At 38.7% G+C, this 284,912-nt stretch overlaps 20 protein-coding genes and 2 pseudogenes across 41 annotated transcripts; 17 read left to right on the forward strand and 5 right to left on the reverse strand.

Moving 5' to 3' along the window:
- The first annotated feature begins 4,638 nt into the window (after window positions 1-4,638).
- Window positions 4,639-11,609, forward strand: si:dkey-79d12.5 (protein BTG3). 3 transcript variants are annotated; one of them, XM_035909486.2, is made up of 6 exons: window positions 4,639-4,689; window positions 6,091-6,196; window positions 8,241-8,418; window positions 8,518-8,655; window positions 8,834-9,179; window positions 10,379-11,609. In XM_035909486.2, the coding sequence occupies exons 3-6, from the start codon at window positions 8,246-8,248 to the stop codon at window positions 10,574-10,576; spliced, it is 855 nt and encodes a 284-aa protein (XP_035765379.2). In that variant the 5' UTR covers window positions 4,639-4,689; window positions 6,091-6,196; window positions 8,241-8,245; the 3' UTR covers window positions 10,577-11,609. The 3 variants fall into 3 exon arrangements, with proteins under 3 accessions (XP_035765379.2, XP_006794824.2, XP_087704238.1); XM_006794761.2 differs by lacking the exon at window positions 4,639-4,689 and adding an exon at window positions 5,643-5,695; XM_087848112.1 differs by lacking the exons at window positions 4,639-4,689; window positions 6,091-6,196 and having other exon boundaries at window positions 6,225-8,418.
- Window positions 11,610-12,309: 700 nt separating this feature from the next.
- Window positions 12,310-34,551, forward strand: kcnn4 (potassium intermediate/small conductance calcium-activated channel, subfamily N, member 4). 4 transcript variants are annotated; one of them, XM_006794756.2, is made up of 10 exons: window positions 12,310-12,945; window positions 21,235-21,330; window positions 22,999-23,447; window positions 24,950-25,085; window positions 27,976-27,993; window positions 28,472-28,582; window positions 30,534-30,655; window positions 31,728-31,797; window positions 32,890-33,056; window positions 33,187-34,551. In XM_006794756.2, the coding sequence occupies exons 1-10, from the start codon at window positions 12,658-12,660 to the stop codon at window positions 33,188-33,190; spliced, it is 1,461 nt and encodes a 486-aa protein (XP_006794819.1). In that variant the 5' UTR covers window positions 12,310-12,657; the 3' UTR covers window positions 33,191-34,551. The 4 variants fall into 4 exon arrangements, with proteins under 4 accessions (XP_006794819.1, XP_006794820.1, XP_035765418.1 ...); XM_006794757.2 differs by lacking the exon at window positions 27,976-27,993; XM_035909525.2 differs by lacking the exon at window positions 33,187-34,551 and having other exon boundaries at window positions 32,890-33,060.
- si:dkey-79d12.4 (uncharacterized) lies at window positions 31,836-38,277 on the reverse strand. Of its 4 annotated transcripts, none has more exons than XM_087848114.1 (3): window positions 38,228-38,277; window positions 38,071-38,118; window positions 31,836-36,366 (listed from the first exon to the last, which is right to left on the reverse strand). In XM_087848114.1, the coding sequence occupies exons 2-3, from the start codon at window positions 38,113-38,115 to the stop codon at window positions 34,558-34,560; spliced, it is 1,854 nt and encodes a 617-aa protein (XP_087704240.1). In that variant the 5' UTR covers window positions 38,116-38,118; window positions 38,228-38,277; the 3' UTR covers window positions 31,836-34,557. The 4 variants fall into 4 exon arrangements, with proteins under 4 accessions (XP_087704240.1, XP_087704239.1, XP_087704241.1 ...); XM_087848113.1 differs by having other exon boundaries at window positions 38,222-38,273; XM_087848115.1 differs by lacking the exon at window positions 38,071-38,118 and having other exon boundaries at window positions 38,222-38,269.
- Window positions 38,278-40,004: 1,727 nt separating this feature from the next.
- On the forward strand, window positions 40,005-47,584 carry smg9 (SMG9 nonsense mediated mRNA decay factor). Its single transcript, XM_006794755.3, has 14 exons — window positions 40,005-40,223; window positions 40,316-40,483; window positions 40,566-40,640; window positions 40,841-41,072; window positions 41,179-41,276; window positions 41,394-41,506; window positions 42,699-42,810; window positions 43,006-43,101; window positions 43,267-43,352; window positions 44,096-44,202; window positions 44,286-44,393; window positions 46,124-46,249; window positions 46,341-46,485; window positions 47,213-47,584. The coding sequence occupies exons 2-14, from the start codon at window positions 40,337-40,339 to the stop codon at window positions 47,289-47,291; spliced, it is 1,524 nt and encodes a 507-aa protein (XP_006794818.2). The 5' UTR covers window positions 40,005-40,223; window positions 40,316-40,336; the 3' UTR covers window positions 47,292-47,584.
- A 131-nt stretch (window positions 47,585-47,715) lies between these two features.
- Window positions 47,716-50,025, forward strand: LOC102792488 (uncharacterized). Of its 2 annotated transcripts, none has more exons than XM_087848118.1 (5): window positions 47,716-48,626; window positions 48,771-48,889; window positions 48,967-49,113; window positions 49,427-49,537; window positions 49,626-50,025. In XM_087848118.1, exons 1-5 carry the CDS (start codon window positions 48,463-48,465, stop codon window positions 49,865-49,867), a joined length of 783 nt encoding a protein of 260 aa, XP_087704244.1. In that variant the 5' UTR covers window positions 47,716-48,462; the 3' UTR covers window positions 49,868-50,025. The 2 variants fall into 2 exon arrangements, with proteins under 2 accessions (XP_087704244.1, XP_006794816.1); XM_006794753.3 differs by having other exon boundaries at window positions 47,716-48,508; window positions 48,773-48,889.
- A 2,684-nt stretch (window positions 50,026-52,709) lies between these two features.
- On the forward strand, window positions 52,710-55,896 carry LOC102793281 (serine protease FAM111A-like; annotated as a pseudogene). Its single transcript, XR_015719757.1, has 3 exons — window positions 52,710-52,771; window positions 53,353-53,427; window positions 54,333-55,896. The product of XR_015719757.1 is annotated as a serine protease FAM111A-like (transcript).
- A 24,984-nt stretch (window positions 55,897-80,880) lies between these two features.
- On the reverse strand, window positions 80,881-82,441 carry LOC118454494 (phospholipase A2 inhibitor and Ly6/PLAUR domain-containing protein-like). Of its 4 annotated transcripts, none has more exons than XM_035909487.1 (6): window positions 82,396-82,441; window positions 82,021-82,137; window positions 81,802-81,945; window positions 81,442-81,552; window positions 81,182-81,329; window positions 80,881-80,935 (listed from the first exon to the last, which is right to left on the reverse strand). In XM_035909487.1, exons 1-6 carry the CDS (start codon window positions 82,439-82,441, stop codon window positions 80,881-80,883), a joined length of 621 nt encoding a protein of 206 aa, XP_035765380.1. The 4 variants fall into 4 exon arrangements, with proteins under 4 accessions (XP_035765380.1, XP_087703878.1, XP_087703877.1 ...); XM_087847752.1 differs by having other exon boundaries at window positions 80,881-81,005; window positions 81,096-81,329; XM_087847751.1 differs by having other exon boundaries at window positions 80,881-81,329.
- An 11,710-nt stretch (window positions 82,442-94,151) lies between these two features.
- Window positions 94,152-111,361, reverse strand: LOC102792984 (uncharacterized). Its single transcript, XM_035909488.2, has 25 exons — window positions 111,337-111,361; window positions 110,351-110,414; window positions 109,772-110,155; window positions 109,399-109,686; window positions 109,026-109,325; window positions 102,559-102,936; window positions 101,824-102,111; window positions 101,431-101,730; window positions 100,719-101,096; window positions 100,107-100,394; window positions 99,736-100,029; window positions 98,996-99,025; window positions 98,556-98,894; window positions 98,168-98,464; window positions 97,958-98,072; window positions 97,785-97,832; window positions 97,314-97,340; window positions 97,123-97,167; window positions 97,020-97,046; window positions 96,891-96,935; window positions 95,308-95,334; window positions 95,153-95,191; window positions 95,002-95,064; window positions 94,867-94,900; window positions 94,152-94,500 (listed from the first exon to the last, which is right to left on the reverse strand). The coding sequence occupies exons 2-25, from the start codon at window positions 110,391-110,393 to the stop codon at window positions 94,477-94,479; spliced, it is 4,101 nt and encodes a 1,366-aa protein (XP_035765381.2). The 5' UTR covers window positions 110,394-110,414; window positions 111,337-111,361; the 3' UTR covers window positions 94,152-94,476.
- Window positions 111,362-112,466: 1,105 nt separating this feature from the next.
- Window positions 112,467-118,821, reverse strand: LOC102791994 (myelin-associated glycoprotein-like). 2 transcript variants are annotated; one of them, XM_006794751.2, is made up of 14 exons: window positions 118,747-118,821; window positions 117,804-117,911; window positions 116,519-116,595; window positions 116,029-116,424; window positions 115,640-115,933; window positions 115,171-115,270; window positions 114,941-114,976; window positions 114,828-114,860; window positions 113,672-113,710; window positions 113,417-113,440; window positions 113,197-113,232; window positions 113,050-113,121; window positions 112,902-112,929; window positions 112,467-112,810 (listed from the first exon to the last, which is right to left on the reverse strand). In XM_006794751.2, exons 3-14 carry the CDS (start codon window positions 116,562-116,564, stop codon window positions 112,748-112,750), a joined length of 1,167 nt encoding a protein of 388 aa, XP_006794814.2. In that variant the 5' UTR covers window positions 116,565-116,595; window positions 117,804-117,911; window positions 118,747-118,821; the 3' UTR covers window positions 112,467-112,747. The 2 variants fall into 2 exon arrangements, with proteins under 2 accessions (XP_006794814.2, XP_087703879.1); XM_087847753.1 differs by lacking the exon at window positions 118,747-118,821 and having other exon boundaries at window positions 117,804-118,011.
- Window positions 118,822-130,685: 11,864 nt separating this feature from the next.
- LOC102791713 (myelin-associated glycoprotein-like) lies at window positions 130,686-134,261 on the forward strand. Of its 2 annotated transcripts, XM_087848119.1 has the most exons (7): window positions 130,686-130,757; window positions 131,566-131,632; window positions 131,715-132,122; window positions 132,223-132,516; window positions 132,661-132,760; window positions 132,872-132,907; window positions 133,002-133,038. In XM_087848119.1, exons 2-7 carry the CDS (start codon window positions 131,587-131,589, stop codon window positions 133,036-133,038), a joined length of 921 nt encoding a protein of 306 aa, XP_087704245.1. In that variant the 5' UTR covers window positions 130,686-130,757; window positions 131,566-131,586. The 2 variants fall into 2 exon arrangements, with proteins under 2 accessions (XP_087704245.1, XP_087704246.1); XM_087848120.1 differs by lacking the exons at window positions 132,872-132,907; window positions 133,002-133,038 and adding an exon at window positions 133,383-134,261.
- A 6,582-nt stretch (window positions 134,262-140,843) lies between these two features.
- On the forward strand, window positions 140,844-146,644 carry LOC148100503 (myelin-associated glycoprotein-like). 4 transcript variants are annotated; one of them, XM_087848123.1, is made up of 9 exons: window positions 140,844-141,016; window positions 142,090-142,139; window positions 143,174-143,243; window positions 143,357-144,176; window positions 144,279-144,686; window positions 144,787-145,080; window positions 145,236-145,335; window positions 145,450-145,485; window positions 145,770-146,644. In XM_087848123.1, the coding sequence occupies exons 4-9, from the start codon at window positions 144,131-144,133 to the stop codon at window positions 145,780-145,782; spliced, it is 897 nt and encodes a 298-aa protein (XP_087704249.1). In that variant the 5' UTR covers window positions 140,844-141,016; window positions 142,090-142,139; window positions 143,174-143,243; window positions 143,357-144,130; the 3' UTR covers window positions 145,783-146,644. The 4 variants fall into 4 exon arrangements, with proteins under 4 accessions (XP_087704249.1, XP_087704248.1, XP_087704250.1 ...); XM_087848122.1 differs by having other exon boundaries at window positions 143,174-144,176; XM_087848124.1 differs by lacking the exon at window positions 143,174-143,243.
- A 9,368-nt stretch (window positions 146,645-156,012) lies between these two features.
- Window positions 156,013-158,142, forward strand: LOC148100504 (myelin-associated glycoprotein-like). Its single transcript, XM_087848125.1, has 5 exons — window positions 156,013-156,052; window positions 156,166-156,206; window positions 157,106-157,466; window positions 157,562-157,855; window positions 158,039-158,142. The coding sequence occupies exons 1-5, from the start codon at window positions 156,028-156,030 to the stop codon at window positions 158,140-158,142; spliced, it is 825 nt and encodes a 274-aa protein (XP_087704251.1). The 5' UTR covers window positions 156,013-156,027.
- Window positions 158,143-170,072: 11,930 nt separating this feature from the next.
- On the forward strand, window positions 170,073-180,694 carry LOC102791116 (myelin-associated glycoprotein-like). Its single transcript, XM_087847914.1, has 9 exons — window positions 170,073-170,090; window positions 171,139-171,208; window positions 172,743-173,115; window positions 173,803-174,074; window positions 175,233-175,499; window positions 175,606-175,693; window positions 176,038-176,127; window positions 176,266-176,335; window positions 180,518-180,694. The coding sequence occupies exons 1-9, from the start codon at window positions 170,073-170,075 to the stop codon at window positions 180,692-180,694; spliced, it is 1,425 nt and encodes a 474-aa protein (XP_087704040.1).
- A 1,569-nt stretch (window positions 180,695-182,263) lies between these two features.
- LOC148100505 (uncharacterized) lies at window positions 182,264-187,852 on the reverse strand. Of its 2 annotated transcripts, XM_087848127.1 has the most exons (7): window positions 187,741-187,852; window positions 187,470-187,658; window positions 186,403-186,546; window positions 185,310-186,310; window positions 183,722-183,881; window positions 183,192-183,287; window positions 182,265-183,113 (listed from the first exon to the last, which is right to left on the reverse strand). In XM_087848127.1, exons 3-7 carry the CDS (start codon window positions 186,403-186,405, stop codon window positions 182,793-182,795), a joined length of 1,581 nt encoding a protein of 526 aa, XP_087704253.1. In that variant the 5' UTR covers window positions 186,406-186,546; window positions 187,470-187,658; window positions 187,741-187,852; the 3' UTR covers window positions 182,265-182,792. The 2 variants fall into 2 exon arrangements, with proteins under 2 accessions (XP_087704252.1, XP_087704253.1); XM_087848126.1 differs by lacking the exon at window positions 183,722-183,881 and having other exon boundaries at window positions 182,264-183,113; window positions 185,309-186,310.
- Window positions 187,853-196,602: 8,750 nt separating this feature from the next.
- Window positions 196,603-200,429, forward strand: LOC102789681 (sialic acid-binding Ig-like lectin 14). The gene is made up of 9 exons (XM_006809653.3): window positions 196,603-196,659; window positions 196,822-197,172; window positions 197,700-197,990; window positions 198,736-198,984; window positions 199,106-199,366; window positions 199,488-199,578; window positions 199,773-199,865; window positions 200,006-200,075; window positions 200,159-200,429. Exons 1-9 carry the CDS (start codon window positions 196,611-196,613, stop codon window positions 200,192-200,194), a joined length of 1,491 nt encoding a protein of 496 aa, XP_006809716.2. The 5' UTR covers window positions 196,603-196,610; the 3' UTR covers window positions 200,195-200,429.
- A 10,710-nt stretch (window positions 200,430-211,139) lies between these two features.
- Window positions 211,140-216,151, forward strand: LOC102789378 (sialic acid-binding Ig-like lectin 14). The gene is made up of 9 exons (XM_087847754.1): window positions 211,140-211,188; window positions 211,417-211,773; window positions 213,599-213,889; window positions 214,891-215,139; window positions 215,222-215,482; window positions 215,572-215,659; window positions 215,745-215,837; window positions 215,971-216,040; window positions 216,116-216,151. The coding sequence occupies exons 1-9, from the start codon at window positions 211,140-211,142 to the stop codon at window positions 216,149-216,151; spliced, it is 1,494 nt and encodes a 497-aa protein (XP_087703880.1).
- A 5,746-nt stretch (window positions 216,152-221,897) lies between these two features.
- On the forward strand, window positions 221,898-225,244 carry LOC102790831 (myeloid cell surface antigen CD33-like). The gene is made up of 4 exons (XM_087847916.1): window positions 221,898-221,943; window positions 222,184-222,546; window positions 223,572-223,861; window positions 225,068-225,244. The coding sequence occupies exons 1-4, from the start codon at window positions 221,898-221,900 to the stop codon at window positions 225,242-225,244; spliced, it is 876 nt and encodes a 291-aa protein (XP_087704042.1).
- A 3,889-nt stretch (window positions 225,245-229,133) lies between these two features.
- On the forward strand, window positions 229,134-232,298 carry LOC148100506 (myelin-associated glycoprotein-like; annotated as a pseudogene).
- Window positions 232,299-240,033: 7,735 nt separating this feature from the next.
- Window positions 240,034-243,818, forward strand: LOC148100507 (myelin-associated glycoprotein-like). 3 transcript variants are annotated; one of them, XM_087847757.1, is made up of 8 exons: window positions 240,034-240,085; window positions 240,275-240,634; window positions 241,314-241,592; window positions 242,769-243,038; window positions 243,116-243,206; window positions 243,430-243,522; window positions 243,630-243,693; window positions 243,783-243,818. In XM_087847757.1, the coding sequence occupies exons 1-8, from the start codon at window positions 240,034-240,036 to the stop codon at window positions 243,816-243,818; spliced, it is 1,245 nt and encodes a 414-aa protein (XP_087703883.1). The 3 variants fall into 3 exon arrangements, with proteins under 3 accessions (XP_087703883.1, XP_087703882.1, XP_087703881.1); XM_087847756.1 differs by lacking the exon at window positions 240,034-240,085 and having other exon boundaries at window positions 240,181-240,634; window positions 242,778-243,038; XM_087847755.1 differs by lacking the exons at window positions 240,034-240,085; window positions 243,783-243,818 and having other exon boundaries at window positions 240,181-240,634; window positions 242,778-243,038; window positions 243,630-243,759.
- A 3,746-nt stretch (window positions 243,819-247,564) lies between these two features.
- Window positions 247,565-250,057, forward strand: LOC148100508 (uncharacterized). Its single transcript, XM_087847758.1, has one exon. It carries the CDS (start codon window positions 247,698-247,700, stop codon window positions 249,756-249,758), a length of 2,061 nt encoding a protein of 686 aa, XP_087703884.1. The 5' UTR covers window positions 247,565-247,697; the 3' UTR covers window positions 249,759-250,057.
- A 2,584-nt stretch (window positions 250,058-252,641) lies between these two features.
- On the forward strand, window positions 252,642-269,470 carry LOC102790249 (myelin-associated glycoprotein-like). The gene is made up of 9 exons (XM_087847760.1): window positions 252,642-253,024; window positions 261,698-262,060; window positions 262,697-262,987; window positions 266,554-266,802; window positions 267,341-267,601; window positions 267,705-267,795; window positions 268,851-268,943; window positions 269,048-269,111; window positions 269,201-269,470. Exons 1-9 carry the CDS (start codon window positions 252,835-252,837, stop codon window positions 269,234-269,236), a joined length of 1,638 nt encoding a protein of 545 aa, XP_087703886.1. The 5' UTR covers window positions 252,642-252,834; the 3' UTR covers window positions 269,237-269,470.
- Window positions 269,471-275,350: 5,880 nt separating this feature from the next.
- On the forward strand, window positions 275,351-278,586 carry LOC102789968 (myelin-associated glycoprotein-like). The gene is made up of 8 exons (XM_087847761.1): window positions 275,351-275,399; window positions 275,600-275,959; window positions 276,316-276,597; window positions 277,518-277,778; window positions 277,856-277,946; window positions 278,151-278,243; window positions 278,356-278,419; window positions 278,508-278,586. Exons 1-8 carry the CDS (start codon window positions 275,351-275,353, stop codon window positions 278,541-278,543), a joined length of 1,236 nt encoding a protein of 411 aa, XP_087703887.1. The 3' UTR covers window positions 278,544-278,586.
- The last annotated feature ends 6,326 nt before the right edge of the window (window positions 278,587-284,912 follow it).

Raw genomic sequence — 284,912 nt, forward strand, 5'->3', positions numbered from 1 at the left:
TTTTCTGTAATCCTACTGAACTTTTATAACGACCAGCATACATCAGCAAGAATAAGTTCGAGTAAGCACTTTTCATCACACTTCTCTGTTCATACTCTCTTCTTGAATTTTCCCAAAGGATTTTTCTCTGGATTAGAAGCTGTGTGATCATCAGCCCACTGATCGGCTCGTCTTCACAAGGCTTGAGCAGACACTGATCAAGCTTCATGCCAGGAATGGAAACAACACTCTGGGTGGCTCTCTTCATGTTGCCTAGCTAAAAATACATTTTCACAACATGAAACAACAAGTCAAACAAAAATGAACTCATTCTGAGTTGTGATTCATAGTAATATAGTATTGTTCCACAGCTTTTGCTCCAAGAGTGGTTGGTATATTTGTTTTTCAAATGCGTGACGCTCAACCTGTTACTTGGTGTTTTTAATTTAATTCATTTTAGATGTATTTTCTATGTATGTTTAGATTTTGTTTTTTAAGCAAGTATCTGCATTTCAGGGGATAGGAATTTTTATTTCTTTGAAAAAAATCTCTCAAGCTGACTGTGTGCCAGTGCAGGTTCTTAGTAAAGCTGGGATTATATTTTCTGGGTCCCTGGCTCTCATGCAGACTCATTCGGGTCTGCATGACATATCTACATTAAAATTAACAAACTATGCATGCGCCCCAGGCAGGTTACTTCAAAGGGACTTCAAGGAAGTATAACAGAAATGACTACAGGGTTCCTGGATCTCCTGCTGTCTATGTCCGTGCCTACAATGGAGTACAATTGAGGCCTTATAGGTAAACTAACACTGTTGGTAAAATAGTCATCTTAAGAGTCTTGAATGCTTGAACTGAAGGCAGCTGGTTCTTGAAGATGCTTCATCCCATATCCAAAAGACTTCTTCAGTTCTGAAAACTGATCCAGGGTATTTAACTTCTAATGAAGCTATTACTTTGTGGTGGTCCTGAGCTTAAGACCCAGTAACACACTCAGACAGAAACTGGGAGGTTGAACTGCAATGCACAGAGTGCACTGACTGAGAGGTTTTCAGAAATGCTACCAACAGTCATGGTATGACATCATATATCAGATTCTGTTTGGAAAGCTCTATACCATGACACACAAGGATCAGTTATAATATTAATAAGCACTGGTTCACAGCTAAGCTGGGGAGGCAGAGACTGGGAATGGAGAAAGTGTTGTGAAGTGGGGACACACAGGGAGTTTCAAAGTACAGCCAGTCCAGTTTAATCCTATCGTTATCTTTAGGCCTGCTTAAAGAAGTGACACCAGTTCTCGGGAAACGACTTCCACTCATGTCTGGAAAGGTCTCAATCAGGCAAGCCTAAATCCCCACTCCACAAGCAACAATTCACATCTAGCGAACAGACTGAAAGGCCGAAAGACTCCCAACCTCCACCCAGTACTTTTCACACGTTCCCATTTCACCACCTTGACCATTCATAATACAACAGGTCTAGACATCCCCTTTATTGGTCATCACTTCAGAGGACTCTCCCCAACTACCACAGCCCTTTCAATATACTTTTAGTGCCTTCTTTTAGGACCCATAGTAAACTTCAACTGAATAAATAGTTCAATTTATCAATGCTACATGGATGGAACCTGATTTTTTTTTCTTTTTTGATTAATGCTTATTTTTAAAGTACTAATCAAAGCAGAACTAGAAAACAATATTGTGACATGATTAGGAACAAAGACATTTAAATTGGAATTTTAAAAAGCTCCTTGAAGTTTATGACAAAAATATATACTTGTGGGGTTTGCACCGACCCCAGTTGATAGGCTAAGGGTTAAAGGAAAAGGGACACATGGACAGAGAAGGTGGGTGGTTTGAGTTTGAGTAAAGGAGTCCATCTACAGTTCATAATTTGTTAGACAAAGTGACAATGTTTGTAGTTTTGCCATATGCTTCTGTATAAAACAATTAAAATGTAGTTGAAGTACTGATTTTCTGCTTTAAGTAGAAAATCAGTAGCTTTTAGTAAGCAAAATTAGTTCAGGACTTAGGATTTAAGTCTTTAGTCATTTTTATTCATAGTCCTTTATTCTAAGAGGCTCAAACATATTTGGACAAACTAACATCAATATAAATGTAAATATTGTTTTATCACTTGAATGAAAATCCTTTGCAATCAGTGACTGCCTGAAGTTTAGAACTCATGGACATCAAATACTGTTTCCTACCTTGAGATATTCTGCTAAGCCTTTAACTTCAGTTGATGCTTGTTCATCTGCACTCAGATTTCTATTTAATAACTGAAAAACATGTTCTGTTGAGTTGAGATCAAATCAAAGATTTAGCCATTCATGAATATTCAATTTCATTCCCTAAAAAAACCCTTCTTGTGTTGCTTTTGCAGTATGCTTTGGGTTTTTAGATATTTCCACTGTGAAGCTCTATCTGGTCATTTTTGTTGCATTTGACAAAGTATGATCAGCGACTATTACCCTGTACACGTCACATTTCATCCTGCTACTTCTATCAACAACATTGTTATCAATGAATACTTTCACTGGCAGACATACTTGCCCATGACATAAGATTGCATCCACCATGTTTGCCAAATGATGTGGCATCCTTTGGATAATGAGTTGATTCTTTCTGCGTACTTCATTCTTCTCAAGTTAGTCTTGATTTAATTTCTTCAAATATGTTTTTCTGATATGTTCTGATGTTTACCTGCAAAAATCTTCATGTTCTTAAGTGTAACCAAATAAATTCAACCTCCTTGAGTTCTCAACTCGATTAGATGTTGGAAATCATTCTGTCATTATCCATTTTAGTATGTCATTTGTGAGCTTTCGGCCATTTGGTGTTTTTGAGATGACCAGGTCATGCCTTCTTTTTTTGTAATTTTGACCACTCCTAAAGTTTTTGCTGTCTCTATGGTAGTTTTATTCAGGATTTTTAGCCTTTTTTTTGCCTCCTTCACCTGGAATGGCATCACTCTGGGCTTCATATTTAAACTTACAGTGAAATTCCATGAAATACAAATTCATCACTTTTCATTAATATGGCTGCTTCCATGAAACTGCTTCTCAATAAAATCTGTTGAATCAAAGCTGAAAATCTGCACTTCGATCACATGTTGAACAGCTGATTTAAAATCCTCTGTGATGGTGGGCAGAGGCAAAAATAAATTTTGTCTTTGTCTTAGGAATTATGGACCTAACTATATATCCACTTGAACTAATTGAAGCTAATAGTCTACAACACCAAATACCAGCCACCTATAAAACAATTCTAACATCTCTTTCTATGTGTTTCCTAACCCCCATTCACACATTGAATTGACTTTAGTGATAGCAGGGTGGTGAATCGTCTCATGGATAATTCACACCTGGGTTCATGCTACCCCACCTTTTGACTGGCTTTGTGACCCCTAGTGATGACAGGGTGGGTCAACGACTCTCAAGACGACAATTTCTAAAGACAACTGTCCCTTTAAAGGCTAAATACCTGAGACCTCCCATTAGCTTTTAGAACTGAAACAAACTCAAGAGATAACTGTTATTATTATTGGCAGCTAGAAATGCTATGACTGAGTTGTGTGTGTGTGTGTGTGAGTGTGTGTGTGTGTGTGTGTGTGTGTGTGTGTGTGTGTAGCAGGGGGTCTTCATGAATTTTATACACTGAAGTCCTTCCAGCCTTAAGCTGTTAGAATGGGCTGTTCTAATGACCTAAACAAACCTGAAGGCTGTTTGTTTGAATGGCTTCACTATATAAAATTCATGAAGACCCCCTCCTACACACACACACTAAACCAACTCCCAGTTTTGGGTTTGGGAGACAGAAACTCTGTTTTTTCTCCAGATCAGTCTTAAAACTTAGATTTTTGTTTAAGCTTATACTTTAAGATTTGTACTTCCCTTAGCACTAATTAGCATCTATCTGTCTCTGTTCAGTGAATCCATGCACTTTATAGATGCTGCTTATTAAACAACCAGGCTTGCAGGAGTTTACTGACAACTTCACCCTAAAAATAAATAAACTTCTAGTATAGATCTCCCTCCTCAGGGTTCCTTTAAGGAAGGAATTAAAAATAATAATAATAATAAAGAAATGTAAACATAAAATAAAATAAAATAAAATAAAATAAAATAAAATAAAATAAAATAAAATAAAATAAAATAAAATAAAAAAGAACAACAATTTTTGGCCCTCATAGACTCGAGGCAATAATCTTTTAATTAAAGTGTAAGAACTAAAGAAACTAACTGTTTGGTATAAAATGAATATATAAGATTCAAATACATTTCATTTGATCAATTACATTAAATCTAATGTACTTATGTACCAAATTTACACAGAAAATCAACATGTGATCAAATTACTTAAAGTCAGCATTTTGGGCATAAACATTTTTTAGATCGGTCAACAATTGCGTCAGACCAGTGAGTCTAATGTTTTATTGTTTTTTTATGTAGTTAAAAGTTGAAAAAGTTAACATCCCACAATTTTAGTCTGTAAATGACCATTAAAAAAAAATCCACGTTTGACTTCAATGAAAGTGAGATCAGCACAATAGCACCACCCATCCATTCTAGTTTATTTGGTATGTAACCGTTATGCAAATCAACCTCTTGAGCGCTTAAATAGTTGTAGGATACCGGCCAACTCACTTCGAGGAACACTGACAAACAACACTCACCTCAAACAGAAGGAATCTCTGCTCCCTATTGTAAGTAAAATTTGATTTCCATCGTTAGTTCTGATAAACACTTTTAATTGGTATCTTTCATTTGATTATCTTTTGAAAATGTCCTCATTTCATGTCCGTGTGAACCGTGTACAGGTTTTTTAGATTCGTCTCAGCAACCCTGTTACTGTCTAGCACGAGACCAATAGAGACCAATACTTCTTCTCTGTTCCTGTAAATCTTTATTCATGAATTTACGTTATCGTTCACACTTTGTCGGACTTTTTAGTCTAAGCCACATTCAGACATGCGCGTCTTTATATTTGGTTCTATATGTTATATGGGTATGTCACTTTCCGTAAGGACCTGAAATTGGCAGAACTGGTCATTATGGGGGTGTCTCAGTCCATTGTAAGTAGTTATCTTGGCCAGGGTAATTACATGTATTCCAACTTAATTTGTGTTTATATTTGTTACAAACTGCGGCCCTCTTGTCCAGGTTTGTCCAGGATTTCAATAGCAGTAAAACTTGACCGTGAGATATATAAAAAATGGTATTATATAAAAATCTCAGATGTAAAGCCACAATAATCTTTCCAAAATCACAAGCCTTTTTAGCCCTCGTTGGCATTAAACTGTAAGTTAAATTTAACACAGACTTAAAATTTCTACAAATTTACAAGATAAATCAGCATCTATCAGCAACAACACTTTAACAGTCTTAAGCGACCCGTTTACTTAAGAAACCCAGTGACTGGGTCTTGGGTTATTAAGGTAATTTTCAAATTTACTCGTCAAGTTCATCTCACCTTATATAAACTCATCATTTTACTAATTAAGTTATTTTCAAATGTAGCACGGCCTTCAGTTCCAGCTTCCCGAGACTTCAACAGAGAGCGTGAGAGAGGTGGTAGGCGTAGGCGTGGGGGAGTACTGTACTACTTATGCAAATGGTCACCATAGCAATGCAGCCCGCCGTTAGAATCGGTTATATGGTAATAATTAGCCTACGAACAGTTAATTAAGTCTGCTGCTAGTGAAGCTTCAGGTATGTAACAAACAAGCATGTAAATCCATTAAAACGTAACTTCATAATGATATATGATTATATGATTCATAGGAACGCATTCCCTATGTGAGATGTATGTAGCTGTGGGGTACAGTTAATTACAATCCTGGGTTTGTTTGTATAGCACATAGTTGCTAAGCGCTTCACAGTTTGGGTGAAACCACACCTTTAAGAGGTGAGGACACTATTAGGTATCCCCCCACCCACACCCTCTTCCGCCTAGAAAAGCAACAGAGATTTCGCTCTCTTTCACTCTCATCAGCTGTTTACTCCGGTATTCCATATTTGGGCCGGGCGGGCACTAGTCACCGCTTGCTCACTGCGAAGGAAGTGAGTCACGCTGACGGTAATCCTACGTCTCTGTTGCTTTACAGCCGAAGAGAACGAGGAAGGAACGTGCCGCCACGAGAGTTCCAGCGCATCAGTACCGAGGGGCAGACAAATACAGCAGGAGGGCACCGACAATAACTACGTTAAAATGTGAGTACTCACTTCTGTGCTTCTAACTTTAATTTTATCGCGTTTAGTTGTGTAATGTGTTGATGTTTTGTCGGCTGTGTGTCTGTTTGTTGTTGTAAATTTTATTTGATTGTATTTTATCCGGTCGAATAATGTTTTTTAAACATTTTATTTATTTATCTAATCTCATCTCCGGAAATACCCCCCACCCAAATACATTGTTTATTAATTGTTAATTAATACGTTGTTTAGGTGAGCTGCCTACAGCTGTACGCTTCTCGTCACAAACTTTCTGAATTTCCATTTGGGGGTTTCCGCACCGCCTGAAAACTCAAGCGCGTTATTTCCACTAAGTAGTGTGACGTTCCCTTCATCACAGCTGGCTGGAGGATATACATTTTCGCTTTCTTATATTCTTTGTCTGGCTTTTTTATTTAGTATCCCAACGGTCCACAAGCACTTGAACACGCTTTGCGCCGTGTCCTCATCTGCAGGCGCGGGGGGAATATCGACGAAACCGCTCCTAAAAAATGGCTTAACTAATCTTTCCTTTTCAGGGTGACATTTTAACAGAGTTTTGCCCTCGTAGTTAAACATTAAAGACCTCAGTATAAGCAGCTGGAACAAGCCTGTGCCTGAAAATAGGTCAAGTTGTTCCAAACAAACCTGTATCAGAGGTTTGCGTATAATGACAGCCGCTCGCCTTTAAACGAGCACAGTAAACATGGTGTGCAGACTGAGAAGCTACCTCATTTTCGAGCTCACCTAACTTGTGATTATAGAGAAAATTATCAGAGAAAACAAACACCCCCAGTGATGCGTTTAAGTTCCTTCAAAACGTAAATCATTCATCTGTATAATTCCAAATGAAAGTGTGTAAGACCATCTGTCTTCAGTAACATGCTGTTACATTTTGTCAATAATCATCCAATTACAAGGACAAAAGTTCAAGATAAACCAGGGATTTAAAATAAGAACATCAGTTTTATAAATATAAATATCTTTTATAAATATATCAAAGCGTTATTACAGGCATTACTTACTCTTTGTTCAACAGTAACTAAAATCACTGGTTCAAGTGTCTAAAAATGAAGGTGTAGGCCTGCTATAAAAAGAAAACAATATTTATATTCAATTCTGCAGATGTGTGGTTTAAATAGCTGTTGCGGTCGCACGTACCACAATCTTTGAAGCAATTCTTAAGATATTGTGCTGTTTTTAATGGCTTTAATGTCTCTTAGCGCTTGTCACCCAAACCTTATTGACTCTTCATTGCAGATTCTAGCCTACCCCTGTTTACCTCACAGACAAATTATAAACTGGAAGTCCGAAATGGTGTCTGAGGGGGATAACACATTGATGCTCTCATAGTTCATGCTACAGCAAAACATTTGTTAGGGATTTAAAGTTGCTGCTTGTGTCACAGGATCACAGCTACCCTTAAGGGAAGGCTGTGGCTCCATGTAGTAGAGAAAATGATTATTTTCTGTGACAACACATTACCCAGACTGAAGCAAGAGTGGCACGTTGCAAGCCACAATAACAAAGTACAGTTTGCACCTCAAAAGTTCAAGGATGGACTTTCTAGTCAGGGATAACAGGAAGATGTTAGCACTGTCAGCTTGTTTGTCTGCAGTTGGCCAAAGCCTTGGCCTAATTAAGCACATTTTTTCTCTCTCTGATCAAGTTGACACTGACACTCAACCCAAAACAGACATGCTATCAGAAAATAAACAGCACAATGACCTCAATGAATTTGCATAGTCAAATTACTTGGATGTTAACCTGGCAGCTATAGTTTGCATCTGATTTACCTGTGTACAAACTTTATCTTTTTGTTGGCACAGAGCATGGTAATATATGTAAAATTCACTCAGGACATCTCACCCATGCTCAACACTCCCCTGAAGGCAAAGAAAAATAAATATACACTTCAGGGACAACTGCACAGGGAAGTGTGATAACTGAAGTTCACGGTCTTCCACACCTCACTGAAGTCATGGCAAAACACACGCACAGAATCACATGGATAAATTTTATTTTTTCCTTCTTTCTTTGTCTACAGTCACCATGAAGCAAGAGATCAAGGCCGGGGTGGACTTCCTCAAACGAATGGCTGTGACACGTGGTAACTTAGATGGGGCCAAAGCAGAGTTGTTTGCAGAAAATCTTCAAAAACTTCTATGTGAAAAATACAAGGACCACTGGTACCCCGACTGTCCCAGCAAAGGCCAAGCATTTAGGTAATCATTGCTGTTTAAACATTTACACAATGGTCAGTGAGTGACTTTGTCCTGCAAAGAAAGAAGGCACCTAACTTTTAATTCCTGAACTTTTCACAGATGCATTCGCATAAACAGAAGCATACCCTGTGATGAAGTGGTGTTGCAGGCCTGCAAAGAGACTAACATCATGCCCACCAGCCTGGGATTTCCATCCGAGATGACTCTGTGGATTGATCCGCTGGAGGTGTCTGCAAGGTGAGTCACCGGGTGCCTGCAAAGGCAGACAAAGACGCAGCCGTTTCTCAGTCTGTTCTGTTGTGAACGAGTGACAGTTGTGATGCAACATGTGAAACAACAAGTGCAAACTTGTAGGAAGTCACAGGCTGGAAAATGGGTGGCATAACTTAAAAATCATTTACTCCCTTCTTCACAGATCCAAAGAGAACAACAGTCCCTTTAAAGTTGCTTCTTTCGACAAAGAGGAGGAAGAGGAGAATGAAGAGTGTGTGAAGGATGACCTGGATGTGTCCTCGCTGGACTCACTAAGCCAGGAGACTTCAGATTATCACTCTGCCACATCTTCGGATTGTGGTTCAGCTGCATCGAGCGACACGGAAGAGGAGGCAAAAGACGGGGATGTGCAGGGAGAAAAAGAAAAAGAAGGGCAGATTGCTGAGAAGGGAAAGATGGAGGATGAAAGCTGCAAAATAACCATGGTGCCCAGGATTCGAAAGCCACACGAAGATGGCTCAAACAGGGTCAAATACCCAAAAAATATGGTACGTTTTTCTTGCTTTTTTTTGTTTTCTTTTCTTTTCTTTTCTTTTCTTTTCTTTTCTTTTCTTTTCTTCATCTATTTACCACAATGCTTCTTAGAGCAGTTATCTATATGACCAAACCTGTGCCTATGTTAGTAAAGAAAGCACACTAATTAACAATAGTGCTACAGGAAATGACTTCTTTGTTACAATGAACCTGAGTACAGTAGTCTGTAGTCAGAAAAACCCACATGCAGCATCCAGCTGCCACAAATATACACTTACAGATTCTCATCACATATCAGTTCAATTCAGTTTTATATAGCGCTTCAACAGCAGCAGTGATCAACATCTGTTGATCATCTCAAGGCAAACACCTAGCGTAAAGACCCCACAATAATAAATAGAAAACCCCAACAATTAGATGACCCCTCTTTAAGCAAGCACTTGGTGACAGTGGGAAGGAAAAACTCAGGAAACCTCTTCCCATACCTTTTGTAAATTAGCTGGCCATTCATGAGGTCTTGTTGATGATAATTTCCAATAATGGAACGACCTCTGAGAGTTGAATGAGGTTTGAATGAGCTTTAAGGACTCTTGTCTACATAAAAGCTAATTCTAGCCTGCCTTTGTTGTGGTGTAGCAGAGAATTGGGTCAACTTGCTGTCTTAAGTTGTTGTTTTCTTAAATCTGGTTGTCAATTCACACGGTCAGATCACTGCCTTGGCATTGCGCGACTATAAATCTGGGCAACTGAGCTACTGAAGGCAAGATTATTTCCCTCTTAGTTAATTTGCTTATTATATAGAATTAATGGCTTTAATAACCTATGCAGCTGAAAATTTCTGTATGAAATAAGTGTGACTTATCTGTGAATTATACGTTATCCAGTTTTAAGGATTTATGGCCTTGTTGTTAGCGACCGTATAGGTCCAGTGTTGTGATTCATTGGATTTGTTGTTGTTATAAGAAACTGGCCTTATTTCTTTTGGATTAACTGACTCACACTTTTTGCAATTTCTTCCTTTACACAAGTAAGATACATGAACAGCTATTTTGAATTTCATTTGCAGGCTGTTGTTGATGTTAGCTGCTGCTATATTATTACAGTGTTATGTTTTGTTGTCGTGTGCTTTAGAAAGGATTCATCACATATGGAAAAAATGTGTCTGTTCCCATCCTTTCAAATTTCACTCAATCCAATCTTTGTCTCTGTTCAGGTGCCTCCTAACCTTCAGGTCATCTACCACCCTACACCAGTGTGGCCTCAGTTCAAGAAGCGTGCTCCAGTTTTCATCAGCACCGTGCCACCACCTCCATCCCAGCAGGTCGTTGGATACTACGTTGTGCCGCGGACCTTTCCGCAGTTCATCATCCCTCAGGCTCCCCTGCAGCCATGGCGAGCAGGGAAGGAGTAGACCAATTGTGAACTATGGAGAGGGCATTTTGGGGGCATTATAAGCATTATAAGCTGAGCCGTCTGATGTCAGGCCTGGGTACAGATCTACTTGGACCAAAAGGTTTAGCTGTACAGTTTAATTATTCCTTTCATAATCTGAAAAAAACTCAACCAGTGTTTTTTTTTTTTTTTCATTTTTCTTTGTCAACAACGGCTATTACTCTGCACAGGGATACCCCACAGCTCAAGTGAAAACTGCTCTTTGAATCTGTTGTGTTTGCACTGCTGCTTTTGTATTGATGAACTGTACTCAACAAGAACAACATCAGTCACTGGGTGCTTGAAGTTGAACTCAGGAATTCTCAGCAATATGTTTGATGCCGAAAATATGTCTTTTAAAAAATCTTTTTACCATCTGTAAATCTTTGCAGGGTGTAAAAGTCACAGTTAATCACTGTGAAATGTGATTCAGGGTTTCTAAACCACTGTAGCAATAGTGACAATATCTGTATATTAAGTAGAAGAGGCTATTTTTTTTACTAAGCTGCTTGTAAATATTACCACATCCGATGAGCACTTTATAATCGTATATTTGTTGTAATTTATTCAGCCACCAATGGATGGCAGTCAAGTCACATACAGTCAGTTATATATATATATATTTCAAACTTTGGTTTTACTTTAGAAACTTCACTTTTCCAAACGTGAACATGTTTATTTAATAGCTTAAATGCTCTCTGCTGTAATATACAGAACGCTTGTGTCACTGTTTTTTTTTTCTTGTTTGTTTGTTTTTTAATTTGAAATAGGCTTGCTTAAGGTCGTGACTTTTTTATTGTTCATTGCTTGCTATGAGGTCCTGCTACAGCTTTATAAACCATGAATTGTTACTTTTCATTTTTTATTTATTTACATTTCACGCTTAGGCGTTGATTGATTTTGTCCTTAGTTCTTGCTTGAGCCGCAGAAGATTAATCCATGCAGCTTTTTCTGAAATCATTGTTCTGACATGAATCGTACTTTTCAGTAAAGTCTTTGCTGTTGCGTTTAAATTCTGTTTGTGTTTCTTCTTTTTTTATTCACTTGGCTGGGAAATCACCTGTATACAGTGTATCCTCGGGTAGAACTCTTACTGCCGTCAGCGGAACAGCAGGATCTGGTTAGCGGAAGCACTCCAGTGCGTTGGATGCGTCACGTTGCCCAAGGTCATGACGCTGTGCCTCAGTTGAAAGGGTTTAGGAGAAAGGCTTTTTTTTCTCACTTTTTGTGTAGTCTATTTGGGGACTTACCTGTGCAATTTAATAACAGGAAATATGGAGACATCGAAATCAGAGGGCACAGTTACATGAATGTTTTCAAAATGACAAGAAAAACATTTTCAGGTAGAAATGGAATAGTGACAGCAAACGATGTTAGTGAACCCTGACTACTGCATTGAATATAACCTACTGCAACTCATCCCCGCCACGGCTCTGTAGCTATTGTGAAACTTGCGCAGTCCAGATTGCATTGTGTCAGCATCAAATTAAAAGATTAAAATAAAAGCACGGGGGTTACATAACTGAATTTCCATACATTTGCCGTTTGGCGTTTTCTCTCAATTAAAATAACAATGATTGGATTTTTTTTCTTACACATCATCAAATAAAGAAATGTACGAAAGTTTATGCCATTTCACTGGACCTCCAACCTTCCTGTGCTTCACTGCAAAGAGAGTGCGCCACGCACGTGACGAGCGCATCCACCCGCGCACAAAGAAAGCGCTTATCAGACCAGCCCACACTCCTAAATAATAAGACATGCAAATAAGAGCGCAAAGTCCGCTGCAGTGTGGACAGTGTGATGGCGGTGCGCGCGAGCAGTGCGCGTAACCGCTCCGCGCAGGTTGGGTTGGAGCGGTGATTGTGGAGAAGACCCGAGAGTTTTGGTAAACCCGCATCGTGGATGAGGAACGCACGTGAGAAGGGCCTGCTACGCGACTCTGCCATCGGACTATGCCTTACCCAGCTCTGGAGGAGAGCAACAGGCAAAGCATAGGACGGGACAGCACAAGGCGACAAGGAGAGGGGAGCAGGCGGGCGTCTCGTGTGCGCTCCGGAGATGGAGATGACAAACCGCAGCCTGCACGGCGACTCCAAAGTCGACTGCGTGAGCTGCGATGGCCTGATCAGCCGAAACCGTGGGGACTCCGCAGACGTGTCGGTGCCACTGACACTCCCCGGGAAACGGACAACTCACATGGAGGGAGACGACCTTTACAGACTCCGAGACAGAAAATTATTACTGGAGGATAAAAAGCGTCTGTGCGCGTGGACTCTGGGCACCGCTCTCTTTGGGATACTGCTCATGATAATCCACGCAGAAATATGTCCCTATGTTTACACTCCGGTAGGTTTAAGACACGAAACACGCCAGTGTCTTTCAGACATTATCTCCACACCGAAATGCACAGCTTACATTTGAAATTAAATTAAATATTTAACCATAAAACTTTATCTTGTATAGTTCGCTACCTTCGTCATTTCTGTGTCAGCTGCCGCCTCTTATTATGTGGATTCATGTAAACATTTTTCTTAAAAGTTCTTAAGGCCCACGCTAGAAGTGATGTGACACATTGCTCTTTTGCGCATGTTGTAAAGCGTTTAAATGATAGCATCTTTAATGATAGCAACTTTGCATCTGCAAAGTTAGTCCTCCGCTTGTTCAGCCCTTCTCTGGAAAGAGCAGACAAAGCTCTGACAGCAACGTTAAGCTCACTTTCTATTTTCAGGAGCTTACTTTTTTATTGTTTGCTCTTGGACTCATGCTCAAATGATAAATGAACAAATGAACACTACTGCTTCTACCTTAATTCAGAGGAACTAAAGCCTGTAAAGACTTGTTCCGCTGCTGGCAAGCAGCACCTCAAATCAATGTCAACCTTTTAATAATACACACCTAGATTTGATTTTTCTTAGAAGCACATTTCAAGACACAGCTTTTCATGACTAATTTCTTGGTTAGCAAACAACACTAACCGCTTGCAGCTCAGCAGCATAATCTGCACAATCTGCACCTGGTCTTTGAACCTCCGTGACCCGCTAATTAGTTAGTTCATTTCCAGACAGTCTATTTGGTAGCACAGACTCATGATATTAAGATGCAGATCTCAGTGGATAACAATGCCAGTCTACACAATCAGCGAATGATTGACCCCCCCCCCCCTCTTGCAGCACATGCCAGTTCCACAAGTTTAGACGCGTGCTGCAGAACATCAGACCACATCCATGCTGTGAAGTCAGGGATTGATCATGCTGTCAGAGAGTCTCACATTTCTAATGCACACCAGGTACACCGCTCTGTCTGTTACATTCAATGAGGTTGACCTGGAGAAATTATGATGGTGAAACTAAATGTACTGGCATAAATATGAGTTCAGAATTTCAGTTTACAAACATGAACCAAAAACAGGTGCTGTTCAACTGCTCCTAACAGCAGGCATCGGCTTTGGTGTGATGGAAATGCTGATGCACTGGAAAAGTGTTCTCTGCCCACAGTAAAAGCATATAAAGCATATTATTTTGGAGAGGCTTCAGTTCTGATTTAACCATAGCTTATATAACTCATGCCAGGATTCATACTATTTTTTGTAACTTCATGCAGTGCCAAAGTCATGAATGTGAGCTGCACCATGGAGGGGGGGGGGTGTTTATCACATAGCAGCGTTAATCGAACATAGCATCTATATCTTTCCCTGGAAGTGCACCATATAATATTATTTGTTTTTATGTCATTTTTATGTATGCTGCAGCATATATTTGGAGCGGCTCTATCAAAGTTAACAATCGTCTACAAAGTTATATTCAAGCAAACCTTTTTCGTGGTTATGCACAAGAACAAAGCTATTTATGGAACGTTTTTCCACATTTCACCTCTTCCCCTGCAGCATGATTGTTAACAGTACTTCAGGCGATCTTTCCACATCATTTAGTGTATAATTAGAGCGTTTGCATGGCCAGTCTAATGGTCTCTCTGTCTTGACTAAGGTTCTTCTAGTTGCCAGGGGGATGCACTTTGACTTGAATGTGACCTTGCTTCATCTTTTCTGCTGCTTTTTTAATTAACCGGCTTTTACAGTTTGAAACAATTTACATGCACCGAGACTGAAAATGTGAGCATTCGATCATTATTGCAGGCATTTGAGTGATTCTGAGACTGCAGGTCAAAAAGAAAGTTTGTGACCGATTGGTCCGCCTGAACATAAATGGGAGATTTTTGTCTCATACAGAAAACATAATTTGGTAGACAGCCCATACATTTTTATAGCATCCTATTGTTGCATCAAACAGCACCTCTCACTAATCATTACTTTGCAGATTATATTTAAACTTAGTGAAAAGCATTCCATGCGCCAAGCAGGTGAAAGTCCTGATAATGAATGTCAATACCATTATCACAACTTTAACGTGGCTATATTTCATCCACTGACTACACAGACTTTTGTTTTTTAAACTCATCACAGCAAAATAATCAGCAGAAATGGATCATCTGATCAAAGGTCAAACAAAATGGGGAGAACTTTTTTTTTTTCACACATGCAGGGCAGCCACATTTGGTATCTGTGCCCCAATCCCCATAGTGGAAATGACTTCTGTGTGAGTTTTGCTTTTGCTTGATATGGGTCAAAAGTGATGTAAATCTTTCTCTTTTTGAATTTGACTTATGTAAATGTAGGCTGTGCAAGCCAGATGTGTGGGTGTGCTGCAAGTATTACACATCCTGTTCTTAAAAATGATGAGTTTAATGTTTCGGTGGTTGCTTTTCCTGTTTCACTTTTATGAATCTACATTGCCTGCAAAGTAGCTGCTGATAGTGAACATAGGTTTGCATGATTATGCCCTTTGCACTAAGAAACTTGGGCAGTCACTGGCATTCTTTGAAAATATGAGTACACAGCATGTGTATATCAACAGGATGAGCTGGTGGTGAGCCTGAGGCTTGGTAGGTATAATGTAGACACTGAACAAAGGAGGCAGCTTGATTAGGATGGATTTTATTTTGCTTGCTGCTTCCCTTTACTGGGATGGTAGTTTGGAGGTTAGTACTGTTGCATTATGGCAACAAGGTCCTTGCTTCAGATCCAGGGTGGGCATGGGGTGGCTTTAAATTAACTGTAGGTATAAATGTGAGCATGAGTGATTGTCTGCAACCCTGAACTGGACAAGTTGAAGAAGATGAATGGATGCTTCCCTTTCATTTGGTTGAAAGTTTTGGGGTAATTACTATTATTTCTTTAAACATTTATTAGCAAATGCTTTAATTTTTTCGCCTACTCTTGATTTAAGACTTACTCAGTAAACATTCACTTTATAATTTTCTGTTTGTAAATAGTATATTCTGAACTCATATGGGCATATGGTACAACAGAGAGATTTCAATGTATATCATCAACCAGACAGCAGGAATGTAAAAAACAAAATGAGATGAAGAGGCAGTTAAAACAAAGCAGCATCTCTCTGATGTTAAGAATGCAAGGTTTTCATTTTTTTTTACCTTTTCCACTACACTACTTTTGATCTTGTCTGATATTTTTTGTAAACCCACACTTAAATTTATTGCAGAGAATGTACATGAACGTTAATGAAACCACAGTGGCTAACAAACCAAACTCGAAAACTAAAGTCAGATGCATGTATTATTACTTTGGAAAGTATTTATTTATTACAAAACTCGACTCAGACCGCTGACTATTGCGCTAGATATAGTGTTTTGTTTTGTTTTTTTATATTGTTTTGCCATACCTTGGGTGGCCTGTTCTGGTGACACTGGATCCTCATTTGTCCAAGACCATCTATCCAAGATTGTTAACCCAAAGTAGGTTAAACAGGAAAATGTTACAGAAATAATTTTAGAAACTCGGCACGAAACATGCTGTTGAGCTCTGTGTTATGGTGTGTGGTGAAATGTTGAGCTTTTGCGGGGTCTTCTAATTAGTGCTGGATGAATCACAGACGTGATGTGGATGCTACGGGAGAGACTGTGGAAAACAATGTACCTTGCCAATGGACGTCACACCATACCACCTACACACTCAACTCGCCTCAAGTATGAAAGTTTGTAATTATCTTTTTGTCAGTAAAACCACACTGAACTATGCTTCTTGTGAAAAAGCAAAAAAAGCTTCCACTAATACATCACCTGCACTGACATGTATGGCTCAGCATTATAGACAAATATAGGGCCTTTTAAAACTGCTGAGACCAAGGTGATTTGGTTTTTGATTCATCACGTGACACCGTCTCAATTTTACGATGGAGCAAAGCATTAAGGTGTGGTTATCTGAGCCTGTAACTGCTTGTTCAGTGGAATGGAAAGTATTTCATTACAAGCACACATTACTTTAATTAAGTGGTTTTGTATGTATTTTTTGGAGTTCACTGTAGAATCAGTAACTCCTTTTTCATTAGGACTAACTACTGTAAATTATGTGAAGCTCATTTTGGAAAGAGTCAAAAAGTAGCCTGCAATTGTACTGTTATGTAACAGAAAGACAAAAATTGTTCAATATAATATATTATGGAAAGAGAAATTCCAACAATACATTCATCATAAACAAAAAGGGGGCTAATGTACATTTGAGAAAACATCAGATTGTAGAGACTGATTGGTGACCATGCAAAGTAACAGAAGTGCTGCCATTATTGGGCAGTAGTAAAATACATGCAGTTAAGCTAGTAGCTTTTTGATTTGTTTTTACTATTTTATAGTTGTGGATAGCATTTAGTGTTTTATAAAGTTGAATATCTTAGGTCTAGTGTTATTTTTTAACCTGGCGAGTGAAATACTCCCATCTGGGCAGTTTCTGGAAGGCAGGTGTTTGACTGACAGCCATTGTATACAAAAGCAAAATGGTTATTCCTACTCTTTCCCAAGAATAGTGGGGAATTTTATTTTTTACGTTTGTTTTTGATCATTGAACAATTTGGCACTTTTTTCCAAACAAAGCAATTGATCAATCCCTCCACTGGCATGAAACCTTTAAACCACAAAGTATAACCTTTTAAATTATACTTTGTGAATACAATCCTAATTCCAAAAAGGCTGGAATGTTGTGCAATATGTAAATAAAATCAGAATACAAAGACTATGAAACTTTTTTTTTTCATGAAAAATGTTACCTCGTTTTGAATTTGATGGCACATCTCAGAAAAGTTGGGATGCAGGCAACAAAAACAGCTGGAGGAGCATTTTGCAGCTAATTAGGTTAACCACTAACAAGTCAGTAACATGACTGGACATAAAACAAGTTTAATCTTAGAGAGGCACAGTTTTTCAGTAAATATGGGCAGTTGTCTACAAATCAAAAAAGAGTGGCTACAATGTTTTGAACATTTCAGAATAATGTTCCTCAACATAAAATTCTAAGGATGTTGAATATCTCATCATGTGCAGCATGTACAGTCATCAAAAGAATGTGAGAATCTGGAGAAATATCTGTGCTTAGGGGACAGAGCATTCTATCTGTCTATTGTTAATAAAATATCAGTTTATGAGATTTACAAATCATTACATTCGGTTTGTAGTTAAGTTTTACAGGGCCAATCTTGGAATTGGGGTTGTGTTTTATTATTATTTATGTATTTTTTCCACTGTGATGGACTTGTGACATGTCCTTCTGGTGTCCTGTGAGAGCTGCAATAGGTCCCAGGCTCCCTTGCAAACCTGAGCTCTGCAAGCATTTAAGACAGTATATTGATAGATTTTTTTTCAGATTTTTTTTCAGTGGATTCTTTAGTTTAGAAAGATGAAAGGATAAAATTTACAGTGTCACACAGCAGACCAAGACAAAGACGTGTGTTCTCTTCACAGTGCCTCAGGATAAATGAATTTTCCTTAGATGAAACAAAGCCAATCCCAGTTTTGAAATCAAAAGAAAAATGTCATATACAGACTGCACCAAGGACAAACTTTTTTACTGCAAATGGAAGAATTTGACTCTACCTGAGGAGCATGTTAACAGTCTGGAACCCATACTGGCTAACAGTAACCATATGTAGCAAGTTTCTGTCTGTTGAGAGCTCTTATTGTGTCTTTTTTTAAAATCTTTTTGTGCATATTTAGACCAAGAAGAAAAGAATGTTCTGATATATATATATATATATATATATATAAAAACACCCAGCACGCCCCTACAGGCGGTTTATCCTTCAAGCTCGGGTCCTCTACCAGAGGCCTGGGAGCTTGAGGGTCCTGCGCAGTATCTTAGCTGTTCCCAGGACTGCGCTCTTCTGGACAGAGATCTCCGATGTTAGTCCCGGGATCTGCTGGAGCCACTCGCCTAGCTTGGGAGTCACCGCACCTAGTGCTCCGATTACCACGGGGACCACCGTTACCTTCACCCTCCACATCCTCTCGAGCTCTTCTCTGAGCCCTTGGTATTTCTCCAGCTTCTCGTGTTCCTTCTTCCTGATATTGCTGTCATTCGGAACCGCTACATCGATCACTACGGCCGTCTTCTTCTGTTTGTCTACCACCACTATGTCCGGTTGGTTAGCCACCACCATTTTGTCCGTCTGTATCTGGAAGTCCCACAGGATCTTAGCTCGGTCATTCTCCACCACCCTTGGGGGCATTTCCCATTTTGACCTCGGGACTTCCAGGTTATACTCAGCACAGATGTTCCTGTACACTATGCCGGCCACTTGGTTATGGCGTTCCATGTATGCCTTGCCTGCTAGCATCTTGCACCCTGCTGTTATGTGCTGGATTGTCTCAGGGGCATCTTTACACAGCCTGCACCTGGGGTCTTGCCTGGTGTGATAGACCCCAGCCTCTATGCCTCTTGTACTCAAAGCTTGTTCTTGTGCTGCCATGATTAGTGCCTCTGTGCTATCTTTCAGTCCAGCTTTGTCCAGCCACTGGTAGGATTTCTGGATGTCAGCCACCTCCTCTATCTGCCGGTGGTACATACCGTGCAGGGGCCTGTCCTTCCTGTTCGCCACAGAACCAGCAAAGGTGTACTCTCAGTGGCAAGGGAACAATAATATATATATATATATATATATGTATATATATGTATATATATATATATTAGATAATTAAAATACTGTGGTTAAAAGAAACAAATTACAGCAACTCCCTTTAAAAATTATTAGTTATTTATTTTTCATCTTCCATCCCTTTATGGTCTGGTTTGATCACCGAATGATGTAATTTCAGGATATTGTTTTTATTTTAGTGTGGATTTCTAGTAAAATGTATTTTTCTCATAAAATAGGTGGATGAAGGAACACTAAAACATAATTTCAGCAAATAATTTCTCATACTCTAGACTTAAGAAGTCACTTGGATGAGTGAAGAAACATTTCTCCCACTGAAAACGCTGTGTCCACATGAAAAGAATCCACTTATTGGGTTCTCATTCTCTAGGTTGTTTTTTAATTAAACTTCATTCTGCACACTTAATACCCACCCTGGCCTGGACATGGCACCCCTGGCACACTGGTTTGTGTGCTGTGACATGTTTTTCAGATTGTTTGTTGTGGGTTTTCATGCTTTTTGAAAAAAACTGACCTGATTTCCGTGTCATTTAAATATAATTGATAAAGTGTTGATAAAGAGTTTAATGCACTAAGATTGCATATATGTTATTAATGATATAAATCAATGGAGTAAAAGAAAAAAATCAAAGATATATTTGGTGTGTGTGTGTCTGAGAGAGCGTATATTCATATGTCTTAATGCATTCTCAATCATCCAGGTAAGTAAATCTCCAAAAGTTGATTCTGTTGAACAGATGAACAGAATCAACTTTTGGAGACATGTGTGTGTGTGTGTGTGTACTTACTTTAAAAAATACTTCTTATTATGGACAGTGGGTGCCATCATATTGCCTGCTCAGGCTCCTCAGAAGCTGATAGAGTATGTCCTAATTTGAGCGTTCACCTTCCTGTTCCACTATCTGGCCTTCCTCCACCTCATCTCCTGACAGCTCTAATCTGACTCTCCTTCCACAATTTTGAGTTTAATCTTTTCTGTCTCTCTCTGCCCTCTTCTTCCTGAAATAGGCTGAAAATGTGAGGTAGTAAGTCCTGCTGTCCACTTCAAAGGAAACTAAACAAAATGCTTGGTTTCAGAAGAGATAATATCACTGGGCATTTCTGAAATTCTACTAAATCAAAGTTAAGACTAATTGATGAAATAATTTCGTTTATGGGAGTAGAATCACAATATCTGCAAAAAATGATCACTTAACCTCCCTTGTGGTCATAAAATGTAGAAGCTGCAATTCCTGTTATTTTGAAAAGAAAGTCCATTTGCTCTGTTAGCCAAACAGACACAAATATAGCATCAAAAGAAAGTGCATTATGTCCTCTTGACAGTGCAGCAGGACTCGTATAGATTGCATAAATGGCCTTTGACATAGAAGTCTCAGATTCATGTCCTCCACAAAGGATAAAATTGAATTGCTGGGTCTTAGGGTAATAAAGTACGTGCTGAATGAAGGACTTGATTTGCATGTAAGTGTTTTCACTCAGTGATACAGAAGGGACTAGCACCTATCCAGTTCTTGGGCTATATCAAACCTTGATATATGAAAACATGAAAAGCAGTGAAATTTTAGACATTGCAGAAGAACAGCTGTGTTTTCATCACTCACGGTTCTGTTTTCTCTAACTCTATCTGTTTTCTTCTCAGGGCTCAAACATTGCATTGATCATCAACTGCTCCATCAGCCTGTCAACTGGGTGTCTTCTGATCCTCATTATAGTTTTCCATTATAAGGACATCCAGGTGAGTATGCTTTTTATGTTTTTTGGCATCGCTTATTGAACTATTACTTATTGTAATTCAATGTAACAGCATTAGTTTGGTTAAAATTCTATTTTTTTTTTTAGAGATACTTAAAGGCAGCTTTTTAAAAAGCCCCTCTCAGGCCATGTCTGGTAGCCTCAACACTGATTATCTGTGATATTTGCTGCATGCAGGAAAACCCCAAATAAAAATTGCAGCCCACACAGGCATGCGCAATATTGCAGCTGTAATGTTTTTCCAGTCTACATGGCTTGCTGCCGATTTGTGTGGGAATTTAATATACATGAAGGGATTTGGTTGAAATTAAACAGAGTAAACATTCTTTCATTTCCCCTCTTGCACAGTCACAGAATGCATGTTTAAGAGTGGTAACAACAACAAGTGCAGAAAGAACTGTGTGTCTGTTTTGTAACAGTTTCTTTTATTTTTGCCTGCTGGGTTTGTATTCTTACCTACAGAGTGTTTAGTTTGGTCATAAGTCGCGTGTATCTGATACAAGAGGGGTACTGTCCAAGTGTGTAGAGGAGATAAGGAAGGACAGGCTTAGGGTGGGGACTGATATAGAGACAGTGTGCAGTGACGCATGCTGTAACTGGTGTCAGAAGTGGCAGGCTAAATCATTCAGACCGTCTCAAAGTGTCTTAGTTGGTTTAAAGAAAAAGTAATAATTAACAAAATGATGAAAGAGGAAGTTCTAAGAATGTCCCTGTTTCACTTTCTTAAACAAAATAAAGCTGCAGATTGAAGAAGTGGAAATATCTGAGCCAAAATTTCAATACACATTCATAGTTTATCTCACAGGCTTCTGTCAAATATTTCTGGTTAAAATCTTTAGCGGGCCAAAAATAATTTTCTTATCATTTCCCTTTTAGCACAGCCCAACTATCGTATACTTGCAATCTTTCCCCGCTTATAATGCAAAGTATGCATGTCGTAGTAATCCACATAATGAGATTATAGTATGCGTATCCCAAAGGATTTTGTTCTTTCTAACAACTTTTTATTTCCCATCATAACTTTGCTGAGGAAATTGATAGAAATGGAAGTCATATAGTTGAAAACACATCAGCAAAATGAAAGCACCCTGCTAATGTCATTAGCAAATATTGTAGGAAAATTCAATTCAGTTTAGTTTTATTCATATAGCACCAAATTATAACAGCAGTCACCCTCAAGTGCTTTATATTCTAAGATAAAGGCACTTTTATAATACACAGAAACCACAACAATTGGGCGACCACTTGTGAGCAAGCACTTGGCGACAGTGGGAAGAAAAAACTCCCTTTAAACAGGAAGAAACCACCGGCAGAACCAGGCAGAAGAGAAAAGAAAAAAAAACAGACTGTGGAAGACAGCCAGAGATGAACAGTAACTAATGCTAACTAATGATTAAATGCAAAGTGATGAATAAACATATAGTAAGTGAAATAGAAATGGAAGATGAAGCTAATGACAGGAGCTTTGGAGAAAAAACATCACAGATTTTATGTACACCATATTTACATACCATCATTACATTAATTACATATCATTATCCACAGTATGAGAAGAAGATGCAACTGTAATGTTATTGTCTTCCATCTCCAACTGCACTTTGATCAAATTCCTTTCTATTTTTACTCTTTACTGTCCTCCCTCATCTCTCAGCTGTTCATCATTGACCACAACCAGGTGGACTGGCGTATCGCCATGACCAGCCACAGGATTATTGTCATCACCCTGGAGCTGTTAGTCTGTGTTATCCATCCTGTTGGATCATATTGGGGGGTGGCCCTCCATGTGAACTCCTCTTCCACCGTTCCCACTCCATCTCCACTCTGTGTTTCCAGCCACCATGGCGAGGCCCTGATGGACATGGAGCTGCTGTTATCAGTGCTGATGTTCCTCCGCTTGTACTTGGTGCACAGAGCCATCTTGCTGCACAGCAAAGTGCTGCTGAGTGCCTCCTACAGGAGCATAGGCTCGCTCAACAATATCAACTTCACCTTTCGCTTTGTTCTCAAGGTACTGATGAACAAACACCCGGCACGCATGCTGCTAGTCTTCATCCTGTTCTTCTGGCTCACTGTGTCCTGGATGCTTACACTGTGTGAGAGGTATGAAGCACAACTGAGACTTTGTGTAATCAAACTGATTCAGAATCGCATTAAACTGATTTTTCATTTGCACGAATGCAGGCATTACAATAGAAAAATATCGTAAAAGGACCAATATGCTGTACAGATTTAAGTATATAAATTTTCTATACATTTTGAATACTGTTTTAATAGAAAATATTAAAATAATTGGCCAAAACAAAAGTCATTAGGGGAAAAACTGTATAGTAATAAAATGATCTGTATTAAGGGACTTATAATTCAACAATGCTTTGACATAGAGTAGTAGTGTCATTTTTTTATTTGCTGCTTTGACTTTTATGAGAGAGCAGGGCCTGTTCAACAAGTTGTACCTGAAGACAACACAACAAAAAAGTCACTCTTGTCTTTATTATCACCTTTAATCGTCATGTTCACATTTTCTGTGAACATGACGATTAATCTCTCTTCCATCTTCACCCAGATGTCAACTGACTATTATACACAGAAAACTCAAAATGCTCTCCAGTAGTTTAACATTCCTCTTCAGGGTTTGATAGTCAGTTTGACTTTCTGGTTCAAAATGGATTTCCAATAAATGATTTCATAATTCTCCCCTAACAAAATTCTTTTTGACGTCTGCCAGCTAAATGTCAGCCTGATCCTCTGCAATCTGCCTGGCTGTTTAAACAGCGTGAGGTCATTTGTTCGTTTGAACCTTAATGGGAGATTTACCTTCAGTTTTCCGCTTCTTTCTCGCATTCGTGTATATTTTGACATTTTGATTTGTCAGAAGTAATAAAAGAGCTTATTACTGATAGCAGATAATTTCACCAAATCTGTCAATACGCAACCATTATGCTAGCTGATTACTAGATCTGTGAGCCAGACGGATAAAATGATATGTTATCTAGCTGTGAGGCTTCAGCAAAGTTTATATTGGGTGTGTACTTTTGATGTTTTACAAGTTTATACTGGTTTCGACTTCCCGAATTCCTGAGTGCTGTAAAAAAATCTGCACTGATAAGGCGGTTTGATTAGTACGCCACACCTTCATCAAACAGACTGTGTTTGAGATGTGAAGAAACAAAATGAAGAACCTCAGAGAGTCAGGGAGAGTGTCACAAATAAACGTATGCATTGCATCACTTCAGCTCTTAATTGTATTTGGTGATTCACTGAAATAGTTAAATATAAGAAGTGATATAGCCTGTAACTGTATCTATAAACAGGTTTCTGGATTAGACTGATATTAGTCAGAATTATCAGCTGCTACTTATACTCAGCTGGTCCAGAGCAGCTGTTGAATAGGATTAGAGAACTAATCCTATTCAACAACTGATATTAGAAAACAAACAAAGAAACAACCATACATACAAAAAAAAAAGTTTTCTGTCTCATATAGTTTCACAACTGGGGGGTGGGGTTAATTGTGGTAATGTTTATTTTTTAACTCGAATAATACATCTTTATAATATGTTACATTACACTTCAGTCTCAGTGCTACGTTGTTTCCCCTGCAGGCAGACCAAAGAATCAACAGGCCATATGGATACGGCGCTGTGGCTCATAGCCATCACCTTCCTCACAGTTGGCTATGGGGATGTGGCACCCAAAACCAACTGTGGCAAGGCAGTGTGTCTCTTCACTGGAGTCATGGTAACTAAGCTGATTTGAGAAAATGTAGTACTGAAAATGATTTTAGATTCACATAAAAACTAAGGGCATACTGAATAAAATAAAACACACAATGCTTGTTCTTCATCAAATGATTGTTTTGGCCTTGTATCAGACAGTGTATGAAAAAGGGAAAAGTGTAGCATCTTTAGCATAGCATCTTTATTTATAATGCACTTTACATCCAACAATGTTGGCCAAAGTGCTACAAATATAAAACAAAGAGAAAGCAGTTGAAATTACATATAGAATACCTTAAACTTAAAAAATAATATAATTGATAACAAACATATTAAGAGACATCAATAAGTCCTGCTGTGTACAGTAAGGCCCAGAAGTATTAGGACAAAGACAAACATGAAGATTTTCAGCTTTAATTCCAGAGGTTTAACAAAGGCATTCCATGAGGAATCACAATCATTTATATACAACTTGATGAACTTGATGAAGTTAATGACTGCCTAAATTCTAGCACCCATGGACTGCTGTCGCCTTCAAAATTTGGTGTTTGTGAAGGGTGCAGTCTCATTTAGATGTTTAATCTGGCAAAGTTTAATCTGGTTTTATTGTTCTTGAGTCTAACCAGTGGTTTGCACCTTGTTGTAAATCCTCTGTAATTCCATTCAGTGAGTCTTGATATTAGACTTTGTCAGTGTCTGCCTCCTGAGGACTGCTCTAGATGTTGTGAAGAGGATTTTCTTATCGATGGTAATAATTCTGTAATCATTCACTTTAGTTGTTAGTGGTCTTTCAGGGCATTTGCTTTGTTACTGAGACGACCAGGTCGTGCCTTCTTTTTAAGACTGTAGCAGGATGTTCACAGCTTTCATTATCTCCCTGATTACTTTAATATGTTTTTTCAGCCCAACGATGGCCTCCTGTTTGCTGTTTACAGGAAGCATTCAGCAAATGCAAATTCAACAATTTGAATCAATTTCAAATCTGTTATCTGCTTATTTTGTCATGGAATAAAAAGGGAAAAGACCTAATTTATCTGAAACTACTTGGCATTCAATTTTCCAATTATTTTTGAGCCTCTGAAAATTAGGGAATGTGTATATTGTAATTCCTAAATTCCTTAATTGAATACTTTTGTTATACTCCTAAAAGTTTGTACTTCAGTCGCATCTTGACTGTTTGAATCAAAGTCCTTTGTGGTGATGTACGGAGACAAAATGATAAAAACGGTCTCATTGTACAAACTGTTATCTCCTTACAGTAGCTGTGAGACAAAAACCCTCAATTCAATAGGGAGGCACACGGAGTGGAGTTTGTCTTTGTTACCACTGAAACCACACGACACACTTTTGAGTGCAAAAACGGACAAAACCAAGAGCTTCTGTCACTGTTTTCACTTTGTCACACTATGTTGTCTCTTCCCGTTTGTTCCATTTCTTCTCTGTTCTGTCACACTGTATTGCATGTTGATTTCATGAATAGCATGAAATCAACATGCTATCCATGTTGATTTCACTGGAGGACTTTTTGTGCAATTGATTTCATTCCTGTGCTGTGATCTATTAGCATCTTTTATCGTCTGCTAGGATTTATTATGTTTTATCGAATCCCTTCTCTGTGTATTTTAGCGTCATTTGTTCTACTTCATTCTACCTTCTCACCCTTAATGTTCTGTTCCACGTGTTTGTTTCATTCCCTTCTGTTCCACTGCAACAACTATTCCTCCATTTTCCTATTTAATTTTTCCTATTTCATTTTCAGGTCAGTTCAGTTTGGTTCAGTTCACTTCTCCGCTGTTTGCAATCTAGCCTATTCTGCACTGTTCCACTAGGTATCTTTGATACATTAAATTCTTCTTGCCTGAATGCCTTCCTTCCCTTGTGTGTGTGTGTGATTTCGATTGCAGCTGCAAGTTGACACAGTGTACTTCTGCAAGACCTTGATATTACCAGGCGCTCACATGAAAAGACTGAGGGAGGGAAGCTGTCAGCATGCAGTGTACCCTGTGCAGTTTGCACAAAGATCTATGTGAAGTGTGATGGCTCTGCTGAGTCTGCCATAGTGTCTCAGAGAATTACAGCCAGGTTTAAGGTTTTTTATGTGTAAAAGAGCAAAAAAGGACATATATGAACATCTTAAAGTGAGATGTTTTTCCTAAAACAAGTTAGTTTTTTATGTTAATGCAAAAATGTTGGTAAGTTAAGACTGAAAAAAAGCTGGAGGGAAAGGTCAAGTGAGGGCAAGCAAGGAGTGGCTCCGTGTTTGAAATGGCAACACATTTTGCTGCTGCCTTGAATTCTGGTACAGGCAGATAAGAATCTCGGCCATGGCTCTGGATGTGGGCACAAGTCCGGTTTAGACACCTCTGTGACAGAGTGGAAAACAGTCCTCCCAATCTTTCCCTCTCTCTTTCTCCATCTCCCTTGTTTTCATTAAGTTCCCCCCTTATAAGGCAAAACTTTCCACCATATCCATTTTAGGTGGTTTATTGCCTTTGGCACCACTACAACAGGAGGGTGTGCCAACCTGTGCCCAGGGTTTGGAAAAAAAATAGATTTCCCACTCCCATCAGGGCAGCTCTGGGAGCTAGAAACTTGGGGTGATACTCACACCTGTAATATGGTTGAAAGCCTCAATGTTCAGCACTTTGGCCTCTGTCCAGCTATAACTCAATTTGCAGCTGTTTTAAGGAGTTGACACCACTTTTTGTATCCCATCCCTGTGTGAGGATGGATCCAAGGAAAGAGTTTGTACCTCCCAGGTTTAGCAGACGATGTAATGATAGATATTTTGTGGCTGGTGGAATGAAGGATAAATATATCTTTCAGAACTCTGGCTCAAGCTTTATTGCTCATGCTTGGTCTTTCTCTCCCCTCTTTCTCTCTCTCTCTCTCTCCTCTCTTTCTAATGCAAGCTGAAAAGTGGAAAACAGGTAAAAACTGGTCAACTTTTATCTTTATTCGTAATGGATATGAGTGCAGTGTTTTGTCTCTGTCTCCATTGATACATCTTTTTATAGATGTGGATGTGTTTTGCTTTGAGACCCATTCGAATATTCACCATCATTCTGTATTTCCCTATCCAGGAATAGCGCTAAGCTATTCTCAGAGGAAACCCACACTATTTTAGTGCCACTGAGGCCTGTCTAAGCATTGAACTTTTTGTGTAAATTTAGTTTTGATTTATTAGATGGAAGAACGAGGATCAACACTGAGTTTTTTGAAGAAGTTCTTTCCTTAGAGGGTAATGGACACGTAAAAAGACACGCTGGCCGCTGTCATTGAGCTTAACTTGCAAATTCAGGCTCAGTCAGTTTTGCCTCAGTATTCTGGATCAGTCTTACATAATCGCTGACGATCTGTTGAGGCGACAACAAAAATACTAAAAGCTCTGTGTGTCTTGGGTTTTAGGGTGTTGCCTGCACCGCCATGCTGGTTGCAATCGTTACAGAAAAGCTGGCGCTGAACAAAGGAGAGAAACATGTGCACTTCTTCATGATGGATATCCAGATTTCTAAAAGGGTAAGAGCATGCAACAATTTTCTGCAAACCTGTATAAACACACAGTAATCAGCCGGCATGCCTTTTTATCAAGTTCTTTCTTTTTTTGTTTTTTTCATTGCTTCCATTTGAAATATTCTGTAGTGGGTCATGTGACATTTGCATGTATGGGTCTTTTCCTGCTTATTATTCTTTTACTTCAAAGTTGATATTTGTGGTTTTGCTTGTTTTCCCCCTGGAATCGCTGCAAATCATATATCCTTTGGGCTACATGAAGTAGGTGTCCGGACAGCTATCGGTAACTGTTCATACCCACATTCAGTGTGCAGATTTGAGAACCATTTAATTTAGATAATCCCTCACAATGAACACCATGTCCGTGTTTGCTGCTATCAGAGTCAATGGGACAATGTGTGGTAATGCAGTTGTAAGAACAGAGAAACTGGAAGTCTGTGCTGCATTGCCACACAGCATTGATACAACAAACTAATACACTTTGGTATGCTTTGTATACTTGGTATTCTGGGCAATAAAAAGGAACCCACAAGAAAAGGAGAATTTGAGTTTTTATGGTTCAAAATTCTGTGAAAGTTTAAAGAAAATATTGTTTACTAATAGCTAAATATAAATGACATCAACAGCTCTCTTGTCCAACAAAAAATAATCTTGATAACAATTTATGTTAATATAAAAGTGTAACACATACATTTTCTGAGCTGTGTTGAAGTTCTCATAAATAGTGGCTCTAATTTTTGTAGCATTTGCATGAAACTTTTTGTGCAACAATCCAATAAACATGTTGTAACCATCAATTACCCTCCCTCCCTTCACTGGTAGCTGCAGTGTTGTAAGCCAAACAAGAGACAGGATAAAACGGATAGAGATGTCAGGATGGATGAGTCACTGCTTTCCATGTTGCATGCACGCTTTGGTGTTTGATTCCTTTACTACAAGATCGTGTGGGAAGAGAGAAGGGAGAACTGCCAGGCTCTTGATGTCCTTTTCAAGGCGTCAAACAGAGGAAATAATCTTATCTCTGTCAGGAAAGAAACTTGTGTCACTTCAGGCCTGTGCAGCAGTGGGCAGGAAACTGCTTACGCGTGTGTTTTGCTTTAAAGGGTGTCTGAAAGTGAGTAGGAGAGAAGTGTGGAAGTTTCAAGTGTCTGCTTGTTGATGGGAAAAAGGGAAGCTTACAAGAAATCATTTTCAGTGTCTTGGTAATACGCAAAAATGTGTAATGACTGATAGATTGTGCAGTCTTGGTTTAAAGCTGTGTTTTGTATAAAGCAGTACAGCTCCCCCCCAAACCGTGTAGCAATGTCTGACTGAAGTAGAAGCACTGCTTTGGAGGATACAACCATTTCCTCTCTCCTGGTGGCTGCATCCTGTCACAAGGTGCATCTTTATGCCTCGCTTTTGGTTGTTTTGGTTTGTGTGTGTGCATGTGCATGCATCCTCCTGAGCTTACTGGTGCAGTCCAGATTTACACTGATGGGAACAAGGGAAGACATCTGGATGCAAAACACTGACAACCTCTATTAATAACCCTCACAACAAGGTCGTAGTGACATCATCACAGGGTAGTTACAGTGATTTGAGCAGGAAGGTAAACAGACATGAATAGAATCAAAGAAAAAACAAAACAAAACAGGAGAATACAAGCGAAATCTAGAAATCTCAAGTTCCTAGTTTAGCCGTTATGGCCTGTTTTATAAATTTCTGTATATAAGACTCACTGACCATAACAGCCACTATCTGAAAACAGCATCATTGTACAAAAGGGTGGAACAGGAAAGGCTATCTGGATTTCATCAGCTGGCCTGGACGATGTGTGCTGTACTAAAATCTTTAAAAGTTAACAGTTAGCGGCTCTGCACAAATTTTATCGGTCAAACTTCCAAAGTTGATCGATATGTGCTGTCACCACATTTCTGTATGTTTAAGCAGTCAGTTCAAATGTTTCTTTTCCCAGATCCGCCATGCTGCTGCTAATGTGCTAAGAGAATGCTGGCTTCTTCATCGTGCAAACGTGACAAAGGGCAACAGCGGTGAGCACAGAAAACACCAGAGATGCCTTCTGGAAGCCATCAGAGTGTGAGTTACTGTATTGCAAAATAATACCTTCAGGCAGGGTGTCTGCGTGCGTGTTTCAGTCTGTGTGAGGGATGTACAGTATGTGGGTGGTGGTTTGTGTGCCTTACATGTGTATTTTATGGGTCATTAACTAATTGTCTACATGCTTAACCACAGAGTCACCAATTTAAAGATGCTAATTTAGATTACTAATTAGATTTGTTTGCCTCTTTTATGTGGACAGGATATGTGTGAACAAATGTCTGCTTTATTATTCTTCAGAGTCCAATGCAAAGTTCTTCCTGGCAAGTAAATAAATAAAAGGCCCCTTTTTTAAATGATTATTTGAAGTGTTTGACAATAACTGACAGCTATTGTGCAAACCTTTCGGGAGATACTTTTAAGAAGAATCGCTTTTTTTCCTCCATAAATTGTGTCTGCTTGTAATTGAACAAGATTCTCTTCTAAGAACAAGTGCATTACACAAGACAGGATGTCCGAAGCGCTGATCATGTGGTACATTATCCTGACAACAGCAATACATGTGTGAGAATATGTCAGCCTGTGTGAACAGGGTCATACTTCCTGCTTTGAACTGTTCTCAGCTATTATAAATAAACCCTGTGTGGAAAGTGTGAGAAGAAGGCACCTCTCTACTTTAAGAGTTACAGTATATACTGTAATGAGACCCTTCTGCTGTCTTTGACCAGGTGCTTGATTGCAAAATTGGTTTTCATATGTCTTTGTTAGCTGATTGTCTATTGAAGGTACTAAATTTAGACCTTTTCCACGTTCGCCGCAAACCTTCTAGCAATGTTTTATAGCATTTCAACAAACTCAGCGTGACTCCTTTAATACTGAGTAATTGAATACTTGATTGTCAGAATATTCCTCAAATCAGAGTTTCTGTAAGTGTTTTATCTCAGTGTAGTCACTCATATTGGATGATCAACACTTCACAGCATTTCTTTTGTTTACATTCCTGTGCCTCAGGATAGCATTTAAAATAAGTCTAATAAAATACAGTTTGAATTTTTCCACGTGTGTCAAAATCACATTTACATTTGTTGTTTTGTTTTTTTTAACTTCACAGATTTCGGCATTTACGCCTTAAACAAAGAAAACTAAGAGATTACGTCAGTGAGATGGTGGATCTCCCAAAGGTAAATAACAGCACATATGAGTCACTGTAAAACTCCATTTATTTACACTTACAGGCCATTACATTTTGTATACATGTTCAGTCGCTCTGTAATGCAGATCTCTAATCAGCCAATCACCTGACAGCTACTCAGTGCATTTAGGCTTGTACGTCAGGTCCAGGCGACCGGCTGAAATTCACACCAATCATCAGAATGGGGAAGAAAGGTGATTTAAGTGACTTTAAAACAGGGTTGTTGATGCCATACGGGCTAGTCTGCATATTTCACAAATCTGCTGTGATTTTCCCACACAGTCATGTCTAGGGTTTTCAGAGAATGCTCTGACAAAAGGAAATATCCAGTGATCAGCAGTTCCCTGGCCACAAACTCCTTGTTGATGTCAAAGGAGACTGAGCAGACTGGCAACACTAACTCAAATCTCAAATAACCACTTTTTACAACCAAGCTATGCAGAAGAGCATCTATGAAAGCACAGCATGTTTAACCTTGAAGCAGATGTTCTACAGTAACAGAAGACCACACTGGGAGTGACATCTGCCAGCTATAAGGAGGAATCCGAAATTAAATATTGCTGTTTGGGGTTTCTTAGATTTAGCAGATAAATGCATACAAAAAAAACTGGATGATGAGATTTTAATTTGTCAAAAGTGAACAGGCACAGAAAAGGTTTCCATGAGGAAAAAACACATTAAAAAGACATCACCTAGTGAGAGTCACAAATGTGATTCTGGAGCGCTGTAATTGCTGGAATTATATGAAAATGTGCCCAGTTTCACTAAATAAGCCGTTCTATGGTTACTTTACAGTCAGTTACGGTCTAACAATCTACTCCTGCTTACTGACTGAGTGCAGCTGAACCGCAGCATGAAAAACAAACAGCTTCAAACAAAACAAAAAGCGATCCAAATGTTTTTGTCTGATTCCCTCAAAATCACTGTCAATCAGTCAGTAATCCACACAAACTCTGCAACATACTTTTAAAATGTATCTGCACAGAGTTCAGTAACGTTAGACTTTTGGTTCTAGTTTGAACTCCAAGTGTGTTTTCTTTTCAAAGCCAAAATATTTGTGTTGTGTGGTGGATTTCAACAGATGCAGATGATTATGTGCGACCTCAGTGCCAACTGGAATAACTCCTATCGGGAGCTGGAGCAGCGAATCCTCTCCATGGAGCAGAAGCTGGACGAGCTGAGTCGCTGCTTCCAACAAACGTCTGATCTGCTGTCTCAGGTTGTACGTCACCGCAACCCAGAGATCAGGTAAACAGTACTTACAGATGCCAGTGTCACTGCACAGATCTGCTAAAAACACACTGTAGGATGTCGTATATAATACATATATTCGCTTTGGAGAATAACAAAATTATTTTGTTGGGTTTTTTTTTTGTAGGTGACACGACTGCACGCAGTTGTTAAAAACAGTCCGTAGTGTTTTCATCTGAAGTATCCACGAATCCTCTCCAACCAGAGCTGCTTTAGACTCTTAACATGCTGAACCACTTGGAGGACTGGCATACTCACTAAAGATCATCTTTTGGCCCCATTCTGAGTGTACTGCACAGTGACTCACTGCTGTTAAATTACACAGATAAAATAAGACCTAAATTCACTGCTGGGAAATCCGAGTGCATTTTCAGGAAATCTGCTGGGTTTTCAAGCAAAAGGATTGGTGACAGAGCCCAAGAACTGACCTGATCTCAGTCAAGGACTGTGGAGGATCCTTTAATCTGCAATAACAACAGATCTGTAAACTGCTATTTGCAAGATATTATTGATGCTCTACATTTCTAGCTTATTCCTGTGGAATAAGCCAATTTGCATGTTTTAATTTTTGCAGTATTTCAGTGTTATTCCAATCATTTTCCATCATCTGAGACACACAGTGTCTCAATAATTCATCACTGTTGTGCTCTCCTGTAGCCATTTAAGTAAATCTTGAATGAAAATGTGTTTAACGGTAAATAGACTTTGGTGAGTGAAGAGAATGAAGTGAATGTCAAATTAAACTTGATGAAAAGAAAGTTTTATTGCAAACTGTAAGTCGAAGGGATCCCATGGCTATTAACTGAAACTTGCAGACTTGCGTCGGCAACACTTTACACCTGTTGAAAATAAAGAAACTTCAGTGGCCTTATAAGCTCATCTTTTAGCAATCCAACTGCTCCATCTAGTGGACAATATTAAAACACACAACAATAATCATAATAATAAAATCTACACGATTTTCTTCCTGATAATTGCGGATTCTTCAGCATCTCAAAGGAGCATAACATTTTCAGCTGTATTAAAACAGAAAACAAGATTTTATCAAACCTCTGTACAAATGTCACTAATAAGAAAGCACTTTGTGAGAACAGCTGCAAAACTGGACCAACTCTCTCTCTCTCTCTCTGGAGGATTAACTGGAGTTTTGTTTAAACTTAATCCAGTGCTGGAAAAAAGCCTCCTTGTTGGCTACCTTTATTTTTTTTTCCATTTTATTTATTTATTTTTTTTAACTCCGGTAGTTAGTGTAGCAGCAGAAAAATGTATGAGAAACTAAATGTGTAACATTTGCACATGGTAAAAACATGTTAATAACCATCTAAAACATGCTTATAATTCAAAGTCATTTAGAATGAGTGTGTTTATGTTTTTGCTTTATTTCTGTCACTGGAGGACACATGAATTAAACAGACTGGTGACAAACAGGTGTCATGTGTGGCATATCTATTTTGATTTGTTGCTTGAAGAAATAAAAACGGATCTATTTGTACTTCTGTCACACCGTAGGCTTCTTCGGTTTGTTACTTGTCCTGTTTTTAAGCTGGTGCCATATGTATGCTGAAGGCCTGAGAAACAGTTCTCCGCAGTCACACGTGAAGGGCATTCTGCATGTTCTCTTGACTTTTCTTTTCCACGTGCAGCCAGAGGGAGATTTTTTTAGAGACCCGCCCTTCAGGTGCTGCGCCAGGAGTTTGGCTCCTGTGAAAGTGTCCCCACAGCTGACACAGATGTAGCTTATGGCCTCCGCGTGCTGAATACAGTGTCTCAGGAGGTGCAGCCTGTGTTTAAAAGCTCGTCCGCATGGGCACTTGTGCGACCGGCGGCCTCGGTGGAGGTACCGGTGGCTGATGATGAGCGAGGGCTGCCGCAGGACAGCGCCGCACTGCCTGCAAGGGTAAGGCGCCTTGGAGCGCCAGCTGGTGTTCATGCGTTTCATCAAAGCCAAGCGATGGCTGTCATTCTCAAACATGGCTAGGATGGTTGGCATTGGTTGTGAGGGGGGGTTAAAGAGCGCACCCTCTTGGTATGTGTCCCGGGGTCTTGAAAGCACAGGAAAAGGGGAATGAAGGTTACTTGAAGGCGGTTGGTTTGGCTGAGCTAGGGCACCATTTGTCCCTGACGTTTGGCCATCACTGTGTGTTCCATTAATGGCCTTGCTCACGAACTTGGTTGACTGGAGCTGGATTTTTTTGCTCTGGGCTCCTCGGTTATCCTTTGCCAACAGTGATGGAGTAGTAACAGTGCACGCCTTGGTGCTGACCACTGACGTGTGAACTTTGGTTACGTGCTCTACTAAATATTTCTCAGAGGTAAAAAGGAATTTGCATATGTTGCATGCTTTCGGCATTGACTCAGAGCAGAAAAGCACCAAAGGCGATTTTCTCCCTTTCGGACACTGGTGGCTATAGTACAAGTTTTTGTGACTGAAAACTTGGCCACAGATGTCACAGGCATACAGAGCCAAGTGGTGTTTCTTAACAGCACTCTCAGTTAGAAAGGCCTTCTTGCACAGAAAGCATTGATATTTTACTCTTACGCCACTGCAGTGCAGCAAGTGGAGCTTAATTGACTTAAACGGACCTCTGCCGCACACAGTGCACATTACACTATTGGCAGCAGGAAAGGGTGCACATGTCATTTGGGAATCTGGACAGTCTAAAAAATGACCAGAATCATTGGGCAAACTGGAGTTGGAGCGACCATTTGTTTCAGAGTGATCTGGAGGCAGTTTATTAGGTTTAGAGTGTGTCATGACTTCATCTTCAGAAGCAGAGCTTGTTGAATCTTCTGCCATGTCGGAATCACTTTCAGTGCTAAGATCTTCATCATCTGCACCCAGTATGTACGCCACACTGTTTTTAGGCATCTCAGGCTTTATATCAGCTCTCTGTTCAGACCTCAGTGCTGGCAGTAAGTCATGTTGAACAGTATCTGCATTTTGCTGCATTGTCTTCTCATTAGGAGAGCTGTCACTGCTCTGCCTCTTATAAATCAAAGAGGAATCTTCTTGGATAAACTCAGAGTCCGTACAGTGTTTCTCTGCATGCTTGTTCAGCTCCCAGACATTGCTGAAAGACTGATGGCATTTGTTGCAGACAGGTGGCAGATGCGCATTATCCAAGTGTGTAGAGAGTGACGTCAGGCGACGGAAACTAACCTTGCAGATGTGGCATGTGGCTTTGGTATTGTGGCTTTTATAATGTGAAATCAATTTCTTTAAGTTGTGGATGTTCTGCCCACATTCCCAACATTTTGATACCAGGTGCACATCTTCGTCGCTGCTCGAGTCTGCTGACATAACAGTCTGTGAATTTTGAACAGAAAAGACAAAAATCAGTTGAAATAGTCCAGAATATAGCACCTTGTTCCTGCATTTACTTTTATACCTGTGGCCCCAGAGACATGTGGACAATGAGTGGACTAAACATTCTGACATGGTTTGTAGTGACACACTTTGGTTCGCTCAGAGTTCTCTTTAATTGGGCTTCTTCTGTTAGCCATTTAGCATGAAACCAAATCATGGGGAAAAGCTACAAGTTTACCAACTCATCAACTGATTCGGACCGGAGAAAACAAACCACAAGTGTGAACATGCTCCTAAGATTTACAAACACTGTCTGAAATGGCTCAAAAACAAATGGTTGAACCAGATTTTCTAATGAACCATACGCTGGTGAATAAAAGATGGACCGATGGTTAGCTCACAGCACATCAGTGACCGTGAGCTAAAGTTCAGCCTCACACACCTGCTCACATGGCTGCAGGCTTTTCATTTGTATTTATGATGTGTGAAGACATAAAACATTGTATAGAAGAGACAGAAAAATACATCAATAAGACACTGAAATATTAACCATTGATGAGGCCACAAGATTAGAGTTTTTACAGTAGCCATTTTAGTTTTTTGAAACCAGACTGATGTGAAATGGTAAATGTTAATGGCACTAATGGAAACCAGAATTAACTAAATTAACTTTTTTTAAATCAGGTGATTTGCCCCCTGTTGGCCATTAGATGAGATGGTTCAAGGAATGATTAAGGAACTTAGCTACATCTATCTTTTATATTCAGTTAAAGAGCTTCTGATATGGCAGAAATATAGTGTATAGTTTTTAAACCTTATTGTAAAGCAAAGCTGCCCAACTTTTAAAGTATTTGTGGCATTTTTTATTTTATTTGCACAAGTTGGTAGTCTGTACTTGCAGTTTTATGCCCTAATGGAATTAAAGTTAGTTAACCAACTTGCAAGCTTTATTTCAAGAAGAGCGCGAACCCTAAGGTAGTCATCTGTCATCTGTGAGGCAGAAAAATTAAGTCGTCATGGAAATGCTAAAAACTAAAGTTACTCTTGTTGCCAGCTGAAACTGGATTATTTTTAGATCCACTTTCCAAACACTCTGGTATTAAAAGTCCTAAATTTGTTCTCAAGAGACAGGTAAAGAAAAACTGTTTCGACTTCCATTAGTTCCCCTGTTTACTGCAACTCCAAAATAATATGAATATTTTTGTAACTCAACATCGGGTGGAGCTAGAAGAGGCATCTGCTTCCACATCCATCTTTTATGTGCAGTCTATTGGCTTCCACAACTAAATAAGTTAACTGATTAATATTTATAACTGAACAAACATTTAAATGTCATCTACATAGCTTAATATCTGTTATTATCTGGAAGCTTTGTTGTTGAGTAAACCAAGGTCTTGGCTAGAAAAAAACAAAGCAAAACAAACACAAAGAAATTAAAATCACCCCCTAAAATTCAAGATATTACCTCTCTCCTGTGATGCTCTTCAAAGTACACAGGTTAATAACAAAAATAAAAAGAATAATTCAATTCAATTTTCAATACTTAAAATAAACATACTTTGTTTAGTAATGACTACTCTTCTCACAGGCATCCACACTCCAGTATCACAGTGCCACTTTTCCATTGAACTATCAACATTTGCTGGAAGAAACAACACACGTTCTCTCTTGTGGCTGACTTAATACTATACTAGATGCACTTACCCCGTCCACAAATACCGGTAACAGCAGACGGTTCGTGCAACTCATTTACTGTGAAAATATAAGTAGCTTAACTTGGTATAATGAGCAAATCCAGCTGTAGGTAGGATAAAAAACAGGTCTCCATATTTCAAAGAGAAAAAGAACAATTCACTTTTACATCGGGAAATCCTCCTGTCCTTTATGGCGTCCAAGATCGCTGTTCCGAACTCATCTACATCCGGTTTGAACCGGAAGAGATGAGCCTCCATCTCCCACAATGCATCGATGTGCTTTACCCACTGAGTGGACAAGACAAGGCAACTCTAAATTATTCTTACGATAAATATAAATATTTTGCAGCTTGCTGCTGCAATTTTTAATTTACAGATTTATTTAAAAATAAATCTTTATTGCAAAGCGATCTCATGCTAAATTGCTAACAGAAGAAGCCCATTATTTATTTTATTTTATTTCATTAATTTTTATTGAAAGAAAATTATGAGACACCTTACTTTTTTTCTGAAATCAAGCTTATACACTAAGAAACGTATTCCCCTGCATCTTCTAAATATCTCTTTTTATTCATATATGTTTATATGCATTTTATGTTAAATAAGCAGAGTGAGTGCATGCCTGAACAATGGAGAAGATTTGAAGAACCTGGGTGATGTTAGAGCTGTAGTAACTAGAGAGGGATAACGCTTATACCAGGAAGATATGGCAAATAGTATTTTAAGCTGGGTTAAGAAGAGAAGTAATGGTCAGTGAGCGGAAGTAAGAATTTATACATAGAAGGAGCACTACAGATGTGATGTTTGCCTTAAGGCAGGGTGTTACAGCAAACAAGAGGAATGAAAGTTTGTAGAAGCAAGATGGAATTCATGTTCGAAAGAGCGAGAGGCAGGTGTAAGAGTGAAGTTGCAAAGAGTAGAGGTAGTCAAGGTAGATGAGCTTAGATATTTGGGGTCATCCATCCAAAGTAAAAGACAGTGCACAAGAGAGGTGAAGAAGAGAGTGCAGGCACGGTGGAGTGAGACAAGTGTCAGGCGTGATTTGTGTCAGATAGAGGGCAGCAAGAGCGACAGGGAAGTGACACCTGTCATGATGTATGGCTTTAAAAAAAGAAAGACAAATAAGATAAATGAACCAAAACAGTTAAACAATGTGAAGCAAAGGAGAAGATCATAAAGATATATTTTCCTTATTCATTTATAATATTATCCTTCCAGATGTGTTTAGATCAGTGTCATATTAAAACAGTGTTTTTTTTTTAATAACATTAAAAAAATTACTAGTTGAAATTGAGATTGTGCTGCAAGTCCTTGACGATAAATAGATTAACTTATAAATTAAACAATTCAATAGTTTTTTTGGCTAGGAGCTGAGCATGCCGTTTTTCTTGTTTTTTTTATGAAGAGAGAAAAACAAAACAAAACACAAAATACTGCGGGTTTACTTAACCCGAGATCAATCCAAATGATTGCATAATTAAATAGTCAAAGTCAAGTTTTATTCAAATTTTTAAAAATGTGACTCATTTTTGAAATATAGATTAAAATGTTCTTGTGTAACAGCTTTATCAGATTTAATTCATTCATCCATTTAAAAATGAAGTCAAGTCAATAAAGTTTAATTTGACTTTGACTTGACTTCATTTTTAAATTAGGATGAAACTATGAAAAAATCTGTGATACAGCTTTCATTGCTGGGGAAATTTCAGATTTCAAAACAATGATTAAAACGTTTATATTATATTATATTATATTATATTATATTATATTATATTATATTATATTATATTATATTATATTATATTATATTATATTATATTATATTATATTATATTATATGTGTGATAAAATAGTTCCTGACGGGGGAACTAGTCATGTTTTAACTGTGTTTCAAATCGACTTCTTTTACATGACGAACAAGATGCATTTGTTTTGTACAAAAGAGATTTCCAGGCGGGTGGAACATTATCGCTTTTCTTATCCGCTCAGTTGAACCGTACACGGCAAACGCCAAGCCACGAAACAAACACTTCACCAGGAAGCCTTGGCTAGCGTTGTTTATAACCACCATTAGGGTTGACTTATAATGATAGCTTCTAGCTAATTTTTACGTTTAAATGTTAACGATATTAAAAGCCATACCTTGAGACGTCGGTATTAGAGGTCTGTCTTTTAGGAAACAGAATTTTAATTATAAATAATAGCTTTATCTCGGCTCTACTACCCGTCGTTTACAAGCTTTCTCTAAACATCAGCTGTTCCAGGTGAGTCGCGATATGTCCGAGTCCGGTCACAGTCAACCCGGCATGTATGGGCAAGGGCGCAGGAGGAGGCGACGCCGAGGGGACAGAGATGTTGGCCCTCCGGGGCAAAATCTGTCCGGACCCAGTCGAGATCGGGATTACCAACCGAGAGAGCGAAGGGTACTTCAAACGATATGCTGCTTTGGCCTCTGATTTTATCTTCTCTACATCAAAATACTCACTCTAATCATTTTCTTTCCAGGATGGAAGCGAGGATCCACCAGGTCCTCTAATTCAGAAGACCCCCATCATTCTTGCAAAACCTCCCGGAGAAAGGGTAGGTGGGCTTATCTTTGAGACCACAAACTATAGTCTACAGTTTAAATTTGTGAGGTATCATTTTGCTTACTCTAACCGAATAGGAAGAATAGCCAAAATCAAAGAATATTCACAATGCCAGAACAAAACGAGCCATGCTTGTTTCTGCCTACGAAGCACTTCCATCTCCAATTCGTGCTGTTGTTTATATATTCTAAGGCTAAGCCCTCACAGAATACACCTGCCAGTGGAACACCAGTCCTTGAGAAGCCCATCATGCTAATGAAGGCCAGGGACGATGGAGTGAAGCCAGGGACACCTACTGAGTCGGCTGCACAGTCCTCTGGTCCACCCTCTAAGATAGAGAGGGAAGGGCAGCGACCTACTCAGCCTGTATACCAGATCCAAAACAGAGGAATGAGTGCTTCTGCATCGAGCAGTGCATTGGACCGTGAGTTGTTATAGACTCTACAAAAAGACATTTTATTTTCTTCTCCAAATGCAAAAGTATGTTCATGTGCAATAATTAAGGCTACAAGCTTTCATGTGACTTCCAGCCATGGTTGGGCAGTCCAAACTCCTTCCTCCGGAGAAAATGAAGCACAGCATTAAACTGGTGGATGATCAGATGAATTGGTGTGACAGTGCCATGGAGGTAAATCCATAGCATATAATACATTTAGTTGATTTTGCAGATTTAAACAGTGCTTTCAGTTTACTTTATGATATGTGGTCAAAGGAAGCTGAGTGATGTTGTTGTGATGTGTTGCAGTATTTGAGGGACCAGACAGACATGTTGGTGGTGGGAGTTATTGGCTTGCAGGGAACTGGGAAATCCACCATCATGTCGCTGTTATCTGCCAACACTCCTGAGGAAGATCAAAGGTAAGGTTAAAGAATAAGATCAAGATGTAAAGTGTTCTGCACTACACACACTACTGAGGTTTTTGCAGACACGTGACAACTAAATATACGGTGTTCAGTTTGGACCTGTGACAATCATGCTGATGGGTTAGGATGAAATGAATGCGACACCAGTTAGAGACCATTCCACACCTGTATAGCACCCACTGGGAAAAATCTGTATTTCCTGGATGGAGGTTGGCAGCAGTTGCATTGAAATGATTGCCAAAGTTTCAGTCACACCGGACTAGATACTATTTCATGACTCGCATTTAAAAATTTGGAGTCCCTGATGGTTTGGCAAAAACCTCCTTGTTGAGCAATATCCGCATGACTCACGTGAGAAATCTCAGTAGTGTTTTGGTTTGGGCCAAACTGTCATTCACATAGGCTTAACTGGTGATTTTTAAATTGCAGAAGGTTTGGATTTGAAATGATGAAAGTGCTTAATTACACTAAAGACAGGAAAAAGGTCTTTGGTTTGTCTTAAAGCACGTTGAGTGGTCACTGATAATAGAAAAGGACTCTATAATTGCCATTCACTTAAATTGATCCAACACACAAACTGTAGGGAACGGTGATGTGATGTGATGGCTGAAGCTCAAGAGGTGGCGCATTTCATTTACTATTTAGAAGGTTATTGGTTTAAACCCTAGGTGCTCCAGTCTGCATGCCAAATATCCTTGGGCAACATACTTATTCCTAAATTCCTCTCCGATGCATCCATCAGAGTGTGACGCACATAACCCAGGAGGTGCCCAGGAGGCACTTTCCCTTATTCAAGTGAAATGCCTACTTAGGTTAAGGGGGAATGAGGTAATACAACAGTAGAACTTGTCTGAATACATTTTATCCCTCCCATCAAAACACAGAACATCTAGTTCCCAACCACTGAGCCGTGGCACATAGGTGTGTCGTGTAAGATTATGTGGTTCCACTCCCGCAGGGAAAAATTATCAATATGCTTTTTGTAACATTTTGTTTGGTGGTGTGCCATGTGATTTTTCTAATGTGAAATATACTCAATATAATACTCTATATTTGTCTGATAATTACAGATGCATTTCTTTTTTTAAAGGATCAATGCGAGTACTTTAATAATTAATTTGAGAAAAATCCCTTGAACAGTTCTTTGGAGGTGATATTGAATAAAAACGTGTGTTTGTTTGAACAGGAGTTTTGTATTCAGACCCCAGACTCAAGAAATCAAGGAAAGAGGCGGAAATCAGAGCACAGGGATTGATTTCTTCATCACACAGGAGAGGGTTATCTTCTTGGATACACAGGTATGAATGAAGTATTGTGATTAGAATGACAGTTTCTACGGTTTACTGTAGTATTTTCTTTTTGCTGTCAGAATGTAAGTTGGTACAAACTGTCTGTAATGTTAACCTTGGAACTGCAAGATGTCTAACTGTGGTTAAGGATTTGTTGTGCTGAAGCAACAACATGTTTCACTGTGTTTAAATGTCGTTCTTCAGCCAATGCTTAGCCCATCAATTCTGGATCATCTTATCAACAATGATCGGAAGTTACCTCCAGAATACAATCTTCCTCATACATATGTTGAGATGCAGGTATGTGGCTGGCCTGCGGAGAACAGTATATAATAATATGAATGCTGGTGTAAACACCTGTGAACTTTAGTTTTGGGATTCATTGTTTGATGTTGGTTTAGTGATCATATTTATTCTTTTCTACAAATAAAGCATGTTTGTACTCTCTGTATAATTCCTCTACAGTCTCTTCAGATCGCTGCCTTCCTGTTTACAGTGTGTCATGTTGTAATTGTGGTTCAAGACTGGTTCACTGATTTGAACCTTTACAGGTAAGTACTTTAGGTCTGCAATGGACCTGTGCTCTCAAGATGGTTGTGATTATAATTTTGAAGCCCAATACTCTCAAAGGAATGCTGAACATTTCATGCTATATCTTAAAAGGATATTTGTTTTTGCTTTTTCATAAGCTCAGCAATGTTGTTCTTTCAGCCAGTCTGACATTTTAAACAGGCAAATCCAGACCTGTGTAAAATGTCAGACTCCATGCCCATCTAACATGTGCTGACATTTATTACCTTTTAATCCATTTGGATCAGTTCATGACTCATTTTCTTCACACAGCATAAAAAACAATCTGAGCAACTCTGGCTATGTGATTAAAAACCTTTTCCCTGTGCATAGCATTCTTGCCTTATGCTGAAAATATTGCCATTAAAAGCAGGTTTTCACTAACTTTGTACATAGCTTAAAATGATATCTCTGTAGTAGAAAGCTACAGTTTTAATCAGCACAAATATTGATATGATTATGTATTGTTTTGGCTTCCTTTGGTGAAAAATCAATGTCAGATTACCAAACAATGTTTTTACCAGGGTTATTGCCAAGTAGCATCTCACACTGGCACAGCAAGAAATTGGCAGATTCTGTATATTTACATATGTAACTATCCAAGCAAATTTTACCTGTACTCTTTCCACTCAGTAAAATGATCTAATTCTCATTATTATTGCTTCTTGTGACACAAATTGATTCCACAGCTGAAGTTATAATATGGTGTCACCTTTATGGACAGGTTTCTTCAGACTGCTGAGATGCTGAAACCTTCCACACCATCTGCAAGCCACGACAGCACCGGCTCTTCAGGCAGTGATGACGGAGCAGAGTATTATCCACATATAGGTGGCTGTTTAATGCTGACGCGCTATATTTGACACACAAACCAAATTTAAGCATGTCAAAGTTTAAATTTCTTTCTCCCCCAGTTTTTCTCCAGAACAAGGCCAGACGGGATGATTTCTGCCCAAGAAATCTGAAGAACATGCATATGGTGGTCGATAAATTAATGGCTCATTCTCACCTCAAATACAAAGGTGCAAAACTACAACAAATTTCTCTTTATGTTAATGTTTTATGTGTAAGTAGTAATGAATGCCAGTAAGGGAGCTGGGAAAAGAAAATGAATGTGATATGGTGGCAAAAAAAAGTTAAGTAAATGCTAAGAAATTATCTACATTTACAGTACTGTGCAAATCTTGAGTCACCCCTCAAAACATGAAAAAAAAAACATGAATGGAAATGCAGTGTATAAGGAAAATACGAAACGTTAAAGTCAGTATTTGGAATGACTACTTTTTCTCTCCTGAACTCTCTTAGGCAAGCTTTGTTATCATTTCTTTAAGCAGTCTTCAGGAACTGTTCTCCACATTTATTGAAGGACAGTCAAAACTCTTCTTTCGACGTTGGCTGACTTTTGTTACATTTTCTCTGGATGATTGCAAACAGTTTTAATTATTTTTGATGTCCAGGTTCTGGGGAGGCCAATCCATGACTGATATAGGGCTGGGCGATATGAGGAAAATCTAATATTGTGTAATTTTTTTACTATATCAAGATACTTGATATATATCGCGATATGTTTAAATAACCTCCAAAACAAGTGTCATTTTCAATCATGCAGTGCCAAAAATGACACTGGTGTACTCATTTAATTTTTTTCTACAAAGAATCTGAATGAATTGAAATGTTTTATTTTAACAGTAACCATCAGTTTCATACAGGGATTTTTCACAAATGACTATGCTGTCACAGTAAGTCTCTTTCTGTGGTCAACACTAGACCTTTAACAAATAAAGATCAAAGCAACACAAAAAAAACTTTGAGCAATAATTCACGAGACAAAACAACTGAAATTAAAAAGGTGCTCCTTTGTGCTTTACAACATATAAAAAAATGTGATGACCTCAAATTATAGAGACAAAAGTCTACATAATGACTATAAAAACGACTGACCAAGAACAGTCACTGTTATCACAGATGGTTTATTTGAGGTTTTCTTTGGTGTGGGGAGACGTTGACATGCAGAGTTTAAATTGGTCTTAATTTTGCAGTTGAACTTGTGGTACTGATACCTTTAGGGGCATAATTTTACAGCATGATTCGCAAATTACCCCATTTTGTTTGGCATCCTCCTTGTGAAAGTCAAACAACAGCGAGTCTCATTCCCTCACTCATCCGATACTCATGCTGTTGCTATTTTTCCTTATCCAGGAGTATATAAAGACATATCCTCAACGCAGTTGCTGGGTAGAAGAATTTCTGGGTGGGGCGTTTATAGCGCCCACCCCCAGACTGATAGTGTTCCTGTGAGTGTTTTTCTAGCCAGGTATGCTTTTATGGCATTGACAGTGTGTTTGGGATCATTCTCCCATGATCAATGTCAAAATTAATCCTTTTCTGCATTCATAACTCTATCAACACCACTGGCTGAAATACCTCCTCAAACTATGACCCTCTACCATGTTATACAGATGGCTGTAGACAATCACTGCTGTGCCTCTCTTCTGACCTCCATACATATCAGTGATGATTTAACCCAAAAGTTCTAAATGTTCATTCAGGAGTGGTAAAAGGCTCCATCAGGTTTATGGTGTTTCTAGATGAAAACCTTTTGTTTGCTTTGTACTTGTGAGCAAAATGACATTTTGTGACTGTTCAAAGGTTTTTAGTGAATGTGTTTGGTTTTGTAGTCCTGTAAACAAAGCATCACTTCTGAAGTGGATTAACAGGCTGGCCACAACTACAACATGTGTTTTATTCTCAGGAACATTATCCATGCTCGACTGCAATGTCTTCCCAGGCCTGGGGCAGGACTATCTGACAACCGAGGTCAATATGTTCTTGCTTCCTGTGCAGGAAAATGACGGGGAGGATAATTTGACCAAAGCAGGTTACAAACATTTATTCTTCTCATAAGGTAAAACTCAAGTGACCTCTCGTGTGTTGTGTGAAAAATAAATGAATCTTTGTATGTTGTTTAGGGTCAGGAACATACCCACTGTTCTCTCTGCTCCCCGGCTATAGAGGACACCCGACCTTTTCCACCATGGTTTCAAAACTCCGCAGCCAAATACTGGCCATGCCCCGCTGTCAGCTGTCACACACTATTCTCACTGAGAAAAACTGGTAAACATCATATCAGTACTATTTATTTATAAATGAATAATTATTTTATTCATATTCCACTATTTAAAAAGTGTAGGTGACTAATCCGTGGAAAAAAAGTGAGACAACCAAGTATAAATGAGGAAATACATCCTGCACCCAGGGTGAGAATCAGTTTTATGTTTTAAACTGGTTTGCTCAACAAAGCCATCATAAATGTCATTGTTTTTGAACTCCCATAGAAACAGTTTTTAATCCCTGTGGAAGAAATGCAAAATATCTATTAGAGATGAGGGGGTCTCTCTGCTTCCCTTTACTTTCAGTGACTACATCCTGCTGTCTTTTTGTTTTGTTTTTTGCAAACAACAGAAAATGAGCGCTGGTGGTTTGTTGTGAAATAGTTTTCTGAGGCATGGTGCAACTTGCTGCATGTACCTTACAAGCACAAAACTTTCAGAGTAGTGAAAAATATTTCTTGCTGTGGGATATCAGGTTAATTTTTTTCTGAACATGCTTAAAACAATATCAATTGAAAATGAAATAATACAGTGAAAAGAAACATATATTTCCATGCCATATAAAGAAAGTAAAAGTGTTAATAATTAAGGTTGGTGCAGAAATGCATACAATTTGGATTTTTTCTTCTTTGTACAATGTCACTGTAATTTTGTGAAATCTTGAGACATTATTGGGATTTTGTTTAAGTTTATCCCTCTGTTTCCTGTCTTAACTTTCATTGTTTTCACAGGTTTCACTATGCAGCTCGTATCTGGGATGGTGTGAAAAAGTCCTCGGCCCTCTCTGAATACAGTCGTCTGCTCTGCTGACACGTGTTGAACTGCTCTTATGTACAGTTTTATTTCACTGATCAGATCACACAAAGACGAAAGAAGTGCAGCTGAATGGGATGTTTAAAAAAAAAAACATCACTGGGGCATAAAATAAATATAATTATTCAGACTTTGAGTCCTGCTTGTTCTATAGTGTCCTGGGACTGTCCACAGGAATTCTGATAGTTACAGATAAAGTTACAGCCTGTGCAGAGGTGATGAGCGGGAAAAGAAAATGTCTTCTCTCAGCAGATCTCTAATAAAAATGTGAGAATAGTTTTTAAATTCAAGTCATTCTTGACTGTGTTTCAGTTTTGATGTACTGATACTTAACCTGTTTTATAAGGTGAAAATACAAATTTCTGTCTTGTTATTACCTTTGTAAAAAGAGTATGGTAAACATGAAAGAGAGAACTGGTGGGTCTGGTTTTTTTAAAGATATGTTGTATTGTAGAACGCATGTAGCATGAATAACAGTCAGTTTTGTTTTTCATTCAGTGCCACTAGAGTGGTTGCATGGTTAAAACATACTCTGCTGACAACTGAAACAGTCACTGGTTATCAAAGAAAAAAAAACCAATTCATGTCCGTTCTAAAAGAAAATGTTTTGCAGCCTAAATGCAGCCTAAACATATTTTAGCAATAGAATGAAACGACTTTAAAGAATATTCCATCAAATATATGATACAAAAACCATCAATTTAATAACACTAAAACTTCAGCTGTGAAAAGAAGCATATATATAGCCACCACAAAAATCAATAAGGCATTTTATTATCACTAAAACTTCAAACAAATAAACAAACTGGAACTAAACAGGTTTTTAAACTAGTTTTAATAGATATTATTCTTCCTCATACATATGTTGAAATTCAGGTATTCTATGTTTTTCTGTCAGTCCTGATGGGACTGACAGAATAGATGTTATTTTAACTTTGGAGATTTCTAACTAATACCAATTTAATTATCTAGATATAGGTTCTATGAAGTCTATTCATATATACATACATGCTGTTTCAAAGGCTTGTTTTTGATAGTCAGGTTCTTTCATTGTCAAAGGAGGAGTTAAGGAGTGGTCACAGCAAGAAGACCACTTCCCCCCAATAAGAATTACTTATAAACTGAACAGAAACTAAACAGAAATTCACTTCTATCTGACCATCACACAATGCAGATCCTTGTGCTGATCCTTGGGATGGTACTGCTCCCTAAAGGCAAGTTTTTCTTCAGTTATCTGTTCTTTAACATTTTTAAACCAGCAAGTTCTGTAATATTCAATGAAATGTTTTCTTTTTTAATGCTTTTACAACAAGTGTCATTACATCTTTATAAAGGGTTGTCTATGTTCTACAAATGATTGTACTATTTATTGTACTGTTAGCCATCTATTTTTCAAACTGTTTTAGTGAATATTTTAGAATATGTCAATGCATTGAAAGCAAGAGAAAGTTTACTTGTCTTTATCTTTGTTTTATCAGCCTGTGCTTTGAAATGTTACGAATGCATACCGGACCTCTCTGGAAGCTGCACTCAGACGACAAAAGAATGTCCTTCCAACACTCAGTGTGGATCAGTAAGAGTGACTTCATATGCAGGTTTGATATTTTATAGTTTTTATTTTATTCTTCTTTTGAACTGGTTCCGTTTTCAATGGTTCGTCTTTTTGTTGCAGGTGGTTCAAAACTGGTTGATATTAAAGGTAAAAGTTGTGCTGCGGCTGAGGAGTGTGTTCAGGCCTCAATCAACTTTGGAGGCGCCCAAACTCTAATTACCAGCAAGTGTTGCACCTCTGATCTTTGCAACTCTCAAGATGCCCCTGGTAATTTCTATCATGCTTCTTGGTATTTTGAAATGTAATTTCCTGTCCTTGAAACTTAAAAAATAAAAAATCTTTTTATCAAATATGTTGAGAAATTTAAAAGTGGGTGAATCGTCGTATTCGCTTGAATAGATCAGGGCAAAATAATCAATCTGTGAAAATTTTCTGATTGAAAATTCTCAAACAAACATATTAATAACATAAATGGTTTTTCTTTTGTTTTCTGTTGGGGGTTTTTTCCAAGCTGATGTTTTTGGCACTTAGCTAAAACAAGGAGGGGAACAAATATTACAAATATTTCTGTATTCAACAGAGGGCAGCATCTCTTCTCCAAATGGGAAAAAGTGCTTCCAATGTGTTGGAAACGATTGCACACAAACTCTAAACTGCAACGGAAATGAGGACCACTGCATCTCATCAGCAAGTAATATACCGACAGGATTCAGTGTCTGCATGTTTGTTCTTTTCTGCTCAGACAAATGTTCTGTTATTCCTTCCTTTCATTTCCTCAGTGACTGCAGGAGGACAAAAGGTGACTGTAAAGGGCTGCGCTTCCAAGCTGATTTGCTCAAGCACACAATCTGCACAGATCACAGGAATCACTGCAGCAGAAATCAGCTGCTGCCAGGGTGACCTCTGCAACAGTGCTGGGATGACAACAACATCACAGCCCAGTAGTACAACTGCTGGCACTACAGCTGTTGGCCGTCTGCTCTTTGTCACAACGCTGATCTCTCTGGTCTTGTTCTCTTAGCTGATGGAAACAACAGCATCACATCCCAGCTTTTCATACGACTGTCACAATGTTACCTCCCATTTCACCAGACCTTAAAAAATAATTGAAAATTTTGTAACTAAACATAATTTTCGGTTTGTGGAAAAAAATTAACAAATAAATTTCTTAAAATCCTATATGCATCTCTGTTTCCTTTAAATCTCAAAATCATTTTGCACGCACATTTAAAGGTTATCGTAAGGAGTCAGTGAGACATTTTCCTGAATTAATAGGAAAGTAAAATACAAATATGGTGGATTTTGACAATTATGTGTAAACAGAATAGCACAGAGTTAGTGAAGGAGTGCTTACAGTGCAAAATGTACTCATTATTCTTGAACTGTCACTTACCAACTGCCTTTCAAGTTTGTGTGACTAACACACAACCAGATGATGATTTAGAGTCAAAAGTGTAAATACACTCATCGTGGGCATTATTGGTCCAGCTAGGTTTGGGTGATTTGCATTTTTTTTTTGCAGATTGTATTTACTCTAATATAATCTATTTACAGTATTTATATTATAATATATTATATTATAATCTAATTTATTATATTGTATTATATTATATAATAATCTAATACAAACTCATATAAGATTTGTTTGATGTTCTGGCATAAACACACATATAAATACATTCTTAAAATGTATGTGTACGCGATAGTCAATATTATGGGTTATCAAATGAATAAGACATATAAAGAAAATATGGCTGAACTAATCTACCGATCCGCGGTAACTCGTTAACGGAGATTTGCCGCGTTATGGCGTTAATATCATTTTAATGAGATTAACGCTGACAGCACTATTGGGAACACAACAAATATGACTGCACATTTACGTCGACATCATCCTAGTGCAAAGGCAAGTGGAAGCAGACAAAAACAAAAAGCACACATACTACAAACTTTACCCGAGTCATTTAGACAGCCATTAGCACATGATTCTCCTTATGGGGACCTGATATGTTTAACATGCTGCTGAGAATATAGCCCAGAAGAAGCGTATAGTATAGCTTTTATTTTGGAAAGCGACATTTCTCTGTAATAAACTCTCAGAGAGTATTCCACCCCTGTATGTGTCATCAATTTGATTGATGGCCCTAGCCTCCCTAGCCTTGACCTTTTGACCTCACCGGAAGTGTACTCCGGAAGTGTGTAATATGATCCATAAGTGCGACAAATTGCATCCAGAAAGGGGGTGGGGGTGGGGGGGTACTCCGGAAGTGTGTATCGGATTCCATACTCGTGACTAATCACACCTGTTGTGAAAAAAAAAAAGTTTACTCCCTTAGCGTTAGGGGGATCTGTGGAGGGAGGAGAATAAAAACAGAGAGGGGCCAGCACTTTTCTATGCACAGACAGCAACATGGAGCCCTTCATTCTGCAGCCCTGCATTCCTCTGTACTTGTACGGGGAAGAGATCTGGGGATCAAAGAGGGAGGGGTATGGTTCCTGGGGGTGACGCATCAGGCGTCTGTTGAGTCAGTGCTGTATAGAGAGACAGAGCGGCAGTTAGTTTTCCACAGACAAACTCATAGTTTGAATTCTGTTTAAATATTATAACAATGTGATCTTTTTTCTCAGTAAAGAACTATTTCTTTTTACAATAGCGGATGTATTTTACTTTCTTATATTACAGACGAAATAAAAAACCTTTAAGATTATCTGACTAGTAACGGAATACATATATATACATATGTACACATATATAGTGCCGGGTGGAGGCAAGCTACACCATTGCTTGTACGTGTGAAAAAAAGCACAGCGCACATATTGAGAACTTGAATAAGATCCGTCGATTCATCCCGGTAAATTGCCTCCGAGAGATCGGGATGCTTCCTCCGTCTCGTACCATAAGCGTATGAGAAAAACCCCATTATTTTGGTAAGAGTGAGAGAGAGAGAGAGAGAGAGAGAGAGAGAGAGCGAGAGCGAATTGATCAAACTTTTCTACAAAACGTTATACCACTCCGGGCCAGGGGGGCGATATAGCACGGACCGGCTGGATGACTACGCCGGATGGAAACATAACCGGAAACGTGGCAGCGAGTTTCCCTTTGACCTTCATCCTGCTCCATGATCAGCCGTTAAAACTTTCCTCAATATTGCTGTAATGTAACAACAAAGTTTGTTTTTTAAGATCAGACAGGTCGCAAAACATTCCTTACACGTAGTCGCTGTATAAGCATCTGTGGCACAAATAAGCTTCAGGGACTGACTTGTTTTTTAGAACCGACCTTTGACACTTGGATGTTGGCTTAATTTTTTACACAAAGAGAAATTTGACCCTAATAATAAAAAAACACGATACTGTGGTGAATACTTATCTCAACTTTGATGGGTTTTTTCACAGCTATTTATTTAGAAAAAAGTAAAACACGTTACAAGGACACAATGCACACTGCAGAGTACATGAATGTGAATTCCTCCTCTCTATACTTACACTCCTACCTAACAAATGCCAAGTCATCATCTCCATATTGTGTATCCCACTTTTCGAGTTTCATTGAAGTGTGCCCAAGTGCACAAGATGTAAAACACTGTATTAGTTTTATAAGCCCCCGTCCCCAGTCTAACAAGATGCCATTCATTTAAGAGACTAATAATTTTTTGATTTTAAATTGTGCTAACTTCAATGCAGTAACATTTTTTTTAAAAAAAACATAGCAGAACTCATTTTTGTTGGACACAAGAACAACTCGAGCATATTTTTCAGGAGCCGAACTAGGGCTTGCAAGTTTGCCGTGGCCCTGGGGACCAGTGCGAGGCAGTGTGGCGTGGAGGGTTCAGACACTCCCACAGCGCAGACTTTGCTATCCGCACAGAGCGTTTCTGGTGTGTCTCATGCAAAAGAGACAATACAGCGTGTTTCTCTGCTCCCGGTAAGCCTGCCCTTTACAAATATCTCTTTGATTATTCAAACAGTGTTTAAATTGTGACTCGTTTGTTATCCAAAAACATTTTATCTATGTTACTGATTTAAAATATACATATATATTTCAAGTTTTTAGCTTAAACAGACTCTTGAGCAAAATCCGTAATGGCATAACCAGTGTGCAGCCTAATGTACATCTTTTAAGTGTATGCTATTCAGTACATGAAGTGTACCTCTGAAAAAGAGTCCATCATTTGTGAATTTACAGATTTATTTTTTAACCGCAGTTTTCACAAACTGTGGATGATGAAATCCTCTGTATTGTAGAAAATGTCTTTAAACTATCGCTGTTCCTACTTACTGAGTTCTGTAGCTACTTCTTTACTATGTGAATAAACAATTTGAACGAGAAAGGATTTAAAGACACATTGAAGCAAAAGTAAAAAATTTGTAATGAAATTTATGTGACCGTTCTTCTGAAATCCGACACAGTGAAAATCCAAGAGCAGCTGCAATCCTCTGCATTAATGATCTTTCTGTTTCTCTCCTTCTGCGTGTGTGTGTGTGTGTGTGTGTGTGTGCTCACAGAGAGGAAGTCACGACAGGAGTTCCCTGAGTTGACACGTATGAACCGTAAAGTCAGTTTGGACTGAGGAGCAGTTGGTAAACTACATTCAGTGTAGACAAAATTACTTTTTTATCCAATGCATGCACAAGAAATCGAATCTCTGTATCACAACGATTTCGTTAAAGCCTTAGTATTTTATGGGGACAAATTACTGTAGATCATAAATAGGGAACAAAAAAAGGAGGATGACATCAGCAATGGGAGTCATAAGTTTTGACACGTGCTTATAACTTAAAACACACAAAAAAAACCCCAGTTACAGCTGGTAAGATTTATGGTATAAACCAGACTTTCACAGTCTGCATCTTTACAGGTTTTTTCTGCTTTTGTTCACTCCTAGTGTGATTAACAAACAACAACCACAAACACAGAGCCCACTATTAGCTGCTTTTCTCCCTAAACAGTCAGTTGACTGAGAGAAATGCAGTCCATTATTGTGAAGGAGATGTGCTCCATAGTGAAACTTATATTTCTTTAACTTACATTCTATGTTCGGTTTAATCCCTTTGATGGAAAAAATGGTTAATGGGGTTTTTTTTGTTTTTTTTTTAAAACCGAGATTCCAGGGCTCATGCTTATATGGTTTTCTTTTATCCAAAAAACAGCTTAGTTTAACGATCGTGTAACTGTGTCCTTGACCTTTTTACCGGTTTGAGGAGTGGGTTCCCTGGTCCAGATATTTGGGATGATTCAAATGCTGAGTCTCCATATGCAAACAAAATGATATTTTCCGTGTTATTTCTTAAATGTGCATAAATGGGATCGGATGATGTCCGATAAAAGTAATAAACGATAAATGTAAATCAGTTTTTTAACTTTGCAGACTCATTTACAGTGAAAGCGTTAAAAAAAAACTATCATGACTTTAAAGAGATTATGAACAAAATGCATTACATTTTGTTTTTTTGCTACATTAACAACTTTCTCTGATTCTCTGCAGGACCAACGCGGACATCAGTTCAGACTGAAATCCAGTTCAGACGGCACACGCAACATGTTCAAGCATGCACGGAGGCCTTTCAGTAAATATAAGAAGATGGTTAAGGCGAGAGATTGCTATTCTGTCTTTTACATCGGTACAAAGGGAGGACTAAATGCCAAAAAAGAGAAAAGTTTCTTTTAAAAAGGACGCTTTAAAACAGTTCAAGTATCTTTGTGTTTACGGGGAGAAGGGAATAACTGCGGCCGAGGCTCTGAAAAGAGACGGTCGCTTCACCGATGACCTGGGCTACTTTGAGCTGGTTAACATCAACGACGAACGTAAGACTGAGTGCACAGACATAACTGATTGTCTAGACAATAAAAAATTCCATATATGTTTTACACAGGGAGCAGATACGGAAATAAAAGATGTAGCCATCCCAAGACAGCAGAAACCTCCACACGCATCAAATAATGCAAAGCACAGCGGTGGAGTGACATCAGTCTTAGATGTAGCACGGCAGAACGGATTGAGTCTAAAAACGGCAATCAAAAAAACGGGCAGCAGCATTGACTGTAAGGAGGTTTACAATCTACTTTGTCAGCAGTTTCCGCGTCTGAAACGATGGGTGAAGAGTAGATTCCCCAAAAATTCTTTCCAGGAAGCACTGAAAAACAGGAAGGAGAACTTTGGAAAGAGCCGACAGCCTTTTACTGAAATTCGCAGTGTTATGTTGCTGCTCGAACTGAGCGAGTCAGTTTGTCTCATAACTGGTTCCTTCATAAAGCAAGGCACAGGCTTTGTGCTATTTGACAACTTTGTCTTGACCGACGCCCACTTATTCAACTACTGGGTTAAATCAAACACACCTAACTGGCGTGAATTCGTAAATGTTACCGTGGTCTTTAACTTTGAAGACCAAGAATCAGACAGGAACAACCTCAGCGCTCAGGTGTTCATCGGCAACGATAAGTTAGATTATGTCATAGTACTTAAGCTGGAAACAGAGAAAGTGCCGCCGAGGCTCCTTAAGAGATTTGGACCTGTGCCTTCAGACGGCGAGGCCTGTGTCATCGGACACCCAGGAGGAGGAGTGAAAAAAATGAGTCCTACATGCGTCATCGAGAAAGAGAGGCGAGAGAATAATGAAAATGTAGAAGACTGCGAGGAATTTTGCAGTCTTTGTGAAATCAATCAGCAGATCAAAAACGACCCCTTTGAAAATATCTACGTCACCTACAACACTCTCATGCACCACGGTTCTTCCGGCTCCCCGGTTTTCGATGCAGAGGGACGAGTGTTTGGACTGCACAGTGGCGGGTTTTTCTACGGGTTTCCGAATCTTAACGAGTATGTGATTGAGTACGCCTTTCCTCTGCTCACTATATTTGAAAACTTTGTGGATAATCTGAAGAAAGATGAGTATGGGGAGGTGCTGGAAAGAGTTGAGCAGGAGGCAAAGGGAAATTCTCACCTAGAAAACATTATAGCCTCTGTTGTGGGGTCAAAGCAAGGCAAACCTGACGTGTTGTTGCAGGAAGTTGAGAGTAAAACAGATTCTGAGGAGGTCGGTGATGCGTGAGAATCTCCGGTCAAAGCACACACGGCTGTGTAGAGACAGAATGATCGCAGTAGTTTGTTTGCCTGTTTTGTACAGACAAGTGTTGAACTCTTATTTTACAAATTCTTAGTTTTCACTCGTTATCATTATTATTACGACAGAGGTATGGGGTTCTTGATAACCATTTTCACCATTGGTCAATAAATGTCACCATTTTTGGAAAAAACGAGGACAATTTGTGTTTCCTTTACTGTTTTATCGTAGTTTTTTTAGTTTTACAGACTCAATACATTTAACTTTGTCATAAACTTTTTTCTTTTCTGAGCCCTTAAGATTAGTTGAGTGACCGCATGATTTTTCAATGCTCAACTAGTGTGATGAAATCAGTTTTTCAACTTTTTTTTTTTTTTTGGTGTGGCCTCACTGTAGATGCTTAAGACGTTGTAATTCTTATCACTTGTTACGTATGTATTCAAGTAAAGTTTGGGATTTATTAAAGGCTGTTTGGATACAGCTTCTGTTTTGAGGCTGCAAACTTTTTATTTATTTCACAACCCCCAAAAACACCATTTTTAAAATTATGTTTTTGCATTGTATTTTTATTTTCTGAAGTAATATACCCAGTCTCATTTCTTCAGGCCACGCCCTCTAATACTCACGCTGTCTCTGCGTATCTAGCCCGAGTATGAGGGTTAACTAATCAAAATGAAAACATTAACATACAATAACATTAGAGCACATAACAAACATATACTATAAACAAATCAATAACATATGCTTCAACCATTACTATCTTACCCTTCATACTCCCCGAACCCGACACACTGGTCTGCTCCAGGAGCACTTAAGCAGGTGATTGAGCTGCTTTCACATCCCGCAAGAAGCAACCAGGACATGTGACTACTTTTACAAATTCTCTTTTCACATAGGTTACCGACAAATGATTGAATGTAAGCTGCTCTAACTTTGGCTCTTTTCTGACACAGGTAGGATTGACCTTGTCGCTTCACCTTTACAAGCTGTCAATTTAATCCTACATGAAAAAACCTAATAAAGAATTCATAAGAACTAGTGTGCTGTCTTTATTATATTATTTTTAATTCCCAATCAATCAATCAATTAATAAAAATGCAAACTAGGTAATAGAACCCCTGGTCTCCATTGCAGCTTCTAAAATTCCAAATACCTGAGTTTAATTATGAGGTGCTGTTTGAACAAGGAAACCAAGCCTTCTTTAACAATGGTACTGTTCTGCATCCAAGTACCAAACTCAAATCTGATATATTGCAGAGTTTGGTATCAGAAATGGTCAAATACGAAATGTGTCCTTCCAGTGCAGAATTATTTTTGTTATTTTTGTGTTTTAAGTTATAAGCACGTGTCAAAACTTATGACTCCCATTGCTGATGTCATCCTCCTTTTTTTGTTCCCTATTAATGATCTACAGTAATTTGTCCCCATAAAATACTAAGGCTTTAACGAAATCGTTGTGATACAGAGATTCGATTTCTTGTGCATGCATTGGATAAAAAAGTAATTTTGTCTACACTGAATGTAGTTTACCAACTGCTCCTCAGTCCAAACTGACTTTACGGTTCATACGTGTCAACTCAGGGAACTCCTGTCGTGACTTCCTCTCTGTGAGCACACACACACACACACACACACACACACACGCAGAAGGAGAGAAACAGAAAGATCATTAATGCAGAGGATTGCAGCTGCTCTTGGATTTTCACTGTGTCGGATTTCAGAAGAACGGTCACATAAATTTCATTACAAATTTTTTACTTTTGCTTCAATGTGTCTTTAAATCCTTTCTCGTTCAAATTGTTTATTCACATAGTAAAGAAGTAGCTACGGAACTCAGTAAGTAGGAACAGCGATAGTTTAAAGACATTTTCTACAATACAGAGGATTTCATCATCCACAGTTTGTGAAAACTGCGGTTAAAAAATAAATCTGTAAATTCACAAATGATGGACTCTTTTTCAGAGGTACACTTCATGTACTGAATAGCATACACTTAAAAGATGTACATTAGGCTGCACACTGGTTATGCCATTACGGATTTTGCTCAAGAGTCTGTTTAAGCTAAAAACTTTAAATATATATCTATATTTTAAATCAGTAACATAGATACAATGTTTTTGGATAACAAACGAGTCACAATTTAAACACTGTTTGAATAATCAAAGAGATATTTGTAAAGGGCAGGCTTACCGGGAGCAGAGAAACACGCTGTATTGTCTCTTTTGCATGAGACACACCAGAAACGCTCTGTGCTGATAGCAAAGTCTGCGCTGTGGGAGTGTCTGAACCCTCCACGCCACACAGCCTCGCACTGGTCCCCAGGGCCACGGCAAACCTGTAAGCCCTAGTTCGGCTCCTGAAAAATATGCTCGAGTTGTTCTTGTGTCCAACAAAAATGAGTTCTGCTATGTTTTTTTAAAAAAATGTTACTGCGTTGAAGTTAGCACAATTTAAAATCAAAAAATTATTAGTCTCTTAAATGAATGGCATCTTGTTAGACCGGGGACGGGGGCTTATAAAACTAATACAGTGTTTTACATCTTGTGCACTTGGGCACACTTCAATGAAACTCGAAAAGTGGGATACACAATATGGAGATGATGACTTGGCATTTGTTAGGGAGGAGTGTAAGTATAGAGAGGAGGAATTCACATTCATGTACTCTACAGTGTGCATTGTGTCCTTGTAACGTGTTTTACTTTTTTCTAAATAAATAGCTGTGAAAAAACCCATCAAAGTTGAGGTAAGTATTCACCACAGTATCGTGTTTTTTATTATTAGGGTCAAATTTCTCTTTGTGTAAAAAATTAAGCCAACATCCAAGTGTCAAAGGTCGGTTCTAAAAAACAAGTCAGTCCCTGAAGCTTGTTTGTGCCACAGATGCTTATACAGCGACTACGTGTAAGGAATGTTTTGCGACCTGTCTGATCTTAAAAAACGAACTTTGTTGTTACATTACAGCAATATTGATGAAAGTTTTAACGGCTGATCATGGAGCAGGATGAAGGTCAAAGGGAAACTCGCTGTCACGCTTCCGGTTATGTTTCCATCCGGCGTAGTCATCCAGCCGGTCCGTGCTATATCGCCCCCCTGTTATACCACTCCCCTGGCCCGGAGTGGTATAACGTTTTGTAGAAAAGTTTGATCAATTCGCGCTCTCTCTCTCTCTCTCTCACTCTTACCAAAATAATGGGGTTTTTCTCATACGCTTATGGTACGAGACGGAGGAAGCATCCCGATCTCTCGGAGGCAATTTACCGGGATGAATCGACGGATCTTATTCAAGTTCTCAATATGTGCGCTGTGCTTTTTTTCACTTAGGGTTATTTTACACGTACGCGGAGATTTGGCCTGTATGAAATTCATTGCTTGGCTGGAGGCATTAAGAAATACTAATAACGATTAGAGGGGTTGTTGACTCCTCCTCGCTGCGTGTAAAACAAGACCGTTTTCTTTTAGAGTTTCTGTCTGTAGACAGTTTTCTGCTACTAAGAAAACCTGTTGGAAAAGTAGCTAAAAAAATGAAGAAAAACTCTTTGCTTTGGTCTGAGAAGGAGTGGCTGCACAAAACATACCTCATCGGGGTGTTTTAATAATAATATTTTGCACCTTTTTTCGCTAAGGAATATTTTTTTACATACGGGCGCACTATAGGTTATAAGCATTAAGAAATACTAATATTGATTAGAGGGGTTGTTGACTCCTCCTTGGTGTGTGTAAAACAAGGCTGTTTTCTTTGAGGGTTTCTGTCTATCCAGAGTTTTCTGCTAATGAGAAAACCTGTTGTAAAAGGAGCTCAAAAAATGAAGAAAAACTCTTTACTTTGGTCTGAGAAGGAGTGGCTGCACAAAACCAAAATACCTCATCGGGGTGTTTTAATTGTTTAAGTAAGACCGAGTTCTGAATATGTGCGCGGTGCTCTTTTCACTTAGGGATTTTTTTTTTTAAACACGTACAAGCAATGGTGTAGCTTGCCTCCACCCGGCACTATATATGTGTATATATGTATATATATGTATTCCGTTACTAGTCAGATAATCTTAAAGGTTTTTTATTGCGTCTGTAATATAAGAAAATAAAATACATCCGCTATTGAAAGAAATGGCTCTCTACAGGCAATAGGAAGTCACTATTTTTTTTCATTACAAGCGCAGGTGCAGCTTAAGAAAGTAAAATACATCCGCTATTGTAAAAAGAAATAGTTCTTTACTGAGAAAAAAGATCACATTGTTATAATATTTAAACAGAATTCAAACTATGAGTTTGTCTGTGGAAAACTAACTGCCGCTCTGTCTCTCTATACAGCACTGACTCAACAGACGCCTGATGCGTCACCCCCAGGAACCATACCCCTCCCTCTTTGATCCCCAGATCTCTTCCCCGTACAAGTACAGAGGAATGCAGGGCTGCAGAATGAAGGGCTCCATGTTGCTGTCTGTGCATAGAAAAGTGCTGGCCCCTCTCTGTTTTTATTCTCCTCCCTCCACAGACCCTCTTCCCTCTAAGGGAGTAAACATTTTTTTTTCACAACAGGTGTGATTAGTCACGCGTATGGAATCCGATACACACTTCCGGAGTACCCCCCCCCCCCCCCTCTCCTGATGCAATTCGTCGCGCTTATGGATCATATTACACACTTCCGGAGTACACTTCCGGTGAGATCAAAAGGTCAAGGCTAGGGAGGCTAGGGCCATCAATCAAATTGATGACACATACAGGGGTGGAATACTCTCTACTCTCTTTTCCAAAGATGAGTGATTTCTTGATCAGATAGATTTACTTTTTTTATTATTATTATTATTTTGTTGTTTCAGCAACATTAAATTTAAAAACTGTACTTTTGAGTTAAAATATATATATATAATTTTAATAAATGAAAAGTTAAAAAGGCATAAAAAATTTTTTGTATCGAAACAATATAAAACCGTGACACCAAAGAATCAAACCGAACTGTGAATTTTGTGTATCGTTGCACCTCTAGTATTCACATAGTGCACAAATAGAAAAGCCACAAAAAACTATAAAGTGTAATTTGTACTATATACAAATGTACATGCTTGTATGTGTGTTTTAGAAGGTATCTATTGTGTGTATTGTTACGTGGTCAGTCACGTTTGTTTCCGTCATGGTCCGGGTGAGTTGGCTGTTTTTTTTTCATGTTCTCACTCCTGAGCAGAGCCTCTTCCCTGCCCCTGTTTGCTCACCTTTCAGTGACCCCAGGGCTAACAACAGGCAGTATTTAGGACCCGTGTCCTTATCTATTTCTCAATAGTTTGTCAGCTTACAGGCTTGGTAACAGGCCACCTTTGCCCCTTGTAATTTATGTCTATGATTAACTTACATCATTCTCCTTGTGCTCACAGTAGTCGTAGTAGCAGTAGTCACAGTCAGAACTGCCACTGTCTCCCCAGCCTTCTCCTTGCTGCACCTCCTCTAATATCTCTCTCCCTCTGTTCACAGTGCCACCTGTTTGAGACCTCCACACTCCAGTGTGCCCTTGTTTAAACTTCCACGCCATGTAACCTCTCCTTATGCCAATGTTTCATTTGACGTTTTTGCAGTAAAGCTTGTGTGAGAACAGTAACCTTGGCACTCATGATTGAATCTGCGTGTCGGTCCATGTCCACGTTTGGCCCCGGGCCCCGTAGTTTCTCCTATAACAGAATCAGTCTGGGTTTTCACTTCGGGCTTAAACTGGACAACTGCACATAAATTTATTGAGAATCACCACACAAACTGATTGCATGGTTAGAGCATATTTTGCTGACATTTTAAACAGTGATCAGTCATCTAAGAAAATCATTTACAAGTCTATTCATAAAAATCCAATTATTTGAAGTCCACCAATGATTCAGTGGCAGAATAATACAGTCTTGCCGAGGTGTCTGTCAACTATCTGACATCAAAATAAATGAAACATTTTAGTCAAGCTAGAACTGTTGCAGTGTCTTAGCTGACAAGAACAGCACCTGGTTTGGTTTTCTGCTCCTGTAGCCTTTCTGCTCAATATCTGTTGTCAAGTGCCTCAAAAAGAGCTAAACATATGAGATAGATATTAGTATCTTAACATGCTTATGCCTTAATACAACTTTCAGCATTCATTGGTGCTATCAGGCCATATCATCACCATAAAAACTTCAATTAAAGTAATTATTTTGATAAATATGTAGTTCAATTTACTGATAGTTGATAGTAGTTATGAGGTGCAAATACAGATTTCTGTTTTTTTATTATCCTTGTAAAAAGAGTTAAAAAGAAAATGAGGAAGAATATGTCGCGAAAGCCCAGCAAAGAGGATACAGTGTACTCCTGTAAGCGATGTGGTAGCAGACGTGAACCTAGACAGTGTCCACCTTATGGCAAAAGATGTTTGAAATGCCATGGAAAAAATCATTTTGCCAAACAATGTCTGTCGAAAGCCAAACCCAAATCAGTGCATGTAGTTGAAGAGACTGACTTAAGCGAGACTTTCTTTGTGGGCATGGTGTCACTTGGGGATGTAAAACGTGAGCATAACGAAGCAGAAGACAGTGAGCGACGCTCAGATTATGAAGACACGTGGATTGTTTCACTCCCAATACAAGGAACTTTGGTGGCACTAAGGATTGATACAGGTGCACAGGCAAACCTAATCAGCATGACAGAGATCCATGCTATGAAACCAAAGCCCAAAATAATAAAGAAAAGAGTACCTCTAAAAGACTACAATGGAAAGCATATTGAAAGTAGTGGCAGACTTAAAGTGACAATAAAACATAAAGATTATGATGTATTGTTTAATGTTGTTCCAGAAGGTCGTGAATCACTGCTGGGTGGCGTGACATCCAAAAGATTACACCTTGTAGAAAGAGTGTACCACATCAGCTGTGCAGAAGCAGCAAGTGAACAGCGAGGAGCAGTTGACTCCATTGTACAGCATTATGAGGATGTCTTCAAAGGTTTGGGATGTCTACCATGCACTTACAGTATCCAGCTGAAAGAGGATGCAAAGCCAGTGATCCATTCACCACATAGAGTCCCAGCTCCACTGAAGGACCGTTTAAAGAAAGAACTGGACAGGATGTCACAGTTGCAGGTCATTACAAAAATGGAAGAACCAACTGAGTGGGTAAACTCAATGGTGTGTGTGGATAAAAGGAATAAAAACAACGATTTGAGAATATGCATGGACCCTGGCGATTTAAATCAAGCCATAAAACGTGAGCACTACCAGATACTAAAGCGTGAAGGGATTGCAAGTGAAATGGCAGGCGCCAAATACTTCTCAAAGCTAGATGCAGCACAGGGTTTTTGGCAAATAAAGCTAGATGAGAAAAGTTTAAAATACTGTGCTTTCAATACACCTTTTGGCAGGTACAGATTCCTCAGAATGCCATTTGGCATAATCTCAGCATCTGAGATTTTTCATTGTGCCAAGGACAACATGTTAGAGGGATTACAAGGTGTTCGCTGTTATGTTGATGATGTGGTTATTTGGGGCTCCACCCTACAAGAACATAATGAAAGACTGGTGAAGGTGCTGCAACGGGTGAGGGAGAATGGATTAAAGCTAAATCGTGACAAGTGTCATTTTGGTGTAAAGGAAATAACATTTTTGGGAGACAAATTCTCTGCTGAAGGTATTGAGCCAGATGAAAGAAAAATAAAAGCCATCGCAACAATGCCACGCCTGACAGATAAGAGAGGTGTGCTCAGAGTGATGGGAATGATAAACTTTGTAGGAAAATTCATACCTAACTTGTCAGTGAGAACATCAGCACTAAGGGAGTTACTTCGTGATTCCATAGAATTTAAATGGACAGCGAGGCATGAACAAGAATGGAATGATTTAAAAACCACACTGACAACACGCCCAGTGCTTGCATAATATGATCCAACTAAGAGTCTGAAAATCTCAACAGATGCCTCAAAGGATGGGCTTGGAGCTGTTTTACTTCAAGCTGAAGAGGGGAGCTGGAAACCAGTTGCTTATGCTTCTAGATCCATGACTAAGTCTGAAACCAGATATGCTCAGATTGAGAAAGAATGTCTTGGGCTGGCATATGGACTTGATATTTTTCACTGTTATGTTTATGGTCTTCCTACCTTTACAGTTGAGACAGATCATTGTCCTCTTTTGTCAATCATTAAGAAAAATCTGAATGAGAACTGCAGAGTTACAGCTTTGACTTGATATACACACCAGGCAAGCATTTAGCTTTAGCGGATGCACTGTCGAGAGCATCAGAGGTGTGTCACACAAGCTCCACTGAGAAAGAAGTAGATGATCATGTTAATATGATTGTGGAGTCTCTGCCAGTGTCTGACGCAAAGATAAAACAAGTATGTGAGGAGACAACTGCAGACAGGGAGCTGCAAATGGTGATGGAAAATATTCAAGGAGACTGGCCCAGAGGGTCTTGTTCAAAGTATTATCATGTTAGATCAGAGCTCAATGTGGTAAATGGACTGCTGTTGATAGGATTGTGATACCACATAGTCTGAGACAGCTGATACTTCAAAGAATACATGAGGGACACCTGGGAATAGAAAAGTGTAAAAGGAGGGCTAGAGACACCGTGTACTGGCCTGGTATTAATAAAGACATTGAGACCATGATCGGAAAGTGTGAAACATGTAACAAATTTCAGAGCAGACAGGCAAGAGAACCCATGATGATTCCTGAACTTCCTACAGCGCCTTGGAGGAAAGTAGGAACAGATTTATTTCATTTTAATGGGAAAGACTATCTGTTGGTGATAGATTATTACTCTAACTTTCCTGAGATTACTCTGCTTACAAGTACAACTGCTAATAATGTGATCACACATGTGAAGTCTATCTTTTCCAGGCATGGAATACCAGAAACTGTCATTAGTGACAATGGTCCTTGCTATAATTGCAAAGAATGGCAGAATTTCGCAAGAGAATACGGCTTTAAACATGTCACATCAAGTCCTCAACAACCACAGGCAAATGGCAAGGCTGAAAAAGGAGTGTATATCATCAAGCAGCTTCTGAAGAAGGCTACAGACAGTCAATCAGATCCTTATTTAGCTCTGCTGAGCTACAGGACTGCTCCTCTTGACTGTGGTTTATCCCCTGCAGAATTGCTGATGAATCGTAAGCTACACACAACTTTGCCTTGCTATGCAAAAAGCAAGCAGAGTGAAGAAATTATAAAAAAGCAAGAGCATCTGAAATGGAAACAAAAATGGCAATACGACAAGGGAACAAGAGCACTTGGATTGCTTGCAAAGGATGATGTAGTGAGAATCCAAGATCAGAATGCATGGAGCAGGAAAGCCATTGTTCTTCAGGAAGCGGGTCCGAGATCATATGACGTAAGAACTGAAGAAGGTCATGTGTTCAGAAGGAACCGTCGCAACTTGCTGAAGACTAAAGAGACATTTCAGGAGGAACAATATGGTGAGGAAGATGAAAATGTTGATGTGTCACATGCAGAGACAGTGTCTGATTTGAAACCACTGGATGGACATGAATATGTGGAGAAAAGTGCAGTGGTTTGAGAACCTGTATTGAGGAGGTCAGAGCGTAAGGTCAAAAGACCAGTTAGGCTTAATCTGTAAAGCTAAAACTGGATTTGTTTTTATCTTATATTCTGATGGTGTTGAAAAAAAAACAATTGAAAAAAAAAATTAATGTAAAACAATTATGTGTATATGTTAGTTTATAAGACCTATGTTGTATATAATTCAGAGGAAAGGGGATGTGTTGATATGTAGGTGTTCATGTAATGATAAGGTTTACCAGCAGGGGGCGCTGTATTTAAGAAAGCTCATGAATGCCTCCAGGGAAGCACATAAAAGAAGACTGGTCTGTGGTGTGACCATTGACTGTTTTCTACAGTCAATGGGTGTGACAGGTTGAATGGTGTCAATAAAATGTTTGGAGCAGTAGCTCGCAAGGCATAAGTGGATGCGGTGTTATTTTTAACAAGCACTACGAAGACAACACAAAGAGTAGGGTAAATATGAAAGTGAAAAATATACCACTGAAAACTGGTGCCTGGTTTTTATTGATATATGCTGTAAGATAAAATGTATGTGGCAATAACGGTTAAATACATTTTGAGGGGTCGGTAGCAGTGTTGGTCAAGTTACTTGAAAAAAGTAATCAGTAACTAATTGCTGATTATTTCCCCCAACAAGTAATCCCGTTACTTTACTGATTACTTATTTTCAAAAGTAATTATTTACTTAGTTACTTAGTTACTTACGATAGATCTTTCAGCCCAATTCTACCTTTTCTGCATAATCCATCATACAAAATGTAATCAAATGGAAAAGTCTCTTTTTTAAAACTTGTTTTATCAGTTTTAATCTTTTAACTTTATGCATCAAGTAAAAATTAAATTATATGCAACATTCTCTGACTTGAAGAAATTAGTTTAACATTTGAACCTATTTTCTGCACATTCCAGCACATAAAATAAAATGTTTTTTGTGTTTACACTCAGTCTTTCAAATAGATGCAAGCAGTAGCGGTTTTAGATACGGGCGACATGGGCGGTTGCCCGGGGCGGCATCGTGGTGGGGGGCGCCATCACCGGCATCGGCAAAAAAAAATGCTCGTACTCATGCTGCCCCGACGTCAGCCAGCGCATATTGGGAATGGCATAGGCACCGATTGGTTTTCTATCGCCCATTTGCTGGGAGTAAGGGCGCCCTTCGTTTGCGAGGAGCGCCTACTGCTTGTGACACAGGGAGGAGGGGGCGGGGCGGCGGGGGATTTTCTAACCGCAGCATCTAATAACCAACTCACAAAGTAAAACAAAATAAAAACAAACCAACAAACACAAAAACACCAGACATTATAATACAGACTTATAATTTTCACCGATGTTTTTTTTAAATTTTATCTGTGTTTTTTTAATTCTATACACGAAAAGTTAGCGCGAGAGCCCTCGGCGCGCCTGCTCGCTGCTGAAGTCAAAGTAAACTTTATTATCATCTCCGCTACAGTCCAGTATATAGAGAGACGAGACGATGAGGCTCCAGTTACAGCAGTGCAAGTAAACAAACAATATATATAAGAAGAGTAAGAAAATAAATATACACGTTAGGACTCGGGGTAAAGGGATCAATAACAATTTAAAATGTAAAATTTACAGTTTGATGATTTAAAGTCTCACACACAAGCCGTCGAAAGGGGCGGTGGGCCCTGCTGCTTCCAAATAGAGCGCATTTCATTTATAATGTTGTAAATCCAAGTCCATTATGGATTCATGATATGAATCCTGGGTTGTGTGAAATCTCAGAAATGCACCCTAGACAAAGTGAATCTGTGAACTAAGGTGTAGGTGTGTTAGATCATGTTGTGGTGACCCTCGGGTTGAGGGATGGGTGTTCATACTGGAGTGCAAAATTAAAACCAATGGAAGATGGACAAGAAAAGTTCAAAGCCATCAGGTCCTCAGTTTAGAAAAAAGAGAAAAGAAGAGGAAGAGAAACGAGTAAAAGATACAGGTAAGCAGATGTGTCATTGGATAATGGCAGGTCATCCTAAAACAATCAGAATCAGAATACTTTATTAATCTCTAAGGAAATAATGTGCGTTACAGTTGCTCCAAGAAGAAATGGTAAAAATAGTAACAGTAACAGACTAAACTCCAAACAATACATTATGTTACAGTTTTTAATATTAATTAGTCATTGTCAATTGTTGATTTGTCCTGTTCTCATTGTATGACGAATTATGATGGCTGTTAGGTAGCCGTTTGCATACTATGCATACTCTCTCTCTCTTCATATGTGTGTGTACAACAGTTTTATGTTAATGTACAATCCTTAATATGTTTTGTGTGTGTGTGTGTGGGGGGGGGGGGGGCGCCAGAGGGAGTGTTCGCCCAGGGCGCCAAACAGGCTAGGACCGCCACTGGATGCAAGTAAAACACAGCAGAAAATAAATCAAATCAAAGACTAGCGGTCCTTTTGCTCTATTTTCACCTGTAAAGCAGGAGCAGGGTAGGCGGAGGTTTGTCCTGGTGCAGGTGTGCCGCAGCGGTCATTCGTTATGTCGTTGCGCACTTGGTGCTTGTTTAGGATTTTTTTTTCACTGTATTTTTTTTTTCACTGTAAAAAAAGTTTTCTTCGCACGCACAACGGTCACTTTTTGTCACTTTTTATGAAATCAAACTCAAAATAAGGTCAGTACTTCCACGCTTTAAACGCTGCATGCTCATACTCTCTCCCGCACTCGATATATTATCCATTGTTGATCTGCACACAGCTGTTGTCATGAACGTCGCACTCGCTTACGTCATTGTCATGAGACATTTTTTCAAAAAAATCACAGTTTTAGTAATGCAGTAACGCAGCGTTCCTACGGGCAAGTAACGGTAATCTAATTACCGTTTTTGCAATAGTAATCCCTTACTTTACTTGTTACTTGAAAAAAGTAATCAGATTACAGATTACAAGTAACACGTTACTGCCCATCTCTGCTTGTGACACAGGTAGTGTCCTTATGAGCATCCTTCCCCTGAATTCGGACACAGCAAATTTTCCCTCTAAGCATGCACAATTGCGCACTGCTGGCATGGTCTCTGCACACAGAAAATCTGCGTTGCGCGTAGAAAAAAAAATCTAACCTGAATTGAAATTAAAATTAAAAGTTTAACAATTCTGTTTTGCAGTGTTAGTCAGTAAGTGACTGGCTGCTCCCGTATGGGATTAACCCGACGGACCAGTTGCACAAACCAAAACATGCTAACAAATGCACTGGGACTGGGAGACACTTCAAAGAAGTGGAAGAGAGGTAAATGTGTTGTAATTATATGATTCTAAATAATACTACAGATATCTGGAATATAGGCTGTATCCCAATTCAGGGTCTGCAGCCTTAAAGGCCGCATTTTAAGGCCGGGCGGCCAAAGAGTAAACTTTCAAAAGTAAGTACTGTCACTTATTTATGTGCAAATGTTTAATAATGAAGAACATTAAAACATTACTGTTGGCCACATGCCGGCAAAGTTATGTGACATTAGCGATGTTTGTACTTTCAGCGTTTTAAAGCCTTTACTTTATACGCCGTTCGATAGTTGACCTTAATCTTACAGAGAATCTGATGATAATTAAAGTCAGTCATATATCCACAAACACAACAAGCTGAAAGTCAGTGATGCTGCTCGGTTTGCAGTCCTGAATATCACGGCACAAGCAGGATTCACTGCACTGTTAATGTTAGCTATGTTATATTGCTGCCTCTGTTCGGTGGTGTCGAGCCAAACGGACTTTAACGTGTGTTTGAACGAGCTGACGGTTCACTCGTTAAGCTGAAAGAAAGATGCTTTAATCACAGGAGTCACACATGTGTCCACTGTACCATCTGTTTAGCACTCGCAATAACACAAAACACTAAATCCTCCTTCTCTTGTGCTGTTTTGTAGCAGTATATACACCTGAGACTGTCACCTGTCTGTCTGTCCTGCACTCTCTCTCTCTTTCTTTCTCTCTGATTGTGGAATAAAAGTATTACAAGTTACACTTGTGTTTGAATCCTGCAGCTTATCACACATTTGATTTCCATGTTTGACAACTGCAAGTGTCCAGAGTGAGGACAGACTGAGGGACCCACTGCTGCACATCATCTGTGAGGCTTTGCACCCCTGATGATCCACCAGGACAAACCCAGCAGTGTGTGAGGAAGAGGAGGACAGATGGAGAGAATAGACAGACTGTTCCCTGTTTGTGAAGGACTGCTTGAAAAGTTTAGAATGACTAATCTTCTGTCCTGAATCAGTCTTATTGGGTAATGTTCAAATAATTTTATCATTCCAGTGTTTTCAGTGTGGGAGAAAGTACTCAGGCCCTTCATGTTAAACACTATGAAAGGCAGAAACAAGTTTAATATTCAGAAACCTAAAGTATGTATCAGCAGCAGAATGGACCTAAAAATAAATGTTTGTTTCAGTTCTGTGAAGCTTTGAGTATTTTGGATTAGTAGTACTGCTGTGTTTGTTGCATCATATTGCTGTAATTGTTTATGTACTTTATATATTCTGAGGTAAGTTGATCTATAGTGTTACATCATATTCTATAAGGATGTTATGTGTTTGTAGACTTTCTGCCCAGTTTGACCCATTTAGCAGAAGTCAGCCTGTTTAAGGCTCTGATATCTATTCTGTATGACTTAAAGCAGTTATGACATGGTATGATTTTCTCACCCAATAAAGGAATATTTAATATATCAGTCTACTCTTCATTCTATCAGAAACAGTTATCACAGCTCGTACTTTTTACACATATATGTAAGCAATGAGCCAAATTTAGTAATCCCAACATATTAAAAGAACAATATTTGTCTCTTATATATAATACATCTATAGATACACTGTCAAAGATACTTGTCTTTGAGTGAGATTTAAGATGATAGGAAATATAAATAAACTTGAACTGCAACTTGAATCTTTACTGAAGCTCAGTATTTGACACCGAGTTCAAACTCACTGCTGTAATAACTAATAATGATTAATATAATAACTATAATATTGGCCATATTATATTTACATTACCAAAGTGAGATGACTTTAGTCTCATGAACAACATTAGCTAATTGTTATTTACTAGCTAATCTTAAAATGACTGTTCAGTACAGAAATGAAGCCCAACAATCATGTTTTACAGTCCTGTGGTCTCAGCCTCAGATACTTATCAAATCACACAAAGCTCATGTAGAAACAAATGTACAAAATATGTTCTCCTTCATTTCTGTCAAACAAAGCTGTATGAAACATTTCCAGCTGTTAGTATCATGGTTGCTAGGCAACCTGGGCAGCGCGACGGAGGCTAGACAGTCCCATTTCACAAGCCTACAAGCCCCGCACTTCTGCCCTTAGCGGTCTTTGAGTACGCGGCCCTTGAGGACTGTTAAGGCTGCCTACTTTAAGGCTGCAGACCCTGAATTGGGATACAGCCATACATACATGTTTTGGTTCGTGCAACTGGTCCGTCGGGTTATTGTCTCCTCAGAAACATTTTCGTTGTGTCTTGTGTGCTTTTGCAGCGTTTTTCTTTTTGCAGCGCTTTTCTTTTTGCAGGTGTTTTCTGAAGTTGCAGTGCAGCGTTTTTCTTTTGGCAGGTTTTTTTTTTCGCAGCATTTTTCTTTTTGCAAGTGTTTTCTGAAGTTCCAGTCCGTTTGGCCTCTCAGGGCCACCGTAATGAGGCGACTGCTGAATGTTACAGGTGTTACAGGAGTGATACATCTCCTGTTGTCAGGCATGCAGGTATCAGGCTGTTGTTCTCCTTTATCTCATAGTGGACAGAAATTATTTTTTGGAGTGGCACAAATAATTTGTGTGGCATCAAATATGATGCAGAACAGCTGATTGTTCTGTAAATAGTTTGAAATGTTTATTTAGAAAAACGCCTTGGCTGCATTTTTAGGTTGCAGCTGCAGCTGCAAAAAACGTTGTTTGCAAAACTCAGTTACTTTTTTGAAGAAGTACCTATATAATTAATTGCCCAACATTGGTCTTTATGTACTGTATTTTGCAGACAGAGTTACAGGACTCTCTTCCAGACCACAGACTCATATATCTCATATCAATCACCTGGATCACCCGTTGAGAAAGAAAAAAGAAAACAAGCATTTAACAAGGGATAAACAACATCATGATGATCTATGGGAATATAACAGTAAATTCTAAGTGTTAAACATTATTGTGCAGCACGTAATATCGACAGCGCACAGTGTGCTTTAAGGTAGGAGCCAAAAAGGGTGTATTTTGTGTGTGTGAGCACCCGTGTGTACACCTGTGAGCATGAACACGCTTGTTTTTAAAAGGTTCCTACATGTAATGATCTGTTAGAGCCACAGCCCCATCCACCAGGGCATGAAGCAGGTATGGAGGAGATCAAAACTCCAGACATCCAGAGGCCCTCAGAACACAAGAGACCAAGGAAGACCAACAGAGGAGCAGCCGCGCCACTATCCCAGAAAGAGCTGAGGAGAGTCCCAGATGAGGGGTCACTCAGCAGCCGCGGAGCATAAGCCAGGGGGGGTTGTGGTGACGTGCCCGTGAGCTCCGCCGGCAGCCAGCTGCGCCAGAGTGACTGAGCCCCAGGCCGAGAGGCCGAGGGCACCTGTTAGGTTTTGTAATGTTGATTGTCATTTATGCTTAGAAATATCTACTTATATATGCTTAGAGTTTTATAATTAGTCTTAGATTGGTAGAGGTGTTTAATTAATTGTGTAGTGATAGGATGTGTGATCTTTAGCAGGCTGCAAAGGCTTGGTGTGCATTCAGAGTGTTCTGGAATCCACACCTACATCCTGGGAGCATGGGAAGAGGTCGTACCTTGTTTTATTGTTTTATGGTAGGATAAACGTGGCTATATCTGTTTTAGTCTAAGTGCCTTTTGTTTAGATAGACTGCTGGACTTTCCAGACCAGTAGGTTTAGGGAAGTCATTTATGGGGTCATACTCTGACCCCACACACACACCCACACACACACACACACACACACACACACACACACAATCCTTTGTTCACATGTATACCTATGTAAGATGTTATATGTTAATGACCCTATGCATATTCATGTAACCACAATAAAAGGAGTGCTATGGGGAACCTGGCTGAGAGTCTGACGGAGGTCAAGTGGTGGAACGACACTTGGCTCCAGGCAGGTCTCCCTCATGCATGAGTAACATGAAGAACTTTGCCTACTTTGTGTCTTGCTTTGCTGTGTAATTATATTGTCTTCAACGTTCCAGCGAATAGGTTCAAGCTACAAACCTATCAGCACCCCACCCCCGAAGTGGCCCGAGCGAGCCCCAGGCTCCAGGCCCCGATAAGCAGCCACCAAGGAGTGAGCCGGTGTGTACCTGGACGCCCATCCCCGGACACAAAGACCCACCAACGCACCGATGTCTGAGGGCGTCTGCCACTGGCAGGGGAAGTGGTGGGGGGAGATAGGCCTCCGTACCTTGGAGGGCTTGAGATTACTATATTCTTCCTCAGTCAAACAGCAGCACTCGTGATTGTTTTGCCCCCTGAGCTCCAGGTGCTGTGCCAAAAAGTGATCGTCGGGCAGAAAGTGATCGCTGCCCACGGGAGCGCGCGCTGCTGCTTAAAGCTGCAGCGCCCGGATTACTTACATAGATAGCTATTTCCGTACAACTGATATAAGGTGCGGTAAGCTGAAGACAGCTTCAGCTGTCTGTTTGTTGAAAAATAGTAACGCAGATAACGCACATTTTTTTGTTAGTAACGGTAACGGCGTTGTAACGATAGAAATAGTAATTAGTTTGATTACTCGTTACTGAAAAAAGTAACGCTGTTAGTAACGCTGTTACTTGTAACCCGTCACTGCTCATAATTCATATTTTACAAGTGGAAAAATGTCTCAAAGCAGAAAAAAGAACAAAACAACTGATCAACTGGTTAGATTAACTGTTGTGATATTCTGCAGATTGTGTTCACACAACATTTGAAAACACAGCTGGCTGAAGCAAAATTAAAATTGTACTGCCCTCATTTTACTGAGGCAGTGTACAAAGATGAGACAGGCCCTGATTAAGATTAACACTAGTGAGATGCATGCTACAACACTACACAGATGTTAATAATGATGATTTCTGAAAGAAACTGGGGGCATTTGCATGTACTATAGGACATTGATCTAAATTCAACAACTGAATCTATTTTTTTAGCAGTGTACAGACAGAGAGGGACATTCAATAATAAGAGACCAAAAACTGGACCTTGCATGAAGTCAATGTAATATAAACATGATAAGTTGGTGAATTTGAGCAAAATACATAAATAAATAAAACCCTGTGCCGATCATAAGTGAGTCAAATTAGTCTTAAAGGATAAAAACCTCAGTCCTCTTCTGTGGCACCTGGTGGCCAAAAATATGAAGAGCAGCTTGAATCTACAACTTGTACTGAACAGCTTAATTATGATTGCCCTTTCTACATACTGAATAAAGTGTAAGTATTAGATTTTTAAAAATATTGTTTGCTAGTTTATAAATAATTCTTCCCCCAGGTCCAGTTATTGCTAACTTCGTAGTTAAGTCATCTTGCTTTTGGGGATTTTTCTATCTGTGTGGATCTCTGTAATGTTTTTTATTGAGAGCCTTTGGCCGCTAGGTCAGCCATAAAACTTTGCATATTTTGAATGTGATTTGGTTAACTTGAATGACTAGGCAAGGCAAGGCAAGGCAAGTTTATTTGTATAGCACAATTCAACAACAAGGTGATTCAAAGTGCTTTACAGAGACATTAGAAACAAAAACAAATAAAAAGCATGATTTAAAATTGATTAAAACAAGCATACAAACTAACTAATTAACAAACAAACAAACAAACAAACAAACAAACAAACAAAACAGTATATAAAATCAAAACAGATAAAATCAGAACAGTAGATAAAATCAGTAGTTAAAATGTAAGTTTTGAGTGCGGATTTGGTGCTTTATTCAAATGCAGCTGAGAACAGGTGAGTCTTCAACCTGGATTTAAATAAACTGAGTGTTTCAGCTGATCGGAGGCTTTCTGGGAGTTTGTTCCAGATATAAGGAGCATAAAAGCTGAATGCGGCTTCTCCGTGTCTGGTTCTGACTCTGGGAACTGATAAAAGACCGGATCCAGATGACCTGAGGGATCTGGAAGGTTCATACTGGGTCAGGAGGTCACTGATGTATTTTGGTCCTAAACCATTCAGAGCTTTATAGACCAGCATCAGAACTTTAAAGTCTATCCTCTGACGGACAGGCAGCCAGTGTAAAGACCTCAGAGCTGGACTGATGTGGTCCACTTTTTTGGTCTTAGTGAGGACTCGAGCAGCAGAGTTCTGAATGAGCTGTAGTTGTCTGACGGATTTTTTAGGTAGACCTGTAAAGATGCTGTTACAGTAATCAAGCCTACTAAAGATGAATGCATGGACTAGTTTTTCCAGGTCCTGTTGGGACATCAGATCTTTTATCCTTGATATATTCTTGAGGTGATAGTAAGCTGATTTTGTTATTGTCTTAATGTGTTTTTCTAAGTTTAGGTCTGCATCCATCACTACACCCAAATTTCTCGTCTGGTTTGTGGTTTTTAGGTGTATAGATTGAAGTTCTCTGGTGACCTGTAATCGTTTTTCTTTGGCGCCAAAGACTATTACCTCAGTTTTGTTTTTGTTTAGCTGGAGAAAATTGTGGCACAACCAGTCATTAATTTCCTCAATGCATTTACCAAGAACCTGTACAGGGCCTCGGTCTCCTGGTGACATTGTGATATATATTTGTGTGTCATCTGCATAGCTATGGTAGTTTATTTTGTTGTTCTTTATAATCTGTGCCAGTGGGAGCATGTAAATGTTAAACAGAAGAGGTCCCAAGATGGAACCTTGGGGAACTCCACATGTGATACTTGTCTGCTCAGATGTGAAGTTACCTATTGATACAAAGTATTTCCTGTTTTCTAAGTATGTTTTGAACCAGTTTAGTACAGTTCCTGAAAGACCTGTCCAGTTCTCCAGTCGTTTGAGTAATATGTTGTGGTCAACTGTATCAAATGCTGCACTGAGATCCAGTAAAACTAAGACTGACATTTTTCCACTGTCTGTATTCAGACATATGTCATTAAACACTTTGGTCAGAGCGGTTTCAGTGCTGTGGTTCTGTCTAAAACCTGACTGGAAGGCATCATAGCAGTTATTCTGTTTTAAGAAGTAATTGAGCTGTTGAGAAACTGCTTTTTCAATGATCTTACTTAAAAATGGGAGATTTGAGATCGGCCTGTAGTTGTTCATTTGTGTCTTGTCAAGATTGTCCTTTTTTAGTATAGGTTTTATTACAGCCGTTTTTAGTGATTCTGGAAACACACCTGATAATAAAGAAAAATTGACGATCTGTAACAGGTCTGACTCTAAAGTCTTTGAGACCTTTTTGAAAAAACTTGTTGGCAGGACATCTAAACAGCAAGAGGAGGAGTTCAGTTGACCTAAGATGTCCTCCAGGTCTTTGCTGTTAATCGGGTGAAACTGTTTCATGGTGTTTAAACAGTTTTTCGGTGGACACAGTACATATTCTGGATCTGCTGTTGATGTACCAATTGCTTGTCTAATCTTTTGGATTTTTTCTGTGAAGAATTTGGCAAAGTCATTGCAGGCCATGGTCGAATGAAGTTCAGCTGCCACTGACACAGGAGGGTTTGTTAGCCTGTCAACTGTAGAAAATAAGACCCGAGCATTATGACTGTTTTTGGTGATGATGTCAGAGAAGTAGGACCTCCTTGCACTCCTCAGTTGTAAATTATAATTGTGAAGTTTCTCTTTATAGATGTCATAATGAACCTGGAGGTTTGTTTTTCTCCATCTGCGCTCAGCTTTCCTACACTCTCTTTTTTCATTTTTCACTAGTGTGGAGTTTCTCCATGGAGACTTTTTCCTTCCAGAGATAACCTTCACCTTAATGGGAGCAATTGTATCCATTACATTTAACATTTTAGCATTGAAGCTATTGACGAGCTCATTGACTGAACCTCTGGACAGGTCAGGTGTTAATGGGAAGACCTGGTTAAATATCTCACTACTGTATTCAGTTATACACTGTTTTGTGATCACTGCTGTTGATATATTTGTGTGGGCTGAGATTTTACTTTCAAAGAAAACACAGTAATGATCAGACAGGCCCACATCAGACACAGTAACCTTTGAAATGCTCAGGCCCTTGGAGATCAGTAGGTCAAGAGTGTGTCCTCTATTATGTGTGGGCTCTGTTACATGCTGAGTCAGCCCAAAGTTGCCCAGAGTGTTACTCAGGTCTTTAGTCCCTTTATCCTGAGGGTTGTCCACATGGATGTTAAAATCCCCAGCAATAATTACACAGTCGAAATCAACACAGATCACAGACAGCAGTTCACTGAGATCATTAAAAAAGTCTGTGCAGTATTTGGGAGGCCTGTAAACATTAAGAAACACAACTTTGGATGGGGCCTTCAGCTGTAAAGCCACATATTCAAAAGACTGAAAACGTCCAGGAGATAGCTGCTTACATTGAAATGATTCATTAAATAAGACAGCAACCCCTCCTCCTCTCCTGCTCACCCTGGCCTCACTGATAAAACTGTAGTTAGGAGGGGTCGTCTCGATGAGAACAGCTCCACTGTTACTTTGGTCCAACCAAGTTTCAGTTAAAAACATAAAATCAAGGCTGTGCTCAGTGATTAAATCATTAATTAAAAATGTTTTCCCAGCTAAAGATCTAACATTTAATAAAGCCAACTTAAGTGTTTTAGAGGCATTACTTGTCCCCTCATGTTTGGGAGCAGTCTGTGGCACACAAGGTATGTTTACTATATTTAAAGATCTTTTAGAGTGCAGCTCTCTGTGTTTTGACCAGGCCACATGTCTCCTTCTGTCACCTAAAAGTACAGAAATTTTAAAACCTTCTAGTAAACAGGGTCCCAGCTTCTCCTGGGAAAAGTCACCACTGCCATAATCCTCGCAGCCCGGACCCTCCACACATCAGACATCAGACTGCGGAGACAGGGCATGAAGGTGGTAAGGAGGAACTAAGGGGGGCGAGGCTGGGCAATGTGACTTCGATTGCTCTGTTGAGGGTGGGGCTCGATGGCGAACCTTTGGCTGCTCTGGTGGGGGGTTTATGGGGGACAAAAAGGGATTGGGCCGGGGGGTAGATCTGAGCCCAGCATTGACCCGCTCCATCATCTCCTCAGTGAATTTCAGGTGTGGGGAGGAGGGAGAAAGGGAGGGGGAGGAGGGTGATGGCCTGTCAGGGGTTTGGGGGACTGGGGAAGATTGTGGTCCCTGGTCCTGGTCGTTGGTGTTGTTAAGAGAGTTGGAGGCAAATAGGGACCCCTCATTTTGCCTCTGATGTCTCTCCTTTCTGAGGCTCTTCCTGGGTGGGGGCAGATGGAGCTCCTCCTCAAGGTTTCTGCTGGGCTTTGTCTGTTCTTGGAGTACTGTTTGTTCCTCTTTATGAGATAACTCCTCGTTTATCTCAGCCTTGGCACCAAGCACAGATGGATGACGTATGGAATAAAACAAGTTGGAGGTGAACAGTTTCACCCCTGACTTGTTAAAATTAAATCCATTTGCTTTAAACAGATGCCTGCGTTCCCAAAAAATATTAAAGTTGTTGATAAAATGCAAGACATGATTTATGTCTTGGTATTGCACCAAGACAGTCCAAGGGGGGATTATCGCTTGAGGATTTATAATAGTGCACAAAGTCTACTTTCTTGGTCATGTTATCTGTGCTCCTTAGCTGTGTACTAGCTTGCTCATTGCCATTGTTTTGAATCAAAGGCAAGGTTGTTTCATTTCCACACAGTCCATTTACCTCCACGTTTACTTCTAAGCGATGAATTTTTGCCTCCAGTGCTGCAATCTTCTGCAGGAGGCTGTGGTAGTCATCTGTGGAGAGGGAAGGCATCTTGTTGCTAGTTAGCCTAGCGGTTAGCACCTTTCCAGGCTATTGAGGCTGTTCGGTGCCCAGACGCTGTAATCAGGCTTCAGCTGTGTCTAGGCCACAGACACACGGAGCGCTGAGGATAAGGTAACTGTAAAAATGTTGCTGTTTCTGTTAAGAACACTTTAGTCCTAATGATCTATAAGTGTCCAGAAGCTATCGCAGGTAAGCTCATATGGAAAAAAGGGAAAAATCAGCATAAAAATCAATAAAAGAAGCAAAGCATTTAAAGAGCAAAGAGATGAAGCGTCCGCACTCACAAAAGGGGGAGGAGTAAGGCCTCAGTGGATATCTTGGGATACTTGTGGATAAGTCACTAACCAAATTTAATCCATCCGTCTTCTTTTGCTTATCCAGGGACTGTCACCAATCAAATTTAATGAGCAGGAGAAAAAATTGTACATGTGAGGACAAGAAATGACAAAAAAAAAGACATTAACAAAAAAAAGACACCCTTCCCCCATAATCTTTTATTTACAATATTGTATTTGGTGAAAATGTTCTGATTGTTCACACGTTATTTTCTTTTGTTGTTGTAAAATAATGTGTGCGCCAGTCTCCAACAAGACATAGCGCTGGAAGAGTAGTTATTCTCTGTTACATCACAAGAGGGAGTATCTCCTGAAATGAGCAGCTGAAGTGGGAGTAAACGAGCCAGGCCACTAACCTAATGCAGTGCGCCTAACAAAAGCTGTGTGAAAGTGTGTACAAGCGTGTAACAATATACTACTATGGCTATATATTTGCACTTAAGCAGATAAAAATAGTAAATAACTTGACCTTGGTCTTAAGATAAGTCCACATGGTTGCAGGGAATGTGGGAAAGTTGGCTGTTAATTCCCATTATGTGTGGTTAGTGTATATTTATTGTTAGCAATGTAGATTAGCCATGAAGCTACCGGTTAGCAGCTAGAGCTAATTTGCCAGTTTGTGTGGAAACCTCGTGGCACTGTGGTGGATGTCTACCTGTACTGGGCTGTAATCACAGTTAATTCAGGGAATCACACTTTTGTTTAGGTTTATTTCGTTTATGCTACTGTAAGAAGTATTGGTGTTTTGAGTTTGAAACAAGCCAGGCAACTCACCATAATACAGTGCGCCTAACAAAAGCTATGTCAGATGGTGTACAAGTGTATAAAAATGTCTATATATTTGCAGAAGTTACAGTAAAGGCAGACTCACATGCTGGTTTCAATTCCTTTTAATCTAAGTGTGCAACATACAACAAGAATTGCATTTTACAGAATTCTTCATGTGAAAGTTATCCATGTTTTATTTGTGTAACACAAAGTCACTCATAATGTGACCTCTGCTAAATGTAGCAATGTAGTTTTCATCTGTTGTTTGCAAAGTTAAACAACCAACTGGGCAAAGATCTAAGGCTTCATAGGGTCCATAGTGCAGTGCTATCTGGGTCTAGATAATTAAATACATACTAATAAGTCTCCACGATTAAAGAAGAATAACAACTATGCTGCACTATTCTTTTAATCCTGATGCTGCTGAAGGCCTTTTTAAAGCTTCTTTAAATAACTGAATTGTTGTAGTTTTAATTGAGTTCATTTGATTTATATTTCTGTTTTATTAAAGTGATTTGTTTCTTTTTATTTTTGAATCAGTTCATTTACAGAATCCTCTTTAAGATTGTTTTATTTCATTGCCGAAGCATTATTAGGCTGCAAATAATTGTTTTCATAAGACAGACTTGTAAATTATTTATTTATGTATTTTTATGATCAGTGACTTTTTAGTAGAATATGCTGTGCAATCAGTTTGTGTGGTGGTTCTCAAAGTAAGTTTCAATACAGTTTAAGCACAGATTAACTGTGATGGATATTTTAGATATATACGTATAATTACGTACACATGTTAACAATGACATGCACCTGTAACCAGATGATGTTTGAAGCCTAATTATCTTCCTGATGTGATTTATTTCTCTCCTCTCTCTCTACACACACATATATGTGTGTATATATACACAGCACCAAAATTATAATGGCTTAAATATCTACATAAATATTTTAAGAAGTGGTGCTGAAGGTTCTACAGGTCCAAGATCAGTTAAAACAATTGTATTTAAATACAGGTTATTCTGATGTGTCACCAAGATCTAAAGGAAGACTTAAGTTGTCACGTTCAAATGAAAACTGACTGTACATCTGCATCATTAATGTTTGTGTCATTCATGGAAGGACACTAGCTGCTGGGAGATTTCAAGTGACATAATAATGAGTATACACACTTTGTACTTTCTGACACTATTTCTATGCATTTGTTTCGTTTACAAGATTTGCCTGATGATTTTTTTTTTTTCATTTTAACCTTCAAGTATCAGTTCAAAATGTTTTAGAAATGTTAAAGAAAACACAAATGCATAAAGTACATTTTTTTAAAGGAGCAAATTTTAAAATATTTGAGAAAAAATAAAAAGACTGTTGTTTATGAAACTATATTTTTTGACCGAACTCTTGGTGAATATGTGGAAGTATTGTGAAAGTTTAAAGAAAAACTGGGCTGTGCTATTTTTTTCATCACCTAAGAGAACAAGACCAAAGCGATCAGCGGTGCCACAAAGCATACAAGGATGGTACTTGTTGATTTGCCAGCAGTTGTGCTGCTGGGCTGTGATCCTGTTGTTGTGCCAGCAGTTGTGCCAGCAGTTGTGCTGCTGGGCTTTGATGCTGTTGTTGTGCCAGCAGTTGTGCTGCTGAGCTGTGATGCTGTTGTTGTGCCAGCAGTTGTGCTGCTGAGCTGTGATGCTGTTGTTGTGCCAGCAGTTGTGCTGCTGAGCTGTGATGCTGTTGTTGTGCCAGCAGTTGTGCTGCTGGGCTGTGACGCTGTTGTTGTATCACTGTTGCAGAGGTCACCCTGGCAGCAGCTGACTTCTCCTCCAATGATTCCTGAAAGCTGTGCAGTTTGTGTGTTTGAACAAATCATCTTGGAGGCGCAGCCCTTTACTTTAGTAGTTTCCCCTCCTGCATTCACTGAGAAAACAAAAATTATTCTACTGTGCTGCAAGTTTGAAAAAAGGAATCACTGAATGTTCTTCTAATCAGAAAAGAAACATACAGAAACTTAATGTTCTAGGCCTGTTACCTTCTGCTGAAATGCAGTAGTCCTCATTTCTGTTGCAGTTTAGAGTTTTGGTGCAGTCATTTCCATCACATTGCGAGCATTTTTTCCCATTTGGTGAGGGTATGCTCCAATCTATGAAGCACAAATATATATGTCATATTTGTTTCCTTGATTATTTTATCAAAGTGCCAAAAAACATCAGATATGCAAATACTGGATACTTTAATCCTCATCCATCAGGAGAACTCAGTTATTGAGAAAAAATAAATTTTCCTAAACCTGGCTCACTTTGTAACTTTTTCCACAATATTAATAAAATCTACTTATTTATCACAACAGGAAATACTATTTCAAAATACCAAGAAACATGTTGTAAATTACCAGGGACATCTTGAGAGTTGCACAGATCAGAGGTGCAACACTTGCTGTTAGTTACAACTTGGGCAAATCCAAAGTTGACTGAGCCACTGAAGCACTGATCAGGCGTAACACAAGTTCTCCCCATAAATTTAAATTCTGAACCACCTGAAACCAAAGAGGAACCATTGTAAACTCGGTCACTTCAAAAAATAATAGAAGAACTATAAAATACCATTTTACCCATATTTGAAATCATTCTGACTGAACCACACTGAGTATTGGATGGACATTCTTTTGTTGTCTCATTGCAGCTTCCAGATGGTCCTGGTATGCATTCATAACATTCCAATGGACATGCTGATAAAAGACATTTAAATAAGGAGTTAAATCAACTTTTCTTGCATTAACCGTACAAATCCTGAAACTCCAACTAAAATAAATAGATTCAAACAAAAGGCTAACAGTACAATAAATAGTACAATAATTTGTAGGAAGTAGACACATTTTTTGCTGGGTTATAAATAACATGATGTAAAAGCAATAAAAAAAAGTTTCATTGAAATTACAGAACTTTCTTTAAAATGTTAAAGAACAGATAACCAAGGAAAAACTTGCTTTTAGGGAGCAGCAGGATCCCAAGGATCAGCACAAGGATCTGCATTCTGTGATGGTCAGATAGAAGTGAAATTTAGTTTAGTTTCTGTTCAGGTTGTAAGTAATTCTTATTGGGGGAGTGGTTTCTCTCTCTCTCTGACCACAACTTAACCCTTCCTTTGACAGTGAAAGAACCTGACAATCAATTTTTTTTTTATTTGCATAGCAAATATTAGCCTTTGTTAAATTTGTAAATAAATTATCTTATTGGTAAACACTTGCATTTCACACACTTTTGGTTATTTCAATTTCAGAACTTTTTAGACATGCTTCTGAGATCCTGTGAAAGCTGGTAAAACTGAAGCATAGTTGCCATCAGTCTCTATTTAAAGGAGAAGGCTAGTCCAACAATAACACTTTGCATGCTTTGAATATGATTTGGTTAACTTCAATGACTGACTACCTTCTGGAAAAGCCACTAATGAAATGTAGTCAATTAAAATCCAGGTACAAAACTCTTGTGCAAATATACTGTACAAATATTACTAGTCTACTAGTAGAATTTTATTCTACTAGGCTAGTTGCACATTGCAGGTTGCACTCACTGCTGCCACTGCCGTATAAAAGTAAATAGAAGGAGAGAGACCCCTTCCTCTACCCTGGAAATTTTGCACTTGTTCCACAGTGTTATGACCTGGCTCAAAAGCCACAACATAAATAGGGAAACTAACACCAGAATTTCACAGGGAAGAGGGTGTAACACACAGGGATTAGACATGGTTTCTGTGGGAGCTCAATGGGTAAAGATGTTTATGATGGCTTTGTCCTGTTTTTTTAACAGGTTATATGAATATGACTAAAATGACAGAATATATTATTTTAAATGTGAAAAGAAGTTTATAATGTTTACCAGTGTTTCTCAATGATAATAGTATTTGGCTGCGGAGTTTTGAAACCATGGTGGAGAAGGCAGGGTGTCCTCTATAGCCGGGGACCAGGAAAAACAGTGGGTATGTTCCTGACCCTAAACAACTGTCATGATCCATGATCCATGTTGGCCCAGCAGTCTTAGTATTCATGTATTTTTGTATTTTGTTCCTTATTTGATTTCCCCTTGTGACTTTTATCCCCTGTGTGCCCCTCTATGTATCTGTGAGCCCTCGTCTCCCCTCCTTGTGTTTCATTCCATGTTTCCCCAGCCCACTATGCCCGTGCTCTCTCTCTCCTCCTGTCTGCTCCTCTGTGTACTTCCTGTTTTACTTTGACAGTCTCCCGTCAGTGTGGTTTACTCTTGCCATGTCTCGTTATGTTTATCTGTGTCAGCTGTGTTCCCCGTGTGCTTCCACTTCCCTCGTTAACCCTCTGTGTATTTATGTGCATGTCTCCCTCAGTTCGGTGTCGCGTCGTCAATGTCTCCTCCCCGAACCTGTGTGTCTTTCTGTGTTCCCTCGGTCTTCTGTTAGTATTCCCAGTTTAGTTCTGTTTCGTTGTAAGGCCTGCAATAAAGCAGTGATTTTGAGTTCAGTTCCTGTCTCCGTTAGTTTTGCGTTTGGGTCCTCATCTGCCTCCACATAGCTAGTTCATGACAACAACATGCTAAGATTAATATATTTTTTACTCAATACATGAGAAGCAACCTTAGTTTTACCTTATGAGAAGAAGCATTTTCTGTAACCTGCAAATTGTCCTCCCCAACAAATTGACCTTGGTTGACAGATAGTCCTGCCCCTGTACTGGGAAGATATTGTAGTCAAGCATGGATAATGTTTCTGAGAATAAATCACATTATAGGATGAGAAAAAGGTGTGGCCTGCCTGCTGAAGCAGCTCAGAAGTGCTGCTTTGTTTACAGCAGTGGTTCTCAAACTTTTCACAATGAGTACCACCACCACGAAAAGCATACAAGTGTTAAAACAGATTTAAGATCCCTTGAAAAATTATATAAATGAAACTTGTATGTTTTGGATACTTCCTAAAACAATATATGAAAGTAATGAGAAAGTGGCCACTTTCATGAGTAAATCATATATGCCTTATATGATTTACTATATGAAGTAGGCCACATCTTATGCAAGTCTTTTATAAAACTTTACTGTTTCTTTTCCATATGGGCATGACCAGCATTATAGTAGTATTTAATAACATATACAGTTTACATGAGACAAGACAAAAGTAAAATAAACATAAACATAAAATTGGTTTAGGGCCCGGATGGCTTGGGGATAGAAGCTCCTCTTGGGTCTCTCTGTCCTTGCCCGGATGATGCGGAACCTTCTGCCGGATTGCAGAAGATGGAACAGTTTGTTGCCAGGATGCGACGGGTCCTTCAGTATCTGCGCTGCTCTAGTCCGGCATCTCCTGGTGTAGGTGTCCTGAAGCGGGGGGAGAGGAATCCTGCAGCAGCGTTCTGCTGTACGGATCACTCTCTGAAGAGCTTTTTGGTCCTTAACACAGCTGTTCCCAAACCAGTGGACTGCCAGTGAGGAAGTCCAACACCCATGCACACACAGACGGCTGTTGAGTCCTAGATCCCTCAGCTTTGTGAACGGTCTGCTGGGTACTATTGTGTTAAACGCTGAACTGTAATCAACAAACAGCATTCTCACATAGTTACCCTGTTTCTTGTACACGTGGCTGAGTGTGGTGTGCAGGACGTGGGCGATGGCGTCCTCAGTGGATCTGTTGGGTCGGTAGGCGAACTGGAGCAGATCTGTGGTGTCTGGAATGGAAGAGGAGATGATGTTCTTCAGCAGCCCCTCAAACACCTTCATTACTACCGAGGTCAGTGCAACTGGCCAGTAATCGTTCAGGGATGAGCGTTTGCTGTTCTTGGGCACAGGGATGATGGTGGTTATTTTGAAGCATGTGGGGACCATAGACTTCACCAGGGACTCGTTGAAGATGGAAGTGAACACACCTGCTAGCTGGTCAGCACAGCAGCGCAGCAGACCGCCGGTGATGCCGTCTGGCCCCGCCGCTTTCCTTGTGTTCACTGTCCTCAATGCCGCTCGGACGTCATGCTCCGCGATGCTGGTCACTGCTGATGACGTCATTGTCCTCGGTAGTCAGGCGGTAGATAGCATTAGCCACCTGGCTAACCTCGAAACAGGCGTAGGACTGGTTCAGCTCGTTGGTGAATGCAGAGTCGGCGTTGATCGACGCAGTGTCCCTGGCTTTGTAGTCCGTAATGGTGCGTAGTCCATGCCACATACTCCGTGTGTCGCCCTGGTGGAAGCGAGACTCCACGCGCTCCCGGTACTGGCGTTTGGCATCTCTCACTGCGTGCCGCACGCTGTATGAGGTCGCTTTGTAGGCGCTCATATCGCCAGTGGCAAGACCCGCGTTGTAGGTGGCGGTCCTGGCATTCACTGCAGCGCGGATCGATCTGTCCACCCACAGTTTCTGGTTCGGGAATGTGGTGACTCTTGCAGTGGGGATAATCTCCTCCGCTAGCATATTGACGAAGCATACTGCTACTTCCGTAAACTCGTTGATGTCGACTGCGCATGCTCTGAACATGTCCCAGTCTACGTCATTGAGTGCGTCCTGTAGCGTAGCTTCTGATTGGGCAGACCAACGTTTCACCTCCCTCGTGGTTACTTCTTCCCTCCGTATGTTTTGTTTATACTGGGGAATGAGGAAGATGGCGTTGTGGTCAGACTTCCCAAAAGCCGGGTGTGAGATAGCTTTGTAGCCCTGCTTGTATGGCGTGTAGCAGTGGTCCAAAATTTGATCCCCCCTCGTTGGACACGAGACATGCTGGTAAAAGTTTGGAATGACTTGTCCGAGGTTCGCTTTATTAAAGTCTCCTGCTACAATGAGGGCTGCACCCGGGTCCTTGTTTTGAAGCAAACTCAGCACATCATGTAGTTCGGACAAAGCCATACCTGTGTCCGCTTGGGGTGGGATGTAGACCACTATGCCGATGACCGAGGTGAACTCACGGGGCAGATAGAAAGGGCGGCACTTAATGCTCAGGAATTCCAGATGTGGCGAGCAGCCGCTGGAAAGAGTAGAAATGCTCCTGGCATCACACCACTTTCTGTTTACCATGAAACACACTCCTCCACTTTTGGTTTTGTTTGACTCTGCCGTTCTGTCCGCGCGGAGCACAAAGAATGAATCCGACGGAGTTACGGCCTGGTCCGGCATGGTGGGGGTCAGCCACGTCTCCGTGAAGCACAGAATGTTGCAGTCCCTCATGTCATGTTGGAAGGTGACTCTTGCTCTTAGGTCATCAAGCTTGTTCTCCAGCGATTGTACGTTGGCCAGTAGGATGCTGGGCAGTGGTGCGTGATGCGCCTGCTGTCTCAGTCTGTTCCTAACCATAGCTGGACTGGCTGGATTTTTCGTTTTTATGGGCTGATGTTTTTGGGGGTTTTTTTTTTCATTTTTTTCCCCGTAATGGTATAAACACTGAAAGGTGGTGGATTGGCCAGATGCTGGGAGATGTGTAAAAATAACTCAATTGTTTGGTGGTGGCTATTGCGGAGCTTCCACAGATTCAGTAACATTAGCAAGTGGTGGAGGCCAGCAGGTGCAACACGCTGGCAGGTGGATGAGGGAAAGGCAGGAGGAGCAGAGACCCGAGGCGGTGAACTGAACTTCAGGTAAGAAGTTATGACCTGCAGTCTATCCGGGTCAGATGTAAACCAAGTTTAGGTGGAGTTTATTTTCGTTATGCTGACTTTTTACAGTCAGTTACAATAACTCGTACTGTGTGCTAGCTAGCATGACGGAGTTTCTATAGAGCTGGGCGGGTGCTATGATGTTGAACTTGTTTTATCTTATTTTATTTATAAGGTTAGTTATTAGAGTTTCCAACCGTCCCGTAAAAAATGGAATCGTCTCATATTCAGAGAAAATGTTACGCGTTTTGTGTTGAGGTGAAAAGGAACACAGTTTGTCCCGGACTTCAGCTACAATGAAAAAGACACAAAGCTGGAGTTATACTGTGTCTTTGCTGCACAGCTGCCTCTTCTTCTCTCATTCTCCCCCCTCCCTCCACTGTTTCTACTTCAATCAATGATAGGCTGATCAGCTTTTCTCTCTTGTTTGTTTATGGCCCACTTTGCGCCAGAAAGAGGAAACCAGCGGTTGTCGCGCTAAACAGCAGCAGCACGTTTAAGCTTGATCAGCTGTTAGAATTTATTTAATATTAATTTCTAGTATCAGCTGATGTTTGCTGGAGTCAGAGCTGTAAAAACTGCTGGTCACGATATCGGTTTGGATATGTGGTGAGAGGGAAACATGAAGATGAAACCAGGAGATGTCCTTACTGAATCATCAGAGCTGAACAGGTGATGGAGAAACAGGTTTACCTTTTATGTGACATGAATGAGTTGAAGGGAAGTTATGAACTGTTTCTGAGAGACAAATAACACCAGGATCCTTTTTTATGTAGCTGACAGCTGGCAACTGTGCAGGGGTGGATCTAGCAAAGTTTTGCCAGGGGGCCAGGTAGGGCATTAACAGGGAAAGGGGGGCACAAAGAAATACTTTTCTTTCTTTTTCTCATTTAAAATGTCTCGTTTTTAACAAATAATTATCTGAATCTTACAACAAACGTTTTCATCTGATGTAAAATGTATAGAAATCCATTATTGTACATAGTAATTTTTTTTAGAGTCCCATCATAATTTCTTCAGAAGTAGCTAAGTCCTGTATATGATACCAGTATTGCCCACATTTTCTAGATACTGTACCAGTACTGTGTGTAAAATGCCATCAAAAAGTCAATTAAGTTTTATTCTTTCTCACCTGTCTTTCTATCTCCTTTCACTTTTTAAAGGTTGCCATGTTAGAAAAAATATTTTGCCCTGCCATGCTGTTTATTGATGTGGCAAATGAATGGTTTATGAAAATATATCTAAATCTGTCATCAGTAATCAGTAATGATCATGTCTCACCTCTAGTCTTCTCTGTCTTAATTTCAGGTTTTCACCATGTGTTGTAGATAGTTCAGGAGGTTAACTCGACCAAGCAGTCTACTTTCGGGTACTGTTTAGAATACCAGAATAGGGAGGATGGTGTAGGTTTAAGTTTATTAGACTGATACATACCAACAAGACAGTGTACATTACTGTGACAACAGCGTTTGTTTTCATTCAAAGGCTTTTTGGTTTTTCCTATAATACCTGGTGGGCCGGTCTCTAGTCAAAATGCCCGGGCCAATTTTTTGTTGCAATCCAGCCCTGTTAGCAATCTGTCTTTCTTTATAAGTTGACAGCAATTACTTTACAAATGTTTGACAATCTCTCTAAAAGCAACTGCAGTCAGTCCAAGTCAGACTGTGACTGTTTGCAGAAAGGCTACATCCTATCATGTGACCTGTGGCAATCCTTCTTTGCAGGTTAGTTGCACAAGTTCAAATGTGGTGGTGAATCTGCAACATCCACAAACTCTGGACTTTCATTTGGTCCCCACAAGTTGCAGAATGTGTGAAATATGAAAATTTAATTATCCGCTTCTGTCAAAAGTGTGCAAGATGTGCAGATTCAGTGAGTGAAGATCCAGGACAACACGGCAGACAGGAATTGAGCTTAACAGCAAACATGCCTTTTATTGAGACTGATTGCAAAGATAGTATAATAGTGATGGGTCGTTCGCGAACGAAATGGCTCTTAGAGCCGGCTCTTTGAAGTGAATGACGCGAGCCGGCTCCTTATTGGGAGCCGTGAGGTTTTTTTTTCTTTCTCTCACCCTCTCTCTCGCCCTTTGTTCTGCTAAACTCCGCATGCGCGGCCTGTACTTTGCGCTGGGCAGAGGGGGGAGGTTACGTAACGTTAGTTACACTCACAGTAGCACAGGAACAGAGCCAGAGAGAAAGAGAGCGAGGGACAACAACGTCACATTAGAAAGGTATAGTAATCATCCACTATTTTCAGTTGCAGATGATAAAGGATTCAGAAAACACGCAGGCCCATATGACAGAGAATGTGCATTTTCTTTTTGTTTTAATATTTTAATTTATATTTAATTGTGTTGTGGTTTGCAGTGTTTTGTGTTGTTTCACGTTAAATTTGTTTAAAAAGAAAAAGCTGAAAATTTAAATAGTTCAAGTTTAAAATGTAAATAGTTGTTTTTTGTATTATATGATTTATTTATTACATTTTATGTGGAGTGAATAAATAAAAGTATATTTACGGTGGCCCTTAGAGACAAAGCACGTACAAACTCCAACACACGTACAAACTCCTAAGCATGTACAAACTCCAAAACGCGTAAAAACTCAGACGCACTTACAAACTCCAAAACACGTAAAAACTCAGAAGCATGTACAAAACACAACAGAAGTGCTCCAGGATGCTAGGGCGCAGTGTTGAGCTTTTGTTACCTAGTGGCTACACAAGCCAGGAAGTATCAACAACCGGATTTGGTGTGTGGTAGTAACAGGTAAATGAATTTTTTTTTTAATTATTTGAATAAATATGAGTGCTTGTCTATAAATACACAAACAATACACACATGCTTTCAATTGTGTAATTTAAGTGATCTGGGTAGCTCTGTTTTGGAAGTTCAGTTAACACTAGAAATGTGTTTTGGAGTTTGTACGTGCTTTGTCTGTAGGGGCCATATATAAACATATATAAATAAAACCACTCTTTTTACATTAGTAATTCCTTTTCTGCATAATTTTATATTATTGTTAATGATTAAATAATTAAAGCAACAAAACAACCTGAAGAGCCGGTTCGGAGCCGAAAGAGCCGGCTCTTTTTAGTGAGCCGAACCGAAAGAGCCGGATCTCTAAAAAGAGCCGGAAATCCCATCACTATAGTATAATAAAGGGGGAACTGAAACCTACATTAAAGAAAACACCGGAAACAACACACAAGGGGCATGAGCTCACCAAGAAAAAAAAAAAACAGGAAGTAGCAGGACACAAAGACCAAACACACTAACTAAACACAGACAACTGAGTAAACTGACAAGACTGACTTCACAAGGGGACACAAAGGATGAAACAGCATACAAATGAAAAGATGATGTATCCTCCTGACAGAGGTGGGTAGTAACGAGTTACATTTACTCTGTTATATTTACTTGAGTAATTTTTTGAAAAAAATTTACTTTTAAAGTACCTTTTTTGCACGATACTTTTTACTTTTACTTGAGTACATTTATGAAGAAGAAACGGTACTTTTACTCTGCTACATTTGCAAAATTTGACTCGTTACTTAAAAAAAAAATTTGTTTAACACATTAGATAACATGCCGCCAGTGGAGTTTCCAGTAACTTTTTTACCAATGAGATGTGGCCATGCAGTCACATGACCAGTTTGAAACTGTGGCGGGCAGAGCGGCGCAAGCATTTCAAAGTAGCGGACACACGGAAAGAAGAAACATAAAAACATGGCAGAGTCTACGCTAGAGCTGAAGAGGATGAACAGCATTTTGCTCATATACAAAGAATGTTTTGCTTAAAAGCAGTACAAAAGAACAGCTATGTCTTCAGTGTCGGTGTCTTCAGTGAGAGCCAAAACAAACCAACTTTTCAGCGTAACCTGAAGAAACGGTAAGTTTTCTCTAAATATCTTTTTAGTTGTGGTTAGCTGAATGTCAGTCTTATGTTACAGCAGCTGTGTCGAGCTCGAGCTGCGAGTCATATTTTCGGCGCTATGTTGTAGTGAGATAAGTTTGTGTGTGTTTTGTGCAGCTTCAGCTGTCTTTTTAACTGCTCGCTGGTTAGCTAGCGTGAGCTATAAGCTAACAGCTAGCCTGGTTAATGACGCTAGAGTTCCACGCACATGCAAACAGCTCATCTCTACTGCTTTAACTGTTAAAACAGAAGGCAATACTGCGGTAACAGGGTTTATTATGTGAAACAGCAGCTTGTTTAGTTTAAACAGTCTGCATTAAGCTGGGCAAACACTGCAATTTTTTTCAGTCGCGTTATTCAGCTCCTGCTCAAGCTGTACAATTGAATCACAGGGGTTAGAAGTTCATAGGTCACGATGCAGGGTCTCACACTAGACGGCCTGATGCTCCGATGCGACCTGAGTGCTCAAACTGTGCGTCCATAACATGAAGCTTATCATATAAAATCTGTCCCTCGCTCTCCCTCTCTCTGTCTTACAGACACACACCACCAACATCAACTTTGCTAAATTACTAATGAAAAACATTGAGCAGGCAGCTGTGATTGAGCAGCAATGTCCATCCAACTCTTTTCAAGGTTGTTGTAGTCGTGATAATTTTGTGAGGCCACATTGAAAAGCCTCGGATATGGAAGCGTAGAGCTGCCACCCAGGCAAAAGAAAAATAGAGCTATATCACGTTATAACGTGAAAAGTATATTGTTCTAACAATATACCTTTCAGGTTTGAACAATATAATATGTTAGTACAATATACATAATTATCACATTCGTACAATATAAATATTATATTGTACGAACATGTTAGAACAATAAACTTTTCACGTTATAACGTGATATAGCTCTGTTTTTCTTTTGCCTGGGTGGCAGCTCTACGCTTACGTACTTGGATGAGCTTGCCTCATCCTACAAGTTGTGCCTCCATCTCTTGTGTCCAGATCACACGCTGCACTGCCGTGCTGCTCCACCTTTTCTGTTAACTGCTTTTCGTTACCCCATGTATACTACACGATGCACACACGATTAAGGCAAGACACAGGCCGATTCCCAAAACGGTTGCGCGACTGAAAAATCGGCTCAAAATGGGCCAAAAATCACACAGTGTATGGCCAGCTTTTGGAGGCTAGCTCCAAACAAACATCTGCAGCTTGGCAGTGTATACAGCACTATAATGACCAGACCTAATTCTTTTGAAAACCTTACATCTTTCCACTGGTCTCCACTTCATCAGACATCACCTAGACACAGAGCTGGATGAGGCCAGCACAAACAGCAGCCTATTCAACGAAGATGATGGATCCATGCAGTCAGGAAAGCCAGAAGCAGGGGAGCTGGAGAGGTACCTTTCATGTCCATTCACTGGAGGTGTGGATCTATTGTATGGCTTTCCTCACATCAAGAAGCTGTCGATCAAAGTCAATACAGCTCTTCCTGCATCTGAAGCTTGTGAAGGACTTCTTAGTCATGCAGGACTCCTCACTGCTAAACAGTTAGAGCTTCACAGAAAGAACCTTGAGAGCAAAGCTCTCTCTCTATATATATATGGAGTGGAGAGCCAATCACATTAAGAGATTGTCAATGCTTGTCTGTCTGGTGCGCGGCATCCCTTCCTCCTGGCCCATCAGCCCAAAATTGCACCAGCCCACAGGGAAAAATCCCATAATGTCATATTACCAGTTCTGCCCTGCTTTTGATGCAAAGAATAATTAATTAAATAACTAATTTCATTACAAGAGAAAATAAGTCTCACTGAGATTAAAAGACAAAGAATAAAAGTGGGTTTTAAGACGCGATTTAAAAGTGGACAGTGAAGGGGCCTCTCTAATGTTCAAGGGCAAATTATTCCATAATTTTGGACCCACGATAGAAAAGGCCCTGTCCCCTCTGAGCTTCCTCCTGGATCTCGGTACCTCCAGGAGCAGCTGGTCAGCTGACCTGAGAGACCGACAGGGTGTGCGGAGATGAAGAAGCTCAGAGAGGTAAGGCGGGGCAAGATTGTGAAAGCATTTAAAAACAAACATAAAGATTTTAAAATGATCTCTAAAAGACACAGGCAGCTAGTGCAGAGAGGCTAGCACAGGGGTTATATCCTCTCTTTTATGAGTTCCTGTCATGCATCTGCATTTTGAACCAGCTGCAGACGTGGAAGCAGCGACTGACTGACCCCCACATAAAGTGAGTTACAGTAGTCCACATGGAAAGAAATAAAAGCATGGATCATTGTTTGAAAGTGCTGCCTAGAAAGAAAAGATTTCACTCTTGCCAGTTACCTTAAATGATAAAAACTGGACTTCAGCACTGCTCTAATTTGGTTGTCCAATTTAAAATCACTGTTCAAGTTAAAACCAAGGTCAGTAACAACAGGTTTAAAATAAACTTCCAGGGGTCCCAAATCAACAGAGGAGGGCTCACAGGGACCACTAGGTCCAAACACCAACACTTCTGTTTTCTTGTCATTAAAATGTAAAAGGTTTAGAGCCAACCAAGCTTTAATGTCATCTAGGCATGTCAAGAGAGGTTTTATGGAGATGTCATCCTTCTGCTTCAGTGGCAAATAAATTTGGCAGTCATCGGCATAACAATGAAAAGAGATCCCATGCCTTCTAAGGATGGAACCCACAGGCAATAAATACAGTAAAAACAGCAGTGGCCCTAAAATTGAGCCCTGTGGGACGCTGCATGACAGAGAAAGAGAAGATGATTCAGAACTGAGAAATCTGACAGAGAAAGTTCTATTGGCCAAATAAGACCTAAACTAATTAAGTGCAGTGCCGCCAACCAGGGTATCCCTCCAACAAATCTACATGTATTTGTGCTTTTGTAGAGCATCTTTGAATTATAACACACCTCTCATAAAACATTTATGTCTAATTGTGAATCATGTTTTGTAAATATATGTTTTATTAAATGTATTTTTTTCAGAATGTATTTTTACCGAAAAAAATGATTACTATGCAATAATTTTAGTAGTCTAGTCTATTTGGGATCAAACAGAGCGACGTACAATGAATAAAAATACGTTTGTTATTCTTGCCTGCCTTAAAATGTGAACTCTCGGTTTTTCGTTTTCTTTTTCACAGTGACTGTGAGACAGTAGTTGGAAACTGAGCAATTTTGAAAATAAAATACTCAACAGTACAAATAACTGAGGCAACATCAGAAAAAAAACATGTTTATTGCTGTTTATCATGTGAGAAGATTTAAGCAAAGCAAGTTACTAGATCATTTTGTAAGTGACTGAATTAAATGAAATTTAAAGAAAGCCAAGTGAAAGTTAAACTATAAAAACATTAGATCCTGCAGTATCATTAAGAACTTTCCCCCACATATCATGCATCAACATCAACAGTACAGTTTGCATTAGCATGTATTCATAACAGAAGCCACCACAGGCGTCTTTGCAGTTGATAATGACTGTTCAGCTAGATGATAACCTTTGAAACAGGAGACTTGCGATACATGAGCCTGAAAGATTAAGATGTCTCTGGGATGTCTTTGAAGGAGTCAAAGGTTGCCGTACAGTTGATTCTGCAAGAATTTTGAGTAAAAATTTATTTAGGTTTAATCTAAAATGATTCTTAAATAATTAGCTTTTTTGTTTTTTTCCAAACACAACAAAACAAACTAAATTAACTTTAAATAAATCAAAGTCTAGTTAGCAGGGATTTGTTTAAAAAAAAAAATCATCCATATAAATAATTCAAGTTCCTTACACTAACCTTGGCATTGTTATCAAGCATAACAAAATAAATTACTTTAGAGAAAGTATAACATTTTTAACAGATTAAGTAATAATCTGCGATGGAATCAGTCTGGATGTTGTAATGTTATTTAATGAAAAAAGTCTTAAATTTGGTTGATTTGGATTTTGTCATTCACTGCAACATCACTAACCTCAGGGTTGAAAGGGGATGGTCGTCTCCTGTTACTGTATCAAACAACATAGAAATGGAAGCAGGTTGTTCAAACATAAAGAAATAAAACACATTGGTATGTCATTTAAAGAAAAAGTGCATGAATAAAACTCACTCCTTCGGGGATGGACAGCGTGGTTTGGACACAGCTCCACAGGTTACATTGCTGCTGTTTTTACTATGGGAGTTAAAGAAAATAACAAGTTAGTTTATGACTGTTTTTACTATGACATTATGGCGGTTGTCGTACTGCTATGAATACTTACGTATAGGCAACACTGATGTTCGCAGTGCGGTCTTGGCGTCTGCAGAATGTATAAACATTTTTTAAAATATTACTTAATGTGTGTATGTAAATTTCTTTTATATAGGGAAATTTTAAAAATTATATAAAAACAAACAAGAAGACTACAAATACTACCTTGAAAATCGGCTCCAAAATGACTGCCTATAGAATGAAAATAATAATAAGAAGAAGAAGACGAAGAAAAAGACAAGACAAAGGAAAGAATTCAATTCAGTTCAAGTCACTTCAATTCAGTTATTATTTAAACAGTGCAAAATCACAGGAACAGTTGCTTCTAGGCACTTTACATTGCACAGTAGAGACCTAAAATAGAGCGAGCACTTGGCAACAGAGGAAAAAGAAAAACTCTTTTAACAGGAAGAAACAGCTGGCAGAACTAGGCTCAGGGAGGGGCAGCCATCTGCTGCAACAGGTTGGGGTGCAGGGAGGAAAACAGGATAAAAGACACATTGTGGAAGAGAGCCAGATATTAATAATAACTAATAATTAAATATAGTGTGGCATATAAACATAAAGTGAGTGAAAAAAGAAAAAGAAGTCCGATTGGTCTATTGCAGCTTAATTAGGGAAGGATTCAGGGTCATCTAATCCCACTCTACCAATATGCTTTATTAAAATGGAAACTTTTAAGACTAATCTTAAAAGTAGGAAGAGTGTCTTCTTAATCCAAACTGGGATTCCACATAAGAGGAGCCTGAAAGCTGAAGACTCTGCCTCTCATTCTACTTTAAAATATACTAGGTACCACAAGTAAGCCCACAGTCTGAGAGCAAAGTGCTCTCTTGGGGTTATACGGTACTATGAGGTCCCATATGGAAAAGAAATAGTAAAAACGTATATGACTTAACTCATGAAAGTGGCCACTTTCATGAGTAAATCATATAAGGCTTACATGATTTACTCATGAAAGTGGCCACTTTCTCATTACTTTCATATATTGTTTTAGTAAGTATCCAAAACATACAAGTTTCATTATATAATTTTTCAAGGGATCTTATATCTGTTTTTACTCTTGTATGCTTTTCATACAAGTTTCACACAAGACAGATACAAACTTTATAAGATTTATATATATCTTTTCCATATGGGGTTTTTCAGATAAGATGGAGCTTAATTCTTCAAGACCGTGAATGGCATGAGAAGGAGTTTAAGTTTAATTCTGGAATTAACAGGGAGGTGATGAAGAGAGGCCAAAAGGGGAGAAATATGCCCTCTCTTTCTAGTCTCTGTCAGTACTCTTCCTGCAACATTTTGGATCAACTGAAGGCTTTTCAGGGAGCCCAATTGCAATGAATTACAGTACTCCATCCTAAAAGTAAAATATGTATGAACTAGTTTTTCAGCATCTGAGACAGAATGTTTCTAATTTAAGAGATATTAGGTAAATACAATAAAGCAATCCTACAATTTTTTTTAATATGCACATTGAAAGGTCAAAAACCTGGTCAAAACAACTCCAAGATTCCTCACAGTGTTACTGAATGTCAACGTAATGCCATCCAGATTAAGCATCTGATTAGATACAATATTTCTAAATAATTTAGGGACGTGTTCAATAACCTCAGTTTTATCTGAATTTCAATGCAGGTGGTTAGAGGCCATATAGGTCTTTAGGACATTTCTGCAGTTTTACTTAAGAAAAAGAAGGAGAAACAACTTTAACAGTAAAAAATTGTAAAATCAAAATCCAACAGCACCTGGGCTTCCTCTCATGTTGCCATGCCATGCGATCCTCTTCTTTTCTATTAAGAGTACAATCAACAGGATATTTCCAGTTAAGCATTCATATCAGGGTTACAAATGAAGGCTTTTTTTGTTTTCCTTACCGGGAAAATCGACTCCAAATGGACCTCCTATTTTGAAAGCAAAGCATTGTTAGTTGGTTTGTTTTACTGTATTTCTTCAGTTTGCAGAACACTGATGATATACCTTTTTTCTGGCCTTGGTGGTCTGTCTCTGTCATCAGTGTATCTCCTAAATGTTTTGTGAGACAAATAGGAGTCAGTTTTTTTAAAATGCAAGGCACAGTCTATGCACAATAAATCACATGAGTCACTTTATTTCATATGACATGATACAATGAAGTGAACAGTCACAAAGGAATCCTTCAAAATGGTTACCTGGATAATCTATCCCAAAGTGATCTTCTGTGAAATTACAGGGAGAAATATTTACGGGGTTGTTTTGGTGGAGACGTTAAAAAAATAAGAAGTAAGAGTTATTAACAAATTAGTGACATTTTTCACACATGCTTTTACAAATATTAGCTAAAACATCACATTTATAGACATCAGGTGTTTAAAACAAGAATTGCAACCATCGACTTTTTTTTTTATCATGTTGCTCATGCAGCTCATTCGACCATCTCAACTTCATTCTTCTGTGTCAGATATGATATGACTGATAAAACCTATTTACATTTAATTAATATGGATATGTTGTTGAAGCAGGCTCTGGATGCTTTTAGATTCTTTTGAATCATTTTAGAACATCTTTAAAGTGCAAACTCCTGTATTCAGTTGTGATGAGAGGTCTTGACTCATGACTGAATTATGTCATTATTATTCACTTTTTATGTTAAAATAACTTGCCTTTTTTCTGGTCGAGGTGGTGATTTCAGTGATTCATCTGTGTGTTTCCTATATTTGGTTGGAGGAGAAAATTTTCAACTTCAGAGTCAACACATTGTAACATTGTTACACAGACAGCTGCAATCAATATCAGAAATATGATATGATATAAATTAATGTTATATTTCCTCAACCTTTTTCTCCAGATGAACACTGCAAACACTGCAGCTAAGGTGATTATGATGAGAGCCACAAATGAGACTGGAAAGGCCACTGGAGCAGCAGTTGTAAACTGGTACATCAGTGATCCTGGTGATGTAGATACATTTGAGGTTAATAAACACAATTCAACAGATGAAATACTTCGATAACATATAGAGTAGAGATAAAGTGTGTCTGCTAACCCTTCACATTTAAGCTGACTGTGTGGGCTTGTTCCCTGTTACGCCAAAAGATAGCGTTACAGGTGAGGTTTCTGACTCCATCTCCTTCAGTAACAATAAAAGTGATTGTGGAAGTTGTCTGCCAGGTGCCTCGTGACATCATGATCTCTGAGACCTCAATGGTGAGGTAAGAGACACTCCATGAGAAGACCGGAGGATGTGATGAACATGTGTGTGTAACAGAACACGAAACAGTTATAGTTGAACCAGCGTCAACTTCTTTTGGAACGGGGGTCATCAATGGTTTTTCTGGAGAAGCTGAGCATGACAAACACAAAGAAGATTATACTTGATACTTAGAAAGCAATGTGTTTGTCACATTTCAGTGATCTACAGTGGGACTCCAAACCTTTCATGATAATAAATACACAGCTGTTGTTGAATGTATGTGTCTCATGTCCTTTCTCTGCATAGAAACAGAAGGGTCCGTTGTCAAAGGGCTTGATGTCGTCAATCTCCAGTGAGCAGTTTCCCTCATTTAGATTTCCTAACATTTTGGTTCGGCCCTTAAAATGGTCAATTACATAGCTTTGGCCATTATGGAATACAATGTCTCCGCTTTTTTTGGACCAGATGCCACGGGTCATCAGTTCATCCTCTTGGTACTGGAAACTGCAGGGAATCACCACACAGGAGCGCGTCAAGGCACTAAATCTTAAAGGGACGTCGGCAGGCAAAGCAGAGGTTGCTGTAATGGGAAAAATGTTAGATGCTGGTTTAAATTAATCCTCTTGAGATGTGACATGATGAAAACAAAAAGAGTTCGAGAGTGCTGACAAGTGCACTTACTGTAATTTTCAAATGGATCTCTCTCATATTCTGGGAAAATGATAACAACCAATTAATAACAATTCAACATCTGGAGGAGTATTTTTGTGTTTTTGGAAAGTTAGATGAAAGTAGGTCTCATATGTAAGGTGTAAGCCATAAGCCTATTGGTTCAGATTTATAGAAACAGTTATAAGACTTATAAAGTGTTATAAAAATTGTTTGTCCCTGGGCAATAATGGAGACAATCTTTTAAATCTAGATGGAGGCAGGTTTTATACTTTTCTTTCTAGTTTTCTCTTTACAAATGTTTTGTGGCACTTTTCATCCATCTAGCAATCCTTCAATTTTCTTCTGCTGATCCAATTTACGCTCATAGGGTGACAAGTGGGGTACACCCTGGACAAGTTGCCCATCTATTACAGGTCTGGCACTTTAATGCACATGTAAAATGTCTTTCTGGATACATTATCTAAAAGTTTTGTATTTTTCCCTCTTTTCCCTTCTCAGTGACTTCCAGCTTATGACTCAGCTATATGTTCATATATAATGCCCAAATCAAACACGCTAGCTTTAATTCTAGTCAAGCTAATGGTTTCCTCTTCTTCTTGTGTTTGTGCTAACCTGAGCTAATTGGCGGCTGGCTTTATTTTATTTATTTATTTTTTACCAATCTAACAAAATCAGTTTTCCAACAGAAAGCTAATAGGTATATTTTGTAAAGTATCAAACAATCAGGAGGGCGACATGTAGGAACTCACGTTTTACAGTAAGAGTTGCAGATGTTGAGAACTCCCCACTAATAAACTGAGCAGTGCAAGTCAAAAGTTTACCATCATCACTTAGGGAGGGAATAAAAGTTAGATTTGACACTATAGTGTATGTATTGTTGGGAGTCTGTTTGGTGTTTAATGAACTTTGCATGTTGTTGTAGTTCCAGATGACACTTGGTCTGTTTTTCCTGCACTTAAAGATCACAGAACAAGTGACATTCTTCGCCATGCCCTCTGTTAACTCCCCTGGTGGTTCATTCATAGTGATTTCCTGAAATGGACCTGAGCAAAAACGTTAGAGTGAAGCTTAATGATAGCAATTGTTGTTTAATTAAAGTAAAACCTCCCATTAAACTTACATTCAACATTGAGTGGAATTTCCTTGGTGGCTTTCTGACCCCCAGAGTAGCTAACAGTACAAGTCACACTCTGGTGCTCTTCCTTTACTTCCCAAACTTGTTCTACTCTCCTTTCCCAAATCCCATCAGATACCAGTGTGTCCGTGATCCGGTCTTTTCCAGGTATACCATTTAGGGTTACGGTTGGGGGAGCAAAAATACATGCGTGGCGCACACTGCAGGACACAGTGCCCTGCTCTCCCACTCTGGGAGTACCAATAATATTTAGCTCTGGTTCTGGTGCATGTTCTGTGAATAAGAAATATTTAAGAGCTATAGTGATACAGTAACTTCTGAGTTCTATGTTCCAGAAATATGAATGTTTACATAATTGTAGTATTTGTATAACAGCCAGTTTGTGGGAATTAAATGCATTGGTTGCTCTGTTATACTGAATATTTTACTGCACATTTGTTAGTTTGTTGTTGTTTTTTTATAGAAAAGCAACAAACCAACAAAATAAATTTTAAATGACTGAATGTAGTGACAAGTGAAGTCCTGACTCAACCTTTCTGTAATCATTTTTTGGATTTAAGTTGAAGTGACTGTAAATGGGAGTTCAATGACACTTACCTGAAACAATAAGTTCAGTAGATCCATCATAAAATGAGTGACCTACGGTGTGGTAGGAAGTAATTGCGTTCTTATCTATCCATGGATAAAGTCGGTCATGGTTGTGTGACATCTCCAGCCTTTCAATCTTAAGACTACAGTTCTGCTCCACCACTGATCCAATTAAACTAGTTCGACCATCAAACTTACTAATAACATTCTCTCCTTGTTTGAATACAGCTGGAAATCCATTGATTTGGTACAAGTACCACATCACTTGAAGGTCATTAGGCTGTGAGTTTTTGTAGGAAAATTTACATGGAATGATGAGACACGATCCCTTCAACCCAGTTATGGTGCTTGGAGCAGTGAAGGACCAACCCCGACTGAGTATGTTTCCTGCAAAAAAAAAAAAAAAAAAAACTTTTGAAGAACTATTTAATCTTAAAAATAAATCTTAACAGACAAAACAGACATGGACGTAGCTGCCATGGCCAGGGAAGAAAGAGAAGAGGTAGCAGAAGCAGCAAGATGAATAAGCTGTAAAGTTATGGGGAACTGAAAAGCTGCTTAAAAGCACATTGTAAATAAAGACTTTGCAATCACATTGCCGAATGACGGTCATTCCTACCACACTAACAACATTCATTTTTTTCTAGTATACATCTACTCTAATAACTTCTCGTCTGTCTGGCTGAGCTTTTAAATGAAGATAATTACTATTTGCACTTACTCTTTACCCGCAGCCTGATGCTCACTTCTTGTGTTTGCCCCCCCTTGAATTTTGCAAAGCAGGTAACAGATCTCCCGTTGTCGCTGGGTGAAGATTTAAATGACAGTATGGAGATAGTCTCCCACTGAGTCTCCCCTGGAACCTTTTCTGTATTAGTGGATGCTGCCACACTGCCATAGTTCCATGTGAGAGTTGGTGTATTCTTGTGACATGTGTATAAGGCAGTGCATGTTACTTTGCTATCATACCCTTCAAGAAATTCATCTGATGTAGAGCTTATATTCAATGGCGAAATGGAGCCTGAGATATAAATGGAAAATGTTACATTTTCATGTCACATTAAATTCAGTACATGAAATATATTGCACACTGAATATATTACATGGTACTCACATTCAACATTCAGTGGAATCGACCTTTCGGCACTCTGACCCGCAGGGTAGTTAACAGCACAACTTGCACTCTGGTGCTCTTCCTTTACTGTCCAAGTTTGAACAATTTTCCTTTCCCAAATCCCTTCAGATACCAGACTGTCCATGTTCTGATCAATTCCAGGTAAACCCTTTAGGGTTAAGGTTGGGGGAGCAGAGAAACATGTATGCTGCACACTGCAGGACACAGTGCCCTGCTCTCCCACTCTGAGGATACCAATAATGCTCAACTGTGGTTCTGGTGCATGTTCTGTTAATTCAAAGCAAAAATTGAGAGCTACAGCAACACAGCAACTTTTGAGTCATTTGCAGGAAGTAATAACCGCAATTAAACAAACTTAGTTAAAAGTGATAGGGAAGAAAAAAAATACAGATAGTTGAAAATAAATATTTCTTCACATTATTTTATGTGTCTCTCTTAATGGTTTGATATAAGTATTGTAGTTTTAAGTGTTATTGAAATACATTTATTGGGTTTAGACAACACTGTGCCAGGAAAAAGTTAAAGATTCTAACTACAATTTATATGCTGAGGCAAATCAAATTATACATGCACAAAACTAAAATACAGATAAATAATAAATAAAAAATAAATCAGAGAGGACTCAGTTTGTCATGGTAAGGGTTACATTCTGTAGTAACTTGGATGTCTATCAATGGAATTAAAGTTGAATTGAAGAAATTAATGAATGCTTACCTGAAACAATAAGTTCAGTAGATCCATCATAAAATGAGTGACCTTTGGTGTGGTAGGAAGTAATTGTGTTCTTATCTATCCATGGATGAAGTCGGTTACGGTTGTCTGACATCTCCAGCCTTTCAATCTTAAGACTACAGTTCTTCTCAGTCACTGATCCAGTCAAGCTTGTTCGACCATCAAACTTTCTAATAACTCTCCCTCCTTGGTTGTATACAGCTAGGTATTCGTTCCTCTGATACAAGTACCATATAACTTGAAGGTCTTCAGGCTGGGAATTTTTGTAGGAGAATTTGCATGGAATGGTGAAACATGACCCTTTCAACCCAGTTATGGTGGCTGGAGCAGTGAAGGACCAACCCAGACTGAGTATGTTTCCTGCAAAAGAGAAGAAGCTTTTGAAGCACTTTGGATCTTAACAAAAAATAAATAAATACAAGGCTCGCAAAATTTCAAAATCTCTGGTAGCCCTTCGGGCAGGCATTCTTCAGTTTTTGGTAGCCCAAAATAAATTTAAGTAGCCCGAATAAAAAAGAGAGCAATTTTTTTATGTTTTGTTTCCTTTACAATATTATACATTAAAGTATAATATTGTAACGGAAACAAAAATTAATCAAAAAAATTGTTAAAATGCAAATCACAACAACTGTATAAAAATTACAACCATCAACTCAAATACTTGGTTCAAATTGAACAGAAATTTCTATGAACTTGTAAGAACTGTGTAGAACATGAATCAGTCTGTGTCAGATCCTGAATTTGAAATTTCCACTGAAGTCACGGGTAAGAGGCAAGTGGAACCAAGATTGAGGCCGTTTGCTTTTTGAAGTTTGCAAAGACTGCTACATTGTGCCAGTGGTAGTTCACTCTTTGCAACATAGTAGCTGTTCTAAACTGATTTTTCAGGAGTTCTTGTTGTGCTTGGTTTATTTTTAGTATGTTTTTTTGCAATTGCTGTTTGTTCTGGGAAAGAACAGACTGGGCAATAATGCATTTCTTGCATTTCTCATGAGTTCTGATGGGGTCTTTCTTTAAATTACTGGTCCCAGTAACAAAGGCGCTTGTCGACTCAGAAATCAAATGAAACTCACAACACACCTGGCAGAACATCATGTTATTTAGCTCGTCATATTGCAGCCACAGAAATTCTTTTGTCCATGAAACCAAAAAAGCTGCACTTTCTTGTTGCCTCATAGTCTGATTTGTCATAACTTTTCTGTTTTGTGGTAAGCTTTTCTTTGGCTGTCACTTCTTCACCCTGACCTGTCTTATTTAGCTGAGCAGAACTAAAATACCAGCGTAAACCCTGCTGCTTTTACACACGTACTTACATAACGGTCAGCGATTCTTTGCGCACTCAACCTCTCACATGTTTAAGCTTGCTGCGAGAGATTTCACTTGTCGCGTTTGAATAGTAAGCTAATGAGTGATAAGACGATGTCAGTGGAATTGGTGCGCAATTAATCGTCACTCACCAATCAGTGCTGCTGCTCTCTACACACCGTTCGTGCGATCGCAAAATGAAAGTGAAAGCAAAAAACAAGCGCAAATTCAAACGCGATTTCAATACGTCACACATTGAAAGTGGCTCATCGATGCCAATGACATAATTACTCAGCTACATTGGCGAAAGAATGCAAAAGCATAGACATATATTTTCCTTCCTATGACAGCCCAACGGGCAGGGCTGAGTTAGATTTTGGTAGCCCGACTGGAAAAATCGCTAGCCCCGGGACGTCGGGCTAGCGATTTTGCGAGCCCTGAAATATTGGCAGCCACCAGTGCTAACCCCTGCCTCCTAGATGTTGCAGGTATGGTATAAATTTGAAAACCCCAGGTGATTTTCCAAAAGTTGTCCTGTGAACTTAAACCAGATGACTTAATTCTTGAGTTATTGCATTCTCAAACTCAAGTGCCCTCAATGGTGGAGCAACAACAATACCCTCAGCCTTTTATGCCTAACGATTAAAAAGGGCTCACACTCTGTTTGAAATTAAATGAACTTGAGACAAAACATCTCTTTGCAACTTTGAGGAATAATAACGGAAAAACATTTGTGATCACATTATTACAACCCAAGTGCATCTGGAGTTAATCTGGGAAACATGATGGAAGTTTTCTTTTTCCTACATCTCAAAGACAGAGAACAATATTAGCCTCCATTATTTGTATTTGTATCCCTAAATGTTCCATGTCATTTTACTTCTGTTTTGGTCTCCACCACTGCTGAAGAAACTATTTGATTACTTATGTGCTGAATGGCACATTGTATACACTTCCTTATTTGCTTCTACTGACATTGCCAGGACTTGCACATTACTCCGTCTAACCCTGAAAATCTTACAATTCAGTCTCTGCATCAGGTCTAGTATCATAATAGATGCAAGTCCTCTGTCAGTCATTGTATTTCTATAATATGTCTTGATGCATGCTCAATCATCCAGGTAAGTAAATCCCCTAAAGTTGATTCTGTTTACCTGGACATAGCATCTTTAGTGGGAGAAACGTTTTGTCACTCATCCAAGTGACTTCTTCAGTCTCAGATGACTGCAGGTTTCCCCAATCTTATAAACATAGCATTTACATAATGACTGAAACTAGCACCACTGCATGAACAATCGGCTGGGAGGTCAGTTCCTTGATCATTAATATGTAAATTCCCCTGACCATTGATCCACAACCACTGATCAAAGCTCATTGGTCAAAGACCACTAATCAATGACCATGAGCAGTGTTGGGGAGTAACGGAATACATGTACCGGCGTTATATATTTAACCCTTTAAGACCTACCATAGAACCAAGTCCGCCAGAGCTTACTTTATATTTTTACATGCTGTAGTGCCATTTTGCAGAGCATTTCAAGTTGCTATACATCAATACAACCATTATAGCCCAAATTTTAATAATATGTTTGCATTAAGTCCATAGTAACTACAGAACATGCAAAAAAGTGCAATAAACTACAAAAAAAATTGAAAATCGTTTTTTGTTTTGTTTTTTACATATATTTCTACTTAGAGAAATTTAAGAGGTTTATCCCTCAAAACTTTAAATACAAAAAAGTTGCAAAAAATAGTTTACAACAACAGGAAATTTATTTTGAGTGTCTTCATAGTTTTATTTTTGAGATACACCAATTTTTATATACTGCAGAAAAAATAAATCCTATAATGCAAATTTGCAAAGAAAACAGCATGTGCATCAAAATAAACTATTTAAAGCAGTGCAACTTAAGGTCTAAGCATCCCACAAACTATTCAGAAAAGCATAAAGTCAAACATGACTTTTAAAAACACCAAGTAAAGGCTTATAAGGCCTGCAAGTAAAAACTACATTTCCCGCAAAAATCATCACTTCCGCTTTTGGGCAGGTCATGGCGGACATGCTATAGTTCGCGTTGACGTCTATTTCAATGTAGGAAGTATTACGAACAGCTGATCGGATCGGCAAAGCGTGTTTCTGGAATATCATGTTTTTGTTGCAGCAAGTGCTTTTTATGCAATTTTTGCAAAGCTATGTGGAAAGAAACTGTGACCTAGGACAAGCTGAGGGCATAAGATGTAAGTACAACTCCTCCGGTTTCCTATGCAAAAAAAAATTATTGCGCTAGCTTACGTGGTTCCGGTTCTACAGGGATTTAAAAATAGTTACGCAAAACAGAGCATGCCCGCTCCGACCGGCTTTAAAGGGTTAAAATACAAAATATGAGTAACTGTATTCCGTTACAGTTACCGTTTACAAAGGTGGTAATCAGAATACAATTACTTTGTTGAAATAAATGGATTACACAGAGGTCTTTTCCTGTTTCATATATTAGGCTGTACCCTCTCTATTTTTGGTAATTCCACACCAAAACAAACAAAGCAAGCATTTAGAGGCTCTAATGCCTGTGTCTCAATCTCATGGCCCATGTCACCTCTACTTGCGGCCCGCATAATGACGTGAAGAAATATATATATATATATTTTCATTATTACTCAGCGCAGGGGCGATTCAAACTCCTCGACCAGTACAGAAACAGAAGCTAACAGCATGGACGCGCTAGCAAATGCAGTTACGGCGGTACAAGCCTCTATCGACTCATTTCGGGAGGAGAACTGGGCATCTATTGCTTCTCTGCATTCAATCCTGAGTGGGTACGGCCAACGAATTACCGACATGGAAGAAGGAACAAATGACGTTGACAAGAGACTGAGCAGCATGGAGACCTCCCAATCCTCGCTAGTTAAAGAGAAAGAGGCTTTAAGAGAGAAGGTGGCGTACTTGGAAAACTAAACCAGACGGCAGTATATATGCATTGTGGGGATACCAGAGAATACGGAGGGCCCACGACCAACAGAATTCATCGCCAAACTACTCTCTGATGTGCTTGGGGAGAACAACTTCGAGAGGCCGCCATCGGTGGATAGAGCCCACAGAAGTTTGGCTCCTAAACCAGCAGATGGTGACAACAGATCACGTCCGTTCATTGTCAGACTCCACCATTTCCAAACCAGAGAGCTGATCCTACGCCTCGCCAGACAGAAGGGCCCGCTCCTATTCAACGGATCGAGATTCCACATATTTCCTGACTACAGCCCAGAACAGCTCAACAAACGACGTGCAGCCTTCTCTGAGTCCAAAAGGAAGGTCCACACTGCAAAGGTCAAGTTCGGTGTCTTCTACCCAGCCACTCTGCAGTTCACACACAACGGGAAACGCTTGAGATTTCCCGACCCTGCAGTGGCGCTGGCCTATATTAATAATAATATCCCTGTTGATAACAAACGCCATTCCCAATCTGGATAGTTATCATTTGGTTATGTCTGGGGATTACAACCTGGTAATGGATTCTGTTTGGGATTGCTCTTCCCAATCTTGACAAAGACTGTCTAAATCTGTGCAAACAATTCAGTCATTTGTAGAGGCACATAAACTTGTAGACCCTTGCTGATTTAAATATCCCACTAAAAGGGAGTATTCGCTTTACTCTAATGTGCATAAGTCATTTTCTAGGATAGATTTTTTTCAGGTTCACCCCTACTTACTGAGTGCTATTACAGACTGTAAATATGATCCAATCGTCATTTCTCATCATGCCCCGATTAGTATTAAGGTAACTCTTCCGACTCCGGGGACAAAGCGGAAATGGCAGCTGGATCCACTCTTACTGGCTGATTCAGACTTTGTGAAGTTCATTACAGAACAAATAGATTTTTTTCTACAGGTAAATAGGACAGATGCCATCTCAGCTTCGACCCTCTGGGAGACGCTTAAAGGGACAATTTATCTCTCATTCTGCATATATGAAGAAGAAGAAGTATAGGAAGATTGAGGAGTTATCCTTAGAAATCAAGAACCTGGACGGACTCATATCTGGCTCTCCGACCCCTGATTTGATTAAGAGGAGAGTGGACTTACAAACTGAAATTGATCTATTAACTACTACCCAGGCAGAGAAACTCATTTTGAAATCCCGTAGTAGATTGTACGAAGAGGGAGATAAACCATTCAAATTATTAGCTAGCCAGCTCCGCCAAAAAGCAGCATCTCGTGTTATTTCACAACTCATCTTATCAGATGGCTCATCAACTGAGGATCATCAAGCTATTAACAACTATTTTAGAGAGTTTTATGCTAAATTATATTCCTGAGATTCAGCACCAGCTCAAAATAAGTTCAACGCTTTTTTTGCCAATCTGAATATTCCTATAATTGAATCTGACTGGAAAGAACAATTGGAACAAAGTCTGACGCTGGAAGAAATTAAAAATGCAATAACGTCCCTTCAGAGTGGAAAAGCCCCTGGTCCAGATGGGTTTCCAACTGATTTTTATAATCAATTAATTAATCAATTAATTAATTAATCCTTTGTCCCTCTTTGGGGGGAAACTCCCACTGGGTTTAAATCTGGGACTCTCCACCATTTGACCTTAGAACTGAAGAAGCTTCTCGGATGAGAGGTGAAACGTCTTCAAGCAACTCAAAGAAGTCCAGATGCTTTTCTTTCCAAGCTCCTTAGACTATTCAGAATATTCTACTCTCATTGAGTAACGTAACAGAATATGTTACAAAATGAAAGACCGTGGAGTCCTTGAGGTAGCTCTTCTGTGTGACGAGCCACTGAAGAAGTCACGAAATGTTCCTCCCACTGAAAAGGCTACGTCCAGATGAACAGAATCAACTTTTGGGGGTTTCTGAGATTTGCATTTGAATATTCATGAATGGTTAAAAAATGCTTAATTGCTGATAATGACTGCAGGCACCACTGGAAAACTTGGTCATCTGCCTATTATTATTGTCATTATTATGAAATACATTTCAAAAGCATATATGTAAACTATGATTAGGTATTATCACTTTTATTGCAGATGTAGTTTGTGAGAGAAAACAAATGCAGGACAATCCTATAAATGCTGTAAAAGTTTTGGGTGTATGGTTAGCTGTTACATTTAATAAATTTAATTTAATAAATATTTGTACTTACTCTTTACCCGGAGAGTGATGGTTGCTCGTCGTGTCTGACCTCCAGCAAAACGTGCATAACATATCAGCGATCTTCCATCATCATTAGCTGATGCTGTAAATGTCAGTATGGAGACAGTCCTCCACAGAGCCCCCCCTGATAACTTGCTAGTATCAGAGGAGGCTGGCATATTACCATAATTCCATGTCAGAGTTGGAATATTTCGATAGCATGTGTATGAAACAGTGCAAGTTACTGTACTTTGATCTCTCTCCAGAAATTCATATGATGCAGAGCTGACAGTCAGCCTTGAAATGGAGCCTGGGATACAATTAAAAATGGTTAAATATCAAAGATGGCGTAGGATAAAATGCAATTTACTTTCACCACTTACAATTTGAGGTTAAGGTTTTAGATGCTGATGCAGAGCGACCACCACGGTGTTCCACATAGCACTCCACAATTTGATATTCTTTCTCTATGGACAGAGTGGCTGTCACCATAGTTTTGGATCTTCCATTAGATAGACGGCTATGAGTTAGACGTTCGTTTTGCAGGGGGATGTTGAGCCTCAGACTTGGGGGATAAGTGGGACAAGTGTGGTAAACACTGCATTGCACTGTTACAGACTGCCCAACCACCATGTTTCCAAAGATCTCGATAACCGGTGGATCTGCTGTGCCTTAAATCATAAAATGTGAAGATTTTCATAATCACATAACAACATAGTGATCAATTTATAGTGAAATCTTAAATTATTGACCTACCCACTACTTCAACTGTTACAGTTGTGTCATAGAAAGGGTAGGTTCTCCATCCAACATTTTCAGGATCCACCCAGGGATAAAGCTTCTGACTGTGATCAGCCAAGGTCACTGGGTCAATCAACAGACTACATGTCCGATGGTGTGAAGAAGTATATACACGTGTTCTTCCTTTAAATATGTCCAACACATCATTCCAGTTCCAGTAGTCATATACTATTGGATATCCTCTTCTCACATACTGATACCACACTACACGATCTGGTCTTGTAGGTGGATACTGATAGTAATCATAACTGCAAGGGATAACAAGACAGGAACCCAACAATCCTTTGATATTTCTTGGCATTGTTACCTGCCAAGCACTGGAGCTGCACAAAATATATCCTGCAAGAGAATCATGACGCAATGAGAGAAACTGAAATATAAAACACACACAAACACACGAGTACATATATCTATATATATATATATATATCTATATATATATATATCTATATATCTATATATATATATATATATATATATATATATATATATATATATATATATATATATATATATACATTGAAATGACCATACCTAGGCTATAGATGCACAGGAAAAATGGTCCAGACCCAGACATCTTATTAATGGTATAGCATTCCTGAAACAAATATATGAAATTAAAACTTACTAAAACCTTGACATTTTATGATGCTTTTATTACAATATGATGACATCAGTCAGTTACGTTGTCTTTGTGAAGTCATAGGGTATCATATTGAAAAAATAAAATGTGTGTTGTGTTACTCTCTCCATGTTCTGTCATGTGACATATTACTTGATGTGGTTTCTTGAAAAAAAAAAACTTTCAAGGTCAACTTTGACCTTGGGCACTAACAATGAAGATCAAGATCAAATGCTTAGCCAATACACATACTCATGACCCCCTAGGCTTAGTATTTCTTGTTATATTTGAATGCAATCCATAAGATATTGCATGTATTATAAAGTCTTTACTAGTTTTTACATTTGGTGTGACCTTGATCTTGACCATCACTTGATTTTCACCAAAATTAAGTATAATATAATATTAAGGGATTGATCTCTATTATATTATGGCCCCATCCCTACTACTGTATGCATCGGGGTACAGTGGTGTCTTCGAGTAATATATAAACGGTACTGTTACAGAGTTTTTCCAGACTGGAATAGGTACAGCATTGTTTTCTAGGGTCACTTAAACAAAAAAAGAGTTTTAATAGGTTTTAAGAGGGTAATACTTGGAAAGCATTATGGTATAGTCAGCACCCAACCCATTTTCTTACTGACTGAAAGACTATTAAACCAGAACAGGTTTTCACGCCAGAAAAAAGGTAATTGTTATATATATAAACAATCCTACGGGAATTTTTTTTTCTTTATATAACATTAATTCCCCCCCCTTTGTAAAATGGAGAAATGGAGAATGCTACATTTTTAAACTACAATTCTGAGTTTCTTTTTCTGAACAAATTTTGTCTAATAAAAAAAACATCTGTTGATATTACTTCAGCAAAAAGAAAAAAAAATAGTGATTTACTTACCAACACAGATGAATAGTCATGAAGATACAAGTAACACTAAAAATGCAGCTTTTTAAGCACCCAGTGTGGGCGGAGGGTATGATTTTCCACCCACAAGTGGGGAAAAGCTCTAAAACCTAATGGTGTGTGTCATGTTGAATAAACTATTAAAGTTGTGGTTATTTTCTTAACAAAACAACAGAATTTAAAAAGCGTTTAATTTTAATTTAAAAAAGCATAACTGAATAATTACAGTTACTATCACTTTGTTCTCTTTCTCACTGACCTTCTTGTGATAAAAGGTTTTTAAAATCAATTGTGCAAATGTGCAGTTAGAAAAACATTAAGTCTTTTAAATTTCTTGCTCATAAATACATATGACCAGAACCCAAAATGTCCCTTTGTGTGATAAGTGTGATTTATGCGATAAGTGTAACTTATAAGTAATTTATAAGTTACACTTTTAAACTCTTCAGGGTGATAAGTATGACTTGTCTTTGTGAAACTTGTCAGTCCAACTTCTTGAGTAACTTGAGGAACTTCTCATAATTGTTGGAGGAAGTGGCTAATTTTATGCTTGCACTGAAGGAACTGAGAGAGATCATAATTTTTTAGAAGTCAGTTTTGTTTTCTTTGTGCAGATGCATGGTGGTGCTGGTGTTTGTGGTTGTGGTGGGGTGGGGTGTGGTGGGTGAACCTTACATTTGTTAGTTATCTTGTCACAACACTGCCCAGAGTAAGACAAAAAAAAAAACCCCACCCTAACTGTTAGACAAATATAGCACTGGAGCCAGCAGCTGTTTAGTTTAGCTTAACTTAGTTTGGAAATTGTTTGGGGGGGGTTAGTTGATACAATCTGCATTTTAATCTCTAAGATTTGATTCTAATTTTAACATTCACTCCTCTCTTAGGCTGTTTGATTCGTTCTTTGACATTTTCACCAAGGCATTCAATATCTCTTGTTTTAGCCAACTGTTGTTTATTAATTTTCTCTATGCTCCCTTCTATGTGCACATTAAAAGAATTATAAAATCTAGGTAATTTAATATGAAATCATGGTGAAATTACATCATATATACAAAAGCAGTGATGATTTAAAAAGGGACTCCCTCAGCCAAACCCTGGGGCCAAACAAAACAGCATTCAAGTCATTTAAAAAAAAGGTTCATGTTGATTTATTCAGCCAAAACATGAGTAGCATTTTTACAAATATTATTTTGCAGAATTATGGATACAAGCATTTGTTACACCACACAAACATAAATTACAGGATTATAGTAATTAATGGACAGAAGACATCATCACAAGAAACATGCACGAGAAATCCCAAGGATAAGTGATCATAAAGAGTGCACATAGATTTGTTTTATACTTATTTAAATTTATTAGAACATTAATTGCTGGCTTTTATTCTTCTTTTTTTGTTTGTTTTTCAGATGTTTCCATAGATGTTGAGGTCTGCAGTATTAATGTAGTCATCACCTTCATCAGGGTCCTGTGAGAGATGAAGTTTGTTAGTGTCACAGATATTGATAGCATCAGTGAACTTAATTATGAGGAACATATGGATGGCAAATTAACAATACCTCTTTGTAATTGTAAGATTTGGGCTGGCTAAGAGCCATTAGCAACAGCAGCAATACAGAGGAGACATAGGAAAAATAACATTAGAACAATGCAAATGAACACCTGCAGTTTACCACATGGTTAATTCAGGGGGAGGAAGATGAGTACCTTTTGGGAGATGGGAAACGAGGTTTTGTGACTTTCTGGTTATCACAGGATTTCGAATTCACATTGTTTGGACTGCACAACAATTAGACAGTCAGAAAAACAAATACAATAGACAAATTCTTCTTTAAGAACTTAGAGCATATTTACCTATGACCAAAATCTACTATGTCCCCTTTAGGCCTTCTGTTGAAAAATACAAATAAATTATATATCTATATCTATATCTCTCTATATATGTGTATATATATATATATATATATATATATATATATATATATATATATATATATATATGTACATATATATATACCGCTTATAAAAGAAGCTGACAAGACTGGCCACTATAAATGTTTTTTTCACACCCTACCTTGAAAATCTGCTCCAAATAGACCTTGTACGCAAAAAAGAGGAAGAGAAACAGGCATGTTTTAAGAAACATAAATAGAAGTGTAGATTTGATCAAAAATGAGAGAAGGCTTCGGACTTCTGCACAGACATGCAAATTACAGTGAGGCCAAACATCTGCAGCATTTTACAGAACTGTGGAAGGGGTTGTACAGAACTACACACTAAGAATATCTACTGCATTCAGAGAACTAAAGTTCATTAGAATTACTCTTGCCTTTGATCCGAACGAGATGGTCCTGCTCCAGAACGAATCCTGGAGATTCCACGAATTAAATTATTCGTTAATTCAGTTAACAGTTACAACATGAAAAAGAAATATGGTTAAGTGTTTATCCTCTTGACACCCAGAAGAAAAAATCTTTGATATTTACATTATTTTTAGATAATTTAACTATTGTGGTTGAAAGGAACATGTTATATATTGCTACATATTTTTACTTTTTTTTTCTTCAAAATTATGATTTTTATTTTTATTTTGTTCCCTGTACTAGACATAAAGTTCATTCTGCATGCCAAACACTCACTTCAACCTGGGTTGTTAAGTCATGTCACCCATGGCACTAACAATGACCATGGATGGTGTGACAGAGGGCTGAGTGAGGCAGAAGAAGAGTCATCCTAGTCATCCAGATGAGGTGGTGGAAGGACAAATAACAGAGCAAAAAGATAAAAGCTCAGAGAGCGACATACAGCTTCTAAGGAGGGACAAAATGATGACACCTGATGTCCATTATTGATGAGAAGTATTATTACTCTGAAGTGGTGGGATTTTGTTTCTCAGCTACCACAGAGGTCGCCTCTATGAAGGGAATCAACCATCTGTGGCCTTAGCGGGGGTGTAACGTATGAATTTGCATTCAGAGGTCTACATTAAACCATGTTTTACTATAGATGCTGGGTGCAATTATATTGTTCCTAAACAAAAGCTAATATGTCTTGCTCTGAGGTTTCACCTTCCTGCTATAATGTTTGGCCTTTCTCTGCCTCATTTCATTAAAGCTCCAAGTTTGACTCCCCTTCCACAATTTTGAGTAAAATCCTTTTGACTTTTTTTTACCAACAGAATCATAATATCTGCAGAAATGGTCCTTTACATAGAGGTCTCAGGCTCATGTCCTCCACAGATGACAAAAGTGGTTCTTTGGGTCTTAGGAGGATGACTTACTCAGGAATGTGGCACGCGTTTGTTTCTCTCGTTTGTTTCTCTTTGTAACGTACTAATGAGCTAAGCAAAAAAGCTAAGCTAAGCATGTGATTTTATATGACAAAAATGCAAGACACATTAAGCCTTTTAAAAAAAAACAACACTGGAGGGTAAGGGCAGCTGTTTTTTTCCTCTATTTCCTCTCCCACAAATACTATTTTCTCACCTGCGAGACATCCTCGACAGCCGATTCCACATGCTAAAAATTGGGGAAAACTACATTATAATAATGAAAGAATACATTTGAAATCATTTAAAATCACTGTGTTGTTTTTTTACCTGCCATCTCGACTTTGAAGCTCTTCAATGCGTTTCCTTTAACAAAAAAAGTTGTTTATTAGGAAGCACGCAAATTAAGATGCTGTGCACAAAAAGTTAAATTCCATAATTGTTTTAAATTAGAACTGAAGACATGCCTTATAAATATAAAATACTTATTTTTCCTCAAGGTGTTTTGCCTATCAGATATCTGCTGTCAGTTAAGATCGACATGACATTGTATTACTCACTTGTATTTTTTAGTCATGAAAATGCAGACGAGTACAAAGGCCACAGTGGTACCAATCCCCACCACAGAGGGAATGATGATGTGATTATAGTTCTCTACACCTGAAAAAAATAGTCGTGTTAGTGCCCTTCTTTTTTGCTGCAACAGTAGAAATGAGACTACCCATATGGAAAAGATATGTATAAATCTTATGAAGTTTTTATCTGTCTTGTATGAAACTTGTATGAAAAGCATACAAGAGTGAAAACACATATAAGATCCCTTGAAAAATTATATAATGAAACTTGTATGTTTTGTATACTTACTAAAAAAATATATGAAAGTAATGAGAAAGTGGCCACTTTCATGAGTAAATCATATATGTTTTTACTATTTCTTTTCCATATGGGTAAAACTAGTTTTAATTTTAAAGCAGAGTATAACTTCTATTCAACATTACAAAATTCAACAACTAATTAAAAATATCTCACGTTTTACATGGAGTGTGAAAGTTTCAGGTGATGTTTGCCCTCCATTAAATTCAGCAGTGCAGGTTATCTCGCTGTTGTCATCCTTCTCCTCAGGAATGAATGTCAGGATGGACTGTGTCTCCCAGTTTCCATGTTTAATATCTTTATGATGCACAATGACCTTTGTACTATCCAGATTCCATGTGAGTTTAGGAACATGAGTGGGGCAGGTGTGGATGACTGAACAGGTGACAGTGTAGGGCTCTCCTTGAGTGGCTGTCTTTGGTTGGATCAATGTAGGCTTTGGAGGCTCAGCTGAAAATGAAAAAGTCAGACATAAAGTAGGAGGCAAAGTGATTTAACAGAATACTGGTATAGATGTTTGAAGTCATGGAAAGTTGGTGACATACTGATCATGTTCAACTCAACGCAGTCTTCAACAAAGGAGAACATGTCCTTGGTGGGGTCATTGTTTTCTGTTCGCACTAGTTCAACCCGGAAACAGAAAGGGCCGTTGTCATGATCTTTAACTCCAGTTATTTCTAAGGTGCAGTTGTTCTGACCCAGCTCTCCCACCAGCCTTGTTCGGCCCTTAAAGCTGTCCTTAATCAGTGTATAATCCTCTTGATAGATGTTTATTTTTTTGTCATTTTTTTCATGCCAGATTCCTCTGAGTCTGGACGTGGGAAGGTTTCCTCCAGTATGGGAGAATAAACATGGTACCACAACACAGGATCCAACCAGAGCATCAATGCTTTTTACAACAGTGGCCTTCCATTCATCACTTGACACGGAGTTACAGATGGCTGAAAGAGAATTTTGAAAATAACAAGGAAATTATTTAATTATACACATTAAGCATAAAGAGACTGGAAATAAATAGCTGACCAGTGATGTTACCTGCAAAAAGCAGACAGAATCCCATCATAATTTTCTGCTTGGCCATTCTTCTCTAATGTTGGGATGTTTGATTGAGACTAAAGAAATCAAAACACTACATTTTATCATCATAACCAAAATAAACCACGGCTGTCAAAGTGGATGTTCAAACAGCTTTAATGCCAATAGACATTTATTTATAATTATTTATACCAATTTTTATCTGACAAATACGAGCCATCACAGTAGAAAAGGGATTTCCCCTCTGTGTAATGTAAATAAAGTATATTTCACAAATAAATAATGGCATTATTTTAGTAAAAGTATCATATATTGCTTATATGTATGTGTGTAATTTAAACAAATGGGTAAAACGGACAATACCAAAAATACAGCCATGGAACAAAACCTTCAAGCAACACTAGAGGGCGTACCCTTCATTATTTAGAATCCAATGTTAAAATTTTATTTAATTTTTTAAATAAATTTCTGAATGGAAGAATAGAATGTCAGTCTTGTGTAGATTTGAAGAATAAAAGATATTGTGTATCACTCTTTGTGCCAGTTGGCTATTTTAATTTTGTGCACATACTCATCCAAGTCAGAGTTTTCTTTTTAATTTTCTCTTAAAAACCTTTGCAGGATGGCTGCGGTTTCTTTTGGATCACAATCATGTTAGACATTTTTTTCTGAAGCGTCTTGAGACTGACATTAATGTTCCACTCAGCATTTGGGAATACAACATTTCAATAGTACTGACAACTATGAATGCCATGTCTTCGCATAATGCCTCTCCTATCGAGTTTTCACCTGAGGTTGAAAACCCCAAGGAGTGACTGACAAACGTGTTAGCAAACATAGTGGATATTTCACTTTCTAGCCAAGCAATTTTCTGCTGTTCATTAGGCTTCTTTTCATGTTCATTTTAAATTAGTTTTTCTTTTTTGGTCTTAATAGTGTTAAGGTTAATCAATTTTGATTACACACAATATACACTAATATTTAACTTTCTAAATAATTTTTAACATTTTTGTGACACAGTAGTGTAGTCATATTTATTGTATAATGTTTATACACTCTGCTGTACTGTATATGTTATCACTACAATTACCCCAAATCTTTACGAAAACCCCCCAAAACAAAAACAAACCCCATAACAGCTAAGGTGCATTATTTTGATTTCAAAGGTATGGTAAAACCTATAAAATGAACACAAAAATCTACTGAATGTTTATCAAATCTAAGTACTAGTGTCACCACACACAGGTGTATAATATTGTAAAGGATGACTTTTTTTTTCACCTACCTGATAAAGCTGCTGCCTGGCTGATCTGAGACGCAAAATTCACTCAGTACTCTTTCTTGAGAATAATGATGAGCTAATCTGGTCTGATGATGATTAGCACTGGATTCCCTGTCAAATGGAAAAAAGGGGAAAAGAAAAGAAGAAGAAACCAAACGACCAGAATAGAAAACAAAGTCAGTTTATTTCTCTATGTAGAAAAAAAACCCCTGAAAGCAGATATCGAGGTGGTAGCAACAGATTTGTCTGTGCAGATTGCTGGGAGGGGTCTCTGTTGTTCTGTGTCTTCCATATTTGGGTGCATTTTGTTTTACTATTAGATACTCTGACCTAGTTACCCACTCTGACCTCTGGGGGCAACACAAAAAACTGCAGGCTAATTGAGACACGGTCAAAATGTACTCATACAGTCACTATAGAAAATAATAAATTCAGACAGAGTTCAGAAAGGGTGCCTAACAGGTGTATTCAATAAAGATTTAAAGTTGTCCAGTCAGAGAAAATGTGCCCAAACAAAGGTCCAGAATATTCTACTGTTTCACCTGCATTATGATTCAATGCAGTATATTTTGAGGTAGTAATGGTGTTAGTAATAGTAGTAATCGTTGAATCCATGTCTTTATTTATTCAACATCTGGCTGCCAAGTCAAAGAAAGAAACTACAATTCAATAACAATTTAAATAACATTTATCATTTAATTTATATGAACTGGAGGGTTATTTGATAAAATGATAATAATAATAATAATAATAATAATAATAATGTACCTTTTGCATTCAAAAGTAAAATATAGAACTTTTGAGAAAGTTGTCTTCAAATAAATCACTTAATAAACAAGACATAAGGAAAAGTTGTAGTTTCAGTTTCCCTCTTTTCTTCTTTTTCCTCAACTAAACTTCAAATGTAACAATCTCACAAAAACATTTAACCTCTTATATCACTTACTACTTCAGAATTCCTTGTCTCGTCTCCTTGATGGCACTTCGACTCTGAAGGAATGACTTGATTCGCTGGGTAGCGTCATGTGTGATAAGTTCAAAACGTGACTGTTCTGTGGCTTTAATGTGGATGTGTGCTTGCATTGACTACCATAAAGACAGCAAAGCTGTGCAGAATGAAATAACCTTACCGTAATAATAAAAACAGATGTGCAGAGTAAAACTGGATCAAAATCTCATAATAAGTCAGTTTATGGATCTGCCTGTTGGTGACTTAAGGCTAAGACTCAGTTTTTTCTCCATTTGTGCATTATGTTGTTTAGAAGGCGATGATCACAAATCCCAAGGGCTTGGCAACTGATTGTCAAACATCAGCAACACTCACTCTTGTTGTAAAGACTAAAAACATTGATGCCGTTGTCTCTCTACTTCTGTTAATATCCTTGTGAAAAGAAAAAGCCACTGTGCAAACAATTTTTTTTCAAAAGATGAATGAAATGCACACTACATGATGAATGAATGAATGAATGAAAAAAATGGAGAAAATAAAAAGATTGTGATCATCAATAACTCTTTAGCCCAGTCTGGGTCTTATTTTTCTCTCTTTCTTTTCCCTGTCAGTGGTAAACGTTTCTTCATACAGGTGCTCCTCCCCAGCGTCTCCATATGTTTGCCTGATATTCACATTCACATATTCAATGATCAGCTGGTTAACTCACCTGCTCCTCACCGGCTCATAAATTCCACTATTTAAGCACACTTCCTGTCACCATCAGTGTTGAGCAAGTTACTTAGCCACACAAATTATGTGTGCAACTCCAAAAAATAATTTCTGTCCACTATAAGACAGAGGAGAACATCACAAGCCTGATACCTGCACGCCTGCCAGCAGGAGGTGTATCACTCCTCCTGTTTTTTTCACCGGGAGACAGCGTTTACACTGCAGTCTGCCTGTAGTAACCTTTTGGCAGGAACTGTGACATTGACCAGTCACCTCATTGTTCTGACACACAAAACAAAACTATTGACTACACTACACACTAGATACACACTGCAAACACACTAAACATCACAAATCGTTCACATCTCAAAGGTCTCTCTTTCTTTAGCACGGAGGGAGGTCAGCCAACTATCGGAGTTGCAGAAAGGTACAATGAAGAAGGTGCCTAAGAAGTACAGAAAGCTGTCCATATCTGAGGCCTTGGAAACTGCCAAGCAACAACTCACAGCCTTGGCCAGCCACTTGAAGAGGTACACCAGAGAGATAGACGGCAGGAGAATAAACCAGCTGTTCTCCACGGAACCAGCCAAAGTGTACTCTCAGTGACAGGGGAACAATATGAGAACAGCACCACCAAGGCTGGAGACAGAACAATACTGGAAAAGCATATAGGAGAAGGACGCAACCCATAACAGCAATGCTCAGTGGCTAGTGGATCTGAGGGCAGACCACAGCGACCTCCCTGAACAGGGTCCAGTCTACTGGCTGAAAAAGCTGACTGCACTCCACGAGCGCCTGGCAGCACAAATGAACCAGCTGCTAGTTGATGAGAGACACCCAGAATGGCTAACCGAAGGCCGGACAGTCCTGATCCTCAAGAACCCCCAGAAGGGACCGGTCCCCTCCAACTACCGACCAATAACCTGCCTCAGCACCATGTGGAAGCTCCTGTCAGGCATCATAGCGGCTAAGATGAACAGGCACATGGGTCAATACATGAGCGGGGCACAGAAAGGTATGGGCAAGAATACCAGAGGCGCAAAACACCAGCTACTGGTAGACTGAGCAGTCAGCCGAGACTGCAAGACCAGACTGACCAACCTGTGCACTGCCTGGATTGATTACAAGAAGGCCTATGGCTCAATGCCCCACACCTGGATCCTGGAATGCCTAGAATTGTAAAAGATCAACAGGACCCTGAGAGCCTTCATCAGTAACTCAATGGGGATGTGGCGGACAATACTAGAGGCCAACTCCAAACCCATAGCACAAGTCACCATCAAGTGCGGGATCTACCAAGGAGATGCCCTGTCCCCACTGCTGTTCTGCATAGGCCTTAACCCCCTCAGTGCAATCATTGATAAGACTGGCTACGGATACCGACTACGGAATGGAGCAGTTGTCAGCCACCTCCTGTACATGGATGACATCAAGCTGTATGCCAAGAGTAAACGAGACATCGATTCACTGATCCACACCACCAGGATATACAGCAATGACATCGGAATGTCGTTCGGACTGGAGAAGTGTAGTCGGATGGTAACAAAGAGAGGGAAGGTAGTCAGAACTGAGGGGATCGAACTACCAGAAGGCAACATTGCAGACATAGAGGACAGTTACAAGTACCTGGGGATCCCGCAGGCGAATGGGAACCATGAAGAGGCCGCTAGGAAAGCTGCAACCACCAAGTACCTGCAGAGGGTCAGGCAAGTCCTGAGGAGTCAGCTGAACGGTAAGAACAAGATCCGGGCCATCAACACCTACGTCCTGCCCGTGATCAGGTACCCTGCTGGGGTAATAGGCTGGCCAAAGGAGGAGATAGAAGCCACTGACATAAAGACAAGAAAGCTCCTTACCATGCATGGAGGGTTTCACACCAAGTCCAGTATCCTGAGGCTGTACGCTAAGCGGAAGGAAGGAGGCCGGGGACTGGTGAGTGTCAGCACCACAGTCCAGGATGAGACAAGGAACATCCACGATACATCACGAAGATGGCCCCAACTGACAGCGTGCTCAGTGAATACCTCAGGCAGCAGAAACCCAAGAAAGAGGAGGAAGGCGAGGAACCATAATGGAAGGACAGGCCCATGCACGGTATGTACCACCGGCAGATAGCGGAGGTGGTACATACCGTGGCTGGACAAAGCTGGACTGAAAGATAGCACAGAGGCACTAATCATGGCAGCACAGGAACAAACACTGAGCACAAGATCCATAGAGGCTGGGGTCTATCACACCAGATAAGACCCCAGGTGCAGGCTGTGTAAAGATGCCCCAGAGACAATCCAGCACATAACAGCAGGGTGCAAGATGCTAGCAGGCAAGGCATACATGGAATGCCATAACTAAGTGGCCGGCATAGTGTACAGGAACATCTGTGCCGAGTATAACCTGGAAGTCCCGAGGTCAAAATGGGAGATGCCCCCAAGGGTGATGGCCACCACATATATTTATATATAAACATATATAAAACCCCCTTTTTTTTTTACATTAGTAATTCTTTTTGTGCATAATTTTATATTACTGTTAATAATAAATTAATTAAAGCAACAAAACTGGTTGGGAGCCGAAAGAGCCGGTTCTCCAAAAAGAGCCGGAAATCCCATCACTATTGTGAAGAGCACAACAGCTTACAATACACGTAGCTAGCTCGTACCGCTGCGACGTAAAATTTTCATAAGCTAAGATGACCTTAAAATAACGGGGCTACAAGCGGTGATGCTAACATTAGCCATGTTAGCACCTTACCTTCAACAGGTGGTCAAACTGCGTAAACAGGCACTCAGAGGTTGCGCTCTCCGTTTCGCTGCAGGGTCCCTTCATTCTTCACATATTTGTGTCGAGCCGAATGTAAATCCCGAGGCTGAACGGCCTTTGTACAAGCACACATGCTTCTTAGCAGGGTGAAGCTATGAGCTAAAAAATCCAGGCAGACAGTCTGTGTCTGTCCAACCAATCAGAGAGCTCCTTACATCCCACGGTGTGGCTAATTTGAATAGCCGCAGGATTTTTAAAATGAAGTTGTTAATCCAACAGCTAATCTAAAAGTTAATCCCTGAGCGAACAGGAAAGGGAAATGGATTTTGAAATGCAGTTTATTAAAGTGCAATTGGAAAAAGGTTTTTGAAATGAAGTTTATTAAATTGGAATTCAAAAATGTTTTTGAAATGAAGTTTTTAAAAAGTATTTTAAAAATCAGTTTATTATATTGGAATTCGAAAATGAATTTACAAATGGAGAATTTATTCTACAATTCATTATTTCAACACAGAATTCTTTATTTAGATGCATGTGGCTCTTGTGGTCCTCCATAGTAAAGCAGGAATTGTGCTTGTAGTCTGCAAAATTGGTTCAGGGAGTTGGTGCATCAGTTACATGTTGTAGTCATGTGTCTGAAATATAAGTAATTGTGTGTAAACAATTGGGAAAAACTGTAAATTGGTCATGTGATTGGTTTGCCATGACTACTTTATTCTTCCTCAGCCAATCAGCAGGACTTGTGCGATTGTTTCAGGTCTAGTTTCAGTCATTGTGCAAATGTACTGTTTATAAATCTGGAGAAACCTGCAGTCAGCTGAGACTGAAGAAGTCACTTTGATGAGTGACGAAAACGTTTCTCCCACTGAAAACGCTAAGTCCAGATGAACAGAATCAATCTTTTGGGATTTACCTGGATGATTGAGCATGCATCAAGATAAGGTTTTACTAGAGACAGACAAAATTAAGTAAACTTAACCTCGGGCATTCCCCTGGTGATTAGCCATTAGTTGTGTTTGTAACATTTTCACTTCTTATTTCTCAATGTCATTTAGCTTTTCTCAGTATTTTTTTTCGTTTCTATATTTGCAGAATTCATCTTGATGGGAAGTGACATGTTGGACTCTAAATAGGACACAGTTAAGACAGATTACACAGAAAAGCAGTTCGTGCATGATTTGGTAACCTACAAATATTAGTACAGACACAGGATTAAAAAAAACATGTGAGAGTGTTGATAAAATATGCAATGCAGCTGCTTTAAACATATACCATATGAAAAATGTGTTGTGTTTTCAGTCCGTTTGCCACAGGTGCATAAAATTAAACACATTGCCATGGGATCTTACAGGTATTTAGGAAATAGTGGCTTGTTCTAAAGAGCTCACTAAATTTTAGCTTGGCACTGTAATAGGACAACATCATTACAAGTCACTTATTTTAAGTGTTTACCAAAAGGATAACTATGCAATTTATTGTTATTTCAAGCTCAAATTCCTTGCCTTTGGCTCATTTTATGTTTAGAACAGATGCAGTAATAATATACAAACATTGTTCAGGTCTGCTGTACTCTCTGTCTGTAAAAGTGGGGAAGTGCTGTGGCCCTTCAGTCTATCCTCGTCCTGTGTGGCCTGATGTTTGTGTGTGTGGGATGACAGGTGGGTATTTGCTTGTACATGTGTATGTGTTTTCTCTGTTGCTCCTGCTTTCCCGCAAAAGGTTCCTGCACTGTTAGATTACAAGCAGCTATACCTGCCTGCACAGTTTACCCTCTGTTTTGCAGGAGGTATTCTATATTTTCCTCCTTTCTACCTTCTATTCTTGGTGCAAATCAGGGTTGAGACCCAACAAATAAATAGCTTTGCATGTGCTGCTTCTTATTTTCTTTAAGATAGCAAAAAGATTCTCTACTCAGATAATCTCAGTGATTTTAGTATAGACAAAGATTTGAAATAGGAGGAGTTCATGGAAACCTTTTTGTCTGTATTAGATAGAACAGAGGTCATCAACTTGTAGCTCACAACAGGTCACCTGCTCAACCAGGTGAGCTATAGCAGTATTGTTTAACCGAAGTCATACAGTCAGTTTAAAGACAAGGATGAGAGTGACTGCAAGTCTGCAAGGTGAGAAATATAGATGTCAAAAAGTGATGAAACTGAATGGTCTTCCCCAAGGAATGAGACATGCCACGTAATGGATTGCATTTATATAGCGCTTTTCTAGGCACCCAAAGCACTTCACAATTCCACTATTCATTCACTCTCACATTCACACACTGGTGGAGGCAAGCTACAGTTGTAGCCACAGCTGCCAGCTGTGCACCGATGGGCACATCAGTGCTTTAAATCTTTAAATCAGGTCTTTAAATCTTATTTTGAACTTTTCATCTCAGCAGCCATCTTGAAATTCATCCATGTTCCTGGGTCTACATTCTGTTCTAGATCCAATAGCAGTAAAGTATGTGCAATGTGAAGTAGATATGGGACAAACACAGCCAAGCTGTCCCTCAGTGTTGTATAGACTGGAACAAATAGACAGTTGTATAGACTATCATGGATCTGATCTGTTTCAGTGGTAAGGAAAAATCACTTTTAACCAAATGAAACCTCCAGCAGAACAAGGCTTTTGGAGTGGGCAGTCATCTGCAATGACTTGTTGGGGTGACAGAAAATAGAAGCGAACACAGGGAGAAACAGGATGAAATGCATATAGACACACTATTAGAGAAAAATAGTGAAAAGCTTATTTCAGCAGAACTACGGGATGATTCAGGGTCAGTGTTTATCAAAAATATCTGGTTCTATATACCTAAATATGCCAGACATTGATAACTGTTCTCCAAAAGGGGAAATGTTAAAAAATCGTCTTCTCATACTCATATTCATACTCTCATAACACATACATACAGGGCCTTGGGGGCGGACAAGTTATACAGCGTCCAGAGGATGGTCTGTGTATTCAAACCCACCTCTGGGGCTGGTGACCAACCCTCAATCTTAAATGCATATAGACACTGAGGGTTTTCGGGAGGAGCCGTGCTGCTCTCTGGCAGGAAGCACCATGCCCTCCTTTGTTTTAAATCCACTTTAGAACAGCACGCAGCAACACTACATATGAGCGGTCGGAGGGAAGTTTGAGGTCTTCTCTCACCCCCGTTCTCTGTTAACCGTTGGGGCTGGGGGGCTGGGAGGAGGTGTTGGTGGTCAGATTGGGGTCTGGGATGTGGGGCCTCCCTGCTACTGAAGATAAGGTGGCGGTTTGCTTGCCTCCACCCCAGGGAAAAGCGTTACATCTAGGGGTGGGTTTTAATAATCGATTCATCGATTAAAATCAATTCTGGCTTTGATAACGTGATATCGATTCATTAAAATCCTGAATCGATTTTTTAATATAAATGTATTTTGCCCAAAATTCCAGAATCTCAGGTGAAACGTCACAAAATTTTGACAACCACCAAACATTTAAAACAGTAAATGAGAGCAGGTACACGGCTTCTGCACAAAGACGTAAACACAAAGCGCGGACCCGCGGATCAGAATCAGTGAGATGTCACCTTTCTCACCTGACGGCACGGACACAGTCGGGGCTGAGAGCCAACAGCTTGCTGATTCTGATGTTTCGGTGGGTCCGCACTTTGTGTTTACGCCCTTTTTGCGCTGATTCTAAAGCTGTTAGTTTTATCTCTCTCCAAACAATATTGACTGAACCAGCAGCAAAAGAAGATCCAAACTAAGCTTCACATAAACATCGTCATGAATTCGCTCTGACTTTTGCTGTTTTGCTTCCACCACAATAAAATCACACTTCATGCACAGCTCTCTCTCTCTCTCTCTCTCTGTACTTCAAGAACAGTTTCCCGTCTATCCCCGAAATCTGTTTTCTGCATTATTCGCTTGCTTGTTACGCACAAGACTACAGTTATTTACAGCGCTGTCGGCCGGTGTTTTTTTTTCCCCTTTTACTTACTTCCGAAAAGAAAACCTAATTTCTGCCGTTCAACAGGCTTCTGAACAAATTGAAACTTTTTAAAATTATACAAAATGCAAAACTCTTAGCCATGTCTCTAATAAAACTGCTGTAACTGTAAGTTGATTAATGGTTTTCTTTCGTTTATGATGTACTGCAGAATATTTTTATAAAATCCCAGGCCAGGAAAATCACCTTCATGTTTTTCTGTGTTTTATCTTCAGCTACTTTGACACAAAGGCATCTGCTGTGATGCTTACAGCTTTGATAAAGTCTGGAAAGTGTCAGCTTCCTTTTTATAGATACAATAATATGTAAATGTACTGATCTGAATTATAATATTTCTCACTGTCTGAAGCAAAATTTCCCAGATACAAATCGAATTGAATTGAATCGTGGATCAAATCGATTCAGGATCTTGTGAATCAGAATCGAATCGATTCTAGAAATCAGTGACGATACCCAGCCCTAGTTACATCTCCTGGGTCTAGGTACAGTTTGCCCCTCTGGGGGCAGGGGTACCTGGACCTGAGATATAGAGTATGTTTTGGGGAGTGTGATTGTTGGGTACACTGTCTATTTGTGTCTGTGGTGCTCATGTATGTACCTGCTCACTCCTGGTGGCCGCTTGGTGGGGCCTGGCGTCTTTGGCCCAGCTGGGCCCCTTCTGGGGGGTGGGGCGCCCTCAGGCTTCTGGCCTCTGGACCTGGGGCTCGGTCCTCTCTGGCATAGCTGGCTGCTGGCAGAGCCCGGGGGCAGGTCACTGCAACCCCCTCTCCCAGGAGGGTGGCACGGTTGCCCCTTTGGTGGTCCTCCTTGGGTCCTTGTACTCTGGGGCCTCTGTCTGGGGCCTGGATCTCCTCCATACCTGCTTCATGCCCTGGGGGACGGGGTGTGGAGTTTGCATGTTCCCCTTGTGTTTGCGTGGGTTCTCTTCAGGTGCTCTGACCTTCCCACATTCTGAAGACATGCAGTTAGAGGGGTTATGTAATTTGGTAACTCTAAATTGCCCATAGGTGTAAGTGTGTGAATGGTTTAGCAACCTGGTTAAGAGGTTGACAATCACTTTTCACACAGGGCCATGTAGCTTTGAATTTTCTTTCCACTTAATAACAAGCTCTGTCATTTAGAAAGAGCATTTCGTAGTATTTTTGTCTAATATTTAAATATTTTTGTGGGAGAAATGTTTCATCACTCATCCAAGTGACTTCTTCAGTCTCAGCTGACTGCAGGGTTCCCCAATCTTATAAACAGTACATTTGCATAATGACTGAAACCAGCCCACTGAAGGAACAATGGGCTGGGAGGTCAGTTCCTTTATCTTAATTATGCACATTCTCATGACCATTGATCAACAACCACTGATCAATGGCCATGAGTACCATTCACAGAGAGTTGGGGAATGGCTACAATCACAGCATTGTAAGATGGCGAAAGATGTACCATTAGGCCCCCTCCTCGATTCAGAGATGGTCTTTCACTTTTCACGTAAATGGCCTCCTTGACTTCGCGCTCAAACCAGGATTACATTAACTCGGTGGACCGACACATCAAATTCACCAGGGAGGATATGAAAGTGGTAGGTTAGCCTTCTTAGACTGTGAGATTTCCATCAGTAATGGGGGACATCTAAAAGCTGACATGTACCATAAACCTACACATACGGATTAGTATTTAAGGTTTGACTCTCATCATCCACTGGAGCACAAACTGGGTGTCATTAGGACGCTACAACACAGAGCGAACACCATCCCCACTGACACAGCAGCCAGGGAGGCAGAAGAACAGCACATCAGGAAGGCCCTGAGTAAATGTGGTTATCCCAGCTGGGGGGCTTTTGTCAAAGCTGGAAAGGCACCTAAAGAAAGCTGATCCAGGAGAGAAGGACAACTGCTGCTCAAGCGAAAACCTGTAGTGATCCCATATGTGTCAGGAGTATCAGAGCAGTTGAGACGCATTTTTTCTAAACACCACATCTCTGTGGCTTTTAAACCCCAAAACACGCTGCGCCAAAAATTGGTCCAGGAAGGACAGGAAGGAACGCTGGTTTGAGCGCGGAGTCAAGGAGGCCATTTACGTGAAAAGGGAAAGACCATCTCTGAATCGAGGAGGGGGCCTAAGGGTACATCTTTCACCATCTTACATTGCTGTGATGTGCAGCCATTCCCCAACTCTCTGTGAATGGTACTCATGGCCATTGATCAGTGGTCTTTGATCAGTGGGTTTTGGTCAGTGGTTGTTGATCAATGGTCATAAGAATGTGCATAATTAAGGTTAAGGAACTGTCCTCCCAGCCCATTGTTCCTTCAGTGGGCTGGTTTCAGTCATTATGCAATGTACTGTTTATAAGATTGGGGAAACCTGCAGTCAGCTGAGACTGAAGAAGTCACTTGGATGAGTGATTAAACGTTTCTCCCACTGAAAACGTTATGTCCAGATAAACAGAATCAACCTTTGGGATTTACTTACCTGGATGATTGAGCATGCATCAAGACGAATTAGTTCTATGTGTTCCTTTTCTTTTTATGTAATATAAATACTCTATGGCAATACTGAAATAAATTAAAAGAATGAAAGAAGATTTCTTCTAGAGGTTACAAAGCTACAAAATATTTTTTTAGTGTCAGTTTATAGTCTTTCTCTGAGTGTGCACTCAGTTGCTTCAGTGTTGTGAGTATGTGACTTATGCAGTAATATATGGATTACATTTAGCATATGGGACTTTTTCATAGATGAATACCACTGTTTCTTTGGGTTGATGTGAGGACGTACAGATCTGTCTTTACTAAAAATAACAACCTTGACGTCATTCTCTCTTTGGTTAGGGTGCTGCAGCCGAAAACTGAGAGAATTTAAACCTCAGCTTTCACACCCCAGTGCATCACTGGGCTCACAGTAATTTCCCCACATGCTTCCAGAAATAGAGTGTTTATTTGTGATAACACGCTTTCTAATTTTCTGTTCTGCTTTCTCTATGGCCTTATCAAAAGCAAGCATTTAACACAACAAATGAGAAAAAATGCATAGTAAGTTATTAATACATTTTATACTATTAGTTCAGATGTTATCAAAGTTATTTTAAAATCAGATAGAAAAATTACTGTTGACCTTGTAGCAGCAGAAGAAACTCAACAAACTGTATTTAGATATGTTTAGTGGTGGATAATCTGCTGATAACAGGCAAGTTTCTCCTTTGCCTTTGAGTTAATTCCAGGTTATTTTATTTTCATCATGCATATTTTCAAAATATCATTGCACCCTCAAACGTACCTGAATGCACTCTGTTCCTTTAACTGCCCTGCTTTTGTCAGATTTTACAAATTTACCCACACAGAACATGTGCATTTATTCCACGATTAGATCTTGCACAGTGAACCAGTCACTTCCTGTGCATAGACAATGAGCTGTTAAAATCAAAAATAGCTCACTGGTTCAAATGTGCCATTTCAAAATGGCACAAAGACAAGTTAAATACAACATATATCTTTAAAGTAGACATTGAATTGAATCTAAACAAGTGAAAATGTAAGTTGCGTTTGTGTCTGTTTGACAAGTTTATTGTTTCTGGAAGTAAAATGATGATGAGTTGCTTAATTGCATTTAATTAGTAAAAATTGCACTCTGACAATTAAGTTTAGGTTCCTCAAAATGGATAGAGTTGGAATTATCAGAAACGTTTTGACTATATTATTATTATTATTATTGTTGTTGTTGTTGTTGTTATTGTTGTTGTTGTTATTGTTGTTGTTGTTCCATCCATTGGGGGATAGAGGTGGGCTGAAAACTGCACAGTTCACCCATCTATCAAAGGGCTAACATAGAGAGACAAACAGCCATTTGAGCTCACATTCACATTCACATTCACGCCTAAAGTCAATTTTAAAATCACCAATTAACTTAACATGCAGGTCTTTAGATTGTGGAAGAAAGGCGCAGAAGTCACACAGGAAACACGGAGCGCATGTCACTGTACACACAAAGGCCCTGGTCAGCCACTGGATTTGAAACTAGTGTGGTAGTATAGTGCATACCAATAACTGTCCCACCCATTATTATTTATTAATTTAGAGTTTAGTAAAACCTAGATAAGGTAAATATAAAATAAAATCCATGTGTTACATATTAAATGTAATGTGCAATATGTGGGTATCCTTATTAATTTCCGGTAATACTTCTCAGAAATGAGCCTTTGCTCCATGGCACACTGATCTATTCTCCACAGATGTTTTGGTGTTTTACAAATAAACAATATTTTGAAAAAAATATGGAATCATATTAAGATATCACTATCTTACGTGTTGTTAGTTCAACTGGGAAGAAAAAAGGGTACAGATTATTGTAGTGAGATAAAGTGCTCATGGAGAACTGAAACTAACTAACATGTCACAAAGAAAAGCATATTTTATTAAAGAAAAAACAATTAGAAGGCTGTGCTTCTGTCTGCAGTCAGAGGCAAGTGGGTGGTCCCTTTGAGGGGGATTTGAAAGTAAAAATCTGAAAGACTCAGACACAGACAACACAAGTGTTTTGTAGCCTTATATTAATCAGCCTTATATAAATCAGCCAGACAGCAGGTAAGATATTTATATGATTATATGATTATTAGATAACAAGTCTTGAAAAATAGTTCTCTGAAGGACATCTTTGGACATTGGCTAAATGGGAATTGAAAGAGGAAGGAACAAAAGAAAGCATTCAGTGTCCTTCAAGGAGCCTTGAGAACTATTGCTTAAGACTTCTTAGTGAAATAACAAGAAAGTGTGCATAAACGAGTAAAGGCTGTGTTGGAGAATAAAGGTGTTCAAACTAAATATCAACTTTAAGTTTGTTAGAATTGCAAAAACTTATTTTTGCTTTATGTGCTGTATTTCCATGTGTTGGTAAATATTTTAGTAAATATCTGCACTTATTTCTCATTTTCCTAGTAAAATATAGAGAAATGAACAGTGGCTCAAGACTGTTGTGCAATACTGTAGCTTATGTAACTTACTAAGAATTTCACAGTAATGAATGATGTCAAAGCATGCATAGAGATACTGCCAGATTTGAAGCTCTGACCTGGTCATGTCTATTTTTTTTATATATTTTATAGTCACTGAAGATTCTAAGAACCCCTGATAACTTCTTACAGTTTGATGTTAAATGGAAAAGACTTTAAATATACAAAGATAAGGAACTACTGAGGGTAGTGAGCGATTTGCTGCATACAAGTAAAAATAAAACAGGCAAAATATAAAAGACAGAGGCAAGGCAGTGATAAAATACAGAGAGTATATATAGTAATACATATGAAAATCTTAATTATTTGAATTTCATATGAGTATATTTTTCAAGTTGCTTCATTTTTGACAGCTAATTTGTTCAGTTCATTTATTTTTCCAGTGTGTTACACAAAGGAGAAGCATGGACAAAGAGGCAAAGTTTATGATAACTTGTCTGATTTCTACAGGTAATGAGCCAGCTTTTTATTTACAATTGTTTTATAAGTGCTCTATACCTTTATAAGTGACATTCGCTTAATTCTCTTTCAGTCATCTGTAGTTCCGCGTCCAGTGCTGAATGGAAGGCCAATGTTGTAAAAAGCATTGACGCTCTGGTTGAATCCTGTGTTGTGGTACCATGTTCATTCTCCCATACTGGAGGAAACCTGCCCACGTCCAGACTCAGAGCAATGTGGCACTATAAAGGAAAAACACCAGATACTAAAGGAAACAACATCTTTCATAGTGATGCTACACTGATTAAGGACAACTTTAAGCGCCGAACAAAGATGTTGGGAGAGCTGGGCCAGAACAACTGCACCTTAGAAATAACTGGAGTTAAAGATCATGACAATGGCCCTTTCTGTTTCAGAGTTGAACTAGTAAAAGGAGAAGACAATGAACCCACAACGGACATGTTCTCCTTTGTTGAAGACTGCGTCGAGTTGAACATGATCAGTATGTCACCGACTTTCCACCTTCCAATTCCAAATATCTATACCAGTTTTCTGTTAAATCACTTTGCCTCTTACTGTATGTCTGCCTTTTTCATCTTCAGCTGACCCTGCAGAGCCTACATTGATTCAGCCAATGGCAGCCACTCAAGGAGAGCCCTACACTGTCATCTGTTCAGTCATGCACACCTGTCCAACCCATGTACCTACACTTACATGGAACTGGAAGAAAGAAAGGATCATTGTGTACCATAGACTAATTCATTCTGGCAACTGGGAGACACAGTCCATCCTGACATTTATTCCTGAGGAGAAGGATGACAACAGAGAGCTGACATGCACAGCTGATTTTAATGGAGGGCAAACATCCTCCTCAAAATTCACACTGAATGTAAAACGTGAGATCCTTTCAGTTCTTCACTTCTAATATGTTGGTTCACCTTAACTTTGCATGATTAGGAAAATGTTAACATCACTGTTAAAAGTATCTTTCAATGACTGTATGCATTCTTAATGATGTCATAAATTCTGTCTATTTCCAGGTATTGAGAACTATAATCTCATCATCATTCCTGCTGTAGTGGGGATTGGTACAGCTCTACTCTTTGGCATCTTCTGCATTTTCATGGCAAAAAAATACAAGTGAGTCATTTTATAGAGAATCAAGCTTTCTGTTAACAAGGAGGAGACATTTTTCCTCTCATCAGTTCTACAGTACGCTCTTTAATATAAGTTTTTTTTGTTCTGTTTAAGAAACCGCATTGCAGAGCTTCAAAATCAAGAAGGAACGTAAGTAGAAAAATATTCTGGATGAGATGCAGTTGGTTTCTGAGACTGTCATCATATATGATAACAATATAATGATTGTTTTTATTTATCACAGCATGTGGAACAGGCTTTCCAGATTATCTCGCAGGTGAGAAAAAAATGTTTCTTTTCTTTTGTTTTTACAGTTTGGAGCATTAAATACACATGTATCTTTTTTTTTAAATTACAAAATCTTTGGAATTGTACATCCACACACATCTTCAAGATTACATTTCTAATTAAATTAAATCATTCAAGCCATTCTGATTAAAGGCCAAAGGGATTTTTGGTTTTTGGTTCTCCACTTACTTCACCACTAACTTTCCGTGCACAAATGCCTCAATGGTCTCACAGTCATTTCAAGCAACAGGGCAGATTTGTTTTTCTTTGTTGTTTTTGATACTAAATTTAAAATGATATCTCATTTTCTGTTCTTGTTTGTCTGTGGTTTCATCAGGGGAAGACGCTGAAGGTGAGATATGAAAAATGAATGCTTCTTTAAGACACATTTATTATGTTATTGCTTAATTACTTATGTTATTACTCTTGAATTTCATTTCTCTTGAAGTTAAAGCTCTTTTCAGCATTATTTACAGTCCTGATTTCATCATATTTTTTTAAAATTATAAAAATTAAATGCAAGTAAAATAGTCTGATCATAAGAGTCGAATTAGGTTTGCAGGAGTCCTCTTCGCAGTGGTTGATTTCACTTCCCCTTCATTTTAAAAAGTCTTAGAAACTGATGTAGAGTTAGAGACACATTATGCATTTTGTTTTTCTTCTTAGTTGTTTTTCACTTTTGAAAGTTCCTTGTGTCTCATGCTTTGTTATTCCTCACATCTTTGAAGGCTTCCAGCCTACTGTATCAAAGGACAGAAACAGAATAGTCCTGTTCCCTTCTGTGTCTGTATCTTGTTCCTTTGCTTGAACTTAAAATCGCACATATATACTTCAAACCTGTATTTTCTTATTTTTCAGACAATGAAATGAAATCAAGAAGGGGACCAAATGCAAATGGTTACATTCTGCTTTCCATTTGCATATCAGCTTCAGGAAAATATGTTAGAAAAATGTTTAAAAAAAAAAAAACACACAAAAATGTAATATAAAAAGGCTTTTTCTTCAGCAGATAGCTTCTACCCTTTTTTATTAACTAGTATGATCCTTTCTCTTTGTATTCATGCTTGAAAGGATGCGCTATCATGTGATAGATGATTTATACCAGAAATGTTAACTGAGCATGTAGCAATGTAAGCCCACCACTTCCTGTTTTCTAAACAGATGTATCAATACTGTAAGCCTATTTTTCAAGAATAAATCTTCTTTTGTCTTGAGACTGAATTCATTGTTTGAACCATAAAGACCTTCAGTATTCAGTAAAATTTTAATTTAATTTACTCTCCTGGATCACTGAAAGTACTTTATACAACATGACTTACACACCCATTCACACCCATTCGCGCAAACAACTTCTTCTAAGTGCTTTCTGTCTAGCATTCACACACATTCATACTCCATTTCATTAATGAATATAATTAAGGGGAAATTATGAAAAATGTTGGGAAACAAAGACACTCTAAAGTTAAAGATGGATTTTAATTCTAATTGTAGAGCTATTTAAAGCTTTTAAAGAGAATCAAAATGTGATCTGTCATATTTTAAGACGAACAGTAATAACTAATTTTAATGTGGAGATTTTGATCAGCACATGAGATTGAAAAGAAGATACTCAGTTGTGAAGAGGGGAGGGTTACTGAAAAAAGGCCCTGTGATGCCACTACATCACAAGACAGAGACAATTGTTTGTCTCACTATAAGTCTGTGTGTGTCAACTTGTGTGGAGGAAGTGAGATTACTATAAAAATCTGATGTATTTAAAGATCATCTGTAGTCTTAACAGAGTCGTGAGTAATGGAAAACTAACTACTTGAAACTCAAACCTTAAACTATTTAGACTGTAGTTACTTCATTATTGGTTGATCAGTGTTACCTGTATACAGACCCTCTGCAGAATACTCATGATAAAACGTGCTCATGCTTTATATTCTGAGTGATGACATTACTCGAGTTTTGTTAAAACCTTTCTGAAAAATTGATACTCATGGTAGTTTATAAACACTTATAATGTTTATAAAAATTTGAATTTACTTTGATGAAAAGTTGATTCTGTTCATCTGAATGCAGCGTTTTCGGTGTCAGAAACTTTTCATCACTCATCCAAGTGACTTCTTCAGTCTCAGTGGACTGCATGTTTCCCCAACCTTATAAACCAGACGTCTCAAACTGCAATCCTCGAGGGCCTTGAAACATTTTTCCACGTGTCCTTGTTGCAACACACCTGAATACAATTAGTAGGTCATTAGCAAGAGTATAGAACTTGATTGCATGCTGAAGTGGCAACCCCTAACCCTACTCAAGTAAATTTAAGTAAATGTAGGTGTTTAGAAAAAAGTACTTCTTAAAGTACTTTTATTGCAGTACTTTTATAACATGTTCATTCATTCATGAGCTGCTTTAACATGAATCAAATGGCTAAATTGCCACCTCACCATACAGTCAAGTTCTATACTCTTGCTAATGACCTACTAATTGTATTCAGGTGTGTTGCAACAGGGACACATGGAAAGGTCTGAGGACGAGGACTGCAGTTTGAGACTCCTGTTATAAATAGTACGTTTGCACAATAACTCAATAACACAATCATTAATATGCAAATTGTCATGACCATTGATCAACAACTGCTTGTGATCGGTTCATCAGCAACAGGTGAGTATGATCATCAGCAGGTGTGGCTGTCTCCAGAGAGGGAACCTCTCAGACCCCAGCGCTGTACAAAACCTAGGACACAGGCAAACACAGAAACACACATAAAAGGGAGAGAGAGACAGGGAGCTCCGGGATGTAGGGAAACAAACAGAAATGGCAGATTCAGCCAGCAAGGACAGAGGGACGGTGACAATAATCAGTTACAATATAGCTGTTAACTTATAAAAATGTATCAACTTACAACTACTTATAATCTTTACAAAATACAGAAGGGCAGGCCGCTTGACCATAATTTTTTATCAACTGGTCAAAGGCGTAGAGCAGGGGTGGCAGACATAGTGCCCACTGGCTGATTACAATTATATCTGGCCCTTGGATTCGCTGGCCAGTGACATCTGACCCAGTCTGCCAATCCTCCCGGAAGCCCCTCCACAAAATGCTCCAATGATATCCAGCAGTCTCCACCCTCCGTTAGGCTGGGTGTCATAGCAGCGTGGTGTAACAGGTTTTCCCATCCAGTGTGTCAAATAGCTGACATGGCTGCACCAGTGTACTGTGATGTTTCACCAACATGTGCCAGATGCTGTTCTTGCCATCCATGTGGACATCACCAGAGACAGCCCCTGCCAGAACAGAAACTAAGACTGTAAAAATCTGCGCCTGGCGCCTGTTTTTTGATGCGTTCTATTTATTAATGATTATTAGGAGCAAACTATGACTTTTTGCATTCTGTTTGTTTTTTTATCTTTACTAGCCACTCTCTAATTCACACTCAAACAGCAATTAAGAAACCAAACTTCTTGGAAACTGTTGATTCTGTGACTTATAAAGTCCTTAAGTAATCCAGGTAAAGGTTAACTTCAATTCGTGATTTATTCTGTAATCTCTGGTCATATCTTATTCCCCTCAGTTTATTTGCTGCCATTGTCCCTTCTTTGTAATTGATTGTAATTCATTGTTTATACTCAGCTGCTGCCTTTGACTCTGAGTTTTTTATGGATAAATTGTCTTGAAATTCAGAAAGTATTTATGTTCTTGTTCTTGAGTATATTATGTCTGAGTGCCTCTGAGTTTGATAGTTATAGCTCTTGATTTCTTGTTATATGTTGTATATGTTCCTTGTTTTATTGATTTAGAGATTAGATTAGATTAGATTAGATAAAACTTTATTCATCCCTTGGGTGGGTTCCTCTGGGAAATTCTGTTTCCAGTAGCACAGCACTGACAGAAGTTGCAAAAGAATGTAAGCAGAAATAGAAATATACCATATATACACATATATAAATATAGAGTATATAATAGTGATAAATAGGATAATAGGAATAACCAGGGATTTGCACATTTCAACTATTTTGAGTCTATTGCACCGTTGAATATGGAAAAATACTGCACAGTGAAAAGGGCACTTCAGATTAGATATTCCCGCCCTCAATTGTCCCCCTGTTTCTATATGTTGGTTCTTCTTTTTGTGACCAGTCTGTCCTTGTCTCCATGTCCTGTCTTCAGCATCTTTGTGCTTGTTTACCTTCAGTTTCTCCAGTTTGTCATATCCCCTGTATGGTTTCTCTGGGTCTGTGAAGTGTCAGTCTTTGTTTCGGTGTTGACTTACCTTTGGTTTGTGTCTAGTTTACAGACTACAAACTAAACATGAAACTATAATCTTTTTATATCCTGATCTCTCCTTAGTTTGCAATATTTAGTTATCTTCATCATTGGCCCTGGTCATGTTTCCGTATCTACTCTGTGCCCTGTCTCTATGGTTGTTTGGTCTTCCTGTTATTCACATGTCTGTGTTTACTCCTTCCCTCTGTGTTTAAGTTTATGTGTCTGGAATCTGGGTCTATCTCTGTTTGTGTCCTGTCTTCTTTTGGTAGTCTCTTGTCCTGTGTGCATTGTGTTTCAATTCTGTTGCCCTAGTCTTGTTATTGTGATATAATTCAACTGTGTTGCCTGGTGTGTTCTATCTCCCCGATTAACTAATGATTATTTAAGTCCTTAGTTTCCTTCTTTCTTTTTTGCAACCTCCCTATAGGTGTCTGTCCTGTCTGTTTGGTGGTTTCCTGTGTATTCCTTTAGTTAGCATTTCCAAGAATATGTCCAATTCTTATGACAGTTTGCCTTTTTGCCGTGTTATCTGCCTTTTTGCTTTGCCAAAGGCCAGATCACATGAAGAACCATTCAACAGCTCATTTGGAAGTACTGACATCTGCTGGTTATTCAATGTACAGCAGCCCTGCTGTGATATTACATATGGGCTACATGCCAGTCGATATAGAAACATAAAGATGTACCAAATTGCAGAATACCCATATGATGTCCTGAATAAGCCTATCTGTGATTGATTAAAGATGTATGTTATCATTGTGAGATATTGTGCCAAAATGCTCCCTAACAGCTGATGTTTTTTTTTGCCTTTTTTTCACCTCTGATCCAGTTTAAGCAAGAAATCAATTCCCGCATTTTCAAAAGATCGAATCACATAAAGAGTTCCCTGATTTCAGTGAAATGGGACCTCATTTATGTTTGGTCATGCCATATTCTGTAACCTGATAAGGGCCTTGACATGGACTTCATTTGGACATGCCCCCTATGCTCAACACAGGTCTTGGGGTTTCAGTATCAGACGTAGCATCACTAGTTCCTTGAATTTCCTTTCATTTGATTTCCAGCAATAAAGCTGTGGTTTAACTCTAGTTACTCACCTGAGTCCTGCAATATTGGCTCCACAACTCTGCCCTCCATGCATAGCGTGACATGACATTCCTTTTGTCACTCACCACATTGCTTTAAGTTTGGGGGGGGGGGGGGGTTCACATAGCTTTACCATATTGAGTTGTCATGTTTTCGGCTTTTGTCAGCAGCATGTTTTGACAAAGGAAATTCACATTAATACATTGACTTTATAGTCAGAATTATCTTGACAGTCTTTTACTGCATATAAGATATGTCTTGATGACCGATTTATTACCTTTCATGAGGGAAAGTTTTAAAGTTCTGTATTTCAAAGCTGTAACAATACGAGATTTGCATTTATTTATAAAGTTATTGTAGAAAATCCAAAGAAAATATGCAATAAATAATTGTGTTAGCTGAATTCATGCATAACTTTTATTATCTAACATGCATTATTAGTCTAAGTCATCATATAGGTAGTTATACAGCGATATCATACAGGGATTAGTGTGCTCAATTGGCCAACAAACTTGCCTGAACTGAACCCCATAGAGAATTTATGGGGCATTGCCAAGAGAAAGATAAGACATGAGACGGAACAATGCAGAAGAGCTGAAGGCTGCTATTGATGCATCCTGGTCTTCCATAACACCTCAGCCGTGCCACAGGCTGATAGCATCCATACCACGCCGCACTGAGGCAGCAATTGTGGACAATTGTGGCTCAAGAGTTGGGAGTTCGCCTTGTAATCGGAAGGTTGCCTGTTCGAGCCCCAGCTTGGACAGTCTCGGTCGTTGTGTCCTTGGGCAAGACACTTGACCCATTGCCTACTGGTAGTGGTCAGAGGGCCCGGTGGCGCCAGTGTCCGGCAGCCTTGTCTCTGTCAGTGCGCCCCAGGGTAGCTGTGGCTACAATGTAGCTTGCCATCACCAATGGGTGGATGACTGGATGTGTAAAGCGCTTTGGGGTCCTTAGGGTCTAGTAAAGCGCTATACAAATATAGGCCATTAACCTCTTTTTTTTAAAGGGGACCCAAACTAAGTACTGAGTACATATGTATGATTATACTTTTCAGAGGTCTGACATTTTTCTATTTAAAATCCTTGTTTTATTGATTTAGATTAGATTAGATTAGATTAGATTAGATTAGATTAGATTAGATTAGATTAGATAAAACTTTATTAATCCCTTGGGTGGGTTCCTCTGGGAAATTCTGTTTCCAGTAGCACAGCACTGACAGAAGTTGCAAAAGAATGTAAGCAGAAATAGAAATATATCATATATACACATATATAAATATAGAGTATATAATAGTGATAAATAGGATAATAGGAATAACCAGGGAATTGCACATTTCAACTATTTTGAGTCTATTGCACCGTTGAATATGAAAAAATACTGCACAGTGAAAAGGGCACTGCAGATTAGATATTCCCGCCCTCAATTGTCCCCCTGTTTCTCCTCCCTCTCCCCTCCAGCGAGGAGTTAAACAGTTTAATGGCGTGCGGGACAAAGGAGTTTTTAAGTGTGTTGGTCCTTGACTTTGGGAGAAGCAACCTGTCACTAAACAGACTCCTCTGGTTGTTTATGACCGTGTGCAGATGATGCCCAGCATTATCCACAATGTCCAACAGTTTCTTTAATGTCCTCTTCTCTGTCACTGTCACCAGAGTGTCCAGCTTCATGCCAACCGCAGAGCCAGCCTCCTGAGGAAATACAGTTTGCTTTGGCCTTTTTTATACAGGTGCTGCGTGTTGCATGACCAGTCCAGTTTGTTGTCCACCGACAGCCCAAGGTACTTGTATGTGCTGACCACCTCCACCTCCTCTCCCTCTATCTGAACCGGCAGTGGACATGGTCTGGACCTCCCGAAGTTCACAACCAGTTCCTTGGTCTTTGAAGTGTTGATTTCATGTAATATTCTAATTTTCTGCGATTTTGAATTTGGGGTTTTTATAAGCTGTAAGCTGTAATCATCGAAATTGTAACAAATAAAGGCGTGAAATACCTCGCTTTGCATGTAATGAGTCTATATCATATATTAGTTTCACCATTTTTCTCTTTTATACCACATATTTTAAAGGTTTTAGTGAAGTTACATTGTCATGGTGAGATAAAGTTTCAATGTGTGTAATTATATGTGTGTGTGTGTGTGTGTGTGTGTGTGTGTGTGTGTGTGTTTTAAACGTCAATAACAGGCCTTTTGTGAAAGTATAAAATAGGGTTTGAATTCAAGTTATAGCAGACTGTTGTTACTCTGAAATGAAATGCAGCCCCCCTTTGGCAGACAGCTTAAAACAGGAAATGTACACGCCAAGTTCACCCAAAACATCCATAGCAACCACCACAGCAATGTCTTTAAGAGTTGTAACCCCCCCTGTGTAATGTTATAAAATAGAGTCTGCCAAACAGAATCTTGTATAGGGCCTCAAAAAAGTTAGAAACGGCCCTGTCCCATTTCCAGTGAAGCATTCTTTTGTATCCGCCATCTTATCCTGATCATGTTTTTGTATGTTGTGTGTAAGACTGCTGTACTTCTTTCTGGGATTCCAGCGAAGTGGGTGGTTCCAGCTGGAAAGATTTGAAAATCCTCCCGAAAGAGTCGGAGATGATGTCAGAGATTTGCAGAGACAAACAACTGAGTAGAAGCAGGTAAAACAGTACTGTAATAACAACAGAATAGATAACAGTATGAACTGTGTTTAAGTTTTGTGCTTAGGTTGAAAGTGACCACCTCGATCAGTAGCGGTCTGTCGTGATGGAGCGAGAGTTGAGCCGAAAGGCGACACTCTCAGTCTACATTTTAACCTTGCTCGGCCCGAGGCAGGGCTGGACTGGTAATCTGGTAAACCGGGCATTTTCCTGGTGGACAGGCACACTTTCGGGCTTATGGACCGACCAGGAAGCAAAGGCAGCAGCCCGTATCTTCATTTTCATTACTGACACTGGATTGCCCAATCAAATTTCTTACGAAAAAAAAAAGTAGGAAAAAGTTTTAGTTTGGAAGAAGTGGCGAAACGATGGAGAGAAACGTTTAGTGCGTATTTGGGAATATTTCACGTCACTGCGAGCCGATTTATGCCTAAACAGTAACACATGATACGCAGTCCTGTTCGTTTATTAATCACCAGAGGATGTCGCATAAAAAGAGATTAATGAGGCACAATCGTGTCCAATAGGGGTTAAACTTGTTTGTTGCGGTTTCGGTCTGCACACTGCTGATTTGCACACCTGTGATTTTTAACTTAAATTTATACTTGATATTTAATTTTAGTTTCATTCTCGTGTCTTTTCGGAAATTGCACAGCAATACGCATTTCACTGCATGTCGTACTGTGTATGATTGTGTATGTGACAAATAAAATTTGTATTTGAATTTGAGCTAGCGCTAAAAAAGAGTAGCGAACATAAAGGGACGTTAAAGTTAAAGGATGTTAAAGATGCAGGCAACTTAAAATGCAACGTTTCTATCAACCCAACAAACATCAGCAAACACACAAACTGTGTGTGTGCTATGGTCCCAGGGTCGTTTCCACAGTGTTTGTTGTTAATAGAGTTTTGAGTCTTGTTTACTCATTATTATGTTGTTTGTGTTATGTTTACTAGTTCTACTTGCTTGTGCTTTTAGTTTATTTGTATATATCATGTATCAGTATTTGTATTTTAGGTTGTCTTGGTTGTTAAATGGTCCCGTTCATGCCTTTGTTTTGACTGTTTCCTTAAAGGTAAGGACTCCTCGGTGGGATTTGATGAACTGGAAATTTCAAGCTTACATGTAAGTCCTCATGTTTTTAAATCAAATATATACATGTGACATTATGTTTTTCATATTGTGAAACCTGCTGCAAAACAAACTAAGCTAGACTAACTATGTCAATTAAAGATTCCATGAAAATGATCTACAGGTAATGTAGGATAAACAGGTTAGTATGCTGCACTGTGATGGATTTAAAGTAAAAAATAAAAAAAATGAAAAAAAACCCGTCTGGTGGACAGTGCCAGTCTAGTATAAAAAGTATACTGTCGGTGTGGAAAATGACTAAAGAAACTAAAGAATCATTGGCTTACTTCTGGTTCAATTCAGGTGTATACATCCACAAAGAGCAGTAGGTCAGCTGATCACAGCCTGTACGTTATGAAAATCTACTGGAGCACTCAAAATAAATTATTGTAAGTTATGCTGAAGAACTATTGCTGAGAACTACTTAAATAGATTTTAAGAAAGTTTGCCTAAGAGAGTTCAGGCTGTGTTGGAGAATAAAGATGGTCATACAGAATATCGACTTTGTTACAATTATAAAACTCTGTTTTTGCCTTACTTATTGTAATTCCATTTTTGTTTGTATATTTCAATAAGCCACTATTTATTTCTTATTTTCCCGGTAACATGAAATGTATGGTGGCCCAGCACTTTTGCACAGTATTGTAGCCTATGTAATTTGCCAAGAAATTCACTGGCTCTGGCATGAGCTTCTCTCTATTTTTTTAAGTCAGTGTAATGAAGCCTGAGATATTGATTGGGGACTTTAGGAACCCCTGATACTTTTCTTGCAGTATGATGGCAAAGACATTAAAGGTAGATATACAGGGAACCTGACAAGTGAGAGATTTGCTGCTTTCAGAGACAAATAGTGCAGGCAAAATATAAATGGCAATATAATAGTCCATATGAGAATATTAATTATGCCTGTTTATTATAAATACATTTTAAAGTTGTCTAACTTCTAAAACTGTGTTGTAATTTCCATGTATTGAAGTGATTTTGATGCATTTTTTTATTTGTATGTTTTTCATGGAAAAATCCTGCAGTGTTTTGCGAGACCCTCAAGAAACATGGAATACAAAACAAAGTTTATGATAACTTGTATTCTTTTTACAGGTAACATAATGAGTCACCTCTTGGTTAACAATTGCTTTACAAATAATGTATACCTTTATAAGAAATTGCAGAGAAGTCATTATTACGGTGCCATTCCCTTAATTCTCTTTCAGCCATCTGTAACTCCGTGTCCAGTGCTGAATGGAAGACCAATGTTGTAAAAAGCATTGACGCTCTGGTTACATCCTATGTTGTGGTACCACAACACTCATTCTCCCATACTGGAGGAAACCTGCCCACGTCCAGATTCAGAGGAATCTGGCATGAAAAAGATGGCACAAAAAAGGACCGAACAAAGCTGGTGGGACTTCTGGGCCAGAACAACTGCACCTTAGAAATAACCGATGTTAAAGATCATGACAATGGCCCTTTCTGTTGAACTAGTGCGAACAGTTCTCCTTTGTTGAAGACTTCAAATTTTCAAATCTACACACGACTGATATTCTCTTCTTCCATTCAGAAAGTATATCAAAAAATAAAATAAAAATTTAACATTGGAGTCTAGATGATGAAGGGTACGCCCTCTAGTGTTGCTTGAAGGTTTTGTTCCGTGGCTGTATTTTTGGTATTGTCTGTCTCACTCATTTGTATAAATGACACATAAATATAAGCATGTATGATACTTTTACTGAAATAATGCCATTATATTTTTTAAGATATACTTAGCACTTTATTGACATTACACAGAGGGAAAATCACTTTTTACTATGATGGCTCGTATTTGTCAGATATAAATTTGTATGAATAATTCTAAATAAATGTCTATTGGCATTAATGCTGTTTGAATAAAGTCCACTTCGACAGCTGTGGTTTGCTTTGGTTATCATAGTAAAATGTAGTGTTTTGATTTCTTTAGTGTCTATCAAACATCCAAACATCAGAGAAGAATGGCCAAGCAGAAAATTATGAAGGAATTCTTTCTGCTTTTTGCAGGTAACATCACTGGTCAGCTATTCATTTCCAGTCTCTTTATGCTTAATGTGTATAATTAAGTAATTAAATAATTTCCTTGTTATTTTCAAAATTCTCTTTCAGCCATCTGTAGCTCCGCGTCCAGTGCTGAATGGAAGGCCACTGTTGTAAAAAGCATTGACGCTCTGGTTGGATCCTGTGTTGTGGTACCATGTTCATTCTCCCATACTGGAGGAAACCTGCCCACGTCCAGACTCAGAGCAATGTGGCACTATAAAGGCAAAACACCAGATACTAAAGGAAACAACATCTTTCATAGTGATGCTACACTGATTAAGGACAACTTTAAGCGCCGGACAAAGATGTTGGGAGAGCTGGGTCAGAACAACTGCACCTTAGAAATAACTGGAGTTAAAGATCATGACAATGGCCCTTTCTGTTTCAGAGTTGAACTAGTAAAAGGAGAAGACAATGAACCCACAACGGACATGTTCTCCTTTGTTGAAGACTGCGTCGAGTTGAACATGATCAGTATGTCACCGACTTTCCACCTTCCAATTCCAAATATCTATACCAGTTTTCTGTTAAATCACTTTGCCTCTTACTGTATGTCTGCCTTTTTCATCTTCAGCTGACCCTGCAGAGCCTACATTGATTCAGCCAATGGCAGCCACTCAAGGAGAGCCCTACACTGTCATCTGTTCAGTCATGCACACCTGTCCAACCCATGTACCTACACTTACATGGAACTGGAAGAAAGAAAGGATCATTGTGTACCATAGACTAATTCATTCTGGCAACTGGGAGACACAGTCCATCCTGACATTTATTCCTGAGGAGAAGGATGACAACAGAGAGCTGACATGCACAGCTGATTTTAATGGAGGGCAAACATCCTCCTCAAAATTCACACTGAATGTAAAACGTGAGATCCTTTCAGTTCTTCACTTCTAATATGTTGGTTCACCTTAACTTTGCATGATTAAGAAAATGTTAACATCACTGTTAAAAGTATCTTTCAATGACTGTATGCTTATTTATGACATTCTTAATGATGTCATAAATTCTGTGTATTTCCAGGTATTGAGAGCTGTAATCACATCATCATTCCTGCTGTAGTGGGGATTGGTACAGCTCTGCTCTTTAGCATCTTCTCCATTTTCATGGCAAAAAAATACAAGTGAGTCATTTTATAGAGAATCAAGCTTTCTGTTAACAAGGAGGAGACATATTTCCTCTCATCAGTTCTACAGTACGCTCTTTAATATACGTTTTTCTTTTTGTTCTGTTTAAGAAACCGCATTGCAGAGCTTCAAAATCAAGAAGGAAAGTAAGTAGAAAAATATTTTGGATCAGATGCAGTTGGTTTCTGAGCCTGTCATCATATATGATAACAATAAATTAAATCATTCAAGCCATTCTGATTAAAGGCCAAAGGGATTTTTGGTTTTTGGTTCTCCACTTACTTCACCACTAACTTTCCGTGCACAAATGCCTCAATGGTCTCACAGTCATTTCAAGCAACAGGGCAGATTTGTTTTTCTTTGTTGTTTTTGATACTAAATTTAAAATGCTATCTCATTTTCTGTTCTTGTTTGTCTGTGGTTTCATCAGGGGAAGACGCTGAAGGTGAGATATGAAAAATGAATGCTTCTTTAAGACACATTTATTATGTTATTGCTTGATTACTTATGTTATTACTCTTGAATTTCATTTCTCTTGAAGTTAAAGCTCTTTTCAGCATTATTTACAGTCCTGATTTCATCATATTTTTTAAAATTATAAAAATTAAATGCAAGTAAAATAGTCTGATCATAAGAGGCGAATTAGGTTTGCAGGAGTCCTCTTCGCAGTGGTTGATTTCACTTCCCCTTCATTTTACAAAGTCTTAGAAACTGATGTAGAGTTAGAGACACATTAGGCATTTTGATTTTCTTCTTAGTTGTTTTTCACTTTTGAAAGTTCCTTGTGTCTCATGCTTTGTTATTCCTCACATCTTTGAAGGCTTCCAGCCTACTGTATCAAAGGACAGAAACAGAATAGTCCTGTTCCCTTCTGTGTCTGTATCTTGTTCCTTTGCTTGAATTTAAAATCGCACATATATACTTCAAACCTGTATTTTCTTATTTTTCAGACAATGAAATGAAATCAAGAAGGGGACCAAATGCAAATGGTTACATTCTGCTTTCCATTTGCATATCACCTTCAGGAAAATATGTTAGAAAAATGTTTAAAAAAAAAACACACAAAAATGTAATATAAAAAAGCTTTTTCTTCAGCAGATAGCTTCTACCCTTTTTTATTAACTAGTATGATCCTTTCTCTTTGTATTCATGCTTGAAAGGATGCGCTATCATGTGATAGATGATTTATACCAGAAATGTTAACTGAGCATGTAGCAATGTAAGCCCACCACTTCCTGTTTTCTAAACAGATGTATCAATACTGTAAGCCTATTTTTCAAGAATAAATCTTCTTTTGTCTTGAGACTGAATTCATTGTTTGAACCATAAAGACCTTCAGTATTCAGTAAAATTTTAATTTAATTTACTCTCCTGGATCACTGAAAGTACTTTATACAACATGACTTGCACACCCATTCACACCCATTCACACCCATTCGCGCAAGCACCTTCTTCTAAGTGCTTTCTGTCTAGCATTCACACACATTCATACTCCATTTCATTAATGAATATAATTAAGGGGAAATTATGAAAAATGTTGGGAAACAAAGACACTCTAAAGTTAAAGATGGATTTTAATTCTAATTGTAGAGCTATTTAAAGCTTTTAAAGAGAATCAAAATGTGATCTGTCATATTTTAAGATGAACAGTAATAACTAATTTTAATGTGGAAATTTTGATCAGCACATGAGATTGAAAAGAAGATACTCAGTTGTGAAGAGGGGAGGGTTACTGAAAACAGGCCCTGTGATGCCACTACATCACAAGACAGAGACAATTGTTTGTCTCACTATAAGTCTGTGTGTGTCAACTTGTGTGGACGAAGTGAGATTACTATAAAAATCTGATGTATTTAAAGATCATCTGTAGTCTTAACAGAGTCGTGAGTAATGGAAAACTAACTACTTGAAACTCAAACCTTAAACTGTTTAGACTGTAGATACTTCATTATTGGTTGATCGGTGTTACCTGTATACAGACCCTCTGCAGAATACTCATGATCAAACGTGCTCATGCTTTATATTCTGAGTGATGACATTACTTGAGTTTTGTTAAAACCTTTCTGAAAAATTGATACTCATGGTAGTTTATAAACACTTATAATGTTTATAAAAATTTGAATTTACTTTGATGAAAAGTTGATTCTGTTCATCTGAATGCAGCGTTTTCCGTGTGAGAAACTTTTCATCATTCATCCAAGTGACTTCTTCAGTCTCAGTGGACTGCATGTTTCCCCAACCTTATAAACCAGACGTCTCAAACTGCAATCCTCGAGGGCCTTGAAACATTTTTCCATGTGTCCTTGTTGCAACACACCTGAATACAATTAGTAGGTCATTAGCAAGAGTATAGAACTTGATTGCATGCTGAAGTGGCAACCCCTAACCCTACTCAAGTAAATTTAAGTAAATGTAGGTGTTTAGAAAAAAGTACTTCTGAAAGTACTTTTATTGCACCATGTTCATTCATTCATGAGCTGCTTTAACATGAATCAAATGGCTGAATTGCCATTTCAGCATGCAGTCAAGTTCTATACTCTTGCTAATGACCTACTAATTGTATTCAGGTGTGTTGCAACAGGGACACATGGAAAGGTCTCAGGACACCGGCCCTCGAGGACTGCAGTTTGAGACTCCTGTTATAAATAGTACGTTTGCACAATAACTCCATAACACAATCATTAATATGCAAATTGTCATGACCATTGATCAACAACTGCTTGTGATCGGTTCATCAGCAACAGGTGAGTATGATCATCAGCAGGTGTGGCTGTCTCCAGAGAGGGAACCTCTCAGACCCCAGCGCTGTACAAAACCTAGGACACAGGCAAACACAGAAACACACATAAAAGGGAGAGAGAGACAGGGAGCTCCGGGATGTAGGGAAACAAACAGAAATGGCAGATTCAGCCAGCAAGGACAGAGGGACGGTGACAATAATCAGTCACAATATAACTGTTAACTTATAAAAATGTATCAACTTACAACTACTTATAATCTTTACAAAATACAGAAGGGCAGGCCGCTTGACCATAATTTTTTATCAACTGGTCAAAGGCGTAAAGCAGGGGTGGCAGACATAGTGCCCACTGGCTGATTACAATTATATCTGGCCCTTGGATTCGCTGGCCAGTGACATCTGACCCAGTCTGCCAATCCTCCCGGAAGCCCCTCCACAAAATGCTCCAATGATATCCAGCAGTCTCCACCCTCCGTTAGGCTGGGTGTCATAGCAGCATGGTGTAACAGGTTTTCCCATCCAGTGTGTCAAATAGCTGACATGGCTGCACCAGTGTACTGTGATGTTTCACCAACATGTGCCAGATGCTGTTCTTGCCATCCATGTGGACATCACCAGAGACAGCCCCTGCCAGAACAGAAACTAAGACTGTAAAAATCTGCGCCTGGCGCCTGTTTTTTGATGCGTTCTATTTATTAATGATTATTAGGAGCAAACTATGACTTTTTGCATTCTGTTTGTTTTTTTATCTTTACTAGCCACTCTCTAATTCACACTCAAACAGCAATTAAGAAACCAAACTTCTTGGAAACTGTTGATTCTGTGACTTATAAAGTCCTTAAGTAATCCAGGTAAAGGTTAACTTCAATTCGTGATTTATTCTGTAATCTCTGGTCATATCTTATTCCCCTCAGTTTATTTGCTGCCATTGTCCCTTCTTTGTAATTGATTGTAATTCATTGTTTATACTCAGCTGCTGCCTTTGACTCTGAGTTTTTTATGGATAAATTGTCTTGAAATTCAGAAAGTATTTATGTTCTTGTTCTTGAGTATATTATGTTTGAGTGCCTCTGAGTTTGATAGTTATAGCTCTTGATTTCTTGTTATATGTTGGTTCTTCTTTTTGTGACCAGTCTGTCCTTGTCTCCATGTCCTGTTTTCAGCATCTTTGTGCTTGTTTACCTTCAGTTTCTCCAGTTTGTCATATCCCCTGTATGGTTTCTCTGGGTCTGTGAAGTGTCAGTCTTTGTTTCGGTGTTGACTTACCTTTGGTTTGTGTCTAGTTTACAGACTACAAACTAAACATGAAACTATAATCTTTTTATATCCTGATCTCTCCTTAGTTTGCAATATTTAGTTATCTTCATCATTGGCCCTGGTCATGTCTCCGTATCTACTCTGTGCCCTGTCTCTATGGTTGTCTGGTCTTCCTGTTATTCACATGTCTGTGTTTACTCCTTCCCTCTGTGTTTAAGTTTATGTGTCTGGAATCTGGGTCTATCTCTGTTTGTGTCCTGTCTTCTTTTGGTAGTCTCTTGTCCTGTGTGCATTGTGTTTCAATTCTGTTGCCCTAGTCTTGTTATTGTGATATAATTCAACTGTGTTGCCTGGTGTGTTCTATCTCCCCGATTAACTAATGATTATTTAAGTCCTTAGTTTCCTTCTTTCTTTTTTGCAACCTCCCTATAGGTGTCTGTCCTGTCTGTTTGGTGGTTTCCTGTGTATTTCTTTAGTTAGCATTTCCAAGAATATGTCCAATTCTCATGACAGTTTGCCTTTTTGCCATGTTATCTGCCTTTTTGCTTTGCCAAAAGCCAGATCACATGAAGACCCGTTCAACAGCTCATTTGGAAGTACTGACATCTGCTGGTTATTCAATGTACAGCAGCCCTGCTGTGATATTACATATGGGCTACATGCCAGTCGATATAGAAACATAAAGATGTACCAAATTGCAGAATACCCATATGATGTACTGAACAAGCCTATCTGTGATTGATTAAAGATGTATGTTATCATTGTGAGATATTGTGCCAAAATGCTCCCTAACAGCTGATGGGTTTTTTTTGCCTTTTTTTCACCTCTGATCCAGTTTAAACAAGAAATCAATTCCCGCATTTTCAAAAGATCGAATCACATAAAGAGTTCCCTGATTTCAGTGAAATGGGACCTCATTTATGTTTGGTCATGCCATATTCTGTAACCTGATAAGGGCCTTGACATGGACTTCATTTGGACATGCCCCCTATGCTCAACACAGGTCTTGGGGTTTCAGTATCAGACGTAGCATCACTAGTTCCTTGAATTTCCTTTCATTTGATTTCCAGCAATAAAGCTGTGGTTTAACTCTAGTTACTCACCTGAGACCTGCAATATTGGCTCCACAACTCTGCCCTCCATGCATAGCGTGACATGACATTCCTTTTGTCACTCACCACATTGCTTTAAGTTTGGGGGGGGGGGGGGGGGGGGGGGTTCACATAGCTTTAATATATTGAGTTGTCATGTTTTCAGCTTTTGTCAGCAGCATGTCTTGACAAAGGAAATTCACATTAATACATTGACTTTATAGTCAGAATTATCTTGACAGTCTTTTACTGCATATAAAATATGTCTTGATGACCGATTTATTACCTTTCATGAGGGAAAGTTTTAAAGTTCTGTATTTCAAAGCTGTAACAATACGAGATTTGCATTTATTTATAAAGTTATTGTAGAAAATCCAAAGAAAATATGCAATAAATAATTGTGTTAGCTGAATTCATGCATAACTTTTATTATCTAACATGCATTATTAGTCTAAGTCATCATATAGGTAGTTATACAGCGATATAGAATAGAATAGAATAATCCTTTAATTTTCCCACAAGGGGAAATTTGGTTGTAACAGCAGCCAAAAAGACAAATATACAAACAAACAGTATACAGGACACGGAACAGAAACATACACAATTTTTCTTACATATTTACATTAAGGACAATGGTTACTATAAACAGAGAGTACTGTACAGTTATTAAATTAAATAAAAATAATTACAGGTAAGAGGCAAACCAAGTTGTAGTGCGAATTGGTTAATTAACTAACTTATTGCAGTTACAGCATTGATGTAATCATCTATGTTTGTTGGGAGCAGTTCAGATTGTACAGTCTGACAGCTGCAGGGAGGAAGGACCTGCGGAAACGCTCCTTCATGCATCTATGATGCAGCAGTCTGTCACTGAAGGAGCTCTGCAGTTCATCAACATCTACATGCATGGGGTGGGAGACTCTGTCCATCAGAGATGTTATTTTGGCCAGAGTCCTTCTGTCTCCCACCACCTGCACTAGGTCCAGGGTGCATCCCAGAACAGAGCTGGCCTTCCTGATGAGTTTATCCAACCTCTTCCTCTCAGCTGCCGATAAACTGCTGCTCCAACATACCACACTGTAAAAAATGACAGATGCCACCACAGAGTCATAGAAGGTCTTTAAAAGCGCTCCCTGGACTCTAAATGACCTCAGCCTCAGCAGGTAGAGTCTGCTCTGACCCTTCCTGTAAAGAGCATCAGTGTTGTGGCTCCAGTCCAGTTTATTATTCAGGTGAACACCCAGGTACAGATATCATACAGGGATTAATGTGCTCAATTGGCCAACAAACTTGCCTGACCTGAACCCCATAGAGAATTTATGGGGCATTGCCAAGAGAAAGATAAGACATGAGACGGAACAATGCAGAAGAGCTGAAGGCTGCTATTGACGCATCCTGGTCTTCCATAACACCTCAGCCGTGCCAAAGGCTGATAGCATCCATACCACGGCGCACTGAGCCAGTAGTTGTTGGCGATCGTGGCTCAAGAGTTGGGAGTTTGCCTTGTAATCGGAAGGTTGCCTGTTCGAGCCCCAGCTTGGACAGTCCCGGTCGTTGTGTCCTTGGGCAAGACACTTGACCCATTGCCTACTGGTGGTGGTCAGAGGGCCCGGTGCCGCCAGTGTCCAGCAGCCTTGCCTCTGTAAGTGCGCCCCAGGGCAGCTGTGGCTACAATGTAGCTTGCCATCACCAATGGGTGGATGACTGGATGTGTAAAGCGCTTTGGGGTCCTTAGGGTCTAGTAAAGCGCTATACAAATATAGGCCAATTTACCTTTTTTTTTTAAAAGGGGACCCAAACTAAGTACTGAGTACATATGTATGATTATACTTTTCAGAGGTCTGACATTTTTCTATTTAAAATCCTTGTTTTATTGATTTAGAGATTAGATTAGATTAGATTAGATTAGATTAGATTAGATTAGATTAGATTAGATTAGATTAGATAAAACTTTATTCATCCCTTGGGTGGGTTCCTCTGGGAAATTCTGTTTCCAGTAGCACAGCACTGACAGAAGTTGCAAAAGAATGTAAGCAGAAATAGAAATATACCATATATACACATATATAAATATAGAGTATATAATAGTGATAAACAGGGTAATAGGAATAACCAGGGAATTGCACATTTCAACTATTTTGTGTCTATTGTACCGTTGAATATGGAAAAATACTGCACAGTGAAAAGGGCACTGCAGATTAGATATTCCCGCCCTCAATTGTCCCCCTGTTTCTCCTCCCTCTCCCCTCCAGCGAGGAGTTAAACAGTTCAATGGCGTGCGGGACAAAGGAATTTTTAAGTCTGTTGGTCCTTGACTTTGGGAGAAGCAACCTGTCACTAAACAGACTCCTCTGGTTGTTTATGACCGTGTGCAGATGATGCCCAGCATTATCCATAATGTCCAACAGTTTCTTTAATGTCCTCTTCTCTGTCACTGTCACCAGAGTGTCCAGCTTCATGCCAACCGCAGAGCCAGCCTCCTGAGGAAATACAGTTTGCTTTGGCCTTTTTTATACAGGTGCTGCGTGTTGCATGACCAGTCCAGTTTGTTGTCCACCAACAGCCCGAGGTACTTGTATGTGCTGACCACCTCCACCTCCTCTCCCTCTATCTGAACCGGCAGTGGACATGGTCTGGACCTCCCGAAGTTCACAACCAGTTCCTTGGTCTTTGAAGTGTTGATTTCATGTAATATTCTAATTTTCTGCGATTTTGAATTTGGGGTTTTTATAAGCTGTAAGCTGTAATCATCGAAATTGTAACAAATAAAGGCGTGAAATACCTCGCTTTGCATGTAATGAGTCTATATCATATATTAGTTTCACCATTTTTCTCTTTTATACCACATATTTTAAAGGTTTTAGTGAAGTTACATTGTCATGGTGAGATAAAGTTTATTTAAGGGTGTAATTATATGTGTGTGTGTGTGTGTGTGTGTTTTAAACGTCAATAACAGGCTTTTTGTGAAAGTATAAAATAGGGTTTGAATTCAAGTTATAGCAGACTGTTGTTACTCTGAAATGAAATGCAGCCCCCCTTTGGCAGACAGCTTAAAACAGGAAATGTACACGCCAAGTTCACCCAAAACATCCATAGCAACCACCACAGCAATGTCTTTAAGAGTTGTAACCCCCCCTGTGTAATGTTATAAAATAGAGTCTGCCAAACAGAATCTTGTATAGGGCCTCAAAAAAGTTAGAAACGGCCCTGTCCCATTTCCAGTGAAGCATTTTTTGTATCCGCCATCTTATCCTGATCATGTTTTTGTATGTTGTGTGTAAGACTGCTGTACTTCTTTCTGGGATTCCAGTGAAGTGGGTGGTTCCAGCTGGAAAGATTTGAAAATCCTCCCGAAAGAGTCGGAGATGATGTCAGAGATTTGCAGAGACAAACAACTGAGTAGAAGCAGGTAAAACAGTACTGTAATGACAACAGAATAGATAACAGTATGAACTGTGTTTAAGTTTTGTGCTTAGGTTGAAAGTGACCACCTCGATCAGTAGCGGTCTGTCGTGATGGAGCGAGAGTTGAACCGAAAGGCGACACTCTCAGTCTACATTTTAACCTTGCTCGGCCCGAGGCAGGGCTGGACTGGTAATCTGGTAGCGGGCATTTTCCTGGTGGACAGGCACACTTTCGGGCTTATGGACCGACCAGGAAGCAAAGGCAGCAGCCCGTATCTTCATTTTCATTACTGACACTGGATTGCCCAATCAAATTTCTTACGAAAAAAAAAGTAGGAAAAAGTTTTAGTTTGGAAGAAGTGGCGAAACGATGGAGAGAAACGTTTAGTGCGTATTTGGGAATATTTCACGTCACTGCGAGCCGATTTATGCCTAAACAGTAACACATGATACGCAGTCCTGTTCGTTTATTAATCACCAGAGGATGTCGCATAAAAAGAGATTAAAGAGGCACAATCGTGTCCAATAGGGGTTAAACTTGTTTGTTGCGGTTTCGGTCTGCACACTGCTGATTTGCACACCTGTGATTTTTAACTTAAATTTATACTTGATATTTAATTTTAGTTTCATTCTCGTGTCTTTTCGGAAATTGCACAGAAATACGCATTTCACTGCATGTCGTACTGTGTATGATTGTGTATGTGACAAATAAAATTTGTATTTGAATTTGAGCTAGCGCTAAAAAAGAGTAGCAAACATAAAGGGACGTTAAAGTTAAAGGATGTTAAAGATGCAGGCAACTTAAAATGCAACGTTTCTATCAGCCCAATAAACATCAGCAAATACACAAACTGTGTGTGTGCTATGGTCCCAGGGTCGTTTCCACAGTGATTGTTGTTAATAGAGTTTTGAGTCTTGTTTACTCATTAATATGTTGTTTGTGTTTTGTTTACTAGTTCTACTTGCTTGTGCTTTTAGTTTATTTGTATATATCATGTATCAGTATTTGTATTTTAGGTTGTCTTGGTTGTTAAATGGTCCCGTTCATGCCTTTGTTTTGACTGTTTCCTTAAAGGTAAGGACTCCTCGGTGGGATTTGATGAACTGGAAATTTCAAGCTTACATGTAAGTCCTCATGTTTTTAAATCGAATATATACATGTGACATTATGTTTTTCATATTGTGAAACCTGCTGCAAAACAAACTAAGCTAGACTAACTATGTCAATTAAAGATTCCCTGAAAATTATCTACAGGTAATGTAGGATAAACAGGTTAGTATGCTGCACTGTGATGGATTTAAAGTAAAAAAAAAAAAACGTCTGGTGGACAGTGCCAGTCTAGTATAAAAAGTATACTGTCGGTATGGAAAATGACTAAAGACTAAAGAAACTAAAGAATCATTGGCTTACTTCTGGTTCAATTCAGGTGTATACATCCACAAAGAGCAGTAGGTCAGCTGATCACAGCCTGTACGTTATGAAAATCTACTGGAGCACTCAAAATAAATTATTGTAAGTTATGCTGAAGAACTATTGCTGAGAACTACTTAAAGAGATTTTAAGAAAGTTTGCCTAAGAGAGTTCAGGCTGTGTTGGAGAATAAAGATGGTCATACAGAATATCGACTTTGTTACAATTATAAAACTCTGTTTTTGTCTTACTTATTGTAATTCCATTTTTGTTTGTATATTTCAATAAGCCACTATTTATTTCCCATTTTCCCGGTAACATGAAATGTATGGTGGCCCAGCACTTTTGCACAGTATTGTAGCCTATGTAATTTGCCAAGAAATTCACTGGCTCTGGCATGAGCTTCTCTCTATTTTTTTAAGTCAGTGTAATGAAGCCTGAGATATTGATTGGGGACTTTAGGAACCCCTGATACTTTTCTTGCAGTATGATGGCAAAGACATTAAAGGTAGATATACAGGGAACCTGACAAGTGAGAGATTTGCTGCTTTCAGAGACAAATAGTGCTGGCAAAATATAAATGGCAATATAATATTCCATATGAGAATATTAATTATGCCTGTTTATTATAAATATATTTTAAAGTTGTCCAACTTCTAAAACTGTGTTGTAATTTCCATGTATTGAAGTGATTTTGATGCATTTTTTTATTTGTATGTTTTTTCATGGAAAAATCCTGCAGTGTTTTGCGAGACCCTCAAGAAACATGGAATATAAAACAGTTTATGATAACTTGTATGCTTTTTACAGGTAACATAATGAGTCACCTCTTGGTTAACAATTGCTTTACAAATAATGTATACCTTTATAAGAAATTGCAGAGAAGTCATTATTACGGTGCCATTCCCTTAATTCTCTTTCAGCCATCTGTAACTCCGTGTCCAGTGCTGAATGGAAGACCAATGTTGTAAAAAGCATTGACGCTCTGGTTACATCCTATGTTGTGGTACCACAACACTCATTCTCCCATACTGGAGGAAACCTGCCCACGTCCAGATTCAGAGGAATCTGGCATGAAAAAGATGGCACAAAAAAGGACCGAACAAAGCTGGTGGGACTTCTGGGCCAGAACAACTGCACCTTAGAAATAACCGATGTTGAAGATCATGACAATGGCCCTTTCTGTTGAACTAGTGCGAACAGAAAACAATGACCCCACCAAGGACAAGTTCTCCTTTGTTGAAGACTGCAAATTTTCAAATCTACACAAGACTGATATTCTCTTCTTCCATTCAGAAAGTATATCAAAAAATAAAATAAAAATTTAACATTGGAGTCTAGATGATGAAGGGTACGCCCTCTAGTGTTGCTTGAAGGTTTTGTTCCGTGGCTGTATTTTTGGTATTGTCTGTCTCACCCATTTGTATAAATGACACATAAATATAAGCATGTATGATACTTTTACTGAAATAATGCCATTATATTTTTTAAGATATACTTAGCACTTTATTGACATTACACAGAGGGAAAATCACTTTTTACTATGATGGCTCGTATTTGTCAGATATAAATTTGTATGAATAATTCTAAATAAATGTCTATTGGCATCAATGCTGTTTGAATAAAGTCCACTTCGACAGCTGTGGTTTGCTTTGGTTATCATAGTAAAATGTAGTGTTTTGATTTCTTTAGTGTCAATCAAACATCCCAACATCAGAGAAGAATGGCCAAGCAGAAAATTATGAAGGAATTCTTTCTGCTTTTTGCAGGTAACATCACTGGTCAGCTATTCATTTCCAGTCTCTTTACGCTTAATGTGTATAATTAAATAATTTCCTTGTTATTTTCAAAATAACAAGGAAGGCCACTGTTGTAAAAAGCATTGATGCTCTGGTTGGATCCTGTGTTGTGGTACCATGTTCATTCTCCCATACTGGAGGAAACCTTCCCACGTCCAGACTCAGAGGAATCTGGCATGAAAAAAATGACAAAAAAAGAAACATCTATCAAGAGGATTATACACTGATTAAGGACAGCTATAAGGGCCGAACAAGGCTGGTGGGAGAGCTGGGTCAGAACAACTGCACCTTAGAAATAACTGGAGTTAAAGATCATGACAACGGCCCTTTCTGTTTCCGGGTTGAACTAGTGCGAACAGAAAACAATGACCCCACCAAGGACATGTTCTCCTTTGTTGAAGACTGCGTTGAGTTGAACATGATCAGTATGTCACCAACTTTCCATGACTTCAAACATCTATACCAGTTTTCTGTTAAATCACTTTGCCTCTTACTTTATGTCTGACTTTTTCATTTTCAGCTGAGCCTCCAAAGCCTACATTGATCCAACCAAAGACAGCCACTCAAGGAGAGCCCTACACTGTCACCTTTTCAGTCATCCACACCTGCCCCACTCATGTTCCTAAACTCACATGGAATCTGGATAGTACAAAGGTCATTGTGCATCATAAAGATATTAAACAAGGAAACTGGGAGACACAGTCCATCCTGACTTTTATTCCTGAGGAGAAGGATGACAACAGAGAGATAACCTGCACTGCTGAATTTAATGGAGGGCTGAAATCACCTGAAACTTTCACACTCAATGTAAAACGTGAGATCCTTTCAGTAGTTTACTTCCAATATATTTTTTAGCCCTTAACTTTGCATGATTAAGAAAATGTTAATATCACTATTAAAAGTATGTTTAGATGAATGTTGTCTGTATTCTAAAGAAGCAATAGCAAAAAAAAAAAAAAAAAAAACCCAAACAAATACCAGCTCTGTCTATTTCCAGGTATTGCGAACTATAATCACATCATCATTCCTGCTGTAGTGGGGATTGGTACAGCTCTGCTCTTTGGCATCTTCTGCATTTTCATGGCAAAAAAATACAAGTGAGTCATTTTATAGAGAATCAAGCTTTCTGTTAACAAGGAGGAGACATTTTTCCTCTCATCAGTTCTACAGTACGCTCTTTAATATATATATATATATATAAGGAACGTAAGTAGAAAAATATTTTGGATCAGATGCAGTTGGTTTCTGAGTCTGTCATCAGATATGATAACAATATAATGATTGTTTTCATTTATCACAGCATGTGGAACAGGCTTTCCAGGTTATCTCGCAGGTGAGAAAAAAATGTTTCTTTTCTTTTGTTTTTACAGTTTGGAGTATTAAATGCGCAAATGCAAAATACTTGGAATTGTACATCTACATACATCTTCAAGATTACATTTCTAATTAAATTACTCTAAGTCCTTCTGATTAAAGGCTTTTAAGTTTTTGGCTCTCCACTGACTTCACCGCTAACTTTCCGTGCACAAATGCCTCAATGGTCTCACAGTCATTTCAAGCAACAGGGCAGATTTTTGTTGGTTGTTTTGATATTAAATTTAAAATTTAATATTTTCAAAAAGTCTTAGAAACTGATGTAGAGTTAGAGACACATTATGCATTTTGTTTTTCTTTTTAGTTGTTTTTCACTTTTTGAAAGTTCCTTGTGTTTCATGTTTGTTTTCCCACACATCTTTTAAGGCTCCGACTGGATCAAAGGACAGAAACAAAATAGCCCTGTTCCCTTCTGTTTCTGTAATTTGTTCTTTGCTTAAAATTGCACATATATACTTCAAACATGTATTTTCTTACTTTTCAGGCAATGACATGAAATCAAGAAGGGGACCAAAGTCAAATGGTTACATTCTTCTTCCCATTTGCATATCAGCTTCAGTAAAAATAAATGAATAATAAGAAAAATGTTTTAAAAAAAACACAAATATAATATAAAAAGCTATAAGAAAAAAGGAAGACAGGAACAGCTTTTTCTTCAACAATTAGCTTCTACCCTTTTGTCATTAACTAGTGTGATGCTTTCTCTTTGTTTTCATGCTTGAAAGGATGTGCTATCATTTTTGGTTTATGCCAGAAATGTTAAGTAATGTAAGCCCACCACTTCCTGTTTTCTAAACAGATGTATCAGTACTGTAAGACTCTTTTTGAACAATAAATCTTCATTTGTCCAGAGACTGAATTTATTGCTTAAACGATAAAGACCTTCAGTACAATTTACATATAATTTACAATTACATAATATTCAACAGTGAGTAAAGTACCTTTTTCATTCAGATCAAATACAATATGAATACAGTGTGTGTTGCATGTTACTGTTAAATTGAGGAAGACCTTAAATAACAAGAAACCTGGTCTTCTCATAGGCATATGTGTAACTCTTATTTTTTATTTTCTTTTTGCCTGTCCCATTTGGTTCTTTAGCCATCAGAATTGTTGTCTGAAGATCAACAAGGATACCCAAGGGATTTACTTTGCCAAATGGATCATCACGGCCTTGCCGTATTAGTCCATTTGATCGACCTTTGTTGTTATTATTTATTTTATTTTATTTTCAGTTGTTACAGACAGGACAGACATGACTGGGGGATAGGAAAGGGAGAAAGAAAGATGAAGGAAAAGAAAAACAGAAGGGAAGTGGGACAGTGAGAAACTTAAAAAGAGAAAGAAAAAACAATCTCCTAGATCACCTGTTGAGAGAAAAAGAAGAGAAAACAAGCAAAAAAAAAAACCCAAAGCAACATACTAAACACAACACTATTGCATTAATCTAGCTAAGTGTAAACAGCAGTAAATACTAAATATTGAATGTTGTTGTGCAGCACGCAGGACCGACAGCGCACAACGTGCTTTGAAGTAGCAGCCAAGAAAGGTGTAGTTTATGTCTATGAACAGTGAACACCTGTGTGCACACCTGTGTGGATCAGCGCGCTTGTATTCAAAAGGTTTCCCAATGTAACGGCCTGCTAGAGGGTGTAGAGGGCCATAGCCCCATCCCCCAGGGTATGAAGCAGGCATGGAGGAGATCAAGGTTCCAGACATCCAGAGGCCCCAGAGTGCGAGAGCCCGAGGAGGACCACCGGAGGGGCATCCGTGCCACCCTCCTGGGAAGAGCTGAGGAGAACCCCAGACGAGTGGTCACCCAGTAGCCACAGAGCAGAAGCCAGAGGGGGCTGCACTGGCGTGCCAGAGTGAACCGAGCCGCAGGCCCAGAGGCCTGAGGGGCCCCTACACCCTGGAAGAGGACCTCTTGGTGGCTACTCCCGCCAAGTAGCCACCGGGAGTGAGCTGGTACATACCTGAGCGCCCAGCCCTGGACACCAAGAACCACCAACGCACCGACCCCCGAGGGCATCAGTCACCGGCAGGGAGTGTGGTGAGGGGAGATAGGCCTCCATACTTTGGAGGGCCTGGGAGTTCCCAGAGAGGTGGAATAAGACCCGACCTGACATAGACACAGACAAACAGGCACACACAGACACAAACATGCATTCCCACCATCATGCACACATATACTCAGCACTCACCCAACGTAACTCTTAACTATGATTTAAAGAAAGTTTCCATTTATTTTAAGATTTCATCTTCACATGTCACAAAGTTTCATTTATCATTGGTTAATGCATTAAAGATATTTAAAACACAATATGCTAATAACCAAGTTTGAATGACTTGTTTGTTATGTATCTCTCTTATATTTTGTGATTTGTAAATGGCAATTGGATTGGCTCTTCTATAGAAGAGAGGGAAGGGTTACTGAAAACAAGCCCTGTGATGCCACTACAGCACAAGACAGAGACAATTGTTTGTCTCGCTATAAGTCTGTGTGTGTCAACTTGTGCAGAGGAAGTGAGATTACTATAAAAATCTTATGTATTTAGAGATTATCTGTAGTCTTAACAGAGTCGTGAGTAATGGAAAACTATACTTGAAACTCAAAGACTCTTATTCACACTCTAACTGCAATTAAGAACCCATAATTCTTGGACATTTTTGATTCTGTGACTTTATTAAATCCTCTAGGTAGAGGGTGACTTAATTTCCTGATTTATTCTGTAATCTTTGGTCTGTCTGTACTTCCGTCCATTCATTTGCTCCCATTGTCCTTTCTAATTTTAATTCATTGTTTATACTCGGCTGCTGCCTTTGACTCAGTATTTTGAATTTGTTATGTACTTATCATAAATAGTCTTTAAATTCAGAAATTATTTATGTTCTTGTTCCTGAGTATATTATGGTTAAGTACCCCTGAGTTTGTTAGTTATAGCTCTTGATTTCTTTTTATATGTTAGTTCTTCTTTTTGTCTCCAGTCTGTCGTCTCCATGTCCTGTCGTCAGTAGAATTATACTGTGTAGCATCTGATTGATGTGTGAGGAATACTTATGCAATACGATAACAAACATCTCATTTAAAAAATTAAACTACAAATAGCAGGACACTGAATTGACTGAATAGTTGGATGAACGTAAAAAATGTTTATTTGAATTTTAGATTCACATATCCAGCTCTTTTTCTTCTTAGTGTAACTCACTGATGCATTACCACAGATCATCTTTAAGAGTTGTAACCTCCCTGTATAATGTTATAAAATAGGGGCAGCCAAACAAAATCTTGCACAGGGCCTCAAAAAAGTTAGAAACGGCCCTGTCCCATTTTCAGTGAAGGATTTTTTTTCATCCGCTATCTTATCCTGATCATGTTTTTGAATGTTAGTAAGACAGCTGTGCTTCTTTCTAGGATTCCAGTGAAGTGGGTGGTTCCAGCTGGAAGGATTGAAAATCCTCCTGAAATAGTCAGCGATGATGTCAAAGAGATTTGCAGAGACAAACAACTGAGTAGAAGCAGGTAAAACAGTACTGTAATGACAATAGAATAGATCAGAGTATGAACTGTGGGATGGTAGCTTTGTGTTTAAGTTTTGAGCTTATGTTGAGAGTGACACCTCGATCATGAGTAGCAGTCTTTCGTGATGAAACGAGAGTTAAGCCAAAAAGCGACACTTTTAGTCTACATGTTAACCATGCGCGACCACAGGCAGGGCTGGACTGGTAATCTGGTAAACTAGGCATTTTCCCGGTGGAGAGGTGCACTTAGGGGCTGATGGAATCTGGAACAGCACTGGCAGCAGCCCGTTCCTTCATTTTCTTCACTGACACAAATCAAATTTCTCACACAGCTTGTAGATAAAAAGTTTCGTTTGGAATGTTAGGCCCGCTTCTTTTCTCTCTATATCTCCTACCCCTTGGGTCTATTTTCAGGAAACATGGGATTTCTTTCCACTGCTATGCCGATGACTCCCAGATTTATTTCCCACTTAAAAAGATAAATGGCTTCTCAGTAGACCCGCTGCTCAGATGCCTTGATGAAATAAGGGCCTGGATGGCTTTGAACTTTTTACATTTTAATGAACAGAAAACAGAAGTGATGGTTTTTGGTGGCGCTTCTGAGGCCACTATTATAGATCTTGGTTCGCTGGCACAGTATGTTAAACCAGTCATCACTAATCTGGGAGTTAAAATAGAGGCAAATCTTAAACTTGAAAGCCAGGTCAGAGCTGTTGTAAGATCTAGCTTTTTTCATTTGAGGGAATTAGCCAAAATAAAGCCTATCTTATCGAAACACCATTTTGAGACAGTAATCCATGCCTTTGTTACTTCTAGGTTGGATTATTGTAACGCACTTCATTTTGGGGTTAGTGATGCGTCCATTAGGCACAAGGTTGTGCAAAATGCTGCAGCACGTCTTTTAACTGGAACAAAAAAGTCTGAGCACATTACCCCAATTTTAATTTCACTCCACTGGCTACCTGTACATTTTAGGATTGTTTTTAAAATTCTCTTATTTGCTCTTAAATCTCTTAATGGCCTGCCCCCCCCCCCCCCACCCACCCACCTCTCGGAGCTACTACAACCATATACACCTGCCCGTTCCCTTAGGTCCGCCAATCAGCAGCTCCTTAAGGTACCGAAAACTAAGTATAAATTTAAAGGTGATTGTGCTTTTGCTGTAGTTGCTCCAAAGTTGTGGAATGATCTACCCTTGCATGTTAGGCAGGCCTCTTCTCTTTCTGAATTTAAAAGTCTTCTTAAAACATATTTATTCGCTGAAGCCTTTGGCATTGATTAGAGGGGTTGACTCAATTTGTTTTAACATGTTTCAATTTTAGTTTTTTAATTATTTATTTTATCTTATCTTATCTCATTTTAATTTTCTTTACTTATGCTATTAGCATGTACAGCACTTTGTGAACTCTGGTTTTATGTTAAAGTGCTTTATAAATAAAGGTGGTATGGTATGGTATGGTATGTTGAGACAACGGCAGTCTCTGCGATTCTTTTGGTCCTGGTAGAGATCACGCTGAGATGTTTCCATGTTTTACACAATCCTTTTATTACCCATTATTCTTACAGATGCATTTGGAGAACAGCACACTGCATTCCTATGCAGTCCTATGCTAAAGGCTGATCTCAAGAACTCCACACAACAGTTACAGTTATAACCTCTGGTCTCCTCCCCCCTACAGTAAACACCCCCACAATGGAAATACACTAGTACAGTGGCCAAGGGTGCTGACACCCTGACCCCCATCTCCTTTTAAGGTAGTGCCCGTTTGCCCTTTGTCTGCTCCTCACCCTCAGTAACTCTTTCTACTGTCCTGGGGGTGGGGGTTGATTGTCCTCCTGCCCTGTACCTCAGTTCTTTGTTCCCATCCCAGGCCTTTTTTTCTATTTTGTATTCTTACACTCATTATCAGCGCTGGCTGAAGACATCGTGAACGCTTCCTGGCCATCCATTGTGGATGTTACTGAAACTTTTGGGAAGACAGTATTGGAGAAACATGAACATTTTATTTGTAGGCCCTACTGTATAATCTGCAGATTCTGACAGAAATCTATCCTTTGAAGCACCGCTCCTCTCTAAAACAGCAATAAGGATAATTATTAGGCCATATAATAACAAAATAACTTTACAACTTAAAGCTAAATTAGGAAACGTAAAGTCCGAAACAAGTCTTTATATTAAGGGCCATCAGTCGAACAATACTGTTTGGTCTGGGTCTAAGCAGAGCGCGTTGTGTGTGACGTCTTCTTTTGCGCATGTGGGCCGCTTTGAGGGTTCACACAAAAGCGCGTTTGCTGTCACAAGCAGACAAAAAAATCGGATTTGATCAAAAAATCAGAATTAAGCATTGAGACCAGCAGTGTGAACGTAGCCTTTGTTTCCCTGAAGGTAAGGACTGCTCCGTGGGATTTGATAAACTGGAAATTTAAAGCTTGCATGTAAGTCCTCATGTTTTTAAATCAGATATCGGGCCTGTAATTTTTTTTTTTTTTTTTAACTAGCACTTTGGTCAACCTGTGTTGTTTTTAAATGTGCTTATCAATAAATTGATTAATTGACATTATGTTTTTTATATTGTAAAATTTGCTGCAAAATACTGAATATACTCTACAGGTAATGCAGGATAAACAGGTAGGACTGCCACGATTAGTCGACTAGTCACGATTACATCGACTATCAAAATCATCGACGACTAATTTAAAAGTTGTTTGAAGCTTTGTAAGATCCTGAAAGACGCAGGAATAAGTAGTAGGATTTAGGAGTGTAATAATGGACTGAAACAGTCCGTACAAGGATGCCAGCTGCTGTTAAACGCCGAAGAAGAAAAAGCATCTCCAGTATCATAGCTGTGTCCAAATCCAGGGGCCGCCTTCTTTGGAGGCCGCATTTATAGGCCGATTATGTGACAGCACCATGAAAAAGGGTGTCCAAATTCGAAAGCTCCTCCAAATGCAGCCGACAAATGCGTCTTCCTTTTCCCCAGATTTGAAGGATGGGTCAGGTGTGTCCTTCATAGCCCAGCCTATCCCAGAATCCATAGTGCAGCCCAGCAAATTCCAGTTTCCAACAATGGCAGTAGTTACTTTGTTTTAATATTACTCTTTCTGGGTCACAAAATAAACTTTTAAGGTATTTCCAGGCCTATTTCCATTCAAATATCTGCTTGATTTATCAAGACATCACATATTTGCAAAAGTGCTCTGACGTTTTCGGAGACGAGGGTCACTACACTGTAAAAAATCAAACTTGCAATTGCTGAGCTTACAGTCATTTCTTTCACAATTCAACAATAAAAGCTGAGTTGCCCCATAAACTCAACTATATTAAGGGTTTCAACTAATCCTTTAACGTTTTGGAGCAAAAGTTGGTCTCAGATTAAATTTATTGCTGGCAAAATGAATGAATTCAAGTTTTACATGAGTTGAAGCTGTTGGTGCCTTTCTGTGCCTGAGCACTAGTGATGGGACGTTCTGTATCGAGGCTTCGAAGCTTGTGTCGAGTAATTGAGGGGGCGTTTCCGCGAAGCGCGTATCGAGGCTTGCTTCATTTATGGGAGGAGCTGAAAATGATGACGTCCGAAGCCTCGCTGCCCGGGTGTACCACGTGACTGGTTCGGGAAGTGGTTCGAACTTTGCCGCGAGATATGACAGCGATATAAACCCCTCAGACTTCATTCAAAATGTGGGTGTTTGATGGAGAGTTGCGGTTAGTGAGAGTTTGGAGGTTTAGGAGAGTGAGGAGAGAAAGTCAGGAGAGAATGGAGCCAGCTAAGAAGAGGAGGATGTCCTCCCCTGTGTGGGAACATTTTGATTTTATTCCTCCCAACAAGGTATGTAAATTTCTACAGAAGATGTATTTCCATAATACTGATGGTGCCATAAAACTTATGTTAAGCGGCTTTACTTTTGTACAAGGTGAAGTGTTTGCTATGTGCCAGGGAGCTGGGATATAACGACAACACCTCATCCATGCTTAGGCACTACAGAGCTTTGCATGAGAATAAGGGGAACACCGATTATGGAGCAAGACCAGGTGAGCCATCAAATGCCATGATAATATAGCATGCAGTAATGTTACTAAATGATATAACAATATTATACAGCTGTAATAAATTACGTGTGTGATATTTATATTTGTGCTTTGTCTTTGTTGTCTTTCCTCAGGAGAACAATCTCAAATAGATGAAGACCTGGTTAGCATGGTGATTGAGGACTCCCAGCCATTTAGCATTGTGGAGGACAAAGGATTTAAAAGATTTGTTAAATCATTAAATCCTAGCTATGTTCTCCCCACTAAAAAGGTCATAAAAGCAGTGAAAATTTAGTTTTTACAGAATAAAATGTGAACAAGCAGGACAAAGCCTCAGTCTGTAGCTGTCCATACCTCAACGTTACAAAAGCACAACCACTGTCCACACCCCAACCACACCTCACCTCACAGTAAATGATCATTTCCATTTTAAGCATTTCCAAATGATCATTTTCCATACTGCCAGTATAAATATACACAGTATACTGCATCACTACAATATACATGTTATACACACTCCTTTTGTTGTTGACATTTACAGGCTGTGTGCAAAAGGCCACACTCTTCAAATTCATGCCAACTAATATTTTTACGTCCAGTAGGTGTCCTACTAGAGCAAATGAAGCTTCAAGAAGCTTTGCGCTGGGGTGAACCAATTGGATGAAAAGCTTCAGTGCTTCATGAAGCTTCATCTGCCCATCACTACTGAGCACGCATGCGCATCTCATATTTTTGGATACTACGGGGTCTACTTTGCACTTTTGCAAGGACTGAAAGCCACTTGGCCGTCTGCCTTAATGCGAACACGAGGCTTTTTACACCAAAAAAGCTGGAAATAAGATTTTAACATCTTATTTCTTAAGGCTGTATTTTAAAATGGGATGAGTAACAGACTTTTTTTAATTTTTTTGAAAGGGACTTTATTTGTGGCTGAATGTTGTCGGTATGTTAAAAATGGCTCATCTCAAAACATTGTCAGTGGTGCAGTTGTGTTTGAACACAATAAAGTTATTTGAAAATCAACATTGTGTAAACATTCATTAATACAACAGGGAGCACCTTATGAAAACTATAAAGGATACTTTTTCTAGACTTTAGGAAATTGATTGGCAAAAAAAAAAAAGTTGTGTAAACTTTAGGAATTACATTGTTAAAACAATAAAAAATATATTTTGTAAACTTTAGGAAATATGTTGCCAAAATTAAAACTAATACCTTGTGTAAACTTTAGAAAATACACAATAAAAAACAATAAAATATGAGTTAAGAAAAAGCACAGTTATTAATCTTGTAAACACAAAAACATTAGTTGAAGCAACTTTTCTCCTAAACTTGAAATTAGTTTAAATGAGTTTTTAAGTTTTTTTGCTACGCATCTCTGGATCTACACCTGGACCTAATTTTAATCTGTCTTCCTCGTTTCAGTGACTCTGGGAGCCCCGCTTTGCAATCCTCCCTTGCCCCGCAGTATCACTAGACACCCTCATCCAAGGATGCCCTGCCAGGGTTGATCAGATCACGGAGTGTGTCAGTGGTTTATGTTAAATGGTTATTTCTCTTCTTCTTTCTTCTGTTTAGTTTTCTACAGTTTATTTTCTCCTATCTATTCACTGCAACTGAGAAATAATACTGATAGAGAGAAGTGAGACCAAAGGGATGAGATAGGAGAGAGCAGAGAGGAGAGCCAGAAGGGGGGCACCCAATCTGGCTTCCCACACCTCCCCGCCGGATCCGGCTGTACACTTTACCTCCCCACTGCCTCCCAGAAAAGGGAAGAAGAGCGGAATATTTTCTTTTCTCTCAGGGTTAGCTGACTGCCTTAGCTGCCCAAGTGATGTCAGCCCTTTTTAGCCATAGCCAGTGACTGGTCCTCTCACCAGTGTTAGCTAATTCTCTTATAGCCTGCCATTGCGCCTGTCCTCAGATCCCAATCTCTCTAAGCAGTTTTGCTGTTGTACTGGCAATGAAGCCCCTGCACCCCACTTCCACTGGTCGCACCATAATCTTCCAGCCTCTGTGTAGTAGCGGCCGGTAATAAACCAGTCCTCATGAAGAACAGTGCTCTTTAATGAATTCAGCACAGACTAACATCAAAGAGGTAGCAGTGACACACATCAGTTATCAGCTAGCCATCTAACTATATTCTAACTCTAAACCTTTACCGACTCCGCTTTACTCTTATTTTGCGACACCACCCTCTAGTGGTGCAATATGATATAAACATTACAGAACACAACACTGTCCTCTGCCTCAGCTGCCAAGTTGGCATGCCGCAGCTTCTTACACTCAAATGCTTCCTCAGTTCCTTCCATGGTACCATCAGCTCAATGATGTATGCAAGTTTTGGGGAAAGCAGCACATCGCATGCCGCTCGGATGATGAAACTTACTCTATTATACTCCATTTCCCAGATTTCACTCCATGAGAGTTTCCTCTTTTCAACAGTCTCCCAATTCATCCAGCGGCCCTGCTTGGCCAGCGCTACGGCTCTGGCATGTCTGGCTGTTTCCTCCTGTCGACGCACCTCCTCCACCACCATTTTTCTATGTTTGGTTACAGATGCCTGAAGTCCAAGTTGTGACAAATGCTGGTTGAAGAATGCCCTCCTGTAGCAGTGTGTGACCATGCTGGAGAAGGTGCCAGGCTTTTGTGGCAGTGTATAATTCTTTTACTTGCTACTGAGGGCCCTGTTTGTTCAATCAATAAATCATGACATTGCCAGTATGTCTTGTTTCTTCAGACATAAAGCCAATAAACAACGCCAAATGAGATTCAATAATCCATAAATACCGTTGCACATATAAATATTAATATGCTATACATGTTGTCATACTCTGTCACTTCAGTTATTTTAAGTTTTATTTATATAGTGCCATATATGTATTTGCTAACCTTCCTGTAGTATTTTCTTTATCCTGTAGTCTACTTTGATTTCTTCAACCCTCAAAAATGTCCAAAGAGATATTAGGAAGAAGATACTCAGTTGTGATGAGTGACGTTTTATGTGAGGTATGTGAAGAATCTCTCCTCAAGAGTGTTTTTCCTACCAACTTGTAAAGAGGAAATGACAACAATTAACAGTCAACCTGGGCATGTTAGTTGTATTAAGAGTGTGAAGACTTAAGTGTGAAGTCATACAAGACAACTTGTTATGTGACTCTCTCTATAGGCACCAACTAATAAAGAAAATCATGGTTTGACAGCTCTGCACCAACAATAGCCACATATAATATAAGGTTCAGTCATTCTTCTTAGAGATAAAAAAAAAAATACTAAGTGTATTTAAAAATTTTTTTCCATTATTAAATTAATGGCTCATGCCTTGTTTAAAGAATACTGTGCATTTGCATCACTTTGCATGCAAGTATTCAGGAATTTTCCAGTTTGCACAGTTTTCAATGGGTACCCCAATCAAAGCTATCATTGACTTTTTAAAAAAAAATTAAAAAAAATGATAACCACAGTAAAATATAAATAACTATGACAGCAAAATTACCTAGACAGTGGCCTGGTGGTAGAGGAGGACATCTGCTAATTGGGAGGTTGGTGGTTTGATTTTTCTGGTCGGCAAATATCCTTGGGCAAGGGAAGGATGTGTGTGTATTCATGTTAGACAGAAAGCACTTATAAAGAAAAAATGCTTGTGTGAATGAGACAAGTTGTGTAGTGTGCTTTGAGTGCTCACAGCAGAAAAGCGTTGTGTAGAAACCAGTCTATTTACCATTTTCATTGACCATTATTTACAGTCACAAGTGGTGATTAGAAAAGTACAGCTGAGCACAAGAGTGTAGGAGACAGGAGGAACCTTTGATAACTTCAAAGGTATTTGAAGCACAAGGCTATTTGTGCTTAAATTTGCATGTATTCTTAAAGAGCTTTCTTTATTTAATTTAACTGATCCATTTTCTTCCACCCATGTAATCCACTATCTCTGGCAGCTGGAGCATATCCCAACTATCAAAGGGCAAAAGGGAGGGTACACCCTGAAAAGGTTAAAAGTCTGTTGCAGGGATGACAACCAGAGGAAGACAACCATTCATGCTAACATTCACACCCATGGTCAGTTTTAGAGTCACCAATTAAACTAACTCATGAAGGTTTTTGGTTTATGGGGGACAGCCAGAAGGTAATTCAGTTCAATTTTATTTTATTTATATAGCTCCAAATCACAACAACAGTTGCCTCAAGGCGCTTTATAATATGATGAGTCACTGGTATCAAAGCTGGAGCCCATCCCAGCTACCACAGGGAGAGAGGCACCCCTGGACAGGTCACAGGGCTAATATAGAGAGACAGACAACCATTCACACTCATATTCACACCTGTGGTCTTTAGAATTACCAGTTAACGTGACCCCAGTAAGTGCATGTCTTTGGACTGTGGGATGAAGCCGTAGAACCCATACACACACGGAGAGAACATACCACACAGAAAGGCTGTCAAGCGTTGTGTGGAGGCGAGGAAGAAGGAACCCAAACGCAGGACTCGCAGGTAGGTGAAGGCTGGTGAAGGTTTATTATAAGGAGTGGATGAACAGAGGGTGAACGGACACTGACTGGCTGGATCACTGAATGGCTGACTGAACTGAGAGAACACACGGGAAGGACAACATCACACGAACATCAACATCAATGACACGACAAAGAACTGGAGAAACCGAGGAACTTAAATACACAGGTTGAATGATGACAATGATTGGAAACAGGTGAGTACAGAGCTGAACATAATCTGACTAATGACACGAGAGACAAGCTGACACGGGGAAAAAAACAGGAAGTGAAAACATTGATGTGGCAAAACTGAAAACACTGGGTCACCGACCCAGGAACCCTGACAAAGGCCCTGCTATAAGGAAACAGTGCCTTCTACTGCATCAACAGTTTTTTGTTTGTTCATTTGTTTGTTTTATCTTGTTTCAGACCTCCTATCTGTTCTTCTGTTAATCTCATAATACCCCTTTGATAAAACAATGATATGGGTGAAAATGAATGCATTTTGATACATGTTGCCATGAAGATTGATAAGACAGACTTCCCCATTGTACCACATATGAAACAATATTGAAACTTTCTTCCTGTTAAAGTTCATACTAAAGCTGATTGGAAACTAAACAAGTCACTTCTTACCACAAAGAAATAATAGCACCCTAACATATATGTGTCACTTTCTTTTAGATGTGGCAGAGAGAAGAAGAGATGAATCCTTCAGAGTGGATTTTGTTTTTCATATGCAGTTGCTTCAAAGGTATGATGCTGTTTGTACAATGTATATATTTAGGGATAAGCTGTACAACACAAAAACTCTAAAATATAAAAGTCTACTTTAAAAAAAAAAAATCTTACAATGTGTTTTTTTTTCAAGCAGTTTTTGTGAGGAATTTGTATTTTGTTTTATGCATTTACACTTTCCTTGTCTGCTTGGTTTACCTGTTTCTGTACACTCTAAAACTAAAACTGACATTTACTTAAAATTTGAGGCAACACTTTTACACTTAAAAATACTGAGTAGATTGGAAACCAGTCAAATCTGTTCAATATACTTGATCAATTGAATAACTAAAGCTTAAACATATTAAGTTGAAATGAATAATTGTAGTTGTTACACAAACATGAAAAAATTGAGTAAATAACACTGACATGCTTGGTCAATGTAACTGAAATATAGATGGTCAGTTAATCTAAAATTTTGTTCCATTTACTTAATATTGTAAACTGAATGTAATCAAAATTGTACTTAATATTAAATATGGTAAATGGCCTGTATTTGTCAAGCGCTTTACATTCAGTCATCCTGAATGCGTTTGTATCATTCAGTCATTCCCAGAGCAGCTGATGGCAAGCTGCGTTGTAGCCACAGCTGCTCTGGGGCGCACTGACAGAGGCGAGGCTGCCAGACACTGGCGCCACCGGGCCCTCTGACCACCACCAGTAGGTAGTTGGCAACCAGTAGTCGACCGAGACTGTCGGCACTCGAACCGGCAACCTTTTGATTACAAGACGAACTGCCAACTCTTGAGCCACGATCACCTCCCAACATTCAAATATGAATGTTATTGTATTTCACTGGTAGTCTAAGTCTAAAAAACCAAACAAACTAATATGTAGTTGTGTTTCATAATACATGTATGAAAAATGACCACATGTTAAACATTTTTCCAAACGAAAATTAAATTTTCATAAACATGGCAATAACTCGAAATAAACAAGCACTAAAAAGACAAGAGCCTTTTCCCTTTTAGCTCAAGCCTTACATACTTGAATGATCAATGGCAAACCAGGAGAGCAAACACAAAACCTCAGAGTATTTAAAAAACAAAATGAACAAAACAATGAAATAGGCTCATGATACTCAATTACTCTACGTTATTGTGTTTTACTTACACTTTTCAGTTGTAGTTGCTGACAATAAATAATATTGATTTGAATAATTAATGATTTTAGTACAAGATACTGATGAGTATAGATACCTCTTTCTCAAAGATTTTGATTCAATTTTAAACACAAATATTAAGTACATGCAAAGAAGATATTCTGTGAACCACATACTGATTTTTTTGTCTGAGATAAATGTAAACAAATACCTTAATTTAACACAAACACATGCGTTAACATTTTAGACATTTATTTCAACTTATCAAACTCAAATAATTGCTAAAAGAATATGCATAGATTTTATCAGGCTCATCTAACTTATATTTATAGTGATATTTACTAAGCCTCTGAATTACTGTATAGAGTGTACTTCATTTCATCATTGTTTGTTGTGTAATTTGTTACAGTTACTCAAACAAGAGCCTCATCTTGGACCGCTGATGTGCCATCCTCAGTTAAAGGTCTCCGTGGCTCATGTGTGGTCATCCCATGCTCTTATGACTACCCAGCTGGAGAACACCAAAAAGTCAATATATTCACAGGGATTTCGAAGACCACTGAGAGAGACCAAGTCATCTATCATGCAACTGAATCTAAAATTCTGGAGCAATATGGGAGACGAACAAACCTAGTGGGAAACATCAGAGAGAAGAACTGTTCTCTGATGATTCAAAACCTTCAAGAACCTGATGGGGGATCTTTTTATTTCAGGATAGAACTTGAAGGATACGCTAAGTTTTCCTATTTAACTAAAAAAGTTGTTATTTCAGTGACTGGTAAGTAAAAAGTTAGTAATTACTGTGCACATTTCAATAACACTAATAATAATAATGCATTTGTGCAAAACTACAAATCAACCTTCAACAGCACTTTAATATCAATATCATGCAGCAGTGTTGGTTTCTATGGCTTACTTCACAAGTGTATAACTACATAAGTGTAAAACTATAACCTTGAAAGACAGGTTTTCAGTTCATACAGACACGGCAAAAAAAAAGGCAAAAAAAAAAAAAAATACAGACATGTTTATTTATGTATTTTTTCACCCTAATGCTCCAAAAGCAGGAAAGCACGTGTAGACATGAAACGACAAAATTGTACCAAATGAAGCTCCCATTGTTTTCATTTTATATATATATATATATATATTTTTTTTTACCAAATCTGAATAATTTTTTTGTGGATAAGACTCAAACAAAATAAGAAATCTTTTTCTTCCTATTCTTTCACCCCATATTTATTTATTAGTAATACATCTATGATGGGTGTTGGAAAGATCAGCAGGATGATTTAAAAAATAAGGAAATTATATACATATAGTTAACATAATAAAGAATGTCCAGAATTCAAAGCTTTATAAAATATAACATCAGTTTCACAGTACATTAAGTGGTCCCCATTTTGCATTAAAGTGATTATAATGTTCCTGATTTACCTTGTTAACACAGATCAACCAAACCCCATCAGTTTATCTATGAAAGAGGAGATAAAGGAGGGTGAAAATGTGTCTGCTTCCTGCTCTGTGTCTCACTCCTGCCCCACATATCCACCTGATTTCCACTGGAGTCACTCTGGAGCCCAACATGATCAAATACAGAAGCTTCATAAAGGCCAGTGGAATTCAACATCTACTCTGATCTTTCACTCAAACCGCACTGATCACAACAAACCTTTACAATGCACCGTTACATACCATGGTGGGAAGCAGCAGGAAACATCGAAGATCATTAAAATAAAATGTAAGTATTTAATTATAAATACATGCTGATAATTTTAAAAAAATCCTTCAAACACTGTAATTTATTATTCTGGCATTTATAGACTACTATGTCCTGGATGATTGAGAACCTACGTAGACATGGTGTCATAATCTATTTAGAAAGACTAAATTAAAGCATTCTCATAAGGGATAGAAAGTACAAGCACAAAAAGAAGAAGAAATGTAAAACCAAATCTGTGTCTAATGTGACAGAGTAGGTCTGTGCAGATTGTCAGTGATCCAGGTAATGGTAATCTAAGGAGGTTGGAAAGCAAACCACTGGACGACCCTCTTGAAGGACAACTAGGGATTACATACCTGAGACTCTCCACCATTTGGTCTTAGAACAGAAGAAGCTTCTCAGATGAAAGGTGAAACATCTTCAAGAAACTTAAAGAAGTCCAGTCACTTTCGCTCCTTACACAAATTATTAAAAAAATGGCACAGATCCAGGCCTGATCTTAAGTTCTGGACTAGATCTGCACAACGGACCTGGGTCGGTGTCTTTTAGCAGAACTTCCCAATACCGGTACAGATGTGTTTTACTGATGTGCACAAGATACATACCAGATGATGAGTCTGTATTTGGTGATCTGGCCCGAATTTGGGTTAAATCCAGACTGTTACATGGTACACTCAGTTTTGCACCAAACTGAAATGGAGTTTCCCAAGAATTTTATTTATTATTTTTTGCAGGTTCTGCAAGACTAGTTTTACTCACTGTCAGAGAATTCATATTCGTCCTCAATATGACTACTGTTAGCATTAAGCATTAAGTGGCAACTCCCTGAAGTTTTGCTTTAGTGTCACCATCATGTCAGAATGTTAAAAGGACATAAACTTTTACCTCACTAGGTAAAAGAACACAAAATGCTACACAGTAACATGAAGAGCTAAATGTTTCTATGCAGATGCTCCAGTCAATATGAAGGCTGAGTACCAGTCAGATGTGAATCAGGGAGAGACTGTACACCTGAAGTGCTCCAGTGATGCTAATCCTGTCAGCAGCTACAAGTGGAACAATGGATCTGGTGCTCTGCTGTATAAGGGACAAACTAACACAATGTCAAAAGAGATTTTAGAGATTATTTTAAATCAAACATATATAATAAATACATGGCTATCTTTAATATGGCTGTCCTTCCAGATGCCCCTGACATTAAGACTTCTTCTAAGTGCTCCTCATACGATGGTATAGCAACGTGTGAGTGCATCGTAGAGTCTGAGCCTCCCAGCATGGCCCTCTTTGTTCTTGGTAACAGAGTGCTGCAAAGCACCAAAGTAGAAAAAAATGGCTCTGTTACTACTGAGATTCTGCAGGCAGACTTTGGGTCCTTCAAGTTTGTGCACTGCCTGGCAAACAACATTCTGGGAAATGCTAATCTCATGCTCTCATTATCTGACGGTAAGAAAATCTTTAAGTCCAAGGAATACTGCATAGATTATTATCATTCTATTACATTATTTACATGACAAAAAACAGTCAGTATCCTTTCTTTCTTTTGGGACAGACAACATGCAAAATATTCTTATCGCCTCTGGAGCAGGTGTGATTTTGCTGATTATTTTGATAGCCACAGGAGTAGGAGTTAAAAAATGGTGAGTTGTTGAACAAAATATCCGGTGTAATTAGAATAATCCATTAATTGTCCCACAAGGGGAAATTTGGTATTAAGGGTAAGTACACAAACCTGCACATTATATGATATTCTAAGAAAAACAAATGAACACCATTTATAAAGATGTATATTTAAGTCATGCAATCTAGGAAATACCAAACCATATTTGATGCATATGAGTCAAATCACATCACAATGACAACTATAAAAGAAGAGGCTTTTTTTAAGGCCTTGGCAGCTAATGTTTAACTTCAGAGGCTGTGAAAAGTATCAGCTGTTCTCGTAACATTGTAAATTAAATAAAAAACATTTTTCTGCCTGCAGTGGAAAATCAGGAATAACACAAACATCTGACATGAGCACCATGAGGTCAGATGGACCTGTGGAGCTCCGTAGTTCTGCCCCAACAAAAAGGTTTTAATTTTTCACCTCACTTCACAGACAAATAAGACCATTCATAATTATTATGATTAAATGTGATGTGTGCTTTTATTTCATTTCTGTATAGAAAAACAAAAATAAAACTTGTTTACTTTTACATCTGTTTTGCAGGAACGGGGACTATGAGAATGTCCACTGCAATGACCTTCACAACAGTGATAGTGTATATGGCAACACAGGGGTTGGTAAAGTTTTCTTCATTCATTCTGTGTATGCTTGAAAGAAGGGAGTGAATTCAACTTTTTCTTTTTTTTAAGCAGAGTGATTCAGTTGAGCAAGTATATGCCAATGTGTAGCCTGTGGAAGATCAGCTGTCATGTGTCTCAGATAAGAGTCAAGGAAAATGAAAAGATCCTAGTCCTATTTTTATCTTGTTGAACTTAAGTATTATATTCCAGTTTTTCTATTTTCTGTAATTCAAATTTCTTTTAAAACATAGTATATGGGAAAGGCCAATTTGTGCTTTGCCTTGATGTTATATGCTTTGAAAATTTACCATTTCAATATTTGTTGACCAGTAAGTATGTTTAAGTGTTTGATCCTTACTGATTTTGTTATTAATTAGCCAGTAACAACAGAAGATGTGCCTTTTGTCTTTATGAGAATGAAAGAACATTTAACTCTTAATGTTTTAACCTGAGTAAATATATATGGAAATATCATCTTTAATGTATAATAGAAATATTGTGAGTTCTTTGTGTGTGCTACATGAATATGTGGTATCAGCATTAACATTCACCTTCACATTATGGGTATCCACATATCCAAATTTAATATGGGATTTCACAGCATTTTTTATCTCCATCCATCCATCAATCCATTTTCAACCACCCTAGGGGGAAGAGACACAATGGGACATTTTGACCTCTGGATTTTGTGGAATGAAGGATTTAAGTTGTTCAAAGGAATGTGAATTAACATGTCGGTATGAATGCTCTATTCTTTGTGCGTGTATGTTTTAGGTTGGTTTAGTTATAAGCCTGGGTGTGTAACGGTGTAGAGTGAGGAATTTATTGACAGTGGGGGTCTGCCTGTTGTAAAAGGAGGAGGGGGAGCTGCCTCAGCAAGATAAACAGGAAGCAACAGTTACTAGCTTGCCCCAGATCCTGTTTTAGGTTGCATGATCTCCCTCTGTGCAGAGGTTTTAAATAAAAGCATCGCAAGTGTTTGTGACTTGAAAGTGTTTCTTTTCACCTGAGTAACAATGGACTGGAGAGTATGAATGAGGATCTCGACAATTTCCAGACCATACTCGGCACAGATGTATGGCGTTCCATGTACACTTATACAGTCTACATTCAAGTTACATTCAGCAATCATCAGGCCTCCAGTCACCAGATCTCAGTAAAGAGTCCTTGGGATGTGCTTGAAGGGCAAATTTAGATGAGAAGCTATGACACAAGACTCAATTTTCTATTTGTTGCAAGAAAATCTCTGACAGTATACTACTGTGCTACTGTGCTTCCTCTTTCATGAATATTTGAACAAAATGTTTTAAGTAATGCTGGACAGTATTCAGAAAAGTGACCGATCTAGAGCTGTGACTGAAAAAAGTAAAAATTGTTTTGATGAGTTGTCAGATGCAAGTGAGAAATGCAACACAATGACAAACATCTGTAGCAGCAGAATTGTAGTTATTTCTATGAGAATATCTTATGTGGGTGAGGAAATATGTTAGTGATTTGAGAACTGCATTAAGACTAGTGCGAATGACTTTTCTGGTGTGAGAATTGAGCCAAAGCGATTGAGTAAAACTGTAATGCCTTCTGTGTGGAAGAGAGGGCTCAAACTGAATTCAGCTTGGTTTAAACAGAACAGATAAACAGGAAGATATTCAGTTGTAATGAGTGAAGGGGTAACAGCAAATAGTCCATGGGGTGCTAGTACAGCTTTGTGAAGCTTTGTGGAGGGGACAGGAAGAGACTGAACAGGCTGATCAGAAGGGCCAGCTCTGTTCTAGGATGCCCTCTGGACCCAGTGGAGGTGGTGAGTGACAGGAGAATGGTGGCTAAGCTGTCATCCCTGTTGGACAACATCTCCCACCATGCAGGAGACTCTGACAGCACTGAGCAGCTCCTTCAGTGGCAAGCTGCGGCACCCATGATGTGGGACGGAGAGATTTCGGAGGTCTTTCCTCCCTACTGCTGTCAGACTCCACAACAAAAACTTCAACTGATCAAACACACACATCCACACAAGTGCAATAGCAATAACACTAAGTGGAATACTCTTTTCTGGCATTGTTGTATTATACTTAATTGTATATAGCATTTGTATTCTATTTTATTCAGTTGTATATAGTATTTTATTTTATTCTATTCTATTGTGTACAGTTGTGTACAGTATCTTATTGGTATCTTATTCCAGTGTTTGTTTGTCTGTTTTGTTTTTTTTTTCTAATTTTTCTATGTAACTTTGCACTGTTCACTGCTGTAACAAAACAAATTTCCTACGAGTGGGACTAATAAAGGTTATCTTATCTCATCTTTGTCCAATCTCTCTTCAGAAGGCAGCTGTCTCTCTGAACTTATAAAGAGGAAATAAGACCAGTTCTATTTAGAATTGATCTATTTAAAATATACTGGGTCAGGTTTTTTTGACTGTGAAAAGAAGTGTGAAAAGAAATCATGCAACACAACATGTCATTTGACTGCATGTTGGCAAGTAAGTAAAAGAAATCCTGTGCTGACTGCTGTGCACAAGCAGTAGTCACATACAGCATGAGGTCCAGTCTTTCTTGTTATAGATTAAAATGAAGATTTAAAATGTGTACTCTCCTCACTATTTTCATTGTATTGCTTTCATTGGGTAGTTTAATATTAGTTTATTGAAAGCTAAAGACTGGTGAGTCTTTTTTGAGTTTTCTCTGGTCAGTTGACAAAACAAACAAATTCAATATATACTGTGACTGTAATGAGAGTCCTAAAACACTCAAAATGGTGAACATTTTTTGGTTATGATAGACTACCAGGCCATTTTCCTATGCAAATTAGGACAAAGCTTTGGCTATTGATAACTAAAAACATGTCACCATTTTTCGTGATTAACACTTTGCATTACAGGCTGAGGTGGTGATTAGAAAAGTACAGCTACTATATGTATTTGCCCAAGTGAACTGACTCAAAAGTACCAAAGTGTTATGTCTGTAATTTCTATTCCCTGGTGGTGAGGGATGGTCCACACAGTTAGACTCAGCCCTGCCCATCATCTTTTATGTCGGCCAGCCTTGTGGGATTTTGAACAGCTGTAGCCGCTTCTTGTTCTTTGATAAGCCAGGTCCGAGCCAGTTCCAATCAGCCAGAACTCTGTTATCATGGTTCCAAATTGGTAGATGTCCTTCAATGTCCTCCATCGAGAGTGTCGCCAGACACACGACGCAAACAACCATCGAGTTTGTCAGTTTCGTTAAGGGACCAGTTAATCAAATCCATAATTCTTCTTTAGGTTTTTAGAGAACAAGTCTGGGAGACTCTCTTAGGGTTAGAGAATAAGCACAACTATACAAGACATGAGAAGACATGAGAAACCAAGCAGGAAAGATAAGGGAGAGGGAGAGGGAGAAAGTGCGACTGCCTCCGTCAAGAGCCAAGAGAATAAAAATCAACTTAGAATACAGATAACTGAAGAAACTTTGTAATGCGAGAAACAACATAATTGTAATCTTAATATAATTACTGAATTTAGTACAGTAATGCGTTACATTACTGTGTTACTGTAAAATGGGATGCAATTACAGTAACTCATTAGTTGGGAATCTGATACACCCAACACTAGAGGTCATCTGCCTTAAAGGGTGTGAATTGAAGTAATTTCGGCCAGGACATGTGGGGGGTATGATTCCCTACACTGCATTTATCTCCTTCAGGGAACAGAAGTTTTAGACATAACACTTTGTTTTTGCGTGCAGGAGATTAAACTCACTCACAGCTTCCCTTTTAATGAACTACATTTCCAATTGAGAAACAAATACATGTGAAACACTTAACCTTGCCTTTGTTTGGAAGGGAGATCCACAAATTCACTAAATTCACAGTGAACCATTCAATCAGCAAAAGAGATCAACAAGAAGATATTGGATTGTGATGAGTGAAGAGGTAACGGCATTATGCTGGTCCCTGTCTACCATCCCCCCACTATGATGCTCCAAACCCACAGAAAATCATCACTGTGTGGCCCAGTGACGGAGACTCTTTACTGCAAAGCCACATATGCATGTAGGATTCAGGGTCATCTTTCTTCCCGGGATCCACCCAGTATGTGGAGGGGTATCAAATGCATCACCAACTACAAAACCAGGGATACACAGTGACCTAGGGATCAATCTCTGCATGAGGATCTCAACCGGTTCTATGCTTGCTTTGAGGACCCTAACACGCCCCCAACCAGCATCAGACTCTCCCCACCACCAGATGAAGAAACCCTCAGCGTGACCGCAGCTGAAGTGAAGAGGACCCTCAAGAGGATTAATCCCTGCAAAGCTGCTGGCCCAGATAACATCCCCGGGCGGGTTTTAAGGAACTACGCCGATCAGCTCGGCTAGGGTGGTGAAGGCTGTTGAGAGTTGTCAGCCTCCCAACCGTCACAGACATTTACACCTCCAGATGCAGGAAGAGGGCCACCTGTATCATGGACCCCATTCACCCAGCACACTCACTTTTTGTCCCACTCCCCTCAGGCAGGGGGCTGAGAAGCATTAAATGTAAAACTACCAGACTGAGAAACAGCTTCACTCCAGAAGCTGTGAGACTTCTCAATGCATAATGGACAAGAACTGTTATTGTAGCACCTAATCACTACTGGAACTTACTGACACCATCACTTTATGAATGCTGGTAATCATGCCCTTTTGCTGCTAAAGTATTTATATGTAATGTAAATGTATTTATTTATCTACTTTTTAAAATTCTGTTTCTTTTTGCTCCGGGACTGTGTGTATGTAATTTCGTTCCACCTCATGTAAACATGTGATGCGAATAACAATAAAGCTCCTTGAACCTTGAACCTTGAACCAAACAGGCCCTGTGGTGCTAGAACAAGTATGTGGAGTGTTGGTCATAGTATCTCTCATCAAGGGTGGTTTTCTCTTCGAGCACATGAAGAGGAAATGAGACTAATTTACAAATTTGAAATAGATGATGCCTGTTTTTTTTGTGTGTGAAAAAGAAGCAGAAGTTAAAAGATTCTATTTTTGGCACTTAAACACTTAAGAACATTGTCACGGGGATTTGGTTGTTTTCTTTGGTTAGCTGACAGAACAAACACAAGCAAACATTTGTATAGTTTGCTTGTTTAGGTTTTTAAAGTTTGTAAAGTTGTGTTCAGCATTAGTAACATGTTCCACTTTGTCTCACTCAAACAAATGTTTCCTTCTGGTCACTGATCAAGATGTATGTGCTTTGTTAAAGAAAAAAAATAAAATAAGGAACTGATCATCATCACTGATAGTTGAAACCCTGAACCAACTTTATTTTAACAAGAAACCATGCCAACTTCTTAAAATACTTGGTCACTTCTCTTTTTTTCTTTGTTTCTACACTGTAAAAAAAAAAAACGTTGCGAAAACTTAAAAACTCAAGGCAACCCACTGCATTTATGTTTTTAGGTTCTGATGGATAACTTATAATTTCAAGTTTAGGAGCAAAGTTGCTTCAACTAATGTTTTTGTGTTTACAAAATTAATAATTGTGCTTTTTCTTAACTCATATTTTATTGTTTTGGCAACGTATTTTGTAAAGTTCACACAAGGTATTAGTTTTAGTTTTGGCAACGTATTTCCTAAAGTTCACACAAGGTATTAGTTTTAGTTTTGGCAACGTATTTCCTAAAGTTTACACAACATTTTTTTGTTTGTTTTGCCAATCAATTTCCTAAAGTTTAGAAAAAGTATCTTTTATAGTTTCCATGAGGTGCTCCCTGTTGTACCAATGAATGTTTACAGAGTTGACTTTCAAATAACTTTGTGTTCAAACACACCTGCACCACTGACAATGTTGACTTTTGAGATCAGCCATTTTTAACATACTGACAACATTCAGCCACAAATAAAGTCCTTCCAAAAACACAAAAAAGTCAAATTTTTGTAACAAATGTTACTCATTCAACTTAAAGGTGTGATATTGTCTGGCAAAATATTAAACCTATCTTGATATAGTCACTAACAAACAGATTCAAAACATCAGATGGCAGGATGTGAACAACTTCTATCTGGTTTCCATACAGCAAACAACTTTCAAACAAATTTTTCCATCACTTGTCTTTTAATAGTAATGGTATCAACACAAATTTCCTCTGAAGTTCAGTATTGCGCCACATTTGTTATAAAACTAGTACAAATGTACCTAAAACCAGATTATGAAAAATGTTTAAAACAGTTCAAGTTAGAATAAACACTTAACATTTTTTAAAAACTTGTTATACATGAAATCTGCAGTCAGTCATGCAAGCTACATTAAGTAAAGTTAGAACAGAAGAGATTGATTCAGAACTTTCTGCACCTTACCGTTTTCTTAAAGCCAGAAATTAACCTTTTTCAGAGCAACTTACCACAAAACCCAAAAACTGGATATTAATAAAATAAACAAATTGCTGCATTCTGTTTGACACAAGTTGCATTTGAGTTGAACATGTTGTCAAATAGGTTAGACTTTGGTTAAGAGCTTGGTTTTGAAGCTTCTAACCCTCTGGGAACAGGTAGATGTCAACTCCATAAAAATGTGTTGCACAGCTTCAAATGTGTACTTGAGTTCTTTGGGAAACTCCATGTTGAGCCCATAAAGTAGGCCAAACAGGTAGGCAAAGGCAGTGGGAAGGTCTGGCAGATCATCAAGAATAATGTCCTCTTCCAAAACAATGGCAGTGTTGACCACTGTGGACTGCGAGTTGGGTCCCACGTAGTCCTCCAGAACAGTGAGGATGCCCACCGTAACACCTCGGGTTGCCCTCTCAACTGGATCTGTATCCTATGCAAAATTAAAAAAAACAGTACATATAAGTCTCTGAAAACCAAAACTGAAGATTGAGTAGATTTGCATGCTCACCAGACATGTTAAGAAGAGTTTGGTCTCGTCGTCGCGAACAAATATCAGTAACCCTTCCAAACTGATGGTTCGTCGATGCTGGACTATGTTTGAGACCTAAAACAAGGAAATCAAATAAGACTCAGTCTCATTTATAAACCTACCATTTTGTTTTTAAAACACATTAAGTGTTGTTGCTAAAAATACAGCCTTAAGAAATAAGATGTTGAAATGAGTTATTCCAGATAATTGCTCATGGTTTTGTCAGGGTTTTTTTTTTTTTTAAGTAATTTTGATGTGCAACAAATGTAGCACACTTATTACAACATTTATAACAAAGTGCCATGAGTGGGATGAGAATTGAACTGTCTGTCATGACCTGCCATCTGCCAAACACACAGCGCTGCTTGTTAGCTTATAATCCCATTCAGGACACACTTTTTGAAAACAATTTTTACATCAATTTAGTAAATATTTAATAAAGTATCTTTTGTTACAGTGGGAACTTTAGGTTCCTCATAAACCAGACACAAATACATTTTATATATTACCTGTTCATCAAACTTCTGCAACAGGGAATCCATGTCATTGCGGAAAGCAGCTTTTCTAATTCGATACAGCTTAATCAGTCGAAGTGAGTAAGTGTCGAGGGCAGTCATGAAGGTCCCCATGAGATCCTTGGTGGTAACGCGTGAGAATTCCGCACAAATCGACAAAGCAACAACAAAAAAAAAAAATATAGAAGAAAACTTTTAAAAGGTACATTATATAAAAATCACATTGTTTTCAAATTTAGTTAAACAGCTTAATTTCAAAACATTTAGTTAGTCTCAGTTGATCTATTGGTCAGGCCTTGATTGGATTTAGTGGTGGTACAAATTATAACTGACGCATTTAAAAAAAAAAGAAGAAAAATCTGATCGGCAGATTTTACAGTAAGTCTATAGAATACCTAATCAAATGTTGATAAGACAAAATAATGGTTTCAATTGTTACAGGATGCATTGCAGAAAATAAATAAATTGTATTTTAAATTCATTGCAAAAATTTTATTAATTTTATAGTTATGTAAGAATGAAGTAAGAATAACATCCTGTGGTCAAATTTGGATACTTTCATAACACGCAAGTGACTTTCTCAATCCTGTTCTGTGAGTTTCATGGCTGTTGCCTGCTAAGGGTCACCACCAAAAGATTCTAGATGCCCAGTGAAGACAAGTCATTGCGGCGACTGTGGTTCAGGGGGTTGGGAAGCTCATCTGTAACCGGAAGGATGCTGGTTCTATCCCCCAGCTCTCTCTGTCCTGGTCGTTGTGTCCTTGGGCAAGACCCTTTACCCTACCGCTTACTGGTGTTGGCCAGAGGGGCCAATGGCGCGATATGGCAGCGTCGCTTCTGTCAGTCTGCCCCAGGGCAGCTGTGGCAACAACTGTGGTTTCCCTGCACCAATGTGTTAATGTGAGAGTGAGTGAGTAGTGGAATTGTAAAGCGCTTTAGGTGCCCAGAGAAGAGCAAAATAAAAGCAATCCGTTATTATACACAGTAAGTTGACAAGTAAATAGATTTCACTTCAGTAGAGTTGTTGGTAATACCAAAATTAGCTTCATATTTTTAGAGCCAACTATTTTTTTATATTTTACCATTAGCATTGTTAGCTCAACGGTAGCCTTCAACCTTTTCTACAAGATATTGGAGTGATACAAACAGATGCTTCTCAAGGGCACAAGAAATGGAGCTCACGTTCATTTACTCACCCAGACAAGTTTCAAGGCATTTGGAGTTGTTCAGAAGAAATTTTAAAGGTCCTATATCATGTAAAAATCAACTTTTTGGAGCTTTTAAACACATTTTAATGTTATTTCCTTAGATTAAAGACCCTCCAGAGTGGTTTTTGGCTTAATTCAGGCATTTCTTAGTTGTCTCAGTGAATCCTTTCCCCATAACCGTGGCTCAGCTCTCTCCTGCAAAACGACTGACTCGTAACATTGGGATTAAAATTTCTTTCTAACAACTCCAAATGCCTTGAAATTTGTCTGGGTGAATAAATGAATGTTTTCCATTCTAGAAATAAGACCACACTGAAAAAAACAAACAAAAAAAACGGAAGTTTTCCTTTAAATATTTAAGAGATTATCTTACCTGTTCTTTCAAGAAGAGAGCTGGCCATCTGAGCTGCATTTCCTTGACCAAGGGCTGCATCTCCACAACTTCTTTCCTCCTGAGAGAGAATGTGATGTCCATCTTTTGGGTGATGAGTGCCATGTTCTTATCCCTCTTCTTCATTTCATCTTCCAAAATGCATCTTTCATTTTCAAGAGACTCATCATTGTAGTTTTCTGGGACATCAGGGATAAAGTTGACTTCACCTCGCTTTGGTTTCTTTAAGGAAAATCTATTTGAGCCACTGTCATCTTCTTCCCCTCTTCTTTTTCGATTGACTGCAACTTCACTACATCCAGCTTGACTTAGCTTGGAACGGTAGTTGCCAAGCTTGAACTTAATGCTTGTTGCCCAACCATCATATCCTGTGCCATTGCCAGGCTCTTTGAGGCAGGGATGTTTGGAAACTAGCTCCTGTGCAACAGATGTTATTTCATTCTTGTCAGGGTAGGCTTTGATTGCAAACATTTCTTGTGCCAGCTTGTCTAGAATTTCCATCTTGACGTCTCTTGTTACACTTAAATTTGCCCCTGCTTTCTCATATACCTCATTGCCCTTGCGAAGTTTTAACGCTACATCATAGGAAAAGGTTGGGATAGGAAATGGATTTGGCCACTGTGAAGTGCTACGCATGTAGGTCTGGGTTGATGAGGATGGGCTGAAAGAAGATGCTGAACTCACACTGGCTGTATCAATAGATGAGATAGCGCTGTGATCAGATGGAGTCTGTGGTGGCGAGGCTGATGCATTTTCCTCCCAAATGAGGTGCAACACTGCCTGTCCAGCAGGTAGCTCATTAATATCCATCAGGTTGCAAAGTGCGTTCCCAAAATCTGGGTCTTCATATTGTATTGCAAAGTCACCTTCAAGTCCAAGCTTTGCTTGTAGTTCATCTTGAAGCTGCTTCACAGATTCTGGAACAGTGGACAGTTGGATTTTTCTGATAAGTTTTGGACTGACGTGGACTCGCAGTAACAGTGCCTGTGAAGACAAACCAAAAAAAAAGGGCGCAAGTCTAAATAATTAACGAATTCAAAGTAATCAACTGAAAACTATTTAAGAATAATACATACCATCACTTTCAATGCAGGAGGCACGTAACAGGTGTCACCATCAGTTGTCCAGCTACGCAGTATTCAGCTAAAGGGTGGTAATCATTCAAATCTTCTGGGTCAAGTATTTCCAGATCTTTGTAGCTGCTGTCAAGCTGATATGATCTGTAATGTTCCATAAACCAAGAGGAGAGCTTTGTAGCAACAAATGACACTTTCCCAGAGTCAGTTATTTATTGCAGTTATTTTATGAATTTTTCGAGATGTTCCTAAAGGGTTGCATATTTCAAAGTCGTCAAAATACAAAGCTAAACTAATGCAAGTATCTTGCAATCCTAAAAGCTTGTTGTTTTTGAAATACTGCCCATCTCTAAATGATCTGTAACCTTCACTAATTTCTTTATCAAATGCTAACTTTTCAAAGAAACTTTTCTCTTTCAATAAGTTCTCCAAGACCTGGTTTACTGAGACATAAACAAATGTATTTCTAGTTCTCGCTTTGTAGGTGTACTCTTTAGGCTCAATTACATGAAAATTATTCTTGAAATAAATAGTTCTCTTGTAATCAGTAGATAATGCACCTTTTGGTTCTGTTGAGATAATTAATGGGTTGGTTTTGAAAAGTGCATCATTTATATTTTTAATTACATTATCATCTGCCTCAATGTTCTGTTCAGCAAGCACCTCTTTGATTCTTTGAAATGAAAATTTTAAAATGTCACTAATTTCCTCAATAATTCCTTGCAAAGCACTTTTAGAAACATGTAACAATATTTGCATGCATGGAAAAAGTCTAGCTATTTTATGTTCAAGACATTGGTAATCTACAAACTCATTGTCCTCTTTATCACTTGCTGCTACACCTGAACCACTTGATAATGTCTCTGTATCTTTTGAGTTTTTGTGCTTTCTGCTTGTGTGTGACGTAAGGGTTGATAAATTGTTGGTAACATAGTCACATTTTTGGAAAGGACAGGATACAGTCTGATGGTTTTTTAAGTGCCTTAAAATATGTGAAATAAATGTATGCTGTGAACAGTTTTCATTAAATTCACAAAAATCACAAAAAAAATGTTGAGATCTCTTGCCTTTTCTTAGCCCTGTTGTGTGATCTGCTGAGGTGAGACTTCAATGCCCCTCGTGTCCTAAACGAACAGACGCAGTCACTGTAAACACAGGGCAAATGAAATCCTCTTCTATGTTGTAGCTGGTGATGTCTTAAGAGTACTTCTTGGCTTGAACAGACAAAAGAGCAGAACTGGCACTGCATACAAAAACTATAATGAGAAGAGAGGAGAGGAAAGTGTCAACAATTCAAAAGAAACCTGAATTAATCTCAAATTACCAAAGTTACATTACCTGATTATGTGTTTGGGGGCAGGGGGAGGCACTCCTGTTCTGATTCCTCTCCTTACCAACTCTTCGTCAGTCCCTCACAAATCAGGACAAGCAGTGGTCTGGAGTTGGCTTTTAATTCTCTAAATAAATAAAAAAATAGCAGTTAGTTTTAAAATAAAGTACCAGCTTCCTGACATTACTTAAGAATTTTTTTCTCCTGTCCTAATTGTTTTCACTAAAGTGAGCTGATTCTGCCTTGTAAAATGCCATGTAAAACAGTGTAAAACAAATAATTTACAAGATATACATTACATCAAATGTTTAATTTATTAAATGTTTAATTTATTATTAACAAATTGTATTCTACATGGAATATGTCTGTGAAGGTTCTCAGTCATCCAGGTCATCGTAGTCAAAGGAGCTTGCAAAGAAAAGCGTCTGGACTTCTTAGTCCTGGACCTTAGAACTGAAGAAGCTTCTCGGATGAGAGGTGAAACGTCTTCAAGTAACTTAAAGAAGCCCAGACACTTTTCTTTGCAAGCTCCTTTGACTACATGGAATGCACCAACAGTGTACTGGGATGTATTATGTATGCCAAGGATACTTTTGTGTGATTGGTTTTACAACTTAGAATGACAAATATTTGGATAAAACTCCTGAAGCATCTGTTTAAATTATCAGTGCATTTATTAATGATGCTCCATAAATAAACCAAAACAATGTTTTGTGCATAACAAAAAGCTCACAATTGTGCAGTCAAAATGTAAACTAAAAGATGCTGAGCATAATAACAAAGACAGATTTCGCAGCTGCTCTGTTTCCAAGTTCTACTGCGTGACTGACAGCCTGGAGTTTGAAATCCTCTTTGTCACCATGTCTCTTACAGGTGGCATTTATGGTCCTTATACACATAATACGGTAATATTACGTTGAAGCAGAGTAGTATCACTCTGCGAGGCTCCTCAGTAGCCGTAATAATCCAACAATCAATCAAGCAGTGCAGCTTTATAGCTTAGCAAAGTTGTACCAAAACATTTTTGACAGATTTTTTTAAAGCTGTGTACCACATAAAATTGGTTCGCGGTCAGTAAGCACAACCAGAATTCATACATAAGGCGCACTGTCGATTTGAGAAAATCGAAAGGATTTTAGGCCGTGCTTCAAGGCGTTAGCCCGGTTAGCTCGTTAGAGCCGCCCAGCTCCACGCACGCGGTGATCCGCAGCAACTAGTTAACGGAGATTTGCCCCGTTAATGCAGTTATGGCATTAACTTTACGCTGACAGCACTAAAATAGTAACCTTCAAATGTTTTCTTTTTACCGACCAGCTCCTCTTTGATAGCTGCCGTGTCCATCTTGTTGCCTGCAGGTGAAGCGATGGGGGAGGGGGAGTTGTGTCAGTGAAGGAGAGAGCCGAGGCGGAGTAACGTTGCGTAGAGACAAAAGTGGACGAAAGAGAGGCAAACTTGCGGCTCCACAAGTATAATTATAATGTAACATAGACTATATCGATATAAACGATATTGTTACATCTCATATCTCGTATAAAAATATATCAATATATTTAGAAACTCGATATGTCGCCCGGTCCTAATCACTTGTTCATCAGTTTTGTTCCAGCTTCATTACTGGATGCATAGTTCTAATGCAAAGTTATTTTTAAATAGCAGCGGGGGGTGGGGGTGGTTGCCGCCTATTTTGTTTCGTTGGGTGGTATGGCGGCCACAGACTGCACTTCATGAAATACACATAGGGGGTGTCACGGAGGCTTGTCAGATATGAGCGCGCCTCTTTAGTAGCGATGTTTGTCGGATTTTCATTGTTTTGTGACATGGCACGTAGTTTGTGACATGGAATCTTAAATGATATAGTAAACACATACCCGTAAGCCACAAGGCTTCTTAGCCTAGAAAGTAATGCTATGCTAAGTTTCAGAAAAATACAAAGAACATCAGTTGTGATATTTCTAAAAGACAAATTGAGACTGTTCAAACATATACTGTCTGATATAATAAAAGAAACATTACTTGCCTTTAGAAAGTTGAGATGACCGATCTATCCAGCTCCTGATATAAAAAACCTCACGTTCTCATTAAGGCAGACGGCCAGGTGGCTTTCAGTCCTTGCAAAAGCGCAAAGTAGACCCCGTAGTATCCAAAAATATGAGATGCGCATGCGTGCTCAGGCACAGAAAGGCGCCAACAGCTTCAACTTATGTAAAACTTGAATTCATTCATTTTGCCAGCAATAAATTTCATCTGAGACCAACTTTTGCTCCAAAACGTTAAAGGATTAGTTGAAACCCTTAATTTATTTGAGTTTATGGGACAACTCAACTTTTATTGTTGAATTGTGAAAGAAATAACTGTAAGCTCAACAATTGCAAGTTTGATTTTTTACAGTGTACACTAAGCACATTCACTTAACATAAAGACCAAGGTAAAGTCCTTTCTTTAATTACAAAACATACAACCTTTTGATGACATGCATGAGAATAGGATATTTTCAAATAAAAAAAGAAAACAGAAAAGAAAAAAGAAAAAAATAATTGTATGTGCTTATAAAGACTCCACAACAGTGAATCTGCACTATTAAAATTATTTCTTACAAACCGAAAACATGGAAATGTGCAAAAGTGAATCTGAACTTGGTAGACGGACACATTTTGAATAATTAAATGGTAAATGGCCTGTATTTGTATAGCGCTTTACTAGTCCCTAAGGACCCCAAAGCACTTTACACATCCAGTCATCCACCCATTCACACACTGGTGATGGTAAGCTACATTGTAGCCACAGCCACCCTGGGGCGCACTGACAGAGGCGGGGCTGGTGGACAGTGGCGCCACCCGGCCCTCTGACCACCACCAGTAGGTGAAGTGTCTCGCCCAAAGACACAACAACCGAGAGTGTCTAAGCCGGGGCTCGAACCAGCAACCCTCCGATTACAAGGCGAACACCCAACTCTTGAGCCATGATCACCTTTATATAATAATTGATTATATAAAGGTAATGAAGGTCAAAGGTTGAACTTGTTAAATACTCTATTTCTTAAGTGACTACATTTAATTTTCGTAGATTACTATCTAGACATAATTTGTAGGCCATAGATTCACTTTTGGTCCAACACAAGGTCTCTCTTGTCATGCAGAGTGTCACAACTTTTGAGCCCTCAGTTTGTACGGCTGGGGTGGTGACCTCTCTCATGTGGTTGTTAGTAATACTGGGGCATCACATGGGACGGTCCAGTCTTCATTCCTGTTTATTTTGTACACATCATTCACAGCATAATAGTTGTCTGATGACACTGCAGTGGTTGGGTGTATTGAAGGTGGGAGTCAAAGTACAGAGAGCTGGTGAAGAGTAGAAATAAAGTTGCCCTTGAATGTTGAGGAGGTGGAAACAGCTAGAGGTGCTTCAGTGCACCTGAATGACAGACAGGATGGGAAGACCAACAGTGATGCTGTGCAAGAAAGGGTTTAGCACAGTCTACTTTCTGAGGAAGTCCTTTAATTTGTGTCTGTGGCACTTTTACTTTATGTTGTTTATTTACTCTTTATCACAGACATAAATGTTCCTTCAGTAATCTGTCAAATACTGTTACTGTCCAGAAGATGGCAGTGTAATACAAAGAAAAAAAATGAAAAAATACAAAAAGTTGAATTAATTATTTATTTATGTCAACTAAAATGTCATAATGCATTCTATGTTAAATAATGGAACATGGCATAAAAACTGATTGTTTTAATTGCAATACATAAGTAAGATGAGTGCAAGAAATATTTATGAGTCTACAAGTGAATTTGTTTGTGTTACAGAGTTTTGATGATGCAAAGTGTTGTGTAAGAAGGGGAGAGATGTAATATATGTCTTTGTGGATTCTTGATGTTATTGGGGTGCAGCATGGAATAAAAGAGGTAGGCGGAGAGTGTCACATGTCTGGTTTAATGTTCAGAGTAATCATATACAATCACTGAAAAAAATGTGTGTTTACACTTAAATGTGCTTTTGCAATACGTGTAATGGGATTTCTGAAGTTTGTATTTTTAGTCAAAAAACAAGAATACATCTTTCACTACTACATAGAAAAGAAGACAGAGAGGGAGAGTGTAGATCACAAAAACCTGAAGGTTTCCACAGCAGACACAATGCTGTTCAGTAAAGTGAGGCAGGATAATGGAGAAGGGCCACTCCTGCAGTCTACTGTCATCACTACAGTTTTGAGCATACTAGGCTTGGTTTTAACTGCACCACAGAGCCAGATGGTCAACCCTAAATAAGTCTGCTGACTCATTACAATCCTTGATGAGTCAGATGACCATCATGGCACATAAACTTGGTCTACTTGGTGGGACTTTAATTTGATGGGCACATTATGCCCACTTGCAAAGGCAAACTGGGTTTTTTATTTTCAAGCCATTTTCTGTTGTGGAGGGCAAAAGACTTGTTCAGGCCTGAACAAGTCTGAAACCTCATTTTGTTTTTCAAATAAGGCCTTTATGAAATTAAAAAATGCTTCCTAACATGTAGTATTGAATATTACATAAAATAAACTATATACAAAGTGTCTTTGAATGGCAGAAATCCAGGAATGTCTGGCCACAAAGCCATGGCTCAATGTCTGAGTGTCTAAATTAGTCTCAAAGGCCTGAACTTGAGGACACTTATAACTTGTTTCATCTGCTGCTCACCACAAACAATCACTAGCATAAATTTTGAACTTTTAATTGTATTCTCATGTGTTTTACAGCTTTTTCTATTCATAAAACGTCCCTTATGGCCATTCATACTACACAAAGTAATTAAGCGATAAACAATTAAAGCTGATATGTCCCCAACCAAAATTTCCAGAATCAGTAGCAAAGGAAAAACAAAACTATCACATCCCACAGAGACAAAACTGCTGGTGTTGTCTCTCAGAAATGAAACTCCAGGTTTCGTCTCTCCCCAACAAAAATTTGCTGAACCAGCAGCATAAGAAGACCGAAACTATGCTTCACATTTGTATACCACAGCTCTCTCTCTCTCTCTCAGTGTGCTTCAAGACCAGTTTCTCATTAGAATCTATATTTACTGCCTTAGTCGCTTGCTTATTACAGTTTTGCACAGTGTTGTTGGCCATTGTTGTTTCTTTTTCCCAAAAACTACCTCTGACAAGGAAGCCAAATTTCTGCTATTCAATACAAAAGATTTTTAAACTTTTCCTAAATTATGCCAAGTTGCAAAATACTTCTCCAATAGAACCTCTGTTTTTCCCTCTCTACTATAGAAATTTCTCTTTAACTACAGTTAAAAATAAAACAACAAACAAACAACAAACAACAAACAACAACAACAACAACAAAAAACTGGACTGTCTGGTCAATGACCTATGAGAACATTTTCTATAATTTTACACATTTCTTACAATGTAAGCCTAAATAGTTGTACTGACTGATTTCTTTCTTTGTCACAGCAGCCTTTTCTTTGTCAGGTAGAGAAACAGTTAAATATGTAACTTAACTGGTCTGGCATGCTTAAGATCAAAGTGGACTATATGTGGCCCATAATGTAAAATGAGTTTGACACCCCTGGCTTAAAGTATCGTCCACTACAGTGGAATATCTTTCATGGAGCGAGTCACCGGAACCAATGGAATTACCTTCTTCCAGGAGTTAATGTCTGCTGACATCAGATCACCACCAAGCACAGCGCAGACACTCCATGTCCCTGCCAGTTGTGAGTGCACCCATAAACATTACCCCATGAACACATTACACCCAGGTCAATCTATTCCCAGGATTAATGGGTATGTAAGGCAAGAGCTAATCACAGCTGTAAGTCTATGAATTTTTACCTTGAACTTAACTTGCAGTGGCACTATAGAATACTTGTAAATATCACCTTGCACACATTTAATTTCTGCCTATTCTGCCTCTCTCAAACCTCCCAGTGGGATACAGTGGGATATAGTTGGGTTAGTGTGAATAAGTCTCTCTCTGTCCTCACTGTGTCTAATACCTGCTATACTCACCTGTTGGAGATCTAGGCTAATCTACAGGCAGTATTTAGACTAGTGGCAACATCTGTTCTTCACCCGTTGGTCAACTAACCACATGTTAAACTTATCTTGTTCTCTTGTGACCTTTGTAGTCTCTCAGATCTCCACTCTAATTACCTGGTAGTTTGCATACCTCCCTGGACGCTGGTCACCACCAATTGGATTCCTCATGCTGCCTCTTGTAAACTGACTCACTTTTCACCACCTGCCTGCCCTCCTGTCTTTGTTAGATCTGGATCTGGATCAGACAGAACAGAACAGAACAGAACAGAACAGAACAGAACGATACAGACACAAGAATGTGCAGACATAGCAGTGCAATAGAAAAGTGCCACAATGACAGTGGATTGTGCAAAAAGTCAACTAGCCAGCCAGCCTTTACAATTTAACTCCTACAAGTCGTACTGACAGATTTCTTTCTTTCTCACAGCAGCTTTTTTAAATCAAGTAGAACAACTGTTAAATGTGTAACTTCTTTACACTGATAGAAACAGGAGTTTTAGTGGCCCTTCCAGCTTACAGCTCAAAGTGGGCTGTATGTGGCCCGCGACATAAAATGAGTTTGACATCCCTGGTGTAGAGAGAGAAGAGCAGAGGAGAGTGGACACAGAATCCTAGTACATGTAAAAGGGCAGTTACTTCTTTTAACTTACTTAGTAATTTGCCTGTTGTATAGGAATTTCTTTTACTTATGTATTAATCACATTATTTTATTGTATGATGCCTTGGTGCCACTGAATTTTTAAGCATGTTTCACACTCATACTATAAGACAAATGGTGGGGGTCTAGTAAGGAAGTTGGGGGACGCAGACAACTCCACAGGAAGAGTCTGTTGTCTCTTTGAGGACTCTGGGAGGTAGCAAGGGAGTGTGAACCTTAAGGTACTGCCTTTTGTTCCTGGAGAAGGTATTTAACTGAGAGCCATGTTAGACTCAGAGAGACTCTGCTGACCGTCTACCCCGCGGTCATGTGGGCTCTCCACAAACTTGGTTGTCTGTTCTTTGTGTCATGGTCCTGGGTCGGTGACCCAGCGCTTTCAGTTTATTATCATTTTCTAGTTTATTATGATGATGATTATTATTGTTTGAGTTCTATGTGTTATATTCGGTCTGCCTCTGAGTCTGCGTCTGTGTCTCTGTCTGTCTGTGTCACCCCGTCTGTTTGTGAATCTGTCTGTTTAGTTCTGTGTCTTGTTTGGGTCCCCGTGTCTGAGTTTCCTGTTTTATTGTGAAGGTCTCTGTCTGATGTGAGAGTGTTCAGTTTACGTTTCCCCTGTCCCGCCAGCTCTGATTCCTCCCAGCTGTGTTGCCCTCCTGTCTCTCATCCCCTGATTACTGGTGTGTGTATTTAAGCCCTGTGTGTTCTCCTGCCTGTTGCCGGTTTGTCTGTGTTACTCCGTGTCAGTCTGCGTTACTCTGTGTTCCTCGGTGTCCTGCTCTTCGTCTGCCTCTCTCTGCCTCTCATCCCTTTGTCGTATGCTCCCAGGTCTGTTATTTTAGTTCTCCCAGTTTAGGTGTCTTTAGTTATTTTGTCATGCCCCACTGCTCGTTTGCCACTACACCACCTCGTTAATAAACTTCACTAGCATTTTCATCCACTGCTTGCATCTTGGGTCCTCCTTCCTCCACACCACACGGCTCGCCTCCTCAGCCGTGACACTTTGTGTGTTTTGATTAAAGAATGTTAGCTACTGCTCGTCTGCAGGCTTTATTTAAATGGAAAACTTCCACAACACTGTCTTCAAACTGACATCCAAGTTGTGGGTCATATTCTCTGACAACATTCAATATCATATCTCTGATTTCCAGCAACATCTGTATTCGCATACAATCAACAATCTACTCTATTTCTCTACCTATCAAATCAACATCGAATACTTCTGCCCTTGCTTCCCTTCCAACTAGTGTCCTGCACACACAGCATATTTAACCTCCTTCTGTCCATCATGTGAGCTCTACCAATATTACACATTCCACACTCTGAGCTTTTTTTCTCTTTTTGTGGCAACAAGGTGTATCCATACATGTGTGAAATACTTTTTTTCTAAAGGAGGATCCATAAATGACTATGTGGCCAGTTCATTTAACATTAACAGCTCCACAAGAAGAAACATACAATAGTTGTGATGAGTAAACAAAAAGATCCTTGGTGCTGCTGGTACAAGTATATGAGTTATCTCTTCTCTCAAAGTGTGAAGAGGAAATGAGACTAACACGCCAATTTAAGACTAACTCTTTTTTGTGAAATGAAAGCAAAACAATTTTATTTCTTTCTGGGATTGTGTAAGAACCAGTTAAACACACGACACAGTGTACTGTTTTAATTGGATGCTTTGGTAATTTGCTATTAGTATTTAGCACGCATTGCTTTACTGATGCTTCTATAAATTGTACTGCACATATCATACATGGTCTGTAAAATGTAATCATGCTTGCTAAACAGTTATATACAGCTTCTCATCTGTTGCTTTGTTGGTCCCATAGTTTGTGGTCTATTGTTTTTTAGGTAAACTGGTGTGGGTTTTTTTTTTTTTTTTTTTTTGGGGGGGGGGTTCACTGAAGAAAAACACAAACAATTTTATCATAACTCTTCTTATTGAGCTCAAAGTGAACATTGAAAACTGAGCTTATACTAACAAATAGCTCTGTAGATGTGTTAAAACTACTTATAATCAATGCAGTGAAAAGTCCATTGATAAATTAATAAAACAAGCTTTCCACATTATACATGCAAGAGACTTTGTGTTAAAGTGAACGCAATGGCTAATACAAACAGGAAGGAAACCAAACCTTTCACTTCTCCCCTGGAGGAAATGAAAGCACCCACACAGTCTTTATTTTTTAGAAGACAAGATGGATGCTTTACAGTGGCTTGTGTTTTTCATATGCATTTGCTTCAAAGGTATGATATGTTCTGCGTTTTGTATGAATTTATTTTCAGAAATTCTAGAACTAATTCAGGGGAATATGCATTTTGTTTCATGCATTTAAGCGTTCTTTCTCTTATCAATTGTCCTGTTTCTGCGTCTCACTTCACTCCATTTTATTGTGCAATTTATTGCAGCCACTCAAACGGAATCATCCTGGACAGTTGATGTGCCATCCTCAGTGGAAGGTCTCCTTGGCTCATGTGTGGTGATCCCCTGCTCTTATAACTACCCAGATATAATGGCCCATACATTCACAGGGATTTGGAGGATTGATGACCAAGTCATCTATCATCCAACTGAGTCTAACACTATGGAGAAGTATAGGGGACGAACAAAACTTCTGGGAGACCTCAGCAAGAAAAACTGTTCTCTGATGATTGAAAATCTTCAGCAAAGTGATGGAGGACCTTTCTTTTTCAGGATTGAACTAGAAGGTCCAAACAAGTTTTCCTACTCTAATAACAAAGTCTCTATTTCTATGATCGGTAAGTAAAATTTTAGTTAATACTGTTGAAAAAAAATTACATTTTGTAGATCTTATAAGCCTTTCTTTATTTCTAGGCTTTTTTTATTTTCAGAAAGATATGTGCTCAATTAATATAAATTAAGTTTAAACGTTTTCAGGTTCTTCATTTTTGGTATTAAAATAGGCTTAATCAAATACCGTTTTTCTTTAAGCAGATGTGTGATGTTACCACACAGTTAACAAGTTGTTGTTGTTGTTGATGTTTTGTTTTTTTTTTTACAAAAAATATAATTTGGTTGGGAAAAGTGCAGACACAGTAAGAAAATCATGCCAAATAAAGCCCCTACTTTTTTTTTATCTTATATTTTTAAGCAAAATAAATGATTTATTTATTTTTTCCTGTGGACAACAACCTAAATGAGGCAGGAAATATCTTTTTTATGTTTTTTGTCCCACATAAAACACGACATCAACTGCCACATGCGTCAAGTGCCAAGTGTTGCATTACAGCAGTCATATGATGTCCATGTGTTCTCGTTAAAATAGGTGAACCAAATCCCACTGATTTCTTTGTGCAAGAAGAGGTAAAGGAGGGTCAAACTATATCTGCATTCTGCTCTGTGTCTCACTCCTGCCCCACATATCCACCTGATTTCCACTGGAGTCACTCTGGAGAGCAACATTTTCAGACACAGAATCTTCAAAATGGCCAGTGGAAAGCAACATCTACTCTGACCTTTCGCTCAGACCGCACTGATCACAACAAACCTTTACAATGCAGAGTTACATACCACGGAGGAAAGCAGCGGGAACCATCCAAGACAATTAAAGTAAAATGTAAGTGTGCAGCTTTAACAACATGTTGGTGTTAATAACGGGGCGACCGCTCAGGGGGTTGGGAAGCGCATCTGTAACCGGAAGGTTGCCGGTTCAATCCCTGGGCTCTCTGTCCTGGTCTTTGTGTCCTTGGGCAAGACACTTTACCCTACCACCTACTGGTGTTGGCCAGAGGGGCCGATGGCGCGATATGGCAGCCTCGCTTCTGTCAGTCTGCCCCAGGGCAGCTGCGGCTACAACTGTAGCTTGCCTCCATCAGTGTGTGTGTGAGAGTGGATGAATAGTGGTATTGTAAAGCGCTTTGGGTGCCTTGAAAAGTGCTATATAAATCCAATATTATTATTATTATTATTATTATTATTAAAAAAGAATCCCTTAAATATTGTAAATGCTGTAATTTAGTAAGAAAGTTTTAAAAGATGGGACATAGTTTCATATAAAGTTTTAGTTGTTTTTTTTTTTTTATTGGGGCAAAAAAATGTAATAATGAAACCAAAGAGACTGAAAATAAAATGTTTTTTAAAAAATCTGAACAGAAAAAAATCATAAAATGTTTCTGGTTGATATGTAACATTGGCTTTGATATTTTGTCATAACATTTATGTTTATCTCTTTGGTTTCTGAAGTTTTCTTTTATTGCTACACCACGTCAAAATATTGAAACAAGCTCAACTTTGACCTGAATGTATGAAAAATAAACTAAAATGTTGCACAGTAACATTAAGGGTTAAATGTTTCTATGTAGTTGCTCCAGTGAATGTGAAGGTCGAGTACCAGCCAGATGTGAATGAGGGAGAAACTGCACACCTGAAGTGCTCCAGTGATGCTAACCCTGTCAGCAGCTATGAATGGCACAGTGAAACTGGTGTTCTGCTGAATAAGGGACAAACCTACACAATGTCAAATGTCTCCAGACACTCAGAGGCCGTGTACTGCACTGCTGTTAATGAAGAAGGACGAGTCAAATCAAGCACCGTGCAGCTCAATGTGTTTTGTAAGTAAACAATACAAGAAATATAACAACAGAAGAGATTTTTCTTTTCATTCAAACGTATATAATAAATGTATCTGCTAGAAGATCTGCCAGATCTTAATTATATCTGCTGTCTTAACAGATGCCCCTGACATTGAGACTTATTCTAAGTGTTCCTCATATAACGGCATAGTAAAGTGTGATTGCATCGTACAATCCAGGCCTCCCAGCATGGTGCATTTTGTTCTTGGTGACAGAGTCCTGCCAAGCAGCAAAGTAGAGAAAAATGGCTCTGTTACTACTGGGACTCTGCAGACAGACTTTGGGTCCTTTAGGTTTGTGCACTGCCTGGCAAACAACACGTTGGGAAATGCTAATCTCACACTCTTTTTACCTGTTTATGGTAAGAAAAGAAAACTTTGAATCTCAAGAAAACAGCATAGATTATTATCACTATTATCACTAAAGTTTGTTTTGTTACATGGCAAAACAAAAAATATTCAATGTGTTTTCTTTTTGAACAGACAACATGCAGAATATTTTCATAGCCTCTGGAGCAGGTGTGATTTTTCTGATAATTCTGATAACCATTGGAGTGGGAGTTGTTAAAAAATGGTAAGTTGTTAAGGACAAGTTACACACTATAAAACATTAACAGGTATAAGTTCAAGTCATGTAAAATGTCAATACCTGTTTTAAATATGATCATAAAATAAAACAATATTTATCTGCTTCTAATTGCTGCGATGTTATGCTATTGTTGTATTATAGAGGTTTTGGAAAGTCTTAGTTGATGTTTTAAATTTCAGCAAGGGGCAATCTGACGGCACACCAAAATCTGACTTAAGCACCACGAGGTCAGACAGACCTGCGGAGCCCCCTCGTTACGCCCAAACAAAAAGGTTTTAATTCTTCAAATCAGTTAAAAAAACAAAAACAAAACAAACTTTATTCTTTATTAAACATAAATGATGAATATTTGATATAATTTGTGTGTAGAGGAAAAACCCAAACTTGTTTGCTTTTTGCATTCTTTGTACAGGAAGGAGAACTATGAGGATGTCCATTACAATGACATTTACGCCAATGACAGTGTGTATGGGAACATAGAGGTAGGTAAAGTTTTGTATTTTTTAAAATTTAATCTAATCATGCGTCAAAGACTGGAGTGACTTAAGCAGTCTTTTCTGTGCAGACTGACTGGGATGAATCAGTATACGCCAACGTGTAATATATGTGGAAGACCAGCTGCGGTCAGGTCGGAGTCAAGGAAAAAAAAAATCCTAGTGCTATATTCATCTTATACCACATACATATTATATTAGTTTTCCTATCATCTGTCATTCACATTTCCTTGTAAAATATTGTAAGTAAGAGAAGTTCTGTTTTGTACTTTTGTTTGTCTGATCAAATAATGTGCTTTGAAAAATTACTATTAAAGTTTTGCAGTAATTACTAATTACAAAGTTGTCAAGTTACTAAATATGTTTATTAGCTGTTTTATCGCTATTGTTTTTGTGATTAGTTATTGAACAACAGCACAATGTGTGCTAATCCTCTTCATAAAAAATGACATTTAACACATAGTAGCTGTTAATGTTTTAACTGGAGAAAATACTCAGGAAAGCGTGTCAATTTTAAATCTTATATTAGCTACATTGTGAGTTAATTAAATATGCATTACAAATAAATGGTATCAATGCTTACAAACAGCCTAACAGATATGGGTGACCACATCTCCCACTTTATGTGGGACTAGACTGGATGTTTATCTCTCATCTCATTATCCCACTTCTCATGGCAGTGTGTTGTGATCTGGTCACCCTGGTCTGGTCTGTTTATTCATTAATCAGCAACAACCATCGAGATAAAAATCAAGAAATGTGTGCTGTCCTCAGGTCTAAGGAGCTAAAAAACTCAACAAGAAAAAAAAAAATCAATAATAAGAAAGAGTACGCTGATTGTTGGCATAGTTGAAATGACTCCACTTTTTACATTACCCTCAATACAAACATGTTTGTTGAGGTTTAGCCAGAAGCCAATTGTTTTAAAAGTCTGTGTCACTCCTTTCAAGATATGTATTTAAAGTAGATGCCAAATTAAAAATCTTCATTTTAATTACAAGGCATATAAATCAGACTAACATATGTTTTTTTCCACAATCCTAACCACCTGCTCAGGATGTTCAGTTTGGGGGTCTGCATATGTACAGACGATATTTTTATTTATCACAGTTGATTGGAACCAATTGGTTGTGACAAAGAAAGCTTATTTTAAACATAAGTTACCACAGACGGTAAGAACAAAGATCCTTAAATAAACTGGCCTCCTTCAGTATTCACTGAAATATTAGTATGGGCCAGAAAATGACAGTGCAATACAAAAGTGTGTGTGTGTGTGTGTGTGTGTGTGTGTGTGTGTGTGTGTGTGATCCTGGAGAAGTTGAACTATGCAACCTCTGTAGGGTGGGTCCAGGTTATCACCTCATGCTCAGTGACACTGACCCTACTCAAACTTAAAACTAGTCCTTGTCGCCTCTCCCATCCTCCTGTGTTTGCCCATAAAAAAATCATAAAAGAAACTCGTGGAAGGATCCCACAGTTAAGTCCACCACGGTTCAGTTGCTAGGTGAAAATTACATCTTCAGACATGTATTGGACTAAAACATGTTAACTTCTATTCTTACTTTGTCATTTTTTATAATAAAACTCATTAAAAATTAATCTAATTTTAATTTGATTTAATCAAGAACAAGTGGTGTTTAAAAAAATGAATCAAAGGAAAAGGGTCAATGCAGTGATTCATCCATATGTCACTTAAAATTAAGTCCATATTGGCGCATAGTCTAATAAATATTTTCTTTTTTGCAGAGTTCAATGTCAGGTGATAAATGTACCTGTTTTATTAAACTTTATGACATATGACAACATCAAAATGAAATAAACTTTCTGGAGAATACATAAACTTAAACCTCACAACTAAAAACTGTTTGTTTTGGTTATTTTCATCAAGATTTCAAAAACCTTTAAAATGGTGATTGCATTTTCCAGTAATTGATTGATTGATTGGTTTATGTTAATTACTATGAGATAAACTTCAATTGTTACTGTTTGATGACTCTTAAATGTTCCATCAATAACAGACACAGTCAGGTCTTTAAAATAGACCAGATCAGCCATCATTCAGCATTTGTTGCTTCAGTAGAAAGACCCAGCAGCTGTTTTAGTGACCAGGTAAAACAAAAACAAAACTCTGTTCTGCAAATTCTTCACTCATACATTCATACATGTATTTATTTACTAGTAGGCTTGTTGTTGTTTTTTTCTTTTTTAATTTACAGATTTTCTCCTTGGTATCATGGGTAATTCAGCAACCACTGGCTTTAGCATTTCCAAGAAACTGTCCTGGGGAAGCCAGAAAGAGGACACAGTCAGCATGCAGGACTTATTGGTAAATCGTGACGATGATCTCTGGAGTGTTACAGGAACACACAGCTTAAGTATGGAGGAGATTGATCTCGCTCACAACTACCCTTATGCTGAATTACCTGTTCAGGAGAGCAACAAAGTGTATTCATACACATGTGAAATACTCAACCCTGCTTTTGTTGGAACGGAGGATCCAGAAATATGTGATTTTACAGTGAACAATTCAAACAACACAACAGAACAACAAAAAGATACTCAGTTCTGATTAATAAGGTGGTAACAAACAGCCCCTTGGTATATATGCTTCTTGGTAGCATCTCTACTAAAGGGTGGTTTTCTCGCTCAACTTGTGAGAGGAAGTAACAACAAGATGCCTGCATATGATGACATACAGGCATTGACTATGTAAAGGAAGTCCTTTGCTCTGCAGAAACAATAAGTTTCAGCCATTCTATTTACAGATTAAAAACTGTATTTAAAATGTGTTTTCCTTTTTAAACAAATGTAATTCATGTCTTCTTTTGTGAAAACCGTGCATATAAACAACTTTGCACTTTGTTGTTGCTTACAGTTCCATCCTTGTGTGACAGTTAAACTCATGGTACTGGAGGTATTATGTAACAGAGGTATTATATTAACAGTTTGTAACTAAAATGTAAGCCTCCTTGCAGAAGTGAAAGGACATACATTCTGACTTCCATGTACTTCTGGTTTGGCCTCTTGGTTTATGGTCTAATGGTGAGCCTATTTTGAGATTTCTCTGCTCAGCTGATAAAACAAATGAATATTTGTTATGCATCTAAGAATCCATCACCAAAACTAGTATTGACAAAATATACTTTTATAAGATATTTTGTCTTTGATTATCTTTTTATAATAAACTTAAATGTAAATAGGTCTGGTATGGAGCAAGAGGCAGGGTACACTCCAAACAGTAGCTCAGTCGGTCAAAGGGACAGATTGACAGCAAACCATTAATACTCACATTCACACCTACGGTCAAGTTTAGAACCATCAGTTAATCTAACATGATACTTGGATTTGAACTGTGGGAGGAAGTACCCTGACATAACTCATGAAAACATACAAAAAAAAAGGCCAGACTGGATTCAAACCCCCAACCTTCTTGCAGTGAGGCAACAATGCTAGCCACTGTACTATGGAGCACTTTGAATTATTCATAATTCAGTGTCAGTGTCCAGTATCTACTTTTGTCCGTGCAGTGAATTCTTCTGTCTGTTTAATTTTTTAGGTTTTTTTTTTTCTATCTTAGCTTTTCATGCTTCCCTCCATCTCTGGAGTCTTTGTGTGCTTTATGTTTTGATGTTGTTTGCATGTTTCCCAGCTGTTTTTGTTGTCTTTCTGGGGCTCATTTTAATCTTTTTTCACAGTAGTTCTGTGTGTATGTGTATTCCAGTCCATATTGTCTGTTGTCTGTGTGACTATTTTTACATCATTTGCACTAAACCTGCATTCTTTGATTTTATTTATACTTTGTGTTTTTATACTTGAATGGATGTGCAGTCTTGTGTCAAAGTGTAATTTATGCCAGATATCTTTATAGACCAGATTCATAACTTCCTGTTTTTAGTGCTTATTTTTGAGCATTAAACATTTATTTGCACACAGGCTTCAGCTGCTGCTTCATTGCTTATCAAAATTTTTCTGTGTCGGTAAATATGAAAAAATCATTTCCAGTCACTTCAAAGTGGGAAAAAATAGCACCACTGCACCAAAGAAGTGTTACTTTGAACACGACTTACTGGCGACTACAGCCAGGAATATTTGAACAAACTCACCAGAAGATGGTGCTGAAAGACTATAATGAAAGAAAAGCCTCCCAACTACAAGGCGTTAGGTCATACTTGGAACAAGTCAGTGATTAACTCATGATCATTGGTGATCAGTGGTTATATTTAAGGTATATACTTAAAGACCTTTTCTCCTCACATATGTTTATGTGTAATTTGAGTGTTTTGTTATTATGTACGCTTTATGCTTTAAGAAAAAGAGGGAAAACAGCAGAACCACTGTTTTCTATTATAAATATTAAAAAACAATAGCGTTACAGATTCCTTCTAAGAAGAAAAAGAAATTCTGCAAATACACTTCATTTTGTTTTCTCTCATTTCGTGTTTCGATGTTCAGGTTGACAATGTATGTCAACATTAAAACTTAAGCAAAAAAGGCAGTGGCAAGAAAACAATCACAAAGCATTTTCTGGATTTCCTTTTTGAATAAAACAGTAAACAAAATCATTAACACATAAACGCACAAACTGACATCTGAAGCACAACTGGTCTAAAAGAAAAATCTTTTTGTGTGAGCCATAGAGAGAGGAGAGCTCCGAGCAGGTAGAATCCACTGCAGACAGCTTCAAACTGAGTTTTATGTCTGTAATTTAGTGTATTTGTACACTAAAGTTTTTCAAATGCAAATTATTTTATTTTAAGTATTTTTTTATTTAGTTACAGTTAGCATAATTTTTCTTGGTTTTCATGCAGAAAAGTGCATTTTTCTTCTTTGTATTGAAAATGCAATTGGTTGTTATTGGAAACGGATCAACTGTATTCTTAATTTTCTGCAGGAGTCTTTACATTTTTACTATTTGCAGTATGATGTTATTGTGACTTTAAAGCCTGGTTGTGTAGACTAAGCTAAAGGACAAAAACACCTCTCTGTACTTTTGAGTGTTGTTATATTACAAATATAATGTTATATCTTCGTCATATAGTTATGAAGCAAAATGTGAACAAAATAGAAATACCTGAGTAAAGACATAAAGTAACTGGACTTCAGTGCAGTCTTAGAGTAAATGTACATAGTTACTTTCAACCAGCTGGATATATTGTAGAAAGTCTGACTTTGACACAGACCTTAAACTAAACCCCCAAATCTTCTCTAAACTTTAGCTGCATTAATTAGTTAAGTATTTTCAAATTTGTAAAATGGTGAACATTAAAACTCAGTGGCACTGAACATCACACAGACTTCTTGGTTCAATCGAAATCAAACTGCATGGATTATCTGATTTATAGAGAGCCGTGGCAGCACCACTAAAGCCACATGTAGCTTGGAAAAAAAGATGAAAGCCAGCACTGCATCAGAGTCACCTAGAAAAAGGCTGAGGAGTGGCTGTGGACCTGCTCAGTCGGCAGTAGACACTGTGCCAATAAAGGGTGTGAAAAGAAAGGCCAGCACCTCGAGAGAGACACCAGCTAAAAAACAGGAGAGAGGCACCAGTATCGGAGAATCACATGAGGAGCACAGAAATAAGCAGCTGCCAGGGACAGAAACATCTAGATAGGCAACCAGGGAAGATGACTGTGAGCCCTCGCCAGGATGCAGCAGTAAATCAGCTCCCATTTACAACAGTGGGAACATGTCCCTCCCATTCAACAGAAACAGAGGTAAACTAAGTAAGATCAGTAGTAGATGACTATATAGGACCGAACTGTATTAGGCTGTGGATTTAGGATTAAAGGTATCTTAAGTTTGTTTTGTTGCTTTTAGGTTTGCAAATTCTTCATTGAGTTTTAAGCCTTTTTCCAATGTCTTTCACTAATGGCAATTATAGCAACGTCATGCAAACAGCAGTCATTTTCAGAACTCGGTGCGTTAGGTCAGTAAGTGGTGCTAGTATGCAGTCATTTCCTAGTTGTAATGTCAGTCTCCTCCACAGTGGGACACACCAACAGTGTTGTGGAGCTGGGTTTAACTTCCAGCTCTTTAGTAGCTGATGGAAACTTTTTAATCACTCTGATACAAAATACTAAACAATGTATACGATATAATCGCCTCTCTGTTTAACATCAGCAAGCCCTAACATACTGACTCAGACACAATTGTATGAAAATCGCTAAACTCCATGATGCAGCTATGTACCGAAGAGTCTAAATATTGTGAGAGGATGTGCAATTTTCTCTTTTGTTTAAGAAATATTTTGTTAACAATAACAGATTTAAAGTAAATGAGACCTAATCAAAAGTAGCATGTCATATTATTCAGTTTACAGTAATACCAATACAATATTAGGCAATGTTAAGAAAATTAAATATCGCAATAGAATAAACGCACATGCGCAGTGCCTTTGTTTTCATACGCACATGGTGGAAAGGAATTTGCATTTGCACTATTAAATTTTTATATAGCTTTAATGTACATAAAAAACAGCTGCTTGTTTGAGTGAAAATAAATTGATGGGTTTTTTTTGCACTAATAAAGTTGTGGAGTCGTAAAGTATTTTGACTCGCACCAATTATATCATCAGTTATATCGTTATCGCAAATTTTCAAATATATATCGTGATAAATATTTTTGGTCATATTGCCCTGCCCTACCCTACTTCTTACAGCAACAAAGTATACTCTGAAATGCTAATACTTGACCCGTTGAGCTTCCTTCTACACTCTTTCCAGTTACCTGCTTCAGCTAAACAAACCAAATTGAGTATTTCTAGTAGTGGAAACATTTCTAATTTTACTATTTCCTACGTTGTGCTACACGTGAGAAAACAACAAGATATTTGTTCCATTTATCCCACATTATCCGAAGTTCACATGCAAAAATATGTTTCTCTCTCTGTCTGTGTAGCCTTCCCTGAGGCCAAATACGAAGAGCTTGAAATGCTCGGGGAAGGAAGCTTTGGTTCTGTTTATGCTGGGAGAAGAAAAACAGATGATTTACCAGTGAGTACAAATCTTAATGATATATCTCTCTTACCATTGCTTGTAATAACCCAAATACTACTGACTGGCCTGTAGGTGGCGATCAAACACATCAACAAAGATGATGTACAACGTGAGCAAGTGGTGAGTGACTAGTAGTGTTAAAGATGTTTCACCTTCTTGTTCCTTTGCTGTGGAAATCAATTTGTTTTTCCTTTGCTGTGGAAATCAAACTACTCATCATTAAATATCACTGAAAACTTATATCATTTCATTCATGTATATGTATAAAAATAATGATAATTTAAATAAAAAAATAATAATAACAGATGTAACAACAGCTAAAAAAATAATAGTTTATAAAAAATAGTTTAGTAATTGCAACAAAGAGAAACCACAAGTATAGAAAAGCATCTTGAGGTGACTTTTGTTATGATTTGGCGCTATATAAATTACACTTAATTTAATATTCTTCACTTGATTGATGCAGGGTTTCTTTTTAATTTACAGATTTTTCCTTGGTATCATGGGTAATTCAGCAACCACTGGCTTCAACATTCCCAAGAAACTTTCCTGGGGAAGCCAGAAAGAGGACACAGTCAGGATGCAGGACTTATTGGTAAATCGTGACGATGATGGTGTTACAGGAACACACAGCTTAAGTATGGAGGAGATTGATCTCGCTCACAACTACCCTTATGCTGAATTACCTGTTCAGGAGAGCAACAAAGTGTATTCATACACATGTGAAATACTCAACCCTGCTTTTGTTGGAACGGGTTTCTTTTATATTATTAATACTGTTGTTTACAGTGATTGATACAGCATCTTTCAATGTGGCTTCAGGCATTAGTAACGTGTCCTACTTTGTACCACATGAGTTTCTTGTGATCTTGTCACCTTATTCACAGACTATGTTAATTCATTAATTAAAAATAAAATTAAGGTAAACACGCAGTGGTCCCAGTATACTACTGCATAAAATAGAGAGGCATAATTAGGTGATGTCTACCGGCTGTGCCAGCCAATCCAGCTACTAGCTGAGCCAAAAACCACACCCTGCATCCACAATTTCCTGTGTTCTAAACAGAGCAGTAATGTAAACCTCTTTTTGAACATTAAACATTCATTTACACTCAAACTGCAGTTTTTGCTTCATCATACTTCTTCTGTGTCTCCACAGCTGTCATTCAGTGGGGGGATCCAAGGGTTTCTCTGTGAATTTTACCCTTGCCAGTGTGCTAGGTGCTTGCTCAGATTTGAAGTTGCTATAGGAAGTACACAGTGTACAGCAGACAGTAATGTACACTGTCCACTGTACACTCTGTATGTCTTTATCCTGTTTTCCTTCTCTCACCCCAACCGGTTGCAGAAAATGGCCGCCCCTCCCTGAGCCTGGTTCTGCCGGAGGTCTCGTCCTGTTAAAAGGGAGTTTTTCCTTCCCACTGTCGCCAAAGTGCTTGCTCATAGGGGGTTATATGATTGTTGGGTTGTTCTCTGTATCTAGTATTGTACAATCTACTGTACAATATAAAGCGCCTTGAGGCGACTGTTGTTGTGTTTTGGCGCTTTATAAATAAAATTGAATTGAACTGAACGGAATAATGTTTTTGCCACTTTTTACGGACTCAAACTCAAAGTAAAGTGCTTCCAAGCTTTAAACACCACATGGTTGTATTTTCTCCCGCACTCTTGTTAATCTACACGTCTGTTGCTGTCACGAACGCGCGCACTCTTATGTGATTGTCATGAGACACTCTCAGTAACAAAATCACAGTTTAGTAACACAGCATGCTTACGGGAAAGCAACAGTAATTTAATTTAGTGCTCTCAATAGATTAAAAAAAAACAAACTAATTAATCTCACAATTTTCTGTAATTAATCGCCATTAATCGCAATTACTTGATCTATAGCCTGGCTGCAATTACACTTTTTCAACTTTATATTTAAGCTTGTAACAAACATTTATGCAATATAATGAAATAAAATGAGGCTAAACAATGCATGTATGCTTAAATTCAAAGAAAATTTGAATAGTTTTCTTCAGTCTTTTAACACAGGTTCTCTCCTGTGAAATGTGACTTTTAAAAAAACCTAATAGGTAAGTACATACTAATAGGTAAATATACACAAATATAAAATATATATTAGTGCTGTCAAGCAATTGAAATGTTTAATCAGATTCATCACAGGGCTACTGTGGATTAACTTTGATTAATCACAATTAAATATCATTCATTTTTAATCTATATTAATCGATTTCATTTTGCATGAACAAACGGACTCTGAAAAAAAGAGAAAATATATGCACTTAACATGTTTATTGAACATCTTGAACATTCGTGTTAACAAAAAACTCTAAACTCTAACTCTAAACATTTATCCACTCTCTCTCTGTCACTCTTGAGGAGGCACTGCAACTCCTTGAAATGAGGAACCAAAGCTATACAAGGCTAATATTCTCAACAATATTAACAGGTCTGCAGTTTGTTGCAATCCACTTGGCATTATGTCAGTCAATATGTCCGATATGCTCCATGAGTGGTTTGTCGCAAACTGGGTGACGTGTTAGCCAAAGTGGTAGGAGCATCTCCGGCTAACGTATATGTTATGTAAATGTGATATTTTAAGCTGGAGGTACTTTGGTGAAAAGGAAATTCAGTTGACAGAAACAGTTCAGGGATTTTGAGTCATTCTGCACTCCAGATGCGTTAATAGCGTTACATTTCTTGTATCGCGTTAATCGCGATGACAGCTTAATCTGCGTTAACACATTAATTTTGACAGCACTAATTTAATTACTTTTTTGCAATGGAAATCCCTTACTTTACTCGTTATTTGAAAAACGTAATCGCATTACACATTACTGCCCATCTCTGCTTAGTTCTAAGAAAAACTAGAAATGAGAAACTAACCAAAGACAGCTGCCAGGAATATTTTAACACACTGAAAGAAGAAGATGCTGAAAGACTATCATGAAAGAAAAGCCTCCAACCAACTAAATGTCAGGTCATATTTATGAAATAGCTCATTCAACAACAACAAAAAATATTACTCATAAAAAATGTTTAAAAAATAGAAAAACTTGTGTGTTTTAACCCTAATACATTGCTTGGTTTTGAACACAGGATAACAGATTTTGAGGAGAGACTTTGACGTTTAACTTATAGTTTAGGAGTATCACAGATAACGCCCACGAGAGCGGTGTCCTTGGAAATCTGGACTCGTGTGGCCCTTCCAAGGACAAACTGGTAAGAACTGTACACCATTATACTAAGATAAATAGGCTATTTAACAAGCCCCTCTTTCCTCCTTGTATAAAAAAGATTTTTAATGTTAGTTTTGACCCAAAATTCATGGCTACAAAAAAATCCAACAAATGTGGACACCAGTTAAAGAAAAGTGAATGGTTCAGTTTAACATATGTACGACAATAATCTTCAGTAAAACTATGCAGGTATGAAACTTACTCTGAGCCAAACTGATTTGCTCAGCTGTAAATAAAACAGAGAAGTAAACATGAACCGACAGACAGAACCTGAGTGAATTAACTTAAAAACAGTTTGCTGAGCTAAAACTCAGCTGTGTGACGGTGATGGGATATCAGAAACTGATAAAGTGCTCTGCAGTTTTCTAAGTGTCTATCACTCTCTGTTTAAATCGCGTTTGTCATCTTTAATCCCGGCCAGTAACTAAAAAGGAAACACAAGCTCAAGCACCTTTGCGCCCAGGAAACAAACTACAAGTTTTTGTCTTGTGCACAGTATTGTGCCGACATTACATTACATGGAGCTGCAGCTGCCCACGTTAAACTGTGATTATCACCACAAGTCCATAGCAGCTCTTCCGTTATTTTCTTAACACCCCTTTGATAAAATCTTGGCAAATCATTCAAAAAGGATAAATATTGATACGTATGACCTGCTTCCCCATTCTACACTTAAAAATTGTGGCAAAGTGGATCAAGTGAGTATTAAAAGCAGAACGGAAACTTGACATCACTTGTCCATAGAGGAAATAAAAGCACCCACACATACACACATTTGTTATTTTTTTTAGATGTGGAAATAAGAAGAAGAGATGGATGTTTGGCAGTGGCTTTTGTTTTTCATATGCATTTGCGTCAAAGGTATGATACATTTTGCACAATGTGCATAAATAGAGGTAATGTTTACTTACTTATTTGCCAGTTACAGAACTGAACAGTCTGTTGTGTGTCTTATAAGGCATCTTTTGTTGTCCAGGCAGTTTTTAGGGAATCAGCATTTTGTTTCATACATTTAAGATTCCTGTCTCTTGTTGATCAACCTGTTTCTGTGCTTCATTTCTTCACATTTTGGTGTGCATTTTATTACAGTTGCTCAAACAGAAGCATCATCTTGGACTATTGATGTCCCATCCTCAGTAAAAGGTCTCCTTGGGTCATGTGTGGTGATCCCTTGCTCTTATAACTACCCAAATGCAAAGGTCCAAACATTCACAGGGATTTGGACCAATGATGGGAATCAAGTCATCTATCATCCAACTGAGTCTAAAATGCTCGAGCAGTATAGGAGACGAACAAAACTTCTTGGAGACATCAGCAAGAGTAACTGTTCTCTGATGATTGAAAATCTTCAACAAAATGATGGAGGGCCTTTTCACTTCAGGATTGAACTTGGAGGCTATAACAGTTTTTCCTACTTAAATAAGAAAATCTCCATTTCAATGATTCGTAAGTAAAATGTTCATTAATATTGCCAATAATAAAATCGCAAGCTTAGTGTTGTCTGTTTATTCAGTGTTGTTGCTAGTTTTTTGGTCTGAGCTGATTCATTTGTACTAATAACAGATACGCTTTTGCTTTGTTACCTAACTCATTCAAACCTAAGCTCTGACAATGCATTTATGAACCAGCAAGTCAACCTATAATAGCACTTTATTATTAATATTATCCAGCAGGGTGTTCGGTGTCTGTGCCTTTTTTCCTCACATTTTGCTTCTGAAAGCCCAATGTAACTAATTACCTAGAACCTTGAAAGACAGGTTTTGCGGTTAATACAAATTGATTTGGTTTAGAGGGTTTTTTTTCTTTAATATTTCTGTTTTCATGTTCATCATTTGTGCTATTAAATCAGGCTAATTCATTTTATATTTCAGTTTATGTGTGATGTTGCATCCAGTTCTTTGTTTTCCTACATTCTCAAGCTTGAAATCAGACTGAAAGTACATCTTGCATCGGTTTGGAAACATGCAGACATGGAAAGATTAAATCATTCCAAATGAAGCCACCACTCTTTTCCTGTTATATTTTCCAACCAGAGCTGATTCTTTTTTTTCATGAACAGCAACTCAAACAAAACAGGAAATATCTTTCTTCCTATTCTTTCCCCCCATACTTCCTTGTAATATGTGTTAGTAATATATCTGTGTTATTACTAAACTCACTAGACTCTGGTGGTGATTTTCAACATTTTATTCATGTTTAACGTATTTTCTGCAATATAAGTCACACTTAAAATCCTTGAATTTTCTCAAAAATTGAGAGTGCGCCTTATAATCCGGTGTACCTTATGTGTGAATTCTGGTTGTGCTTACTGACCTCGAACCAATTTCATGTGGTACGCTCAAAAATCTGTCAACAAGTGCTTTAGTACGAAGCATGATGGCTTGTCAGAGAATTACGGCTACCATACTCAGGAGCCTCGCGGTGTAATCTGGGTCCAAACTCTGCTTCAGGTCCCAAAGTCAAACAATCACTGCAGCATCACTGAGAGTTAAAACCTGAGTTAAAGAATTGTTTCATCTTTAATAAAATGATCTGCGTTGCTGCTTTACCGGGTGTAACAATTAAGTTTAACACCCAGCGTCCATGAAAACCATGAAAATTTACGAAATTTAAGGAGTCAGAATTTAGCAGGAAGTTAGCTCACTAGTTTCCACCTAAACATGATATAGCATGTTCTGACTGAGAGATTTCTGAAAAAATTAACTTGTACAGCTCTGCTATCACTTCCAACATAAACAAAGACAGAAAACTAAATAGCGGTGACTTTTGTAGGGTTACTGAAGTTGGATTAGCTGGTACATAATTATTTGCTACATGATCGCTAGCGGCACAGCTATGTTAGCATAACATAAACACAGTGAAGCTGGAGGATGAATGCTAACTTTTTATCCACTCATTAATGGGAGGGTTCCCGATGGTTAGGGACAAATGCAATCGCAACGCAGAATGCTGTAAACGGACCAAACTTCAGTCAGGAGAACAACTGAGATAATTAATGAATCAATGGTACGGAAGTGGAGGAAGCAAGAAGAATGAGTTGAAAACGTATTAAGACGTTTTGCTTAATACGTCTTATGTCTTATGTATGAAAACAGACCCGTTCATCGACAGTGCGTCTTATAATCCGGTTCACATTATGGTCTGAAAAATACAGTATCAACAAATTTAATTAATATAAGGAAGGCAAGTTCATAAGTCAAAGCTTTATAAAATACAGTATCAACTGCCGAGTACATTAAGTGTTCTCTTGTTGTCTTTCTTGTTAACACAGGTGAACCAAATGCCATTGATTTTTCTGCGCATGAGGACATAAAGGAGGGTCAACCTGTGTCTGCATCCTGCTCTGTGTTTCACTCCTGCCCCACATATCCACCAGCTTTTCACTGGAGTCACTCTGGAGAGCAGCATTTTCAAGCACAGAAGCTTCATGATGGCCAGTGGAAGGCAACATCAATTTTAATGTTTCGCTCAAACCGCACTGATCACAACAAACTGTTACAATGCAGGGTAACATACCACGGAGGAAAGCACCAAGAAACATCCAAGACCCTTAAAGTAAAATGTAAGTGTGCATTTCTAAATATGTGTTGATGATAAAAGACAAATTCCTCAAGCATTTTAAAAACTAAAATTTGTGCAGTACTTTTTGATGTATCATTTACATGTTTAAACAGACAAAAGAAAGTCCAAATAAAAAGAAAGGGGATTATATGTAAAGCAGAAGCTAAGGGGGTCAAACATTCCAGCGTGATTGGTGACGTGATAAATTTCATTTCAGCAGTGAATGTGAAGTTGTGTTACCATTTTAAAAAATATCATTATTACAGTCTAATTTTTGCAGCTTCTGCAGAGCTTCAGTCAGAGTCACAGGATTCACAGTCATCATGACTCATATAGATTACAACCACAGTCAGCAATAAGATGTCTGGTATTTTCACTGGATGGGCATGTGACAGAAAGAAGAGCAAATTCTGTCTGTGTCTCCGTTTATCAGTTATGACTTTATAAGTCAATGGTGATGTTAGTTTAGCAGTCTGTCTGGTCTCCATTGACCAAAATATATCAAATATTAGATGGACTACTTGGATATTTTGTTAGTTCATGGTAGGGTTGGGCAATATGTAAAAATTTTCCAACCGACAATCGTCAGTCCAATAATCGAAGATGGGCGAGTCACCCATTTTTGATGGGTGGAGCAATGTAATCATGCACGGACTGATTTGCGCGTTTACAACACAGAATAAGTTCAAGCATGGACAAACTAATTTCCCAAAAAATTTAGAGCGTTAAAGCGGTCATCACAATTAACGAGGTTAAAATTTTTAATGCACTAAACCCATCTGGATGGGTTAATTGTTAATCGCTTTTATCATGATGACGCCGATGGGCTCAGCCTATCATCGATATATTTGTCCAATCAGAATCTTGCTGACTTTGGCAACTGCTTGAAAATTTACTCTAGTACTACCATTATGTCAAAATGCTTAATGAAACTCAGCTTTTACCTCACTGTGTAAAATAATACAAAATGCTGCAGAGTAAGGGTTAAATGTTTCTATGCAGATGCTCCAGTGAATGTGAAGGTCGAGTACCAGTCAGATGTGAATGAGGGAGAAACTGCACACCTGAAGTGCTCCAGTGATGCTAACCCTGTCAGCAGCTATGAGTGGCACAGTGAAACTGGTGTTCTGCTGAATAAGGGAGAAACCTACACAATGTCAAATGTCTCCAGACACTCAGAGGCCGTGTACTGCACTGCTGTCAATGAAGAAGGGCGAGTCAAATCAAGCACCCTGAAGCTCAATGTGTTATGTAAGTAAATAATAGAACAAATATAACAACAAAAGATGAATCCATGGATATATGTTTCTAATTACATTTGCTGTTCTTACAGATGGCCCTGACATTGAGACTTACTCTAAGTGCTCCTCATATAACGGCATAGTAAAGTGTGATTGCATTGTACAGTCCAGGCCCCCCAGCATGGTCCATTTTGTTCTTGGTGACAAAGTTCTGCAAAGCACCACAGTAGAGACAAATGGCTCTGTTACTACTGGGACTCTGCAGACAGACTTTGGGTCCTTTAGGTTTGTTCACTGTCTGGCAAACAACACGCTGGGAAATGCTAACCTTACACTCTCTTTACCTGTTAATGGTAAGTAAAAATGTCAAAAATAGAACATAAATTCTTTTTATTCAACATTTACATGACAAAAAACACAGTATGCTTTTCTTTTTCTTTAGACAACATGCAATATATCTTTATTGCCTCTGGAACAGGTGTCATTTTGCTCATTATTTTGATAACTACTGCTGTCGGAGTTAAAAAATGGTGAGTCATTAAGCAAATTATTGTAATATCATTAAAGGTAATGCCAAAAAACTCAAACAAAAACACCCAAACATATTTCTGCTAGCACGCGGAGATCAGGGGAGACACCACCATCTGACCTGAGCACAATGAAGTCAGAGAGACCTGTAGAGATCCCTCATTATGCCCCAGCAGGGAGGTATACATTCTTCACCTCAATTAGCAAACAAACAAAACCTTTGATTAAATGTAACCTAAGAAGGAGTGACTGAACTTCATTTTCATGTATATAAGAAAAAAACCTTGTGTGCTTTTCTTTATTGTTTCTGCAGGAAAGAGAACTATGAGGATGCCCATTGCAATGACATTTACACCAATTTTCATGTATATGGCAACGTAGGGGTGAGTTAGGTTTTCTTCATTTGTTATGTGCCTGCATCAAACAATAGAATGAATTAAACTTATTTTTCTATGCAGACTGACTTGGATGAATCAGTATACGCCAATGTGTAACATCTGTGAAAGACCAGCTGCAGTCCATGTTTGTGTCTTCAGATGGAAGTCAAGGAAAATGTTAAAAAAAAAAATCCTTATGCTATTTTCATCTTATATCACATATGTTATTCTAGTTGTTCATTAAGTGTTTTATCATCAGTCTCCCCGCAAAGGGAAGGGAGTATGTAGTCGATTCTGTCTATTTGTCTGTCTGTCTCATTTCCACTCTAGCTTCCAGTTTTAAATATACTATTTGCAAATATGTGTGATTTTTGTGAAAATGGGGTCAAGGTCGAACAAAATCAGTTCCCCATCTAATGAACATTTCTGGACAGCCATTATTCACCGACTCTGTACCAAAGAGCCTCTTCTATGCTTTTCTCACCAACCAGCTGAATTATTGTAATGAGATCCAGGATTTTCAGCAAAGCCCTGGACACGCTGTCGTATGAACTTAGCCAGGCTGCTGACATGCACTTAGATCTGGCAACATATCATCCCCATGCTCATAAATCTCCACTGTCATACAGTGCCACAGTGTCACATGATCCAGTGACTGAATTCACTGTGGACAGTTTATTCAACACAAAAGCTCCTCAAGAAGAAACTCATTGTGACGAGTGAAACCAGGGTTAGTGCAAGTACTGTATGTAAGTAAAGGCATTTTGCTCTCTCAGCTTGTGGAAAGGTGACATCCAAATTTGAAATAGAGTGGGATTTTTTAAATTGGGAGTGTTTAGTGGTTGTGAAATTAAAGCAATTTGTCTTTTCCGGGATTGTGTACCAACTTCAACACAGAATGCAGAAAAGCACACTGCAGTGTATGAATGTGATTGGTATTCTTGGTTTCTAATATCTTTAGGCATCAACTAAATACAGGAAACCCTGTATTGACTATAACTTGAGGTGCAGTCATTCTGCTTAAAAAAATAAAACGACAAAAAAACAAACAGAAAAAGTATTTAAGATGTGTTTAAAATGTTACATATTTTTTAAATCAAACTCATCATTTACAGTGGTTTGAAAAAATCTTTGCTCCCTTCCCAATTTCCTATTTTTTGTGAGTTTTCCACACTTAGATGTTTCAGATCAAACAAAATATTAAACAAAAGTAACTTATGTGCTAGCAGCACAGATGGAGCACTTGGCGAGACACAGGAGGCAGCTGACCACAGGCGGTTTTTGTGACACGAAAGAGTCCACCCAGACCCATTCTATGAGTTTTGTCCAGGAGACTCATGTCATTCAGAGCAGAGACTTGCAATGATTCAGCCAAGGTGATTAGAAGAATGCTGGGCTCTTTTGCTAATGATTGATCAAGGAACCTTTGTTCAGCTCCAGAGTCAATCAGGGCATGACAAAAGTGAGTGTGAGTGTTAAAGGTGAGTTTGACCAGGCACCTAGGTTGTGGTAGGGAAGCTTAGTTTATTTTGCCCGCTAGTATCTCTACAGTTACTGGCAAGAAAAATCTTCTGGCCACAAGGGACAGGTGGTAATGACATGCCCCTTTCTGCCACCATAAATACTCACTGACCATCAGCCACCTTCTCCTTACTGAGGGTCAGAGGCAAGCCCACCAAGCTGCATGAGGCGTGCTTCGGCATTTGTAGGCTCGCTTCTCCCTGGGCTGTGCTCCTCCAAGTCAGTTCCTCCAAACTCCAGAGGAGAACCTGCTAACTAGTTGCTGTAACAGGACAGGAATCTGCTGGGTCCATTAATGACTGGATTTCTTCATCAGTTTTGCTGACTGGTGGAAAAACAGGACCCAAAACCAGGACTTCCACAACAGGGACTGTGAGTTTATTTACAGTGTAAAACCAAAGTGAAAACAGTCCAGCAAAACATGATTCCCTCCATAGTGATCATCCCAGCTTCTTTCCCAAACACATGCGCTCCACAGTCCCCTCAGAAATATTTACAAAAACTAAGAGTTCTCTCCAAAATTCCACAGTTTTCATGGGCACACAAGGAGACAGAAGTTAGTTTTCTTTACCAAGACAAGACATGATAAGATCACCTTTTGCTAAAGCCAAGGTTTCATTAACTATTGTCAATCAATGTTCCAACAACAACTGAAGATCAGCCACTTTGTTAAATAGTGCCCAGCGATGAGTTCGTCAGCTGCAGGTGAGTATGATTATCAGTAGGTTCAAGGAAACAGAAACAGAAATGGCAGGTCAAGCCAGCAAGAACAGACGGGCCATGACAACTGCTCATGTTTAATTTGTGAATCTGCGAATTCAGTCAAAACTAAGGGCAGTGCAGATCTGTGTACAGTGAGAAAAGAGAATTTAAACAACCAACTAGCTAAAAATCAACTGAACTCTTGAGAAGAAAAGTCACCCTTTAAAGAGCCAGGCCAAAGCAAAGCAATCTACTGTAAGGCCTTTCGTTCAGGTCTCTCGTCAAGCTGGATTTTGTTTCAGGTGTATTTGCTGAAAAAAAACAAAAACGTTTCTAGCACTGGTTACACTAGTGAGCACCAGCAACACATTGTGCTCTAGAAAAGTGGCTCTCTGTGGGATGCATACCACTGGTGGTATGTGGGCTCCCTCTAGTGGTACGCAGGAAGCCTCAAAAAAAATTTAAGATTAAATAATATACCATGTTCTGATTGAGGGATTTCTGAAAAATTAAAACGTACAGCTCTGCTATCACTTCCAACATAAATGAAGACAGGAAACTAAACAGCAGTGACATTTGTAGGGTTACTGAAGTTGGGCTAGCTGGTATATAATGATGTGCTATGTGGTGGCTAGTTACACAGCTATAGTTAGCATAATATAAACACATTAGTACACTGAAGCTGGAGGATGAACAGTAAGTTTTTCCACTCGATAAAAGTTAATGTGAGGGTTCCCGATGGTTAGGGACAAATGCAATCGCAATTCAGGATGATGTAAACAGGCCAAACTTCAGTCAGGAGAACAACTGAGATAATCCATCCACAACATGAGGTTAGTCATTAATATACTGCTGCATGGGCTGGGCTGTAGTTACATTGTAAGGTTTTAAAAACTGACCTTTAAAATGAATAGTGGTACTATAAACTAAGATAGGCTGACAGTGATCCCTGACTGTTTTTATGAGCTTGTTGAGATAAAATAGATCACGATGCAAAGCATTAAAACATGTTAACAATACAACATGTTAACACATCCTGTTTATGACAGTTAAAATATATAACATTCATATAAGACATAAAATTGTCTTGTGTAAATCGTATGTGGTGTTAAATAGACCTATACTTCTATACTTTAATGTCGGTCATAAGGTAAGGTCATAAGGTTATGTACTTAAGTAAAAGTACATAATTCTTCTGTGCTTTTAGTTAAGTATACTTTTTGAATACTTAATTTAATCAGGCATTATTCAATTTGTCCTTTTACTCAGAAGTGAGAAATGTTTATAAGCAAAGCAAACAGAGTCGATGCTCTCATGTGTTTTGGGGTTTTTACAACGTCAGATTACAATAGTAGGTCAAATAAGATGTATTTATATTATTATTAAGAGTCAGACTTTAAAGTGGTTGAGTAGAAAAGCTATATACAGTAAGAACAAGTTGATTTACTAAACTCAGCATTTGTTTTTTTGAAAAAGTGGGGTCCACAAATGACTGAATTTACAACAGATTAGCAAGAGGAAACTCAACTCATCAAAACCACAAACAGGCCTTGTAGTGCTAGATTAAATATGTAAAGGGTCATTCATATTAACCATAACCCCATCAGGGGTGGTTTTCTTATGAAGAGGAAATGATTGATTGTTGATTTAAAATATGGGTGAATGGGTGTTTTGTTCTTTTACACACACACACACACACACACACACACACACATATATATATATATATGAAAATGTTTATGTTCCTGTAAGAAGCAGTTAAACACTCAAAGTGAATCACCCGCAACAACATGTAAAATTTGCCGAGCGACACAATGGTTTGAAAAATTGTTCTGTCTTTCTGGGCTAAAGCTTGGCAATTGTCTTTGTAAGGCTGTTTCCCCTCAAGGTTGGTCACTATGGTTTTGATGGACTCGGTCATGAATAGTTCAGAAAAGGATCAGATGTCATCAAGGATATGGCACATTGTGTAGGTCCTCTGGTCATCATTAAGACACTTTCAGCCAAAGGCCTAACTTGATTTTCAGGTGGGCAGAAGTTCCTATTTTTTGACTTAAATGTGGCATCAGCCTCAGTACAGTCATCCTCTTCTGGCATTTCTTGATCTGGATCATATTTTGTGCTGTCTTCAACTTCTAACACTTTCTCCTCTAATCTCCTCTAATCCATGGTGTCTATATGTGTGTGCATATGTCCATCTGACAAATGAAGATTTACCAAAACTCAGTTGTTTACACTAATTTCTGTCTCTACCATTAATTTCTAATTATCAGTCATTTTTGAACTTGGGAACACCAAATGTTGAATGAAATTGATACAATTTATCTTGTGTTGAAATCCTCTTTGTGTACAAAGTCATGGAATCTCATGTTAATCTGATCAAATTAACAATGTTTTTCAGTGATAAAACTTTTAAAGTTCTCCAATTTGACTGGAACACAACATGAAGGTTAAGGTACTGTCATGATCCTTCATAAGACACAACAACATCAACCTAATATTGCTTGATTGATTCCTTTTGACAAAACAATATCACACAAATGATTAACAAAACTATCAATTTCTTGATGCATGCTCAATCATCCAGGTAAGTAAATCTCCAAAAGTTGATTCTGTTCATCTGGATGTAACATTTTCAGTGGGAGAAACGTTTCATCACTCATCCAAGTGACTCCCCGATTTATACATCTGGCAAACCAAACAGCCTCTGGCAAAGCGGATGGCACAACACAGAAGAGCTACGTCGTCAGGCCAGGACTCTGGAATCTATTCACACCTACAGGCCAGTGGACACTCTTTCAATGATGAGGATGTCCACATCCTGGGCAGGGAGGAACGCTGGTTTGAGCACGGAGTCAAGGAGGCCACTTATGTGAAAAGAGAAAGACCATCTTTGAATCGAGGAGGGGGCCTAAGGGTCCATTTTTTATTTACTTGTTTACTAACTAAGCCACAACTTGGCATTTTACAGTATCAGAGAAATAACCCCAACAATTCAACAACTCAAAACACTTCATAACACTCCTCTCTGGAGTGGAGAGGGAGGGGAAACAGGAGGACAAAGGAGGGGGGAACATCTAAGCTGTAGTGCCTCTTCACTTCACTGTGCAATTACCTTTTGTGCAATACTTTTTGTTAATAGTCAACGGTGCAATAGACTCCATACTTGAAATGTGCAATTCACTTGTATTTTTATTTTTATTTTTATTCCTATTTATTCTATTTATCCCCTTTGTATATTTTATCTATATATGTCTTTGTATTTATATATCTGTATATATATATATATATAATATTCTGTAACTCTGTAACTTCTGTCGGTGCTGTGCTTTTTTGGAAACCAAATTTCCCAGAGAAACCCACCCGAGGGATTAATAAAGTTTTATCTTATCTTATCTTATCTTATCTTATAATGGTGGCTAGGAAAAAAATCCTGTTTAACAGGTAAGAAGCTCTAGCAGAACCAGGCTCGAATGAGAGAGCCATATGCTGTGACTCATTAGTGGGTAAGCGGAGACTGAATGTGTCAAATATATGCAGAATAGAAAGTACGCAACTCATTTCACAGGAAACAAAAGCACCCACACTTATGTATCACTATTTTATTTTATTTTTTTAGATCTGGCAGTCAGAAGAAGAGATGGACGCTTTAGAGTGGCTTTTGTTTTTGTGCATTTACTTCAAATGTATGGTATATTCTGTAAAATGTACACAGTTAATTGTAATATTTATTTTTAATATGCTCTAGAAGTGAGCACTCTTACAGTTGTATAGTAGACAGTTATTTGTTTTATGATGTGCTATTTTTCTCCAGTAAAATGTCTAATTTTCAGAGGGTTTCATACTTTGTTTTATGCATTTATACTTTTCTTCTGTGCTACTTTTATGTTTAATTTTGACACATTTTGTTGTTCAATTTATGACAGTGACTCAAATAGCGGAATTATCTTGGACCGCTGATGTGCCAAGCGAAGTAAAAGGTCTCCTTGGCTCATGTGTGGTGATCCCCTGCTCTTATAATTACCCAGATCCACAAGGGAAGGCCAAAAGCTTCACAGGGATTTGGTTGACCACTGAGGGGGATCGAGTCATCTATCATCCAACTGAGTCGAAAATTGTCAAGCAGTATCAGAGTCAAACAAAACTTCTTGGAGATGCCAGCAAGAACTGCTCTCTGATGATTGAAAAGCTTCAACAAGATGACAGAGGACCTTTTTATTTCAGGATTGAAATTGAAGGTTATGACAGAGCTTCTTACAGAAATAACAAAGTCTCCATTTCAGTGATGGGTAAGTAAAGTCAACAAATTGGAGGGAACAAATAAAAGTAAACTTACACTTTGTATTTGTATTTCTCATAATCCTTTCTTTATTTCCAGTGTTGATATTTGAGGTTTAGAATTCTGCATTTCTGATCAGTTGTAGTTTTCCTGTCTCGGGTCTGACCGGATTTATTTCCACCAGTAACAGATAAGTGAACAGTGTGAAGTCAGGGTGCGGTGTTCTGGAAAATTGGGCAGTAATTTGATGAGCAATTTTTTTTAATGATGGTAACTGTCTCATTCAAATCTAAAACTTAATAAAACATTTGTGCAAATCAGCAAATCAACCCATAAAAGCACTTTTATGTCAATATTTTTGAGCAGTCTTGGTTTCTATGGCTTGCGTCACAGGTTTTCTTTCAGAAATTCCAGAGTGACAAACTATAGCCTGGAAAGACTGGTTGTCAGTTAATACATATTCACTGGGTTTCAGATGTGTTTACTTGTCTTTCATTTGTGCTATTAATTTTGGTTGTTTAAAAAAAAAATTATATATATATATATATATATATATATATATATATTAGGGGATATATGCCATTGCCACAAAATTTAAGTTTTCTTCAGCCTTAAGTTAAACTGAAAACCAAAATTCTGGAAAAATGCAATTTAATAAGGAGACATGTACAAACATGGGGAAAAAAGCACCAGAAATAAAGCCCAGACTCTTTTCCTGTTATATTTTTAACCAACATTATTTATCTATTTATTTATATAGTTTTTTTCTGTGGACAGCAACTCAAACAAAGTATGCAATACTTTTCTTATTACTTTTCCCACATATTTCCTTGGAATGTTTGTAGGTGATACTTCTGTATTGTGTGTGACCTCAGTAGTATCTTTGTGTGAATATCAAAATGTTTTTATATTTTGTTAACAAAGTTCTTAAACATGAAATGGGCAAGGTCATAATTGTAATCTTGATAAAACATTGCGTCAGTTACCCAGTGTGCTAACTAACATGTTGCATTTTTCATGATCTTGTTAACACAGATGATCCAAATCCCACTGATTTCTTTGTGCAAGAGGAGGTAAATGAGGATGAAAATATGTCTGTATCTTGCTCTGTGTTTCACTCCTGCCTCACATATCTGCCTGATTTCCACTGGAGTCACTCTGGAGAGCAACACCTTCAACCACAGAAGCTTCAAAATGGCCAGTGTAAAGCAACATCTACTTTGACCTTTCACTCAAACCACACTGATCACAACCGACCTTTACAATGCAGAGTTACATACCACGGAGGAAAGCATCCAGAAACATCCAAGACCTTTAAAGTAAAAGTAAGTGTGTAAGTGTAACGTTATCAGTACATTTGATGATTCAAGAAAATCATTGTATCATAAAGAAAGAGTATAGAACCAAACCTGAACAGAAAAATTGTCAGTATTTTTGCACTGTGATATGTAACATGATTTAGTTTCAGCACCAAATGTGAAGTTGTTACATATAAAATTAAATAGAATATAATTTTTTTTTTTTTTTTTTTTAAAAAAAAAAAAAAAAAAAAAAAAAAAAAAAAAAACAGCTTCTGCCACAGTCACAGGATTCACAGTAATCATGACTCATCTACATTTTCCCAACAGTCAACATGAAGTTGTTTGGTATTTAGACTGAGGTGATTTTGAGATTGATTTCTGTCCAATTTATCACCTACAAAAATGGTTTTACTGTCACGGACTGCCGGGTCAGACCGTGTGGAGTGAGTAGGGGACCCAAGAGCAGACAGAGGCGAGGACACAAAACTTGACTTAACAAAAAGTGAGCCTTTATTTAGGGCCAAAAACTCACGGGAAAAAATTAAAAACAACAAAGTAACTGAGGGAAAACCTGAACATAGACTGGGAAACTATGACTGAGATTTAGACTATGACTAAACGGCATACAAACTATGACTTACTATGGCTAGGAAACTGTGACAAGGGGTAGGGGAGATAACACAGACGACGCGACACTGAACACAGCAAGACTGAGGACTAAATAAACACATGAGGTGAGCAGAGGAAGTGGAGACACATGAGGACACAGCTGCCACACATAACCTAATGACAGGACAGGGGAAGTGAAACTAAATGCAATGAACAAAGAACAGAGGAATCTTTCAAAATAAAACAGGTAACATGATGAGACAGACCAAACAACATGGGCTTGACAACATGAGATGTGGAACACAAAGGGCAAATGAGACTAAGATCCAGGGGAAGGGGAAATGAGATCCAATAAACAAAACTAAGGCTGAATAACTTAGGGGTTCAAGAGAGGTGGATGAGCTTAACCAAACAATAAATAACAAAACACAAGGACTCAAGTTCTAACTAATAATGCAAAAACAAGAACTTAACATATCCCCATACTAAAAACAGAAATACACAATATATAATGAACTTAAAATGCTGGGTCACAGACCCAGCCATGACAGTTTTACATACAGGGATCAGAAAACTTGGGCTGAGTGTGTGACGTACAGTCACTCTCTCCCACGGGTGCAGCCAGCTCAGCTGTACTGGGGCGACGGCAGCGTGAACGCCGTTTTCGCCAAGAAGGGGGAAGAGACAAGCCGGGCCACGAATCCTCCAGCGGACCAGGCCGAACGTCCTCCGACTCTTCATACTGGAGAGGCAGCTCCGGGCGGATACGTACGGTGGAGACAAGAAAGTCGTGAATGAGGGGGTGTAGCAAGCCGAATAGCCAGGGGAGTCCGGAAACCATCTGCTGTAAGCGAGTGGCTAACAACTCCTGGTATTCAGGAGCTGGCAACGCTACCCACTCTTGGCAATGATATTCCATCATGTAAATTAAATCTGCCCGGAGCTCGGCGGAGGGATTGTGAGCTGCTGAGTCCATGTCTTGGTCGCGTTCTTCTGTCATGTTTCGGTTGTGTGGCAGGCAGGAATTGGACCCAAACTCACGGGGACAGAACTTGAACTCAAAAGCACAGACTCACACACAGCATGAGGGAGAACACGACACAGAACTGAGGGAGACGCGGACCTAAATACACAGAGGGTTAACGAGGGAAGTGGGAGCACACGGGGAACACAGCTGACACAGATAATCATAACGAGACAGGGCAGGAGTGAACACAACATGACGCATACTGACGAGAGACTGTCAAAATAAAGGTTCAGACAGGAGGAGAGAGAGAGAGCACAGACATAACGGGCTGGGGAAAACATTGAATGCAACACAAGGGGAGACGAGGGCTCACAGATACACAGAGGGGCACACAGGGGGTAAAAGTCACAAGGGGAAATCAAATAAGGAACAACTTAACAGAGCAACCCAGGAACCATGGCCCAAATAAAGAACAAAATACAAGAATACATGAAAACTAAGAATGCTGGGCCAACATGGCCCAGGATCATGACACTCTCACAGTCTGTTTCTAAAACCTAAAAAGAATTATGGATTTGACCAACTGGTCTCTGAATGCTATTGACACCCTTTTCTCAACGAGAAGTCTGGGCTCGGGAGAGCCCGAGTGCCCTGGAGGGACTTTCCCTGCTGCATACACGATGGACGGGTGGCAGGAATGGAGGGTCGTGTGCCTGGCGGGACTGTCGATCGAGGACGCTGAAGATATTTACCTATTCGGAACCATGATAACAGAGTTCTTGCTGATCGGCGCTGGCTTGGCCCTGGCTTATCGGAGAATTAAGAAAGCGGAACCGGCTGTTCAAAAACTCCCTGATAACGACTGTGTTGAGTCTGTTCCTTCCCATTCCATGCAAGGCCACCTGGGTTGGCTGGAAGACTGTACTTAGCCTGGCAGGGCGAAGGACACTGTCTCAGCTGAACTATGGACATGCACACATACATATACTGATACTGATAAGCACTCACTGACGCATCACCCTCCCTACCCCGGATCCAACGCCACCTCCAAAGCTTACCTCCCCTCTGATGTGGACATTGGTTCAACTGGAGGCGCAGTTGAAGATTGCAGTGGTCCCAAATCAGATGTACACACTGGAATACTTTCCCATGTTGCTTGTCTGTGTTTATTGTGCTATGGTGTGTTAATATCTGTGCATTCCTGCATTATCCTTTTGTGTTACACATTTCGATGTTTTTTTCCTCACTACCTAGCCTGACCTGTCTCCCCAATGTGATGTTTGTGTATTGTATGTACGTATGTACGGTCGGCAAGGTCTGTCATCTTGGTTGTGGGCAAAAGACCTGCAACTGACAAATAAAGGCTATCTCATCTCATCATATCTGCCAATCGCAGCCTGTGGGGATTGTGATTGTTTTCTACAGCAGCTGTCTCTTAAAGGTTTAATCCTCAGTCCACATAGCATGCACTAAAAACAGCAAACATTAACCAGTAAAACCAAACAAAAAATGTAATTAACATCATCTTTAGTGTCTTTTTGTTGCAAAGATTTTGCACATCAGCTAAAATTCACATGTTCATATGAATTTGTTCAAATCAATTTGTTCTGCTTTTTTAATTATGTTTACCACTCAGTCTCTCACATCATGTTTTATTTGAGCTCATCTAAAATTAGTAAAGCATTAACACTAAGAGTGAAGTGGGTTGCTGCACTGTTGTCAGGGTCACTTTAGGGCTGTGAAGTGCTGTCAAGTGTATCTCGCTGTTCATGATTCTTCTTTGTTTTTGCTACTTTCTACATTGTAGATACATACTGAAGACATCAAAATTATTTTGATCAGCTTCATGATGTAGTCACCTGAAATGGTTTTCACCTCACAGGTGTGCCTTGTCTGGGTTCATTTGTGGAATTTCTTGCCTTCTTAATGGGTTTGGGACCGTCAGTTGTATTGTGCAGAAGTTAGGTTGGTACACAGCTGACAGTCCATTTCAACAACTGTTAGAATTCATATTATGGCAAGAACTAATTAGCTAAGTAAAGAGAAATGACAGTCCATTATTACTTTAAGAACTGAAGGTCAATCAGTCTGGAAAATTGCTAAAACTTTGAAAGTGTCCACAAGAGCAGTCGCAAAAACCATCAAGTGCTACAATGAAACTGGCTCACATGAAGAAAGGAAGGAAGACCAAGAGTCACCTCTGCTGCTGAGGATAAATTCATCCAAGTCACCAGCCTCAGAAATTGCAAATTAACAACATCTCAGATTAGAGCCCAGATAAATGCCACACAGAGTTTCAGTAGCAGACACATGTCTATATCAACTGTTCAGATGAGACTGGGTGAATCAGGCCTTTATGGTCAAATAGCTGCTGAGAAGCCACTACTAAGGAAAAGCAACAAGGAGAAGACAATTTTCGAGCCAAGAAACACAAAGAATGCACATTAGACCAGTGGAAATCTGTGCTTTAGTCTGATTAGTCCAAATTTGAGATCTTTGGTTCCATCCGCTGAGTCTTTGTGCGACACAGAAAAAGTGAAGGAATGGTCTCTACATGCGTGGTTCCCACCATGAAGCATTGAAGAGGAGGTGTGATCGTGTGGGGATGCTTTGCTGGTGATACTGCTGGGGATTTTTTTTAAAATTGATGGCACACTGAACCAGCATGGCTACCACAGCATCCTGCAGCAACATGACATCTCATACAGTTTGCATTTAGTTGGACCATTATTTCTTTTTAAACAGGACAATGACACCACATACACCTCCAGGCTGTGTAAGGGCTATTTGACCAAGGAGAGTGATGGAGTGGTGAGCCAGATGGCCTGGCCTCCAGAGTCACTTGACCTAAACCCAATCAAGATGATTTGGGAGGAAATGGACCGCAGAGTGGAGGTAAAAGACTGTTGGAAAACCATTTCAGATGACTACCTCATGAACCTCACAAGGAGAATGCCAATAGTGTGCAAAGCAGTAATCAAAGCAAAGGGTTGCTATTTTAAAGAGTCTAAAATAAAACATGTTTTGAGTTGAGCTGGTTGCAAAATATGATTTTTGTCATTTTTCAAGTGGTCTTGAACTTTTGATTGGGACTGTACCCTACAGAAACACTTCAGAGAATTAGACATAAGCAATTAAAAAAGGTTTACAACCAAAGAATTGAGACTACATTGCATATCTAGACAATACCTTAAACTATCAGAAAAGGCCTTAAAGCTGGTGTGTTTAGGAGACTCAAAAAGGAATCAAAAGTAGAAGGAAGGCATGCTGATCAAGCTGTCATGTCAACAAAAACAACAACTGTGAATGTACTTCTAAAAAAAAGATAAGAAAAAACTGTCCCAACCATATGTATATGAGGGTAAAAAAGTTTTGTGCATGATAAAGTGTATGTATTGGGTATTAAAAGCAGACTGGAGACTCACAAGTCACACTTCTGAAGGAAATGAAAGTAACAACAAATGTGAGTGTGTAACAGTGACAAGAAAAGATGACATTACGGTGGTCTTTGTCTTTGTTCGTAATGTGCATTTGCTTTAAAGGTATGGATAATTTATCTGTAATCTTTATTTCTCACAAGATGTAAACTTAAACAGTTTTTTTTTTCATATGGCTTTACTTTTTTGTCCAGTATTTTGTGAGTATTAAATGATCTTTTCTGTATTTTCCCATGCATTTAATCTCTCTTTCTTTCACTGGTTGTCTTATTCCTGTACTTTGATGAAGCAAACTTCATCAAATTTTACTGTGGATTGTATTACAGTTTCTCCAACGGAAGCTTCATCTTGGACTGTAAAGGTGCCATCCTCAGTAAAAGGTCACCTTGGATTATGTGTGGTGATCCCCTGTTCTTATGACTTCCCTAGTCCACAAAATGAGGTCAGCGAGTTCACAGGGATTTGGTACAATGACAATGATCAAGTCATCTGTCATTCCAATGCATCTCAAATTTTGGATCCGTTTCTGAATCGGACAAAACTACTGGGAGATCTCAGCAAGAAGAATTGTTCTCTGATGATTGAAAATCTTCAACAAAGTGACGGATGGCCTTTTTATTTCCGGATTGAAATTAAAGGCCACAACCAGTCAATGATAAAGTCTCTATTTCATTGAGTAAGTACAATTAGTCAGTGTGAGTAAGTACTATTAACAATAACACCACATTTTCTAGTTCTTGTAACTATCTCTTTGTTTCCAGTGTTTTTACCGTGATGTTTTATTATATTGATAAGTGCTGAATAAATATTTTAGTGTGAATGTGCAATGCTCTAGAACATTTTGCTTTATTTTTCTTTCTCAGCCTTTTCTCAATTTACTGAATTATTCCTTCAAAGCTAAGATTTAATAAAGCATTTTTTTTAATTGCTAATTGATTTAATGGCAAGAGCACTTTTTTATCAGTATTATTTAACCCTGTTTATTGCTATGACTTACTTTAATGTAAAACCTTGCATAGCAAATTTTTTGTCAAACTGGGTGATTTGGATTTAGATGTTAAGTGTCTCTGTATGGAAGATAATGGGCAAAAATGAAAACAAAAAACTCATCAGCAGCTATACTGTTTAAGTGGACTTGTATTTCCATTACAGTACACTTACCATCATGATGGAGTTCGGGTTTATGATCATAATCTTTTTTGTTAACACAGGTCAACCTGATTTATCTGTGCAGGAGGAGATAAAGGAGGGTGAGAATGTGTCTGCATCCTGCTCCGTGTTTCACTCCTGCCCTACATATCCACCTTCTTTCATCTGGAGTCACTCTGGAAAGCAGCAAAATCAAACACAGCAGCTTCATGAAGGCCAGTGGAATTCAACATCTACTCTGACCTTTCACCCAAACCGCTCTGATCCCAACAAGCCTTTAAAATGCAAAATAACATACCATCGAGGTCTGCTCCGAGAAACATCTAAGATACTTCAAGTAAAATGTAAGTATACTGTACATTAACAGTGTATCAACCACTGTAAATAGTTTCATTTTTTTAAGCATTCAAAATTGGCGATACAGTATTTTTTGCAATTAAACAATATAAACAAGCAAACAAATAAAATAGGTGCAGTAACCAACATAGCCGACAGGTCTAGCCCAGATCTGGTGTCAAGCCGGCACTGCTGGCTGACTTCTGGTATGGTAAGTGGTATGTTGTCCAGATATGGGTCAGGCCTGGCGTAGATGACACCGTTTATGTGGCACAATTGTGGTTTGGTGTATGTGGCCCAGGCTCATAGAAAAGAAGTCTGGTCCGGATCTGGCATCAAGCTGGCGCTTCTGACTGACTGGTGTCATAGCAGGGTGTATGTCAGCCAGATGTTGGCCAGGTCTGGCTAATGATGGCACTATTTATGTTCCTATTTTCGTATTTTAGTTAGAAGACCCAAATGCCATGTTGCAATACTATACTGCTATGGTAGCCAACGTTTCAAATGCAGGTTTGACAGGTTTGTGAGTGTACACTTTATCCACAACCTAGTGACGGTTTACTCATGTTTACCACTGGGTGGCTGTAGCTCAGAGGTAGAGCGGGTCACCTAATGATCAGAAGTTAGTGGTTTAATCCCTGGTTCCTCCGGTCTTCATGTCAAGAGCATGAATGTGTATGAATGTAGTTAGGAAGCACTCAGTTGAAAAAGTGTATGATTGGGTGAATGTGACATTTTGTCTAGAGCACATTGAGTAATTTCTGAAAAGAGATTCGTCATGTTGCTTTTGCACTATTTTGTTACTGCACATGTTGTTATTACATGGCTTGATTAAGGTACACATTAGGCTGACACTGTTCAGCTCCAGCAAAGGGCCAGCAGTGTGTCTGCAACTGGCCCGTGGCTGCACACAACTTACACATACCCCACATACTGCAGTATGTGCTGCACTGCTAACAGTGAAGAAGGGGTAATCAGATAATCAGATCCTGCACCTCAGCGTGTTATGCATGTTATGTTACACTAGAATGAATTCAATTACAAAACACTTTTTTTCATTCAAACATACATAATAAATGCATGGCTATCTTCCATTTTTATTTCATGTCCTCACAGATGGCCCTGACATCAAGACTTCCTCAAAGTGTTCTTCAGAGGACGGCGTGGTAAAGTGTGAGTGCATCGTAGAGTCCGAGCCTCCCAGCATGGTACATTTTGTTCTTGGTGACAGAGTCCTGCAAAGCAGCAAAGCAGAGAAAAATGGCTTTGTTACTATTGAGACTCTGCAGACAGACTTTGGGTCTTTCAGGTTTGTGCACTGCCTGGCAATCAACGTGGTGGGATATGACAACATTTTGCTCTCTTTACCTGTTAATGGTAAGAAAGACTTAGGATGGATTGATCTCTCTGTTTTTACATGACAAAAATACTTAACATGGTTTCTTTGTCAACAGACAACATGCAGAATATTTTTATCTCGTCTGGAGCAGGTGGGATTTTGCTGATTATTTTGATAGGAAGTGGAGTGGGAGTTGTTAAAAAATGGTAAGTTGTCATGAACAAAATCATTGCAGATAAACAAGTAAGTCATGCATGCAGGAGAATCTCTAAATATAGCAACAGTTTTCAGAGCACCAGAGAGTCAGAGAGACCTGTCAAACTTCTGTAATGCCCGAACAAAAAGGTTTTATTATTCTTCAGCTCAGTTTGCAAACAAACAAAATCCTACCATGATAAAATAAGATTTTAAAAGATGTGTAAATACATTACATGTTGGGTTTTTTTTTTGCATTCTTTCTTCAGGAAAAAGAACAGGGAGCATATCCCTTCTCCTGACATTTACGCAAATGATCCTGTCTATGGCAATGTAGGGATAAGCAATGCTTTCTTAATTGATTCATTCATAATGTACATGCATAAAAAGGGAGTTAATTAATCTTGTTTCTCTTTGCAGATTGCTTGAGATGAGTCAATATATGACAATGTGTATTGTGTGGAAGACCAACTACAGTCCATGTTGTTGAGTCAAGAAAAATGTTGTTTTGGGGTTGGGTTTTTTTTTTTTTTTTGTTTGTTTTTTAATCTGTTATATTTCTATAAGTCTGTAATCTATGACTCATGTTTTCTTGGTCAGACCAATGATCTAGTTTGAAAGATTAATAATAAAGTTTAGTCAAATATACAAAATTACAAAAAATCTGATCTCTGTTTTTATTATGATTTGATATATATGACATTTTTGTTCATTAATTACATTCAGTAATATTTGTTACTATTGATAGCATAGAAGGCTATCCATAAGTATTGTGGAGTATATATGGAGTTATATACTCCACAATACTGCTTGTGCCCCAAAATGTAAGATACTTGGGAAATATTATTTCTTTTTTTTTTTTGACAAAATTACCAAGAAATTATACAATATTTTAAATATTTTAATTACTTGTTCAAAACTTAAATTTACTTAGGGATAAATGACACCAAGTGGAACAGAGGCAGTGATTAATAATATTAATGCTTAAATGCAGAATGGTGTATCACGATGTAAACCAGGGGTGTCCAAACCTTTTTCACTGAGGGCCACATACATAAAAATAAAGGAGGTATAGAGCCTTAACTTTAGTGTATTAAAGTTAGAAAAATCTATTAAAGGTGGTCAAATATGTTATATTGTTGAATATAATTAAAGACAAAACTGCCTTCATCACAACTTTCCATAAATGGATCTTTCTTGATTCATTTAGAAAAAGCTTTAGTAGCTCATTCTCAGAACAGCAGCCTCAGCTTTCTTCTTAGACAGAAGATTTACAGTACAGAGAAAAAACAATAAAGGGGAAAATGGGATGGGTAAATTTCAAGCTTGTTATTTAAGTTATTAGGCTTAGCTTAGGGGCTCGCTCGGGCCACTTCGGGGGCGGGGTGCCCCCGGCCTCTCGGCCTGGGGCTCGGTCACTCTGGCACAGCTGGCTCACGGGCATATATTTATATATAAACATATATAAATAAAACCACTTTTTTTTACATTAGTAATTCCTTTTGTGCATAATTTTATATTATTGTTAATCATAAATTAATGAAAGCAACAAAACAACCCGAAGAGCCGGTTCGGAGCCGAAAGAGCCGGCTTTTTTTAGTGAGCCGAGCCAAAAGAGCCAGTTCTCTAAAAAGAGCCGGAAATCCCATCATTAGTAGCTTGGGGTAAATTTCTTCTGTGATTGTCCTTTTTGGTGGAGCAACTGCCTTGATCAACAGAAGCTCCCCCTAGTGTTAAAAGTAAGAAGTGCAATACACTCAAGCAAAAGTTGAAGTGCAGGTCATATTCTATTGTATTTATAAAATTTCTTGCGGGCCAATTAAAAATGGACCGCGGGCTGTTGTTTGGACACCCCTGGTGTAAACACTCAGTCCACAATAGAAGGCCCCAGCAGCCTGTAATAGGCTTACTGTCACAAAATAACTAAGAGAGGAATAAGGGTCACCCAACTCAGTCCTAACTATATGCTTTATCAAAAAAGAAAGTTTTAAGCCGAATCCTAAAAGTAGAGAGTGTGTCTGTTTCCCGAATCCAAACTGTTTTTATTATTATTATTAATCCAAGCAAAAAATTCAAAACCTTGTAGTCCCTCTACAGAAGAGGGGACTGAAAGCCGAAGGCTCTGCCTCCCATTCTACTTTTAAATACTCTAGGAACCACAAGTAAGCCAGCCGTCTGAGAGCAATGTGCTCTAATAGGGTGATATGGTGTTATGAGGTCTTTAAGATAAGAGGGGACCTGAATATTGAAAAACTTGTATGTGAGGAGAGGGATTTCAGATTTGGTATTGGATTTAACAGTGAGCCAATGAAGAGAAGCCAGTACAGGAGAAATATGCTCTCTCTTTCTAGTCTTTGGCAGTACTCTTGCTGCAGCATTTTATAGTTTATAGTTTATTTATTTATATAGCACATTACAACAGGAACGTTGACCAAAGTGCTGTACAATAATACAAAATACCTAGTAAAATAACTTATAATATTGATAACAAACATCCAATATGAATTAACAAATAACTCCCATACTGTATTAAAAGACAGTAAATACAAATGTGTTTTAAGATAAGATTTAAAAAGATTGACAGTAGGAGCCTGTCTGATGTGTAGGGGTAAATTATTCCACAGCTTAGGTGCTAAAACTGCAAATGCTCGATCGCCTCTATGAACCAGCCTCGACCTTGGTATGGCTAAAAGCAAAAGATCACTTGATCTAAGAGATCTAAAGGGGGCATAAGGCTGCAAGAGGTCAGACAAATACCTGGGAGCCTGTCCATTCAGGGTTTTGTAAGTCAAGAGTAACATTTTAAAATGAATTCTGAAGTCGACAGGGAGCCAATGAAGAGAGGCAAGCACCGGGGAAATATGTTCACATCTTTTAGTGCGTGTCAGAAGACGAGCTGCAGCATTCTGGACCAACTGCAGTCTTGCCAGGCAGGTCTGGCTAACTCCAGCATAAAAGGAGTTACAATAGTCCAGCTGGGATGTAATAAAAGCATGAATCGCCCATTCAAAGTTTTTAAAAGATAAAAAAAGATCTCACCTTAGATACATTAGAAAAAAACTTTGGCTTTTCTGCTTTTACAATGTCCTGACTGTCTCTCAACATGAGAAAAGACACCTGCAGCCCATCTTTTTTCCACTTACGCTCAGCCTTCCTGCGCTCTTGTCTGGCTGAAGGAGTGGCCTTATTTATCCATGGGTCTGATTGTGGTTTCGAGCTCATAGTCAACCTCATCAAGGACAGTTTTGCATTCATCATAAAAATTAGATGTCATTTCCTCAGTACCAAAGCCAAGGGGAGCTCTTAAAACTTTTTTAAAAGCAATAGAAAATTGTTCTGTTGCAGATGGGTTAAAAACACGACAACGGCATGTTGGAATAAGAGGTGTAAAATGGCGGAGAGATAAAAGTATATCAAACACAACAGGACAGTGATCAGAAAAAACAGCGTCACATATTTTCATGTGAAATTCTGAGAGTACGTGCTTCTTTTGCGGTGGAGGAACACCAGAGTAATTGCTTACGGAAATTGCTTTCTTCTCCTCCAGAACATCTTATGTACACAAACGCGCGTTCCAACTTCTTATCTGGTGCGCGTCTTTTATTTTGACAGCGAATGCGCACCTGCGGACCACTTATGTGCAGCCCTGGTCATAACACTCCCTGATATAAAATTAAGCATTTCTCCCTCTCAAGAAATGCTTGAGCCATTTACCAACCATTTGTCGTGGATAAAATGATCGACAGACCCTGGCAACCTCAGATTTCAACCCTGGTCAAAAAAAAAAAAAGCGGGAAACTCTGTCATAAGTTTTCCTGATTCCTAAATAGCCAGATAGGGGGTTATCATGGGCAAGGACACTTGTAGACGGTACTCTTTTGGTACCACAATCTGAGTGATCGCGTCACACCCCATTCTAGACACTGGGGACCACTTATGTAGCAATACACCGTTGTCAAATAGGTACGACACGGGTTGCTTGTTGCCTGGCAGGCAGGCAGACAAAGTAACATCCAGACTGCTGAGCTTTAATGAACTGTTCTCTGTCTATTGCCAAGAAAAAGTCATTTGGTATCTCATTGGCCTAGATTAATTTCTTGTTCCAGGAGGAAGTTTGACAGGAATTTTAGGCTTTTTCAAGAACGTATATCTGAAATGTCCACCACATCGGCCTGGGCACGAGTAACCACACATGCCGCAAAAATTGCAGAGGCACTGAGCCCAGAGAGGGCATGACCGAAGATATCTACAGTAGGGTTTTCAGTGGTTTCAGGTGTGGTAGGTTTAGGTAAGGAACATCTTTTCCCCAGCCAAGAAAAACATCAACACCAGCAACTGGCTGCTGATCTATCACCCCCACCTGCTGTGCCTGAGACAAGGGGGAAAGTAGAGTAACTGTATGAAGTGGCATGCACAACATACTCATTTTTATTCCCCACACCAGCCAATCTGAGCCACGGTATGATTGGTCAGAAAAAGGCACTATACCATGACACACCACAGATTACTTTGCACCAGCATCTCTTAAAATTGTGATGGGAATTTTGTCCCCCTTCTTCTCAGTCAGTGATAGAAAACCTTTAGAGATAAAAGGCTTGAAAACTGTGTGGCTGCGCCGGGGAACTTGAGGTGAACGTGCCCTCCCCATGCCAGGGGAAACAATAGGGTCCTGACGTGTCAGAGATGAATAAACACTCTTGTGAGTCAGGGCAAATTCATCTGTCAAGACAGCAGCGTTTGCAAGAGACTCAACTTTTTGTTCATTTAAATAAATCACCACATGCTCCGGCAAACATTTATTAAAATCCTCCAAAAGCACCAGTTCCCTTAGCTGTGCAAAATCTTTGACTTTGCTAGCCTGACACTCTTTATCAAAAAGCACCCTTTCTCACACATAAACTACACACACTTGGTTGTCCCTTTTCCCATAGTGTCGGAATTTCTGTCTGTATGCTTCAGGCACCAATTGATAAGCACACAATACTGTAGCCCTAACCACATCATGGTCTAAGCTTTGGTCCACTGAAAGGCTAGCACACTCCTCCTGAGCTTTACTCACAAGCCTACACTGCAGCAGCAAGGCCCAAACTTCCTTTTGCCAGTTCAAAGCTTTAGCAAACACAGCAAAGTATGAATCCACCTCAGTTTCTCTAAAGGGTGGTAACAATTTAATGCGCAAATCAAAGCAATTATGGGGCGATAGGGGGAGCTTACAGTGTGAGCGGTGACTGGATGGAGCTACTAGGGTGGCGTTGCAGCTCTAAAGCTTTCACCCAGATGCATCGCTTCCACCTCCAACTCCCAGTTTCTCAACTCCGCTTCCATAATGCAGAGCATTAGCTGGAGCTCCTCAGCTGACGTCCCCATCATAGAACTGGGAGGAGCTAAAGGAGAAGTGTTTACAGGAGGACCAGTGGAAGGAGCTAGAGGCTCCACATCAGCTTTGCCTGCCCCATTTGCAAATGCCACATCTGCCAGCAGAACCCTCTCAACCAGCTACAAGCTGCCGCAGCTGTTCTTTCCTCACAGCCAACGGTGTTTGCACAAAGGTTTTCAATGAGCATCAAATCTATCTTTCTACACTTATTTAACTGCAATGTTGGATTCCCGGCAAACTTATCTAAATGAAACCCCATTGTGGCTAACCACACAAACCAAACAACCTTCACGTGGAACTTACACAAGCACAAACAACACAGAGAACAAACAATGCCACCCTTGGGTGTGAGGACCACAAACAACATACAGCATCATAACCTGGGTCATATCAGAGTATTAAGTGCACATCTGTCCATACTGGCCTGTGGTGACTGTAATAGTTTTTACTGCTAAAAACAGCAAATCCCCAAATATAAGTCAGCAAAAGCAAACATTAGAATAAAAATAATAATGGGTTGGATTTATATAGTGCTTTTCAAGGCACCCAAAGCGCTTTACAATGCCACTATTAATTCACTCTCGCATTCACACACTGGTGGAGGCAAGCTACAGTTGCCCTGGGGCAGACTGACAGAAGCGAGGCTGCCATATCGCGCCATGGGCCCCTCTGGCCAACACCAGTAGGCGTAGAATATCATCTTTATCTACCCACAGTCTATTTATTCATCTATTTATTCTAGCAAAGCTTATGGTAATTAGCTAAAACACCAAGCTTGAGGTGGGATGCTGCACTGTGGTTAACGTGTTGCATTGCAAAACAGAGCTGTGAAGTGATGCATGACTGTCAAGTGTTACCCTTCTCATGAATGTTAAAAATAAACCCATTTGTATTATGGTAAATATTCTACGTTTAGCACTAAAGGCTGGTTTTCTTTTAATGTAACATGACAATTCCAGTAACCAGAGAAATATTTAAACTAGGTCAGGGGTGTCGAACTCCAGGCCTCGAGGGCCGGTGTCCTGCAGGTTTTAGATCTCACCCTGGGTCATCACACCTGCATTAAATGAGTTCATTACCAGGCCTCTGGAGAACTGCAAGACATATTGAGGAGGTCATTTAGCCGTTTAAATCAGCTGTGTTGGATCAAGGACACATCTAAAACCTGCAGGACACCGGCCCTCGAGGCCTGGAGTTCGACACCTGTGAACTAGGTTGACCTTTCTTGCAAAACACAAAAGGAATGACTTTATACAAGGGACACATAGAGGTCAGCTTACAGTAAAGACAATAACTCAGTATGGTAGAAACTACATAAAAGAATCAATTTAATGGAAAACAAATAAGATTTATTTTTAAAAAGGAAAGAAAGAAATGGACCAAAAAGTGAAAACCTAAATATATTAATACATAATATAATGAGAAACTAAATAAAGAAGCAAAAGGCAACAAGAAAGGCATGTAATGATCAAGTTGTGATGTCAGTCTCAAAGAAACAGTGAAACTGATTATAAAAAAAAAAATTATAGGGAGGGGTGGCCACCTGCCGCGACAGGTTGGGCTGAGAGGAGGAAGACAGGATAAAAGATATGCTGTGGAAGAGATCCATATATCAATAACAAGTATGATTCAAAACATTATGAGTGAGAAAGGTGACTGATGAAGAAATCCTCAATGGATAATGGGAATCCCTAGAAGCCTAAAACTACTGCAGCATAACTACGGGGGAATTCAGTGTCACCTGGTCCAGCCCTAACTATATGCTTTAGAAAAAAAGGAAAGTTTTAAGCCTAATCTTGAAAGTAGAGATAGTGTCTGTCTCCCAAATCCAAACTGGAAGCTGGTTCCACAGAAGAGGGGCCTGAAAACTTAAGGCTCTCCCTCCCATTCTACTTTACTACTAGGAACAACAAGTAGGCCTGCAGTGTGAGAGTGAAGTGTTCTAATGGGGTGATATGGTACTATAACGCCATTAGGTTATCATAGAAAAAAAATGAAATTATGATTAATATGACTATTTTCTCAACCTTACAGCATATGAGGGAAAGAGGTGACAGTTTGTGTTTGATAAAGTGGCTTCAGAGGGTTATCTAAGAGCTTGCAAAGAAAAGAGACTGGACTAAATTTCTTAAAGATGTTTCACCTTTCATCTGAGAAGCGTCACGGCTAGCTGGGCAAGTTGTATGAGTTTTAATAAAGGACCCAAGTTGCAGGCAGCTTCTGATGCGAGTGAGCTTTATTAATATGGTAGGTGAAACAAACAGGAACGTAGCGGGCATGAAATAAAACCTAAGGATAACCTAAACTGGGAAAAACTAACCAAAAACAGCCTTGAAACCTGAAATGGAGGTGCAGAGAAACTATAGAGGCTGACGCAGGGAAACTACACAGGATGACGCAGGGAAATAACACAGATGAACCAGCAACAAGCAGGAGAAAACACAGGTCTCATAAACACAAAGGGGCAATCAGGGAATGAGAAACAGGAAGGAGACACAGCTGGGATTAATTGGACATAATGAGACAATGGGAAGAAAAACTAGACACACTAAGATAGCAAATGGCCTCAGAACCAGAAGACCTTAATCGGAATAAAATCGAAACCATGGATAATAACAATGAAAACAAAACCACTGAGTCCTCAGACTCAGGGCTATGGCAGGCAGTTCAATTCAGAGGATCTTAAAAATAGAATTGAAACTTCGCAATCACCTCACACATGAAGGAAATAAATGTGACGACAAACAAAACTTGTCTGTATTTACTTGAGTGACAACAAGGTGAAAGATGGCATTGCGGTGGTCTTTGTGTTTGTTCTTCATGTGCATTTGCCTTAAAGGTATGGATAGTTCATATATTTAGCTGTAATCTTTAATTCTCACTTCTTTTATAGGCCTTTGTGTTTTTGTACAGACAAATTATGACAAGTGTTAGATGATCTGGTCTGTATTATTCCATGTCCTTCTTTCATTCTTTGTCTTATTCCTGTGCTTTATTTCATCGCATTTTACTCTGCACTTTATTACAGTTACCCCAACAGAAGCTTCATCTTGGAGCGCCACTGTGCCATCCTCAGTGAAAGGTCTTCTTGGCGCATGTGTGGTAATCCCCTGCTCTTATAACTACCCATATCCACAAACCAATACCACAAGCATTACAGGCATTTGGTATAATAAGGATAATCAAGTCATCTGTCATTCGGATAAGTCTCAAACTTCGGGTCAGTTTCGGAATCGGACAAAGCTGCTGGGAGACCTCAGCAAGAAGAACTGTTCTCTGATGATTGATGATCTTCAACAAAGTGATGTGGGGCCTTTATATTTCCGGATTGAAATTAAAGGCTATGACCAGTACTCCTACAAAAGTAACAAAGTCTCTGTTTCAGTCAGTAAGTAAAATAAATATGGTTACCAGTAAAGTCTTGTGTTCTAGCTCTAATAGTTCTCTTTTTATTTCCAGTATTTTTACCATCATGTTGGACGTTTGACATTCAGCATTCGTGAGCATTTTAGTTTTAGTGAAACAGGTCTGATCTAAGTCTTTTATACTCATTTGAATATAAATATGAAGTAAATATTGTAGGGTCAGGTTGCAGTGTTCTGGAACATTTTGCATTAATTTTTGCAGACTTGCTTTAGTTGTTGAACTACTCATTCAAACCTTAGATGTAAAAATGTATTTGTACAACTCATCAAATTATGATAATCAATCAAAATCAATGGCAATAGCAGTTATCATTATACTCCAACCATGTTATCAACTATCAATTCGCTCTGTTCTTTATAAATTGTTTATTGTAAAACTGCTCAGCTTCTTCTTCTTTGTCAGTCAGATATTGAAAGTAATTATCACCTAGTTTATTTCTTATTTCATTCATCTTTAAGCTTGAAATCACACTCAAAACCCTTTACTGTGAACAGTTTATTAACTTGACTAAAATTTAAAGTTGCATACAACATAAAATCAGCAGCTGTACTGGTTAAGTACATTTGTATTTCCATTACAGTATAAACTTACTGCCATGATGGAGTTCTGGTTTATGACCACAGTCTTTTTTGTTAACACAGGTCAACCTGATTTCTCTGTGCAAGAGGTAAAGGAGGGTGAGAATATGTCTGCATCCTGCTCCGTGTTTCACTCCTGCCCCAAATATCCACCTTCTTTCATCTGGAGTCACTCTGGAGAGCAGCACGATCAAACACAGCAGCTTCATGAAGGCCAGTGGAATTCAACATCTACTCTGACCTTTCGCCCAAACCGCTCTGATCACAACAAGCCTTTAAAATGCAACATAACATACCATCGAGGGCTGCACCAGGAAACATCTAAGATGCTTCAAGTAAGATGTAAGTGTACTGCAGATGTACTAGGGTATTAACCGCTGTAGCTAGTATCAAGCCTTTTTAAACTAAAATCTCCAAAAGTTGATTCTGCTCATCTGGACGCAATGCCCCAATCTTATGAGATTTCCCAATCTTACCTGCAGTCAGCTGAGACTGAAGAAGCCACTTGGATGAGTGACGAAACGTTTCTCCCACAAAACGCTACGTCCAGATGAACAGAATCAACTTTTGGAGATTCACTTACCTTGATGATTGAGCATGCATCAAGACATTTAAACTAAAACGTTATTTACAATCAAATAAAAAAGAAAAATTTTTTAAAAATGTGGATTAAAATGATAAAATAGAACAAAATAGGGGAAGGGAGCACAAATAAAGAAAGTTACAATTTGTTGTATGGTCACAGTAGACACAGTTGCCTCTCACCATGACTGAGTATGACAGCCCTCACACTACTCACCTGAAAACTTTATTCATGCTGCCAGTAAATGAAGTTCACTGGAGTTTTTTTTGGGTTTTTTTGTATTGAAAGGGAAAGCTGTGAAATGCTGCCTTCTTACATACTATATTTCTTAATTATCTAACAATCAATCACACTGCATGCTTATTTCAACTGCACCGCACCCAGGCCTTCCAGGGCCCTGTTCATTTTAACACTCTTGGGTTCTCCACACAGTGATTACACTACTTAAACAAACTAGAAGGGTCAAAAGTACTGTAAGAATCACCTAGTGTATGGAGAAACAATAGCATCAACAGTTTATTGTGTTAGATGTAGTTTTCCTCCCAAACACAGCTGTGTTATACATAAATATATATTTATTACTTTATAACATTTGCAATTTGTTGCACTAGTTTCATTATCAGGGGATTCAAAGTAGTCATGATGCATCTATATTATAATCACTGTAAAGTTGTCGGTTTTACAGGGGTTTTTTGGGTTGTTTTTATTATATACACACACACTAAAAAACTGTATGCCTGAAGTGCTTCAGTGATGCTAACCCTATTTGCAGCTATGAGTGGCACAGTTAAACTGTCAGCTGTCACCAGACATGCCCTGTGCAGCTCATGTTATGTGTTACATTACGCGAGAGTAAATCCAAAAAGAAAATAGATTTTTTTATTTCATTCAAACATATATAATATATGCATGGCTATGTCTTAATATATGTCTTGTTCTCACAGATGGCCCTGACATCAAGACTTCCTCAAAGTGCTCCTCCGAGGACGGCGTGGTAAAGTGTGAGTGCATCGTAGAGTCCGAGCCTCCCAGCATGGTCTATTTTATTCTTGGTGACAGAGTCATGCAAAGCAGCAAAGCAGAGAAAAATGGCTTTGTTACTATTGAGACTCTGCAGACAGACTTTGGGTCTTTACGGTTTGTGCACTGCCTGGCAAACAACATGCTGGGATATGACAACATCTTGCTCTCTTTACCTGTTAATGGTAAGAAAGACTTAGGATGAATTGATCTCTCTATTTTTACACGACAAAAATACTTAACATGGTTTCTTTGTCAACAGACAACATGCAGAATATTCTTATCTCAAGTGGAGCAGGTGTGATTTTGCTGATTATTGTGATAGGAAGTGGAGTGGGAGTTGTTAAAAAATGGTAAGTTGTCATGAACATAATCATTGCAGATAAACAAATAAGTCATGTATGTGGGAGAATCTGTAAATATTGCAACATGTATCAAATAATAGTCACAATCATGATTACAACTATATGAGCACCAGAACAATTTTTTTAGGTCCTGACAGCCTGTCTTTAATTTCAGAGGCTGTGAAAAGTGTCAGTTTTCTTTCTCATTTAGTCAAAAACATTTTACTGCCAGTAGGGGGAGATCAAGAGACACAACAACCACTAACTTGAGCACCATGATGTCAGACAGACCTGTGGAGCTCCCTCATAGTGCCCCACCGAAAAGGTTTTAATTCTTCACTTCTGTTTGCAAACAAACAAAAAAAAATCTTAATCATAAATATAAGTTTAAAGATGTGTCACTTGTTTTAATAATAGCTTTTCTTTCTGCAGGAAAATGAGCCGTAAGGATATCCCTTCCCCTGACATGTACACCAATTATCCTGTCTATGGCAACGTATGGATAAGTAATGTTTTCTTCATTAGTTCATTCATATTTTGCATGCATGAAAAAGGGGAGTGAATTGATCTTGTTTCTCTGTGCAGACTGACTGGGATGAGTCAATATATGCCAATGTGTAGCATGTGGAAGATCAGCTGGAGTCCATGTTTATGTCCTCTGATATATGAGTTAAGAATGAGTCAAGTTTTTTTTTCCCAATCTCATTCAGTTTTCAATGTTTATCACTTATATCTGTCATATATAATTCACATTTTATTTGCAGAATACAATAAGTAAATATTAATGTCTAAAACTGTGATGATCTTGTGATTCCTGTCATAAACTGCAAAAAAACTGGAACAAGGTCACTTCATCAGAATTCATGTTTTTGTATTTTTTTTTCTGTCATTTGTAAATATTTCGTTCATGAGTGTGGCACAATATCATGTGATCCCATTAAGTCTAAGGATTTTAGTTTTTTAGCTGTTTTTTTTTTTTTTTTTTTTTAATTCCTGTGAACAGTTCCTCTATCCAATCTTTAAATGACGCAATGCTGCCACCTGGAGCTTGTTTCTCTCTCTCCCTCATTTGTGTGTGTGTGTGTGTGTGTGTGTGTGTGTGTGTGTGTGTGTGTGTGTGTGTGTATATATATATATATATATATATATATATATATATATATACACTCCGCAACTCTGAAAGTCTCTGTGTGGTGTCTGTGAAGGTTCTCAGTCATCCAGGTCATCGTAGTCAAAGGAGCTTGCAAAGAAAAGCATCTGGACTTCTTTAAGTTGCTTCAAGACGTTTCACCTCTCATCCAAGAAGCTTCTTCAGTTCTAAGATTCTAAAGTTTATGTTTATATATAAATATATGCAGTGGCCCCTAGAGACAAAGCACGTACAAACTCCAAAACACATTTCTAGCATTAACTAAACTTCCAAAACAGAGCTACCTAGATCAATTAAGTTACACAATTGAAAACATATGTATATTGTTTGTGTATTTATACACAAGCACTCATATATATATATATATATATATATATTCAAATAATTTAAAAAAAAATGTTCATTTACCTGTTACTACCACCAAATCCAGTCGTTGGTACTTCCTGGCTTGTGTAGCCACTAGGTAACAAAAGCTCAACACTGCGCCTAGCATGCTGGAGCACTTCTGTTGTCTTTTGTACGTGTTTTGGAGTTTGTATGGGCGTCGGAGTTTTTACGTGCTATGGAGTTTTTACATGTTTTGGAGTTTGCACGTGCTTTGTCTCTAGGGGCCACCGTAAATATACTTTTATTTATTCACTCCACATGTAATGAATAAATCATATAATACAAAAATCAACTGTTCACATTTCAACTTTTAACTATTTAAATTTTCAGCTTTTTCTTTTCAAACAAATTTAAAGTGAAACAACACAAAACACTGCAAACCACAACACAATTAAATATAAATTAAAATATGAAAACAAAAAGAAGATGCATATTCTCTGTCATATGGGCCTGCATGAATAAACTTTCTGAATCCTTTATCATCCGCAACTGAAAATAGTTATGGATGATTACTATACCTTTCTAATGTATAGTGTGTGTGTTGCCCCTGGCTCTCTTTCTCTCTCTTTCCCTCCTGCTCTGTTCCTGTGCTACTGCAAGTGTAACTACCGCACCTCCCCCCTCTTCCTAGCGCAAAGCACAAGGCTCGCATGTGGAGTGAAGCGGAAAGAGAGGGTGGGTTTTCATGAGCTGTATGCTAAATCATCAATATAAAAACAATGAAAGGCTTGAACTACTTCAGTTGTGTGTAATGAATCTAAAATATATGAAAGTCTAATGTTTATCAGTACATTAGAGAAAATAATGAACTGAATTTTTTGAGAAGGACCTGTACACTTTGACACACATTGGAACTGTTAGCAAAAGGAAGAGTTACTGAATTTTACAGGAAAAAATATCATTAATATGTCCCAACTTCATGGAACAAAGATATAAGAAAGTGAGGACAGGGCAGAGAGGTATTTGCATGATTAGCAAGAGCCATTTCATAAACTGGAATTCAAGGCTTACGTGTAAATTATATCGTAAACCAGAAGCATTCCACCACAGTAGTTTACTCTCTGGGCAGTATTTACTTTTAAGTGAAAAGCATTATATTCTGTTTATATTCATTGTGTTTTCTTTGTTCTTTTTAATCATACTAGAAGTTTGTAGTGCAGTAAAAATCTGATCAAGGTAGACGGACAGGTTTACACTTACACAAGCATTACACAGTATTCATTTGTAAATAACTGGACACGAAAAACTAGAGATAAAAAATGTGATATAATATTATACTGCGGTGTATTTCGAACAAACTAGGCAGCTTATTGTCTTTCTCTTGATGATACTTTTTCTTTTTTTTTAAAGGCTCAAACAATCTGTTATGAAAGCAAAACAAACAAACTGATGTTGTATAAATTGATTCAGGATTATTTACTTCGAGTCCAGAAATCATAGCTGTCTCATCAGATCCAGTTGTGACATTAGCTATAGTTTCCGCGGAGGGTACTTGGTTCTGTATGACAGCACAGCTTTTAGGTTGAATTCAAGCGCTTGAGTACAGCCTGATAATTAGAGGCCTGCAAACTGTTTGCTGATGAACTTTTGTCTGTAAAAGTACAGACAGCTTTAGAAGACACAGGACACGAGATGGGTTCAACATTTCTTTTGAGTTCCATGTAACAATCCCTAACTCTGTAATTAAAGAATGTGCCATTTAATCTTGGCTGGCTAAAATGGGGTGGGGGCCGTTCAGGATTTAGCACAAGTCAGCTTTTGATCAGAAAGTTTTCTGGTTTGATCCCTGGCTGCTCCAGTCTGCAGGCCAAATATCCTTGGACAAGATTGTAATCCCAAGTTGCTTTCTGATGCATCCATTGGAGTGTGAATGCTTTATAGAGTTTGTGAAACAGTTGTACATGTGGTCAGGTCGTTTTGTATTTGTGTGTGGATTGAAGCACATGCCTGAGAGCACATCGATCACTGCACATATTTTTAAAATCTTAGTTTAAATAAAGTTTTTGATTATTTATTATAAAAAAGAGATGATATAGATATATATATATATATATATATATATATATATATATATATATGTATATATATATAATGCAATGGGTACTCCACCAGCTAACATGTCAGTTAATTTGACACATAACACCAGTTAGTTCTTCCTTTTGGTGAAAGCTGGGCTCTTCAGTTCAGCATGGTACAGCTCCAAAGATTCTGCAACATCAAACCCTCTGTCTGCTAATGTTACATCACCTGGGCTGAGGCAGTCCAGGGTAATTTTAAGTTTCTTTTTTTGTTTTTAAAGTTTAGATATAAACAAAAAAAGAAAAGTAACATTTGTCACTCTCTATCTTCACAATGGAAGATTCATTTTCATCTCATAAGTGTTAGCAACAGTTCTAGAAAAGGACACAGGTTTGTTCCAGTGTGCAGAAATGTTATTATAAATGTTCAAACTACTGCACTGTAAAATCGAATTAGTTCCCAGAACTCAAAAAACTATGCAAACTCGTTACCTCCAAAAAATTGAGTAAAGTTTACTGTTAGGACAACTTATTCATTGCAAGTATGCAGTACTAAGAATAACTTGATGTTCCTGAAGGTGCATTATGAATTGTTTACCCACTGACAAACATTTTGAGTTCTACTAAATTAAAAAACAATTTGTGGTAACCTGATTATGATTTAAAAAGAATGATTAACAACACTTCTTGTAATGGTGTTGAAATCAGCCCAGTGTTTATTTTCAAATGCAAAAAAACTGCCACCATCTGTTGGCAACTATGACACGTTTAGAATCTTATGACCACTTTGTCCTTTGATCCTAAAAAACCCTCAAACAGGGGTGAGACACAACCACTTTTAGTCCGTTATTCGCAGCATTTATGTTCGTAGCGTTCAAACATTCGCCAGAGAAATCTTTTAAAACATTTGGATCCTTTTGAGAGTGACAGTTTACAGATTCAAACATGTCTCAGAGAAAAAAAAATAAAGAAATCCTTGAAGAGAACGAACACCTGAAAATAAACCAGAGAGACTTGCAGTGCCAACTCCAAGACATGGAGGAGAAATACAGAGCGCTGCAGGTAAAGCTTGATGAAAGGCCGCACACAAAGGAAGACTTTCTTCAAGAAAAAAGGCTACAGGAGATAAAACAGAAGGAAATGGATTTCAAGCTTCAGGACGTGGAGAAACACAACAAAGGCTTGCAAATCAAGCTTAATGAAGCTCTGCAAAAAAATAAAGAGCTCCTCCAAGAAAAAGATCAACAGGACATGAAGCAGTGCAAACTCCAAGGCATGGAGGAAAAATACAAAGCGCTTCAGGTAAAGCTTGATAAAACACTGAACAAAAATAAGGAGTTGCTTCAAGAACAAAAGCAACAAGAAATTAAACAGAAACAGATGGACTGCAATCTTGAAGACGTGCAGGAAAAATACACAGAGCTGAAAATAAAGCTTGATAAAGCACTGCAGCGAAATAAAGATTTCCTTCAAGAGAAAGAACAGCAAGACATGAAACAGAAACATCTGGATTGCAAGCTTCAGCAGATCGAGAAACACAACGAAGGCTTGCAAGTAATGCTTGATGAAGCTCTGCAAAAGAATAAAGAAATCCTTGAAGAGAAAGAAGAACTGGACATTAACCAGAGAGACATGCAGTGCCAACTCCAAGACATGGAGGAGAAATACAGAGCGCTGCAGGCAAAGCCTGATGAAAGACCGCACACAAAGGAAGACTTTCTTCAAGAAAAAAGGCTACACGAGATAAAACAGAAGGAAATGGATTTCAAGCTTCAGGACATGGAGAAACACAACAAAGGCTTGCAAATCAAGCTTAATGAAGCTCTGCAAAAAATTAAAGAGCTCCTCCATGAAAAAGAACAACAGGACATGAAGCAGCGCAAACTCCAAGGCATGGAGGAAAAATGCAAAGTGCTTCAGGTAAAGCTTGATAAAACACTGAACAAAAATAAGGAGTTGCTTCAAGAACAAAAGCAACAAGAAATTAAACAGAAACAGATGGACTGCAAGCTTGAAGACGTGCAGGAAAAATACACAGAGCTGAAAATAAAGCTTGATAAAGCACTGCAGAGAAATAAAGATTTCCTTCAAGAGAAAGAACAGCAAGACATGAAACAGAAACATCTGGATTGCAAGCTTCAGAACATCGAGAAACACAACGAAGGCTTGCAAGTAATGCTTGATGAAGCTCTGCAAAAGAATAAAGAAATCCTTGAAGAGAAAGAAAAACTGGACATTAACCAGAGAGACATGCAAGGTGTGCAGGAACAACACGGAGCGCTGCAGGCAAAGCTTGATGAAACACTGCACGAATATCAAGAGCTGCTTCAAGACCAAGAACAACAGGAAATAAAGCAGAAAGAAGACAAAGAAATTCTCCAGGACTTTGAGAGGAAAAACCAAAACCTGCAAGAACTTTATAACAAACTGAACTACAAAACAACTGAACTGGAAGAGGAAAAGGAAAAGCTGCAAAACCAATGCTCAGAGATGCAGAGTAAGCTCAATGACATGCTGAGAAAAAACACAGAACTCGAGGAACTTTCAGACAACTTGAAGTGCAAAAACACTGAGATGCAGGTGCTAAAGCAACAACTGGAGAAAACAAACGAAGACCTGCAGTGTACACTTCAAGAAATCGAGAGGAGCAGTCAACAGTTGGAAGACACGCACAACAAATTACAACAGAGTTATACAGAGCTGCACGAGGCAAAGCTAACGCAGGAGGCAACATCTAAGGAAATGAAAGAAAGGCTTGAAGACAAACAAGCCAAATTAGAAGAAGTGGAGAAAACATGTAAGAGACTTGAGCAGGAGAATGCAGAGACAATCGATCAGCTGAGAACCCTTATCCTAGAGAAAAAAGTGCTTGTGGAAAAGCTGATGGAAAAGAAGAAAAAAAGATTCCGCTTCTTCTGGAGGAAGAACACTCCTGCTTTTTCTTCTTTTTCTACTTTTTCTACTGCTGATGTCACCCTGTCTTCCTCCACCTCTGTTCCATCTTAATTTTCACCTCTCCTCTCCCTTTCTCTCCTGACACCTCTCCCTCCCCTGTCTCCCTTTAACTCCTAACACCTGTCCCATCTCTCCCCCCCCCCCCCCCTCTCTCTTTTCACCCTCACCCCCCAACCAGTCCCGACAGTTGACTGCCCCCTCTAGAGCCTGGTTCTGTCATAGGTTTCTTCCTTTATAGGGAGTTTTTCCTATCCACTGTCGCACCTAGTGCTTGCTCAGAGGGGATTGTTGGGGTTTTCTCTCCTCTATCTCTTTCCTTCTTTCTATCCCTTTCCTTTACCTTCTTCTTTACAACCCCCCCCCCCCCCCCCCCACACACACACACACACACCCCTTTCTATTTCCCAAATTAATAATAAACACAATTTGCAAAATTTTAAAAAGTCAGATCAATGTCTTCATTCAAGAATGAATTGTCTTTGTCACGGGGTCATGTGTATTTTGTGTTTTCCTCGGGCTGGTGATCCTTGCAGTCGTTGAGCCCAGGAGTCCAGATTTTTAGTGTTTTAATCACATTTAGTGTTACATTTTAGACCACAACAATAGGATATCCACAATTTAGGATTCAGGCATTTGTTTTTTTTCAATATTGTAATTATTCTATGATTGCAGATGTTTAGAGTTAATTCGTTGATTCAGATGATTAGGTTAATAGCTCGTTTAGAGAACCTTTTCATGATATGCTTAATTTTTGAGATAGGAATTTTGGGTTTTCATGAGCTGTATACTAAAATCATCAATATAAAAACAATGAAAGGCTTAAACTACTTCAGTTGTGTGTAATGAATCTAAAATATATGAAAGTCTAATGTTTATCAGTATATTACAGAAAATAATGAACTTTATCACTGTACTGCCTCTGCTATGGTTGGGCAGTCAGCTAAACTCCTTCCCCACATCAAGACTCTGATGACACGATTACCGGTTCACAGGTTTATTGACACAGGGAAAGGTGAAACTGTAACAAACAGTACAAGGCATAATCACTGTACTTATTCACCATGTACATATATAACGATGAAAATATATTAACCCAGTTTTTTTAATATGTCAACATGCAATGTTCATATGAATTACTTCCCTTTTTAAGTCAAATACAAACATCAAATTATGATTTTAACAAGTCTTGCTATAATGAATGCCTCCAATTCATTTGTCGTTCCCCTTTAACTAGCTCCATAAGCAATTGCTAGCGTAAACTATATAAGATTGGTTTTATCATTAAACTTACAGAAAAATGAACTTACTTGAAAGAAAGTGGTCTATACATGCACATAAAATATAAAACAAGTCTATACATACCCACAATGCTACCAAAGGCATAGGATGTATGTGGATGCCACTGGATTTATCTGGCTAAGGCCACCATGCTGCACATGCCTTCTCATTAATTCACAGACTTACTTCCAGTTTACCGATGACATCATGTCCTATTACAGACTACAGGTTTTAAGGTGGCATCAGTGAGTTACAATTGCATATTTAAACATTTACCAAATCCAAGAAAACAGTCTACCTTAAAAACTTTTGATATCAGAACACTCCCCGCCCACCACACTTTGTCAATGACAGTTCAACACCTAGACATCTGAAGCCAGAAGTAGTACTATTTCTGTAATGGGTCTCACAAACAATGTTTCTCCTCCTGGCTTGATGACCTTGACCTCGACCTGGTGAACTTTATCATCTTTGCTTTGGAAGGTCTGTGTTACCAGACCAAGTGGCCACTTATTTCTTTGTACTTGACTGTCCTTGAGGAGAACAACATCTCCTGGCTTAATGTTTGGGTTAGAGGACTGCCACTTCCTACGTGATTGCAATGTTGGAAGGAACTGCTTGTGCCACCTGTTCCAGAAGGTGTTGGACAGGTGCTGGACTTGTCTCCACTGATGGTTGTAGAGGTCAGAGGCTCCAAACTCTCCTGGAGGAGCAGGAACACAGTTTACCTTCTGTGTTAGAAGAGCAGCTGGTGTAAGAATGAATGAGTTGTCGGGGTCAGTTGTTACAGGAACAAGAGGCCGGGCATTAATGATGCCTGCTACTTCTGCCATGAAAGTTACCAACACTTCATGGGTAAGCTTCCCCTTGAGCTGGAGGAACATGGAGTCAAGAATCCTTCTAGCCAGACCAATCATCCTTTCCCAATTTCCCCCGTGCTTCTGAGTTTTTACGTGTTTTGGAGTTTGTACGTGCTTCAGAGTTCGTACGTGTTTTGAAGTTTGTATGTGCTTTGTCTCTAGGGGCCACCGTAAATATACTTTTATTTATTCACTCCACATAAAATGTAATAAATAAATCATATAATACAAAAACCAACTAGTCACAGTTCAACTTTTAACTTTTTAAATTTTAGGCTTTTTCCTTTTAAACAAATTTAAAATGAAACAACACAATTAAATATAAATTAAAATATGAAAACAAAAAGAACATGCTTATTCTCTGTCATATGGGCCTGCATGAATAAACTTTCTGAATCCTTTATCATCCGCAACTGAAAATAGTTGTGGATGATTATATGGGCAGAAATCTGTGCTATCAGAACCTGAATTTGAATAAGTTAAATTTGAATTGCTCGGATTGAATCTGAATTGTAACTTGAATAAATGCTTTTACAAATTGAATATGAATTAGCCTAATTTGAAATTCTATTTATTGGTTTGAAAATGATCATCACTAAATTGAAATTGAATTTTATAGTTTGAAAATGAATCCATTTGCTTTGAAACCGTATTTTATCCTTTAAAAATTTAGCTCTCGAATAATTGCAGATTCATTTCTCACCATTCAGTTTCAGTTCTACAATTCAATTTCAGTTCCAAAATTAAGTTTGTTGGGACTTACATCCGGTTCCGGTTCAAGAGTAATCAAGCGCAGATTAGTAGAACTACGTTTTACTAGCGGACCGAAAGTGTTACTGACGGGAATCTACAGAGTCTTGAGCTGAATTTGTCACGGCTGGGGCAGCAGTCGTGTTGTAGATGAATGAGGACCCAAAATGCAAGCAAGCGACTGATGAAGAGTGTGACGTTTATTTACAAGTGGCAGTGGCAGAAACAGACAACGTAGCATGAGAAATACTAACGGAAACCTAAACTGGGAAAAATTAAATAACAAACCTGAGAGCATACGAAAAGGGCTGCGGGGCAGAGAGACACAGAGACGGGAACGACGCACCATGGACCGCAGAGATACACAGATGAACTCAGACGAGCCGACAACGAACACAGACCGACACCCACTAAATATACACACACAAGGTAATCGGGTAATCACACACAGGAGGGGAGAACAGCTGATCCTAATACACACGATGACTGGAGGACACAAGCTGAACACAATGACAACAGACACAGACCTTCAGAATAGAACAGGAAATCCAGAACACGAACCTTCAAAGTAAAGCAGGAAACACACAGACTGATTTACAACACAACACGGGGACATGAACAGAGCACCGAGGACAGACACGGGTAGGGCTGATAAAACACTAAACTTCAGGTTCAAACCTAAACTAATACAAAATCAGAATAAACACAAGGCACAAAAATGAACTTCAAGGAAACACAAAACGCTGGGTCAAAATGACCCAGGACCATGACAGAATTAAGACTTCAGAAGTCATTTGTCATGTTGAATGACCAGCAGATAAACTCTCAGGTTGGTAATAAATGTATTACATGTATAAGAACAAGCGTCATGTTAACAAATGATAGCCGCACAGTAACTTTTATGCTTATTGTAGCTGTTAGCTAAAAACGCTAATTTAGCATACTTTGCCCTGAATTCAGCTTTGGCAAATAAATATGATCGACTGTTGTCATCTTGTACCCTCTCAGAGCCCTGTATGCTTGCAGAGACCCCTACAGAAGGGAAACAAATTGGGCTTCTTTTTCAGAAGCCCAATTTGTTTCATAGTTAGATGCCTGACTGACAACTGTATAAACAAAAGCTACACACATTATTCGAAGCACATGGCGCACAGTCGTAAATTCCCCCTAATTTTGGTATGATCCGAGCTCAGGCACTAGGCAACTGAGCACAGCACTTACACATGTGAGCGAGGGGGGAGAAGCTGCTGCCTGCGAGTTTCCTGTAGGAGAAGTGCAGCCAGGCAGAGGAGAGCTTAAGTTTGACCAGGTATCAAAGCAAATCATTCGTACTGTACAAATAATTTAAATATGACGGTGTATCACAAAAGAATGATATCAAACTGATCACTTGACCCATATTACGTTACTTGCTCTTCGAGTGAATCAACAAATGGCGAAATAAAAAGCGAACAACAATGCTGCTGTTTTTTTTTTAGAGAGAGTCTTAGCTTACATGTGTGTTTATTTCATATTTTCAGTTGTTACCCTTCACGGCTAAATAAAGCACTCTAAACCCGTTTCAGTTATGTACTGATGAACACAACAATGGACATAAGGGGCTTCTTTCAAAGAAAAAACTCAGGTAGATGTTATTTTATATATTATGCTTTGTATGTTGTTCAGTATATTTCTATGCAAAACAAGAGGAATTTCAATACACAGCAGTATATTCACAGTTGAAACCAGATATTTACATACACTTTGGGGGAAAAACATAAAAACATTTTTTACTGTTAAACATCAATTTAGAGTAAACTTGTTTTGTTTTAGGTAAATAAATATTGAAATATCTTTTGAATTAGTTAAATGTCAGAATAAAAAGAGAGAGAGAGCTGTCTATTTTTTATCACTTTCATCAAATTACATATACACTAAGTTTATTGTTAATTAATAAGAAAACTCCAGACGATTCCATTCTGAGCTTAAGAAGCTTCTGATAGGTTAGTAGAGTCCATGTGAGTAAATTGGTGGTACACCTGTGGATGCATATAAGGCACCCCCAATACACAAGGCCTGTTTCTTTGACATGGGAAAAATCAAGAGATATCAATTAAAACCGCGGTCCCCAACCCCCGGGCCACGGACCGGTCCGTGAGTCATTTGGTACCGAGCCGCGAGAGTGAGACTCGGGTGTGAAATGTATGGTTTTCAGGGTTTTTATCGGTTTTTAGCTTTATTTTGTTATCGTTTTTTCGTTAACTCTGTTTTCCTGGGTCTTTTCACGTGTGTTATGAATAAATCTTCTTTTTTTGGTACCGGTACTAGTTTTATTTTGTTGTATTTATCCGTGACACCTTAAAGGCCGGTCCGTGAAAATATTGTCGGGCACAAACCGGTCCATGGCCCAGAACAGAGAAGGAACAAGAGCCAGGTGAGATACACATGTTAGTCAAATGGCCAAAACTCATCAGAACATGTATCTAGTACCTAGTGTATCTTTTTAGATACCATTTGTTACTTTTCAAATTCCATATTTATTAAGTTATGCAGGCTTGTTTGCACAACAAGGGTAAATAATTATATAAACTTTTCTGAATCTAAATAGTGCACTTTGGTAGAATTAAAAAATAAGTGTAGTGCAGGTCTTTGATGATTTTTTGTGCTACTATCATCTAGTTTAGCCTAAGTAGTCCTGATTTTGAACTGTTGTAGTCCTGTTTTAATTTCAGATCAGTTCTGGGTGTGGTTGAATTGGGGTTTAGTCCTCGTGTCTTAATACAGCCCTGATTTTGTTCTGCCTTGTTGCCTTAATTAAAAAATTAATTAAAAAACTAGTTTAAGGTGTCCTGCATATGTGATATATATTTTTTTCCTATATGAAGTCATTTTTTTTTTTAACAAAACTCAAAACACAGCCTAATAAATCTTTCAGTCATTTCAAAAGCATTAGCTATAAGTGCCGTGCCGAGAGTGCTTTGTAGTGAATCAGAAGAGTCGACTCCCATTGAGCGGGAGCCAGCTCCTCACTTAATTTCCTTTCGCTGCTCAGCTCTCACACAGTGGCTCAGCTATGCTCCAATCCCTCCATATTGTGGCCAATCAAATGCGAGGATATAGGATAATATCATTATGTGAAAAACAGAGAGGGTGAGAGACGCGACAGTCAAGTAGAGCGTGCGTCTGTCCTCTCAGTAAGTGAGTGAGACAGTAGACAGCGGTGAGGAGGGCTGTGCGAGTGCATCACAAAAACACATAAATATGCCTGACACCCGTAAACGAAGCAGCATCTGGCTGCAGTTTAAAGAAATTTTTGTCTCGGTTTTGGTCTCGTCTCAACTTGGTCTTAGTCTTGTCTTGGTCTCGATACCCTCTGGTCTTGGTATTGTCATGGTCTCGGTTTAGGCGGTCTTGACTACAAGTCTAACTCAGCCCTGCGCGCGGTCAATCTTTCAAGCTCGGGTCCTCTACCAGAGACCTGGGAGCGGTTGGTTAGCCACCACCATTTTGTCCGTCTGTATCTGGAAGTCCCACAGTATCTTAGGGGGTGTCTCCCATTTTGACCTCGGGACTCCCAGGCCGTATTTGGCACAGATGTTTCTGTACACTATGCCTGCCGCTTGGTTATGGCGTTCTATGTATGCCCTGACTGCTAGCATCTTACACCATGCAGGGGCCTGTCCTTCTTTGATGGTGCCTCCTCTTCCTCGGGTTTCTGCTGCCTGAGGTATTCACTGAGCACGCGGTCAGTTGGGGCCATCTTACTGATGTATTCGTGGATTCGTTTGTTGTCTCATCCTTGCTGTGGTGCTGACACTCACCAGTTCCCGGCCTTCTCCCTTCCGCTTAGCGTACAGCCTCAGGGTGCTGGACTTGGGGTGTGTGGTGTAATTAAGACACGGCGGTTCAAGGGATCATAGTTTTGAGCCATCTTTATTGACATGCATCAAACCACAACAACACCAACCCCTGAGTCCTCGTGTTTTAACACCTTGGGCGTGATCTGCAGATGCCATGCAGGTGCGTCCGCACGGCACCACAGACCACGCCCCACCACATTGTGAAACCCTCCATGCATGGTCAGGAGCTTTCTTGTCTTGATGTCAGTGGCTGTTATCTCCTCATTTGGCGAACTTATTATCCCAGCAGGGTACCTGATCACGGGCAAGGCGTAGGTGTTGATAGCCCGGATCTTGTTCTTACCGTTCAGCTGACTTCTCAGGACTTGCCTGACCCTATGCAGGTACTTGGTGGTTGCAGCTTTCCTAGCGACCTCTTGTGGTTCCCAATTGCCTGTGGGATCCCCAGGTACTTGTAGCTGTCCTCTATGTCTGCAATGTTGCCTTCTGGTAGTTCGATCCCCTCAGTTCTGACTACCTTCCCTCTCTTTGTTACCATCTGACTACACTTCTCCAGTCCGAATGACATTCCGATATCATTGCTGTATATCCTGGTAGTGTGGATCAGTGAATCGATGTCTCGTTCACTCTTGGCATACAGCTTGATGTCATCCATGTACAGGAGGTTGCTGACAACTGCTCCATTCCATAGTTGTTATCCGTAGCCAGTCTTGTCAATGATCTCACTGACAGGATTCAGGCCTATGCAGAACAGCAGTGGGGACAGAGCATCTCCTTGGTAGATCCCGCACTTGATGGTGACTTGTGCTATGGGCTTGAAGTCGGCCTCTAGTATTGTCTGCCACATCCCCATTGAGTTCCTGATGAAGGCTCTTAGGGTCCTGTTGATCTTGTATAGTTGTAGGCATTCCAAGATCCAGGTGTGGGGCATTGAGTCATAGGCCTTCTTGTTATCAATCCAGGCAGTGCACGGGTTGGTCAACCTGGTCTTGCAGTCTCGGCTGACTGTTCTGTCTACCAGTAGCTGGTGTTTTGCGCCTCTGGTATTCTTGCCAATCCCTTTCTTTGCCCCACTCATGTATTGACCCATGTGCCTGTTCATATTAGCCGATATGATGCCTGACAGGAGCTTCCATGTAGTACTGAGGCAGGTTATTGTTCGGTAGTTGGATGTGACCGGTCCCTTCTGGGGGTCCTTGAGGATCAGGACTGTCCGGCCTTCGGTTAGCCATTCCGGGTGTCTCTCGGCAACTAGAAGCTGGTTCATTTGTGCTGCCAGACGCTCGTGAAGTGCAGTCACCTTCCTCAGCCAGTAGGCGTGAACCATGTCGAGGCCTGGTGCTGTCCAATTCTTCATACCAGAGACCCTTGCTTGGATGTCTGCCACCGTGATGGTTACTGGACCCTGTTCAGGGAGGTTGCTATGGTCTGCCCTCAGATCCACTAGCCACTGAGCATTGCCATTATGGGTTGCGTCCTTCTCCCACATGCTCTTCCAGTATTGCTCCGTTTCCAGCCTTGGTGGTGCTGTTCTTGTATTGTTCCCTTGCCACTGAGAGTACACCTTGGCTGGTTCTGTGGAGAACAGCTGGTTTATTCTCCTGCCTTCTATCTCTCTGGTGTACCTCCTCAAGCGGCTAGCCAAGGCTGTGAGTCTTTGCTTGGCGGTTTCCAAGGCCTCAGGTATGGACAGCTTGCTGTATTTGTTATGCACCTTCTTTGTCGCACCTTTCTGCAACTCCGATAGTTGGCTAACCTCCCTCCGTGCTACCTTGATCTTGCCCTCTAGCCTCCTTCTCCATGGAGGGTACTGCTCCTTGTGGCTGTTCAACTTATAGCCAAGCATCTCACTGATCACTGCTGCCGTAGTATAGATCAGCTTGTTAGTTTCGGTAATGGTGGTGGTAGGTATCGTCCGTAGTGCTGCATTCACATCATCTAGTAGACCTTCTGAGGGTACTTTACGTAGTCTTGCTAACCGGCTACGGGGGATTAAGGTTTCAAGCTTTAAGAAGGATTGTTGAGTGCGAGAGGAACATATATAGACAATATATATATGTATATATATGTATATATACATATATATATATATATATCTGTGTATATATATAAATATATATGTATATATATATGTGTGTATATATATATATATGTATATGTATATATATGTATATATGTGTGTGTGTGTGTGTGTGTACACACTTGTGAATAGATAAAGAAATCTTAACAGGAATGTGACCGTTGACATCTCTATAGGCCATTTCATAGTTGTCTGTGATGAGGCCTACAATTGTTGTGTCATCCGCAAACTTGATAATGGTGTTTGACTTATGTTTAGCAACACAAGTGTGTGTGAACAGGGAATATAGGGGGGCTAAGCACACAACCTTGTGGCGTTCCTGTGTTTAGGATGAGTGATGAGGAGGTGTACTTACCAATTCTCACCACCTGGGGCCTGTTTGTGAGGAAGTTCAGAATCCATCTGCAGATAGCTGTTCCTAGCCCAAGGTCGACGAGCTTCGAGGCAAGTTTTGAGGGGATGATGGTGTTAAATGCCAAGCTGTAGTCGATGAAGAGCATTCTTGCATATGTATTCCCTTTTTCCAGGTGAGGGAGGGCGGTGTACATTGTCAGGGCGATGGCATCCTCTGTGGCTCTGTTTGTCCGACAGCCGAACTGAAGAGGGTCCAGTGTGTCAGGGAGGGAGGAGCAGATGTGACCTTTGACCAGCCACTCAAGGCACTTCATGAGGGATGTCAGTGCAACAGGGCGGTAGTCATTCAGACAGAGAGTTTATTTATTTTGTCTTTTGATATTGTCATATTCTAGCTTTACTCTCAGTTGTCTGTATTTTATTTTAATTGTATTTTTAATTATTTTTATTTATTACATACCACGTGTTTACATGCAGAATACAAAAAAGACAAAACATTGCCAATGTGATCAGTTTTCCACTATTAAAAACTTTCTAATTAGTCTTCCCAGACAAACACAGAAATTCCTGAAACAAGCGGTTAAAAAACTTGTTTTTCTTTGTAGTGGGTTAGATTTGGTAGATGTTTGGTTAATGCATGGTGTTTGTGAACACAGCATGAACATTCATGCCTAATGTAAGCAGCTGTAGCCTACTCCCATTTCCTGGCAACTTGCACTCATTCCTGTAGAGGGTGGCGAAGGTCACAAGTTGTCTTTAAGTATTGCAGATCACATTCTTTTGTCCTGCCAATTGCTTAAAGCTTTGTAATTGTAAAAGGGTGGTAAGTAGGATCCTGACTGTCTGCAGTTTGGCTTAAAGTAGCGTGAACCCTGGCTGACTACTTTCTTTCTCTTGTTAAAGGCTTACACACTGCTGCTGTCTTGTTGTAGCCTGGTTTTTGCTTTGTTGCTGTCGTGTTGATTGGCATTTGTTCATTGTTTTATAGCGTTTCAGTGTTAACTGTTTGTTATATTTTAATCAAGCTTTTAAAAGGACCTGTATCTTGTGTGTGTGTGTGTGTGTCATGTGTGTTTACGCCTGTTTCTTTTGTATCTTATTTACTGGGTTGTTTTTATATTGCTTATTATTATTTATAATTTAAATATAAATAAAGCATAAAATAAAGCGTGTGGTGGAATTCCCTTTCATGCCTGTGAATGTACACACCGGGAAGCAAGTATAACCTGTGTGCCATTTGTAATTATTACGATACTTACACTGGCTATTGTAATCTCTCCTGGGGTGTAACTCCCTCCCTAGGTGGCGTTGTCAACACCATTTAGTTACCTTCACCAGTTTTCCTCCTTCACAGTGCCACAAGTCCGAAACATTTGGTGTGCATTGGCTCTGCTTCCCATAGCAAGTACACAAACGCATCAACCAGTGTAGCCAAATAAAAGAGGAACTCGTGTTTACCTGCACACGTGTGTACCCATATAAACACGTTTTTTTACAAGAAAGCACAGAGTAAAGGCAGTGTACTTTTGCACATTAGCTAAAATGTTATATTCACCGGTTGTTGCCCACATTACTTTAGAAAAGCCACAACATGAAGAGTGAGGTCTTGCTGCACTGTCATGTGACATTGCATTTGACTAAAACAGAGCTGCAAAGTGAAACAGTGCTGTCAAATTAAAAATAATCCAGTACTATTTTGGTAGTCATTCTATATACCAAAGAAGCCGGTTCCCTGTTAATTTAATGAGAAATATAATAGAGCTGAAATCCAAACAAATTGCAAATTTCTTCCTTTAGATACACAAAAATATTTTTTTGGAGATAGAATCATGGGTGCTTCCAGAGTTGTTTCATAGGGGTGGCCATAGCGAGGCCACTAAAAATATTGGGGTGGCCATAAACAGAATTACAGTTTTATTATGCTCTTGTCAAATATAGGTCACTTAAAATATGTCGAGAATGAAAAGAATTATAAGTTTATAAGTTGATTTCACTAAAAATAGATACATATAAAAACAAAATAAAAATTCCTTTACAATAATTTGTTTATAGGAGGAATAAATATCAAGTTAATGTTTCGATGAACTGTAGGGTGTCTTCCTCTCTCGTGCTCACATATGGGGCGACCAGCAATTTTTTTTTTTCAGGGGCGGGGGTCAGTGTAAGAAATGCAAAGGCTAAAATGCATATCTACAATAACACATACTTTTAAACATGTAGAGCCATCAAAATGGACTTTCTGCTGTGCGTGTGTGTGTGTGCACGTGAGAGGGTAACCACATTTCACTCTGAACATGTCAAACTGATGTGTAAATAAGGAGGCAAAACCAGCAGGAAACCACACGCTGTGATCAAGCACAAACCATTTACAAAACCTAACAAAGAAAAAAATAGACACGACGATGAAGTTAATTTTCTTCTCTATTTTGCAGAACATGCAGAAAAAAGTAAGATGAGTGTAATAAAGTGGTTGCAAAATGTGTGAAAAGTAAAGAGGCAACTTCATGTCACATGTTTCTGAAGGAAATTTAAAAAAACACAGACATCCTTGTCACCGTATTTGTTGGCGTGACAGTGAGAAGAAAAGATGGTCTTACAATGGTCTTTGTTCTTCATGTACATTTGCATTAAAGGTATGGATAGTATAGACCTTTAAAGTATAGCTGAAAATTTTAATTCTCACATTTTCATACATCTTTGTGTAACACATAATGTCGGTATTACATGATCTTTTCTTTATTTTCACACACATTTACGTTGTCCTTCTTATGTTGGTAGTCTTATTTATTTGTTTTGTTTCATCATAATTTACTCTCAAATTTATTACAGTTACTCCAACAGAATCTTCATCTTGGACCGCTGCTGTGCCATCCTCAGTGAAAGGTCTCCTTGGCTCATGTGTGGTGATCCCCTGCTCTTATAACTACCCAGAACCACAAAAAAGCCCACAGACCTTCACGGGGATTTGGTATAATAATGATAATCAAGTCATCTGTCATTCTGATGCATCTCAAACTCCAGCTCAGTTTCAGAGTCGGACAAAGCTGCTGGGAGACCTCAACAAGAAGAATTGTTCTCTGATGATTGATAAACTTACAAGAAGAGATGAAGGGACCTTTCATTTCAGGATTATAATGGAAGCTTATGCCGTATTTTCCTACTCAAAGAACAAAATCTCTGTTTCAGTGATTGGTAAGTTAACTGAATGAATGCTGTACAGTTACACTCAAATTATCCACTCATGTGGAAAGTGTTATGGTACTGGTTCGTTATTTCTATGTTTCCGGACTAAATAGTGTTATTTGAATATTCCTCGTTGATTCCTAATTAGTGTCAGCTGTATTTCCACCTGCTACCCATCCTCTTGTTACCCTGTTGTGTATATTTATGTCCTCAGTTTCCCTTTCCCCACTGTTGTATGCGTCTCTCTGTGTTTTAGAGTTCTGTGTTTTGCTTCTAGTTTCCACGTTCCTTAGCTTAGTGTTAGAATTTTTGAGGTATTTCTCTGTACAGCAATAAAGCTGCTTCTTTAGTTTACTATTTGGTCTTTGAGTGCTGCGATTGGGTCCTGGCTTACCTGCCATACAGCATAAAGTCAAATCATAGTAAAGTAAAGTCCACATTATCATATTGTTAGATTTTTATAAGAATAGTGTTTTGCTTTGTTTTTTCTCTTATTCCCTTCTCCTCACCTTAATCTGTTTCCTATATTAGTTCTACGCATTATGGTATTTGGAAATTCAACAATTGGATTAGTCTTTGGATTTGCAAAAAAAATCACAGTTAGTTTGGGTCTTAAAATCATCTTGATCTTTCTTGTTAACACAGATGAACCAAATCCCACTGATTTCTCTGTGCAAGAGGAGGTAAAGGAGGGTCAAACTGTGTCTGCATCCTGCTCGGTGTTTCACTCCTGTCCCACATATTCACCTTCTTTCCACTGGAGTCACTCTGGAGAGCAGCATGATCAAACACAGAAGCTTCAAAATGGCCAGTGGAATGCAACATCTACTTTGACCTTTCGCTCAAACCGCTCTGATCACAACAAACCTTTACAATGCAGTGTTACATACCACGGTGGAAAGCAGCAGGTAACATCCAAGACCCTTAAAGTAAAATGTAAGTGTGCACTGACAAATACATGTAGATGAAAGAAAATCTTATAAATATTGTAAAAATGATCACTTTTAAAAAAATCTAGAATACAATGTTCTAAAAATTAAGGGTGTTCCGACACTAGGCATGGTTGCTTTGTTACATGTGTTTGCAGTTGTTAGAATTAGAAATAGAAATTTTGTAGTAATTTTCCTGTATAAATCGTTGGTTGTTACATTTGTAAGTGTTCTTTAACATGATTGCACATACAGTGGGATGCAAAAGTTTGGGCAACCTTGTTAGTAGTCATTTTCCTGTATAAATCGTTGGTTGTTACAATAAAAAAATGTCAGTTAAATATATCATATAGGAGACACACACAGTGGTACTTGAGAAGTGAAATTAAGTTTACTGGATTTACAGAAAGTGTGCAATAATTGTTTAAACAAAATCAGGAAGGTGCATAAATTTGGGCACCACAAAAAAAAGAAATGAAATCAATATTTAGTAGATCCGCCTTTTGCAGAAATTACAGCCTCTAAACGTCTCCTGTAGGATCCAACGAGAGTCTGGATTGTGTTTGAAGGTATTTTGGACTATTCCTCTTTACAAAACGTCTCTAGTTCATTCAGGTTTGATGGCTTCAGAGCATGGACGGCTCTCTAACTCACACCACAGATTTTCAATAATATTCAGGTCTGGGGACTGAGATGGCCATTCCAGAATGTTGTACTTGTTCCTCTGCATGAATGCCTTAGTGGATTATGAGCAGTGTTTCGGGTTGTTGTCTTGTTGAAAGATCCAGCGCAGCTTCAGCTTTGTTACTGATTCCTGGACATTGGTCTCCAGAATCTGCTGATACTGAGTGGAATCCATGTGTCCCTCAACTTTGACAAGATTCCCAGTCCCTGCACTGACCACACAGCCCCACAGCATGATGGAACCACCACCATATTTTAGTAGCAGGTGTTTTTCTTGGAATGCTGTGTTCTTTTTCCTCCATGCATAACGCCCCTTGTTATGGTAAATGGCCTGCATTTGTATAGCACTTTACTCAGTCTCTAAGGACCCCTTTAGTGCTTTACATTCAGTCATTCACCCATTCACACACACATTCACACACTGGCAATGGCAAGCTACGTTGTAGCCACAGCTGCCCTGGGGCACACTGACAGAGGCGAGGCTGCCGGACACTGGCGCCACCAGGCTCTCTGACCACCACCAGTAGGCAACATGGGGTCAGGATATTTGACATGCCTGGGATTGAACCACCGACCTTCTGATTAGCGGCTGACCTGCTCTGCCACCTGAGCTACAGCCACCCCTATTTGTTATGCCCAAATAACTAAATTTTCTTCAGTCCACAGCACCTTATTCCAGAATGAATAATGAAGTCCAAATGTGCTTTAGCAAACCTTCTGTCTATCCGAGATTTTTCTTGGTGTGCCACTTTGAGCCTTACCTTGAACTGAGCCTGTGGTCTTACATTTTCTCAATATGTTCCTAACTGTGGAAACAGACAGCTTAAATCTCTGAGACAGCTTTCTGTATCCTTCCCATAAACCAGGGGTCCCCAATCCCAGTCCACGAGGGCCGGTGTCCCTGCAGGTTTTAGTTGTGTGCTTGATCCATCACAGCTGATTTAAATGGATAAATTACCTTCTCAACATGTCTTGAAGTTCTCCAGAGGCCTGGTAATGAACTAATCATTTTATTCAGGAGTGTTGACCCAGGGTGAGATCTAAAACCTGCAGGGACACCGGCCCTCGTGGACTGGGATTGGGGACCAATGCCCTAAACCATGATGGTGAACAATCTTTGTCTTCAGATCATTTGAGAGTTGTTTTGAGACCCCCATTAAAAGAGGAGGGAAACTTACAACCCCTTTAAATACTGAGATTACCAAGCCAATTTGAGTTCCAATAATTCGTTCTAAAGGTTTTGGAATCAATAACATGACAACAGTGCCCAAATTTATGCAACTGCCTGATTTTGTTTAAACAATTATTGCACAATTTCTGTAAATCCAATAAACTTCATTTCACTTCTGAAATATCACTGTGTGTGTCTCCTATATGATATATTTAACTGACATTTTTTTATTGTAACAACCAACGATTAATACAGGGAAATATTGACTATTAACAAGGTTGCCCAAACTTTTGCATCCCACTGTATGTGCAATCATGTTAAAGAACACTTACACAAAACTCCAAAGTAATTTGAAAACTAAGCAAAACCCAGTAGCATGTACAACCACCTTTGGCTACAATGACTTGTAAAGTAAGTAGCCGTTTCTCACATCATTTTGAAGAAATTTCATCTTTCACATCTTTAGAAGGTTGCTTCATTTCATTGAGGTTTGTGGACACTTGTTTATGCACAGCTCTCTTTTAAATTGTCACCACACAATTTTAATCTGAGATCTAAATTTTGACGAGGCAACTGCAAAACCTTGATTCTTTTCTTTGTCAGTCATTCTTTGGTTGGTAATGTCCTTGGGATTATTAATTCAATTCAATTCAATTTTATTTATATAGCGCCAAATCACAACAAATGTCGCCTCAAGGCGCTTCATAGATACAGAGAAAAGCCCAACAATCATATGACCCCCTATGAGCAAGCACTTTGGCGACAGTGGGAAGGAAAAACTAGCTTCTTCCCACTGTCCCAAGCTAGCTTGGTCTTATTAATCAGTTAAGACCAAGCTACAAACAAGCTGTAGCCTCATGTTTGACTCTAGAATACTTTGATATACTGAGGAGTTCATGGTTGAGTGAATGACTGCAGTCATGCTACCCAGATTTTTGGTGGGTTTTTTGATTTATTCTTTTTTTTTTAACACTGCATTTTTATTACTAGTTTTTTTTTTTTTTTTAGCATTGTAGTTTGACTTTGGGGTGAATTTGTTGGGACATCAACTCCTGGAAAGACTGCAAACTTTCTTGAATGTTTCCTACAGTGAGAATAAGCTTTCACACTGCAGAATGAGAAACTTATTTGGAAATGGCCTTATGATCCATTTCAGAATGATGGACAAAAACAACCACTTATCTAATTTAGCTGCTAATGTATTTCTTCCTTTGTGTTGCGGTTAACACACACCCAAAATGCTACAGACCTGCAAACTGCCAAAACCTCTGCTTGCTGACACAATAAGTCATCTTTCAGTTGCCTGATAATTGCACTGAATGAGCTTGTGCCAAAAAGAACTGTAAATTCTATGCTTTTCTATATGCATCCTTTTTAAAAATGTTTTTATGAATTATTTATAAATTCGTTTTTCTCTCTTATTTCTTTTGTTTTGTTTGTTTGTTTAATGAACCGCGACGTCAGTCTAGTGGTATGACAATGAATCACTGACTGAAAGTCAATTTAGTCTTAACAACTACTGGATTGACTGCTTTGATATTTTGTCAGTATATTCATCATCTCCAAAATATTGGTGACTTTCATCGACTTCCTGAACTTTTTCATTTGGTGCCACCATCATGTCAGAATGTTGAAATAAGCTCAACCTTGACCTGACAGTATGTAAAATAAGATAAAATGCTGCACAGTAACATAAAGGATTAAATGTTTCTATGCAGATGCTCCAGTGAATGTGAAGGTTGAGTACCAGTCAGTGAATGAGGGAGAGACTGCACACCTGAAGTGCTCCAGTGATGCTAACCCTGTCAGCAGCTATGAGTGGCACAGTGAAATTGGTACTCTGCTGAATAAGAGACAAACCTACACAATGTCAAATGTCTCCAGACATTCAATAGAGTCCATGTACTGCACTGCTGTCAATGAGGAAGGACGAATCAGATCAAGCACCGTGAAGCTCAATGTGTTATGTGAGTACAAAATGGAAGAAATATAACAACAAAATAGATTTTCATGTGAGTCAAAGATAAACTTTATTGACAAAAATATTAGGCCACACCTATTAATCCTTAAATTCAGGTGTTTTCAGTCCCGTTGCCACTGGTGTATAAAATCAGTCACCTAGCCATACAGTCTGCCTTTACAAGCATTTGTGAAAGAATGGGTCGTTCTCGAGAGATCGTTTAACTTGAGTGTGGTACTGTAATAGGATGTTACTGTTTTGAGAAGCCAGTTTTTGGAATATCTAGGAGGAAGAAATTTCAAAATTAACATAAAGTTACAAAGCAGTGTCACCAAGTACTGAGGCGCATAGTGTTAATGAGTCATCTGACTCAATAACTATTGAGTCATCTGACTCAATAACTCCAAAGTTCAAAACTTCTGCTTACATCATGGCAACATGGCATAAATTTAGATTGCTGAGCAGCTATTTTATCCATATAATGTATATAATAAATGCACAGCTATCTTTTATCTCCTAATTATAGCTCTCTAGTGTCCTTACAGATCCCCCTGATATTAGGACTTCATCTAAGTGTTTCTCAGAGGATGATGAGGTAAAGTGTGAGTGCATCGTGGAGTCCAGGCCTCACAGCATGGTCCATTTTGTTTTTGGTGACAGAGTTCTGCAAAGCACCAGCGTAGAGACAGTTGGCTCTGTTACTACTGGAACTCTGCAGACAGACTTTGGGTCCTTTAAGTTTGTTCACTGCCTGGCAAACAACACACTGGGAAATGCTAACCTCACACTCTTGTTACCTGCTAATGGTAAGAAAAAATTTCAATCTCAAGAATGTCAAGCATTAATTATTCTCACTTTATATTTACATGGCAAAACAAAAAATATTCATTATGCTTTCTTTTTGAACAGACAACATGCAGAATATTTTCATAGTCTCTGGAGCAGGTGTGATTTTTCTGATTATTCTGATAGCCACTGGAGTGGGAGTTGTTAGAAAATGGTGAGTTTTAGAAAATATCTGTATTTCTGAAATGGTGGTTGGAAGAAAAATCTACACAATAATGGACATTTTTTTTGAGGTTTTGACAGCCAGACCACCTAAATAAGGTATATTGCCTATGTCCTTTGTTATTCAGTTAATAGAAAAAGCAGCACATAACACAGGAGTTAAAAAAGTATTCAGAGTAAGAAGCAGAGCACCATGTCTCTTGGAAAGTACAGAGCTGATTAACTATGAAGTCCGAGCTACAAATAAAACACAGACACAATCCTGTAGCTTGAAAGAAGAAGTCACACACATCCATTTCTTACTTCTGCTTTGGTGAGTTATAACAGTCAATACTTTTGTGAAATCTATCGCAGATGTTATTTGCATCTTTTCTGAGTATCAACACAGAGAGAAGCTGCTGCTGTGAGGATCAACTTTTTTTTTAGATGTGTGTTATGGTGTTGAATTCTTTGTTATTTTCATTTATAGAAAGACTGTTAAATGAGCAGCATAGCAACATTAACAACTAGTATCAAAGACAACTGTGGTATTTAAAAATGTTCCTTTGAAAACAGATTATCCTAAATCACACACACACACCCCTCTTCCTCTCTCTTCATCTTTAGTTGGGGAAAAAGAGAAAAACAAAACAGGCTAATTGCGTTCTTTTTCTTTTTAATAAAAACAAAATCCACTGATTCTATTCATTGTGCTTTTACTTCAGTAACATTACTCATGAGAAGTATGTTGACAAAAATAAAAATGTTCAAAATATAATCTTTTATATAAATGAAACATGCACATATTGACTCCTCCTGAAACTGCTGCTGCTGCTCTTTCAGTTCAGACCATCATAGGCTGCTATGTTCAATGAGATCATTGTAATGATGCTTATTTTTGTCACGCAACATGTACAAAAAAAACTTATCTCAGAGCTTGCATCTGAAATTCATTTATTTGTGTTTGCCCATCCAAATATAGCAGCCAAATGTGGCTCTACTTAAGAGGTTACCAAAACTGACAGCTGTCTTTCTCGTGTTCTTATTTATTTTATTGTTTTCTGCCAGCAGGGGGAGATCAAGGGAGACGCCATCATCAGACTTGGGCACCATGAAAGCAGAGAGACCTGTGGAGCTCCCTCGTTATGCCCCAACAAAAAGGTTTTGATTCTTCATCTTAAGTTTAAACAAACAATCTCACTCGTGATTAAATATGATTTTAAAAGATGTTAACTAGATTTAATGTTTTTGCATTCTTTCTGCAGGAAAGAGGACAGGAAGGATATGTCTTGTTCTGACATTTATGCCAATGATCATGTCTATGGCAATGTAGGGATAAGTAATGATTTCTTCAATAATTCATTCATAATGTGCATGCATAAACAAAGTGAGTGAATTAATCTTGTTTCTCTGTCTAGACTGACTGCGATGAGTCAATATACAACAATGTGTAGCGTGTGGAAGATCAGCTTCAGTCCAGGTTGTTATGCGAGTCAAGAAATAAGAAAAACCTTAAACACTTTGAAATATTAATTGTTTATTTCTGTCATCTGTCATTTTCTTTCTAAAACACAATAAGTAAATAGTAATCTTTAAAATTGTGCTTGTTGCTCTCAGAGGATTTCTTTACTTGTTATCAAATGATGTGCTTTGAATTATTACCAATAAAGTACTCTAATAATACCAAAGTTGTCTGGTTACTAAACATATTTAAGCTTTGATTTTTATTTAACTCATTATATAAATGAGTGTAATAAAAAAAAAGGGGGGGGCTAACACATAGAGTCAGGCAACCATTCGTACTCACGTTCACACCTACGGGTAATTTAGACCAACCCCCCTAACTGCATGTCTTTGGACTGTGAGAGGAAGCCAGAGTACCCAGAGAGAACCCATGCAAACACAGGGAGAACATGCAACCTCCACATAGAAAGGCCCACCACAGTGCTGCCCTAAATAATTTCTTATGTAACAAAATATAAGAAATGGATAATTTTTAATAATAACTAATAATAATAATTCTGAGTTATTATTGCAGCATAGTGTCTGACAGTAATGTGCTATCAATTATTTACCCTTAAGAAGAATTATTAAGTTAGCCAAGTCAATAACTATTTTGTTCATTATTTGAGTTCAATGACGTCTTTTATTATTTGTGTCATGGGTTATCAAAAACCAGTTACGGTGGATAATGCTGGTCTGTCAGCACAGGTTCCGCTAAAGGATGTTGGGCCTTCATGGCACCGTTTTGGAGCCTGTTTCTAATAACTTGATCATAAATATGCCCAAGTGGAATAGAAAGGAAGAGATGCCAGTCCTGCTGGTATTACTTTTATGGCCTGCCTAGCTTTCTTTGTGTAACAGCCTGTCTTCTGGTATCTCCTCCTTCATTCTTGAGGCTGTCTTGGGAGAGGCAGCCATAACATCAGCCATGATTGTATTCAGATATTTGCCTGAACTATGTTATTTGAGTGAGACTAGTGGAGAGTGTAGCAGTTTGGAGTCATGATGTTGATACATGACTTTGTGTTTTCAGAACCGTGTGCCTAATTTCAATGTTTGTGTATAAAATGGGGCACATTTGAAAATAGACTTGAAACATTTGGCTACTTTGAAGATAGCCTGATTGGAACTAAAAGTAATGGTTCCTGGGTCTCCTGGGTCTTGGACCCAGGATTTTGAGTTTCTTGTTAATTTGTTTTTGTTCTTGTTCTTTTTTGGTTTTGAAACACAATTTCTTTTTTTTGCTTTTCTTTTTTTTGCATTTCTTTTAACATTTTTTTTTTTTTTTAAATTTTGTCCATGCAGTTTTCAAAACAGCGAGTGAACCAAAAAATCTAAATGTTTAGTTTTTTTCCCTCAAAACCTTTCAGACTTTGCAAACAGTTCTGCAAAAGTGCAGGCCTAATATAAATTGTTGTGTGATATGGGGTCATGCTTGAAGTCGCCCCACCCATGTATAAAAGTTGATCTGAAGGCTGAAACAACCATTTTCATTTATTATTTTTCCATATATCCTAATGGTAGATTAAGATCTTTAATCTTAATCAAAAACCACAAGAAAAATCAAAAATATAAGCCTGATCAATATTTTTACTGAGAAATGTGGTTGGAGTAGTGAACATGTCTGGTCTAATGTCTGGATTTTGTGTGTAGACATGATCCAGCTTTTATATTCACACCTGGGACTGAGAAGAGGCTGTGTAAAGTCTGATAGACAAACAGTTTTAAAGACAAAATGTTACTACACCTGGTTTAAAAGGGAGTACAATAAATAACAAATGGTAAAATAAATATTCTTGTGAAAATGTGCTAAGGACAAATCTAAGTAAAGTAACATAAAATGAAGACATGAAATAACCTTTGAGATGAGCAGTTCAGAAGATTGGATCTCAGAAGTCCACCATTGGAAATTTCAGCAGAGACACAAGAGACATACAGTAGATACATACTTATACATACATATTCATCTACATATCTATATATCTATCGGGAAGATGGTCACAACCATTCACATGCTTAGTGAATATTTCAGGCAGCCGAAACCAAAGAAAGAAGAGGAGCAAGAGGAGGAACCACTATGGAAGGACAGGCCCTTGCATGGTATGTACTACAGACAGATATAAGAATTGGCTGACATCCAGAAGTCCTGCCGGTTCCTGGACTGAAAGACAGCACAGACATACTAATCACGGCAGCACAGGAACAATCTCTAAGCACAAGAAATAGAGGAGCTGGGGTCTACCACACCAGGTGCAGGCTGTGTAAAGATGCCCCTGAGACAATCCAGCACATAACAGCAGGGTGCAAGATGCTGGCAGGCAGGTCATACATGGAACGCCATAAACAAGTGGCCAGCATAGTATACAGACACATCTGTGGTGAGTATAGGGATGGGTATTGATAAGATTTTCACGATTCCGATTCCATTTTCGATTCTGTTTAACGATTCGATTCTTTATCGATTCTCTTATCGATTCTTTTTTTTAAAAAAGGAGAACACTAAGGTCGATTAGCTTAGAACTTTGTTTTATATCTTCTCTTTGAACTAAATGTTAATGCAGAAGTTTGTGACTGAGGCTAAAAGCTGCAACTGGCTGGCCCACACTCAAGGTCAGGTGCACTGAAAGAGAACAAGAGATTTGATTTTGATTCACTGATATTTTAACTTTCAAGAACAATAGATATTGAGCCTGAACACAAATTTTTGTCACTTTAATTATCTGACAAACAGTCAAGGGATGGCTCAATAAGTAGAGAGACATTAGGACAGAGCTCATACACAAACTGTTTTTCTCACTATAAACACTGGAGAGGAACTGAAACTGTGAGCTGTGTCACTTTTTTCTATTCTGAAATGAACATGCAAATGTTCTTTCACAATTGTGTATGGTCTAGTGAATAACACATCATTTTAATTGCTTTAACTCTTGTCTTGGTAATTTAAAACTCAGACAAAAGGAGAAATGGGACTACAAGACGTGTGAGGGTTTTTTACGCATCCACAGCAGCTACTTCTGCTGTTTAAGAAACAAATGAGCCGAAGACAAATTTAGTACTCAATTAAAAATAAGTAAATAACGAACAGGGCTTAAACAAGAATCTAAACATTTTAACAGAACAGTTAAAAGTGCCATTGACTTGAAGCTGAATTCCAATCATCTCTACAGAAAGGTTTTACTCAGATTCATGTAGTAAAACAGCGGTCCCCAACCCCCTGGCCTCGGACCGGTACCGGTCCGTGAGTCGTTTGGTACCGGGCCGCGAGAGTTGAGGCTCAGGTGTGAAATGTATGGTTTTCAGGGTTTTTTATTGGTTTTCAGTGTTATTTTGTTATTGTTTTTTTTGTTAACTCGGTTTTCCTGGGTCTTTTCACGTGTGTTATGAATAAATCTTCTTTTTTTCGGTACCGGTAACAGTATTATTTTGTTGTATTTATCCGCGACACCTTAAAGGCCGGTCCGTGAAAATATTGTCGGGCATAAACCGGTCTGTGGCGCAAAAAAGGTTGGGGACCGCTGTAGTAAAGGACCCTCTACAGGGTTCTTGTCTGCACTTTACCATTGAGGCCGCCCTCAGTAAGATCCACAACACAAAATACAGCATTGTACAGAAATATCTTTTTGCTTTCTCCATTACTTTCCTTTAGTAAAGACACCTTTAGTAAAAACTTGTCTTCTGCTAATTATTTCTTCCTATTCTATGGACTAATAGGAAACAGCTATTTCTTCTTAAGTTAATCTTCATATCATACACATGTAATAGAATACATCAAATCCACAAACATAAACTAGTAAAACAAAAAAAAAACCCAAGTAATTTGAAATTAATCTTTAAATGATTGTAACTTAAGTACAGATTGCCTTTGTTTCTGAAAAAGCAGAAAACGCTGCATGAACCCAGCTGTAGCAAAGTCCAGGCTGAGTGTTAAGTTGTGGGACAGTCTTTTTCTGTTCCTGCCACAAAATCCAGGTTCCTTCCTCCTGGTTAGTCCAGCTTCCCACTATTTTCCCAACACAACTGCATTCCATCATTTCCAGTTAAGAGTCAGCATTTAAGGACCAGCTCATGGCCTCATTCTCTGCTGAAAGGTCTTCTGTCCTGTAAACTTTTATTCTCCTTGTGCTCACTCATCACAGCCGGCCAATTGCTTTGCCAAAAGGTTGAGCACACAAAGCCTCATTCAACAGTTTTTTTATGCGTGTGTTTTTAGCCTGTTTGATGGCACAATAATGGGCTTACAATATCCATCTCAACCTCAGAATCACCTCAGATCCAATTCCTGCGTCTTTTGAACAGTTCGAATAACATAAAAAGCCAATGTCGTGTCATTTCAGAGAATTGGGGCCTCATTTGTCTTTGGTCACGTGATTTATATATGTAAAAAATAAAATTCCCCTTTTGCGGTCTATCCTTCAGGCTCAGGTCCTCTATCAGCACAGAGCCATTGCAGGGGGGGCGCAGTATAAAAAGGGGAAAAAAAACAACAACGCTTGGACACTGCTAGCATGGGGCACCCACACAAACGCAAAGCAGGAGATGAAGCATAGGTGAATATGTTTCCAAACCAACTTCATTCTAAGCCAAAGAATAGAAAATATGGTGAAGCATATCTGCCCTTTGGCTTCACCTGCACAAGTGCCAAGCTAGGTCTCCCCTGCATAATTGGTTTTCCCTTCGTTGGGAGCAGCGCTGGGCTGTTCAAATCACAGACAAACAGTATCCCACATTCTTGATTTTTAGTTCACAAACACTTCTTGAGTAACTACTCCTGACATTTTGGAGATGTGAGCTCTTTATACAGTAAAGTTACAGTGGGATACAAATAATATCAGGCTCATCCTGCTACAATTTTTCCCCCTGTCTAAATCACGGACAAACAGTATCCCACAGTTGTTTATGTTTTTAAACCCATTTTGCACAGAGAGGCATTTTTTGAAAAATGTATTGATAGCAATGTTGAATATTATAGTGCAACATCTTTCTTGTAAAACAAAAGGGGACCCAGCAAAAAAAGTTTGGGAGTCACTGTTGTAACCAATCCAGGCAGTGCACAGGTTGGTCAGCCTAGCCTTGCAGTCTCAGGTGACTGTTCTACTGGTTTTTCGCTCCTCTGATATTCTTGACAATTCCTTTCTGTGCCACGCTCATGTGCTTATATGTGTGTGTATAAATATAGTTATATTATCTTAGGTATAGTGGTTGTATAGTAGTGTTGGACAGAGTAAGACGGCCATAGTGATAGACATAGCGATACCAAATGACAGCAACATCAGGAAGAATGAACACAAGAAACTGGAGAAGTTCCAGAAAATGTGGAGGGTGAAGAGCCACATGGCAAAACATAGAAGAGCCACCTCGGCAGGACAAGGTTCAGCTGTTCATCTGCACCTTAAGGACAAAGGTCACTCTTTCAAGGATGCCAATGTTCACATTTTGGAAAGAGAAGACAAATGGTTTAAAAGGAGAGTGAAAGAAGCCATATATGTCCTCTGTGAATGGCCACCTTTGAACAAGGTTAGCTGCTTACAACACCAGTTCTCTGCCATCTATAATCCAGTTTTGAGATCCCTTCCCAGACACCTTAACACCCACCCACATCCTTGGCCATTTGACCTCAGTAAATCACATGATAGGGTGGGGCTAGCTTTCATGGTGGGTTCACCTGAAACCTTGGCTGATTGTGACCCACACCCGTTTTCACACCTTTGCTCATGTGATTAGGTAGAGGACAAATAGGGGGTCCATGTCCCTCTTGGGGAAACTCCCACAGGGCTTAAAATCTGGGACTCTCCATTTGACCTTAGAACTGAAGAAGCTTCTCGGATGAGAGGTGAAACGTCTTAAAGCAACTTAAAGAAGTCCAGACACTTTTCTTTCCAAGCTACTTAGACTAAGATGACCTGGATCACTGAGACCTTTCACAGACATACAATATATGAAACAAAGGTGAGATTTTGTGTTTGACTTAAATGTACTGTGTGAAAAGCAGAACAGAAACTATCATGTCATATTTTTACAAAAACAAAAAACAGCAGCTTTATCACTTTATTTGCTGAAGTGAAGAGATGAATGCTCTACAGTGGCTTTTGTTGTCCCTATGCATTTGCTCCAAGGGTATGTGTGTTCTGTATAATATATAAATTCTTAAAATATACAGAGTTAAACAGTATGTGATTTGTTTTGTTTTTTTTATCTTATTTAGCTGAGGAAAAAAAATCATTATTAAGATTTTGTCCTGTGCATTGTCTTCCTCTTATTAGTTACCCTGTTTTTGTTCTTTTCTTCATCACGTTTTGCTCTCAAATTTATTGCAGTGACTCAACCTGAAGCTTCATCTTGGACTGCTGCTGTGCCATCCTCAGTGAAAGGTCTCCTTGGATCATGTGTGGTGATCCCCTGCTCTTATAACTACCCAGAACCATCAAAAAGCCCCCAGACCTTCACGGGGATTTGGTACAATGACAATGATCAAGTCGTCTGTCATTCTGATGCATCTCAAACTCTGGATCAGTTTCGGAATAGGACAAAGCTGCTGGGAGACCTCAGCAAGAAGAATTGTTCTCTGATGATTGATGATCTTCAACAAAGTGATGGAGGGACTTTTTATTTTCGGATTGAAATCACAGACTATGACAAGTACTCCTACAAAAATAACAAAGTCTCTATTTCAGTCAGTATGTAAAATAATTTATTTTAAAAATTATTGTAAGCATGTTGTGAATCTTAGCATAACTATATTTGTGAAAAGATACCATCAGTAATATCCAATGGATGTTTTCACTGTTTTGTTTGCAATAAAATAGGAAATATCTCTCCATTAAATAATCCCTATGCCCAGTCACTGTTTTTCATCTATTTTACTTTTCACAGTTAAATACTTATGAAATCAATTCACTTGATCAAAATTGATAGCTGCATGAAACACAACATCAGCAGCTATACTGCTTAAGTGCATTTGTATTTCCAATACAGTACACTTACCATCACAACTGCATTTGGTTTATGATCATAATCTTTTTTGTTAACACAGGTCAACCTGATTTATCTGTGCAAGAGGAAGTAAAGGAGGGTGAGAATATGTCTGTATCCTGCTCCGTGTTTCACTCCTGCCCCACATATCCACCTTCTTTCATCTGGAGTCACTCTGGAGAGCAGCAAAATCAAACACAGCAGCTTCATGAAGGCCAGTGGAATTCAACATCTACTCTGACCTTTCACCCAAACCGCTCTGATCACAACAAGCCTTTAAAATGCAAAATAACATACCATCGAGGGCTGCACCAGGAAACATCTAAGATACTTCAAGTAAAATGTAAGTGTACTGTATCAGTTTATACTAATAGCAGATAATTCTACCAGTGCAGATAATCAAATTCGGGTGAAACGGGTGAAAACGGGTGAAAACCCGTTTTTATCAGTTATGTGAAATTGCCAGAGCGAAGCCTTATCTTCCTCCAAAAGACCTAGAAAAACTTTTTTCATGCCTTCATCACCTCTGAACTGGACTACTGCAATTCTCTCTATTTGGGTCTTCAACACTCATTTCTCCATTGCTTGCAGGTAGACCAAAATGCTGCTGCACGTCTTTTAGTGTTAGAATGTATGAACACATCACTCCAGTTTTAGCAAATTTACACTGGCTCCCTGTCTAATATCATGTTGATTTTAAGATTCTTTCACTTACTTTTAAAGTTAAATGATATGGCGCCCAGTTATTTAAGCAAACTCCTCAACATGTATAACCCCAAAAGAGCACTGAGATCGTCTTGCCAGATGCTCTTACTACAGCCAAGGTCTCGATTGAAGCATAGAGGTGATCAGGCCTTCACAGTTGCAGTGCCTAGACTCTGGAATAATCTGCCAGATGATATTCGTACTTCAGAGTCTATTCAGTCTTTTTAAATTGTATCTTAAAAGTCACTTTTTTAACGTTGGCTTTTAATTCAAGTTTAGTTTGAGTAGCATCACGCTTGTTTTCTGTTTGTTATTGCATTATTTGTTTTTCTATTGTTTTCTCTTGTTCTTAATTAATTGTAAAACACTTTGGTCAACTGTGTTGCTTTTAAGCGTGGTATAGGAATACATTTTGATTTGATTTAGATTTTAAAGCTTTAATTTAAAGGTTGAATATAAGACAGATGTAAATGAGGGAGAATCTGTACACCTGAAGTTCTCCAGTGATGCTAACAGGATATGATAAATCCCCACTACTTATATTTCTTGTCCTTAAAGCTGCCCCTGACATCAAGACTTCCTCAAAGTGCTCCTCTGAGAACGGCATCATAAAGTGTGACTGTATCGTAGAGTCTGAGCCTCCCAGCATGGTCTATTTTATTTTTGGTGACAGAGTCATGCAAAGCAGCAAAGTAGACATGAATGGCTCTGTTACTACTGGGACTCTGCAGACAGACTTTGGGTCTTTCAGGCGTGTGCAGTGCCTGGCAAACAACGTGGTGGGATATGACAACATCTTGCTCTCTTTACCTGTTAATGGTAAGAAAGACTTGGGATGCACTGATCTCTCTGTTTTTACATGACAAAAACACTCATTATGATTTTTATCTGGACAGACAACATGCAGAATATTCTTATCTCATCTGGAGCAGGTGTGATTTTGCTGATTATTCTGATAGGAAGTGGAGTGGGAGTTGTTAAAAAATGGTAAGTTGTCATGAACATAATCATTGAAAATAAGCATTTTTTATTATTGCACCATTTGCGAAATAATAGTAATATAATAATCTATCTATCTATCTATCTATCTATAGATAGATACATTTTGAAATAAATGTATGTCTTTTTGGTTAGAGGCTGTGACAAGTGTCAGTTTCCTTTCTCATTTAATTAAAAACATCTTACTGCCAGCAGGGGGCGATCAAGAGACACAACAACCACTAACCTGAGCAACATAATGTCAGACAGACCTGTGGAGCTCCCTCATAGTGGCCCACCAAAAAGGTTTTAATTCTTCACTTCTGTTTGAAAACAAACAAATCTTACTGATGATTAAATATGATTTAAGAAGATATGCAATTAGATTTAATCTTTACCTCTTGCATTCTTTCTCCAGAAAAAACAGCTGTAAGGATATCCCTTGCCCTGACATGTACAACAACTCTCCTGTCTATGGCAATGTAGGGATAAGTAATGTTTTCTTCATTAGTTCATTCATTTTGTGCATGCATGAAAAGGGGAGTGAATTAATCTTGTTTCTCTGTGCAGACTGACTGCGATGAGTCAATATACAACAATGTGTAGCGTGTGGAAAACCAGCTGCGGTCCATGTTTGTGTCTTCTGATATGAATCAAGAAAAACATCCTTGCGCAACTTTATCGCATATTTCTATCATATGTTTTTCACATTTTCTTTGGAAAATAGAGTAAGTAAATAGTATTTGTTAAAGTGCTCTTGTTAATCTCATCTAGAACATTTCCTTTGGCTTATCAAATTATATTGTTTAAAAAATTACCAATAACGTATTGTAAAAATCTTTAAGTTGCTAGGTCGCAAAGGTTGCAGATTTTAAAAAATTCAATCGCCGAATTATTATTATGAAGTATATAACATATGACATATTTTTTTCACAAATGTGTAATTCACATTTGTACATTCTTACTGTAGGTTTGTAAAAATCTACAGTAAGAATGTACTGTAATGTTCAAAATTATCGCAACATATTGTCTGATTAAATTATGTGCAAACTTGTCAAATTATGAAACTATGTTGTTCATTATTTATACTCAATATCATTTTTCTTTATTATTACCTTTGTTAAGAGCTGTTATGGGTTATCAAATACAACATCAGTCAAGTTATATGATATTGGTCTATCAGCACAGGTCTGGTTGAAGGATGTTTGACCTTCATGGGGTGTGGGTATTTGTGGAGAATAACTATAGATTAGTCCTGGGCATTTCTGCAAAATGAAATAAAGAACAAAAAAAGTGTGTTATTCAACCATATTTTATGGTTACACAATCGTTTACACAGTGTTGTTTTAAAATAAAATAAAAAATAAAAAAAACTACCATCAGAATTGTTCATGTATGTTTTTGCTTCATGAAGCCATGTTACACATTCTATGCTAATTTCCTTCTGTTTCCTAGGACCAGTGCAATATACTCACGGCTTGTTTTATATTTTGATACATGACCAAATTCTTGCAATTCAATTTCAAGAAGTGCAACACGAGTGAGACTTATTGGTAATCAGGTCTGGATTTTGCAGGCCAGCATGCCAAGGTGAACAAATGTAGTAAATGCTGCTTTGAAAAAATGATTTTGAATCGAGATTAGTGGAATTGCTCAGAGTTTTATTAGTTTGATCTTTCTGTTGTTAGAAATGTGTGGAAAAGGTTTAATTCAAAGACTTACAACAATCATCTGTGCCAGAGACAGCTTGCTTTCAACTCAAGTTAACACAGACTTTTATATCAAAGATATTTAAACAGACTGTGACTCAGTAGTCAATGAAAATATTAATACTGGTCAGAAGATGGGGCTGTTAACCAAAATTTAAATATAGCAGTTCCTGAAAAGGTTCAGCAAAAAATTTGAATTTGAAATATTGAAAAACATGAACATGCAACAATAGATAAAATGGAATATGGTTTATTCTTCATTAAACATTACAAAGCACAAAATAAAACCAAGAAAAACATGCTCAAAAGTCACAGAGTAAAGCATGTGTGTAAAAAAAAAAAAAAAAGGGATTAATATTTGAAGTCATATGAAGGTGATGTAAACTAACGGACACCATCAGTCCAGAAAACAACAAACTGAAAACATCAGAAATTAACCACCACAACAACTTTCAGGAAGCTGGAAATCAGAGTTAAGGGGAAGAAGAACACTATGAAGAATAGTACAAAGGGTTAAGTAAAAAAATAAAATAATTCCTTTTTTGTTTAAATTTTTTTCTGATATTTTCATATTCTAGATATTCTAGATACATATTTAAGTATTTTTTATTCATCTTTAGGCAAAAAAAGAATATTTTTGAACTTCATTTTTAAACATGTACTTTTTAAAGAGTTTTTTACATGTTCACTTAGGTGGACAATTTATGTGTATAGAGTGAGACATCAATGTCCAGTGTAGTGTTTTATGTGCAAGTATACCATCGACACAACACACAACACACAACACACAAATACAAGAAAATAGCCCTTGAATAGCTGTCTACTGTAGTGACCACTATGCGTGAAAGGGTTAAACATACCTGATTATATTCTGATCAGTATTAAGCAATTAAGCATAATTGACTATCAGAAAAAAAATATCTAATACCATTTCTCTTATTCACAATCACGTATAATGATGGGTTGTTTCACGGTACTGGGTCATGTGACCCAGTGTTTTTGAGTTTCATTGTATTTTGTTATTCATTTGTATTCTAGTTTCAGTTTAACTTATCTAGTTAATTTCTGCCATTTTAGTCCTTTGTTTTTTAGATCCTTTTGTGTCATCTCCCCCTGTAGTAAGTCTCCCTGGTTCGTGTGTCTACCTATCATGGTTATTGTCTGTGTGGTTCTTGTTGTCCTGTTTCCTGTTTATTCTGAAAGTCTTGTTTCCATGTTCTATGTGCGTATTTTACCATTCCACTGTGGTGCCATTATGGTCAATTGTGTCAGCTGTTTCTCCATGTGTGTTCACTTCCCTCTGTTACACTCAGGGGCAATTCTAGGATCAGAGCTTTGGGGGTGCTGAGCACCCAGAGAGCTGCCCATCCTGGCAAGGTAAACTTTAGTCGTCACGATGACACTTCCCTGTCTCTGTCAGTCCCTGCATCCTTAAATGTCTCCAGTTGTCCCGAGTTCCCTATGACTGTCTCCTTGGTGCATTTAAACCCCTGTTCCTTCCTGTCCTCATCGTCTTTTGTCTTCATCTCCATTATCAGTCATCATAATTGTACCCTCTCTGTGCAAGTCTGCAAATTTCTTTCTTAAATCATGAGATTCTTAAATTCACCAAGTCTCTCTGTGCCTGGGTCCTTGCCACGAAACATGACATGTACATTTGTAGATTTTACCACAATTGAATCCCCACATTTGTGAAAGAAAAGCAAAAGACTTTTTTGATAAGTTTGTAACAAAACCATCAAATCTGATAAAGGTTATTTAAATGCTGCTAAAGAAGAATGGATTGGAATTTTAAAAAATACATATCCTAACCTTAATTACTGGGGGAGAATAATGAACGATGCTCACAGTGAGTAAAAAGTAAACTGAGTGCATTTTTTGGACAGAGATTCACTTTTAATGTGTATGTGTAATATAATACAGATACATAAAAATACACTCTAAAAATAGAAGAGTCCTTGAAATGTACAAAATATTATTAAAAAATCAGAAAAATTGAGACACCTTGGCCTCTGGTACAATGTGTACAATGTATGAAAAGATCTTTACTGCAGATACTACTATGGCTCTGCAGATTTTTTCTTTTCTTTTATCCTATGTCGCCTCACCTTGAGGTTGGTAAATCTGTCTATCACATTTTGGTGGTCAAGTCTCTCAAGCATCTCTTTCTCAACTGACATCACAGCCAGGTGCTGGAGTCTGCTTTGACCTATGGTCCTTCTCAGCCAGGTATGGAGCTGACTCAAGACACTAAAAGACCTTTCACAGCTACAGCTGCTAGCTGGGTTTGTTAGGGCAACCTGAATAACAGTTTTCAGTGTGGGGAAGATCTGATTATCCAGAAGATTGTACAATGTTAACATATCTGGAATGGCACCAGCCTCACTCTTGAGCTTCAAAAGGTTTTTGGCAACCGTGACTTCCTCTGACTGAAACTCAATATGGTAATGCAGTGCTAGGGCTGACAACCCAGTTTGTTTTGCAGATTCTGTACAGCAGCTTTAATATAGGGAGAAAACAACTTCCAGATTGTATGAGTAAAATTAGTTGTTTTTTTTTCTTTTCCAGTTTAACAGTTTCTGTTTTGCCTGTGTCCCGAATTCGAAAATGTTGAGCAACAGAACAAACCAACAGAGGCCCAGGAGAGTGCAATCAGACAAGGAGTTTATTAAACACACGCAGGAGGAGAAGTATACAGCATCACACCAGCAAAACGTCTCCTGCTAAGAATACACGTGGAGGTGTTTTATAACATCAGGGTTCACGCCCCTTCTCGCGTCAATTACAGATCAGATACGTCGATTTACAGTAAATGGTACATCTTAAATGGCTAAAAACAGACACAAAAGTTCCTTTTTCTATAACACCTTCCATACATGGCAATACATTTCAAGCCTACATGGTCCCTGAGGGCTTGTCCTCTTCTTGACTGGTCTTCTGTCATCTGTTACCAAGTAGACTAAAATGCAGTCAGAAGCTAAATGAATTTCAGGCCTTTGGCCTGGCAGGTTTCTGGATTATATGTGTTTGTAAGCATGTATGCGTCTATATATAATATATCGACTGAGACATCGCGCTCATCGAAGCTTGAACCCTTCAATAGACTGAGACTGAGCATCAACTCTGAATAAAGCACAGACATGCAATGTGTGTATAAACTGACTAGGGCTGCACCTGTAAGAAAAAGGTTAATAGCAGTAAGTTTTATAAACATCTTTAATGCAATATCAATGCTGTAAGGTATATTATTAATGCAATGTTAATAATGCAGGTTATATTGTTCCAGTCAAATAATTTCTGTATCTCCACACCTGTTAGTACTCCCTGTCTGTTTTCTTACCTGGTTGTTCCTGACCTTGTACTTTCTCCTCATGTTCTCCTCTTTCCTCTCTCCCTCTTTGGACTGACAATCATACACAAATAGATTGTATTCAATTACATTTAAAAATATATATATATTATTAAGAGCATTAATAAAAAAGTCCTCTCTCAGTGTACTTTCAACCAAAAGGCAAATAACCAAACCACATGTACATCTAATAACGGATATAAATATTGAAACACTGATCCAACATTATCCTTTATTGATGGATCATTTGATCTTACACTTTTACCTGAATGTGGCTCCTGTTTTTGAAAAAACTTCCTCATATCCAATATGAACCTGGCTGTCTCTCTGCACACACACACACACACACACACACACAACAGGAGTTATAAAGTTAATGCGCATCCAGTCAGTTAGCTAGTTTGTACCTTGGGTTCAATATCAGCACATATGATAAAATAATCAGTTTCTCTCATTACATTTCAAACAGGACAGTGGTAACAGCAGCAGGCTACGGATAATGTTAAGTTTTAGATTTTAAATAGGCTATATAAATTTCAATGGGAGCAACAGGACGGTCAAATATCTCTGAATTTACTACAGAGTAGGACGGATTGTAGGGTAGCAAACATAGTCGGGAAACATGTTTTCAACACAGCAGGTTACCTGGTGTAATGTTTTTCAGCTAAAAACAAATACTACTACTACCTAAGTATATAAAGCGTAACTGAAGGTTACATGCAGCTAATATGTCCTGTTTTAAGCCAGGCATAAGTGCCTGGCTTAAAACTATACTTTTGTTGTTAAAATGTTCCATCTCAATTAAGTACTGTATGCTTTATATATTTTTAGTAGTGTGTCACACAAACAGCAAATATTGTCAAAAAAAAATGGGGTAAAATCGCCCCTGGTTACACTCCTGTGTATTTAAGTCTTGTGTCTCTTACTGTTGTCAGGTCGTCTGCTTATGTTCCCCCCCATGTAGTCACAGTCATAGTTATAGTCATAGTCACAGTTAAAATCATAGTCAAACTTATAGTCTAGTCTTAATTGTCGGTTTTGGTTTTGTTATTCATGTATCAGCCTAAATAAAGGCTTGCTTTTGTTTTTCAACCTCAGGAACCATCAAGTTGTTCTCTAAAAGTGAACACGAACTTTTTTTTTAAAGTGCTTTAAAAGTGCAAAAACCCACAGCTACAAACATCTGACTGGCACTACTACCTTCTAGGTATCCTATAGAAGATTCTCATTGTATCACTACATGCAACATGCAGCTTCTGCATGCAACAGTGATTGTAAGATGACCACAAGGGGGCAGTACATAGCGGTGTGCAATACGTTTCAAAGCAGGGGCGGGTGTCCTGCGGGTTTTAGATGTGATCTGATCCAACACAGCTGATTTAAATGGCTAAATTACCTCCTCAACATGTCTTGAAGTTCTCCAGAGACCTGGTTATGTACTCATCATTTGATGCAATGGTATTTGCCTGCACGTAGAGCTTACAGTGCTGTCTGTATCATCATCATCATTCATTTCATCAGTAATACAGCATGGGTCGTATCTTTTTAATCAGACTTACACTTTATTTATTTATTTGATTAAAAATAAATATGATTTACTATTAGCTAAAACATACAGATAAACTTTTGATAAATATTTGCAGCTCTGGAGGCCAGTATCCCTGAATTGGAGAGTTTGCTTCAAACCCTTGAAAAACCCCTATCTAGCCAGGCCCCTGTAGCTGATTGTAACGCTTACTGTCCCCTGGCAAGCTGTCCCAAGAAAACTGTCCCAAGCACAGGATCGCTGGGTGATGGTGATGAGGAAGCATAGTCTTAAACAGAAGCTCCAGATGTAGCACCAACATGTTCATGTGTCTTCTCCACTTGGGGACACACCATCCAAGGATTAAATTCTAGTAATTGGCGATTCTGTTC

This window comes from Neolamprologus brichardi, chromosome 11 (assembly GCF_056152115.1).
Source record: "Neolamprologus brichardi isolate AB-2024 chromosome 11, ASM5615211v1, whole genome shotgun sequence".
NCBI classification, from domain to species: domain Eukaryota; kingdom Metazoa; phylum Chordata; class Actinopteri; order Cichliformes; family Cichlidae; genus Neolamprologus; species Neolamprologus brichardi.

Excerpts from the sequence above, each read along its gene's own strand:
- si:dkey-79d12.5 (XM_087848112.1), top strand. The coding sequence starts at position 8,201 with ATGGATAAATTTTATTTTTTCCTTCTTTCTTTGTCTACAGTCACCATG. Across the intron at positions 8,656-8,833 it reads CCGCTGGAGGTGTCTGCAAG|ATCCAAAGAGAACAACAGTC; the intron begins GTGAGTCACCGG and ends CCTTCTTCACAG. Across the intron at positions 9,180-10,378 it reads TCAAATACCCAAAAAATATG|GTGCCTCCTAACCTTCAGGT; the intron begins GTACGTTTTTCT and ends GTCTCTGTTCAG.
- kcnn4 (XM_006794756.2), top strand. The coding sequence starts at position 12,658 with ATGGAGATGACAAACCGCAGCCTGCACGGCGACTCCAAAGTCGACTGC. Across the intron at positions 28,583-30,533 it reads ATATCCAGATTTCTAAAAGG|ATCCGCCATGCTGCTGCTAA; the intron begins GTAAGAGCATGC and ends TTCTTTTCCCAG. Across the intron at positions 31,798-32,889 it reads AGATGGTGGATCTCCCAAAG|ATGCAGATGATTATGTGCGA; the intron begins GTAAATAACAGC and ends GGATTTCAACAG.
- si:dkey-79d12.4 (XM_087848114.1), bottom strand. The coding sequence starts at position 38,115 with ATGAGTTGCACGAACCGTCTGCTGTTACCGGTATTTGTGGACGGG. Across the intron at positions 36,367-38,070 it reads TACCGGTATTTGTGGACGGG|ACTGTTATGTCAGCAGACTC; the intron begins GTAAGTGCATCT and ends CAAAATTCACAG.
- smg9 (XM_006794755.3), top strand. The coding sequence starts at position 40,337 with ATGTCCGAGTCCGGTCACAGTCAACCCGGCATGTATGGGCAAGGGCGC. Across the intron at positions 41,277-41,393 it reads GGTGTGACAGTGCCATGGAG|TATTTGAGGGACCAGACAGA; the intron begins GTAAATCCATAG and ends GATGTGTTGCAG. Across the intron at positions 43,353-44,095 it reads ACTGATTTGAACCTTTACAG|GTTTCTTCAGACTGCTGAGA; the intron begins GTAAGTACTTTA and ends CTTTATGGACAG.
- LOC102792488 (XM_087848118.1), top strand. The coding sequence starts at position 48,463 with ATGCAGATCCTTGTGCTGATCCTTGGGATGGTACTGCTCCCTAAAGGC. Across the intron at positions 48,627-48,770 it reads GTGTCATTACATCTTTATAA|AGCCTGTGCTTTGAAATGTT; the intron begins AGGGTTGTCTAT and ends CTTTGTTTTATC. Across the intron at positions 49,538-49,625 it reads CCACTGCATCTCATCAGCAA|TGACTGCAGGAGGACAAAAG; the intron begins GTAATATACCGA and ends TCATTTCCTCAG.
- LOC118454494 (XM_087847750.1), bottom strand. The coding sequence starts at position 82,441 with ATGCAGATCCTTGTGCTGATCCTTGGGATCCTGCTGCTCCCTAAAAGC. Across the intron at positions 82,138-82,380 it reads TAAAAGCAAGTTTTTCCTTG|CATGTCCATTGGAATGTTAT; the intron begins GTTATCTGTTCT and ends GTCTTTTATCAG. Across the intron at positions 81,946-82,020 it reads CAGAATGATTTCAAATATGG|GTGGTTCAGAATTTAAATTT; the intron begins GTAAAATGGTAT and ends CTTTGGTTTCAG.
- LOC102792984 (XM_035909488.2), bottom strand. The coding sequence starts at position 110,393 with ATGTCTGGGTCTGGACCATTTTTCCTGTGCATCTATAGCCTAG. Across the intron at positions 101,097-101,430 it reads CATCAGGCTGCGGGTAAAGA|GAAACATACTCAGTCGGGGT; the intron begins GTAAGTGCAAAT and ends TTTTTTTTGCAG. Across the intron at positions 99,026-99,735 it reads TGCAACTCTTACTGTAAAAC|AATATGAGAGAGATCCATTT; the intron begins GTGAGTTCCTAC and ends TCATTTTCCCAG.
- LOC102791994 (XM_006794751.2), bottom strand. The coding sequence starts at position 116,564 with ATGGCCAAGCAGAAAATTATGATGGGATTCTGTCTGCTTTTTGCAG. Across the intron at positions 116,425-116,518 it reads ATTCTGTCTGCTTTTTGCAG|CCATCTGTAACTCCGTGTCA; the intron begins GTAACATCACTG and ends ATTCTCTTTCAG. Across the intron at positions 113,711-114,827 it reads CTGTCGAGGATGTCTCGCAG|GATTCGTTCTGGAGCAGGAC; the intron begins GTGAGAAAATAG and ends TGGAATCTCCAG.
- LOC102791713 (XM_087848119.1), top strand. The coding sequence starts at position 131,587 with ATGGACAAAGAGGCAAAGTTTATGATAACTTGTCTGATTTCTACAG. Across the intron at positions 131,633-131,714 it reads AACTTGTCTGATTTCTACAG|TCATCTGTAGTTCCGCGTCC; the intron begins GTAATGAGCCAG and ends ATTCTCTTTCAG. Across the intron at positions 132,761-132,871 it reads TTCATGGCAAAAAAATACAA|AAACCGCATTGCAGAGCTTC; the intron begins GTGAGTCATTTT and ends GTTCTGTTTAAG.
- LOC148100503 (XM_087848121.1), top strand. The coding sequence starts at position 142,114 with ATGAACTGGAAATTTCAAGCTTACAT. Across the intron at positions 142,140-144,099 it reads TGGAAATTTCAAGCTTACAT|TGTCTATCAAACATCCAAAC; the intron begins GTAAGTCCTCAT and ends TGATTTCTTTAG. Across the intron at positions 144,177-144,278 it reads ATTCTTTCTGCTTTTTGCAG|CCATCTGTAGCTCCGCGTCC; the intron begins GTAACATCACTG and ends ATTCTCTTTCAG.
- LOC148100504 (XM_087848125.1), top strand. The coding sequence starts at position 156,028 with ATGATAACTTGTATGCTTTTTACAG. Across the intron at positions 156,207-157,105 it reads GTGCTGAATGGAAGACCAAT|GCCACTGTTGTAAAAAGCAT; the intron begins GTTGTAAAAAGC and ends ATAACAAGGAAG. Across the intron at positions 157,856-158,038 it reads TTTCACACTCAATGTAAAAC|GTATTGCGAACTATAATCAC; the intron begins GTGAGATCCTTT and ends GTCTATTTCCAG.
- LOC102791116 (XM_087847914.1), top strand. Across the intron at positions 173,116-173,802 it reads GTTATTTCAGTGACTGGTAA|TTTATCTATGAAAGAGGAGA; the intron begins GTAAAAAGTTAG and ends AAACCCCATCAG. Across the intron at positions 175,694-176,037 it reads GGAGTAGGAGTTAAAAAATG|TGGAAAATCAGGAATAACAC; the intron begins GTGAGTTGTTGA and ends TTCTGCCTGCAG.
- LOC148100505 (XM_087848127.1), bottom strand. Across the intron at positions 183,882-185,309 it reads GCTCTCTTCTTGAAAGAACA|GATTTGTGCGGAATTCTCAC; the intron begins GGTAAGATAATC and ends TGTTGCTTTGTC. Across the intron at positions 183,114-183,191 it reads AACTCTTCTTAACATGTCTG|GATACAGATCCAGTTGAGAG; the intron begins GTGAGCATGCAA and ends AATTTTGCATAG.
- LOC102789681 (XM_006809653.3), top strand. The coding sequence starts at position 196,611 with ATGGATGCTTTACAGTGGCTTGTGTTTTTCATATGCATTTGCTTCAAA. Across the intron at positions 197,173-197,699 it reads AGTCTCTATTTCTATGATCG|GTGAACCAAATCCCACTGAT; the intron begins GTAAGTAAAATT and ends TCGTTAAAATAG. Across the intron at positions 199,866-200,005 it reads CGTTACGCCCAAACAAAAAG|GAAGGAGAACTATGAGGATG; the intron begins GTTTTAATTCTT and ends TTCTTTGTACAG.
- LOC102789378 (XM_087847754.1), top strand. The coding sequence starts at position 211,140 with ATGGATGTTTGGCAGTGGCTTTTGTTTTTCATATGCATTTGCGTCAAA. Across the intron at positions 211,189-211,416 it reads CATATGCATTTGCGTCAAAG|TTGCTCAAACAGAAGCATCA; the intron begins GTATGATACATT and ends ATTTTATTACAG. Across the intron at positions 215,483-215,571 it reads ACTCTCTTTACCTGTTAATG|ACAACATGCAATATATCTTT; the intron begins GTAAGTAAAAAT and ends CTTTTTCTTTAG.
- LOC102790831 (XM_087847916.1), top strand. The coding sequence starts at position 221,898 with ATGGACGCTTTAGAGTGGCTTTTGTTTTTGTGCATTTACTTCAAAT. Across the intron at positions 221,944-222,183 it reads TTTGTGCATTTACTTCAAAT|TGACTCAAATAGCGGAATTA; the intron begins GTATGGTATATT and ends AATTTATGACAG. Across the intron at positions 222,547-223,571 it reads AGTCTCCATTTCAGTGATGG|ATGATCCAAATCCCACTGAT; the intron begins GTAAGTAAAGTC and ends TTGTTAACACAG.
- LOC148100507 (XM_087847755.1), top strand. The coding sequence starts at position 240,181 with ATGATCTGGTCTGTATTATTCCATGTCCTTCTTTCATTCTTTGTCTTA. Across the intron at positions 241,593-242,777 it reads TAAGATGCTTCAAGTAAGAT|ATGGCCCTGACATCAAGACT; the intron begins GTAAGTGTACTG and ends TTGTTCTCACAG. Across the intron at positions 243,207-243,429 it reads GTGGGAGTTGTTAAAAAATG|TAGGGGGAGATCAAGAGACA; the intron begins GTAAGTTGTCAT and ends TTTTACTGCCAG.
- LOC148100508 (XM_087847758.1), top strand. The coding sequence starts at position 247,698 with ATGTCTCAGAGAAAAAAAAATAAAGAAATCCTTGAAGAGAACGAACAC.
- LOC102790249 (XM_087847760.1), top strand. The coding sequence starts at position 252,835 with ATGAGAAATACTAACGGAAACCTAAACTGGGAAAAATTAAATAACAAA. Across the intron at positions 253,025-261,697 it reads ACTAAATATACACACACAAG|TTACTCCAACAGAATCTTCA; the intron begins GTAATCGGGTAA and ends AATTTATTACAG. Across the intron at positions 262,988-266,553 it reads CAAGACCCTTAAAGTAAAAT|ATGCTCCAGTGAATGTGAAG; the intron begins GTAAGTGTGCAC and ends GTTTCTATGCAG.
- LOC102789968 (XM_087847761.1), top strand. The coding sequence starts at position 275,351 with ATGAATGCTCTACAGTGGCTTTTGTTGTCCCTATGCATTTGCTCCAAG. Across the intron at positions 275,960-276,315 it reads CAAAGTCTCTATTTCAGTCA|GTCAACCTGATTTATCTGTG; the intron begins GTATGTAAAATA and ends TTGTTAACACAG. Across the intron at positions 278,420-278,507 it reads ACTCTCCTGTCTATGGCAAT|ACTGACTGCGATGAGTCAAT; the intron begins GTAGGGATAAGT and ends TTCTCTGTGCAG.